Consider the following 246384-nt stretch of genomic DNA (forward strand, 5'->3'; position numbering starts at 1 on the left):
CCGGCGCTCCCGGGGCGCAGCGCGGGGCCGGCGGCGGCCGCGTCCCGCGGGGTGCGCGCACTTGACACGTCCTGGCCGCGCTGCCCCCCGGAGTCGCCCCGCGCCGCCGCGCTCCGCGGGGCAAGCACCGGCCCGGGGGGGCGCTCGGAGCGCGGAGCCTCCGCGCTCCCACCGCGGCTTGGAGTTGCCTCCGCAAATCTTTGGGGAGTTAGGATGTCTTGGCGAAGGGGAGCGGAGCGTCTCCCCTCGCTCCACGGCTGGACGGTCGGAAAAGCGGGGCAGCGGGGGCACTGCCGGCGCGCCTCGGCGTTCCTATGGGAGAGAGAGGGAAGAGGAGAGGGAGGGAAGCAGACTTGGGTGAAATGAATGGCTCGGGACTGCCGGTCGCTGATTTGGGGCAGGAAGTCTGGAGATCTGTTTTGCATATGACAGGCTTTCGCTTTTCAAAGTGGGGAAGAGAGTTGATTGTGTTTCCATCTTGAGAGCAGGCACAAGCCGCCGGGGGCTGCGCGAACGGGGTCTGACCCCTGCTCGAGAGAGGGAGGGAGGAAGGGGGCAGGTACTTCTGCTGCGGAGGTATTCCGGGGTTCCCGGTCTGCAAATAAGGCGGATTTCTGAGGGGGACCATAGGAGCCGGTTGTCGTCTTCTGGATCGCGTCCTTTATTTTCCTTGTGGTCTGCAGCGCACGCCGCTAATCCCCGAAGGCATTAGGGAGAGTGGGATTTGGCAGCGTATGTGGGGAGAGGAGCTGTCTTAACCTTTTTCAAACGACTTCCCTGCTAACGGGGGCAGCGCTCTTGCTAGTAAAGCAGGGAAGCACAGTACCTGGCGGTGACGCTTCGTTTGCACTTTCTGGCTGCGCTGAGTGGGTGTTTTTATACCTTCGAGTTTTCCGAGATGAAATTAGGGTTGCGAGATTTTTCTTTTCTTTCTTTTTTTTTTTCCCCAACTCAAGTCTCTCCGACTGGAGTTGGAAAAACACTTGAAGGCTTTTCCAGGGGTTCCTGCTGCTGTCTCTCTGCGATCCGGAGGGAAAGGAAAGCCTCGAGCTGGGGAAGGGGTGCTGACATGTTTATCTCCTGTTCCGTCCTGGCAGAAAACCTTTGCTTTCATTTACCCGCTCTCTCGGGTACGAGAATCCGCGGGGAGAGAGGAGCGCAGTTGCCAGGGGGTTAATCAAAGAAGTCCGAGTATCCTCATGGGTGGGCGGCGAGGGACGGAATAAACTCTGAAAACCGCGCGGAAGAGGCGGTGTTGCCCCCCGTTCGACGGCAGGTTTGACGCTTGTGCAGGCGAGGGCGATTTCTTCCCGCGCCCCTCCCGACCGCCGGGCGCTGCCCTGGCGCGGGCGCCGCACGCCGGGGGCCGCACCGCCCGGCTCCGCACCTGGGCCGGGAGCAGCCGCGGACGTATGTTGCCGGTGGCGGGGAAGCCCGGGCTCGGTGGCCTCTGGCGACGGCGGGTGGGAGGCGGCGAGCTCTCGGGAGCGGCCGCGGCCCCAGGAACATGCCGGGCGGCCCCGGGAACATGCCGGACGACCCCGGCCCCCGCCCCGCCGGCGGATGGGACCTCGCGTCGTCGCCTCGCACTTCGCGGCACCGTGGGGCTCCCAGCAGTCGCGGCGGATCCTGCCGAAGGGCTGCTTGTGCCGAAATGAATTGGGGCCCGATCCCGCTGCTGCTGCTAAACTCGGGGAGGACAGGATGAGGCCATTTATAATTAGCTCCCTTCTCCTCTCCTCGCCCCTGGGGGGTGTGAGAGGAGGAAACAATAGACATCAAGTGCTGGGTTCGTTTTTCTCGGTGTGCCTTTTAAAGTACTAAGGCTATGTGGAGGAAGCAGAATTGTTACTGGCTGTCTGACACCATCTGCAATTTTGTTGACAACTTGTTTAATAAAACATTTTATAATTTTCACTTATTCTTTAAAGTTGCTGATCGGAAAACAATACACATGTGGATAAATTATGCATGGGATAAATTAGGACAAAAGCAGTAGGACACATAATAAGGGAGGGATGCAATGCACAGTGTTTTATCCTCATGTGTCCTTCCTGACAATGAACGGGAGCTGAATGACATTTGCATTTCCTCTGTCTGCGTTTTGATTGTATCTCAGAACCCACAAACGCCCCCTACAGAAACTGGCCAAACAAAGGTTTTGCTCCGAGATGGGGGACAATGTAGAGACTGAGAAATCCCAGCTCAGGTATCAAGCAGCTCCTTGTGTGTGCTTGTGCGTTTAAGAGTGTCCAATATTCAGTTTGGCACTGGGACACATATGTGGCCTTGTTCACGCTAGACTAGTCTCTCTGGATAATGTATTCCAGTGTACCTGCGCATCTATGGGAATGCATTTCATAGAATAGCTCTGTGCCTGGAGTCCCTTATTAATGATTGGCTTCTTCTTACACTCAACTTGCCACTTTCTCTGTCCAGCGCTCTCTTCTCACTTTCTGGTTCTCTTTTGGTGCTTTCATTCCTATGCTCTTCTCCCCTCCACTTCCTCTGGTGATCCAATCAACCTGACATGACTGCCTGTTATTTCTGCCATTTATTACCTTGTTGTTTACCAACACGGTGCTACAGGCAAAAATATCTGAGATCTAAGTTTAACACATCTGCAAGGTAAAGGTGGCAGGTGTTTGGACAAACACATTCTTCATCTGTAGAAGTGGCAGTATTCTGACAGCTTTGATGGGACAGCAGTGGATTTGAAGTGCCGAGTTTGCTGGGTTGTTTTTTTTCCTACTAGTTTGTGTATGTATCTCCATCCTTTTTCTTTCCACCTTCTTCTCCTCTGGATATCTTAATATGATGACATTTGAGTGGTGCAGTAAAAGAAAAAATACATTTAAAAAGTACTCTGAATTACTTCAAATGTCAGTCAGAAATCTCAATGGACTTTGCAAACATTAATTAATTAAACCTCTCAACACCCCTGTGAAGAAAGGATTATTGCCTTTGTTTTATGGATGGCTAATCTAGGACAAAGTGGTTCAGCAACTTCCTAAGAGATCAAGTCTAGAATGTAGCCCTTCAACTTCCAGTTTTAGCATCTAGGCCCATCTCCTCCTTCTCTGCCATATTAGGGATGTGCATATGGTACCATAATGCATTTAATATAATTAAGACCTTGTAATTCACAAAGTTTTGTCTAGGAACTGGTTTCTGCTCACCCTTATCTGTCTTTACTCCCACAGCTGACTTTTATTTCAGGTTGTCAATTAAACATACTAAATGGAACATATGTTAGGCTGTTGCCATTTCACCATGTGAGATCCCTCATGCTGTATAGTGCTGTGCCTGGATGCTCACCAGAGGGGCTGCTGCCTTTCAGTAGTTTGGCAGTTTAGCAGTGCCAGTGCTTTTCCTTTTGCTCAGGACAGCCTCTGGGACAAAAGGGGCTGACTTAGGCTCAACTGTTAGGCCAGCTCACTTGCATGCTGACTGCATTGTTGGATAACTTTGATGTGCTTGGGGAAACTTATTTTCTGCCAGGTGTTTGTGGACCAGATCATCACAGATTTGTGTGCACAGTGCTACAGCTGACATCATAAACCCTAGCAGGCCTGTTCTGTCTCTGCATTCCCACTGCAAATACACAGCAGCAGTCAGTTTTCCAATTGCTGTACCTTCTCAGATAAAATTGTCTTGACAGCCAACTTCGACCCCTGGGCTGCCAACACGGCCTTCCTTGTGATGATGAATTCTGTGGCATGAGACAGCTGTGAAGAAATAGTCTATGTTCAGATCCCTGTTTCACATTGGCAAGAGACCAGCGTGGACCTTGGGTTCTTGTATGGCAAGAGTGTTTATTAGTGATTACTCTGGCTTGAACTCAGGCTAGGAACTCAACTGGAAGGTTCTGTATCCCATTACATGTGCCTGAAACAGCCCTATGTCCTGATTAGGTGGTGGTGAAGACTGATTTTTTTTCTTTTTTTTTTTTGGATGTTGCATAAGCACCTGGTTGCTGATTTTTTAATATTAAAGTGAAAGTGTAATGTGCAGTGCTGGTTTCAGCAGGTGGAAGCAATAAAATAGACAAGTAGGTTGCTAGTTCAGTGCTTACAAGTGATGTGGAGGTGATTTTAACATGGATTTGCAGAAGGGAATTTTCTTCTGCTTGACAGAACAGGGTTTGTTGGTCACATTAAATCACGTACAAAACCTCTACAGCACTTCCAGTGTGGCTCTGATGTTACTTAAAAACATAAATGAGCCCTAGTGTGACACATTTCAAATCAAAATTGTTGTCCACATGAAAACTGTATTTTCTACATCTCAGCACCAGCTTTTAGCAGAAACAGGTCATGAATGTTACTGTATTTACACAGGGGAACATAAGAATAAAACTAAAGTCATTGGAGGGCCAAAAAGCCAAGTTAAGAAGACCTGAGGATACACTGGTTTGAATATGAGAGGCTCTGATAAATGTTATGTTACTAGTTTCAGTCTTGTATCTGGTTCCACCAGTTGCTTATGCGTGATTAGTTGTTGCAGTGCTTTTGTAATTTTGTTTTGTTGGTCTTCCAGCCTTTCAGTCTGTCTAGTTGTGTGAATGGATGGAGGTTGTATCTCAAAACTGCCACTGAATAAAAAGTTTTAAAAAAATTTTATTCGTGGTGTGTGAAAGCAATATTGAGCTATCTGGGTTGTGCTACAGAGGCCCAAAGGTATGATTTTTTGGAGGGTGTAATGATTTCAAGGTAAACACATGTCCAATGGGCTAGATGCATGATACCCATTAGATAGCATTCACAGTGTCCAAGTGGGAATAGTTTACACAGACCATGCAGAAGTCAGGTACACAAAGCAAAATGGAGATCTGTCTTCTGTCTGAGTCATGGTGAAGGTAATGTGGCTCATCCTTTGTGGAGCCTAATGAAAATTGATTTCTTCCTCTGCTTTCCTAAAACTGGAAGTGTGGTATTTGGAGGTTGCTCTCAAGAGCAGACTTTGTCCATCTTGTATATCTGTCTTCTGCAGCTTACAACAGTTAGCTGTACCTCTGCTGTCCTGAAATGAGGCATTCCAGTGCCCCAACTGGCTGTGAATAAACCTTCTTTTAGGACTGTAATTTGCTGAGTCTGGAGTTTTCTCACTCTGGCTTGTCTTTCATGTCAGAGCTGAATTTCTTTGCTCAGTAGATCAATTTTACAATCTTGGTATTTATTCTGGGCTCATCACTCTGTTGTCTGTATGTGTTGTTGCCTTGAGCAAGAACCATCCCTGTATTGTTTATCCCCGAGGACTTGTAGGAGTGGAATGAATCTGTTCCGGGAGTTGATGTTTTTTTCCCTTGGAGAGACCAACCTCTGATCTGAGGTTTCCCTGTCTGGGGTGACATATTCCCATGCGCAGACGAGGAGCACCAAGGCAACATTGCTTAAGGCCTGTTCTGAGGGCTTCATTAGGACTGTACTTCTGGCTTTGCCTGACAGTTTTACCTGGGATGCAGAGACTGAGGTGTGTTAATTGCTTCCTTAGTGCAGGTCTCAGTTTTAGCAGTGGTTTGTTTCTTATAAGGAGAGTTAACTCATCAACACAATCTAAAAGGAATCATACTTTTAGAATACCTTTTTTTTAAAAACAAAATTTTTCAGATGGAAGTGCTTCTTTTATTTCTTTAAAAACTTCTCTGCAATTTGTGGAACAAACTCAAATATGCTGGACTACTGCATGAGAAGCAGAAAGTGGTTTTCCTTTCTTATTTCATAAGAAAGAACTGCATAGTTTATTTTTACTGTCTAAACTGAGTGACATGTAACACAAATATCATAAGTGAGTGCTTGAATACTGAATATTTAAAATCCTTATTTATCTTTAATAGTCTAAATTATTAGAAGCATGATACTTTTTTTTAATTGTTAGATATTATTTATTTCCCAGCAGAGCATATTTTAACCACAGATTCCCAGCAGATGTCTCAGAGAAGAATAATGCAGTGTCTCAATGGCTGCTGGCAAATATCCTTCTCACACCCCTATCCCCTCCAGTATGGAAATAGCAGGACTATGTCAGCATGTGTCTCAGTTTTCAGGTTACCTGCCTGCTATGGGTGTGGTCAGAGAGTTACAATTCCAGCCGCATGGACAATTTTACTGGCACTCCAGCACTGTCTGAGGGGAGGCTTCACAGGGAGCCAGTGGAGCAGCAAGAGCAGAGCAGGGACGGGTACTGATGAGTGTGCACTAGGTGGCTGTGATCAGCAGTGTGTGCTTGCCAAATCCTGATTCATTAATTTCGTGTTCTGCTGAGCTGTAGCTGGGACAGAGTCCCCTGCTCAGATGTTGATGGGGACACTGACTACATCAATGTTTTTCTGGTGAGAAAGGCTCAAAGTGATATTTAATGTCACAGTCTGTTGTGACAGAACTGATGCAACCTGAGGATCATCTCTCAATTCATACAATGCAGAGGGTTCTATCAGTCTGAAAACTCTGTACTTGCTTTCTGATAATTTTTATAAATCAGTATAAAATGCCAACTCTAACACATATGAAATCTTAGTATGCAAAAGAAAGGAACTCTATGTAACTTATGGTTTCTCCCCTTTCTTTTTTGTCAGATTCCCATTTGTGATGTGAGATACAAAGCCTTGGTTAAGACATTGTGCTAAGTTCTCTACAAACACATGGCTTAATGCTTCCTGCCTTTTAGTTCTCAAATATCTAAATAGGTTGGACGGTGCAAAGAAAATCAGGTGCAGAGCAGTGGAATAAGGCCATGCCCTGAGTTGGTTAATTCCAGCCTGCCCTACCGCATCATCTGGCAGGGCTGATGTGATCTGATCAGATGCGGGCATGCTACTTCTGCCAAAACACAGAGTACAGTGCTTATGCTGCTTTTATGCTTTGAGTTGGCTTCATGATAGCCACGGGAAGATAGATTATGGCTGTTGAAACAAAATTTCCTCTTGAAAATGTTTTGGATGCTTTTCATGTTTTGGAAGAGTAAGTGAACACCAATTCAGTGCTTTGTGTCATGTGGCTATGAAATTTTTTGTCTGGTTCTAGGAACTTTGCAGTTTCTGGTGTTCCTATGGATCCACAGCCTAACATGGCTAGTCACAGAGTTGGAAGAAAAATCGAAATGGCTGGAATTATAGCCCAGATAGTTCACTATCCAGTGAACAGTGCCATAGGGAAACTTATCATGGAGATAAAAAGTTAGTATTATTTCTTCAAGGGAAAATAATGCCAATATTTCCATTCAGTTTCCATTTTTAAGAACAGTTTTGAAGAAAGTAGTCATGGATTTGTAACTGTTCAAGTATTTTGGTCTCAATATTGTTTCCTGAGAGATTGTGTTTAGCTAATGATGGGGACAAATATATTTTATGTTTATGATTACTTTAAAACCTGTGCAATCTGAGTAAGAAATAATGGAAACAGTGGTTCAGAAAGCTGTTTTACTGCTAAACTCCTTCGGTGTGCATCATGTTCCAAGCTGTTGTTTAGAAAATACGGTTAGAAAAATCACTACCCAGTGTCCAATATCAGAAATTATACCATGAACCCATTTTTATCTACAAACTTACCTTCGTGGCTTTTGCCTTTTTTTTTTTAAACTACTAAAGGGTGTATTGAAGACTGTAAGTTCTTATGTTTTCTATGGATTCTTTATCCTCAAAGTTTCCAGTTCATTAGCATATATCTATTGATGTGAAATATGGATTAAACCAGGATCATAATTTTAATTCATAGGTTAGTACCTTTTATAGCTGGGGTAGTGCAGGTTAAGAGGCATGTGATATGTGATGGGTGAGGGTTGGTGATGGGAAGACTTCACAGTGAACTCTTTCTCCACTGGTACGGAGAAACCATCTCAGTTGCTGCATTGAGATACGTCTACTGCTTCGTCATATCTGACTGACCCTTTCATTTTTAGGATCTGCTTCTAAAAAAAGGATGTGCCCTTCTGCAAATGTTGGTAATGTTAGCCTTCAGTGATAAAATGGCATGTGGATGAAAGCAATGTTAATACTTCCCCAGGCGGGATGAGGGTCCAAAAGCTTCTTGCTTCTCTTTTCTCCTGTGTTGATACAAATGAATGAGACCTCCGTCAGGTTAGCTGGTTTTATGTTGATGGCAAACAGGCATTCCTGAGGTTTAAATCTAACAAAATAGTGTTGATGGGGTAAATACATGGAAAAGTCTTCTCAATTTTCTGTCACAAGATCTGATTTGTTTTTGTCAGTAGTCTCAGCTAAATGTTTTATCTTCTCCTTGCTTTCCCCTGCCTCCCAACCTCTTTCCCCCATTGACCTCTACGAGAGCAATCCCGGCTGTTGATTTATCAGGGCAGGCTAGCTCAGCACTGTGTGGAGATTGCTTTTAATTAACTCTCTTCGTTTTGCCAACCTTCAGGGAGCAGCAACCCTTTAATGATTATAATATTTTATCTGGATTTATATCTACCTTATGTGTTGTTTGTTGCTGTGCTTCCTCACATGTTCTTCCTGAGTCATTTCCCAAAATGAAACGTTTGTTTCAGTTCCCTCATATAGGATGAGAGTCTTTAATGGCTTCTGGACTGGAAGGATAGACTGTCTATGATCTACAGAGGTGTTTTGGAGGAGGATAGGGATTGTGAGGTGATACATGGATGGGGAGTATGAAGTAATGCATTTTGGGGCTGTTTGGAGCAAGACTTGCCTCAGTGTTCTGCCTCCATGCAGAGGGAGAGGCAGCTTTGTTTCGTGGTTGCAGCCTGGCAGATAAGAGCTTACGGAATTAAGTCTGCCCCTTGACTTGTTATATGACATAGATAAGTCATGAGCTTATTTTCACAATCAGGTATAACTCTAGTGCCTCCTCTACTCAGCCTGACTAGCGTGAATGTTCCTAAAACGTAGTTAAATTCCTGTCTATGAATACAGGTCTAAAGCAGAGTCTCTCTTCATGTGCAAAAGACTACCTTGGTCTACTGTGAGTAGCTCTACCAAGTGAGCTTTCTTCAAACTGAGCAGAAAGCAGCTATATAAAATTTCTCGCACGTGGAATTTTCTCTATACATATCCTCCAATGAGAATTTCAGGAGGTTCCAGCATGAAAGAATTATTAAAAAAAATGTGTTATTTGTAATATAAAGTATGTGTCACTTTCATACCAGGGCAGAAAAATACTTTATAATCATGCTTAAAGTAAGCATCATAGTCCCTTTTGTGGGATTATTTCCTCCATTCTTCTGAAGGGAAGAATGGGCATGCGCTGTCTGACTTGGTGATGGTCATACTAGTCACATCATCAGCCATTGTCTCACCATTGCTTTGCTTTTGGTGTGAGTGTTAGTACGAGAGTGATGTGTTGAAGGTGAATGGGAATCCTTCCTTAGCAACACTTTCATGGCCAAGCTGAGGAGTGGAAAAGTGAGTTAAGACTGTCTGGTTCTGATGGAAGAAGGTCACCAATAATTATTGCTACACCATCCTTAATGGAAGTGGTTTGTGCCCAGAGCTGATAAAGGCATTTTTGGGATGTAAAGATTTTTCCACAGAAATGAGCCAAGTGGCAAGTACTTTTGCATTTCAAAATATATATGCTGTGCACCAGTCTGTTCACTACGATTTATGTATTGAATCCAAAGTCATTGGTGTGAGAACAGTTTGAATGAATTTACTTTACATGGCTACTTTTAAGTATGTATAAGTGTATTTAAAGCTCCTTTGTTAAAATGCAAAAGAAATTAAGAAGTTCCCAGATCTAGTCCACCCTTACTGAGGAAAATGACTCCAAGACACCAGCTAAAAGGAACATGGTTGTGAGTGCTACTTCTCACAGTGTTGGCAGCACATCACTGCATAAGATCTTCTGTGTTATCTGGTCTGTGGTATGTGTTTGTGTCTGTCCTATCTTCCTCTGCATTCTGCTTTACTTTAAAAAAAATAATTGTTTGGACTTAATTTTTCTGTGTTGTTGCTGTAATTCCACAGTAACTAACTCCTGGCATTCTCATCTGACCAGACTGCAAGCAGATCTGGTTCAGGTACTCATTCTGCTGAGTAGATCTGAAAGTAAATTCCCTTTTCCCCTGTTATTAACTTTCTAGTTTTGTTTCCGTAACTGACTTATCCACAAAGTCCTAGGGTTAGGAGAGGCTGCCTTCTGACATGTCTTCCGAATTCCTCACTGCTAAACACACACCATGCGAAGTCAAAACCTTGCTGGGCCTCAATGGCCAGTATGTTTCCCAGACTGCTCTTTCCAGCTGCCTTCTCCTCCATGTACCACTCAGAAGGGAGGAAGAGGAACAGATGAGGGGTGAGCACTCTGCCTTTGGGAAAGGCTCTGACCTGAAAATGGATTGCAATTTCAGCAAAATGGTTCCTTCACTTGGTGACAAAATTGCATGCCTGGACTGTGAGCTCTTTGTATTAATTTCTTCTCTGCTAAACTTTCCCAGTCAATTAACCATGTCCATCTCCTGCTCTAGCAGCCACATGTGCCTTTTCTGCCTCAGCAGGGTTTTGGAGCAATAATTCCCTGCAGTATTTGCTGCAGCAGTTTTCCTCTAGCAGCTTCCCTCAAGCATGTTATCAATCAGGACCTGTCAGTTTTTTTCCCTCCAATGCATCTGTTTTCAGGGTTGTAGGACTTTGACCTATTGCTTTTGTCTTTGTAAGGACTACTTTTTGCAACAGGGCCCAAAGCTGAATGAAAATTTCAGTCTTACTGTGAAGAGATTCTGCTAATCCTGGATATTTCCTTTGCTTTCTGTTGTTTTGTCTCCCTTGGGTTTTAATTTTGCTTGTCCAAAAGGCCTCATTTAGCTGGCTAATAGTTCTTGTGTGGTTGTTCCAGGCAGCACCTGCAGTGTAGAGGTCTCGTCTGAGTACCTGGCTAACAGGACTTCATGAAAGAGTAGTGAGTTCTTAGAGGCTGAAGCGTCCGGGAGACACTCAGTCATGGGGTTTGACGTAGACTACCTTTGAAGGGAATTCTGCACCCACCTCTGGAAGAACGGTTTGTATGCTGGCACTAGTGTTCCCTTTGCAAAGCATCTAAGGGGCCATGACAGTGGCTTGAACATGATTTTCTTGCATGTTTTACTACCATCAAAGGTCAGGTTGGGCTAGAGTGCCAATTAAAGAGTCTATGCTTTTTATCTTGTCTTGAGTTTTTGGGTGAGCCTGGTCCTGTTTCTGTAGGTACCTATATCATAAAGGCTGCCATCCTAGTTGGCACTAATTGGTTCCTCTGTGGGTACTTTCAGACAAGAAGACAAAGACCAAATTGGCCACAGTGGCTCAGTTAATGGAAGTGTAAGTTTAAAAGAGGCTTCCTGGGTCTTATGTTCAGTTCTCTGGTACTATGTCGGATAATCTCTTTCGTAAACTGAAAAGTCCTTGTCTTAAATCTCCACTTGGACTGTTTGTTCCCATTACTCCTCTTGGGATGTTTCCAGAACCCACTGCTCTGATGGCTGGAAATAGCATTTTAATCCCTGGGCTAGCCCTGCTTGTGACCAGTTTATACCCATTTGTTCCGGTGCCAACATGGAGTTGTTAGTTTAAGTACTATTGCTCCCTCCATGTCTTCCTCTCCACTATGACTTGTACATTTATATGACACTATGTGTCACGTATTATAAGCCTTCTTGGTCTTTATTTTGATATACTAAGCTGTCTGTGCTATCTTTTCCTTTCCTTCGATGACTGATGTATTGATTGTCCTTGCCTTCTCTAGCTTGGATTACTCACATTCAACTCTCTTGAGTGTGAGTAGACACGGTTGTACTCTGTTCCAAGTGAGGTTTAGCCCTCTACAATAACTTTGTCTTTTACTTCTTTCTTCTGGGAAAACCTTGCTTTTGCATTTGTTTGTGGTTGTATAGTGCTGGTGGTTCACAGTCATCCTGTGGTAGACTGATATTATTGTTGAGATGATGATCTGTAAGGTATTAAGTGACATTTATGCTGAATTCACTCCATCTAATTCTTCCTGTCTGATGCTCCTAATTTCCTTGATGTTCCTTCAGCTTGTGTCAGTGGCTAACTTTTCTCAGCACACACACTTCTTGTGCCAAGGTCATTAATGGAAATATTGATTTCAGTCCCCAGACCAACCCTTTCTAGAACTCCAGAAGTAACCTCCTGTCACCCAACTACTGTTTCTGTGTCCAAACCTCTTCAGTAGTCTTTCAGTCATATCTCCGTTCTTTTGCCAATCCTCATCTTCTCAATTTTCAGTAATTTCTCATATACTAGTGTATGAAACATTTTCTAGAAGTCCAAATAGCTCAGAAGTATCTTATGAAAGCAAGATGTCAAGTTACTCTGTCACAACGTATCAACCTCATCTTTATAGTTTCCTTGTTCAAGACTGTTCTTGATCATATTGCACTTAAAAAACTGGATGTGAGTAAACTCTAGCTCAGTTAACCTTACTGCAATAATTTGCAAGGCTTTTGTTCTAAAAGAGTTAACAAAGAGTGTCTTATTTTGCATTTTATACTTTGGTAATATAGTAGCAACCATGATTTTCAGTATCTGTTTAAGGAACCTGCTAGTAAATGTATGATTTCATGTCGCATTTCTTAGGCAAAGATTATTCAGAATTTATGCCTTGACTGCACAAATGTCTTTGTGGCTTGAATCTCAGTCATTCCAGTGAAGCACATCATTCCTTTACTTTTTGGCTTCTACCTATATTATATTTAATCTACGTACCATTCAAACTGCACAGCAACTGAACTTCCTTTGATTGCTTTTATTTTGATGTCTGAAGAATATTGCTGTTTTTAATAGCTTTTGCAAGTTGTAACTCTTGACTTTAGAAATTCTCCCTATACTTCCTGACCTTTAAGATCCGTTTTTTTCTTCTCTTACTACTGTTTTCTGCTCCTGAAGGATGTCTGTCCTTTTCCAAGGTAATTATTCAGTCAATAACTTCTCCAGTCTTTCCATATGAGTTTCAAACAATTCTTGGATTTTCCTCTAAAAGAAATTCCTGAAGTTCTGCTGTATTCCACTCCTCCCATGCTTAAAAAACAAGTTTGAAGTACTTTGTGATGGTGATGGGTATCGTAAAATTTTGTACCTAATCTTGGACTGCAGAAGACTTAGGTCATGTTGATCTAGGGAAAGCAGGGGCAATTCTGCTTAACATTAAGTTGTTTTACTTAATTAAATCATGTCTAACCGTGGCTCTTAAGATTTCATCAGTATAAAACAATGTTGCATCTTTCACCAGCATTGCAACCATTAAGTGGAAATTCAAATGAGCAACATAAAGTTTTTTTTTTTAAATGAACTTACTCCATTTTTCTCTGATGTTGGTCTTATTCAGAGAAAACTGTGTATACGTGCACACAAATATACATACATTATGGCATTGTTTGTTAATCGATGTCCTTGCATTTTAAACATTTCCATATGTTCCTTACTGATTTATAGCAGTACATGATTCAAGTCTTTTCTACTGGTCAGTTTCACAAACTCATATAGAAAAAGTGATATATATACACATATTTTTTTTCTTACTATAGGGCTCTGGGAATTTTCAAAATAATATAGCAGTCTTTGGACCAATGCATATCCCAGCAAGCCTTTGCATAAGTGACCTAAAATCGTGTGATCAAACCTCTTCTCCCCTCCCCATCCCTAGAGAGATATTTGTAATTAGATAAAATGAGGACAGAATATGCATAAGTATCTGTTATGCTGGGATTCCTGCCCAGAAAGGAAACTAATGGCCTGAGCTGGCCATAATCTTTTGCACCCTGTGTACTATTGACAAGGCTATGGCTTGAGATGCTGGGAGTTCTGGGGCAGATTTTTGCTGCTGTCTTACAGTGGTAACCTTTCTAAAATTGACTGTTTTCCAAAACAAGTGGAATTACACAGCCTATATTTTACTCATCAGTCATTGTTGGGGACATTTTGCTTGCAAGAGAGGGCCTGATTCTTCAGTCTCATGGCTAATGCAGTGGAAATGAGTGTAAATTACTGCCTCAATGGTTTGGGAGGGTTACACATTCACCTTGCCCAGATGTAAATGAAGTGAAGTGCAAGACAGTGGAGAACTGGAAGTGGAGTTGTTATTGGTAATTTTTTTCGATTTCATCTAGCAATTGCTGCTTCTCACTGGTTTTTCAGAGAAAGGGATAGTGCAGTTCTGTGGGCACATTCATCTCTCTCTAGTTAAGCTAAGTATCCCCTTTGAAGCCTGTATGACAGGTTGTCTAGTACTGTGATACTACACAATGCAAGAGGATCAGATGGATGGCACTTCAGGAATCTGGAGACTGCTTTATGTACTGTTGCTGTTTTCTTCTTTCTCCCAATGCATATGGTGGGTGTCAGCTTGCCTCTCATGAAATTCTAGTTTTTTGGTCCTCTGCTAGATTGAGTTTTGTCTCATGACTTGGCAACAATGAAACACAAACCCTGGGCACTTACAGTTCTGTTAGTCTTCCTCAGATATCCAAGCCTTTGGTAAATCCACTGATGAAAAACTTGTCTTAGAGCGAATGGGCAGTCTACATGCTAGTCTTCCTCTCCTGTTCTGCTTCAATGTCCTTGGGGTAAATGTCAGTAAAAGTAAGAAGTGTTTTGATACAAAGAGGGGCAAGGTCACATAAAAAGCATGCCCTCCTGCATATTCCCAAGGAAGGTATTTACCCAGCATTTCCATTGCTCTGCCTGGCATAGCTAAATCAGGAAGAGAGCCAAAGCCGTGCTGAAATTTAATTCTTTTTTTGAAATTAAGTCCAGTTTGGCATCTTTTTGAGCTGAGAAAGTTTGGCTTTCTCTTTCTGTGCTTACAAGGCAGCAGGAGCTTCTATGGCTGGGATGGAATGTGTTGTTTCAACACACTGAATGCGAAAAAAAAGCTTTAGCTTCATACAGACTGTGGTTTTTGTTTGTACTCAGTCAGTGTGATTTCACTGAAGTCCAAAAAATTATGCCAGTGTGAGAGACAAACCAAGTCTATGTTATTTTAAGACAACTGTACTACAAGAGAAAATTCTTTTTATTCCCCCCACTCCCCCCCCTTAATTTCTTAGAATCTCCATCCTTCTCAGATATTCAGTAGCACCCGGTGCTTATAATTTGGCAGCAAATGTTGGTACCGGTAACCCTTAATGAGATCCTTAGCAGAAGCCTATAGCTTAACAGACAGGACAGACAGCAGATAACTTCTTAGTAACAGGGATGGGTCAAAACAAAATCCTGGATCTCAGCACTTCTTGTGAGCTTTGAAGATTGAACCTGCATTTGAAGTTAAATGTCTTTAATGAACAGGATCCAAACACCCACATGCTTTGGCAGAGCTCAGATCCAAATTCTGTTTACCTAAAGAATCAAGGTTCTGTTTTCATGTAGATTCTTCTACTAGTGAGAAGCAAGGGAAGAGATAAGACAGAAAATGTGACACACTGGCAAAATTGTTTTTCAATACTATGTTTTTCAAAATTTTTTCCATGAGCATTAGCAGCTCTTAAAAAATCACAGGGAGAGCATACAGTTGTCAGTGAGCCAGAATGGTTAAATATTTTTAAATATTTTAATTGCATTATTCCTTCACCTTTTTTTCTCACAAACATGCCCAGTAAAACTCCAGTAATGAAAACACTTGCTTGAGAGCGGGATAAAATCCTTTTCAGCAAATAATGATGGTGGCATTTTAATCACATTGTAACAACAGTGTTTGCAATGGTTTAGGTTTGGCATTGAACTTATACACAACATTTGTTCTTTTATACGGTATTGATATTACATAGTAAAAATAGCACAATTGCAAAACTCATTTTGTTACTCTTGTGCCAACTTTATTCAGCTGACAGTTGCTGTTTGAACTTTTAAAGCAATGTTTCATGCATATGCTAATACCAACTGTACGATTAATTCTCTATACTTTCAAATGATTCTCGTGTGCCTTACAACCCTGCGTGGTAGTTACTTCCCAGTTTGAACTACCTGCAAAACCGCTTCTGTCAGATAAGCTGAGCTCATCCCGAGTGGTTCCCTCCATCGAGATGATAAAGAGCAGCCACTACCTTTCAATTTCCCAGAACATTCCTACACAGTAGTTTGTTATAGGCACTTGGTTTCACTAAGCCATTTCAGGATGGTGCTATTCAGAAATTTTCATCTTTCTAGTGTGAGATTTGGAACTACTCTGTGAAGTTTTGGATGCCATATATCCTCTGATTGTTTTCTGTCTGTGAAGGATTTAAAAAAAAAATCAAGAGGGTGAAAACAAGACCAAGAGCATCCATAAATGAACACTGCAAGTAGTGGTACATAGTAACAGCTGAACAGCTGGCGTTGGAAGTCTCCACTGGGTCACACACTCGTTTTGGATTAAGGAAGTAAAAAAAATCAACTCAGTAGATAGGGAGGGGGAAGAAATCTCCCCAGATGAAACGGTGCTCCCTTTGGTAGTTACTAGCCAGGAGCAGGCTGACATGCAGCTAGACCTGCTGCTGCATCCTTCTGGGAGGTTAGAATTCAGCAGAAAAGACACAAGTAGATTTTATTTTGAAATATTTTCAATTCTTCCTAGTTCCTACTGTTACATTTAAACTGCACTTTATTTTAGGAAGGTTGTTGTTGTTTTCTGTGTTCGCTTCTTAACAGTTTCTCATGTGGGGAACTTGAAATGGGCAGGAAAGAATCAATATGCAAGAATGCATGTACAAACCAGAACCTGATCCCAGAGTGGGGAATCATTGGACTTTCACACTGGTAAAGACATCAGAGAGGATCACTTAGAAAGATCTGAGAGGAGCCAAAAATGCTGTTGGTCCCTAAAAAGTACCACTTACCTAAGAGTCAAATGGAGTGGTTTTGTTTCCTGACAGGCCTGCTCAGATTTTCACTCAAGGTTTCATTTTACATACTTATAAACATATAAAATGTGATGGTGACCTTAATAGTAATGACTGATATTGGACCCAGTCCTTATTTGTTCCAAGATACCACTAAAGAGTCCTGGGGTTGGTAGACCTTTGCTTAGTTGGAGATTGTTTGAAAGGTGATGAAAATTACCCTATAATAGAACTGCAGCTACACAGTAGGGGACAGTGCTTGTGAGACATTCTTTTTCTGCTTTATGTTGGCCACACACCTCTGTAGCAATAATTATTACAAAATGACTCATCAGCATGCTACGTGGAGCACCACCTACTCTAGTGGCACCGGCGCTCCCCTGGACTGGCAGATACCTGTGCTCTAAGGAGATTTGGGGCTTCCTGGCAGCATAGGCAAAGCTGCGTTTTGCCTCTCCAAGGATAAGGGGTCAAGGCCAGTGCTATTCCAGTTATGGGGAAGGAAGAAGTAGGAAGAACTGGAATGAAGAACGAGGGGAGGATGAAGCCTGCTACTCCTTTTCCAGCCAGGAGGGTATGGGAAATGGGAATGGGAGCTGCAGGTGGGAGCTTTTCTTCTGTAGCAGATACTCCCATTTGGGAGCCACCATGATGCTCAGCATGATTTCCAAATGGCTTTGATAATGGTTTTGTGTGGAAGCTTTTAAAGAACCTAAACTGCCTTGAGAAGTCCTCCAGAGACACACTTCATTAAAACCCTTGAAACACTGGATAGGAGCAACTGGTCAGGTCACCTGTGGAGGCCCAGTGGGATCAATAACTGGGCCTGTGCCACCTGATATTTGCAAATGATCTAGGAAAGAATGTGGAGAGGAGGTGGCAAACTTAGCTGATAATACTAAGTATACTCCATGTGGGAAAAACACAAGGTTGCTGCAAAGTGTTGAAGAAGGACCCCATGAAACTGAATTTTTTTGGTCATTAAAATGACTGGTTATGTTCCATTTAGATAAATGTAAATTAAGGCATGCGGGGAAAAATATCCCAAATTAAGGTATACAGGAATGTGGACAGAACTGATTATTGACACTGAAAAGTTTTGGAGTTATAATAAATCTAACAAAATATGATCTGTGTGTTCAATAGTAGGGAAAGATAAAAATAAGGTAATAAGGAAAAAAGGGAGACAGGAAGGAAGAGATGGAGGCTGAATGTTACGGGTTAGTATCAAAGGAAAGAAAACAAACATCATTAGTGTGAGAATATATTTGACACATTACTGATCTTAAAGGTTTTTTTCCAACCTAAATGATTCTATGGTTCCATGATTCTATGTGAATCCAAGGTTTGGAGCATGTTGGAATACTGTGAGCAGTTTGGCCTCCCTATCTTGAAGAGGATACAATAAGCACAAAGATGTACTGAGAAAGAAACAAGGCGGATCAAAAGGAATGACTTCTGTATGAAGAATTACTAAATTGATTTGGGTTTTCCAGTCTGTAAAAAGATTTCTGACTCTCTCTATGAGAGAAGTTCATGAGATCAGGAGCATCATGGAAGGGGCAAATAGCAGATGGATGGATATTCATTCTCTCTCTTGAAATCAAAAGTTAGGACATCAAATGAGATTATCAAGATGTTGGTTCAAAAGGAACAAAAGGAGATACTTTTCTGCTAAATATTAAATACATCTGTGAAACTCTTTACAATGGGATGTATGGGATATTAAAGTTTACCTGGGTTCAAAATTTCAGCTTTACAGAAGGAAAATCCTTCAATGGCTTTTGAATACCCTGATATCTGAATCACAGTTCCCCAGAGGTTGAGAGGATATACAAGTATATTTCCTGCAGAATAGCACTATATCCATATTTTGTGTGCCTTCCTTACTGGCTTGAGTTTGTGACAGCATCCTGGTTAGATGGACCTTTGGTCTGACCTGGTATGGCTGTTTTTATGTGCCAAAGTCTCTGGCAGTCACACAGTACTTAGCAGTCGTGCAAGAAAGGCCTTGAGAAGCTTCAAAATAAGAGACCCAAAAATGCAAGATGGAATTCTGATTACTGGCTGAATAACTAGAGCTGTATTTTGTTCTTTGCAATGTTTGCTCCTGCATGTCAACCCTAGGGGGAAGACAGTGTGCCAGTTCACCCGGGTCTTGCAACAACTGAGACAATCTGTTTATTAAACATATGCTTTGGCTGCTGTACAGAGGAAATGGCATGATCCAGACTGGTAATGCAGAGACTTGTATTTAGTTTCTGCCTACACCATTGACTTTCTGTATATTTTCAGACAAGTCCTGTACCTTATTGTCCCTCTGTTTCCCTATGAAAAGAATACATAAAATCCTTTATTTCTCTTCTTAAAGACAAGTTTGAGATACGTGGTTATAAAGTGGTAAATAAAGGGCTAAAACTTGCAAGTGAATACAAAGTGTTTGATGCTGCTTTGTTTAATGGGCATTACATTTAAGAGATTTGCTACCTTTAAGATCTGTTCATAGGCCTCTCATTCAGACTGGGTAGGAAGTAAAACCTATATTCAGATTCATTCTAGAGGGAAAAAATCTTAATTAGTTGTTTCTACACTTATTAGTTATTCATTGGTTTGGGGTGTGTGTGTCAGTATTGGCAGGGTGAACCCCAGGGAAATCTGCAGTAATCTGATCTGACTAGAGGAAGCATTTTTGTTTTATCTTTTCTGTCCTGTTGCACAGTTTCTTTTTGCTTTTTTACTCTCACTACATCACTGTTAATGGAATGAATTTTCTAGTTGTGTCTCAGATTCACAATCATATGTGACATTTGCTCTTCTATGTGTCTGTCTTTCTGCTCCTGTGGCCATTCGCAGACATGTCTTATAAGTTAATATTTATCATGAAAGGCAACTGGTGGCATTTGTCTATAAGGTGGTTGTCCTCTCCTCATGCTGGGCAGTACCTGAATCCTGATGAGAAGACAGATATGCTGTTGTTCAAAACTAAAGGTATTCACTGGAATGATTATTGGTTCCATATTAGGCACTTGATCAGGATAGTTTACAATGTTTCCAGGACATTGCACACATTGGGTAAAAGACACACTGAAACCCATCTTTTTCAGTGCACTAGCTAGGTATTCACACAGCTTTCTACAGTCAGGAGGAAGCTCTGATGTGCTCCTTTTATGTATCAGCATTTGAGTTCTTAGATACCATGTTTTTGAGAAATCTTTAGAGATGAAACACAAACTTTGGCAGCATGACCAAGAAGACCTACATGATTGCCTTCACTACTGGGATTCAACTGCTGGGATTGCATTGGTCCTCTGCCTCAAAGCTGCTGTGGATCAGGAAGTGTGGGAGAGGACCCAGGAGGTTGTGCAAACCTCCTCTAAGTTTCACTAATAAACTTCTAAATACGTTTGAAATTAAATAGCTGAGATGGCGATGTTCCTATGGAGAACCTTACTGCAGCAAAAGAAATCAGCAGCTCCTATAAATGTATCTGCTTGGTGCTTCCCCTGTTGGACACCAGAGTAATCATAATGTGAATGGAAGTCTACATTGCAAATGTGAAGGCAAAAGACGTGCAATTGCTTCTTGACACTATTGTATGTTTCCATGCTGATGGGTTCACAGGGCCACTGCAGGTGGCTGCTAGGAAGAAGTGTGGATTGTGAAGAAAGGCTGGCAGTAAAATAATTAGTATTGGTATTGTTATATTTGATTTTGTATCAATTATTTAACTGTTCTTACCTGAATGCACAAGTTTTACTTTTTTCTTCTGATTCTCTTCCTCACTGCAAGGTATGTGTGTGGAATGAGTGAGTGGCTGTGTGGTACTTAGCTGCCAGCAGGGGTTAAACTGTGACACCCTGGAATTTGTTTCCACTTACAGTCCAAGCCGCTTGTGTGCCAGTTACAGCTACTTTCTGACTTGGAAAAAAGTGGTTATTTGAATGACATCTTGTTCTCAATTTTATGTAGTTTCCTCTACATGTAGATTCTGCATGAAGGCCACCAGAAGTGTAGAGAGGTACCCAAACATGGCTTAGCAAAGTTATTTTATGCTATGCAAACAGTAACTCAGTGCAAAGAGCATTCACCCCAGCCTATGCTGCTATGCTGCCAGGGAGTATGCTCAGAGGGTGGTCTTACTCCCAGTCTTCCCTCGTTAACTTTCCTTCTGACTGTCTGTGTACATTGCACTGCTTCACTCTCTGCCCAGTGACCAAAGACCTCCAGTTATGGAGTAACAGATAAAAGAACACCCTCACAAAAAAACCCAATAAAAAACCAGCAAAACCTCCCCCCCATCAAGAAAGCACCCATTCTAGTTGAAGATATGCCACTTTTTGAGCCAAGTACTACTGAAGGATGTAACAAACACTTGAAGTGAAATTTTTTGCTCCATGAAAATGGAGCAAAATACATTAAATAAAAATAGAAAAATGAACTCTAATTCAGTATTAATATTTCAGTTTATGTGAGTATTGTACCTTAGTTTCACTTTCTGCCATTCTCTGTGTGCAATCTCAGTTCTAGTTGAAGATTTTCTCTACCTTTTGGATTTCTAAAAACTATAATCTGTATTAAGGCAGTTGATAACACCTTGAGAGTGTTAATTTTGAATCCCCTCCTGCAGTTTAACCCTTTTGTTTAAGAGGCCCAAGAACAGTCTCCTTATCAGACTTCCAGCTCAGTCCCAGTTCTTGCTCACCTAATGCTATTTTTAGTGGAAGAAAATAGAAATATTTCTAGCTGTTAGGATATTCTATTTCCTTAATCCCTGGAAGGGCCAAAATGATACGGATGAAGACAAGCAAACCCCTAACAAAGTGAAGTAATGAGTTACCACTGTTGAAGCAGGGCAAGAGGTCAGGACTGAGGAAAGGATTGGAAAGAAAATGTGTGTGCATACATGTGTGTGCTACTTTGCTTTGAGAATAATTCAAAGAAAACAACCACAGATATGAAGGCATCCGATCCCCTAAAAGGTTTGCAGCTTTTTGATTTGAAAAAACTGGTATTCCTGTGGGATAGGGGGATGTATGCAGGCTTTTTTCCTCACTAATCTCTTGGTATCCCTGAAATTGTAATAGGGACTCTTCCAAAATGTAAGTTCATGTGTCAGTGCTCTTCCCATATACTAATGAAGAATAAGATAGTGTTGGTGGGGGCATACTTTCAAGTCCTGTGGAGGGCGTGAAAACAAATCTAAAGGCTGGCTACAGGGAGTGGTGACACAAGAAGACTTGGAGAAGATGACTACCTGGATTCTAAGGCAGAAGTGTTTTATTGGAGAAGGGCTGCTCGGGGAAGTGACTGGTAAAAGGACATTGGGGAATGAATAGGAAGCATAGTAGAGACATGGTAAGGTATGAAAAGAGGTTTTGTAGGCCAGAAGAGAAATAAAGACACAAAAAGACAGATTGTAATACAAATTAAAGACATTTACATTAATTAATTCCTTTAAAAAGTACTATTAACTAGAAATCAGTACTGTAAGTAGCTCCCACTAGGCTGTGATTTCATTGCACTAACTGAGCAGTTTTTGACCCAAGAACTTCCAGCTGGCAACTACCACCGGTCCTGGTCCTCGTGAACTACTGGGATGGGCATACCTTAGCAAATGAGGAACATGAGAGCAATTAGCTATCCACAGCTAATTGGAGAGGATAGCCTGTGGGACCTGGTATGATTATTGGGCATAATGCTGGGATTTTGGATGGGAAGGCTCAGATCTGGAAGAACAACAGCAAGACTTCTTTTCCAGACCCTATGTGAAAAAGTGGGAAGAGAGACTTTGAGAAGCGGTGCAGTGGGAACAGTGAGAGGGCTCTCAAGGCAAAAGAGAGTAAAATACAGCTTCAGCAGCAGGTGCCAAAGCTGGTGATAATTGTACTCCTGTTCCTGAGGGGAGGTGCGAGGCAGAGACCCTTTTGTGCATTTTGGTTTTTATAGACTAAATGGGCACCACAGGTCAGGGCATCTGATCGCTTTTCCTCCCACTGGTAAAGGAAGGAAATCCATTTTCTTTCTACTCCTCCCACTGAAGAACGGAGACAGGAAATACAGTGGCAGCCTTGCAGGAAAGGGCAAGGGGCAGTGCCAGGGATACCTCTGCACCAGTGCATTGCAATGTGGACACAAACTGCACAACTGTCACATAGAAGCTTTGTGGGTTACAGCTCTCGGAGGAAGCAGAAGCAAAAAGCCTTTTTCTCTGGCTCCTAGACTTAACCCTTCATCTGCTAAGCAGGATTTGCCATGCCAGATCAGACCTGTTATCTGCCTCATCCAGAATCTTATTCTGGCAACATTATTAGAAGCTGGATTTTTAGTGTCTTCTAGGGGTCTTCAGTGGAAGCTTTATCATGAGAGCCCAATTGTTTAGGCTAAAGAGACAGTGTATGTTGTCTTCAGAGGTGCTGTTTGCTTTAACAGATTCTCTCTCTAGTGCCATTCCCACTCCCACTTCCTTCTCTCAGGAACTGGAAGGGACTAAGAAATGTAATCCCATTTATTTTGCTCATGGGTACAGGACACATTCTGTGCCCACTGGAGAGATCTGGCAGGGAGATCTCAAGGAGAAGCCTGTGAGAGTAACTGCCTTAGGGCCTGCCTGCATGTGAGCAGCTAAACTGACCTGTTCACTTCTCCCTCCCTATTCCTGTCAGGCAGACTTTCTCCTAAAGATCCTGCAGGCTTTGTGTGACCTGGAAGCATTTAGTCCTAAATGCTTCCAGCCCAACAACAGCTCTCAACATACTTCATCATCAAATACAACAAAGAGAGTCTCCCACTTTTACAATGCATCTATATCTGTGCTAGAGTAATTTGAGTAGTTCCCTATTTTGTGCATTTTTGTTTTGTGAACTAATCAGTATAAATTAGAATTTGGTAAGTGATCTTCAGCCTCTGTTGTTTTCCTGATATGGTGGTTCATTCACCAACAGAGCATGTAAAATACTCCAGTTTGAAACTTGGCATATTTTGACCAGGTGTTAACAACAGCACAAGGTGTGCCAAGAGGGGTGAGACAGGCCTCAGGCTCTGTTGGTATATAAAATATGAACTTAAGAATCAGCTCTTTCATGTTGTCCTAAATGACTGTTTCACCCTCGCACTCTCTTTTTTGCAGCAGTGAGTAGCACACACAAGGAAAACATATTCTTGTCTTTCACATCATAGATACAATACAATGGGATAGAAAAGCCCAGCCCACGAGTCACAAGTGCATAAAAGTGGACTGTAGGCATCATGCCGTTCATCTTCAAGGGGAAAGAATAAAAGCTGTGCAGTGTAAGGAAAGGTTTTCTAGGAGACTGGCATTGCTGCAGTGCTGGCAGTGCTGCAGTGGTCCCAAGGACATCATCTTCCAGTTAGGGTTTGGAGTGATGCTCATCTATTATGTATAAAAAAAATAAAAAATTGTTTGTTACATAATTTCTTGTAGAAATCTGGTGGATGACTTTACTGCCCTGCTTTGTTCTGTCCTCTGTCCAGGACACAGCTTCAAAACTGGCACTGGACATTGTGCTGAAGGCTACAGCAGGAGACCTCTGTATCCTGCACGATGTGCCTCAGAGACTCCTTCCTCTGCTGCCACTATCCTAACACACCTCCTTAAGAAAGGAGCCACAACCTGCCCTATATCTGCTTCTGTTCATTGTAGACTTGGTGGTAAGGAAGCACACCTTCTCACAGTCACTCCTTAAATATTACTGGGAGTCTCACTACCTCCGCTGGAACTACGGGTGGGAGAGTAGCTTCACGAGAGCAGCTCTATTTTCAAGAACTGTGGTGACTAATTTTGTGCAGCCAGTGAAGAGAATTACCAGGCTTTAGGCTGAATCCAGTGTGTGCTGGACAGGATTTTTCATGTTTAATCACTGCTGTGTGACTGTGTGTGCAGTGCAGAAGTAGTCAAAAATGTGTGTAGTTATGATGCATCTCATTGTCCACTCTTCATGCCTTGAATTAAGGTGCTCAGAGTAGCACTTCACATCTTCAAAGCACCACGTCAGTTGTTATATGGAAATTCCTGTGATGAAGTCATGTAGTGATATTCCCATTTTTAAAATTAGGGAATTGAAATATAGAGAGGAGGAAGAGAGAAGTGAATTCAGGGGCCTGGGACTTTAGAAAGATTTAAGAAGCATTTAGGAGTTGCTGGCCTCTATGCTTGTGTTAAGCATGAAGAAATAGGCTTCTGTCTGGATATTATTTATGTAATCTTATATGCATATGTATATTCCAATTCTTCATGACTGTCAATCATCTTGGAGACAGCTTGTTAAGAGCCATACTGAGGTGTTCCTCATACAGATTCACGTGACTGCATAACTTCATAAGACACTCCCTGTGACCCTTGTCACAGGTGGCTGCTACCCTCTCATGTGCAACGTAGGAAGTACAGGAGTCTGAAAGTTGACATTATTGACATTCCTTCAGTTTCTTTTATGTAACAACGTAGAATATTATATACAATTAAAATTAAACAATTTTAAAAAAATCAATTAAAATAAATTTTTTGCTTAATGTTCTGAGAAATCACAATCTGATGTCAATAGATTGGAGAGATGAAACCCTCCTCCCATGAAGAGTGACTGAGGGAACTGCGCAAGTTCAGGCTGTAGAAGAGACAGCCTTGTGGGAAGCCTTCCAATACTTACAGAGAGGTCATCAGGCAGATGAAGCCAGGCTCTTTGCAGCACTGCACAGCAGGAGGATGAGAGAGAAAGAGTATAAGTTGAAACAAGAGATTCAGAACGGCTGTAAGGAAAAGCTTTTTCACCCTCAGGACAGTCAAGCAGTGAGAGATGCTGCCCAGAGAGACTGTGCCACCTCTATGCTTTGAGGTTTTCGAGGCCAAACTGGACAAAGCTCTGAGAAACCTGGTCTGACCTCACAGCTGACCCTGGTTTGAGCAGGAGGTTGTACTGCAGACCTTCAGAAGTCTCTTCAAACTTGAATTATCTTGGATTATTATGCAATTTTTTGCCTCATGTGCTGCAAATCAGTGTTCATATTGAATATCCAGAAGGCTGTGTATGTTATGGAAAGGAAGCTGAAACGAGCAAACATGTCTTCAGGGATAGGAGGGTAAAATATTGCCCATTTCTGAAAAGTTTCTTGGTCTCATCAATTGTAGTGGAGACACATAAAAACTTGATGGAAAGGCTTGGTGACAGTCTTGTGCCCTGGCACTAGCAGTGTGAAAAGCTCTTTTCAGATTTCCACAGCTTTAAAGATGATACACACAATTCCTGATAACATTAAAGGGATGTAGCTCATTCTCCTCTCCTTTCCTTCCTGCCAGAAGCATTGCCTTGGGGTGACTCTGTTTTACTATTCACAGACGTGAGGAGCAGTGGAGGAAAGTCCTCACAACTCCTTTCTCTGTATGGAGCACAACAGTGTTTACTTACAACCCATGTAATGGTACATGACATATACATTTTCAAGAAATGTAAATTGTAAACTGTATTTTAGACTAGGGCAAATGAAGACTGTCTAGGCCACAAGTGTTTGGTCTGGAGAGTTTTTAATATGCTCTGGAGAGAGATTTAGTGGGAAAAAATAACGGACTTTCTGCAAATCTTACATGTTGCGAACAGACTTCATACCCTTTGCTTAGACAAAAGAACACAAGTTGTATATTTAATTTTGTTAGATTTTTTTCTCAGAACTGTAGACTCCACTTTTGCTGATTTCTTGGCACAATACTGTATCAGTAGAGATACTCTGAGTGAGTGCTAGAAGGAGTAGGTTTTGTGTGGGATAGGATGCTGTATTTGCCATTTTTGATTATGTATTCTGAAGTGGCAAGATGAATATGAAACAGTTATCCTTGGAAAAACTGTATTGTACAGAGTACAGAGAAATAAAAAAGGCATAATCTAAGAAAAACATAATGCCAGAAATAAAGGGTACAGCTACAGAGTAATAACAGTCAAGCTGGATACACTGGAGGTAGCAAAACAATGATAATGGTTTCTGCCTGGAGCTTCTAATTTAAAACTTTATGAACTCCTAACTTTATGAAATTCTTACCATGCTTCCCTTCACCCTTCTCTACCCCACTTGGTGTCAGTTTTTGAACATATTGCCTAGCTGTTCCCATTTTCTGTGAAAGCCAGTCTTTTAAACAGAAACAGAACCTTTGACCCTCTCACCTGATACCTGCTAAAGTTATATAGCATGAAACTCTCCACTTATCACTGAACACCTGAAAGTGTAAGAGGACACCTCTCCTTTGCTAGGGTGAAGCTCCAAAAAGCTTAGCAACCTGCCTCTCTTCTTCCTTGAACTCAGAGAATACCACTAGGAAAGAAAAATTGAGGCTGAGATATAAGTATATAAAAGAAGAACCTCCTTCCTCTTCTCTGTCTAGTCAAGTTGGGCAGGAAAATCCTCTTGACAATTCAGACTATGTGTTTCTTGAAAATGTTAATGAACTCTGCACGCTGCCTGGAGAAACTAGAATGAGAAGCATGCCTAGCAGTTAGATTTCAGGCATCACGAGTCAGAACAACCAAGTTGCATTTCTTGCATCCTTAGTGTCCTTGGACAGGTTATTTAACTACTCAGCAACTCAGTTTTGTTTCCTATATAAGGAGAACAATAAACCTCACTTGCTCTAAAGGAGTGTTTCAGGGTTAGTTCATGCATACTTGTAAAAAGCCTTAAAAGGGTCTATTGAGAGACAACCTGTAATTATTGTGTGCATCATGATTACCTGAGATTGCTTCTCATGATTACCTGAGATTGCTTCTATGTGTTTATGTGTACATGTATGCACACAATTGGTTTGAGTACACAGTCTGCTGAGGGCACCTGACCAGTAGTGGATTCAAAAAGGAGTTCTGAGATTTGGAAGGTGGAGGGTAAGTCTTCTGCTAAAGTTAAATTACTTGTCTTCAGTGGGAGTTGACATTTACCGAGGTATTAACTTTAGGAAAAGTAGGGGGTGATGAAGAAGGAAAAGAAGTACTCCTCCTTGTATTTTGGTGGTTACAGGTTCTTTCCTTTATCTACAGCATGCTTACAGGCAAGATCTTACAAGACTACCTCACCTTGCCTTAAAAAGATCAAGGGCTCCTTCATTCAAAGGAATGAGAAGATACTTTATGCTCCACAACCCTTTTAAGCCTATGGCTTCTCTCCAAGGGAGGCAGTTCTGATGGTGTTTCTAGTGATGTGCCTACTTGTGCACAGGAAACTAAATCAAAACACCTCACTCTCCAGTTTACAAATGCTATGCTATGCGTACCGTACATGTAAGAGTAGGCCACTGTAGAGCTGTGTGGAAAAGGCAGAGATGAATTTTGGTAACTCTAGCTCTACAACAGATGTTTAATAGAGAATTGTGGACTTTGTTTCAGTTCAGTGGTATTACTGATCTTGGGTGATCAGAAAAGAAATACAAAGAAATGAAAGGTGTGGTTGAAGATGGAGTCTTTCAGTACGGCAGCTTCCTCCTTCTCTGGATTTCACATGTATTTTTAGCTTTCTTGCTTCTGACACCTTGAAGAGAAATGGAAGCCCTCAAGAAAATAGTGCTTTATTCTTTAACTTAAAATTTTAGATGTTCACATGTCTATAATCAGAGAATGTCTAAGATGCATCTAAATGCAGGACTGGACCTTCTTATTGGAGAAAGAGTTACCTGAACTCTCTTTAAGTTTTGCTCAAGAGAAGAATGCTGTGTGCTCATGGGGTGGGTAGAGGGAGCAGGGAGTTTCTGGGGCAATTCTTTGAAAACTATGGAGACTGGGCAGAGTTTTCACTGAGTGTTTTGGGGTGGAGTATGTCAATTCTTCAAAACCAATCCAGTTTGCAGAATACAGTTGATTTTTTCCTAAATCAAAGAGTTGAAGTTGTTTTTCAGAGAAATTTTAGAACACATATGATCATTCTATTTTGATATTTTCTGATTTATTTATTTTTAAGTGGAAATTACTTAATAATTCACAAGGCCCCAAAGGTTAAAATCAAAGTGAAGTACTCTAATTGACTTGAAGACTTTTTTTAATGTATTGCAAGTTTATACACTTTGCTAAAATTTTAAATTCTTGTGCTTTTGTGGCAGAGGACAACAAATCTCCTCCACATCATGAGAGGTGAGAAAATAATTTTGCAATTTAACAAATGAGAGATGTGAATCCAAGAAATTCTAATCATAGTTCTTTGAATGTCTGTGCCATGCTGAACAAATCAGAAGCCTGTATCATAATCAGGACTACTGTTGCTTACAGAATCACAGAATCACTTAGGTTGTAAAAGACCTCTAAAGTCATTGAGTCCAACCTTTGACTGATCACACCAATCACCTCCTTGTCTAACTAGACCATGGCACTAAGTGCCACATCCAGTTGTTTCTTGAACACCTCCAGGGATGGTGACTCCGCCACCTCCCTAGGAAGTCTGTTGCCATGCTTAACAATCCTTTCCATGAAGGAATTCTTCTTCATGTTCAACCTGAACCTCACCTGGCGCAGCTTGAGGCTATGTCTCTTTGTCCTGTTGCTAGTTGCCTGGGAGAAGAGGCTGACCCCCATCTGGCTACACCCTCCTTTCAGGTAGTTGTAGAGAGCAATGAGGTCTCCCTTGAGCCTCCTTTTCTCCAGGCTAAACAACCCCACCTCTCTCAGCCGCTCCTCATATGACTTACTCTCTAAATCCTTCACCAGCTCTGTTGCCCTTTTCTGGACAGTGCTCGAGCACCTCAATGTCTCTGTTGTAGTGAGAGGCTCAAAACTCAACACAGGACTCGAGGTGTGGCCTCACCAGTGCTGAGTACAGGGGGACAATCACTGCCCTGGTCCTGCTGGCCATGCTATTTTCGATAAAAGCCAGGATGCCATTGGCCTTCTTGGCCACCTGGGCACACTGCTGGCTTATGTTCAGATGTGTTGTGTAGGATTGCAGTACTGCTTATCTGAAAATTGTGACACAGACAGATCCTTCCCTTCAGGAAGATTAAAAAAAATGATTTTTTTTTTTTAAGGGCGCCTTTTTGAATGGCTGTCTTTACTTTTTGGGTTTTGAGCCTTTAGGTGACAAGTCCAGGCTATTCCCAGCAAACTCCAGATTTAGAAACACTTTTATACCTATGAATGCTACAATCGTGTAAATCATGTGACTCTGGAATGGAACTTTGAGGAAGAACACCACATTTTAGAAAACATGAAATCAATCCGTGGGAACTGGTAAGAGCTGCTTTACACTTCTTGTGACATTGGAAGTGAGTTGAGAACTATCGATAGCTTCTGAGGATCAACGTAGACACTTGATCATTCCTGTCAATGGACTGACTGACTACACAGTAGGCATGTAAAAATTAATTCTTCCTTATAAAGTTTCCTGAAGTTGCAAAGAGAACGCGATTCATGCAGATTTTATTGGCTGGCCTGTTTTTTTTTGTGATAATAACCTATCTTAAACTGGAACAAAGTGAGGCTCTTTCATGTTTGCCAGAACATATTTAACTTTTTGTAACTTATTCACCTGATTTGGGAGCAAGGTGGTTTGTTTTTTTCAGGGAAGGTGCCTGCTTTTGTCCCATTTTATGATTGGTAAACAAAAATGCAAGGAAGATGAGTGGCTGATAGAAGGTCACATACTGAACTATCTTAGGTGAGTTTTGCACTGTAGACCAGTCTGGCTCATGGTCAGGCAAATGAGGACCAGCAGTATTTATCCTTTTTTTCCTCTCTTTCCTCATTCCTCACACACAAATCAGTCTCCTCCATAGTCAGGGATTTCTTGCTGAGATTCAATATTTTGTACAAAAGGCACCAGAATGGGGGCACCAATTAATGGAATGTTTCCTGACATTGTGGCAGGCTGACTTCCAAACCCAAATGAGTGAATGAAGAAAAACTAGACTGAAGACTGTATGAGGGACAGAGAGTTGGTCATAGGGAGACCACAACCAGGCAGAGAACAACTGTCTTCTGCTAAATCTTTCATGAATCAACAAATCAGCTATGTCTTTATCACAGGGTCTGGGCTCATTGAAGCTTCTCAGTAGTTATGGAAGTAAAGCCTTCTAGATATGCTTGGCAGAACAGAGGGGGGACCTGTGGACACTCTGAAGACAGCCCTTTCCCTTTTTTACAGTTGTACCTAAACACAAATAATTAATGTACTTTTCCTGCTGACAAGGTTCTCTTAAACACTTATATACTTCCTTGTGTGCAACTTAGTTTTCAGAGTGGCTGTTAAAGATTAGGCTCACTGTGGAGGCTGAGATGGGGAACTGCTGTTGGTGTAGAGTGAATGGTACCCCTGTGCCCTTTGGAAGGGCAATTTGGATCTCCTCCCTTGGTGCTTTTGCAGCATGCTGTTGGAATGGCACTTGCCTGGCTTCTGCTCTCCCAGCCTGATCCCTGCTCCTTCAGGTAAGCCACCATTTCAGCTAGTGTTTTCTGTTTGGCAGATCAAACAGTATCCTTTTTTATCTGCTGTGCTTTATCTCCTGACATGGAAATAAATTCTCCCATTGCTGTCTGAGAAGAGACTATTCCCTTGTGAAATGCCTCATGTCTTTCTCCCTCAAACTCTTTCTTTAACTTGTTTATGGTTTGACCAGGTAGTTTGTTATATTGCTACATGTGGTTTATACAGATGGGCCTCTGAAAGGGAAAGAACCCTCCCAAACCTGCAGTTTACATGTCTCTTTCTGTACCTCCTCTTCCTTCTCTCCTCCCTGCCCCCCACACTAGAAAAAAATATTCAGCTAATCAACAGTTGTATCTATTAAAATATTAGTCTGTGGGATACTACATGCAAGAGCAAATCCTACAGAAACTTCTTGCACCTGCAGGGGAAATGTTCCATATATGGCATGTAGGCTGGCAGAGTCTTGATTCGGAATAAAATTTAAATGATTCTGGTCGTTTTGCCACATCCTGTTTCTCTCATTTATGCATGCACTATTTTGATAACCAGCAAATAGTTCTCAGTTTGCTGGAGCTAAAGATAGCTTTGAATCGTAGCACTAGTACCCTTCTCCGTTAGAAGTGCCTGGGCTCTCTCCCCTTGGGGCCAGCCTCGAAAACTGGGGCGAGACTTAAGCTTCCTTTCTGGTGTTTCTTTAGGTTTAGCACGATTTCATAACTGCTTTTGAAGTGTTTCAGAGTAACCTGAACATGAGGAGCTGCAGAGTTTCATTCTCTGGTTACTCAAATAACCAGTGTCATCTATCTCTTTGTTTCTTAACTTGTGATCCTTTGTTTTGTGTGAGATACTAAGTAGATGGAGAAAAGCAGCTAGTATGCTGCAATTTCCTGACTCTGCCCGAGGGCCTTCCCTTGTTAACTCTATTTCTAGGATTAAGGCTTTTTTGGCATGTAAACTGTTATGTAGATCCCTTGGCTGAAACTTAGAGTTTAGCTTGATCTGATAACATGTGTTAATAGTGTAAATGCTTGGTACAGAGCTTTGACTTGGAATAGTTTTCTGAATGAAGAAAACATAACATCTCTCCTATGAAGACAGACTGAGAGAGTAGGGCTTATTCACTGTAAAGAAGGGAAGGCTCCAGGGAGACTTTATAGCACCTTCCAGTACCTTAAATGGGGTTTACAAGAAGGCTGGAGAGGGACTTTTTAGCAGGGCATGTAGTGATAGCACAAGAGGGAATGGCTTTAAACTGACAGAGGACAGGTGTAGATTAGACATGAGGAAAAAATTCTTTACTGTGAGGGTGGTGAGGCACAGAAACAGGTTGCCCAGAGAAGTTGTAGGTACCCCATCCCTGGAAATGTTCAAGGCCAGGCTGGATGGGGCTTGGAGCAACCTGGTCTAGTGGAAGGTGTCCCTGCAAATGGCAGGGGGATTGGAACAAGATGATCTTTAAGGTCGCTTCCAACCCAAACCATTCTATGATTCTATGAAATGAGGAAGAAGACTACAAATCCAGTTGAATAACTGGCAGAGATTACAGTTGGAAATTGGAGGTTTAACAGTGCTCCCCTGCTGGAAAATCCCAGGCCAGGTTTCATGCACTGTGCAGTTGGTTTCCACAGTCAGATGCTTATGTGCTGTTGGATCCAGCCTTAGTGGACGTAGGCCTTCTCTTGAAGCTGAGATCTAGTTAAAATTATTATTTTGTTACTCTCAAATGTGAAGAATGACCAGGCTGGGATTTTGTGCAGGTCCATCAGGCTTTTTGAAAACAAAGTCCTTTCTGATATTTGATGCTTTCTGGGGCTTTCACATAATCTGTGTTAAGATAATCAGCCTTTGATCTATGCAGGCTTTTGTGCCTCCTGAGACAAATGGAAAGGACGTATATTTTAACTAGGTACTAGTTAACTAGATTTTCAGAGGACTAAAGTGATAAGCAGGTCCTTCTACATGTTTATAACTTCTTCATGTTTCTTTTCCTTGGTCTATCAGGAGGTGCTAACCATCCTAATACACTACAGCCATTTAAATTGCACATAAAAATACTTGGCTGTCCAATGGCCAATAATGCAGAATGCCACAGCTCCCATGTGGCAGTTGGGAGCCCAGCACTGGGCACATCAACCATTACCACCAGTTATTTGCTATCTGTGGATAGCATTTAGAGTAAGGATTAAGTCAGTGAGACTGCTCAGGTAAGCAAGACTAGTATTTTGGGGCACATTGCTCTCATCAGTAATTCTGGAACTCCTCAACTAAGCGAGACTAATAATATTTGACTGTGTGTGCAGAGAGTTGTGTTCTTTCCATTAAACAAAACGTGACCTCTACAGGTTCTCCTTTTCTGGTGTAAACATGATGTCTACACCAAGTGGGGAACCTCTGTACTAGTGCTGCTGAGTCCAAATAAAGTAATGGTGACAGGTCCCGTCCTTGGAACTTACTCTGCCAAATTCATAATGCAGCAATGCAAAAAAATGTACTCATTGGACCAGATCCTCACAACTGTTGTAAATCTTGGTCACCTTATGTACTTTGCTGGAAGCGTGCCAGGGTACACAAGGAAACAAATGGGATCGTTCTCCTTCTTTATTCCCTATCACCACCATGTATATTTTATTTTACTTTTAGCATTTATATGTGACTGATGCCCCCTGCCCATGGCAGAGGAGTTGGAACTAGATAGTGTTTAAGGTCCCTTCCAACCCAAACTGTTCCATGATTCTACAAAATATTTGTTTGCCTATTTTTTTCCACAGTGCTGCTGCTGACATTCTGATATTTCTGCAGGGTAGAGATGTGGTTTGTTACCAACTTTCAGCAAGCATTGCCCATCTCTTCCCCTTTCCCCTCCTTCTCTGCTTTGGGGAGCAGATGGTGCTAATTCCCATAGTGGCTCTTGATACAGCTGAGGTCTTTTCTCTGATGCCTCCACTGTATCATGGAAACTCCCTGTGGTATATTTGGAGAAGAGAACACACAGTTGATTATTGTCTTTTGTTTATGACTCTTAAGATCCTATTAGGATTATATTTCTTTTTGCTGTGCTCTTCCACCTCCCCTTCCAACTTGTTTCAAAGATCTTTGGTTTGAAACTCCCTGCAGCTTGGGGAATATTGCTTTTCATTACTGTTGTAAGGTATATTATTTTGCATTCCTACAGATACCTACCCACCACACATTTATCTTTGTAAACACCCTCCGATTATGATTGTACTTACAATTTTTTCAAGCAGAAATGCTTTACATAAAACAAAGCTCATTCTATTGCTTTCTGTTTCAATTCAGAGGCTGAAGCACCACTAATTGCCATTTTTAACTAGTCAATTCTTTAGTGCCCCTCTTCTCATCCTTTGGACCTCCTCCTCTCTTGTATTATACAAGTACAACAGGATGATTGCTAAAACACATCTTCCTCTCTCCGGGGCTGTCAGTGTCTCGTGCCCCCTCCTCACAGACTCCTTGTGATGTTTTTTGGACTAGTTTTCTGGCTCTAACACCACATCCCTGTCTTCAATGCACTGCATTGCTCTCTCCCAACCTTTGTGATTCTTTTCAATCATATTCTTTCCTCTTTGCAATTAAGTTAGTGGTTTTATATAGGTGAAATCGGGACTGGAATTTCACCTCTTGTATCCAAATGCTTTATTTCTTGTGCCAGCTTTTCTTCTAATTCAGCTTGCTGAGTTGCTCCAGCACTCTCCTGCCACAAATACCTCCATGCGTTTTTGCGTATCATATAATGATGCCTCTCCGACCCTGTGCATTGTGCTGCTCAACTTTCCTCCAAACCACTCACAAAATCCACTCCGTTTAGACTAGCCTTCCTTTGCTGTTCTCCACCCTGCTCTCTTATGTCCGATATGAAGCCAAATCCTGATGCTACTGAAGTCATTTGAAATGTTGCCATTTGCAATGCTGAGATGAAAACTGAGTTCACTGTCTACAGATTTAAGTATTATGAATGGGGGGGAAGTGGGGAATGAAGTAACACAAGGAAAAGAATCATTAAGTTTATTATGCCTGCTGAACAGATCCTGTGGGCTCTTGCTGTTGTGGCATGTGTCCTCCCGTGCTGCTGTTTTTTGTCACCCTTGCTATGCTATGCTTAATTTAGATTGTAAATTCTTCATGCCAGACTCTTTCTGTTTCATTTCTCCTTAATGTGGCATGCCCACCCATGGCCTTTTGCAAATGTAGTAATTCAAGGAGAAGATGTAGTCTTCTGAAAATTTTACCCAGTTTAAGCAAATTAAAAATAATAATAATAAATAAATAAATCACCTCTTGGTACCAAACAGGAAACCTCTGGGCAGTGGTCAGAATCTCAGTGGAAAGTCTAGCTTCACTCTGTAATGGTGTAATGTGCAATGACTGCAGTAAGGTACAGAACAGAAGCCTGTGGAGCGACATTTTGTTCATCATCTTTGTATCCATGCCAGGCTGAGGGATAAAAATCCTTAAAATTCTTTGTATGGGCAGATGTAATTTTCTTTTGAAACTGTACACACAGAACTAACCTCAGCATGGTCTTCAGCAAATATTCACTCTCATTCTGTGTTATGAGAGAGGACAAACAGTGATCCTGTGCTTTTTCTGACAGTACTATGTACAGTCTCCTGTATCCCACCTCAGGTGAACCCTTAAAGGCCTGAGCAATCCCACTGGCATAATGTTTTAGAGTTGCTGTGATTTTGTAGAGAGCCTTGGGTTTGGTCCAGTCAGTCCTAATGATGTACTGAGTGGTCGTTATGGCTGAAATGAAAGAGGCAAGAAGTGCTCTCTACAGCTGAAGCTCAGGTTGGAGGTGGGGAGCAAAGCAGGCTGTTTCTGGGGAGCTGTATGACTCTGCCACTCATCCCCTTGTTCACTAATAAGTGGCCTGTGCCCTTCCTGAGATACAGAGTAATGTATTCCAGTTACATCAAACTCTGATACCGCCCAATAGAAATGGCACGATGGATTAGAATTTATTTTGCAGCTATCACAAGCTAATTTCATTCTTGCTGAAGTCACTGGCTAAACAAAGCCAACATTCCTCTCCGACACATGTGAGGTTCCCCCCCACCTTTTTCTTTCTCTGCTTAACGTTCACTTTAAAACACCAAAGACCTGATTCTCCTCTTGCTCCTGGATTTCAATGGTTTAATTCCTACAACTTGCACAATTCTCTTGGTTTAGAGATGATAAAAGAAAATCAGAGTCTCTTTCATGTCATGTGATGCGCCAGTGGTGGCATGGTGCACTGGGAGAGAGCTGCATCAGCTTGCAATGAAGGTCTGTCTGTCTTGCTGCATCTGTTGCTTTGATATTTGAATGGGACTCTTTTGAGACAGTCTCTGTCACTCCTTAGCTAGCCTGTCACTCCAGGGAGGAAAGAAAAACTCAACAAAAAAGCCTGGGATGGGAATCTAATGTGGCTTTCCTGAATGACAGGGCACAGCACGAAGCTGGCCAAAGAAATATGTATTTAAACAAATAACTTCACATTTACACATTAACCCTTGAGTGAGTGTCTTGCGTAATCTAAGAAATAATGGTGGGAAGAAGCTTCAGGCAGGAATCTCAGAACATCTCTTGTCAGCGTAAAGATACTCATGTGAACAGTGGGAAATGGAAGTTGGGGATCTACAGCTGGAAGACCCTGTGCCATATGATGTCCTGTAAGGATAATGGTGAAAGCATTGGATGACTGATTCGGAATTTGTGTCTCCATGTGATGGGCTCATGTACCTGAGAAACAGCTTCACTCACTGCCCTTAGGATCTGCATTGAAACAAAAGGTATCACAGGAGTAAGTAAAAATTCTAAACCAGGCCGGGATGTCCTGCTGTGTGGGAGACCAGAGTTTTAGCAAGAGCCAGTCACAAGCTCCAGAGCATGTCTGAGCCAAGGATAAGAATGGCCATTGTGGGAATTAAAGCAAATGCAAAACACATGCTTGGTTATTGTTTCAGTCACTTCTGAACAGTCACTGATCCATTCATGTAACTCTTAGGAACAGGTGTTGCTTTTTTTGCAAGGGGCGAAAACTAATGTTCTCAAGTATGTAGCTCAGTTAGAGTGCTCCCACCTAGTATTTTTAGCTAATACAACAAGTAAAACTCTGATATTCTGCAAAGCAAGTGCTAAAGTCTTAACACGTACTTTGATTTTTTTCCTAAGTTCAGCTGCCACTTTAATTTCTCTAGAATCCTGTTTTTCCTGCTAGAAAAGATACTTGACAATTACACTCTGTGAAATTTCTTTTTGTTTTGTTCCTGTAAAATGGCATTTTTTCCAAGCAATATTTAACTAGAGAGTTCATCTTTAGCATAACTCTTATTTCACGGGAATTACATCAGAAACAAATTGGAAAGTAATGGCTCAAACATTTATCATTAGATTTGTCATTAGAATATCTTGTACTCTGTGGCGCTGTAAATGCTTTCCACATCAGAGGTAAGGTCTTCATTAGGACAAATGAGATAACACACTACAGGCTTGTAGTAGCCATGTAGGTTTTTTCTCTCCCCATTTAAATAGATTTAACTGAAGTTAGTTCTTGTTGCTAGATTTACAGATCTGCTGACTTAAATCTCCTTCCTGATGAGCTCATCCAATATTGTCATCAGGAATGGAAGCTTTCCCACAGGCTGTCCTGCCAATCTGCACCATTACTAGGCCTTGAATATGTAAGATAACGGGATTCTTTTTATTCTGTCAGCTAGAAAGTAAATTGGGTTAGGGTTAGGGTTAGGGTTGATTTCAGGTAAATCAATATATTACTTATCTAAAGCAAAATAAATCCATATAGAAAGACATAGTGTTAAACATGTGCATTTTAACCAATGTAGTTAATCCAGAAATAGACACCTTTTGATGAGTGATGTTGCAATTCTAAGCTGTTTGTAACTTCCTTGCCTCCAGAAATTACTGCTGCCACAGCGTCCTAGCAGAGCAGTTTGTGTGCTTTCATTTTAGGTGACATCAGTTGGTTTAGCTATGACCAACAATTTAAACTTGTTAAGCTAACCCAGTTTCTTTTGTTTGATGAAAATTGGAAACCTTCTTCAACAAAACCGAGCCAATAACCTCTGATATGGTGGTGCCATCACCATTGCAGCTGATGCTAGATGAGGACTTCTAAGCACAGAAGAAATTGGTAAAATCTCCTTAGGTAACTTACTCTTCAGAAATGTTTTTGGCACATGTGGTCCTCAAGAAGTAGGCTTACTGTTGTACAGGTGCTCCTGGTATTATTATCTGACCACTATTGACTGGATTTAGACTCCCAAGACAGTATGTGAAGATGCAAGTTTTATTAAATTCTCTTGAAGTATTTCTATCTGGTTTTCCTCCTTGCCCTTTATTTCAGAATGTGGCTGAGAAACATGAAATTTGTTATTCTTCATTACAGATTTAAATGTCTCAGAAATGTGACTTTTCATACTTCACAAGGATGGTATTACTTGCCAGTAATGTTTTTGTTAATGGATCTTCGTAGTTATCCATGAACCAGGTAGAGAAAAATATGATGGTGAAGGTGTATGCTGACCTGCACCAGTTGATGGTACTTTAGCATCTAACCGATCAAGTACAACTGTGTGTTCACTCTTCACTTGTCCCACCAGTATAAACAGTAAGAACAATAGTTACATTCAGAGGCAGTTGTAAAAATTCTCATTTTTGTACCATACATCAGGAGAACCTGATGTAAGAATCTTTAGAAAGAATACCAAAATAAGTTCAGCTTTAATAAGAAGCAACTTGAGTCCTTACTAGAATTGAACCATCTTGGATGAAAAATTTCTGAAAAGTAAAAATTTCCTCCTCTATTTCTTTCACATTCCAGCTTGCAAAAAGGAGCAGAATAGCCAAAGTAGACGAAAGTGCTCTTGTGGGACAGCGAGCCTGCTGGAAAGGCAGACGTTTCTGCTCTCCCAGAACAGGGCTGCGCTCGAGTGGAATCTTAGCTCAGTTGTGCCAGACTAGGCAGTTTCTGTCCAAATCACAACTGAAAAGAGTTGCTAGTGAGATTCCAAGGTGGCTGGCTAGAGAGCTGTAATAAAAGCTCCCAAAGAAGTGAATTAGTCCTGAAACGATTAGCCAGCTTTGTGTGCCTGCCCCAATTGCAGGTGTTTGAGAGGAGGCTGTTTATTTTAGTTCACAGAGCTATCTGTAGGTTAAAAATTTAGTTAAGGATTTCCTGTATAGGGTTTATTCAAGTATGAGTATATGTACGTTATGAAATATTTATAAGGATGGTTACAACATGGAAATATGTTGTCTGTTTCTGGCTGTACAAGTTTTGGAGGAAGAAGATGGAAAAGTACTCTGAATTGGAGGCATTAAAGGGACTAATAGCATGAAATTCAAAGTTAGAAGACAGGCATTAGATTTGTCTTTTTTTTTTTAATTGTTTTTTTCTTTCTTTTCTTTTTCATATGCTTTTTTTCTCATCTATTCTGTATGAAAGGTGTGAAAAATGGTGATATCAAATATAAGCAAGAAATTCTCAAAACTGCAGTGCAGGCAAACAGAGGAGCATTAGCTTTTTGTTTCCTAGTGTCTTCTGTACTATGACCTTCAGTATGACTTATGTTAATAGGAGGTTAAAAACCTTTTGATAAGAATGTGAACTTTGAAGTTGGTTGTGTTCCTTTTACTGGAAGCTTTGTTATACAAGACTTCCAGCCTTCCCACCCCACTGTAGAGAGGTTTTTCTTGTGGATGGAACAGAAGGCAAGTGCTTTTCCCAGGAGAGTTCACAGCGTAGCATGAGCATTACAAAATCATCACGCAGCTCCTCTTCCTTCTCCCTATAGGAATAAGTTTGCCTTTTGTTTTCATGAAGTCAAATTGACTGCTGAGTTTTAGTGGAGTGTGGTCTGCCCCTGGTGTGCGTTTTACTCATATGACAATTTCTATAGGATCTCAAGCAATCATGGTCTGTCAGGACCTTCACCTCAGAGCCATTTTGCATCCACACAGTGTTCCATTAACATCAAATTTGGGCTTTGATTCAACAATGACTCACTGAGGGCAGAGCACACTGCTTCATGAAGTACCAGCTATGCACTCCATACTGCCTGGGATTTTTTATAAATTGCAGAGCATCCCAGGAGATTCTGATTTATTTCTTGAGTCAATGGGGCTTTGGTAGTTAGGGGTTGTTCTGAGATGCTCCCACTGGTTACATACTTGAGATATCACCAAGTATTTGGTGTACTTGGTGGTTGTACTGGATGCAGTGTGAGCTGGTCCAGAAGCAGCAAATTTTCTGTTTATTTGTTTGTTTTAACGTATCATGGAAGATGGTTGAGGCTATCAAGAGCATTGGAGAGGCATATTTATTTATTTATAGACACACTGTTTACATATCATAGCTTGATGAAAAGCTGAACTCATTACACTTGACCCGAACATGTGACTCCATAGTTATCTGCATCACTCTGGATGGCTGTAGACCAAGGCAATATATGCGTGTACTCTGAGCTGCAGTTGTGTAGCTGAAGCAGTTGTCCTTTCAGCTTGTCTTTGCCTCTCTGCTGAAAGTTAATGTCCCCTTGGTGTGCCACTAAGCTCCTCCTTTTAGATATCTCTTTAAAAAGTAATTTAGATTAGCATAAACAAATAATTTAAGCAGTAGGTCTCTTTACTTGAGTTTGTCTCAGCTGATAAAGGTTAGGGAATGCTTGCACAAGGCCCTTGGCTAGTGGCAATGGTGGTAACTTCTGTCTGAGGCCTTGGGGATGAAGTGGGAAGTGACAAGACTCTCCACATACTATGGTGGCACTTAGAGGACATGTGACAAAGGCATTTCCTTTCATAGTTTTTTGTATAAGTCTTGTTTTGCCTACATAGTCTCCACTGGCAGCAGCATTAATTGAAATGGAATACACTGTTTATAAATATTTCTTTCTGAATCACCACTGTGATTTAGTATAATGGGTTTCTGTAGTACGCAAAGGAGTGCAGAGGGGGTAAAAAGTCGAAGCACGTGCAGAGTTCAAGCTCCACCGTATTCTGCTATGGTGCATCCAGTGTGAGTAATATCACAAGGGTTATGCCTGTTTTCTTATGAATGGTTCTTTTTGAAAGAGAAATGCTTTTTTGCTGATATGTTGACAAATGCACAAAAGTAATTGAGCTTCGTGTTGCCAGGGTGGCTTATAGTAGCATGCAGACTATCTGTTTGGATAGAATTTCTGTGCTGTCTCTCAGGTGATGCTCTCACTAAACACTTCCTCTTTCTTATTTGGAGGCTTTTTTATTGGTGCACCTTCACAATATCATCTAGATGAATCCAGAACCACATTTGGACTTCTGTCAAGGGTAATCTCTTAATGAGAGATCTTGCCATGTGTTTTATTTGCTCTTGAAAGTATGTTAATAACTTGCTTGCATACCAAACAGAGAAACTGGACAGAGTTGATAGAAGGATGGATGCGTGGTTGGTAGTGCAGAATGAGAGAAGAGGGGTAGAGTAACAGCGCTGTAAGAAAAAATAGTGGGAAAGTTGAGCTTTGTGGCCTCATGGAAGGGTGGTGGGCACGCTAACATGGACTAGTCTGTTCCTGGGAAAACTGTCTTGTCCTCTTCCAGGTGTCTGTATGATCACACTTATTTTGCAGCATGGATGGCAGAAACTTTGAAGGTGTTAACAGAATAAAACAAGACTGAATTAGCAAGTTAATGACTTCTGAGAGTGAGGGTGAAAATCCTTCAGATACATTGAAACAGCAGAGACAACTCATAAAATCTCCTTGCTTCCATCTCTTTCAAAATATGAAAAAAAATGATTGGATCGGTGCAGTATGTGTAGGATTTACTGACCAGTGGTGGCGGCCCTTAATTGGTTTAGGCCAGTATTGCAGTCTTGTCGTCCAGTGGTTCCTGACTATATGTCCCAACATTTTCTTGTACCCAACATGAAGTGGTTCAGGCCAGAGAACCAATTGCAATTAAAACATTTTATTTCATTTTTACATCATTCTTTTACATTTAGTAATTGTGTGAGAGCTTGTGCTGGCATAAGGATGAAAGCAGTCACATGCTGGGAACAGTGGCAAGAGAAGGGTAGAAGACATCTTAAGGTCAGTGTTAGCCACTGCTGGCTTAACTGATTGTGGGACTGTGGCACAGAATGGCCATGTAGTAGGCAGGGAAGGAGATAAAGCATGTCTGGTTGATTAAAATAGTGCAGGTGTTGAAGCTAATGTAGCAGGTCCTGTGCTTGGAGACGGTTCATGTCCTCCCCATGCCTTTAGCTCCTCTATCAGCAGAAGTGCAGATAAGTCCCTCAAGAGGCTCCTGTGGGGTTTAATTCAGTAAGGCCCTCAGGAGGGGAGGTTCATAAAGATAGGCAGTGTTTGTAGACTGTAACCAGATGCCTGTGCCGACCAAGAAAGTTTGCACCATTTACACTTGGCTGGGAGTGTGCAAGTTTCTCTGGCCTGGTGCAGACCTTTCTTCAGAAATCGGGACTACAGCTTTGTAATAATGGGTTTGTGCTGCACATTCTTGATTGCAGCCTTCAGTGGTGAAAAACAGGGCTCAGCAGCCTCCAGTGTTGCATATTAGTCCCTATGTAAGTGGCAGAGTGTTGTCTTTCACTGAGACTCTACCCTTGAGTAGATAATATCAGGTAGCACCTGCACCTGCATGATAGAGAGATGGTACAAAGCAATTGATTTAGCAGCCTCTCAGCTGGGAAAACAAGAGCAGGATGCTGCCTGAAACAACTCAGTAGTGAAATTTACTACTGTTTGCTTCCTTTTGGTATATACCCTTAGGCCCTGTCTAGTCTCCAGACTCTCCAGAAGGGGAAGAACAAGTCCAGTGACAGCAGGAAAAATTTATTGATGATGTTGAGGGGCATGAAGAGGTGATGGTTAATTTTATTTCAACTGAGGACTATAGTAACATTAATGTAAGTGCACAGAGGTCTGGAGAAGGGGCCTACCTGCTCCTCTCTTGCTTCCTTGGAGCTCTGCTAAGAAGACATCTTTCTGCTTACTCTTGGTTTTCCCCACTAAAAGTTCATATGTGGAATATTTTTGTTTAAATCTGTCTCTGTTAAAGAGGGCAAAGAGAGACTATTATGTTCTGTAGAATGTGCTTAAAGCAAAGAAGGTCTTGGTTTTACAAGAAGATTGACTGTTCAGTTTGCTTCTGTGTATTTCCAATTCTACTAATCAGTAATGTGGGACCCCTGGTGGCCTAGTGGTTAGCATGCAGGACTCTCACTGCTGCGACCCAGGTTCGATTCCCTGGTCCCCTGGGCAGATGGAGCTCGTTAGCCCTGTGAGGCCATTCATCTATGAGAAGGTCACTCTAAACAAACCTACGTCCTGAGGACCTCACTGCCATTGTCCAAGCTTGCTTGGCCCTGGCAGATGAACCTTAGGATTAAAGGGTGGGCTCAGTTCAGTGCAGGCTGTGTCTCACCTAAAAAATCCATTGTGCAGGCTGGAAAGGTAAAAGACCTTTCCCAAAAATCTTCGTTTGCGAAGACTGGCCATTATTATTATTATTATTAATCAGTTATGTGTTGTTTTACTATTTTAACATATTCTTAGGTCAAAAACTACCTCTTGAACATAATGTTGACAATCATTTAGGTTGAAAAAAACCATTAAGATTGTGTCCAACTGTTAACCCAGCACTCAAGTTCCACATCTACACGTCTTTTCACAGAATATGCTGAGTTGGAAGGGACCCACAAGGATCATCGAGTCTAACCCTTAGCCCTACACAGCACCATCCCCAAGAGTCACACCAGGTCCCTGAGAGTGTCATCCAAATGCTTTTTGTCAGGCTTGGTCTCCAGTTCCCTGGGGAGTCTGTTGCAGTGCCCAACCACCCTCTGGGTGAAGAACTTTTTTCTGATATCTAACGTAAATCTCCTCTGACACAACTTCAGGCCATTCCCTCAGGTTCTGTCACTGGTTGCAAGAGTGGAGTGTCTACTCCTCCTCTTCCCCTCACAAGGAGTTGTAGACTGCAATGAGGTCTTTGCTCAGTCTCCTTTTCTCCAGGCTGAACAATTGAAGTGACTTCAGCTGTCCCTCATTCAGCTTCCCTTCAAGGCCCTTCACCATCTTTGTTGCCCTTCTTTGGACACTTTCTAATGGCTTAATATCTTTCCTATATTGTGGTGCCCAAAACTGCACACAATATTCAAGGTGAGGCCGCCCCAGTGCAGAGCAGAGTGGGACAATCCCCTCCCTCAACCAGCTGGCGATGCTTTGCCTGATGCCCCCCAGGACATGGTTGGCCCTCCTGGCTGCCAGGGCTTAAATACTTCCAGGGATCATGACTTAACCACTTTTCTGGGCAGCCTGTTTCAGTGCTTGGTAACCCTCTTAGTGAGGAATTTTTTCCAAATATCCAACCTAAACCCCTCCTGGTGCAACTTGAGGCCATTTTCCCTTGTTCTACCCCTTGTTAATGGGTAAAGAGACCCACACCATAAACTAGCTTTCTCAAGGAAAACACCTTTTGTCTCCTTTTATGTACCAGTCATATGAAAAATGCACTTTTACCTTCTCTTGGTCAAATAGATGGTCCATAACAAAATTGTAACCATGAAACTGTATTACTTTGCAAAAATATCCTGCTCACAAGTGTAACTTGAGTGAGCCCTGGCTTTCTGCCTGCACCTGTTTTGTTCCAGAGATGTTCCCATCTTCCAGCATTACACATGTGTGAGTGGAGTGGATGTCAAATACCATAGTATTTGGTATGTTTCTGTTTCTGGCTGTTCTTTATAAGTTTAGCACTTTAATGTTCTGATTCTTATAGGAACATCCACTCAAGTCATAGTTCTGTCTTAGAACACCTTGTTACCACTGTTTTGAAATAATTCCTGAGATAGCCTTACTGCAGAAAAAAGCATTTTAGTATTTTTCCCTACAGGTCGATAGCCTGACAGCACTTACTCTAGTGGTTTTCCCTGAGCAAGTTTTGAATGTGTGCAGGCACAGTGGGTGAGAAGCAAACATACAGAAGTTACAAGAGGAGTTGTGACGAGAAATGTTGCGCATCCTGATGCATGCCTGTCTGGGGCTCTGACAGACTCCCCATGCCTTACTATGCTTCTCAGAAAAAGCTGCACAGGTCCCTGGTTTAGTAGGAATGATGAGCAGCTGGTCAGCACTTTCAGACCAGGAGGTTTTCCACATAACAAAGCCTGTTGTGCTTCTGGGTTGGCTTCTTCCTGGGTTCTCATCTGATTTAAGTCAAAAAAGGATGTAGGGATAGAGTGATTTTTGCTGAAAAAATAGAAAGCATGAGAATAAACCTACCAGACATTGCTTTGACCAAAGTCAGAACAGGGCAAGAGGAAGGGAAACTACTACTTCTAGAAAATCAAAAGACATTCATCAGAAGGCAGTCCTGTGTATCCTTCTGGCAGGAACACAAGTTTGTTTTTGTCCTGGGAAGCTGTTTCTGGATCCTTGAAATGTAACCCTTGTTATGGCAAGTTTGAGGACTTTGCTGAGTATTAGGCTGCTGATAAATCCACTTTGTTACATTTTCGTCTCCTGTCTTCTGTTCTTCCCCAAGAAAGACATCTTTTCAACCTCCTGCCCCCTCTGAAAATACCATAGTAACACACCAGCTTTGCCAAAAAATGCTTAGCACATTAGCGGGTTTAAGTGTCATAGTTGTGTTCACTCAGAAGGCCCCAGAGCTGCATAGATTTCATTCCAGTGTTCTTTCCAGCTTTTTGACAAGACTCAGTGGGCAGAGTTACAAACGCATGAAGCCCGTGGTACAGATGAAATATGAGTTGCTGCACTGCTCAGAGGGGCTAGTCATGGATGTGGCAGAGGGAGGAGGGCTATGAGATCAGCTGGGTGTCTGCAGTGAGAGAAGTGTGAATGGCAAGGGCAAGTTTTCCATTACTTAGCATCCAAATAAAAATGGTTGTTAATATTGACATTATCTGTTCTAGAGTGAAAAAAAGGGTCAGCACTGCCCTATCCAGCATTGTCTTCAAATAAGCTGTGTTTATGCCCTGTTGTTTTGGCTGTCTTAGATGATTTCTGTCTCCTCTAACATACTTCTGTAATTGCCTGTATGCCAGATTCTGCTCACAGCTTCAGAAGCATGACATCAGGAACCATTCTTCCTGAGTCAATGGAGTTATGGCTACTTTTTTCTTCTTAACCTGATGCAACTGAGAGCACTTCTTGGTCATTGCCTGTATTAAAACCTGTTAGCAAGAACAGAGAGGCCCCCATGCTGCTGAATGGAGACAGTGGTTTATCTTTCTTGCAGATGTTCCTGTCTTTTTGTCTGCTTGGTGTAAGGAGTCCTTACACCTGCTTGGTGATAGAGCACAGAAATGTATCATGTCCTTTCCATTTGCCTTCCTGCTTATTTGGGACAGCAAAAAATGAGAGGGAATTAGGGATCCATTAGCAAAGTGAGTGAGGGAATGTTTAATAAGCTCCTATTTTCTTGAGCATGGGATCTGACTTTTAAGTGGTGGCTGCAGGCAGGGCTGCAAGTGGGGATATAAGCAGAGAGAATGCATACACCTACTTTCTTTTCCCAAAATTATGATACTGCAGGCTTTTGGCGTGTAAAAGCTGCTTTTAGGCTGCCTGCTGGGTTCGGGCACAACCGCACTCTCATGTTCCCTCACATCAGGGTGGCTCAGGAGCTGTCCCCTGATTGCAAAGGCAGAGGGGCTGATGGTCACACGGGAGATGTAGAGCTCACTTCTGTAGAGCCAGTGGCCCAGTCCCAAGTTCTTTCCAGCCTGGGAGCTCCTCCCTTGAACAGGGCAAATTGAACTTTTGTCTCAATGCAAAACAGTCCTTTCCAGTTCCCTCTGTCTTTTTAGCTAAGCAGGAACCTGGATTTCTTCTCTCACAAAGGTGAGACACTACTGATTGTTTGCTGCACTCTGGCAGTGCCATGCGGTTTGTGCTAAGTTTGACCCTTGCCCCAGCTTCTAACCGTGGTTTCTGGGCCTATATGGACTCAGCAACAGCTCTGAGCTAGGCCCAGTGTTTAACAGAGGTTAAACACTACCAGCTGGCTGGTCAGAGGTATCCTGCTTCATGTCAAGTAGGTGCTCCTGTATTCCCTTTCCAACACTGCAGACTAAATGAGGTCTGAATCCCATTAGGGAACAGCACTCCGAATGCTGCCTTGCAACATAGCCTGTCACTACAGGGCTGTAAATACCTTTAATAACTGTTTGCATTGGCCTTTTCTTGCTACAGCGCAGAACCACCCTGTAGATCATCAGAAGTGTGTCTGACCATGCTGCAGGCAGTGGGGTTTCACCAGGAACACACAGATGTGACTGCAGCTGAGCGCAAGCAATGTGGCCCCCTACAGGGGCTGATCTTCAGGTTTTTTAGGAGTTTTTTTAAATCTTTGATCATTATTTGGAGACATGGTGTGCTGAAGTGGTTGGACAGTCTCTCTGGAGGAAATAGGGCTCAATCAGTCGTATCTACAAGCAGAGTTCACCTAGAATGACCAAAGGAAGAGTTGCTTATGTTAGTCTGCTTTTTTTGCATATTCCTTCATGGTCCACTCGGTGGACCAAGCGATACAGTTGTTTACACCAGGTTGTCATACTCACTACTGTATTAAAAAAACATAAACAAGAAGGAACATTCAGATTTTTCAGAATTGATAGGTTACTCCACTCTTCTGTTACTTTGGATCAAGAGCATGTCTAATGCAATATTCCATCTCTTAAAAACAAACAGAAGAAGCAAAAACCCCCACAACTCCAAGTCTTTATTCCAGTATTTCCCTAAAATTGCATAACACTACGAATGCAAGTGGCATGTTTTAAACAGGTGTAGAGTTGTGCCTCACTGCTTCCTGTATTTCAGACCCTGCTATCTGATTGGAATGATGGCACAGGTATGCCTTGTGCCTTGGTAACGCTGGATTATGCATTCACTGAATCGCCAGACCCTCGCTTTTCCTTGTCCAGAGCTGGTGTTCATCTCCATCCGCCTTTCTTGCCTCCTACTGCTTATACACCTGGTGCAGTCAAGCACTGGGCTGAGCTCCTGCTTGTGCCAAATCCACCACGCTGTTGAAGGAGGATGTTACAGTGCTGGAACCAATTGCAGCATGAAGAAGACAAGAAATACATGAAGAACTGTGTTTAAATCATCACATCAAATATAAGAAAAACCCAAATAAATGTGAAGAGAACATGAAATTTCCTCTTTGATGTTCTGTGCTGGGAAGGTTTCAATCTCTTTTTAAAGCTCCTCCTCCACCCCCTTGCTTCTTATGGGATTGGATCCAATATTCCAATGTTCATGTAATGCCTTGACTTTGCTATCATTCTTCTTGGGATAATTATAGGTTAGTATAATGTACCTATTGTTCTGTTCCACAAAGCAGCACTGTCATACGGATGGCAGGGGTGAGGTGGGGGAGATCTCTGTGTGTTCTCCTGCATCCACATTGTGTCTTTAATTAGTGTTCTTCCTTGCCTTTTCTTTTTTATTTTAATTTTTTTTCCTTTTCATGGTGCATGCTGAGCACTTCCCCTCCTCAAACTGTTGGTCTCTTTTTCCAGTTACACTGGTGCCCTGTTTTTTCAGTTTTGGCTGAGCTCATTCCCATCATAACAGGTTTGCCTTTCAGATGAAAATAACATGAAACCAAAGTAACAAGTTACTGGTATTTACAAAGAAAGCAGATAAATGATTCTTTCCTCAACCTTATTAGTTGAATCACTTTTGTTATTTTGTATGATTTTTCCTAAATTCAGAAAGAAGAACAAACCTACCACTCTGCATTTGGGCCTTGCTGCACAAGGCACCGCATAAACATGTACTAACATGGTCCCTGACTCTGAGCAATCACACGTTTTTCTGTAACAGGATTCATCTTTGCCCTCCAGGTGCAGGTGTGGGAGACTGCTGCTGAGTGCTGTTAAGTGGTTTTGGTGCTGGGTCTTCTGTTGTGTTTGCTAGACATGGTGCCGAGTATATTACTGGGTGCTTGAGAAATATTAAGGAGAGGCTGAAGAGCCCAGTTAATCTTGGTTGTTGTACACAGGAGATGAATGTTGGTTCCTAATTGGTAGAGAAGCTGTATAGTCAATTGCTTGCTTTCTATTGTTGCCACCGCAGAGATAAATAATATTTAGGGCTGCTGATGTATTTTAGCCAGTAGGTTCATCATGATTAGCTGCTGTGTATTTTGCTGTAAACTACTTTTTGCCTTTGAGTCAAACAAGTGGTCTGGAGTGATGGTTCCTGACTAGCCCATCAAAGTAAAACACTAGTGGGGTGGTTTTTTATTTTTTCAGGACTTCACACAACTTCCTTCTCTTTGAGTGGGTTTACCAGAATGATGAAATGGGAAACCTCCAAATGACTGCGTTTTTGAAACCTATTGTTGTAAAGGAAGGAATTACAGATTTTGGAAAAATCTGGATTAAAGCCCCTTTGCTAGCAATGAGTGTGCCTCGAATGCATGTAGCTTCCCTTCTATAAGTGGACAAGTGTGTTCAGAGGTCAGAACTTGGTCTCCTCTTCTGCAGTTCCCAGGCTTCCTCTTGTTCCTGATGCACAAAGCCAAAACACACAGTTTTCACTTGAATGTCTCTTTTAAAATGCCTTACATGAACCTTGGAAAGATCTGAAGGCTTGTCATTACTAAGTTCTTCTGTGATAGGAAGTGACTTCTACTATGAAGCCTTTAAAATCATCAGTGTCTGTACACCTTCACATATTTGCAAATCTGAAAAAGCATGATGTCATCTGTGGGTGTGTGGAATGGAGTAAAATGGACTTAGTGGATGGAAGCGGACTTCATCTCGTGCTGTGACAATGTGATCTTTTTAAAAGAAAAATTAATCTCTCTCATAATGATAATTTGTAGAACTGTGTCTCCAAAACAAAAGAACCAACACAGATGCACAATTTGGCAAGCCACAAATATTAAACAGCCAGACTCTTTCTCTCTGGTGTAATTCCGAGGACTTCAAGGGAATTACACCAGTGGCAGTGAATCTGGCCTAAAACGCGTTTGACTAATATTTGTTGGTTTCTGCCTGGTGTCTTGAGTAATGCTGAATGAGATTTGATGTTTCAGAAATGGATGAAATCTCATGTGTTTTGTGTACCATGATGAGAAACACACTCCTGTGTGAGCACACATGCATCTGTGCACAGATATTGAGTGCTTTCTGGGGGTGTTCCCAGAACCAATGTGATCGCCAAGGGTGTTTGCAAGCCAGCTCTGGCTGTGGTGTGTGTGTGTTGGAGAAGCACAGGGATGTTCCTCACAACTGCTGCTTGCCTTGTCCTTGCTTATTGTGTTTTCCCTTTGTATCCTGAAGTGGAAACCACAGGTTAATCCCAGTCAGATCCTGTAAATGTTTGCCCCTCTTGGACCAGACCCAGAAAAATTCCCCCCACTGGCTTAGGCATATTTACATACCACAGGTCATTACAAGGTGGTGCTCACCTTTGTATTCATTCCCACATGTCAAAGCAGAGATATTGGTTCATTTTTTTTTCTCCAATATTTCTTATATTTTTTAGTTACCTTTTTTTAAGAAACAAGAAAGCGAAAGGAGTGATCCCCATGAGTCCTGACATCTGCTGCAGTCATTCTTACAGACTCAAAGGAGACCTAGGGAAGGAGAGGAAAGAGTCTGGCTGCAGTCTCTTATTGTTTCTCTTTCGTGGGCCCCCACCCTGCACCCTCCTGGGCCTGCAATCCACTAACTAGCTCGTCCTGACTCCAGCTGTCATTTTTCCTTTTTATCTACTCCTCTCTCAAAGAACCAAATGTCATCTCTTGTGGTTCCCTTAGCTGGGGTCAGAGACTCTTTTATATGCTTTATGCTGATCAAGGATTTTTAACTGGGAATGAGAGCGGTAATCAACTGCATGGTTGGGGAAGGGGAGAGATTAAATCTGAGAATTGCCAGTGATTGCCCCACGTGAAGAACAGCAGCTAGCAAAACACATGCTGTCATTATGCTCTTATGATTATTTTATTCCCTCAGTGACAGTAAAATGCTATCTGTAGCAGAAAGGTAGGACAAAGTCCACCCTTGCTTAGCCCTGTGGTATTCAATGAATTTTCTGTGGGATAGAATTGGGAAAAATTAGATTTACTATTAGGAATGACTCATGTTTTCAGACCCTTTACCTGGGAGATTTCAAGAAAGGAAGAAGGCAAATCAAAGATATGTTTGTGATCTAAATTGAGAAGCCATTTTTGTTCAAAAAAGAGCAACCATTTTAATATCCCATCTTGACTCTGTAGCTATTCGGAAGTCATTGGAGGGTGTAGTGAGATGGGACTTCTGCTGAGTCCTGACACTTCTACTTCATCAACCAGTTTTGGGGCATCATGGTTGAATACAAGAGGGGTGAATAAAATACAGGAAGGGTTCCTGGTGCTGCTTCAATCTCTGCCCATGGTTTATTTTTCTGGTTTATTGAACACAGAATCAAACTCCAGGGACTGCAACAGATTGCAAACTTTAAGTTTCATAGTCTGTGAAGGTAAAACAATTAACAAACAAGTTAAATTATGAGAATTACCTTTGGAATGATTAATTAATTTTAGTAGCCTAAACTGTCTCCTTCAATACACCATTTTGAAAGTCTAGTCATTCCCTCTAAAACGTCCTCTGCTGTTACAGAGCTGTAGGAAGAATAGTACAAAGTGTCCTGATTCTCCTTTTGCACTAATGTAAGTGAAAAGTACTCTGAAGTACACAGGAATTGATTCAGTCCTCTTCTAGAAGAGCATTTTCTTCACAAGAGAAAACCAGACTGTAGTTAGAATTGGTTTAATTGAGAGAAATCTTGCCGGTGGAGAAAGAGGTTTTCTTCAACTCAAATTGCCAGTTTTTGCTAAGATGTGTGCTAGGGTCTAACACAGTAGTATTATTCTGGTTTTATTCTCTAGGCATTTGACAGTGATTTTATAAATGCTTTCAAAATATGTTACTTACTTAGCAACTCCAGCTCCTACAAGCTGGGAACAGCATGAAAATTCCAGTTTTACTGCTGAAATTTTTTTCTCTGTTGGCTGTAGAAATATTTACACCTAAAGTAATCTACCGGTTCGGAAACAGGACCCAACTCATGATTTTTTGAGTGGTTTGATTTTGGAAATGTTGTAAATACTACACTGCTTTGAAAGAGGAAAACATGAAGATAACCTGGTTTAGTGGAACGTGTTCCTACCCATGGCAGGGGCTTGGGCTTGGAACTAAATGATCTTTAAGATCCTTTCTGACCCAAGTCATTCTGTGATTTTGTGAAATACCAGGTGTGGGTGGTAGCTGGAATACAGGAAAAAATATGGGACTATCAGGATAAAAAAAGTCTTCTTTCCCTTAAGTGAGGGATTAAGCTTCTTGAATTTGGACTTAATCCCCTTCCTGCCTGCTTTTCTAGTTAAAACAGGAGATGCACCTGAATCTCAAGTTCAAGATGGAACCTATTGCTAAAGATTCAATCAAATACTACATAGTAAAGCTCCTAAATCTGGGGAGATGTGGAGTTGTGCCTGACTTTTCCTGCTTCCCTCTACCATGATGTTTCAGGTCTAGCATTTGGAATGGGCCTTTATATACATTTTTAAAGCCTGATCATCCCTTGCATGCGTTATGATATGAAAAGAAGGATGGATAGGAGGAGTCCACAGTCCTAGATATCCTAGAGATGCTTTGTCATCTACTGTCTTCTTGGTCTCCTTTGCTTTTCTCTGTAGCATGGGACATAGATCACCTCCTGAGATGATCTAAGCGCATTCATCCCACAAATCCCTTGGAAATGTGCATGCCCTGGAACACTGGTGATGCCAATTTTGTCTTTCTGGGACAGATTGCAGTACTTGAGACACCTGGTCTTTTTTTTTTTTTTCCAGAATGCTGAGAATTTTTACCCTGTTTTTGTCGACCTCTATATGCTAAATGCTTTGTACTTAATTTTCTGGGGTTGCTGGAGACTGGGCACTATTTTTCAGTTTGTAATTTCCAGTCCTTTGTTGTTCAAAGACACACAGTCCCTGCTGTGTGCTGTTCCATTTACTGCCCTGTTTTCAGTCTTTTCTCGCCATCTTTCATTACTTATTCAAATTTGTCATTCCCAATGGTATTGCTGTTTTGTTCAGTGGGAGCCATGATTAAAAGTTTCCCCACTGGACTGATTTGGATTGATACCTGTCTTTTCAACCAAGTGGTCTTTGAACAAATCCCTCATTACACAGGCAAATACCAACACCGAAGCTGTGGTCTCATTCTTCTTCCATCTTGAGTGTCTTTTTACCTTAGCAAAGTGTGTGTAAATCTAGGAGAAATAGAAACAGAGTGCTCAGTCTGTGCAAGCTTTAATGACCACCAAGTGTACAATGGCACAGAGAAATGATGTTTCTAAAGTTCAGATTCAGGCCATAAATCCAGACTGAAGTTAAATTGTAATTTGTCATAATTTACCTGTTGCTACGATATTAAATGTTTTACAAAAGCAAGTCGTATTTTTTCTGCTTTCGCCTTTTTTAAAATTTTTGTACTGTTCTTCTACTCAAATGTACTGACAGTTGGAATCACATGGAAAGATATTATTTTGGTAGCCAGTTTGATCCTTCAGGACATAATATAAACATGTTCCTCAAGTGACTATAGAACATGCAACCCTGAAGGAAGCAGATAATTGCAGAAACAAACTGTATTTTCACCACCATTTTTTGAACACTAACAACTCTCTAAAAAGCAGATATTGTTAGGACTTGGCCCTCTTCTTTCTGCAGAACCATGTGTTCTGGGATTCTTCTCCAGTATTTTATCAAGATTTTCTCTTTTATATAGGTAGAATTAACAAAAAACAGAGAAGCAAACAAACCTAAGCAGAAGCATGCAGCATGAAGATTCTGAAAAGTGTCAGATTTGGGATATTAAAAACAATCTCAAAACCATGTCAGCCTATAGTAAATTACAGCCATACTGGCTATCATGTCAAAATCCTCTAGGAATTTTTGCCACAGATGCTTGCCAGATGCTGCAGGAGTTTCCAGCTGTTTTCCCACTTTTGGATGCACCACACAAAACTGGAAACCTCATGAGCTGATGGACAAACTTATGAAGGATAAAATGGAGTAGGAGCTACTTAGTAGGAAGAGACATAATTTAATCTAAGATGATGCTGGCTGAAGACACAGCTGCCAGCTGTTTATCAGCTGGCTTTATACTGAAGGTTCATTTTCTTTTAGCATGCTCTGTACTTGTACTTCCCCTCCTTCCTTCAGTCTTCTGGCTTGCTAGACCAAAAGAAGGGGTATAAGAGAGCCATGAATATATAAATGTATCATTTTCTTATAATTGAACTTCTTTCTGGCAAGAAGTCATGTGAAAATAAAGATAAGAGATCCCCCAACTCTCCACTACCCCCACAATAAGAACACCTGGAAGGGGACATATCTAAACATCTATAATGCCAAGTAAACACTTCCTATAGATCCTCCAAAGTAATGTATTCAAAGTCATTCATGGAAGCCTTAATACCAAGAATCCATGTGGCAGTGATTCATTTGTAAATATATGCAATCTGTGTATAAGCAACACTATAGATCAGTGATAGTCAAACCTGAGAAGTTTGGTTCTTGAATGGACTGAGAGGGAGGGACATAATCACCAGGGTGTGGTAACCAGATTCTGTGCTGTGATATGCTGTTTTTGATGCATTGTCATCATTGTTGTGTATTGATGGTAAACTGTGAGAAGATGCTTTAGTGAAGTGTGAGATCATCACACCGTGATTAGTTTGTAGAACTCTGCAATTGTGTTTTCTTCCTGACTGCTGGTGAGAGGAGTTGCTTTCCATCTCTCCATCTTTTTGCTTCTCTCTTTGACTACATCAAAGATTAAAGACCAGTCTCTAGTTCTTTTAAGTATTGGCTAAGCCTTCTTGTTTGCTGAGCAGAAAGGCTCTGATTAAGCTTACAGATTCCTCCAGAACTCACATGTGATGTTTCAAGGAACTCAAGTTGAGCATTGTTGAGCTATGTAATACATTAGATTGTTTTCCGTCTTCTGAAAAAAAATGGCCTGTGTTTCACTGAGTGACATGGTGCTGTGTCCTAGTTTTTCTCTTTATGCTGAAAAAGATTTAGTGTGTAACTGTCTAGTGTATATTCCACAAAAACTCCAAAGAATATCTGAAGGGCTTTTCTTTTGTAGCTCTCACCAAAGATGAGATTTTTTAGCATTTGATGCATGTGGCTTGTGGTTCTCTTTGGGGAGAAGAGGGGACAGTTTGGAGAGGAAGGAGATCATCATTCTGTCGCGCATGTGATAGAGCCAACAGTGCTACTGTCAAATAATCACAGTTCCTAAGCTAATCACAATGGAGACCTGTCCCCTCCAGAGGACAGAGGAGGCATTTACCTGCCTGCTCTATGCTCAGTAGCAACTACACCAAGATGATTAATCTGTGTATGATGGTACTTGGAAGCAGAAGACTTCCGTACCCTCCTTAAAATGTGACCTTATTGCAGATCCTTTAATTTTCTTCCCTTCTTAACTCCTGCCCATGGAGGGACTCTTCCCTTTTCCCTTCCATTGCCTTGTAGCTGTTTTGCTTCTCCTGATGAATGTCAAGTGTTTTGGGCCTGCAGCCCTAATGGGTGGGGGCTAAGACTTGGATCTACCCCTGAGACAGAGTGGAGCCAGCAAAGACGGGTTATTTTAAATTGTGTGGTGACAAGCCTTTTTTCCCCCTCCCTTTTTGTTCCCAGAGGATAGCTGGGGAAGTTTGTTGTGCCAAATGCTTGGAATGCGGTTTTTCTCCTCTTCCTCCCCCTTCAAAACAGAAAGAGAAAACTTTATACTGTGAATTGTCTTAATTGGGGAACATAAATCCAAACTGTAGTGCAGCATTGCTGGGCCTAGACACCTATTGAAGTTTAATGAAGGAAGAGTAGCTTTCTCTTGCCCTCCTCTCTCATGCTCTCCCCACATCAAACTCTTTCTTGTGGGTGCCATCCTGTTCAGATGGGAGCATGGGAATGCCTGTGAGAGTGTGTGTGTTTCTCCAAAGTTCTCACGGGTCTGAATGCGATATGTGACTCCTTTAAAATAATGCAGTCAGAGTGATGCATGGACATTCTCCCAGGCTGAAGTTAGCTGTGTAGCCAGTGTAGGAAAAAGAAATAGAGACTCCTCAGGGTATCTATCCGAAGTGGCTCTAAGCCTGTTTGAGGGAAATCCATGCTGGAACAGAGATTTGGTGGTTCATGTGCCCTGACCATATGTTTTGGACTGATGACAGGGTCCCATGTTATATGTTATATGACTTTTTATTCCTTGTGTCAAGAACTGATATTTTCTCAGGACTTGATGATAAAGTATTTTCTTATCACTACTGACTGACTGAAGAGATGTCTCATTACATCCAGAATAGAAAATAAGAATCCTTCTCCTTGTCCCAGCAGTGGTAATGGGAATAAATTGGTGCCCATCAGCTTGTATTGGATGTAATGGAGTCTCTTACACAAAAAGCCAACCTGAGAGGGCCTTGATCAGAGCATGAATGGGAGTATAATTACACTGAGTGTAATGACATATACTTTAGCAAAGATGGACAAATTCATCTGAAATGGCTTTGGAGAGAATGCCAAAAGCAAAAGCTTCCATTTGGCACTGATGTTTCAAGGAGAAAAGCAATTCACGTAGTGGAAGAAAGGTAGATTGGGACAGTAACAGGAAGAGAGTTTAATTAGAGGGTCCTGTGACTCCCAAAATTTATTAAAGCCAATGCTGACTGGTTCTGAGATCTGCTGCAGTAAAATAATAAAACTTGCTCTCAGGTGGAAATGCTTGTTATGGTGGTGCAAGACCACTGTTCATCTTCAGTTCTGGATAATATAACATTCCTACAGGAGGTATTTTAACCTGCTAGTAATATTTTAGTGCTTTTGCCTGCAAGCTCCTCCATGCTTGTGTAACATTAAGCATTAAAAACTCTTATCAAATTCACCAACCAGTTTTATCAACTGCTGCTGATGCAGCAATGGAAGTCTGGGAAGAACTGCTTGCTTTTGCTTTGAGAGATGGGATGAAAGGTTAGAGGGGGTGGATGGTGATTGCATGAGCAATGCAGGTCAGGTTACTGTTGGATTCCTCTTGCAAGATAAGTGAGAGCCCTCTGAAAGGTAATTATTGGAAAGCATAAATTTCTGAGATAACCTGTCCAAGAAGAAATAGTGACAGGAGCAGAGGCCATGTGTTAAAGGCTAGCCATTACTCCAGGGCAATGGGCTAACCTCTCTCTCTCTCTTTTTTTGCAACCTCTCCTTGCTCTGACAGTTGACTCCCTCAGTTCTTTTCCTTCAGTTACTTGTCAATCTTTTTCTCATCCTGTTTATAGACCACTGTGATGGTTGTCTCCCTTCTGTACTAATTAGGGTGCAGACAAGTGGAGACTCAGTGTGCAGTTTAGTTCCATGTCCAAATTCTTGTTTAGTCGTTGTCTTTGCTTGTCATTGTCATTGTCACTGCCACTGCAGCGTTCAGGTAGCTTTTACAGGATATATGGAAAGAAAAAAGGTTACTCTTGTATTTCTTTAACTGATTTTTCTATAGAAGAAGTTCAACGAGCTTTCAGAATGACATGGAGTCAGCTTTGTCTCTGAATCAAGAAAATTGCTAGATGGCAGTTGGGGAAGGAAGTCTTGCAGAGTGAGAAAACAGATTTCAGAAGAAAAGGTGGAGCAAAACTGGGAAATAAGAAAAGTGACTTCTCTTCCTCTATGGCTTCGTTATGCAAACTCTCTATGTCTCATCTGTAATACAGAGATAATGATATCTACCCAGCTCCTATTTTGACCAGTTGATTGATTAATGACTGTCTCCTGATCCCTAGATTACACTTTTGTGACCTGCAGCTTTAACTACTGCAGTGTATTACATCCCAGAAAGCAAATGGAAGCAATGTGTTAGCTCTGGCTAGTTCCAGCTGGGAAAACATGATAAACTGACCTGAACAGCCTTGCCCACGTGTACCTGCTTCTGAGACCTCATTCTAAAAGTGCACTGAAGCATGGTCTGTCTGTTCAGCTGCCATCTCTGTTCAGCAAGACATTCAAATATCTGCCTAATTTTGAATTGAAGGGGACCTGCACACTCAATAATGTGCTGTGCTGAACTGGGACCTGATGCTTGGTCACAGGCAGGGTTTCATCATGAGTGTTTGAAGACCTCAGTGAACACATAGGGCTAAAGATACACCTAAAGTCTGCCCTAGCATGATGGGGGTATGCATTAAACAACTGGAGTCTTTCAGAATAGTGAAACTTGCCAAAAGAGTAAGCTGCTTGAGCAGAAGAAAGGATCTTTATTTTGCAGTGATAATTGCAGCAACACATTTTGTAAACTTTGCTAATTGTTAAGTGAATTACAAGGCTTTTCTATTTCCTTTAGCTGTTCTACAGTAATAGCCACCTCAATCTGATACTTGAATTAAGGTGGTGCTGCGAACAGGAAGCAAGCCAGAAGAAAAACAGGTGCAAGAAAAGTCAATATGTAGGGGAACAACCATCAGATATTTGAGTTTCTGAAAGCGAGTTTTGGCAAGCATTTTTTCTTGACTTTATTAAGGAGTTCCTCTTATGTACTTCCTAAGTAACTACAGAAACAAGGGCACAGGTGTTTGAAACATCACTCCTCAGAGTTAAATGTGAATATTTGCAATGAGAGTTTGCTCTGTTCCCATGGGATGTGTTCCAGTTGCAGAAGATCCTGTGCCTAGACCTTTAAGTTAGTTCCAGTTTGATCTCAATACAGGGCACTCTTTATGCTGAGGAACCTGTGAGATGATGTGTTGGATGCATCTGTTTCACCACTTCTAATTCTTATTGTTCCTTTTTTGAGGATTGATAACATTGCCTCAGCAGAGGAATGCCCATAATCTGCCCTACTTCCATTAGGTGTAGAGCTGGAGGAAGGAGGTGAGAAAAGGAAATCTAACTCACAGTCCTCTTGGGAATTCCCCTATGTAGTGTGAGTCAAGTATGTCCCTGCTGTACATCTGCTGAGGTCAGTAGATTTATACAAGTAACAGAATGATTGTTCCTATGTATTCAAGAGAAGTAATAACTCAAAGAAACACAATCTTATCTATCTAGGCTTGAGATGACTTTGTAAAGAACAGAAAATATGTTTTCCTGTTGTGTTTTCTGGGGTTGATAATTACTGACTGGGTAGAGTAGATTTTTGCGTTTTCTTACATGTGTATTCTGTTTGTTATACGTATGGTGACTGAGGAACTGAAAGTACTACCCATTCAAGATTAGTAACTTTATCTTTGAAGTATTGGCTCTAGCTGATTTTTTTTCGAAAGCTGACCTCAGAGGCAAAGTAAACTCTTACAATTATGTCGTTTTATGTTAGATCTATATAAATCTCTACTTTGCTACTTGTGTGATCATTTTCACCTGAGCAAAATGGATTGTTTCCTGTAGCGGGATTTCCTTTGCAGCAGGAGAAACCAGGTTCCTACAAAAGAGAAAAGTCAGCAGAAAAATGTGAGCTCACTAACTCTTTCTAGTCAAAGGATAGGAAGTACCTAAAATTTTAATGCAATTACAGTTTGGTGTGGTGGGGAAGCTTGCCTGCCATTTAAGAACATTTATACTACTTTTCTACTTGCATGTTTATTTTAATCTCCTCTAAATTGTGCCATCTGGATTGAATGGCACTGTATATTTTTCTACTAAGTAACTGCACAAGGTGCAGGGGAAATCCCAGCCTGAGAACTTCCAAGAGGGCTAACAAAGGTCATTCAGACTAGGACTGTGCTGTAGAGCTTGGACTGTTGTGACTCTGACACGGCTTAAAGCATGCAAAACCTCCGTGGTCTTTCCTGGCATCTTGCTGCCTGTTGAGTTCTGATGAAGATACATGGCTTCATGAAAGATGAGATGCTTAGAGACACGTGAAAAGGAATGCTCTTGTCAGCTTAGCTGATGTGATTTGGGTGAAAGATGTAAATGTGGTGGTAGGGAAAAACTCCTTCCATTTGCATACACTGTGTCTCCCAAGAAGGCTGTGCTGACTGAGTGACCTAGCTGTCACCACTGATGGTGTGGACAGACTTTGCCCCATTGCAAACAAAAAAGTGTGCTATTTGAAGACTAACCTAAGCTGGTTGTACTGCCGGAGACTACCTCTGGTGGCAGAAGGGATTTTGTGAGCTCGCTGTCAACTCCTCCAGGCAATGTCATCTGGGTTTGCTCAAACAGATCAAATGGCCTTGCCTGAACTGAATCAGGGAGCACTCACGCAAGTATTGCTACTGGCAGGAGGTGCGGGAGCAGTAAGCTGTAGGAGACAAGCAGTGAAAAGCAGCAGGGTAGGAGGGAATGGGTGATATTTTTAGCTAGCACAGCTAGAGCCAGGAGAGGATTTCTGTTCATGATCTGAGCATCTTTTTAGTACAGACAGTGCTTGAAGTAATGCACACGATTTATTAGTGAGTAAATGTAGGGTCTTACCCGTGTTCTGCAGGGGAACTGTTAAAGCTACAAAGGAAGTCATGGCAGAGTAATTTGTAGAACTCTGGTTTGCTGTCTTCCTGGTGCTTGGGTGATTGATTACGGTTTTTACTAGGAATGCAAAAGATAGGTCCACTGTGGGAAATCAGAACCGTGGGAGCTGAATGGATAGACTTTGTCTTTGACTACATCTGGCCCCTAAGACTATGGTTGCACTAAGCCAAACAGAATTCTGGTGACCCCAAGCCCCAGCAGCTTGAGTTGCTTCTTTAAAAATATATATAAAAAATCCCTTGGATGTTGTCACGTCCAATCTAATACTGTTGCTGAAGTTTTCATTAGTTCATTCCTTTAGTAATTGGAGAGGATTTCTGACCTTTTGGGGGAGGTTAGGACCAAGCTGAATTTTGACTGCTGTCTTCAGATACAAAAAAGCTCCAGGTTATTACCTTTCACACCTGTTGTTCATTTAATTGGATGCTGCTGCATCTCTTTAAAACAGAAACCCTGGCCTGGGAAAGGATAGATGCTCTGAGATATCCCCAAGGAATCTGCCTCTGAGATTAACCTAATTGGTCACTGCACTGAGTCTGATAGAGATTATATGCAATGCCGGTCCGTGGAAACACCTTAGGTAGCCTGGTGTATGGCATGGAAACTGATGCTGATACCTCACAATGGGAATGAAAGAGAAGTAAGAGGAGATGTGGATGAATTGCCACATACGCCATAGTATGATTGTTCAAAGTCCAGTATATTTAAATAACTCAATCCTCTGAAATACCCAATTTCATAAGCACACATCGTCTTGTACCTGTTGTATCTAGCCAACAACTCTGCATGTTAACAGCTGAATGAGATGGGCACTGTGATCCTACTCTTTTGGCTTTGAGAGCTGGGAATGTTGCTGCAGACCTTGCCCGGGCCATGCACAGCTGCAGGAAGAGGAGCACCTCCAGCTCTGGTCCTTCTTCCTGCACAAAATAGCAGCAGATCTTGATCCTGAAAGCTAGATTTTTGTTGACAAATACCATCATGTACCACACTCTTCTTGGCAGTATTAACTTGTGCTGCTGTTACTTTTCTTTAAATGGAAAGGCCGGCAGAGCTTTTATACTTCTACAATACCTGTGAGGATGGGCTAATCAGATTGATTTTCTTCAAATTTTAAGTTAAGCCTACCTTTTGTAATTTTTCTTCGATGACAGACTTTTTGCATGAGATGATACCTGTAGTTTCACACTGGATTAAATTACAGCCTAAGTCTGTTTTCAGAGTAGTGAATGTAGCTCACTCTACGAGGCTGTGTTCTCTGCTATGAATTAGCATCACACCATGATTCAAGCAGTGTCGATTCTGGACACAAATACCCAGCAGGGATTTCCAACCCACCAGGGGAAATTTGCTGATAAATATCTGCCCAAAGGGGATTCCTTTGCCTTTCTGTTTAAGGGATGGGCTAATGCTGGGTGCTTGGAGGAGGGTGCTGAAAAACATCACGTTGCTTTTATACTGATCTGGGATTCAACCTAGACTCAAAGCTCAGGTCACCTTCTTGAATGCTGTAATGTCTGGGCTGTGCCAGTGCTGATTCAGGAACTTGTCATCAGCTCTCTGATGGCTCCTAATCTCTTGCACTGCATGCAGTTTATGCACCTACCACAGTACTTTGAACAAATGCTTGAAGTTTGTCTATTTTGACTTGCCTGTATGAGTTCTTCCAATGAAAGGCATTAGTTCTCCTGGCAAGCCTTTTCTTCCATTTACCCTCTGATCACTGCTGCTCCAGTAACACTGTCTCTGCTTGCATCTGTGTACTACTTTGCATTCAGATTTGTGTAGTCTACCTACTACTGAAGCAGTCCTGCTAGCTATTTTTTATTCTGACTCCCAGGCTTGTTGTCCATCAGTTGAAATTATTCAGTATGTATAGAAATGAAATAGCTGCCTCAAGCTGGGTCTTGGAGAGTCTAGGATAGGTATGTGTTTGTGGGCCTTTAGAAAGCTGCCAAGTTTATGTTAAAAAACTGAAAGCCCAGAAAGTTTGAGTCATTCTGTAGCACATCTGGAAATCCTGTTTCGCCTTTGCTTATGCTCACACCCCTTACATCATTAGAAAATGTTGTGCAGGGACAGATGCAACTGACCACTATGAGAAAACTGAATCTGCACATTCCTGCACTTTCTGGCTTGCCAGTGGAGTTTGTGGTAGTATTTTGAACAATTCATTACGCTTCACTTAACATCAGGAAAGCCATTCTGAATTTCTCTTGAGTCTCTATGTCCTACCTTTCTGCAGTTGCAAAGGGCGCATGCTTGTAGCATTTAGGAACTGCTTATAGACTAGAAATTCTGGAGAGTACAGCCAAAGGAGGCACCCAGCCAGGCCTTTGCTGTTTAATGCTTAATAGTGGTTTGACACTCTTGAATGTGTCATATTTTCTTTTGCTTGGATCTTTTGATGAATGTTGTGTTAGCATCTTGCAATGTAATGTGAGGAGGAGCAGAGCAGAATGCTTTATCTCTTCTGGGAAGATACTCTGGAGCTGAGGGTTTGCTGTCCAAAGATGCTGCAAGATTCTGGTGATACTGGGCTCTGTTAAGCACAAGTTTCCAGTTGCATCTGGGTCTAGAAAGGAGAAGCATATGTTCAAGCAGCATGAAAGCTTGAACTTAGTTCACTGTGCCCTTTGTGAAAATCAGTGGTGTTTCAGAGTCTATGAGGAAAAGGCATGAGGAAAGGTGGGGTGCTATGGACTTTTTTGGCTTGTGCTGTGATAGGGTGAGTACAACAGTTTTGCAACTTGCTCTGGCTTCATTGTTTGTCTAGGCTAAGGTAGAGAGTGAGAGTAGGCCAGCCCAGATGGGAGAAACACACATGAGCATGGCCAGGCCACAGCTTGAGAAGAGAATTATGTTGACTGGAGAGGAAGGGCCTTTTGCCGATTGTGTCTATTAGATTTCCCACATTAATGTCTGTCTTTGGACCATTAACAACGTTAGTGCATGTAATGTTTCCCGCTTCCAGCCAGCCTCACTCTGATCTCTTCTTACTTTAGCCTTTGCCAGGCATGCTGCCCTTGCTTTCAACACTGAGAGATTTGGGAGACTACTGTGGGCATGAGGGGGAAAAGGACACATAAAGCTTTGTCTCATCAATGTAGTGGCTGGCATTGCTGCCCGTATACTTTATCATATTCCCTGGAGGTTTTGCATAGATATTAAATAGAAATGGTTGAAGAATTGAGCCCGTGGCATTCTTCATGTCATGGCTCATCAAGAGAAGGAGGAGACGCCTGTCAGGGGCCTCCTGGGACCTGCCGGAAAGGAGTGAGTTTAGCCAGCCCAGTGCAGTTCTCTCAACACTTGCCAAGACATAGGGTTGGCCAAGCTGGTCTACAGTGTCACAGGCAGCTGATAGCTCAGGTAGCACCTGCATGGTTTCTTAGTTTCTGTTCAACTTTGTGAGAAGGCCTGAGACCCCCCTGATGCTTCATTTTCAGACTCGTTCACGAATGCCTCCACAAGGAGTTTGAAAAGTATTTTCTGAAGCTACAATGCGTCATTTCTTTCACACCACTTCTCAGATCTTGTCCAGTTTGAAACTGGATGGCAGTGCTGCTGAACAACAAATTCTGATTTAAGATGTCTTTTTCAGTTGTCCTCAGTGTTCTTCATAGTGTCAAATTATCTAAAATATAAGATTAGAGTCTAAACATACAGTAAACAAAAACTCCATGGGTCTTAAGGAAAACAAGTTTCACATTTTTGATGAATGCTGGGGACCATTGCAAACAAAAGGAAAAGTCTATTACTTTCTGTTATATGATTAGTCATTTCTTTCTGTGCTATCAGCTTTTTACTTGCCTAGTCATGTAGTGAGAAGGTTTTAGAGGGAAATGACTAGAAAGGGGCCTGGTCTCAGGAACTGGAGAAAATATGGATTCAAACTCAGAGGATCTGGTGGAAATTTAAGAGCTGCGTTTAAGGAGAACTGGTTCTTTGTTATATAAGTTTTCCCAGAGTGATGTGGACCTGTAATCATGGCTGAGCTCGGCTGGTTATATGTCTTCAGTGAGTGCTCACCTTCTCTGGATCCTAACCTGAAATGTGTTAGGCATTGCAGGAGGGCTTGTGCTAGATTCTACCCATTTTGTAGCTTTTGTAAAAGGTGTAGTGCACTCAAATATCTGTGAGTTTGCAGGATGGGCTGGAAAGTAGTGGTGGAGAGCTGCTCCACTTCTTTCAGGGGCCCATCAGGATCTCTTGTCAGCACAGAAATGAACATCATAAACTAGGCACGTTCTTTTTTTTTTTTTTTCATTTTTTGCATGCTTAGACAGAGGAGTCATGGCACTAGGTACTGTATAGAAAAGTAGTAAGTTGGAGTCTGCTCAGAAATCTTATTGTCTGGTTAGAGCAGGCAGGCAAAGGTTGAGAGAAGGAAAGAGTTGTTCTTCACTGACCTCACTTTTACCTGACCTGATTCCACGATAGAAAACTTCAGTTTCTTCACACTTAAAAGGACAGTGACCTCAGAAAGTCACAGGTCCAATCTTCCATGCTGGTGCTTGCTGTCATGCCAATGACTACCTGCAAGGCTGCAAAGATTTGCACCAGCCTCACATCACTGTCCCAGCACCTACAGGGCTGGTGGTGCTTTCAGAGTGTTCATCTCCCCATTCACAGTGAGCTTCCACTGCGCTGAGCCTGCTGTTTAGTTTCATTCCTACCTTTTTTCACCAATAAAGAGCCCCTAACTCTTAGTAAATATTTGCCCCTCCTATGCAGCTTTGCAGAGGTTTGTAAAACCATAGGTTGTCTTTTCCAAGTCAGGGAGCTTTTATTAGTCAGCCAGAATGGGGTTATTTTAGTGTCTGTGGGCTGGAATGTAAGTTCAAAGCTTGCATGTATGCCAGCAGTGTCACTGGCACGCCTGTTCCAAACATCTGGGATTTCACCTGTGGCTCTGCACTGAAGCGCTCTTTGCTTTTTGCAGTGTGCTGACAACTGTAGTCTGTATTTCCAGTTATGCTGCCTTCAGTATGATTTGCCTTCCTTTACCAGCAGTTGTTCATGTCTCCTCCTTGGGTTTTTTCCCCTAGCATCTTTGAAACCTGCACATATGCTGATGATTTTGTGTCATTAATATCAATCTAGACAAGTCTTTGTGACCTTTCACTCCCATGTCCAAAGGGAAGAATTGACCCCTGCAGTCAGTCACAGCACAGCACTGACTCATACATACTTTTCATAAAAATAATGCAGAAATTCCCCATAGTTTTTACCCATAATTTTTCAGGAGATGAAGTGTAAGCCTGCCATAGCAACACAGTTTGAGAAAACTATGAAGCATGTAGCATCAGATAGTTAATCTTTTTCTGACATACGATACACTTTTTACTATTAATGTTGTCCATTCTTTTTTTTCTCCTCTTGTACCTCACTTGCTCAAACTCAACTGATCTGTTTGAGTTTCATTTGAGCTTGTGTGCTCTCAGTCTTATTCCCACCCTTGTCTGTTCTCCAGCTCCATTGTAAACCTACTAGGAGGGGACTGGGATTTGTCCCACCTCTCTGATTCCACAGTGATGAACAAAATAGGACCATACTTTTCTTTTTTTGCCCTGATTCTAATAGTATTTTCTGTATTGCCTGCATAAGATAAAATATGCTCTGTTTAGATATGTAGCACTGAAAACAAAGCAAGTTCCTTAAAAAAAAACTAACTGAAATTTGGAACAAGTCAGAATCCCTCCAGTAAATACTAATGGTAAAACAAAACAACCAGCCACCCAAAAGTAATTGCAGGGAAGCTGTTTACCACTGAGATATGAGTGTCATAAGGAAATACTGTTTCTTTACTTTCCTATATTTGATTATTTGTCATTTAAAAAACCCCAAAACATTTATAATTGAAGTCAGAGCAATTCCTTAAGGTCTCAGTGTCTGAATAACTTTCCAGTGAATACTTAGGGGACTGCATTTTTTTGATCATGCTTGCTGTAATGGAGCCAAGGCAAGCTTTTTTAAAGTATGGAGGTGACTAAATGCTTCTCCTAAATGATTTTTTTTCTATAAGGCATAAAATACATATTTAAAATCTTTAAAATAAATGTAATGAAACAACTAGACTACAAGATTTTGCCAAGAATGATTTTGACCTAATAGCTTAGTTGCTTCTTTGTCATGAGGATCTCAAAATGTCTTTTCTCCCTCTTAAAAAAATCTGAAATTTAATCTTACACTGTACTTGATAGCGTGATTTAAAGCCAAATATATAACATTCTAAGATTTATAGTTATTTTCAGTCTTAAAAGAAGGCAGAAACTGAAATAATCTTCTGTCAGATCCTATATCTGGGTTGCTGAGATATACTGTTAATATGAGTGCTTTGTGGTGTACATATTCTGATGACTGAAGTGATTTTTGGCATAAGGAAAACCTATGCAGTTATGGCAGTTTATTGTCACACAGCTGTGCTCTTCCTTCCAGTAAACTCCTTGGAGTTAGTGAGCATCCCTGGCTCAATATAGGAGGAATTTGACATAGCTCTGCACTAGCTCAAGTGTTTGTGGAAAGAGCTGTTAATCTTTGATCAACTGGAGTCTCCTTGTTACTGACTTTGATTACACAAGTGTACAACTTTAATTACAGCTTTTAATAAGCTTTCATTTCTTCCTAGCCACATTCTTTGTATAGTAGTGCAGCTTATCTCTTCCTTTCTCCCCTGCTTCCCTTCCCTTCCCCCCTGCCTTTTTATGGAAAAGGGCGTTTGAGGTCATTGCAGGGGATTCGATGTCCAGAGGGATCCTGCCATACACGCTCTGCCCACAGCTGTACCCTCCACTTGCTTGCACAGTCTAGAGAGCTCTCTCCTTCAGCTGCCCTGCAAAGATCCCCACACCAGCATCTGCCTGGGAGTTGGTGGTCAGCAGGGGAGTACAGGGCTGAGAGGCATCACATTCACACAGACATCCACTGCTGTACAAAACCACTGAAAAACCCTTAGAAAGTCTCTGTAGCCAAAGGATGTACTGAGTCCTATGTGAATTTTCTGCTTGTGAGGAGTTTTCCCCTTCTCTCCCTTGGGGACACTGTGAAATGTGGTGGCTGAAGTCAAAGTGGCAAAGGGCATCAGGAAGCTGGTGGGCTCCAGCATTTACCCAAGGTACTCATTCCACATCCACAGACTCAGTGTTCTGGCTACCCTCTGGTCATGAGCAAAATGACCTGTTGAAAGCTTTGTGAGAGTCTTAGACTTGTAATTGTAAATACAGTTACAATGACATTGAGGTATGGTTTAAAACAAGCATAAGGAAATGCTTTTTTTTCACGTGAGTTGTATTTCAGCTGTGGAACTCTTTGCCCCACAATGTTTTAGGTATGAAAAAGATCAGTGGGTTGAAGAGTTTGTTGGATAAGTTAATGGAAGGAAGATTCATCAAGGTCTATTAAACATAATCTTCCCATCACTGGTTGGCCTGAGACTTGGGGAGATTAAGTTTTGATCATCAGAAGTGAGAAGGGGGAGCTAGAGAGGTGCCCCCCCTTGGTGTTTGCTGTATTTGTGCTCTTCCTGAGCCTCTGTGTTTGGCCCCTTTAGGCGAGAGGATATGGGGCCAGTATGGCCCAGAGGAAAAGCGTTTGATTCCCATGGAAGTAGTAAGGTGCAACTGAGGAGTGCCTTAAAAGATGGGAGTCACAAAAAAGGTACAGATGGTAAAACTGAGCAGTTTGAACTGATTTAACATTCAGAGGTGTGCAAAGTTTTAAAATGCCAGTTGTGCCTACAAAACAGGGTAGTGGGGAAAACAACAGGAAAGGGAGCCCTTTCTATCTCTGTGCATGCATCCCTTTGGCTCCCTTGCTGTGTGTGCCATACTCTTTTTGCACACTAATGAATATAGAGTCAGAGCAAGTTATGCTATATATCACTCTACTCCTGTTTTCTAATGAACTTACCCCTTATAGGTAGCTTTCCTAGCTGTTTGTGTCATGACTAAATTTCACCTTGACAATAGATCAAGAATGAGGTTCAGCAGTGTGGCCCACCTACTTTGCAATGCTTCAGCATGACAGCTGCTTTGTGTCCTCAGGTTAGCTTTACTTTTATGCTTTTCACTGCTTAGAAAAATTTGGAGGGAAGATTTTGGTAATCTCCAGCAGGCAGAGTTTTTAAACTTTTCTCAAGGGAAGATGAAGATTCCACAGAATTTTTGAACAAATAGTTTTTTATGAAATAAGTGACACTGTCTTTAGAAATGTTCCTCCCACTAGGCTCCAGAGGAAAGTAGCATTTGCCATGCTAGATCTTACTGGTCACTGTTGTAGCCTGATGCTCTTGGCACCTCAGGCTTCACTTGGAAAACTCTGGAAGGCTTCTGACAAATTGTCTACTCTGACCATTGCAGACATAGTTGTTAAGGGATGTGTTTTCATGCCTCAGAAGTGTACGATAAGAGGACTACATTCTTTGATCTTATGGGCTCTCTGATGCCAGAAATGCTAGAGCGAAGTTCTTCTAAACTTGGCTGGCTTTCTGGTTGCTCAAAATATACTGCAGGAGTTGCTGTAACATGGGATTGAAAAGACTGGTTTGCTGAATTGGCTGGACAAACTATGGGGGGAAGAAAAACAATAGAGTGAGTTCATCGTGGTGTACATGTGCCTGACCCAGGGTCATGGGCCAGTGTGGTTGCATCATTTGCTCATTCAGTAGCCATGCTGCTATTGAAAAGATCTGTGTCTGGTTCCTGAGAGTCTGATCTTTTGGTGACACTTTCTGCATGATCTGTTTCAGCAGTGTCTCGTGTCCACAACCTTTGCATCTATTCAGGCAAAGTTTTTCTGTTTGTCCATTTTTAAATCAACCTCATGTCCCCTTTTCCTAGTCTTGTTGGAGGGGGCAGCGCAATCATTTTCACTGACTGCCCTGTCTCTTTTGGCAGACTTGGGGACCAGTTCTACAAAGAAGCAATTGAACATTGTCGCAGCTACAACTCTCGGCTGTGTGCCGAGCGAAGCGTCCGTCTTCCCTTCCTGGATTCACAGACTGGGGTAGCTCAGAACAACTGCTACATCTGGATGGAGAAGAGGCACAGGGGACCAGGTTGGTAGCGTTGTGTCTGTGTATGCATGTGCATGTATTGAGGGCTGGCCACTGAGCCCTCATGGGGTTTAATTAATAGGAGCAAAAATCTGCTACAGGCCACACAGCTGCCTAAACCTCTGTGCCTGCAGGGGATTTCCTTTAGTAACTGCAGAGAGCTCATGCTAATTATTCTCTCTCTACCCGTAGAAGTGTGTGACATGGTAGTTTCTAAGGCCTCATCAATGTAGCTCTTTTAATGCTATCGATCCCAGTCTGCAGCAGAAGACACAATGCTCTGCTCTAAGTAGGACTGGAATTACCTTCAAGGTGGAGGTGGGAGTTTCTCAGACGAATGCTGAAAATAAGGAACTGCATTGGGAAGGATATAAAACCGAGGTAAAATATAGAAGAGTCCAGTTAATGGAATGTGTGTTGTTCCAACGGTTAGAAATACACATATAAGTCCTGATTCTGCTTTGGACAAGTCACTTGGATATCAGTTTTGGAGCTGCAGTTCCCTTGGGTGCAGAAAGAAGTTGGTGTATTTCCTTAAGGAGCTTTGGCTAATGCCTGTTCTAAAGCTCAGTGAAGCTCAAGGGAAAAGAGCACTGGTTTTTTTGTGGACTTTCGTCAGTCTTTCCTTTATTAGAGTAAATCCATCTGAAATCCTTGTTTGAGAGGCAAAGGACAGTCACCAGCTCAAAGCCCGGAGATGTTACTCTGACAGAAGTTCTTCTGAACCACAGGGGAATTTGGCTAGGGTATGTCTCAGTATCTGAGCAACAATATGCTCAAGGAACAGATTTTTTGACAGCACCAAACTGAGTTACTACTCTTTTTTTTTTTTCTTTAGTAAAGACCAGAGAATCCAGACAGGAAGGGGGCTAGGGTACATGGTCACTGGAAGCATGACATGTACACGTGCGTAAATACCTGCCAGTTCCTGTAAACCACACTGAACTCCCCCTCCTCCCCTCAAATTCTAGATCTGAAATTATGAGAAGGTGCAGCCTGCTCTAGTCTCTTCCACTGGCCTGTTTACAGGAGATGAAATGCAAGGAATGCACAGGATGTTTCCCCTACCCTCCTGTAGCTAAGAAAGCAATTGCTGCTTCTGAAGAGTGCTTAGCTGAGACTTAGCTGAAACTTCCCTTCTCCCTTTCCTACGATATACTGAGGGAAGGATCCTTGCGTTCCTCATATGCCTAAAATATCCAAAGTAGATTTAGTGTTGTCTTGCACTACTATCAGAAAACTCTTTCTATAGTAAAATGCAGAAGACACAGGTGTTTTACAGCATTAAAAATACCCTAAGAATATTTCAGCTACCAAAACTGCTGGGGTAATCTGGGATCACTGAATGTGGTTTACAAGCTAGGAGTTGTCTGACCTTCTGGACTCACCCTTCTTTTGTGGGGTTGCTTCATAACCATAGTTGAGTTTTTGCTTCAGCTGAAAATTCCCTGTTCCTAAGAGACTGTGCTTTGGCAAAAGTAGCTTTTTTTTTTTTGACTAATCCGTTTACCCAAGAAATTTCTGTTCTTGTAGCATCTTGTTATGAGTAAGGTGCTGCTAGTTTTATTCTTCTGAACACAGTCAGGAGGTAAAAATAAAAAGAGGTATACATCCACTACATTCACAAGTAATGTTTTGTCAACAGCAACTTCTACAAAGATAGTTAGAAAGTCTTGTGTGTGTCTCATTGGTGTCTGTGCACTTTCAGAAGAAACCATTAAGAAAGTGTTACAGCATCACACCAGGAACCAAGAAGTCTTAATGCTTTGCCTATCTCAGACACAAGCTCTGTGGACTACCTTGAGCAAATTCACTCTGCAAGTCTTTCTTCCCTCACTTCTGATAGTGAACTGTTTGGCAGCTTGCCCTACAAAAAGACCAGTGACATTTCTCCTGCAGGTCTGCAGTGGAGACTAATGGTGGAACATTCTTCGCAGAGAGTATCAAGTGAAAGAAGCCTTCTGTGTCTGGATTGGCCACCAAACCTGATGCTTTTGTTATTTTGAATTAGAATAATCAGTGTGAAATGAAGCAGCCCTCCTTCCCCATATTTGCTTTCCTCTTTCTTGATTTTTATTAGCCCATTTAGTGCTCCCTTGGGTATCTTTGCATAATCTATTTCTTGTAGTATTATGGTGAGTCAAAGCATCCCTCTACAGTTTTAGCATGCCTGTTTTTTGGCTCTGCCAGCCATCCTGAAATCTGTCCTGTGTGCTGTGCTCACTACCATTTACTATCCCTGACCTGAAAAACTGTATAAAGACAAATGGCAAAGCTCCAGGTTCTCTTTTCAGTTATATAGGCTTGAAAAACAGAGGAGAGTCAGGACCTCAGCATATTAACCTGGGTTCTTGCTGTCCTCTTTGTTAAAGGAGTCAGAAAACTGCATCTCATGATAAACAGTTCAGGGTGAATTTCACACAATATCACACATAACTCCCTCCTTTTCCCCTCCTCCCCCGGCCTTTCACACGAACTTTGAGTTATGACTCTCCTCACTAATAAGATAAACAACATAACTCACTGCAGGTTCTGCTATTTCCTCTATAAGCAAATGGTTGGAACCTTCTCTGGTTGCCCTATAAGGTACCAGAGGGAGAGACAGCCCACCAAGGACTAAAGACAGTAAGACCTGTATATGCATTATTTCCATATCTGCTGTAAGATCGACTGTGAAGGGGCTAGATTCAAAGTATTCAAGACTGACCCTTTCCTTGTTGCCTCTCCTTTGTGTAAGATCTATACTTCATGTGAGGCAGCACAGTGACAGAGGGGGAACAGGGTAAAGAAGTGAAGGTAGCATTGATGGGTTTGGATCAAGTTAAGGTCTGGTACATGTATTAAGTTAATTGGATGGCAGTGTATTAATGAACAGGGATATTGTGAGTAGGAACAGAAAGCTTACCTCAAGGGATGCAGAGGTGGCTGTTGGACCATCCATCTCTTATTGATCTACCTGCCACCTGGAGGTCCTCCAGGAAAGAGGCTTTCTGACCTCTCTCCTTTCAAGGATACCTGCTTTATTTCTAGTTGGACTTTCAGCATGTGCAGTTGGCTTTCAGTGTCCTGGCTCAATCCAGAACTGCTCTTTCACATAAGAGCACTCAACAGCTGAACCTACATTAACAGATACTCCCCCAAAACTTCAGTACATCTTTGCTCCTTTCTGTCTGGGACATAAGCTGTGGTGCTTATTTCTTTCAAATGACTCCTCTGTGGCAACTCGTGCAACGGAGGGCTGATTCTCTGTCCTATTGCTTTGGTCTAACAACCACCATTTCAATGTTGTGTGCAAGTTCTTGAACAGGATCTGCTGTGAAAGGGTGAAGCTTCTTGCCTCCACTTCTTTAATTACTCAATTGGAGCCAGGCACAATCCACCTCATCATTAAGGCAATTGTTTGCAGTGGTTAATGTTTGCAAAGTGTTATGAAGTGGAGTGTCCAAACACTATAGAAGTGCTATAGTTATTCACATTTTTATTCCCAAACCAGTCCTAAGCAACCTGTTCTGAAATGTGTCCTTGGAGTAGGCATAATACCCAGCTTGTTGAGCATCAATGAAAAAAGGGCATGAAAAGCCCAAGTCCAGTAGCATTCTGTGCCCTGAAACAGCCAGGATCTCTGCAAATACTCCATCACTTGGCCACAACCAGGAATTATGCTGTAGATGTTATGTTTGTGCACCAAGGCCTTGGAAGTTGGTGGAAAGTGCTGGGGTCTGAACTGGCATTCCCAACAGCTGAAATATTTAAAACCAGGAGCTTAGGTTTCACTTGCAGAATTTGATTAGCATGTTCCCTTGAGGCGAATTATTTTATTTTGTCTTCCTCCCCACCCCCAAGTAACAGGATATTGGTTGTTTTCATTATTCTCATTTGGCTTGGTGAGTCATTTTTGTTCCCAAGACGATATACTCTCCTGGCTGCTTCAGAAGGGATGAGAGAACTCTTGGGCCATCCTAATGCCCTTGAGCTGTTCTGCTTTACTGGTATCCCCTAGATGCTGTCCAGCTGATCATTGTTGGGACAGTTTCAGATATGGTAACATCACTCCTGTCCTCTCTCTTATGCGGTCTTATTTGTTTTCTGAGGACAATGAGTCTGGAATTGCAGTCACACTCCATAGCCCCTTCAAGACAATGACAGAAGGACAGAGGAGCCAAAGCAGAAGCGGTGGACAGAGAGGGCAAGGGAAGCAGAGCACAGAATTTAATTCTTATAACTTTTCTGTGTCTTTCTGGGTATTTCTGTATGTTGTGAGTATCTGGGGCAGTTGAGAATACTTTGGAGCGCTTGTCAGTATGCTTCTGTGCCCCTAATAGTGATGCATTCATGAAGCCCTGCTGTGTTCTGAATACAAGAGAGCAAAGTATAGCTCAAACATTGGCTAAAGGGTAGCTGTTAGGAAAGCTAGGGCAGCTCAGAGGCCAGCAATGCCAAATGTGATTTAAGGGAGCATGCAATAATGTAAACATTGCTGCTGTATCTCCTTGCTCAATCAGGATATTGGCATGAGGAGCTAATAGTCAGGATGAAGAATTGGTATTCAAACAAATATCCAGAATTTAAGCAAAAATACAGAGTCCATATAGTCAGACCTCTTGGATCTTGTTTTGCTCCCATTTGGAAGACACAAACTTCCTGAGTTGCTCTGTACATCAGGGCCTCAAGATTTGCATGTCAGAACTTCATCTTTTCTCTCCCAAGGGGCCTTCTCTGCCCATGGAGGAGGCACCGCCCTTGTGACCCAAGAAAGTCTGAAATTCTATTTACCCTGAAGAAATCACAAATTATTTATGTGCAGCTTTGGTTTCAGTGAGCTGAGTGAAGTGTCTAAGTGAAACTTAGATTCTCTGTAGGCCTGATCCCAAGAGGTGCTGAGAAGCCTCAGGAGCACTGGATGCCTTGAGTGTGTAGTTCTGCCTCATGATTTGCAGGATTGAAGCCTCCAACAAGGAGATGCTGGAAGGGCAAGAACAAAGATGCTAGAGACAGTGCTTGTGGTTTACAAACTGAAATGTGATTAATTTTTTGCCTTTAATCTTCAGGCCTGGCCCCAGGTCAGCTGTACACATACCCAGCACGTTGCTGGCGCAAAAAGAGGCGTTTGCATCCCCCTGAGGATTCAAGGCTGAAGCTGCTGGAAATTAAACCTGGTAAGTATTTGTTTGCCTTTATCTCCTGCACTGCAGAGCAGCTGGCATACATGCAAACCTGGCATTTAGACCTTGGACTTTATCTTTGCCCCTCTCCAACCATTTCTCATTGCATCTGTTGTATCTTACTTGATTTGCTGTCACAATAACAACCAAACCCTCTGCATGCAACTCATCCCTTACAGAAATGTGTACAACTTGTATTGAATGCAGTGGGAGCTGAATTTACCTTCTCTAGGGGTGAATCCTGGCTTCTATTAGCAATTCATAAGGATGTAAAGGATCAATGTATTACTAATTATTTCCTCTGCACATTATTAATACAAAGTCTCACTCTGGCATCTGCCGCCTAATCTTCGTGAAAAAGACCACTGTGTGTGTGGAAGAGTACATTGATAAGATTTTTCTTAATGGGGCTGGGGACAAGGGATGTGGCCAGATTATAAACAGCAAATAATAAAAATTAGTGAACATACGCCACATTTGTGTATTTGTGTCAGTCTGTATGTGTACCTTTGTCCATTATTCTTTCATTCTTCTTGTCCTTGGTATTCTTCTCCCACAATTAAACTATGGGAAGTGATGAGTCTGAATGCTGAATGATTGACTGTAAAGCAGATGTTGAGGAGCTACAGCTGTGTCAGGTAAAGCGTAGTGTTGTGCATTCTTCCCTGCAGTTAGTAATAAAGGCTTGCTGTCTCTGGGGTCAGCCATTATGAGTAAGAGGGAACACATGTACTCACAGCTGTATGTGGTTTTTAAGAGGTGACACACTGCCAGTATAAAAAGTACAGGAGAAAACCCCCAAATGTATATTAAGAATATTAAAAAACCCTGTTTGACAAAAGAAGGTGCCTGGGAACTGAGCTATGCTCAGCAATACTGATGACTTTGCTTCTACACAGTAGTTGGTGAAGGGACAGGAAGGGGCAGCAGAGACAAATTCTAAATCCATTAAAATCAGAGCCAAAATTCCTATTGATTCTGGTAGAAACAGTTTTTGAAGACTCCCTACCTTCAATATAAGAGACATCAGTGGACAGTTGGACAAGTGGAAGAAATCCCTATAACCACTCAGCTGGGGTTCAAACCAAGGGCAAAATCTCGGTCAGCAAATAGAACTAGACCTCCCAGCAGAGCTGCTTGGAAAGAACTGATGAAATCAGTCATGTACATTGATGAAAATGAGACTGGACTCTAGGAAAAGGATGATGTTGGCTCATAGAAGTGCCTACCTCAGACTTTGTGATGATGCCAGCACTGCTGCACCTTGATAATTTTATAAGGTAAAGCAGTAGGGTAGAGTTTGACTCTTTTTTGTTTGCATTACATTTCTTTGCTGTATTCACTGAATGCCAAATTAGTGCATCCTACATGCCACAGGGCATGAAAGGCAATTACCACAAAGTTATCAGATAAAGAGACCTCAGCATGTCTGTCTCTGTGTTGTTTTCCCTGCTATAAACATCTCCTCTGCATCTCAGGAGTGCTACTTTTGTTGCTTTGCCTGTGGCAACCAAATAAGGCGAGTTATATTGCTCTGCCATTTAAATCTATTTTCCAACCAATTTCTATCTAGTAATTAACTTTCCTTATCAGTTACACCACAAAATAATTTCACTCCATCTGTGCATATCCAGAATAGACTCACTAGCCAAAAGTGGGATTTTCCCCTTCTCCGATTTGAAAGTATAAAACCTGTGGAAAACATTTGATCTCCATTTAAGGGTAGCTTTTGAAAATTTGGGAGAAAGATAGTGTAATTTATTTTCAACATGGACAGCAGAAATACTGTATATTTTGGAGGGGAACACTGTGGTAAAACCTAATGCTGAACCTAGGAAGCTATCTAATGTTGACCTCTTTAGTCCTTGGTTAAATATCAGATGACAGTGTGGGGTAAAGATGTGGAAATTTAAGATCCCTTAAAAAGCACAGAGAAGACAACTGTAGGACATGTAAAATACATTTGAAAGAAATCTAATCTAAATGTTGCATAGTTTCACTCCCCTTGGGCTTGGGCATCCTAGTCTTGGGTTAGAGCTGTTCTCAGCAGCTAGAGAGTGCTTGTGCTCATTTAATATGCAAATAGCTGATTTTTATATAGGAGGCTGTGAAATTGTTTATGTATTTTATATATATGTATAATTGTTATATAACATACACAGGCAGTGCAATTCTACGATGTCAAATTTGGGCTAAACCTTAGTTGTATTGTGTGTTACATTTGTTGGCCGTGTAGAAATGCTTCTCTTAAGACAGCTGCTGCAACAAACATTGAAGGGGATCTTAACTCCAAAAGTTGCCAATACAGCAGTTAATGGGGTTGGCACCAGGGGTGTGAATACTTGCTTGGACTGCACCTGAGCTTTTGGAGCGGCTTATTATAGCAATAAGTTGTGTCCAAAAGCTTAAGACACCTACATAATTCAGGAAATACACAGGATTTTTGTTTTGGTAAGTCATACCTAGTCATGAGCTGATCAGTAAGTAGAATCAAACTATTGTCTTGGTAGCAGTTTAAGGGTACGATAAATCATTTAGTAATAATATAGCATTTATAGTTATAACTTACTTTTGCAGGTTTAGGTAGTGCATGACAACAGTCAGTGAGTGAGAGTTTCACATTTGGTAATACCAAAACCTAATGAAGAAAATAATTATGCTCCTGTTTTTTTTGTAAAATGCAAGGTTCACTGTAATGTTTTTCCTGGGATCAGTTGATGCCCGCTTCTTAATAGAACATGGTGCTTTTGTTGTCCTTATCTGTTGCTTGTATTTGGTTTCAAATGGAAGTGTTTGGTTTTAAGACTAGTTACAGCCAAAGTTGTAAAGACGTGAACACTGGAATAGATGTTGCTGATGCAGCCTTTAGATGTCTATTTTCATCTGCCACTACTCAGAGTTACATGCAAGGATTGCCCTAGTAAAGTGGTTTGATCGAGGGTATAGCAATGTTCATGTTAGTGCTGTTTCTAAGCACCCTCCACCCTATCCAGTGGCATATGCAACAGATAAGTGGGAGAAAAAAAGTATTGCCAAAACTTACTTATGATAATGACTTCAGTGACGATACAGTTAAAATTACGACCAGATCTTCATGAATTTCACTAAGCATGCCTGATACTTACTTTCACACTGCCTGGTCTTCATCTTTCAGTGTTATATTCATATCCTCAGAACCAAGCATTATGGCTTAAGTGTAGCCAAGGGCTCATCGTTGTAATGGATAGGAGCTGTTACACGAGCCATTATAGCGTACCAGTCAATACTCCCATGAACACTGGTACAGATTTGAAACATATTCCAGGTCATGGGCAATATATTGACATGTTGCTAATACTGTGATTCCCTAGGTACAGAGTTCTAAAGTCATTAGGTGTTGATACTCTTATAATATTCATGCAAACAGACTTCTGTTCAACTGAGTATGGGCAAACCTGATTCTCTGCAGAACTGAGCAGTGGTGTTTGCACAGCACTTCAGCACAGAGCAGTGGGAAGGCCGTAAGCAGCTCATGCCTCCACATTCACTCAGCTGGCTGTTCTCCTGCCCAATAAAAGAGCGAGAGCAGAGCTGGGCTCCTGTGCGTGGGAAGTCTGTGAGTCTGGGAATGGGGGAGAGAGAGGGTTGGGCTGGATAGCCTGTTCTTCCACTGGAATGGAAGAAGGAGGAGAATTTTTAACTCTACCACCACTGTGAACTGCAGGTACTGCAAAGGCAAGCAGTAGGGTTCTGGCCCTCAGTAATATCTCAGCAGTTGGAAAGAGGCGGGTTAGAAATGGAAGACTGATCTCTGATTAGACCCAAGGCCCCTTGAAATCTTAATTGATCCTTGTCCTATATACTTAGTGGTTTTGTGGTGCTGGGTGGTATTATGATTCTGTGTTGGGTCAGCTATCAAAATTGTGGAAGTGGTATTACCTACAGTAAGCCCTGCTGACAGTCAGGTATTACCCAAGCTTTGCAGCTATGCAGATGAGAATAGATAGGATGAGTATGCCCAAAAACTCTGGTGGAATTTAAATTGGTAGTGTCCTACTTCAGTTTTACAAGATGGCTAAATATAGGTACGTACATACATGCACACAGGGCTTTTATTTCACATGCTGTGTGAGTGTAAGGAATATGACTGGAAAGCTCTTGTCTCAATTTACTGCTGTCCTTTGGTTTTGGGCTGAGAGCCAACAGTGAGGTTTCATAGCGGGCAGTCTTCCCATCCACTTGAAGGGTGTCGAGTAGAGTTTGTGTGTGCTACTACTGTGCTGAGAATGAGCTGGTGTCCTGCACTAGTGTCTATCTTGTTACTTGTGTCTGGGCAGTCTAGTGGTCAGCTGAGCTACTGAAATGTATTTTTTTATTGGCTGTTGAAGGGTAAAAGTAAACAAAAGTATTTTTCATTTGCTATTATGAATCATGGTATAATTGTTTGAGGCAAGTACTGATAAAAGATTTTTAGATCCAGTTGAACAATGCCTGATCTGTTTTTAATTTGGCATATGGGGTATACCTAGGTGAGTGTGCTTGTGGATGAATGAACCGAATCCTTACAGATAAGCTATTATCTCTTTAAACCATCTCAATTTACCTTGTAGAGACTGTGACTGATTGTACAAGGTACACTGTGTCTCCTGGGAAGTGAAGAGTGCCCCCAACTCTTATGGAAGATGCTCAACATGTCTGTGGATATCTGTGCTCTTTAAGATGGGGCACTTCACCAAGAGAAAGTTAAGATGACATTAAAAAGCAAAGAACAGAATTTGCAGTAGTATCACTTATATGATAGCATCTAGAGACTCAAGCAGCATGTTAGATCATCATCCCAGGGATTGTTGTGAAGCTTTCTTATGCTGTCTGCTATAGTCATATACTATAGCAGATCTTACCATCCAGATATACAAAATATAGTGAAGGAAGTACTTTGATTCCGAAATGGAGAAATGAGTGACAAAGATAATAAACTACTTCTATGACAGTTATACTGGAGGTTTGTGGTACAGCTGGAAATTGAACTCAAGAACATAGAAAGACTTCAGTTCTCCTGAATCTCATATTATTTTTCTTTCCCATGTTGCTCAGTGTCATTCAAAGATATTAGAGCCTAAAACCAATTCAAAACACTTAATTTCATGAGAATTTACTTTTATAATTTTTCTCAGGCCAATTAATATTGAGTAGTTTCACTTTCAATTTCAGCACTTTCTACACAATCACACATTAGTTCTTGTACTGTACTACAAGACAGCAGTGTTGTTTTGCTATGAACACTGTAAGGAGAGGCACATCTTCTTAAAAAAAGTTTTCCTGCTCTTGATATATATGGAAACTTCTTTGTAATTAAAGGTTGCAGTCATGGTATATTATCAAACCTGCCTGTGGCTCCTCTTTGAGGTCCGTTAAGACCATCTTAGGATCATAACTGGTAGAACAGTTCTGTGCCAAATAAGCGTATGTCTGTAGCATGCAGATGAATGGGATACAATATTGCTGAAGGAGGCTATATGAATCTATCAGTTGTTCAGACTTCTGACAGATTTCTGCAGATGTGAATTTACCAAGATCCCTTTTGTGTAGAGCTTATTTTATTTTTTTTAATTGTTCATGGCTTTTATTAACATTTGCAATCATGAACCCTGCCTTTGGGGTGGAGCTGACCTGACAGGAGCAGGATTCTTTCTCTGATGACTTGGTCTGGATTCCTGATGTAAGATGGAATTTAACAGTCTGTTCGCAGTTTCTGGGAGTTTTGCTCTCAGCCCTCCAAAACCTTGAAATTAAAATGTCGTTTAATATCTGCTTTTTATTCAAGTACTTTACGTTCTGGAGTACTTTGTGTTAAAAAACCCCAAACCCTCGCTCGTCTATTTATAATACGTTCTTCGGTACTTTAAAATATCACTGATTTTATGATCCCCCCCCCCCCGCGCTTATCACGGCCCCGGTGGGACGTGCCCGGTGTGTGGCCGTGCTGGGGCTGGAAGCGGCTCTGCCGGAGCCGCGGCTCCCGCTCGGCTGCAGCGGCGCGGCGGGGCCAGCAGAGGGCGCGGCGGGCAGGGGAGCCCCGGCGCGGAGGGCGCGGGGCTGCGGGGGCGAGCGGTCGAGATGCTCCATGGGACGGCTTCCCACGTCTTCTTCCGCGTCAGGAGCAGCCTGTTCTTGAATTACAGTTTGTTAGGAACAGGATTTGGTTTGGGTGGGTGCTGCCAAAGCACCAGCCCAGCCGTGTGTTTGGGTCAGGCAAACATTGGGTCAAAGGTCAAGTAACTCGGCATTGCAGAGTGCAGCTGATGACAACCTCCCCACCTGAAGAAGCTGTGTGATCTGTGTCAAAGAATTTTACTGAGTGTTTCCACATGGATCCTATAGTTTCTGGTTGAGCCTAGAGTAGATCTCATTCTCACCCATCCTCATCCATCTTTATATTGGCCACCTCATGTAGAACAAAACAAAAAAAACCCTTAACTTTTTGTGACAGGGAGCGTGAATGGTTTTCAGTTCCCCTTCAATGTGTTACTGAGCACATCTGCACGCTGGCCATGCTGAGTCCTGAGACTGGTCTATCATGCACCTAGGTACATCACATTTCCATAGCACTTGGGAATAAAATTAAGCTTTACAGTGTGAATCCAAATCAGGGAGCAGGGATGCCAGAAGGTGTTGGGTTTTTTATTTTGCTATTTTCTTATACCAAAATAAATACTAATTTCTGCTGGGCCTTTTCTTTTGAGCTTTCAGCCTAAATTTAAGTAGGTGTTTATTCATCAGCTAAGCCTGCAGCTTACGGATGAATCCATCAGTGCTACTGAATCGAAACAGTAGGCTGCAATTCTCCCCTAATCTTGTCTTCACAGCAGGCCATGGTACCACAGGCAAGAGCTGCTGCTCTAAGGCACTTATACATCCAACTATGACTTGGGTTAGAAAAAGTGACTTTCTGTCACCAAGAGAAAACACATCAGTGTGAGACCTCCTTGTGAATTAGCTTCTTTCTATTACACATACATTTAACGAAAATCTATTCCATCTCATCCACCACCTTAAATTCTTCCTACAACAGGGGCCTTTGCTGGTCCAAATCTCTGGCCAGATAAAGTTTACTTTGCTTTTCTTACATGGCACTAAAAATACCAGAGAACCTGTTCCTTTCTGCATGTATTCACTGACACAGAATCATGACGAAGTCCTGCGGTGAAATATCTTCATCCTGTTGCCAGTCTGCGGTAGAGGTGCCCACGTCTGCATTTCAAGTCATACCACACTATCACATACTTGCAGGACTACGCAGTACCTGGAATGTCTTTTTCTCTCAGCTTCTCAGCATCTAAAATGGAGGTGCTAAAGCATCGATCTTATTTGTCTGTCTCAGAGAAGTGCCTAACAGATATTTAATAAATACTTTCAGAGAGTTTGGGAAGGGTATGTGAGACCTTTAAAGTAAAATAAAAAGGAAGGAATGAATAAATCATGCCATTTGCCAAGCCTTTTAAGTGCCAGCATTAAATGTTTTGGCCATCAGCATGAAGCCTTGCAAAACTGGTATGAAAGTGTGCCAACTCTGCTGCACAACCTGGGCTTATGTGTACTGAGGTGGTGATGAAAAACAAGTAATTTGTGACACACTCATATATACAAATAAAGAGACTCACCATAGGTGAATTGTTGAGCCAGCTTTTGCAATACTGGCTGTGCTGTGTAATTACTAGAAAGATATCTCAAGTTTTGCACAGTGTAACTCTTCTTGCTTTGTTTTGGCCACTGGTGAGCTGGACTTCCATATGTCTTGGCTGCTGGTGCTGTGGTAACTTCTCCTTCAAATCATATACCATCGTTGCTGGGTGTTGTTACACATGATAAGCTGCAAATTCTTAGACTAATTAAGCTTAGTGACTATGAGTAAATGTGTATTTTCCCCCCAGTGGAATTTCATGATTTTGCAGTTATGGAAATAAAAGATTTCTGGAAAAGGAAATAATATTCTATAAATAGTCCAGTCAAGAAAACAAAAAAATTATTTCTGCTGCTTAACTCTACAGTCATGTTGGTAGAATTTACAGGATTAACTTTGAGTAAATAGTTTCTCTTTTATTTGTGGCATCTGGAACAGGCCACTACATGTATTTCATATTGACAGTTTTACCAGGAGAACTGTGTTGTTTAGCTAAAATGGCTTGTATGAATCACCTGGGATTACTCCTGGTTCTTGTGTGGCTGAGCCAGTTTGCATAATTAGGAGAGAGATGCATGGAGAAGCTACTGGGCTTTGGAACCTCTCTGGGTTTTGATCAAAAGCCCACTGAAGCCAAACCCCTCTGGCTCTAGTCATCAGGCTAAGGCAGCAGTAGCAACTAAACAAGATAAGGCAATTTTGGAAACAATTAAATTTATCTTTCTGAGTTTTCTGGGTCTCATCACTGAAAATAGGAACGTAGGCTTCATATGCGGTGTCCCACAGACACAAGGCTGTTGTGATTTCAGAAACAATGCAGCCGCTTAGAGGTAATTTTTCTACTGGTGTGTCATCTCAGCTGTATTTAGTAAATTTGTGAAAATAGAGTTATGATGACTTTGGAGCCAGGCTGTTCTGAAAAATGTTTCGGTCACTACAGTAGGCCATTAAATGGAAGGAATGCTGTTGATCTCCTCGGGGCCTCTACAGTGTGACTGCAGGTCATCTCCTGGGGCTCAATCTGCAAGACGTGAGGAAAGCTCAGAGGGCTCAGGCAGCTGAGATGGCATTGGCTTGTAATACCTGGGCTGTTTGAGAGAGAGCTTACTTGTGGTGCCACCACCCTTTCTGTGTGATCCAGCCCATTGTTTTGCTCTTTTGCTTTTCTTGGCTACTGTGCGTTTGACCTACATCTGGCTGCTAGGATGCATCTTTGGAAAGAAGTCTTTAAGCATGTGCCTCTTAAGATGCCAAGGCCTGACTATGAATGCTGTGTCTCTAGGAGACATGTTCTTCTACTGGAGAGGTAAAATGCTATGGGATTTATCCCCTTACTGTGAAGTTAACATTGATGTTTGTGAGTAACCATCAGGATTACTTATTTATGAAACAAATATTTAACTGAAAATGAAGGGAGTACAGGTAAGCTCAGGACTTATCAGGAGAAAGGGCTATGAGAACAGCTGGGGGAGCACCAGGGGATGGTACCTGGGGAAATGCTGGAACCTGGCGGATCCGTTTCCCCCAAGGCACAACTCATCAGCTCCCCAGCACAGGGGAGGAGCGGACAGGAGGCCATGTATCCTGTAGGAGTCTTGCAGCTAAAACTGAACCTGAAGAGCTTTGCTGGCAAACCTACTGCCACTTTTTTAGGTATAGCCAGTAACAGTGCCTGAAAAAGGATAAACTGCATCGTCAAAAGGGTTTTTGTGAAGCGCAAGTACAGTTTACATGCAAGTACTGGACACAAGATTCTAGGAAATGAGTATTTTTAATCTAATTCACTGCATCTATTTTCTGTGTTCATGTGAGTAATTCTGGGAGTTCCCTGGTAATCACATGAAAAAGGGTTTATAGGATCAAGTCCCCAGGGCTTAGTCTCATAAGATGCCAAGCTGTCTAACCCCAGCAAAGGAAAGCACCTGCACTTGGGCTTTAAGAACATGAGTGATCATTTAGTAATTAATGTGACTTGTCACATGCTTAAAATTAAATCCACATGTAAAGTACTGTGCTGGACCAGACTTGCAGGTTTGGTACTCAGCATCCTGCAAAATAGAGCCCAATACAGTCACTGGTCTACTAGGTCAATGGCATAGTAGAATCTAAGCACTGCTTTATAAAAGAAAGTATTAAAAAAATAAGCAAAGAAATATAATTACATTAAAATATTATTTTAAAAAACATTTACTATATTTTATTTTACTCCTGACACATAGCTAATTAAATCATTTTGCAGTATGAAATATTATAACATTTATAGGAGTTATTTTTCTGGTGCATAATATAACAGAATGAGCAATAAATGGCAATATAACGTTCAGTTTGAAATCCTACATGCCAAGCTTTATAGAATTGCTGAGACTAGAATGGAGACTATGATGGCTTCCCTTCCCACATCCCTGTACCTCCCACCACCTTCCCTGGTAGAAGTCTTCAGTCTGTCATTCCCATTCTTTGGAGTAAACATTGTACAGCCTCATAATCATCTTGTACCTGAGAGATATTAACTGTGTTTTTGCTAGATTATGATTCATTTCAATATTCCCTGCATTTTGCATTTGATTGACTAATAGTTTATTACAGGTAGTTTATGCTTCAGGATTATGACACCATTACTGTTTGCCATGACATCCATTCCCACTAATGAACTCTTTGGAGGAAGGAGAGTTGATGCAATGTATATTGGAGTAGAAATTGCTTTTCTGTGCAATGTCTTCTAGACCAGAGATCTCACTTAGGGTGTACTTGGAGCATGGTTCCCCTTAAACAAGCCAGGTAATTTAGTGGTAGGACCTCAGCTGTTGTAGATAGGCAGTCCTATTAAAGACTACAGCGAGCAGCAATTTCCACCACCTAAATCTATGGTTCTTGATGTAGGAGAAAGGATGAAAACTTTGCTCCTCTTGATGGAAATTATGCCCTTCTGAATGCATGTGATTATCCTCAGCAAGTATGGGGTTGATATATCAGGAAAACATATGGTCATGATTAATATCCTATGCATGTCCTACAGATCCATAGTGAAAATCCTTTTTTTTGTTGGACTAAAATAAAGAGCATTGCATGATGGGAATAAAAGACAAATTTTCAAAGCTGGCTCAGATAGAGTGCTAAAACTACATTTAAACACTTGAAGCAAGTAATTTCTTTGTGTTTTTGAGGGATGGTGAATGCTTTTATCTTCTCATGATTTCCTTGGTGCAATGTCTGTGAATGACACAGTTACAGATACGTGCTACTCTGACAAAGTGAGGTTCATGGTTACAGGAATTTCTGGAGTGATGCTAATTTGTAAGTGATGCTATGGATACATCTGCCATGTAATGCTCATTGCTTAAGTGAGGTAGCAGCACAGCGGGAGAACTGGTAACACAGAGGCTGTATCTGTGAGCCGTGCTATAGACCAGGACAGTATCAGCAACAAAGACACTATTAACTAAATAGAAAGGACTCAGGATTAAGTGCTTTGTGCCTCTGAAGCTGCTATACCAGGGCTGGCATTATAAATATACTTACAGTATATTCTTCCAGGGAGCTTTCTGTTAATGTCTGAGTAGGCAAAATAAAAAAAAAAATTAATCTCTCTCTCCTTAAGAGGATGCCCCAAGTACATCTGAACTCTCAGCAAGTGCTACAGATGGAACAAGAGTGCATCCAACTTTTTTGTTTTGCCTTTCGATCCTGAATCTTAATTAGTTCCCTACTGCTTTAGTACATGCACAACATTTTAATAGTCATAAGGACTCACTCCAATCCATATTGCCATTTCCACAATTCCCTCCTTCATACCAGTAGCAATTCTCTTCCCCCCGTTGCCCCTCACATTTAGGAATAGTGTAAAGAAAACTAAATAGCCAAGCGTGTAGCGGTAGATTGATGAGGTTGTCACACCATTCTCTTCACCGTTTTCTTCCAACCTGCACTGTGCTCTAATAGATGGATGATTGCTGGGGGAGAGAGAGAGTTAGCAAATCCCACAGCCAGATGTTCAGGGATGGACAGAGCGACCTTCTCAAGGAACCCAGAGGACTGTAGCTCTGTCCTTCTGAGGGAGAAGGACAGTCAGGTGCCTCTGGCTGCCTGTGTTTATCTCTCTTTTCAAAAGGAGCACAAATGGGCTCAGCATGGCTGCAAGGATGGATGTTTTTCAGTGCATCGCGGGAAATGACCAGTCATCCGTCTCTTCACTGTGTAGTCTGCCTGCAGCCATCAATCTTGTAGCCCAGCATGGCAGCTCCTTTTGGCTCAATTTGGCTCGATGTTAGATGAACAAAGGGAAAAGAAAGCTGAGGAGGAGGAAAGGAGAGAAGAGCAACTATTCTCTATTTCACTTTGTTTTCCCCTTGCATTGCTCTCTCTCCCTCTTCCCCATTATCATCTATTGTCACTGTGTTTTGTAAGGTGTGAAAATGTATATTTTCAGGACCTAGGAGTATACAATGTTTCTCTGTTAGCAGAGAGGAGAAAGGAGAGAGATAGAAACGACATAATTCAAGGCCCAGAGCTTCCATTTTTCAGACTTTTCTGTGGCAGTTTTCACAAGAAGCATGCCCTAGTTTGCTGCAGCAGATGAGAAGGAATATAGTAGTGTTCCTCCATCTTGCTGTTTTTCTCCCTTGTTCTTCCTGATTCCTTCCTCACTGCCACGTTAGAGTTTTCAGGTGTGTACTTCATCTCTCCATTCCTGTTCTAATCAAAAGGCAATCAGTAGAGCCATATGATGGGACTTCCTGGATAAAGGTATGTACTGATGCCCAGAGCCATGATGGCAGCTGCTGTCAGCAATTGCAAGCTTGCTTAAGTCAAGCCTGCTTGATGCAACAGCGCTGAGCTGTGCCGGCTTTGCACAGGCTGCCTGACCTCATCCAGCACCTGTGGTTCCTACCGTGAAACCAGAGGTCATGACAGTATCTTCATTGGTATGCAGCCCATCAGAATAAAACACATTCGGATATGTCTGCTTGTACACTTAGTACTGAATTAGCCAGTCTCAGCACTGAACTCATATGGGCCAGTTTTTGTCTGAAATACTCAGATTTTACGTACTTTGAGTGAGGCTGAAAGGAAAAGTGTGAATACACTGCCTGCTGGACTCCCGTAGCTAGGGTCAGCTTTTTTTCTAAAGTGAGCTGTACTGTTCTTGCTTATTCTGTTTTCCCCTAGAATTCTTGCCTCTGGATATCATAGCAGATCATGTTTGGCTTAAGTTGTAGAAGGCTTATTTAGGGTAGCATCGTTCCCCATAGCACTGTGTTGTTTGATTGATGTATTTTAAAAAATGAATGATGGCATTTACTTTTTAATTTTTCTGGTTGATCACAATGATCTAAGCATCAGGCGTGAAAGAGCCAGGATCCCCTGCAGAACAGTAGTAGGAGGTTTCTGTCTCCCGCTTTTTACTGTAGGCAAAGAACTGAGGTTTCCCAGCCACACACAGGGACCGACTAAGCTCTGAGACAGAGAAAGGGAACTCTGTAAAAGCAAATACTGGACATAGAGCTCCCTGAGAAATCTTTACCTGCTTTCAACCCAAATGTGCCATCTGGAGTGAACAGACTTATGCCAAGATGGGGGAGATTTATACCATCATGGGTTTAAAGAGCTGCTTTGCAGTAGCTGCTGAGGTGTTGTTTTGTGTTTTGTGGTTTTGTTTTTTTTTTCCTTTTTGCCATAAACCTAAAACATAAACCCTCAAGGAAAACATTTGTTTGGTGAAAACCAGTTTCTCCTCCCCCTCACCTTACATGAGCAGGCTTTACAAGTGGGCACAAGATCTTTCTGAGTGGGGATATTCAGGGCATTCTTTTGTCTTTTCTTTACAAAATGGATAGCATTCTTTATAACCTGTGCATTTAATTGTGCTTCTTTTGAATGAATGGTAATATTTTCTTCCACTACACATTTTGCCTCTCTGCAAAATCTGAAAAAGACAAATCTTGTTCAGGTCGTCATGAGACAGCCTACCCCAGATGGCACATCTGTGTCTCGGGATGCCCTCTGGCTGGCCTGTTGGCAGGCATTCCCGTGGCTTTGAAGGTCACCTTGTTTACACCTTGCCTTTTTCCCCCTCCCTATTCAGAGTCTTGCTGAGCCTGCAGGCTCGGCTTCACCATCTGCATTTTCTCTGGTGCCATTAATCTTCCTGTTTACCATTCTGTTATTAATTCTAGAGTTCACCTCTTTGTCTAAACCCTTTATAGGCCTCTTGGAATTGCTTGCCTTTTTGTGGCAAGAGATCTGAGCATCTCAGAGATAATTTGCTTTGTTCTTTCCCATTTCTGAAAGGATACCTACTGGCATCTCATGCCATTTTTCTATTACAAGCCTTCCTTCTTACAATAACATTTTTCACTTCTATAGCTTCATCAGTCAGATGCGTCTTAACATATGAGTAAATATTATCTTCATTTTTTGGAATTTGTGAATTGACCACTGAAATCTGGTATCTCTGGAAATAGTCTTACTTTTTCAGTGTTTTTCTTGGCTGGAAAGAAAATTAATTTAAATATGTCTTTGTGAGACCCTGTAGGAGCACTTTGCATTTTTGGTGCACTTTATTTGAATGCCTGAATGATTATGAATATTAAACAAGCTTTACCAAACCCCAGAGGATAGGTGAAGACTATCTCCATTTGACAGATTATGGAAAAGCAAGGGTATCTCTGTTAGAATTTGGCCCAGGATCACTTGGTGGGACAGCAGTGATGCCAAGGGCAGCATCTGGGGTGGTTGCTCCCTATCCTAAAAACATTGCTACTTTGCTGTGGCCTTTCTGTTCTTCATTGGTTTATGCAGGTTCAGTATTCACCAAGCCAGGGATGCTGAAATAGCTCTGCTTGGTGTGGCTGACCCTCAGACACCGTGCTGTGTGAGTGTGGCTGTCCTACTTCCTGCTCCCCAGGCCTGCCCAGCATACAGAGCACTGACTTCCCACATGCAGGATCAGGACCAGGACAACTGTAATCTGGCTGAGCGGTGCTAAGAAGCCCTGCTGCACCTTTGCCAGTGCCTTCAGAGGTGACTGGGTGTCTCTGCCTGCTCCCCAGGACTTTCAGTGTTAGAAAGGCCTTGTTAATGGGCTGCCACACCATATGGAGCCAGCCAGAGCTGAGCACATAAACCCCCTCAGAGCACCAGAAAGCACAGAGCAGGTTCCCAAGAATCACTGCAGGACTCGGATTGGCTTTGGCAGGTTTATCAGCTCTGGCTTAGTGCCGGCTCTGCTAGGCCTGGACTGAATTAATTGGGATGCTTGTGCACTGCAGCTGAGAGATAACTGCATTATAGAGATTTATCTGTTACTAAAGGTATCCCCTCCACTGTCCTCGATAAGGAAGAGAAGCTATGCAGAATCTCACAGAATTTGCAGCGAAGTTGGCATGACTGGCTTTACACATGATTTATGTATGAGTTTGCATTTGGTACAAGTGTTTTTATTCAGTTCTGTCACATATAGTACAGTTGTTTTCAGTGGTGGTCTACTCCTGTTACCCTTTGCAGAATGTGCAGTGTTGGGGTGACTGTCCCAGCTGTGTGGTGTGGGGGAACTGGTGTTTGCTGATAGCTGTCTGGTTAATAATCAGATTCTGGTTCTTTGGATCAAAAAGCCCATCATCTATCTGTGTGAATTATTCTATATGACCACTTGCAGATAAATAGCCCAAGTTATTATCTTACTTCAAACAGACCAGAAGCCTTGTTAGGGTGATGCAAAGCCCAAAGGAATAGGCTTTTTACTTAGGAATTTTCTACAAATTGTATCAGTTACCCTGCTTTTGTCCCTCAATATTGCCTACAGTGTTGCCTGATGCTGCAGAAGTCCTGATGCATTGTAAGCCCATCTAGAACCCAAATGCGAGAGTGACCGGAACACAAATGAGTGCTGTAAAAATGCTACTGAATGGATATGTTCCTGAATGGAGATGATTTGAGCCCTGAGGGTAGTTACTTGATCCAGCATTTAGTCTGATATTGTAATTTGGCAGTCTTTGAGAAGCAGGTACAGCATATTATATGTGACAATGATTTATATCTGTGCTGAGAAATAAATCTGTAAAGAACTTCCAAGAGACAATTGACAGGAGGGCGGTTTTTTGTTTGTTTGGTTGTTTTTTATTGAGAGATTTTATAGAGGCATTCTAGTCTGTCAAAGAGATGCAGCTGCTTGTAAAGTCCACATTTGATAGTGGGTTAAACTAAACAATGCTTAACCTTATGTTTTCTGCAGTTTTCTGCAGCCTTATTTCTAACTCCTGTTGTCTTGTAACCTCCTGGGACATTTTTTAACTAGGGGCTGATAGAAGCTTTCCCTTGGATCCCTGTATTAGAGTTGTCCTCTGATTTTTCTGCAGTTATGCCCAGGCTAAAGTGTGAAAGTGTACAATCCCATCCATATCAGAGCTTCCTCTGTCTTCACTTTCTCCTCTTGCCCTCTGCTCTCCTCCAACATCATCATGAGACTAGCAGCTTTGTAGGAGGAGGTGCTAGGGAGATTTGGGATTTTCCAATCTCCTAATGCTCCCTAGAACAAACCTCAGTAGTGCCCAAAATTTGCAACAAGTTTTTACTAAGGTTAATTCCAGAGCTTTACAGGAACCCATGGTTACAGCCTGAAGAGGACTTCTTGCTTAATGGCAAAGAGTCCTCCAAACTATTCTTTCCACACAAAATGGTTTGTTTCTGAGGAAACAAATACTCTATTTTTTTCAAGTAGTCTTCCTTTCTATGATGTCTTTGTACTCACCATGGCCTAGTTTACCTTGAAAGAGCAATAATGTACATGAGGTTTAGAGTGGGATTGGTGGGAGAGACAAAGAGTTACTGGAGTAGCCTTACAACCTCCAGTATAGCCATGGCTATATTGCAACTTGGATTAAAAATACAGTGAATTTGATGTTTACTACTCGCTAGGGACATTTGTTTGGCTTTTATGGACTCATTGTGAGAGTCCGTGTTGTCAGTAATCTGTCTCAGGAGAGGCCTATGGCTGGGCTGACAGGAGGTTCTGTTTGGGTAGAACTGGCAGCGACAAGTTTGCTACAGATGAGTGCTGAATTGCAGTAGTGTTGGGAGAAAAGGGTGGGATACCAGGGACCGTGGAAGGTCAGGATTAAGGCAAAACATAAAGCCCCTGGGACAGCAGGATATGGTGCAGTGAAAGAAGGGTTTTGAAGATCCAGATCTGCAAAAGGAGTGAAGGTCCCTCCTGTGCTGTGCTGGCAGAGGCATGCTTACAAAACAAAGCTTGCAGAGCCCTGCCTTTAGTATACCTGGTTCTGGTCGCTGCTGTGAATGTATCAATTCTAAGGATGCTAACAAGTCACTGTACTGGCCACGAACACAACAAGCAAGAGAGCAAATAAGTTAAGGAGAGTGTGGTCGTGCACACGCAGAAAAGCTACAAAATCCAGCTATTCATGTATGGCATTGTCTCCCCATTCTTTCTTAAGGGATTCCATCCCCCATGCCCCCACCCTTTGCACTCTAACGCTATATTTGTGCCTTGGAGATGTGGAGATGAGCGTATGATGGATGGATGGATGCTGCTTGTCTGGGTTTTTCACCACCATTTCCCCTGGGGCACTCTGTCTGCTGGCAGAGAGCACCATCCCAAAAGATGGTATCTTTTGCAAACTCGACAGCTAACAGACAGCTTCTCTTTCTGCATATTTCCCCAAAGAAGAGCAGGCTTAATCTGGTTTTTATATGGCATACTTCATTATAATCTTTTTGACTTCCTATGTTCCCAATACGCCATAATAAATAAAACGCTGGGGGTGGGAACAGCAGAGATGCTGAGGCTTCACACTCTTGTGACACTGATAGATTCTCATTTTAAACTGTCATGGGATTTAATTGCTTGCTGAGCCACTGCACTGCACTTTCAGACACATCCTGCCACATCCTCTTAATGAGCTTAGTGGCTGCATTCACTCAGCAGTAGTTCTGTTTGCTGTGAATTAGGTGGCTTTTTTAGACCACCTATGTCATTTTAAAGAGGTAGTGGTTATTAAGGTAATATCCTTGGATTTATCCATCTTAAACATCATTTCATGAACTCTTAATATATAGTTTCCTCTGGCACTTTTTATGTTCAAAAAAAATGGCACCAAGAAACAAAAATGCAAGAATCTATGTGCAAAGTCAGTGTTTGTCTAAGAGGGGTTTTGGAAGCCGGATTGCTTTGGTTTGCATAGTAGCTGTCTCTGGCGTGATAGATCATGCTGGAACTCACCCAATAAGTATCTCTGTTCCCAATTAGAACTGGAAGTGGAGCTGCTTACGAGTGCACAGAGATGATGGTTTGGGTGGCAGCTGCTACTGTGGAGATGGAAATGATCCATTATAAAACAAATACATTGCACTGTATAGAAAAAGGGATTATTGTTTTTAATTTATGTTTCAAAGAGACACTGAAAAGTTGCTTAGTTCCCAATGCATTGTAAACCAAATGTAGCTTATTTACGGACAAGAATTTGCAGCTATTTTGCTATTTTGGTGAATCAAAACTTGAAAAAGCCCACCATTTTGTAGGATTTGTGAAAATGTGCTTCTTTTGGAGGCAGCAGTTCAATAGGAAGCAGATACAGGAATGACGCTGGCATGGGTGCTCGTTCAGATTCTACCATCACAATCTAAGGACCTTGATAAATAGAGAGGTTGCTGCACTGAGCTGGTAAGCAGAAATAACCATGTTAATTTAATCACTATGAAAGGGACTCTGCCAAGTTAAGAAACATAAATTTTAATTATATGCACACACACATTTGAATTATAATATATGCACAATATTTAGCTGCGACACCAGTAATACCATGGCTTACTAAAATGGGAAGGATTCTTAAATAACATATTATTTTTTCATTGGTGGTTTTTGTTGATTTGACACTTCTATTTTGTATAGTTCTCACTAGTTCCTGCATCTCCTACATTAACCATGTGCTACTGCATTTGCAATACTAATCAAAAGGAAATTTATCTACCAGCCTTCTTAAAAATTTTATATAAAAGAGTAAGCTTTTAATTATAGTGCCTTTACTAGTAGTTATTACTTGTAATAAAGATTATGTTCTCTGATATTGTAACGTTTGAAGAAGAGCTTGTGATACAAACTAGAAGTTACAATAGAAAGAATTTTGGACAATTAGTGAGTAGCAAATGTTATTACCTATATTTTAAAAGGATTTGGATGTGATTCAAAGATTTAAAGACCCATAAATTCTACATGACCATCTGAGAAATTGATTGAAACAATAATTGGGTATAATCAGGAAAGCACCTGGGAAATGATGATATAGGAGGTTCTCAACAATTTTTTTTTTCCTACCAAGGAAAAGCATGTCTCACTACTTTCTTAAATTCTATATATGATAATGAAATAACTAATAGGTAGGGGGGTTGATGATTTTCTTAGACTTTATGAAGACCTTTGGCATGTAATAGACCTACAAAGAGAAACAAAGCACTGTCTTGGGTCAAAACTTTCAGAATAAAAGATAATGAAAGAAAGAAACTTCATTGTAGATAAAGGCTAACAGCTGGTGCATTGACGTTTAGTGCTTGGTCCAGTGTTGTGTAACGTATTAATGAACAAGCTGCAGAGTGGCAATACCTTGTAAACTACAAAGATTTGCACATAGTACAAAGTTATTTAGAGTGATTGTGAGGGGAGGTCTGTATTGACCTCCTCGGGAGAGATGTGAATGTGCTTGTGGTGAGTGGGCAGAGGGATGGGCATTTTAATACAATACCTGTGTGTTTGAATGTATTCCTTAGGGGAGTTCTTCTTTCCATTACAAGGTTCCTAATTCTTCTGCTTAGTATGCAACTTGGATATTGAAAGACACAGCCTGATGAGTAATCTAAAGAATATTATAATTCATTTGTTTAAATGGGATATGTGGTTTCTTCTGAAAATGTTGGGTGCAGTCTTGGTCTGGCTTGGGAAGACTAGTGTGTAATAAGAGGAAGTTCAGAGAGGTTTGTCAGGACCATATGGAAAGCTTCCCACAGCAGAGTCATAGAAAAATTGTGACTGTTTATCCTCGAAAGGAGAGGAATAAAAAGAAATGACAAAAAACCTAGAAGAGTATCCCTCTGGCCTTGTTTGAAGCTTCTGGCACTGGCTGTTACTTTCATAATCAGGACAGTGAGTGGAACAGACCCCACCTTACTTCCAAACAGCAGTTCTCATGACCTGGGGAAGCCTTGATCTTTCACATGAAAACTACATTTCAGGTGTTGAGTTGGCTTCTCAGTTTTATTTAGGGTAGAAGCATAAGAGAAAAAGATACTTTTTTTGCTTTTTTGGGAAAATCCTGGAGAGTTAAGTATGGAAGAGAAAATAAGAGATTTTGTGAAATGAATTTAAGAATCCCTTGTAGTGTTTAACTATTTCTATAGATTAAGTGAACTGTATTTTAAATTTTTTAAGACTTTCGTCTCTGGGGATTCAAAAACTGGTTTGGAAACATAACTCCCTGTCTTCATTACTGTATCCTTTACAGACTAGCCATCTTCCAGGAAAGACTGAATTCATTACAAAGATTGAATTCATTACTAAGGGGTTGTCTTTGGACCTCTGAAGGTTTTTATACTATAAACTTTACATTCCAGATGAGATAGCCTCTGCCATTTCCCACTTTCTAGAGTTATTTAGGAGCAAAATGGACGCTATCAGTGCAGAAGAAAATGAAGGAGTTGAATGGCAGTCAGCTTAGTGGGCAAATGGGAGGCAGCTACACTGAGTTTATTTTTGCCATATTCCTTACTCACTAACTTAACTTCTTGGTGACTCAATCTCCCCATCAGTAAACCAAATAAAAATATTACCTTACAACGCCTTGTCAGTGGGATGTTAAATTTAGTAATTAGAAAAAGCTCTAAGAGTTTTGGATGAAAAGTCCTCCTGGAGTGTTGCTGTTGGGAAGTAGCAGCAGCCCAGAGAACAAACATGCCTATTAAAGACAGCTGCCCATTTTTGACCTTAAAACCTACCTTTCCCTCTTATCAAACTTAATGTTCAATATCTCTGGAACAAACAGGGAGTAGCTTTACCTTCTCATACGTTCTACTTATCCCTCAGCCCTTCCTTGCTCATTTCCTTTTCTAATGAATTCATTTGCTGTATGTATTGGTATCTAGAGACAGACATAGTTTGCCACAGTGAAGACATGTTTGTTTCCAATGCCCTTGAGCTTGCTTGAAGCTTCTTCACTTGCTGAATGTATGATGACCCCTTGGGTTTTGCAGTCCCACAAGGAAATACCGAGCAAATGCCCTTTTGCACCCCAGAACAGGACTTTGAAACCAAGCCAAGCCCACAGCCAGAGATGATTATGGAGATTCCTTAGTAACTTCAGATTCAAGTGTTGGGATTTGCACATAAGTCAAGTAAAAAATGCCTTCTTTCTATTGAAATGTCTGGATCCAGAGGGGGGTACTAGTAGTTCAACAGGGAAATTCAATCTGTATGATTCTCTTTTGACTTCTCTGTCTTTTTTATAGCTCAAGTAAGGGAGAAGTTGGGGAAGAGGCCATAATGGGGTGGGTGTGTAGAGCTTAATGCTGAAAACAGAGGCCTAAATGAATAGAGCTCCTTGTGATGAGAAGGGGAATCAATTCACAGTTGATCCCATCCCATTGTGTGGGTTGTCGTGGGAGTTTCCTTTAAAATCCCAGTGATTTGGGTTTTCTGCATAGTTTGTAGTCAGCCTTCCCCTCCATGAATAGAATAGCTTTTCCTGGAATTTTTGCTGGATTTTCTGTGGTTATTGGCTGAGCAGTGCTCTCTCACTTCAGAAGACTGGAGCAAGCATGTTGTGGAAGCACTGATCAGGGATCCTGAATCATTTGCTGGCTAAGAGTTTTTTGTATATAGAACAAACATATTCCTGGGATGCAATTACCCCCAAGAAACAGATTATATTTTACTGTCCCAGGTGGAAGTGTTCATTCATTATTTGGATTGCGGGAGTGATTTGGGACTTTAAAAACACATGAATTTCTGCCCTGCAGAATTTACAACTCATGGTGATAGAAAGACAGGGAGCTTCAGGCATATTGGGGAACAAAACACAATCCTAAAGGATGAGAAGTGGACAGACGTGTGAAATAAGGACACCAGATGCTGATTTGTGAGCATCAGTCCTGTACATTATTATTTGTAAATATATTGGCCTAGAGGAAGGAACTCATTGTAGAAGGGAGGGAGTAATTGAGAAGTCCATAGCTGGCATTGCTAGCTAAAGAGATGTGCAGGATGTCTCCCTGCCATAGGGTTGTTCTGAATGAACCCCTGCATGAGTGGGGTAGAGACCAGGACCTACAAGGAAAACTGAGTTATTCACTAGGTGTTTTTTAACTCTTTGCTAAAATTAACGTGCTGTATTTGCCTGTCTGCTGCTTCATAATCTAGTTGCAGCATTTGAAAGGGAAACAAGGCTCTGTTACTTTGCTTGTACAGCAAGTTGTATCAAGCTTTCTCGTAAACCTGCAGTTTTTAGAACCCAGTGCCTTCAGCCTGGTCCTGAGCCAGCCTTTGGCTCTTCCTGCGGTGATTGGGTGTTGTCCTGTTTTATGGGCAACTTTGCTGACTGCATTTCTTCACTGGTGTAGGCCCATTTAAAGCCAACTGGAGATTTTATCTAGTCAATATTACATGAAAATTCAAGACACATCCCTTTTTTTTTCTACGTAAGTTCTCAGCATTGGCCCCACACACAAGCTTTCTGCTTTCCCACATGTGGAACATGCCCTGGTATGGAAGAATGAGGGTTGAAGCTATGCTGTATAAATTGTGCCAGATGCTAACTTGCATTAAACTCTTTTCTTCTTTGGGAGATCAGATTCTTCATATTTTTTATTTCAGTATCTTAGAAAGTCCTGTTTTTCTTCTTTCTTTGAAGCATAGGGAGTTTACACAAAGGAGAAGGATTCCCCCCGCCCCCCATTTATTTCCTCCTGATACAGTATGTCCAACCTTTTTTTTTCCTGTAAGCAAGCATAGCAATTGAAAAGATACCAGGTTTTCAGTAAGATAGAAGTGAATACTATATGGAGATCCTTAGTGGTTAAACAAACTTGAAGAACTCTCCTTCAAGATAGAAAAAATCTTGAAAGTCTGTTAGTTGTCTGCTTGACATCTCTGTCTTTCTGCTTGTTAGCTCTTTGGGGGAGACACATACAGTGAGTATGTTTTGTTTTTCAGAAGTTGATCTGCCTCTGAAAAAAGATGGGTTCACCTCCGAAAGTACAACTCTGGAAGCCTTGCTGCGTGGAGAGGGAATAGAGAAAAAACCAGACACTAAAGAGGAAGACACTATGCAAGAAATCCAGGTAAAGGAGAGCGCCATGCTCTGATGTCAGGGCTCGATTTTACTTTTTATCTCTAAGTCTAGCAGTCTTTTGTCCTGTGGCAGAACAGTGCATATGTTGATAGTTGTGTTATTCTACTGCCAAACCTTTGTGCTACTCTGTGATGCTCAAAATGAACTCAGGATCTCATATACTTCTCCTGTCACAAGAATCCGTGTTGCTTAATTGTGTCTGCACAGCTCTTTTGTTGGAATTTGTTTTGGAGCACTATGAGATAATTACATATTAAATTGATAAGCAGAAATGGGTCCCAAATATAAACTGAATTTTAGTGCCTCACATTTAAAGTGAATTTGGACATGGATTTGAATTTGGATTCACAGCTGCTGACGGTAGACAAAAACATGTCATTGCCTTCCCTGTTTTGTGGGGTTTTGTTGTTTTTTTTTTGGTCGGGTTTTTTGGGAGTGTTTGTTTGTTTGTTTGTGTTTGTTTTGTTTTTGTTTGTTTTTTCAATACTAAGTAGTCTTCTGGAGGTATACAAGAAAAATAAAAAATTAAAAATCTCTTAACCTTAATTATCTTAGTTATTAGTGATGCAGGTATGAGAAATATTACCTCTTCACATGCATTATGGTTTGAAAGTTATTTGTCAAGATTCCATTTCATCCTTCAACAATTAGAAGTAGAAATACAATTGTAGGTCTGTCATAGAAGGAATTCAGCTAATATAAAGGATTCTTATATAAGTCCACGTCACTTTTAAAGATATCTTAAATCACTAGGAAAGTGGACCTCTCCCGCAGCAGCACATCTTTGGTGATGCTAAACCACCATTGTGCTATGAGTCTTTCATCGGGATTTTAGTGAGAGTTATTAGCAATGTGCCAACCTTGGTAATTTTGGCTGAGATATAACATGTTGCATCTACACCTAAAACTACTGAAAATTTGTGAGGGCAGTCCAATGCCAAATAAACAAGAGCATGGGCAACAAATCTGTATTACTTGGAGCTCAGTCCTACTGCTCAATTTGCTAGAAATTTTACACATGTAGGGGCATCAAAATTAGCTCTCCCCTTCCCAGTTACACCAGTAAAGGAGATCCATCAAAGAGGAAGCATCCCATGCTCATGGAGTGGGGAAAAGCTTGGCATGAGGCCTTCTCTGTGTTTGCTTCTTCAGTAGTGTATCTGCATCTATCAAGCTGAGAGTTCTAACCAAAGATCTGTTTATACCTGCTTCCTAGGCCACAAAAAGTCGCAGTGCAGCATCCTTATGAGATTGACAAGTGCCTTTGAATGTTGCTGTGTGATCTGAGCTTCCAAATTATCCCCAGCAGCAGTCCAAGGAAAGAGACTTCAGAGATGGTGGAACTGACACAAATCCAGGCATTGCGGAGCAGGGAGGGGGTAAAAAAAAAAATTAAAAAAAAATCAGCTAAACTATTGTAGCTGTGACCTGTCACCTGGGTTCTAGTTTCATCAGAACAGATGCAAAAAGCATGTCTTGCTGCTTTTTTTAATGAAAGCACAGTTTATCTGGATTCAGTTCTATAGAACAATGATTGCCAAAGCCTTTACTAGTAGCCAACTTTCAATGTGTACTTTGGCACCTGGCAGCTAGACTGTACCAGATCAAAATCACAATCAGTGCTTTTATCAGTATGACAAATAAGAGAACACAAATCTCTCTTTTGTTCCTTTGCATACTTGTCTATGCTGTAACTTTAAAGGGCCCAGCCTCAGTGGTGGTGAGAGTGAGCAGGTGGGATAGACATAATTGTAATTCCCACATCAGACCCAGCCGCTCTCGCATTCCTAGTATCTGTCAGGAGAAGACAACTTGGTGCTTAACTGCACTGAAGTACACAGTTTTAGACAGAACTGGAAAAGTTACTTTGCTAAAAAGGATAAGTGTTCCCTCCGCTAAATAGGTGCAGTCATTGGGACCTCCTGTACAGTTGGTATTTAACGGGATTGAGGATTTTGCCCTACAGTAAATTGGTACTGAATGTGCGTCTCCATTGTTTGCTGGAGAAGGGTTAGAATAGCCTTTTCACCATGCATCAGAAAGGTTATGCCCCTTCAATCAAGTATTAAAGTCATTACCTTGGCAGTCTCACCACATTCACACTTAGTTACTTGTCATCTCTTTCCTAAATTGGTCCTTCAATTTTAAAGGAAGAAAGTGGTTTGTAATATTTTTCTTAACTCTTGTGTAGTATTATTGCTGTAAACTAGCTTCTTTCCCTCCCATATATGATGTGGTTGCCCCTGGTTTTTTTTTCTGAGATACTTTAAGATAGGAAGCAATGTAAAAATACAAACTCATATCAGTAAGTTTGCTTATTTTCTTACATACATTCTTAAATTTCTTACAATCTCCTCATGTACAACATTTTCGAGTGCTTCAGTTTCCTAAGAGGAAGTCAATTAATGTATGCAATTGTATGAATTTTGAAGGAACATTTTATGTATGCAGAACTGGAACCTGCTTAACTTTTACACCCTCTAGTATTATGTACTGTAATATTACGTGAAATTGTATGGTTTGACCTCATTAATAGCCTCCTGAGATTTAAAAATAAAAGAAGCAAAAATCAGATGAAGACTCGATCCTTTACCATGTTCCAGAAGTTGTTAGTACTTTTAAAAAAACGCACTGACCAATATTAGTCTTAGAAATTTAGCTGATCAGATAAGAACAAACTTTTGTAGTTGGTCTTCCAAATACAGAATTTTTGAAAAGTGAATTTTCTGTTGTATTCTTTACCACAAATTCAGAATTTGGTGCTTGAGGTATGTAGAAAGGAGAGAAAGAAACGGTGATTTGCTCCTGTTCTCCCTCTTCTGGCTCTCAAATATCTCTTAAGAAGAAATTAGAGAGAAGGGACAAATACAGTAATACTGAAAAACCTGCCCATCAGTTTAATGTCACTGATTTGAATCTGCGTCATGGCTGCAGGTTGCAATTTAAATGAATGTTGCCATGGCAAAGGTAAGTTAGTGATTCCAGACTAGCATCTTGGAAAATGGCACAACACCATGAATGGCAGGAGTGGCTGCTGCCCATTTCTGTATTCCTAGCAGACATGCCGAGGGTTGAGGGGATTTCAATGGGACCTCTTCCAACATTAGTGTTGTGATGATTTGTCTTGCCTTTGTCTGTGCAATGTCTGACTTGTGCAGACTTGTTTTCATGCAGGATGGCCAGCCTGTGTTTGGTTCTATAGAGATTACATTTCAAAATATCAAATTAAAAGGATTGAAATACCAGGGCCCAGGCATCTCACAGTTATATAAGCTGATGAAGTATTGTTCCTGTTAAATAATTAGTAGAACAAAATATTACTATTGGTCTTGTTAACTTCAGTGAGACCTGTAATTCCTCAGCATTCTCATGCAGCAACCCTCCTGCTTCTAGATTAGAGTTGTACCTGTGGTGCAAGCCTTGAAAGACATTGCTTTCTACATCCATTCTGGAATATATGGATAGATTTTCTCTATTTTTTCTAAAGAAAGAAGATTGTGGGATACTGAGGAGAAAAACCCTGAATTTTTGTATTCTTAAAGTGCATTCTCAAAGTTAAGGATAACAAAACAATTTAAGGTGCAAGAAATGAAAATAAAAAGCCCATGCAAACAAGGTCCCAGGCAGGGCCTGCAGTTACGCATACTAATACTTGTCTTGGGATATTGGTGCTCAGTGATGCCACTCTTTTTTTCTGATTTGGCATTATATCAACTGTAATAACCCACAGTCTCTGGGATGAAGACCAGAAATTGGTTGTATGTGTCCTCCTCTCCTCTTCTAACCATTCCTGTTTATTGTTCAACCACAGAGGGTTTTAGAAAATGATGAAAATGCAGATGAAGTGAATGAGGAAGAAGATTTGGAAGAAGATATTCCAAAACGAAAGAACAGGCCTAGAGGACGGGTAGGTGGAGAGTTTATTGGAATGGAAAGGAAGGAAGCAAACCTCTGCTTTCTAGTGTATATTTGTTATGTGTATTATATATGCAAAATGTGTATCAATGAATATATAATATTGATAATACTATAGTAATTTTCAGTCGTATGGTGATAGATTTTTAACATTTTTTCAGTTTATTTTTGTGAATAACCAAGGCAAAAAAGACTATTTTGAGAGTAAAAAGTTGGGGAAATTTATTTTAGTGCTGTGTTTACAATGGTAAACTGTAATATTACGATAACATCCTGCTATTACAATGCTCCTTAAAACAACACTTACTAATTACAGAAAAGCAATACATTCAGTCATGACAGCCAAAAATGTATTAATAAAAGTAACTTGAATTATGTTAATAAGTTTTGCAGCTTTCTCTAGGGTAGCATTTTGTGGCTGACGCTGGCCCTCTTGAGCCCATGGCAAATCTTCTATTTGCTTAAAATGGGCAATATTTTATCCTTAGGGGACTCTGTGTCCCTTCTTTTATCTAAGATGTCTTCACAATTCATCAGGGTACCAGTCAAGTAATGAGGCCAACATTTTAAAACTTGGAATCAACATTTTCAATTGTGGCCCTATGAGCCAGGCATCTAAATGAACACAATTCTCAGAAGTTTTGAGCATTTTCATCTCTCTTTGGCTCCAGTGAGTGCTACAGGGGCACAGGAGCTCTAGAAATACCTTTTGATGTGTTTATAGAAGTCAAGCAAGAAGGGCCGCATTTTAGGCCAAATGAGCAGAAAATAATGGCTTTTGAATGAAAGACATGAAACCACATTGAATACTAGCAATATACTTATGCATCAGACCCTCTCTTTTGGTTTCTTCTGTTGTTGTGTTGTTTCAGTTTTCTGCTCCTCTTTATTTTGGAGCTTAAGTCCTTTAATATAAGATCAAAGCACTTTAATAATTGGATAAGTATATATTTCACCTTCCTTATTCTCAAAATCACCTGAACCAGTTTCTTTCTTTCTTTCTTTCTTAGCCAAAGACCCCCACCTGGAAAAAAATTTTCCAGAAAAATGTAAGTTTCAGAAAATTTGTATGAACCAGTAACCAAAACCAGGAGATAGAATCGATACATGCACACAAGCTTGATTGTAGTGATCAACTAATATTCCAGGCTAACAATTCCTTTCTAATAAGTTGCTCTTACATAAATTGCGCATGCTGGTTAGGGTGAGTGAAAGGAAGTGAATAGCTAAAAGAGATATACTGCTCAGGAGAAGGGAATTCAGTGTATTCATATATCCTAGACCTACACAAATGAAGTCCTGAAGTTACTGTTCCTTCCCCATTCAAGAAAATGTTACAGAATAACTCCATTACTGTAGTGGAGGGAGTCGGAGGGTACTAGATGTCCCATTCATTTTGAAGCAAAAATTTATGTGTTATTTTCTGCCCCAGAACCGGACCCCTATTAAGTACAGGAGCAGCAGGATCTCTTGCCTTTTTCTTGCAACTAACTCCTGCTTTGCTTGTGCCCTGGCTTCTTTCAGTGCAAAAAAGAGAAGTCTGAAGAGTGCTAAATACTTTGAGCAATTTTTGTTTTTTATTTGATGGCATCAATAACCATAGCAAAATGTGATAAAAATTAGGATTTCAAAATTAGGGCCAAGGTACCTAGATGTTGAAAACTGGTAAGCCTGAATTGTCTGGTCACAAGCGTTTCACCACTTTTCTGAAAGCAGCTCTTTTCTAATGTGAGCCTGACCCAGTATAGGGAATTGAGGCTAGGGATTTGAAATAAGGGGACATGAAACCTGGGCAGCTCTTTGTTTCTGGGAAGGAGTGGTTAGAGTATTTTTAGAGGGCAGAAGAGGGGAAGGACATGCATAGGAAACTAGATCCTGCCGAGTGTGACCTTTGGCGGTTCAGAGAAGGAGTGACAGCATCAATGCAGGATTAATGTGACGGAATTACTGCTCTGGACTTTCCAAATTGCACATGCCCCTTCTTTTCCCTGCAGCATGATTTTATTTTTAATCCTGGACTCTCCATCTGTCCCTTTGGCTACTCTCTCTGGCTGCTTCAGGGCTGCTTCAAGGCTGCTGTGCCCTGGCTTCCAGGCCTTATATGTCAAGTCTTGTAGTCTTTGCTGCATCCCATCAGGAGAATGAAGACAGTCATGGATAACTGAATTCAACAGCCTGGAGCACTGACAGCAAGCACAGGGCACTCATTTTAGTGCCTCTGGGGCAGCTGCTTGGTTTCCTTTCCTCTCAAGGCTAGCTCTGAAATCGTGGGGGCATTAGGAAGGACATTGAGGGCCGAAGAGGTGGATGTACGAAGGCAGATTTTTAATATCTTTGCTGGACTGGGACATTGTGGTAGGAGCTGGAAAGGGTAGTTTGCTAGGAGATATGAGATGGACGCAGCTGCACCTGTACAGATTGTCTGCTTGTCAGCTGGATATCCCATGGGACAGTTTCAAAGGCACTAAAGACATTTAGGAACATAAGTCCCATTGAAAGTCACTGACTTGAAAAATCTCCCCCTGTGTTCACTGCATGAAAAAGTGTATCTGACATGTGGTCATGATATGAATGGTGTACCCCTGCATTTGTGTAGAGAACAGTTTGAAGGGAAACAGCTGGCTGTAAGACTAATAAAACTCTGAGCAACAAACCTTAAATTGCTGTCCTATTCTGAAAGGTACGATAGGGAAATTATATCCTAATCCAGGTACCAGAAGAAATATTTATTAAGGGCCAAACACTTGTCTCTGTGAAGACTCTCTGATGAATTGAGGGTTGTATAGGAGCTACCATGGACTGAAATTTAGCTTGCAACACATTTTTGCAGCAGTGAGGGAAGAAAGGAACTAGCCTGGGATTGATTTCATTGCCCAGAGGGGGTTTACAGAGCTGGCAGTCAGAGAGAAAATACTGCAGACTAGTAAGATGATTTTATGTGATATGGTCAGTAAAGTAGCTTCCACCAAACAATTGTTGCTGGGGCCTTTTCCAGGGTGAAACTGCTTTTCAGTTCACCCTTACAAATCTTGCTCTGCACGTGTACTGGTCTGCACAGAGGTCTTTGCAGAAGGCAGAGTTATACTTGTCATACCTAATAGTATTTACCCCATCTAGACAGCTGCAAATCCATGTCTTTCCTTCAGTTCTATGTTAAGAGTTAGCCCTAAGCAATCCCAGGAAAATAATATGTGAAGGTTTTATAAATCCCTGTTTTGACAGACTTTGTCAGGCCAGTGTAAAATGTTTCCTTGTTCCTTGTCTTTAATGTCCAATGGAATGCAGCTCTAACAGTGCTAGTTCTGTTCCAAATGCATAGAAGACGGACAGAGTTTTTACATCCCCTTTATGTCTGGGTATTAATACTCTCAGAATTTCTACACCTTCTTCAGCTTTACCTAACAAAGCTCTGTCCCTTTCTTATTTTCACATGCAAAAGCTTGCAGGATTTCAGTCAAGTGGCCTTGTCTAGAATGAGGAGTATCAACAGTTTAATAACAGAAGCAGCAGAAGCAATTCTGTGCTTTTATCCAGGAATAGAGTAGCTACAAGAATTAATAATGGGCTAGTTAGCCATCCACCTGTGATCACTTCCTCAAACAAAGACCAAGTCTAAAATGATTGTCATTTATAGACTGTACATTAGTGAACATGAAAGAATCGAAGGCCTTGGCTCAGTTCCCAGTTTCACATCACAGATCTCTCCACCACTGGACAGATATGCGCTGTCCCCTTGTTGGCATCTTGGCTGAGAAGGGTCAGGACCAAGTAGCTTTGATGCTGAATTCCACTCTCACCCCTGGAGGTCAAGACAGAGAAGTCTGTGCTGTGGAGAAACAGAGCTTTTCAGTTTTCAGAGCTGCCAATCTGGTCCGCTGTAGGAACACAGAACTGCAGAGAGACCTTTCTGGGTAATTCCTGTTATTGCAGGTAGCCATGTTACCTGATTTTTTCCACTTACTGACCAAAGCTCCATATTATAATTAGCCACGATATCTTTGTCCCAGCAGGTCATTTCAAAACATTGCTTTTCAGCAAGAAAACAAAACTCAACAACACAAACAACCCCCTTTTGAAAATATTAAAGGAAATAATTTGACCTCTTTTATCTGGGGCCTGTTTTCTGGCTGATTTAATGTTTGTATTTATCCTCTAACACCTGTTCATCTATTCATTCATTCATATTCAGTTAAGCAAGGTATTTGAACATCTTCAGAAATGAATGTGTGACGATACTTGACTGAATATGTGCTGGATGAACAGCACATATGAACTTGACTGAATATGTGCTGCCATGGATGAACAGTTTGGACTATCTGTGGAGAGGATCTCCATTGCATTGCAAGGTCCATTAACATAGTGTGTATCTTAGGAGGTGAAGGGTCAAGATCACCTTTGAGAAACCTGTATGGAAGCTGAGGATTTGTTTAGTTTATATGGCACATTTTTCATAGGAGGGTGAGGGGCACAAGGAGACCTGAGGGGTGATTGAATAATGCTAACATTCCTCTTGTCCTTGCAGGCTCGGGGATCTGGAGGTGGCAGGAGACGGAACGATGCTGCCTCCCAGGATGATCACGACAAACCCTATGTTTGTGACAGTAAGTAGCACCCAGACAGCTGATTCTGCTTCCAGCCTGGTCCTACCAGCTCAGTGCACTCAGGGCTTCATCTTTTCCCTTCTAGCAAAATATTCTGCTGCTCTCTGACTTGCATGTTTGCCGCCTGCTGCTGCTGCTGCTCTTGGTATTTTTGCATGAAGGAAATAAAATTAAGTCCTCAGCAAGACTCCACTTCCCTTTGCCCTTTAATAAATCATCTCTTACATTTTCTTTCTCCTTCTCTTTTTCTGGCTTCTCTGCCTTTTGTCTTCTTTCCCCCCATGTAAGTTTCACCCTCTATTTCTTTCTCTGTTTCAGATAGTTACAAACAAAAGCATAACTCAAAAATCTCCGACAAAGGTACTTCACCCTCATTGTATCTCTTGATATATTTGGTGATTCTCTTTCCTTCAGTCCTTTTAAAATCTCACTGGGCTAAATTCTGAAGGTCTTATTCTTATCCCTCACTCAGAAAGTACTCTTGTGGCATCATTAAAAGTTGAGCCCTTCTGAGAAACAAATAACATCTGGAATGCCTTATTTTGATACATATTCTCCTTGAATATGTATGTTGGCCATATTGGCCATGCTGTTTGACATCTTGCAGTTGGACTGCAGGCTAAGTAAGGCATTGCCCCAACTGAAAAATTATACTACAGCCCAATGCTGACACTGAGGGAGATACCAGAGTCCTAGTATGAGGGAAGAATCTGATATTTGTTACACAACGGTTTGAGGTTTTTAAATAGTCTAGTCCTTGGTGCTTTCCTTCTTTTGATACTCTTTTTTTGCTTCACTATGTTATTTCTTTGAAGGGCACTTATCTTACCCACATGTTTGGTTTTTTTTAAGCATCCCATTTTAAGGCTTACTGTAGAGTGTACATGCAATTGTAATTTGTGCTACCAGGTGCCTTCTAGCCTATAAGAAAATATCCTAACAAAACTTAATAGCAGTAGGAGAATAGTAGGAGATCTTAACTTCTGTGATCCAAAACTGATGGTTTTGAGGACAACTAGCATCCCTCTTTTTCTGCTATTTGCCTATCTCGTGTTACTGACCTTAAATGAATAACCTTTACTATGTCAATCTATGGGAATATTTTCAAAAACATGAAGAAATAAGGAGCATGCATGATAAATAAGAACTATATTATATGTGATGCAATCATATTCTTGTATGGTGAGACCAGGTGACTGCACCGTACAGTGATGGATATGTTAGGTATTTTGCTTCAGCAAGGTGAATATTTCAGGGGCAATGAGCAGAAATGGAAAGACTTGCACATGAATGGGACTTTGTAAACCATGATTAAGGAGGAAAAGCCCTTTAAAATATGAAGAGTCAGAAGATCTATGCTGGGGTTAAATAGCTGTCCTGGCTGGTGTGTTGGAAGCACTAAAATGTGTCTTCTAAAACTTCTCTGAGAGCCCAGGATGTATCTTGCTGAAACCCACAGGTTTCCTCTGCTGGTATATGCATAACTTTCTTTATCTCTTTTCTGAAACATCCTTCTAAATCCAAGGACACTTGTCAGTGGTAATTTTGAACATAATGACTCTTTGTTGTCTGATCTTGCATTGCTTTTGGATTTTACCAAGAACTTACAACATGCATAGTAGTGATTCGCACAGAGTAAATTAAACATTGAAGGTATCAATGCAGGCAGCAGAAATCTGACCTGAAGTCAAGACTCTTGTACATTGTTGTATTGATGGAATTTTGCCTTGGCTTACATTTTGGAGCATAAATTTACCCTTTGGTTTTGGAAATATAAACTTTCCTATTTCATTTGGCTGATACATTTCATTTTTAGGAAACTTAGAGTCATAGGGAGCTCTGGAATGCAGACTTTGCACAGTGACTCCTCCTTTTCCATTTTAGATAGCTGAGAAAAGGGTTATGTGATAGCAGAACTCTTTTACCTGACTGTGGAGCAGAAGGAAAGAACTGTCCCAATTGTAATGTCATCATCCCAAAGTAATATCCTGTCCTTGCTAACTTTCTATAGAAATATTATACACAATTAATGATGAATAATAAGCCAATTGGCTTATTATCGAAACCTCTTTTCTACTTGGGTGGATTTCTTAAATAAATTTTTTCTTTGAAATTATTTGCTAAATATTTTTATAGATAAAACTCAGTCTAATTGTGGTAGGTTAGAAATTGGTTTGCAGAACTCCATGTGCAGATCTTTTGGGCAGATAGATTTGTTTTACCTGGAAACATGCAGGTGAAAAACAGTGAATGTATTCCCTGTTTGGAAAACTTGATTCCTTCAATCATATTATTGGTATAAATAATTACCTTAATTGGTCAGCAGTTTACTTTTTCTGTATATTATTTAATTTGCCTCCAAGTTGCTTTTTCTGCAAGTATTCTGATATTTGAGTTTGGAAAATGGCCACAAAGAAGAAAACATAAACATAGCTAAACCAAATTAATTTTCATATTAAACTGCATGGGCACAAAAAATGATTGGTGGTGAAGAACTTCTGTTGACTTACACATTCATATTTATGTGAAACAAGAATGTATCACCAGGTTTTATTGGTAATAAAAAAGTTACAGGAAAAAAATAGTCTGTGTGTCAGTAAGATGATGCAATACCCAGCTGACATTGCCCCTTGTATTTGAAGATAGCAATGCTATTTGTGAAAAAATGCCTTTTTTTAGAAGGGATTCAGCTATACACCAGTATAAAACTGACTAAAAGTACAGAATTTCTATATGGAAGAAGGTTTTCAAAGCTCAAAATGTTTTGTCATCCTGTGTTTTTTTAAAAAAAGTGGTCAGTTTCTTATTTTGTGGAATGAAATATTCTGAAATACGTCAGTTGATTTTATTGAGCATGTATTGTATGAGAAGCTCAGAATAAAATGTTTGACCAAAGCATCAATAAAATTGCTAGAACAATCATGAAATTCATCGTTTCATCAAATCACCAAGTCGAAAACTTGTTGGTCAGATTTTCAGCCAGTTGCAGTGGATAGTGTTGTGCCTTGAGCTCCCTTGGGATAAATGCTTCGATCATGAAGCATTCGATCAGGACAGCCTAGTGTGAAATGGGTATGAGCTGGAAATGGTACCATAGCCAAATGACTCAGCTGTATGAGACCATTCCCAAACATAGCTTGAACACCTGGCTGGGACATATAGCGGGTGACTCAAAAACAGTGAAAAGTAGGACTTGAGGAGCAAAGCAAAGCCTCAAATGTCAAGCAAGAGAAGTGGAAGATACACCACCCCCACTGTTCATGATAAACTGGGCATGTGATTTTTGAAGGAGGGACAGAGTGAATGAATGAATGAATGAATGAATACCTACATGTCTAATAAGAATTGATGTTATGTCAAATATTCATCTGGGGAACCATTATTTCAACTAAGCAGTCTTCTTAAAAATCCTTCTACTATTTTCATAGTGTATATTATATATTATTTACTACTTTTCAAAAAGAACAACCTTCTCTGAAGTTTTTTCTAAAAACTTGTGTTCTGGTTTAAAAGTTGCAATCAGTTGTAGCTCCTGAGCTTCATGACTTCAAATGTCTACTTTCTTTAGCCAGAGCAGTTAGTTTGTGCTGAATCTCTGCAAGTTATTAACTTTTCTGCTATCCCTCCTCATTTATCTGCTTTCATTCTTCTCAAGTTCCCATGGAGACATGGGACTATGTCCACCTTTGTTTGCTGTCCCTCTATCTATGGAAGATTTCCCTTGCCCATCTCTAAAAGGGATTGTTTCTTTCTTCTCCTTTTACCAATATGTCCAAGTCTCCTTTTAGTTTTATTCCCATATAAACTTCTATTTTAGCATTTTTTCCACAGTCCCTCTGAGTCTAAGCTATGCATTCAGATCCATTCTGTGTGCAAAATGAGAATTTACTGAAACCTTCCTATGATCTCTGATGGATCAGTGACTAATGCAACACTGTATGTACCCAGAGACACTGATCCTATAGTGTTTTATAGAAACTGATTCTTTTGTCAAGAACTTAGTTTTCAGGTTTCTCTAGTTATTTAACACACATTTTCTCTGCCACAGTCCAAGACTAGCAGTCCTTGCACGGTTCTCAATGGATAACAATGTCTTCTACTTCTGTAAACAGTTACTGGGACTTCTTCCAGCTGTGTTTTCATCAGCTCTTTCACTAAGCTTGTTTCTTTTATCTGCAAAAACACAAAGGGTGTTTTTTAAGTAGTGGTGGCCAAATCTAAGTTGAATGCACTGTTCTGAGGATACAAGCACTTCAGAAGAGGAGTGGTTGATACATTTACATGTACTTACAGTTACTTAAAGAAATTGGATTTATGTGACTTGCTCTGTTATGTGTCTATGAGAGGTAGAGATGGCTAACCTAACAGGTTGTTTAGTAAAGCCTTCTTCAGTGCAAGATGCTCCTCTCCAGTGCTGTATCATGTTTCAATGGCAAAGGAGTTTTCATCCTTGTTCACCATGTGTATTCATATTTAATATACCATTTGCTATAACTTCTTGTTCCTTCCCTGTTCAACCTGTTTCTACTCAGGCAGATTATCATATTAAGTCTCCTCATTATACTGCTTTGTCCTGTTTATACTGTTTTATTTATTGATACTGGGTGTCAATATTAATTAAATTACTGTTTGAAAGAATTATTTGATCAATGAATCTCATATAATATATTTTTATTATTATTCCAGTATTTTGACCAACAATCCATTCTGTGCATGTTTGATTCTTTCACTCTCTATTCCACCCTTCATATTAATGATAAAACTGTAGGCAACCATTGGGTCCAAACAGGACTCTTTCAGGTGCTTGAAGATGCAGAAAGGTGCCTTGTGAAGGTTTCAAAAAATTGGGCTCCTAATTCTCACTGATTTCAGCTGGAGGTAAAACTAAACTGTTTTCCCTAAATAACCCACTAAGTGCCTATCTGCTTGTGTTGTGCCTATAGATCATCTAAGGCTTGGTCCCTAAATGAACACTTTGAACTTCTCATTGAATTACTAATAATTATTCAGAACATGGATTTGTTTTTAAAAATGCTTGACTCTACATCCAAATCACTATAGCTTGAAACATCCTCCTGCTTTTTCTGTAAGTTCGTCATTCAACAGGGCATGAAAATGTCATTATTTGGAGGTTAGTCTTTTTCTTCCCCATCCCCTTTCTCTACTAAACATGTTTTAGGTTCTGCCAACAAAAGGCTGAAGTCTTCAGGTAGCTTAAGTGATTTAACATGAACAGATTCCACTGAGTTTCAATTGGTACAGAGCATCCCTCTCTTTTAGTTTCCTTAGAAAATCCCAGTTAAATGTTACATTGTTCTTGCATGACTTGCCAAATGCAATTCCTTGAGGCCTAATCTTTAGGAACTATTTTATTGTATTTGTTCAAAAAGTGACAGCTCTAGTATATTCCTTGCTAACTTCACCTGTCTTCTTTGTCATCTCCTTGAAATGGTCCTGATCCTGTCAAACACATCATTGATTATCTGGAAAGTTTTCTGGAATACAAAAGGCCTACCAGATAAATCCTGATGTAGCTTGATTTTTACTAGTTGTCTGACGCTTAATCTGTTGTCTTAATTCTTACAGATACTGTGAATGATTCCAACACTGCTAAGTGCTGCTGCTTAGGACAGACCTTTGGTTAAATTTCACAATTTCAAGCTGATTTGAAAATGCTTTTATTATAGCATTGTATTTTTACATGCTTCTCATAATCTCCATCATGACTTCAACTTCCCTTTAAACTATTAGCAGTTTAAGCCCTAAATCATCTCCTGGTATTATCCTCTCTAGTGAATCCCTAAGTAGTTAAGCAATAAGATCTAGAATAAGATTATTGTTCAGAAGAACCCAACAAATAACTCTCCCACCATAGCTGCTATTCTTGGCTTCCATCGACTTCATTATTGGTAGAAAAGACAAAATTAGAGAGACAAGGACCCTTTCTAAATTTTCTTTAAAAAATATCGAATAACACAGATCTCGAGTACAGCACATGGTAAGAGGGGAACAGAGTTGACTCTGATAGTTGAACATTTTCTTCTCATATAGGATATGTGTTTTCTACTTTGCTCCTGATAACAATCCATTTATTGAAATGTGCACAGATGTATTGTTGACCTGTGCATGTTTTGCACGGGGGTTCAACATTACTTTGATCTTAATTCTGCAGATAGATTCTGGGACTTGTCCTCTGGGGGTACTGAAACAAGGACCATTTACTACCTACAGAAAATTCTCTATAAAATGGGTTACTAAATAGCTGGTCTAATACTAGGGATGTATAGCATAGTACTGACCAGAGAGGGACAAACATAACACCTTTCCAGCAGTAGAGGTCAAGATGTACTGTTAGTGTTTGAGATCTCTAGATGTGCCAGAGCGTGGACACAGCTGTAACAGGGGAGAACATATTACCAAACCAAGACAAAACAATAAATGTTTTTAATATTTTTTTCTTTTTTGGAGTGGAGTGAATGGTAGGACAGGAAGATAACTTTGAGGAATGACTGCCTGCCAGCAGTTAACTCAAGATTTAGTATTTGATAAAGCCCAGCTGAGAAAGAAGAATGGGAGGGAAAGGAGAAAAGCAAAGAAAGACAATGAGAGGGACAAGATTCAGTGACCAAAAAAAAAAAAAAAGGCAGCATGTACTCCCTCAGTTTCCTGTTTCCCCTAAAAACATGGATTGTTTCCTTCTGTCTCATACTGGTGACAGATTGTGCAAAATGTATGTGGAGAGCTGGCTGGAACATAGCTCACAGGCTGCCAAGGACCAAATGTGTAACAATTTCAAAATGACAGCAACACAGCCATTAGATATTTGATGAGAAAGTCTTTTAAGTCATAGGTTTCAAATCCCCTTTTTAACAGGAGAAGTATTTTATATTAATTTTACTTACTGAGAAACGTAAACAGAGTGGGAATTTGCTTATCCAAAGAATTGCAGGCTGTAACAGGCCAGAACTTAGAAGAGAACTCTTTTATGAAACACTCAATGCTTGTGATTATACTATCTGCAAATTATGTTTTCCCTCTATAACACAGTTGTGTAATATCTTCATTTCAGTCTTCAAATTGGAAGGAAATTAACCTTCGTCATAGGAGAGTGTCTGGTGGCCTAATAAAATCTCTCCCTCTTCCCAATTTGTGGCATTTGATCCACACTGCTGTATTATTGCTTACTTACCCAGCTTGTTCCTAAGATGGCATTCACATCAGGTCATAGCAAAACGATATCCTTTGAATGCAGGAGGAATTGGAGTGGGTTATGTTCTACAAACTCCCGCTATTTTCATTGGGCTTGGCTACCTAACTAAAGACCAAGTCAACTTTCTAGTGTTGAGATTCAGGATGAAATCTACCACATGCAAGGATGATGAGCCTATCCAGCAAGGAAAATTAAAGATAAAAAAGTAAAAGCTGCTGTAAGTCAAGGCCACTTGGCAAAGTTTATGAAAGGCACACTCTCACTTACTATGTGTGAGCTGCATAGCATTAAGAACTAATTAACAGCACACATTTCAGACTGGGAAAACCAGTTCTCATTATGCTTTTGTCAGCTCTGAGAATGAGAAAGATGTGGTGTAAGCACATCTTGTGGATGCTGGAACTCATGAATTCCAGTCCTGGTAATGTCAAAAGATCACTGTGTGGTCAACACAGCCCCTCTGTGGTTCTCCTTTTTCAGAAGTGAAATGAGAATAGTATTTCCCACTCAGGACTGTGGAGGAAGATTAATAAATGTTTGAAAAGCCAGTCTTGCAGTGGGAAGAGTTATGCAAGAGCTACGTGTTTATTAATGATTGCCCTTTTATAGAAACTACTTCTTAGCACAGTGATATGGTAGACTAATAAAATGTGCTCTTACCTGGAAAAGAAGAGATTAGAGCGAATTCGTGAAGATTCAATCTGCTGGAGAAACCATGAAGTTCTGACTTAACTTTCATTCTAGCAAAGTCTCACTGAAGCCAACAGTTCTATCGTTTCACTAATATCATGACACCCTTCTTCCCCTGCAAAAGTCTATTTTGCTTGAGGAAATCTCTGCAGTTCATGGCGTTCCTTTGGACCTTTACAGGACATGACTTTGAAAGATGAAAAAGTCTAGACACCAAGAAAAAAAAGCTGCTGGAACTGCAAATCTTTAGTCCTACAAAGGACAGTGTAGACAGTACTGCTTCACCTCAGCTCTGGTTATAAAGTCCTCCAAATTCATTTCTAGCTAGGTACGTTTCAGATTGCTGTCACCCTTGATGGCCACCTGAAAGAGTCTTGGCAGTGGGAAGGGCTCAGCTGCAGAATTACTACTGCCTCAGCTTATATCGATTCTTGCTTTTTCCTTGTGAGATGATAAGTTTTTGCTGGAGAAGAACAAGTCTGCAGACCCATCTGATTTCCTATGCCATCCTAAACTCTGCAGCTAAAATCGCTGCAGGATCCTGTAAGGAATGGAGTCAAGGCCACAAGTCCTGTAAGGAATGGAGTCAAGGTTTGGGACTTCCTGCAGGGATTGCAAGTGTCCTTTTGCGCATTGAGGGAGAAAGATGCAGGAGACCTATATTCGAGGACAGCGTGCTTTTGTAAGGTAACAACAGTAGAACTAGAACTGTGGGTATATTTTCAAGTAGAGTTGAATGAAATTAAGTCTGGCAGGGCTTTTAGAAACATCTTTGGTTTGAAACTTCCTCTAATAGGTGAATGGGACTGGGTGTTAGAGTTATCTGATTTTGCACTTACATTATCATTAATGGAGGATCAAGCTATATGAGAGCAAGATAGAGTTGGATAGTATGTATCATGCAGATATTTAATTGCAAGTGCCTCTTCCTTTGTCAGTATAGCACTGATCACCTGATAGTGTTCTGGAAATAATTTGACAGAAGTGTTTGAACAGTTGTAGTGGTTTGAACCAGGTTTTCCCCCTGAAACTAAGAAAGTAGTAACCCCCAGGGGGTGGTGACCCTTGGGGCTTGACCAATCAGTGCTCCTGCAAAATATAAACATATCTCTGGAGACCGGAAAAGAGGCAGTAGTACTTGTTGTGAAAAGAAGAGGTGGCCATGTTGTAGAGGCCACGAGGAGAAGGGGCTCCGGCCCCTTGGGGGCCTTTGCCCCCCCCCAGCCCCCGGTTGGGGGCTGCAGGGATTCGGAACAGTGTTAGCTAGACTGAGTGCCTGTGGCTAGGAGCTGGGGGAGTTTCTCCCCTGTAAGTAGAAGTGGGAGACGCTGGGAGCAGCGACGGAGCAGCAGCGGAGACAGCAGCGTCCAAAGAGCAGTGGCAAAGAGCCAACTGATAAGGACCAAAGAAGCAACACAAGTCGGTATGCAGCTAAGGCAGACACAGAGGTGTCTGAGGAGAAGGAAAAGCAGCAACAGGACAAGAGACCCGAGCCAGCAGCAGGAAGAGAGTTTCGGAGGGTAAGAACTGGACAAACCAAAACCCCCAAACTCGCTAGAGACCCCTCTGAGAAAGAGGAGGGGGTGGTGGACTGAGAGGAGTCCTAAAGTGCAGTATGCACTGCTGAGAGGAGCTAAGAAGCTCCGGCCTCCTGAGAGCTCAGCCAGGATGGCCAAAGGAATGTGTGTGTGTGGGGGTGACCTTGGGCTTTTCCCCCCCCCTCCTTGCTGCCAGGCTTCAGAGAAGCTGGCAGCCATCTTTGAGGCAGAGCATGGGAGCTCTGCACAGGGGCTTGATTTTCCCCTGAAGATACCAGACCGTCACGAAGACCCCGGTGCTTCGCGATATGACCATGGTGTAACGGCCGTGTCTGGGGTTACGCAGCCCATGGAAAGACCCCCTGTTTGAAGACGGGGGCCGAGAGAGGCTTGGAAGACCTCCCTCGTGTGTGCTGGCAGAGAGCCAGCAACTACTACTGCTGCCTAGAAGAGAAGACACAGAAAGCCTACTGCCTAGAGAGAGAGAGAGACCTGCTGCTGACAGACTGGAAGGGGTCTTTTCTTCTTCTTCTCTCCTGGACTTTTATTTGGAGGGAGAAGAGATTCGGCCCATTGTAACTATTACTGTCATGGTAGAGATAGATATAGGGTTAAGATTGTTTGTAATGTATTATAGTATTTATTTGCTGTATAGTCTTTGTAATATATTCCTTTCCCCATATTGAGTCTCGTGTTTTTGTCTGGAAAACCCATCTCACATGGGGTTGAGATGTGGGTGGGGGGCTAGGAATCAGAATTGGATTTTGGGCCTTGCTGAAACCATGACAACAGTATTGATAATTCATAGCAAAATTTTTTAACTTTCTTCTTCAAACACACAAAAGTAAGGGGAATAGAGTAGGATACTTAATATGATCCTCAATCTGCTAAAAATGTAAATATCTCTCTCAATTTTAAGAAATGCTGCAACATTTATGTAATTAGAGGAGGTTATTGGTCTGAAATAATTTAAACAGTTAGCATTTTGTAGCTCTCTCCCGTTTGATGATTACTTTAGTGTTAAGCTTTTTCCACTATTCAAAAAATGGAGACGAAGTCATACAGAACTGTGGATATCTTGTTTTGACTCTTGGTCGGCATCTGTTCCGCTGCTTGTCCTTTGCTCTGTAGGACCACAGAGAAGGAGGAGTAGTTTCACTCTCCAGAATGCATTAGGAGAAAACATGATGGTGGTAGGAGAAGGGAGACTGAACTAATGTTTTGGGAAGAGCATGCATCTAACTGCATTCTAGTTGTTCAAAATGCTGGGTAGTAGAGTTAAGTTTACATATGAAACAAGAGCAGATGCTTTAAAGAATGGATGTGCATACGTATATGGGCATTTTACTTCTCCTCAACATTCCCTCCTCCCTTCTGCAGAAGTTCTCGTTTCTAAAATCAAAGGCATTCAAAGACAAAAAAACTGTGGCTAAGGACATATTACATTTGAAAAAAACTTTTGTCCTGTTATGACCACTGTGTGATCATCATCTTGCAGAATGAAGAAAACTGGGATAAAAGTATCTAATATTCCAGATATTCATACATATCATGCGGTTGTTTTACATGTTTCTAATAAGGCAAACTGTTTTCCTTGAGGGAATTTGCAAATCAGCTAGAAGATACTGAGAATGAAATATGTTATTGTACTAAGCTTTGATTTACTATAATCTGTTCCAGAATGTGGAGCATCACTTGGCTTTTTGTGAGTAGTAGTAGAAAGGTATAAAAATCAAATTTTAACTTATATGTGAGTGAATAATTGAGGTGGGTATTTTTTTTTTAAAATTTATTTGTGGAGCCTTTGACATTCCTTCCCAGACCTTCCCAGACCCAGGTTTCAGTGCTGGGGCTGAATGAGGTTTTTAGGAATGGATGGTGACTTCCCCCTTGGAGATTCTTTTCAAGGGGCCTAAAAACAAAATGGTTCTGTTCTCTCTTCTGGCACTACTTCCTTTGACCTTCTAAGCAAGTTATGCAGGACAGACTACTGGACAGGACATTCACTCCTGTGCTAAATCCTTGAGGTTAATGAAGGTAATAACATGCCTGAAAATGTGGCTAGGAGTAAAAACTTGCAGGAAGGGCACTAAGCTTCATTTTCCAATCATTTAAAATGGTAATAATTGTATTTGGTAGACAAAACAGCTGTATAAAAGAAAATGGACATTCAGAGAATGCTTTGGAGATGAAAAGTGATAACTCTTAGAGAAAATAACATGAATTAAATACTTCATAGAAACTCAGTTTGTATGTAATGAATCTTAAGATGTAGCTTGCCGTTGAGGTGAATTCCCTGTGAAAATGTAGACCTTTCATCACACTGAGTTGTTTGATCCTGTTCTTAATATCTATTGACTTAAACAAAAGTTCAGAAGTAGGATTCTCTGTCACACATTGTATTATTTACTGAGATGCTGAATATGAAGTTTACCTGGGCAAAGAAGTATCACTACCACATGTTCCTTTGGCAAGAAACTGTGAATGATTTCCATGTCCTTATCTTGACTTGGAGTCTGAATAAAGCTATTTATTAACCTTTTAGAGAAAGTTTTTAAAAAACTCTGTTTCCTTTTTTTCAGAGATCGGTAATGAAAAAAATAATGTCCTTTCTTCTCAGTCTTGTTCCCATTGCTGTGCATTGTGCAGCACCAACACTGGAATTGGCATTTCATTAAATTTTATGTGCAGTATTGTTAATAATCTTGGCAGAGAGGATTAGGGCTGTATGAGCTGCAGGGATTGAATGTGCATTTGCCTAGGCCTGTAGGAATGAACTGCTGGCAACAAGGTGGGAAGAAAGCTTGTTCAGGGACCTATGGCTGCAGGGCTGCCCTCTGTCATCTTCCACCAGTGCTGGTGGGAAGAGTTTTGAGCAGGTGCATGGAGTGTGTGGTACTGTTCTCAGAGGAAAAGGGAGCATTATTTGAGAGGATGCTGCTATGGCTGTGGATCACACTGATGTTTCCATTTTGTCTTCCCCTCCCTCATATCTCCTTTCCTCCCAGTCTGTGGCAAGCGCTACAAGAACAGGCCTGGGCTGAGCTACCACTATGCTCACACCCACCTCGCCAGCGAAGAGGGTGATGAAGCCCGTGAGCAGGAGACCCGCTCTTCCCCTGTCCACAGAAATGAAAACCACAAACGTGAGTAGGATTTTCCCTTTACCTTTGAGATCCTTTTCAGGTATGTTGCCTCCACCCTGTCTTTGCCTTGCAGAGGCTGGCATTATTGCCTGACTCAGTTGTGAGTGATTGGGACCTGGATGCTTGGAGCTAATCAGCCACAGCTCACATGGGTGCTGGCTCAGCAGTCAGAAATTCATTTCAAACCCAGCATTATCTCTACAGCAAGTCACTTTCCCATTACTGCTCCTGTGGGAAGGAAGTGGCAAGGGGGGGGGGGGAAGAAGAGATGCCCAACCTGCCCATCATCAAGCAGCCTCCCAGTGGCTCTTAGCAGGGTTGTCAAGGAAATACACATCCAATAGTTTGAGGGGATTGCCTTTGTTTTGCCTTTGAATAAGAGACATTTGCCAATGTCTCAGATTTTAGGTATGAAACTAACAGCACCTTTGTCCCTTATTCCTTCATCTGCTCCCTGAACAGCTTACCTTCAACTTCACCAAAAGCTGCTTCTTAGTTACAGTTTGGGAAAATCTATGAAACCACATCATATTGATCAGCAAGGAGGAGAGCTGGAACATGAGAGGAGAGAAGAGTTATGTGCCTCAATTCCCCATACTGGTACAAGGCTGAAAGGAATCTTAGTGGACCGGATTTATATATGATGAATCATATATGCTCAGTGTGAACACAAGGTCCATCACCCTATTTGACTGTCCTTCCTGTGCTTCTTAGGCAAGGAACAGGAAGTCAAGGAGACTGTGTTCTATTACTGATTTTTCCAAGTCTCTAATCCCCTGTTTTTCTATTTGCCCGTGTGCAATGCTTTGTGATGTTTGCTGTCACCTTGGGAGTTGTGTAGGTAGCTTTGTTCACTTTCAAAAGCATGTGATCTGTGTCATTTTAGTTCAAAGTAGTAAAGCAATGAAATGCTTATAGGGAAAAATATTTGGGGAAACAGTTTCTAATACATTAAGAAGAACTGCAAGAAATATGGAAGTAGGAAAACATTTTCTTTCTAAGCAGGATAATTGATAATTGTCCCCAGGGAGGTGTGGGAGGGGGTTTCCTTTCTCCAAAGCATCTGCTACTAGCCACTGTTTGAGCTTGAAGGACTGTTTAGTATGATGCCACTTGGCAATCCCTATGTTTCTGTCACTTTTATGCTCTACCTTTTAGTTATTCACATGTTTTGTAGATTCACAGCAAAAGTAATTTTGACTCCTCCAGCTGTTGATAAACTTGAACTGTCAATGCACTAAGAGTGACTGCTTAGGCAGGCTGGGGAATGTCAGTGTTCAGCCAGTAGCATTTGTTTACTTAGCATTTACATCAGCTCTGGGGTTTTTTGATTGTTTATTTGTTTTTTCCTGTGCCTGCAGTAGTCTGTAATATTTGCATACCTGAGAGGCATATTGCAAATCTGTATTGAATTAATATTGATAATGGCCTTGCATGGATGCCCAAACAAAGAAGGGTAATGACCCCTGCCCCTCAGCTTGTCATAGATGCAAAGGACAATCTTGGTCCTTGTGTCTCTGGTGCTTAGGAAATTATAGAAGTTAGCAAGATGAGTTAGAAAAGCTATGGTAAGGTTAGGAGCCGTTGGCTTTGGCCCATGGAAAAAAAGATGCGTCTACACTGTGGGTAAGGGTAGAGCGAGAGCTGCTCAGGTTTGTGTTCCCTCAGAGCTCCTGTTTGGTACATGTGGCAGAGGGAAGCTGCTGATGCACAGATCCACAAACAGGAAGAAGTTTAGAGCCATTGGGGTAAACCACACTGAAGCCCAGATTCCTGAGTGGAAAGAGTCTGCTTAACAACCAGCCGGGAGCCAGTGAGGTACGGGCAACAGCCATGCAAACGTGCAGATCAGCCCTGGGGAAATTCTCAGATGCTGGAAGGTAACACTCCCACATGGCTTAGCTGTCACAGGGGCTGTTCCTTTTTGCCTGTTTGTTTACAGCCTTAAGCTCAGATCTTGCATCTTTGCTCTTTCACTGAGCGATATTTAATTTATGTTTCTGTTTATCTTCCATGTGAATGCTAATTGTCCACATTGCTAATTTGCGTCATTTAACGGTCCCTTCATACAGGGGGATGGTGGGGAGCCAGGGCATCAGATCTTTCCTCTCCCCTAAGAACTGCTAGGCATGTGTTATGAATTAGATTTGACAGGTCTGCAGCATTGTAGGTTTCCAGCTTCAAGAGTCCTCTCTGCATGGGCTTGGGGCTTGAGGGGGGGCCAAGAGGGAGGGAAGGTGGGGGGATGTTAATCCAAACAGCTAATCCACAACCCATTGTACAGGAGGACCAGAGATAGGGTATAGAGTAGGACCTGGTTATTTGCTTAGCAGTATGTCAGAGATATGAACAGCCTGATTTAGAAAAGGCAAGGGAAATTCAAACCAGCCATTTGAAATTTGCCATGCAGTAGGAGGTGAGCACTGGGTCAGTAAAGTTTGGGCGGGCAGCTGCAGCATAAACTTCCTTCCTTTGTACCAGCGACTCCTCTTCAGCTTCCACTCCTTGCAGATCCTGTGGTAACAGCAGCTGTGGTGATGCAGGAGGGAGCAGAGCTTCTGCACGATTCAGCTATTGATGCCCTTCGTGGTACCAGCTCAAGAGCTGAAAGCCTCTTGTCTTTCTGGACACAGTCCCCTTTCTCATCTTCTCATGCACAGACCAATTTGAGTAGGTCAGAAAATTATCTAGAGATTGGAAAAGAGATGTAGATAGGAGGAACCTACTTCAACTGAGAATCACTGAATAGGTGTGTATCTAAGAACACCCGAGTCACCTCCTTGGCATATCTCACTGTCCTTGACTGTTGTAGAAGGTTTGTTTATTTACCTCTCTTTACATCTCTCTCTCTTTCTGTCCTTCTTCCTCACCACTAGATTACCCACTGCAACATGAAGACAGTTCAGCCCTTTTCTGTGGCCTTCCTCTTTCCTGAAACACCTTTGTTTGAGCTTTAATTGCTTTGTTTGTATGCTTTATCTAGCCCTTTGACACAGATAAATAGCCCTTCCTTAGTGTCTAATCTTGCCTCTGCCTCTACACACAGTTATTTTTGACCTACTCTCTGATGTTTTTACCTGAGTATGGAACTGTAAAAAGGGAATTATATAAAACTTAAAAAAGTCAACTTCCTCCTTCCTCGACTCCACTGATAAAAATAAATGATCCCATGCCATTCTCAGACTTTTTCTCTGCTGACTTTTCCTCTACATGTTGGCACTGAGAGCATGAGATTTGTGAGCTCAGGGTGCGTCCAAGCCCGCCACAAAACATCTGCTGTTTTATTCCATCTCACTCCATGGGCACAGGCCAGCTCTGGGGGCAGCTGGTGCTCACAAATTTTGAGACAATTCTGCTAAAGGAATTACATTAGACTTCTATCTATTCAAATGTGTCTGTGAATGAGTGTACTAGTATAAATGCTCTTCCTTAATTCCTGGGAGAAGAGGATAGTGTGTCTACACGGAGAAAAACTTCCTTTCCTTTAAAGGGGAAGAGTTTTCAGTGGCATTTTGCTATGTGAAACGTTGGTTGCAGGTGACTGTGCAGTAAACAACAACTGAACAGGATCTTATGCCCACAAGCATACGACAGTCCTAAATAAAGTACATTGGGCAGGCTGTTGCTGGCCTTGCTGCCGAGTGCAGTTTGGTCCGTCCTGCAACACATGTAGTTAATGAGAATGCAGTCCTGTGCCCTCCTGCCCCTCTGTTAGCTTGAGCATCTGACCTGCAAAACCATCTGTGTACGTTATTTTGTAGCATCAGCCTGTTGTGCCCAGTTCTGTCACAGATTTTATTATGTGGATAAATCTCTACTGGAGGGACCAGCCAAAGTTGTTTGTGTACTCTAAGCATAATTGGATACCCAGTCTCCAGAGATAAAAAATTAATGTGCTAACCTCAGTGTGCCTCCAAGCTGTCCTCCAGCTCCCCCACACAGTCATCTTTGAAACATTTTTATTTCCATCCAGGCAGGGGGCTGGCCATGAATAAATGACGAGAGTCAGCCCCTCAGTTGGAGGTGAGCTGTTTGTTCCTCTCCACAAGCAGCATCAATTTGAAAAGCTACATCAGGCCTACTTTTTCCCTGCCACAGTGCTGATCCTTGCTGGGGCCATGGTAGGAGTTACTTCCGAATGCAAGAATGCATCAATGCCCACCTTGCAGCAAGATACCCTGCGGCAGGTGCTTTTCAGTGAAAATATATACATTACCTTGAGTTGACTTATTAATTTAATCTGTTTGAGTTTTTTCTCTTTTCAGAGCTTGTTTTCATAAGGAAAAAGACTCAAAATACTAAAAGAAATGTTAGTGATTGGAGAGTTTGGAACTGTGTAAAGATTTCTCTCAAACCATGTTTGCAGCTGTAAATTACTCAGACTTTCGTGCAAGTATTTTGGGATGCCGAGGAAAAAAATAGATCAGTTGTTTAGCGTTTTGAAATAGTGGAAAATCCCAAATTTGTCTCCCATGTACAGGGACCCATAGGGACTTTTTGTTGTTTTGTTTGGAGCATCGGTATAGGTTTTTTGTTATCTTGATGTTTCTTTTATATAGTGCCTGGACAGGGACTAAAATGTTGCTTTTGATACACAACTATCATTGAAGAGAAGCACTGAGTTCTTCTCAGTAGTTCCTGGTAAATATTTTCAATCTGACTAACTAGTTTTTGATAACCATGTGTTGCTTCAACAGCACATCAGCTCTTGAGACAGAATGGTATAATTTATGTATTTATATTTTTTTTTCCTTTTTCCACTATCTCCTTGCTTTTTCTGCCTTTTTTTTTTCTCCTCCATGTTAAATTTGAACCAACCAGAAAACAAATTCTTTGGCTGAATTTGAACTGAATAGATGCTCTATGCCTTCTCACGCTCCTCCAGTGAGTAACTTCCAGATCCAAAGCCTACAAGACGGTGCAGGGACCCAATTCAGGACACTGGCTACTCTCACTTGAATACTGAGGGATGCTGCCAGACCAGGCTGTATATTGGGCATTATAATCCCTCTTTGAGGAGGGATATATTCCCTTAGCTGATGGGAATGATGCATTTCAGCGGCCAGAAGCTAAGTCTCAGGAGAGGTACCCCTCAATGTCAGGAAATCTGTATGTTAACATGTCAGACTCTTTTGTCTGTCTTCCTATTCTGCATCTCCTACTGTTTATCATCATGAGGCACTAGACAGTTGCAATGATTTACCGCGAGCAGTGGGGTTGTGGCTCCTGCTTTATGTGTTCCTACAGAACACTCTATAAGATCAGTGCACAGACATTCCTATGAAGTGCTGCCTTATGGTAGAGGAACACTAATTCCCCAATTGTACTGAATCCAATCAGTTGATGGTGTATTTTCCTAGATGTGCCTTCCAGCTAGATAGCTCACCTCCCAGTTCTTTCATTAGCTGTTCAACTTAAGGGCCACATTGATTCCTGTAAAACACACGATCAAATGATCTTTTTTTCCTCACGTTCAGAGGCTTCCTATGACTCTTACAGATGTACCTCCTTCTCCTAGCACTTCTTGTTGAGTTCCTTGGCTGTTCTTCTCTGTGAGCAGGGGCTGTAGGAAAGGCAAACCTGTCAGAGTTGCTAAAAACTGTGCAAAGGTAACAGCTTCTTCTATCTCCACACTACCGGCTAACTCAAAAAAGGAGAAAATCCAGTTACTAGGGAGAACTGGCAATACTCTGGGTGGGTGGTTTGCAGCACCTCTCAGTAGCATAGCCTGCTTCTCTGGCTGCCAGCAAAGGGCATGCCCGTGCTGTGCAGGGGAGTGCAGCATGGGGAGCTGGAGCTAGTGGAGGCCCATCAGGCTGTGCGGGCTGAACAGCATGACTCTGGGAACAGAACGGCAGCCGTTTCCCAGTGTTACACCCAAGTTCAGAGCTTGTTCAGTTGCAAACAGTACCACATCCACAGATGTGCCACAGCAGCTTGCTGCAGGGTCCTGTATTAAATGCTCCAACACTTTCCAGTTTAGGGTCAGCCAACATGCTTATCTTGGTGTTAGCGACAGAGTAAACATGTCCAGAGTGACTGGCCATTTCTTGTCATTCATTTTGATTTACACTTTTTCCTGGAAAACTGCAATGAAAAAACCATGCACTTAATTCACCAGCAAGGAGTCCACAGAAATGGCCGGGCATATCCCTGCCTGGCTGCATATATGTAAGAGAGCAAGAGCCTGGAGTGCACTTCAGCTGTACATGGCCCGTTCCTCACCACACCATCAGTTATAGATGCATTCTTCTTTTATTGTTCCTTCCCAGGGCAGGGTCTAACCCTAAGCACAGAAGCAGCTCCTAGTCCACCTCTCTGCCCCCACCATTGCTCACTGCACCCCAGCAGTGAGGGGGGCAGAAGGGGATGCATGCCCAACCAGCCCCCTCCCTTCTCTTCCATCAAGGAAAGCCACAGTCCAAGCGCTGCTTTTCTTTTGCCTTCTCATAAAGCCATTTTTTAATATAATTATCACTATGTAATTTCTCGCGTGAGCCTGCCTCTCCACCGAGGCATTCTGAGCAGCAAATGGAGGGGCTGCGCTGCTATTCCTTACACTTGAGAGACAAGGCAATAGCAGGTGGCAAGGCCAGCGGCAGCCAGCCAAGCCCACTGGTCACCATGGAGACGGACCAGGCCTGCCAGGGAGGATCGCTGGCAGCGATGGGGGGTGGCAAGGAGAGGCACAAGGAGCCATAGGTTGGGATTATATGTCACCAAGGCCTCCAAGAGGCTTGACGACTGCAGGCACAGGGGCGCAGGCTCTTGGCTAGCATTCTGCTGCTCAGGCAGCCAACATCGGACTTGAAGGAAGAAAAAGGGAAGAGTTGGAAAGGAAAACTGGCACTGTCTCAGACAAAGAGTCTTGTAAATTAAACAAAATAAAAACACCAACAGAAAAAGCAAATCCACCCCTTTTCCTCCATGGTGAAGTGCATTGACTTGATTCAGGCCTACACGTTGGGTCCCGTGGTCTCGACTGTTGTCTGAAGATCCTTTTTGCAAACAGAGTAAATGGCCTGATTTGAAGCCTTTTGAATTGAATTGAAAACCTACAGTGGACTTTATTGGTTTTGGATGCAACTCAGAAGCAGCAGGTAAGAGCTGGACAAAACGTGCTAAAAAAAATCCCTTTGGAAGCGCATACATGTCTGACTGTAGCTAATTCACTGTAATCATTTAAATAAATGATGCACAGCCCCCCACCCTAACAGCAAGGCGTGCACTCCACACACTCTCCGCTGCCTTCCTAGTAATGTGGATATGATAAAAAATAGGGATAATATGCTGCCAAACCTAGATGCACTGCTTAAATTATGGTTAAGCATTATGTTCTATTACCTACAGGCTGAAGAAATATATGTGACCGTGATTTGGTTTGATTATTAAACTGAAACCATGAGGAACAGAACTTACAGATTTTTTGATTACTTGGGAGGGATAAAGGGAAGCTAGAACTCTGTGTAAAGCCCCTGCTTTCAAAATCAAGAAGGCACAGAAGTTATTTTATATATTTAAACTCAATTGATTTGTTTAGTTTTTCAAGTTTTGTCTACAGAACAAAGTTACTGTGTGATATACTACAGACCTTATTTAATTTACAGAATTTACTTTGCAAAAAGACTCCTGTGAATGATGGTTCCATATTTTAAGTAGTTCTTTATGCTGCTTAGCTTGTTATAGTTTAAAATTAACTTTATTAGGCTAGGAAGAAAAAAAAAATTTCAGAATAAGTGCATACCAAATTTATTTGGAAATATTGACTTTACTTTCAGTCTGCATGCTGTCTTCCCATGAATCACCTTTCAGGTTCAAAGAAACTATTATTTGAACTGTGCAAATCTTTTCATGTCTCTCCTAAATAATTTTTTAAAGTTTTAAAGTATTTTAAAAAAATTGTATACTGTATTTATTTTGGGACAGGTGTAGATGAAGACAAGGCCTTTGATGAAACAGAAGCGACACTGAGTTGAAATAGCAAAATGCACTGATTTAAATACATCCCCTATGAGCACACCTTAGCTCAGGCAGTACTCCTCGAAGTTCCTCACAGCTTTTGATCTGTTATTGCAGTTTGCAATGTAAAAGAGGAGTTTTGAGTAAGTTAGGACAAGACCATGGTTGGTTTTCAAGGCTTTGCTTTAAAACAGTTTCTGATTCTGGCTGAACATTTTTTTGACAGAATCCCTAGTGGCAGTCATCTGATCAAAATGATTCAGCTAAAGAGTTACTTCTTGCTAGCTGAGCTATTTGTCTGGCTTAAGCTAACACCTTCTACTTGGTGATTAACTTGTGCAAAAAGTGGATGCCTAGATAATTATTATGTCTCAGATGAAAAGCAGCAACATCTCTAGAAATTCAATTGCTTTCACTTGTGAATTCATTCCCATAGTTAGTTTTGTAAGTAATTTTATTGATTAAGTGGCGGGATTAGGGTTGGGCTTTCTGTGCATCATACCCTTTTCATGACTATTGCACATTAAATCCTGCCATCTTTACTTTATTTCCTTCATCATTTGTGAACAAGAGTAAAATAAAAAAAATCCTTTGAAAGTAAGAACTCTGCTTACTATCATCTGAAAATCTCTTTATTCTCAAACCTTCTGTGATTTAGCCTATGACTTAGTTCACTGTATGGTACTGATCAACAAAATAAGCTTATGTCACATTTTATTCTAGTTTTTACACCTGTTAGAACAAAAAAAAAAAGAAGAAAATAGCATTGCTTGACTTATTTGGCTCCAGAGATACATAATTTAAGATATCATTAATGTAACTTCGGGGATTTCTCATCTGTGTATTACTTTTCATGCCTGGTATCTCTGTCACACTCTATCTGTATAGACCAGGTCCATATTTGTAAGTGATGAGCAATGAGTAACCACATAGGCACTCACATTAAAAATTAAATTAAATTGGAAGAAAAGAATGGAAAAAAGAAAAGCATGGAAAAGAAAAGAAAAGAATGGAAGAGAGAAGAGAAGAGAAGAGAAGAGAAGAGAAGAGAAGAGAAGAGAAGAGAAGAGAAGAGAAGAGAAGAGAAGAGAAAGAGAAAGAGAAAGAGAAAAGAAAAGAAAAGAAAAGAAAAGAAAAGAAAAGAAAAGAAAAGAAAAGAAAAGAAAAGAAAAGAATGGAAGAGAGAAGAGAAGAGAAGAGAAGAGAAGAGAAGAGAAGAGAAGAGAAGAGAAGAGAAGAGAAGAGAAAGAGAAGAAAAGAAAAGAAAAGAAAAGAAAAGAAAAGAAAAGAAAAGAAAAGAAAGGAAAAGAGGCAATCAAAACCCATGCTTATTCCCTTGCCAACAGTCTTGGAGAATCCCTTCAGCTTCACCATAGTCAGCAAATACCCTTCACATCTCCCACACACCACTGACAAATTAATGAGTGTTTGTATTTTCACAAAGTCCCCCTTTCCGTTTCCAGTTTGATAGTCAGTGGATCTTCGGGTCATAATCCACGCTGAAAAAAATTAAGTCAGTATATGCAGAGTGTTAAGTCAATTATACCATTATGAGCAGTGGCAGAAGTGGAGCTCTTTCCCAAGTCTGCTGACTGGCACCCTGAATGCTTGTTTTTATTTGTGGCCTCACCACAGAATTGTTGTGTGTTTGTGAGTAAGCCAGTTCACCACTCTACCTCCAAGTCTTTCAGCTTTAAAATGCAATGTGACCTCACCACAAGACTGAGTCCAGAACACTTTGGTTAGAATCAATGGCAAAAGAGGCTTTTGACCTCACCAAAGGTTAATAACAAGATCTTAGTATCTGTAAGGGGCTTTAAGACACTTGGATGAAAGGTGAAGTAATGTAATAAGAACAATAACCCAAAAAAGTCTGTGAATGTTGAGCTTGCTGAGTTTGCATTGCACATGGCCTGTCTGTAGACGCAGAATAATATAAAGATGTAATTACTTAACTTTTTCAAAATGTGGCTGCAGTGGGAAAAATAAATGCTAGGGAGATCTGTTTTTTATATACAAAATATGTACAAGCAGCAACTTTATGATCATTTTGTTACAGCTCTTAAAATGAGCTGGTGACTGGGCTTCCACCTGGTTCCTGTTCTTTTTTTGCTTATCTTGCATGCACATACTAAATGCCTCTCTGTGAACAGGCAAAATACTAATCCAACACTGCAAGCTTCTCTCTAGTTTTGAGAGAGCTATGGATCTGTTAACCAGGACCATTTCAGAGCAAAATCCATTGTTTAGTAAATACTTTCAGGGACTCAGTGACCATGCAAGAAGATATTGCTGTATTTGCAGCCTTATGAGTTTTAATTTTCTTTTTACTTCCACCTTTCCTGGAATCTTTCAGTTACCAAACTCCAAAAAGTTCAGCTAATCAACAGCTGGAAATAAATTAATAAATAGATGCACCAAACCAGAAAAACAGATTGAACTTGGAGGAAATTTTAATTTTAAGTGTATGTCTTGGACTGTTACCAGAAGCCCTTTAGAATGTCATTGTTCTTTGGGGGAAATTTGAATGTGGACAAAAAGACCATTAATAAAGGCTGTCAAAAAATCTGTTAAAAATCTTCAAGTTACAAAATATGCATTAAAAAGATAATTAAATATAGATGATACAGTTTAAAGTTCTTAATTTTTTAGTTCGTAGAAATCTTCAGGGGTAGGCTTAGGCTAGGTATTCTATTGGATTCTTTAAGTTCAAAGACAAGAAACAAAGGCAAACCAATCATTCCCTCCACTCCCTTGTCCCTTCCCCAGTTCCTAGTTAGACTGTACAGGAACAAGAAGTTTTCCCTCTCTGGAGAGCAGAGGAGAAAAATGGCAGTTGTGAGCAAGAAAAAAAGCACATTGCTGTTCTGCTCAACTCAGAGGAATGCAGAAGACCTTTGCCCTTCTCTCCTTCCTAGGGGATCTGTCCCCTCCTCTACTTAAGACCAGTGTGTGTTTGCTCCTTTCCAACTATTCCTAACTGAAAAATAAGAATATATAACCTCCCTCCTTTTTTTCTTGACTGAAAGAGTTTTTAACTCTGTTGGCTGGGACGTCTGCCCCAGGCTGACTCCGCACCTGTGCTGGGTGCTGGGGTAATGCTGGATCTGCTGCCCTCCCTGCTAATCCCAGGGGACATGACTGCTCCAGGTGGCTTAAGCCTTTGGCAAAACACTCCAAATGGCTTTGCCTGTGAATATTCATGAGCATTTCAACCAACTTTTTGACTAAGGACACCCTGCCATGTAGAGATGTAGTTCCCTAAAAAACTGCTTGAAATAAAACCAGTAAGTGTTCCTGTCCCCCCATCTCCCTGCTGTTGGTTTTTGAGTTTTGGAGATTGTATTTTTCCGTTCTGAATTTCTATTTTGTGGGTTTACAATGATGAGTGCTGCCTGAAAACCAGGCTTGGCTTACTGACAGCATAGGTCTGATTCTGCATTAGGGGTTACCTCTGCCTGTACGTGTTACAAGGTCCCTGAACTGTAAAGATATATCTGGAAGCACGTCCTTGTGAGGGAGCAGCCTGGCTAGGATTAGAAAGGAAGTGGTGAAGGGCATTTCAGGCAAAAAGAGATACAACACTGGGTGTACTTAAAATGGAGGTGGTTTATGCAGTTCATTTTTATTCTGATTGACAATGTTTTGGGAAGACAGTGGCCTGCAAACTCACTGACCTAACATCATATCTAGTAGAAGGGGGAAATGTCCAAATGAGTGCTCTTTGAGTAAATATGATTTCTAACCCGACTGCAGCCCAGAAAGGACCAGATGGGGTCATCATTCCCAATAACTACTGTGACTTCTGCCTTGGAGGCTCCAATATGAACAAAAAAAGTGGTCGGCCTGAGGAACTTGTATCGTGCTCAGACTGTGGGCGCTCTGGTAGGTGACTCCTTCTTGTATCTTTCTTGTACAAAGGCATTTATGTGATTTGTTTTTTGCACATTCTGAAGATTTTGAAGGAAGGCAGCACATTTGGGAAGGGATAGAAAATGAAATCTTACCTCTTCTCGTTGTTTGTGGGAAAGGATGACTGGGAAATTTTCTGTCATAAAACCTATTGTTGGATTCACATTTTTAAGCTAATGGGGTCTTATGAAATAATAAAGTTTCAATGTATTTATTGGCTTTCGGGAACATTGGTACATGTATTAGTTGTTCTTCACATGGAAGGAGAAAATCCTATGACAATGTTAAAGAATGGTTTCTGTCTTCAAATGCTACAATTACAATTATGAATTACTTACAAGGTTTATGAAAGTTGCATGACAAGCATTTCCATTGATTACACATTTCATGCATTTCTTCATCCAAAAAAGAAAGAGGGAGGAAATTACAGGGTAGGGATGGGGGTAGCTGTCAAGAATTATCCTCTTACAAGATGACTATCATTAGTTTTGTTTAAAGAGGTTTTTATTTCTCCGTTTTCTTCCCTTCTCTCTTTTTAAATGTAGGCAATTGTGTCTTTCCCATTCTGAGTTGTCTTTATTTCTGGGATGTTGTTTTCTTCCTTCCTTTCTTTCTTTTTTTTTTCTCTTTGTCTTTTTTGGGAAATTTTATACCAGTTGAACAGTTATTTATAGTTCATGTAGGAGGTGGTGGCAATGGTAGAGGGAATGCAAGACTTTTAACAACTGCATATTCCAGCTTTGGTCCAAGTTTTCAGTTGTGGTATTTTTGTACAGTGGTGATACTAGTGGTGATAAGACAATAATATGGAAATCTGAAAACCAAAGAGGCCTTGAAATTCGGTATGGCTGCTGCTCCTTCTGTACTGTAGTCATTGAAAGATGTCTGTTGCTTTGTGGCTGAAATGCGATGTGCAATGTTTTCATGCCAAGGAAATGGCCTTTTTATGCTCCTGCTGAAATTCATAGAAAGCCTATTACTACATTCAATGGGAGAAGGACTAGACTCTTCAATGACAAATTGCCTTCTGCAGTTGTTGTGACCTCTGAGGATATTCTGAAATGATACTGACTGGTCACCAGAGGATCAATGGCAACATGTTTGGTTTTCTCCAGGGGCATCCTTACAAATGCTGTGCTGTCAGGGACACGGACCTTTTAGTGTGTATGTGATTGCTTCTTAATAATAGAAAGGGGAAGTTCACGGGGTGTGTGGTGCCATCTTGGAAGATCATTGCTCTTCTCCTTGATTGTTATATTACAATATAACTAATTTCAGCATTGTCCTGATATGGCACAGTGAGATAGATCCATATTTTATTGCTATTTAAACATTGCTATAGTGATTATATCAGAATGTAACACAAATACATTGTGCCTTGATTCCTTAGTGTGATAGAACAAGTAGATCAGCACGTAACCTAAATTGTGCAAAGTCAGTTCCCTTAAACGTTATCCTTGTACAAATTCTGACCCTCTTGAGTCATTCATAGGGGTCTGCAATGCTGTGACTGATGTGTGATGAAAGTAATTAAGGTACAACCACACACTAATCTCTAAACTAAAACAATGAAACTTTCTTGGTGGCTGCCATCTTTCTCTGTCTTGATAATGGAGAAAATTTCTGAAAGAGAGCTCATGGAAATTATATTGTTTTTTCTGTTCACAAAGTCAGTAAAATCACACATCTACAAGGTGGTTCATCTACCAATTATTTTGCTATATCCATTGTCTTTTTTTTGTGAACAGTATTTAATTCTTTGTGTCTCAAGCAATGCAGTGTACTTCTTATACGGCTGATTCCTTGTAGCTGGAGCAGGGACCAAATGGTTGCTTAATACCATGCACTGATTCTGAATAAGAAAATAGCTGTTCCCTAAAATCTCACACTTGAATTTTGCTGGACCAGTCTTTCTTGAAGAGGGAATTTGAAGGCTGTACTATTAATCACATAACAAGTTTGATTGAGAGAGAAAATAAATCTCAGTTTTGCAGATTTCAGTATTTGACTTCTCTTTTTAAGAGTCTTGTTGTTGTTGTTGTTGCAGTTATTGATGTCCTGTGTGGAGAATTTCCTGCTCCATATTGAAAGTTGGATTGACTCACACACATTTGAACTTTTCAGTGTTCCCCAAGATGGGTCATTCCTCATCTCAGTTGTTTTAGTTGTTGAATTGTATATATTAGTTTTGGAGGTTTTTTTATTTTTGAAGGACATGCCATGGAATTTGCATAAAAGTATTGGTTTAAGCTAATTTCACTTAGTCTTCAAAATGTATTTCATTTTGTCTACCGAAGAGGTTCTTTAGGATCAGGTGAAGCGGGGGACAAAAAATAGTCCTGAGACTGATGAGGTTTACATTTCTATAGCAGTAAATTTGTGACAGTTGATGCCAGTCTGAAGTCATCGTGCTTAGAGCTAACAGTGTTTAATTACTTATATGGTCTAAAAATATTTTAAAATTTTCTAAGTAATCATGAGGAAATATTTTACTGTTTTGAAGAGAGGAAAACATGATTAACCCTTTCGCTGCTGTAGCTATGGGCACCTGTAGTGTTTGTAGATTTTTTTTCTTTGAAACTGATCCTTTGTTATTTCTCTTACTGCAGTTCTCCCTATGCTATGTTGTTGAGGTGTGCGGGCACATACAAGCACACACCTATGAGCTCGATAGTCCGATTTTTTAAATGATAATTAAATGATAATTAAAAAATTATGATGATAATGCCTGTTGCTTAACCCATGTGCTGATATATTCATCATACATGTCAGCTCATTTGGGAAGAGAAGGCAGGAGGGATGAAGCAGCGCCAGCACGCACTACGGAGGACTTGTTCGGTTCCACGTCAGAAAGCGACACCTCGACCTTTCATGGCTTTGACGAGGACGATGCAGAAGAGCCTCTCTCGAGCCGAGGAGGTGGCTGTGGTGGCAGCTCTCCCTCTGCAGACAAAAAGGGTGGCTGCTAAAATAACTAAAAAGACACAGAAACTCTGAATGATTTGCTGTCCTTTTTACTACTAAGATTATTATTACCTTTTTCTTTTTTTAATTTTAGGTCCTTGGGTTTTTTTGTTATTGTTGTTGTTATTATTTTTGTTATTTTTGTTGTTTTTCCTGTGGGGTGTACACTGAAAGCACAAGCTTTTAAAGCTCTTGACAACTACTTTGAAGAGACAGAAGGTTTTGATTTTCCTGGTTTTTTTAGGGTTTTGTTTTTATTTTTTTTTTGTTTTAATTTGGTTTTATCCCACCTCCCCTCCTTCTCTTTCTCTTTGGAAACATAAAAAGTGGATTTAATATTTTTTTTAATAGTGAGCAGAGTTGATTTTCTTGTCTTTTAATATATATATCAGCAAACCACAAAAAATACAGATGGGTTGGATAACAGAAAGCAAACCCAAATAGGTTTTTTTAATTATTATTATTATTTATATATTCTATATATTATTAGAAAACTACTTTTTAAATAAAAATAGAAAAACAAAAAAAGCAATGGATGTCTACTTGATAATAGAACTGTTTCTAGAGAACCACTGTGGGTGGACTCTATCAGGGGACAAGGAAACCCTTGATATGATGGCTTCTGCGTTTCGAGATTTTGCACTTACTGTAGCACGTGGAATTTGGCTCTTCTTGTACACCTGCTATGCTAACATCCAGAAAATACAACAGCACCATTGAAGACCATGGACTTGGGGAACACATTTCCATCTCCTTTGGACACCTTTACACTCAATAGATCTCTTTCTCCCTGCACCCCTTCATGTCTTCCTCACGCCGTTATACTTCTTTTTTTTTTCTTCACCTTTCACTTCATGGACAGCAATTTCCAAGCATAGGGATGGAATAAGAGTGGCAAGTCATAGGCGTCACAGACAAAACAGATGGAGGAGCAGAATCATGGAAGAAATTATATGAAAAAATACCTCACCTATACTTTTCTTTCCATTTTTAAATTTCAATTGACAGCATTTTTTCCTGTGTTGCCCTGTTTTTTCTCTCTGTAGTGTCTCGTAAGACACTTTATTTGCTTTTTAATAGCTTCTTTTGAAAAAAACCAAAGCAATACTAATTAAAGTTCCAAGGGCAATGGAGAAGAGAGGGACTCCCTTCCCAGCGACTTTCCCAGAAAGGAGGAAACATGCAGCAGGATTTGAAAGGTATGTCTGAACTGAAATGTCTTTCACTCAATTGTGAAATCTCTCTGCCCTGGATTTTCAACAGAAAAACCTGAAATGTTACAGATTTTAAAAAATGAAGTTCAAATTTATTTTTTCTGATACTCCTGCCCTTCAATCCCCGCACTTACATTTGTGGCATTAGTATCATATTCTCTTCCTTTAATTTTTTTTTTCTTTTGCTTGCTACTTTTTGACATGCTCATGTGAACATCAGGGAAAATAGAAAAGGAGCAAGCAGCTAGAAATGCTCTAAATCCACAGTAAACAAACAACAGGATTTCTTGCATCTGTCTTGCATCTACTTCTTCTATCCATGCAGCAGTTGTGTCATACAAATTAGAAGGTTAAGAAAAGTTTAAATGTTACCCAGTGTTCCTCAAAATACAATCAGAGTAAGCTTTGACAGGGAAAAGCTTACAGAAGTAATGAAGACTTGAATTATTATCTTGACTTGAAAAAGAACTCAATTTTCATTTGTCTGCCTTTCACTGCCTGAGGGGTGTAGGCCTGACACACCTGGAACCAGCCAGCTGCAACTGGCCTGTGGTGCAGGATGGCACTACACAGCTCAGCACTTACTAAGCCCTATATTTACTCAACTTCTTCCATGCTGTGGCAGCCCATCCTGAGCTCTGTGCTGATATGCTGACTATAGTCCTTGCAGCACCTGAACTAGGTAGCTGAAACCTACCCAAGTACATCTTTCTGAAGAACTCCAGTCACTGCATCCACTGCAAAATAGGCATACCCTAAATAGAATATTTTCCAAATGGAATCCTTACCATTGTCTTTTGTGAACCATGCCTAACACATTCTAGGCTCTTTTGGAATACAAACAATAATCAGATGCCTATAATTCAATAAGTCTTGATTTATTTTCATAAATGCAGTTACTATAACAATGCACACAGTCTTAATCCTTTTGCAACCAAACCACCCATCTTCATGACAACTGAGTAGCACAGTACCCTCAGAAAGAAGCCACAGCAGCTCAGAGAGTGCATAAAAATTTCCAGCTGAAATTTATTGCAGATAGCATAAAAAAAAATCCATCACCATTATTTATATCATTAATGTGTATATGGATGATCACTGGTTCAATATAGTCCTGAGAGAGGAAGGAAGATAAAATTAATTAATTGTTATGGAGAGAAAGTAGTTCTTGGATTCCTCAAGGTGTCTTATTAGACTGAGATAGCCAACATGAGTTTAGTCCAGCAGGCTGAGCACTGTGGTACTGACCATAGGAAGGCATTGATCATAGAGAGGAAATGAAGATGTAGAGTTGGAAGCTAAAAGAGTACTTGTTTAAGCTAGGTTGTAAAGTAGTGTTAACAGTGAATATTGAATGGGGTGTTGATATGGAATTGAAATATTCTCAGGACATGTAGTGCTGGAGTGAGGGCTGGGAACAGGGAAAGGAGGTTGGTAGCTCCTAAGCTGAAGATGAAAGCAAAGCAAAGGGGCTACTACACAAGACCCTCTGAGATGGACGAGGCGAAGATGACAATGTTAATGAGGCAGAAAATATACAGAAGGAGGTTTTGTAAGTGCAATTTAAAAAAAAAGAAAAACCAAACAAAAAAAACTGCGAAAGAGGACCCTGACACTACCATATCTAGTTCACTGATTAGGGAACTGCGCAGTGTAATTGTATCTTAAAGGACACATAGGTCCCAAACCAATCTAGGAAGGCATAAAAAGAATTTTCAATGTGAATTCTGGATTGTACCTAAAAATTAGTCATCTTTGAAATCAGAAAGGAATGTGATGCTCTGTATTCCCCAGTGATTTCAGCAGCTCAATGAGACCAGCTGTTCTTCATAAAATCTTCGAAGTTGCAGCCCTTCAATTAATCACGACCCTGGCTATTTCAGTTCTCCTTCAAAGACGTCCTTCTTATTACAGGAAGGTTAGCACAAGACTTTCTAAAGAATGTCCTGAAACACATGCTCCCATGCAAACCATGTACCAAAATAAGACAGCCTCAATGTGAAAGGTGAATAAAGGGTGTTTTTTATTTCAGGCCCTAAATTCAGACTTTTCTGTGTTTAATCATTTAAGCCATCTCCTCAGGTACCTTTCTACTGCTCCATACTAAAGGATCTTAGAAAACACATATAGTTTTCTGAGTTGTCCTCTGCTAACTCTGATTCACAGATGGGAACAGGAGAAAAAAGGAAGTGACGTGCTGCTTGAGCAGCTGATAGGGGAGAAGAAAGGCTATGTGGATTGTGCACTGATCCTCAGCCTACTCCCTTTTGTAGCACTTAATTAGTTGAAATTTTGGCAGGGACAGGCCTCAGCTCTTTCACGAAAACAGTATAAAATTTTAAGTATAATAATATGTATTAGGAAATTTTTAAGAAAATACAGAGTTCTGGCATTGAAGTTAAAAAGTAAAAGTGAGGAATGTGGCAGAACAGGAAAGGAACTGAAATCTGATTTGCTTCAGTTTGCATCTCTTCCCTTTGCCCAGGCACCCCACAGTTTTGTGGGCTGGGTATTTATTTCTTTAATATGTAATGGTGCTTGGAATAACATCATATGTATGCGGTAAGGTCATAAATGATGAGCATAGGCTGCTGAAACAAGGGCCAGAGAGAACTTTGCCATTGACTTCAGAAGCACTACCACTGGGCTTTCTTAGCTATTGCTTTTATTGAATGAAACCTTCCTATTAATACTCTTGCTAGTATGGTGTAGACAAGCTCCAAGATGGCCATTTGTTTCAGCAGAATGTGTTATTAGAATCCCCTCCCCACATTGTTTTGCCTTTGAGATTTTACATTAGTTATTCATTTTGAGTTCTAGTTTGCCATTTTACAGACCTCAGCTTAGGCTTTTGATTGAAGACAGAGACTCAGTTTGCTGCCTACTGATGCATGGAGCAAATGAGAAATACACCCAAAGAGTCACTGAATCTGGGCTGTGATGTTCTCTCCTGCCAACTTTGCCTTTTTTTGGTTAATTCTTACAATGATATTTTGAGATGGGCCCTGAAATTATAGTTCAAATACCATAAAACTATGGAGCTTTCAAAGCCTGGCTCCTCATGCAATTTTCCTCTGCCCCATGGCAGAGGCATTCATGGCATTCAGTTTTACTGAATCAATTCCTCAAGCAAACATTGAATTGACCCCACTGGGAGTCATCTTACTATAAAAGCTCCAAAATCTGCCCAGTGTCTTTTGTGCTGCAACATATGTAGATGTTTCCAATAAACACCCATTTCATATTCTCTGGTTTTTGTTTTTTTCTTATTTACATTAAATTTGTAGCTATGAGAATATGTAAAGTATGAGGCACATACATGTGTTCATGCTGGCATGGGGTTGTTTTGACAAACCTTTGCAGTGCAGGAATGTAGCCAGCCTGAATTTTTGCTGACTGAGCCATTACAATAAACCCCACCAATCTTTGTGCTCCTTGCCAGATATCTACCAGTGTTGAAAAAAACCCCAAACTATATAAATACCATAGAATACTGAAATTGGGTCAGAATTATTTTCATGTCCCTGTTTGTATTTCCATGAGTGCTAAGTTTCCAATTTCAGAGAAGATAAGTTGTAATAACATCTAGAAAAAAAACCCCAGCTGTTGGGATTTCAAGTTCTGATAGCCCTCTTAAGCGGATGCTGCCAGTTCATATCTTTGACTTATTCTTTTGGTCGCTGGCAGCTTCTAAGATTTTGGATCTTTGTATAGTCCAGAACTGATATGAAAGATGTGGGGAAGACATGGGGGGAGGCACTCACATTTTGTGGAAATAAAGAGATTATTTTATTTGCTATCTAATCCTGTTCAGGAGCTTAGTAGCATGTAACTTAGTCAATTCATGGAATAAATGCAATGCAAAATGCAATCTTTCATTCTTTCCAGGAGTTATCACATTGCTGCCACCCCATGAGTATCGTTCAGACTTCTGAAAATGTCTTTTGTGCCATGCTCCATACGCTTGTGGCTCCCTACAAATAATTCATAATATAGCAAGGTAATCAGAGCAGGATTTCATAAGCAAAGGTCTTACCCCCAATGAAAAGACAGTTATCTAAGCTGAAAGATGAAGGTCATTTAATGTTGTTTACAATAAGAAAGATTGACTGGTTCAGTGCCTTTCTCTTGGATATGCTCTTTCATATCCAATTTGTTTGTTTGTATTAATTTATGGCTGCCATGATCAGTTGAAACTGAGTCTGTTGAGTTACATTTTCAAAGAACTAGAAGGCAATCAGTGTTGGAATCTTGGTTTGTGCTGCTTCTGTTTTTTCTCTGAAAACTTGCTTTTGTTGTCTGTTTGAGTTTGTTTAGTTTTACTTTGTATTGCCTTTCCCTCTGCAGTCAGCCCTGCCCTCATGGACTCCAGCATCCTTCAAGCAAGACATTTCAGAAGAAGACCAAGAGAAGCCAGGATGCTTTGATACTTCTTTCCTTGCCCTGACTCTTCTGTACTCGTGTTCCATCTGGCACAGGAGCCTGGACTGTGGGAAGTTGGCTGCCAACTATTGAGAGAAGTCCTAGGGATGCCCTAAGCTGGTGCAATACAAAGAAGTTTTTTGAAGTCTTGATTTCATTTTCTTTTAAGTGTGTGTATAAACCCAGGTCAAACTGGAATTGATCTACAGTAGAACTGACTGAAAAACAAACAAACTGAAAAAGACAACTATTTTATTTATTTCGATATTTAAGAAAGAAAAGAAGTGCTAAAGTTGCACAGTATTTTTGTTTGAAATACATTTTACTTCAAATTTTAAATGCAATTTTGTGAAGACATGAAATTTTAAAAAGCACTTACTGTAAAATAAAGACTGAATATTTACTTTAAGGAAAAAACTTTTTTTAAATAATGAAAATAAAGGTCAACTCTGCTCTCTTGCTTTAAAGAAGCCATTCATACATGTGCTGTGTATCTTTGTTTTTTGAAAATTGGATGTGGTAAGTGAAGATTGTTCTGATTTACTTTCTCCTTAATAATATTATCCTGTTAGATGCTAAAAACTTACTTTGCTGTACTGTGTTAGGCACAAATCTAAACAAAAACTGTTGGAGTAGCAAAGACCAGGCTCAGTGGCTGAATTTTTTTGTTACCAGATTTTATGTCTGTTTCAAAGGACTATCTTTTCCTAACAGGATTGATGTGTCTCTTCTGCATGTTAAAAGAGGTTTGCTCTTGAGCAGCTCTGCAATACTTCTGCTGAAAGAGGGGTTTCAAAAATGAAAGCAACACTGTTAATTTTGGTATTATTTTTTGCTTTGGTAATTCCACAGCTCATTGTGATTTGGCTGTAAAGGAAGTATCTCAATGTTAAGTGCTCTTGGCATGGATCTTTCTGTCAAGGATGATGCCATGTGTAGAAAACTTGTTTACTTTAGCCCTTCCTTAAGTGGTAGTGGACTTTGAAAAGTGTACAGGTGCACCTATACGTCAGCAGTAAGCAACAGGGGTTACTCAGCTGGAGAAGATTGTGAGTTCCCACAACTGCAATTCTAAATTGTCCTGTGAGGCAGCAGTGAGGGATGTTCACATCCCAAATTCTAAGTTGTTAGGCATTTTCTCAGTGAAAAAAAAAAGATGTTCTGCTTCATACAAGCACTGGAGGGTTTTGTTGGCTGCCAAATCTGCTCACAAAGGATAGCACAGCACTGTTAGTGTCATGTGTGATGCAATGTAGTAGAGATGCAGGATAGCCTTGTGTCCTAGAAGAGTATTGGACTTGGCTCTCACATTAGCTTCTCTGTAACAGGGGTGCCAGATGTCTGACACCCCCGTTACAGAGGAGAGGCAAACTGAGGGCAAACCATACCAAAAGGTATTAGTATAGAAACCCAGGGTATAGACAGAAAAAAATTAGCTTTGTTTATGTAGCTCAAGTTGGCTTTCAGAATGAAAAAAGCTATGTCTACAAAAATTCATCCTGGTTAGGTGAAGCTGAGCCTGCATCGTGTTTCTTGCACACCTAGAGCTCAAACTCACATCAGTGGGAAGTTTTCATGTGTCAGTAGCAGCAGATTTTGTACTCCTCTCCCTTCTCCTTCTTCTGTTTCTTCCCAGATTAACTCATAGGGCCAAAAATAGTCATGTAAGATGTCCAGTAGACCTGAATCCTGCTCCAGCTAAATTAAATGACAAAATTTGTGTCCTCATTGAGCTCTTTAGCAGGATGGGTTTGTTTTGTTCATTTTGTTGGTTTCTAAACTTGCGGTGGTTAATGGCCTCTAGAGAAAAAAAAAAAGAAATAAATTTTCATTTCATCAAAACGTAAGACGCACAACTGTAATGAAGATTTTTAAACTGTAGGGTCTCTGTTCAGTTTGTGTAATATTCCTTCCAAATAAAAGTTCTGCTTCCAATGTCCCTACTGTATATTCCTCTGTAAATACTACTTTATCGAACCAATTCCACAAGGTCTGTTTTAGCACAAATAATCTTCTTTTAAAAAGACATTGTTGAGTACTTGTACATATACTTTTCTAAACTCTCCATTGTTTATAATACTCTCTTTGAAGCTTAAAATAAAACTTCCTCCTCTATTAATTTTGTTTCCCTTTTCCATTTTGTAAATTATTACTTTTGTCCCCAGATTTTTGTTTTGGTATTTCTTAATGAACCATTACATTAACCAAGAATTATCTTCATTTTTGTCTTTACTTTCTCTTCTCCATGCATTGGACAGCAGAAACTGGTCCTGTTGCTTGCTATAGTGAAGGTAGGCAGGAAATCAAAAAGTGCTCTTGTGTAGGACTCATTTTAAGAGGTTTTCCTATCATTTGGTGATAATAGAGGATCTTCCTAAAAGTGTTTGTATTTTAATAGCCTTCTTCATGAGATTAATAGAGATACATTAAGGTAATTTCGAATCAAAAGTGGAGTCTAAATTATATGATACCTGTTTGTATAGATTTTAGTGACGCTGCTTAAAGATTCCTGCCCCTACCTATGCTGTTTCTAATCCAGTCACTGGAGTAACTGGAAACTGTGGTTCCCTTTGCTGCATTTTACAGTGCTGACATGAATCTTCCCTTTCCCTTTGCATATATTAGATTAATGGTATGGTTGTATAGAATGGAAAGAGAAAGAGGAAATACTGTTTCAGATTAGATGCCATCTTTTTAGGAAACTCTGTGTGTGACCTCTTCCCTAATATGCTTTGCTGTTATTTTTTATGAAGCTCTGTTGTACAGATGGGCTCCTACCTGCTTGATTTTTAAAATCTGTGTGTGATAGAGTGTGTTTCTTGGCAGCAGAGAATTAACTCTTCTTGGTCATCTTTTATAGCCCTTCCCTATAAAGTTTTATTTTTCACATGTAATTTCAATTTCCATTAGTGTTTTGTTTCTTCACTCTTTCTTCAGGTAACTATGACTTGAAAACTTCACTGCTTGCCTTCAGACCTTATCTTTACCTCTGCAAGGTCTTTGGCCAATTCACAGAAGTAATTTGTATTATTTGACCTGTAGTAACTGATTTTGAACCCCCATCCCAATACTCTCTACAATTTAATAATGTCAAAGCATGAATATACGCAATCTCTTGTTTCGCCAGTTAGCACTTATACTCAGTCTACGCATATTTTTATTTACTTGATTGGAGAGAGGCATCATGCATACTGCAGTAACTAACTTTTCTCAAGGTACACTCTAGAATTACAAGAAATTCTTTCTCCCTTCTGACCTTAGCAGACTCTTGTCAAGAAAGTAATCTAAAAGGGTTCATACCAATTTTTGTTTTCTTTTTCATTGGAGGAAGGAGGAAACAAAAAGGCAGTTTCAGCTACCTTTGTGTCCTCAGTCACTGTGGCTCTTGGGAACCTATTTGAGTTCTAATAGAACAGTTCATGGACTCCTTACTGGATTGTCCTCAGCTGTTCTGTGGCTGGGCACTGGGGCCCAGAGGCAGCTGAAAAGACAGGGTAGGGTGCTATCTGTATTTCTGAGCCATGCTGAGAAGGTAGCTGTGGTAGTCTCCTTAGAATTTACATTGACTGATGGGATTGATGGGTTTAAAGCCCCTCCTAACAAGTTCCAATTTCCTTTCTGTGATTTGATCTCAGATACTCTTACAACAATCTGAGCTGCAGGCCTACAGAACTACTTTTCTGTAAGGATTCATGAGGGGCAAGTAACTTTTTTTTCCTACCCAAAATCAGAGAAAGGGACAGAGGATATATGATGGATGGATGCATGGAAGGAAGGAAGGAAGGAAGGAAGGAAGGAAGGAAGGAAGGAAAAGGCATCAGTACACTTTTCTTGTTCAGTAGGTCATCTCCCATTCTTAGTTGTCATTTTCATTGTCCCCAGTGTGAGGGATGCACTTTTTTTATTCTTTTTTTAAGCCACAGACCTGGAAATAGAAATGTTCTAAACAAAATTTTAATTTTGCAGAAATTATCTGAACAGAAAAAAATACCACTGTTCCCTAAGTCCCCGAGCAGATTTATGCTGGTATAAATAAATCTTATTTTCCCATTTAGAGAATGGCTCTTGCCAATGAGAGTGAGACATGGTAGCAGGAGCGAGTAAAAATGTCTGCTAGCATTGTGGAAGTAAATGGGTGCCCCCAAAACCAAGGTTTCCCTGGGCTAAGACTGAGATGAAGGCTGGCAAAGCTGAGGGTTGGGATCCTGAGCTCTCTGGGTGGAATAAAAACAGCATCAGCTAATTTGCTTTAACCTGAACTAGAATATTGCACTACTTTAAGATTTATTCCAAACTTTTGCCTGCAATCAGATAAAAATTTGCATCCTGGATCTGTGAGCCCTGCTTGTATTTAGATCCATCAGCCTACCAATGATAAAAAGCCCCCATAACACTTTGTCTCTGAAACCAAGCTTTTAATGCTCATTAGCAACGACATAGACTTCTCAGTATTCTGTCCCATTCATGGTGTTGAAGATGGATGAGTAAGACCTCAACTACATAAAGCATGTATAGCAGAGCACATAAGCAATGACTACTCCCCTTAGCTTTGTCTGGGTTTCTCCAAATTGTAGCTTGATGTTTTTAAGATCTCCACTATCCCTTGGAAATTATTGTATAAAGACTGTATTTTGTTTGCTGCACTAAAGCTGGACATGTGCCACAGTTAAGTCCTATCTTTGATTTTAATGATGTAAGATGAGAGCCATCCATCTGTGGCATCTTAATTTCACCAATATATTTTTTAAGACCTGACTGCATTTTCTGCTGTTTCAACAAAGGCTTTTGCTCTGTGTGCTAGAAACTTACACTATCTCATCTGTTATTTCATATGTTTTGTCTTTGCAGCCTGTAATTCCTCATGATTCCACGGTGGGTGGACCATGGTGGGAGAAGGATGGCATTTACCTTTAAAAAACCACATATTTCTGGAGCATAGTGTTGTGGCTAATATTGCCATCCATAATTAGAAACAGTTTTGCTTAATGTTGCCTAAGACAGCTGTGGTAACTTTAAATGATCTACAAACCAACAATGGCACTGCTATGGAAAAGGCAATAGACTTTGAACATTGAAGCTGGGCAGTGGGCTGAAGCTCTTAGAACTACTGCGGCCTGCCTCAGAGAGGCAAAGTCTAAATGCTGAGTGGTTTGGGGTTTTTTTGAGTGGGGTTTCATTTCTCAGTGCTATTCACCTTCCATAATCAATTCTCAGTAAGACCTAGTTTATATCTAGGTTTGTACAGGTGTTAAGAGTAATTTTTTACTTGGACTGAAGCCCCTTATTAAGTTTCTTCAGTCTTTGCTGTTAAGCATCCTGGTGTTGGTGACTTCATTGTGGACTGCAAGAAGTGAATGAACATGACCAAATCTTTCCGATACAGACTCCTTTTTTGAAACAGATTAGAGATTTTAAATAATGCTGAAGATACTTTAATCAAGCATTGCTGAAGACTTAGCTTGATAATTTGCATTTTTGTCATTAGCCAACAGCCATTAACTTCTTCATACGATGATTTCAGGAATCAGTATTGAGGCCAGCTCTTCAAGGTGAGAGGAAGTCACTGGATGGGAAATGGAAAGACGTACTGTCACTAAAGGGGTACTTTCATTTTAGTGTAGGCCAGTGTGACATAGCTTTCAAGTTCATGTAGTACTTTGTGCAGTGAAGTTTACATGGAGTGGTTTTCAGCCTATCTTTGAGAAATGAATTTTCCTGTTGGTACAAATCATAGTTCCTTCACATCAGTGCTCTTCTGGGAGTGGCTTAAATATGTAAAACAATACTAAAGTTTTTCCAACCCATTCCCCAGGCTTAACAACTTGTTTTACAGTGTGGTGCATTCTGCAGCGGATTCTGGCTCAGAAGTCTTATCTGTTGCTGGGATATCTGTACTTAAGCGTCTTAAAGAACAGGTCCCAGCTCTTCCCAGGTCTTTCCATACTGACTGTATCTCTGAATGTGCCCATCAGCCTGGAGGCTTAGAAGAGTTCTTAACTGTCCACAAACTCTCTCTAGGTTGAATTTAGATTGGTGTCATACTCTTCAAACATCCAGATAGTCCTTCCTATGGAGAAGAGGACCTTTCCTGAGTTAGAGAGCTTTATTTCCCTTGCAAGGCAAGGTCAACCTCTTCATTAACTAGCTCTCCAAGACTCCTTCCTCACTTCCATTAAGGGTGAAATTTTGAAAGTATATAGTGAGCTGAAAGAAAAAAGTCGAGATTAATTTCCTGAGGACATCCATACCCTTTATATTCCTCTATGACTCTTTACATATTTTTGAGTATGGCATTGTGTGAAGAAGAACTAGTCCGCATTAGGCTCAGTGCAGCTATCATGGAACTAGCTCATTTCTTGTTTAATCTGATGTGATACTTAGCTCTTATGAAGTATTGGTTGTGTAGGTTAGAGCAGCACAATTCACTTGTTACAGGTTAAGGAATGGCCTGCACTTTGACTTTGCTAATCTGGAGTGGAAGGTCTGGTGAGCCCTGAGGAAAGAGATCACGGATTTTATTCTGGTGGTTTTCCACTGAAAAACAAATTTAAAAAGCCTACTGGTTTTTTCATCTCTGGCAGTATTTTATTGGACATTTACTCAAAAAGGCCATTGAAATAACTGAACTGAAAAGGACCATGGTGAGGTTCTCCTCCTCCTTCAAAATGAAACGCGTTCTCTTTTTCTCAATGAAATGACCATTTTCCACTGCCAAGTGTGTGCAGGCCTGCATGAAACATTTCATTTGTAATTATTTTTTAACTTTCTTAAAAACAATTCCATCAAGTTCACTTTTGAAGCAAGGTACTGCTCCAAAATGAAAGTCCAACTTTTTGTTCATGAGATGCTGGCACAAAATGACTCACCCTTTATGAAAAATCAGTCTTTTCCCTCTGCCACCTCTTAACCCTTCCTCCCCTCCCACTTGCTTTTGACTGAAACTACTTTGTTCAAATTCACTCCTTCACTCAGATGTTTAGATCACCCAGAAATTGCATTTTTTAGAGAGTAAACAAAGACATTTTACTCCCTCCTACGGCACTATTGATGCTTTGCAGAGTGCAGTTATAGCTCTTACTTTCCTCTGGACATTGATGTTGCTGGGACTTTGACAGAAAAGTGAAAACTGACTGCCTTATTGATGAAATCTCTATTGGCACTTAAAAATTCCCAACCAAACAGGAATAAAATCAGTAGATGATGGGATTTTCCCAGCTTCTGACACTGCATTACAAACAGTGGAGAGTGTGCATGGGGATCATTGCCTATTTGGCAGCTGAAAGGATTTCTTTAACTTAATTCTTTAACTTAACAAGGGACTGAAGTAACTTGCTTCAAATTGGTTTTGTTTCTGTTGAGTAAGGCAGTTATACTTATGTCTGAACATACAGTTACATTAGCAATAGTGTAAATTATGTTTGTGTGAGAAAGACAGACCTCTTGCATTTTCAGCATGTTCACATCAATTATCAACCATTTACCCATTATGTGCTGAATTTCTTTACCTAGATGATATGTTACCTCATGTAACAGCAATGAGGTCACTGTGTATACAATGGCATGGTGTCTTCTGCATAGTTAAGTTTCTTTGATATTAAAATGATGACATTTAAATAATTTCTCTGGAGTTTGCCATTTGATTTGAAATTTCTAGAACTGTGCTGGCAGGGAATTAGTCTAGAGTCATTCCTTAATCTTTCTAGAAAGAAACTTAGTCCAGAGATTAGGAACACTCTCCCCTTTATCCCTTTCCTTTCCCTAATTCATCAGTGTAAACCCAGCCTATCCTGTTTCCAACTGACAGTTGATTTTATGGGATGACTGTTTCATGGCTCATGGTTGAGATCACCTCTGAAGTTCTTCCCACAGTCCTTGATGCTTGAGGAGAACCACAGTGGTGCAGTGGGGATTGTCTTGATGCTCTCTGAACTGACAGGGTGAATATGGCCTGTTTTAAATGAAGAGGTGTCCATGTCATGACAAATTGCCTGCGTCACACTTTCCCTCATAATCCCAGCTGAGAAGCCCCTGTTAGAGTGCTCTGGGGAAATGATGTGTCCCATCCACTGCTGCCACCAGCCCAGTTTAGACACACTTTGTGTGAAAACACTGGAGTCTTTTTGAATGCTCCTTTGATATCATGGGAGCACTAGGCAGCACTGGGCATCCCTGCAGGCAGGCTGCCATCTATCTGGCTGTGATAGTAGGGCAGTTTAACATCAGAAACACTGAGGAAGGACCAGGTATTTGGACAGCAAATGTGTGTTCAAGCAGGTAGCAGAGTCCCTGTTATATTAAAGGGAGGGGAGGAGGGGTTGGTAACAAAGGCAACGCCACTCGTGGAAGGCTATTCAGGCTGCCATTTCCCTAGCATTTTAAATACCATCCCACTCCTCTCATTATAGCTGGAGATTTTGGCTCTCCCAGGGGGGAGGACATGTTCTAAATGGGCTGCCAGGGAGGTGGATTTAATGCACTAGGAAGAGCTGGCTTCACCAAGTTAAAAAGCAAAACAAAACCCAATCCTCCGTTCCTATTTTTAGTGTTTATGACCAAGTATTTTTGCTTGGTTGCTCATTTTGAAAGGGTTTAGTGAGCCTGCCAGTTGATTGAAAGCTCTGTGGTGTGTGAGCTGGCCTGGCTGGGGAGCCTGCAGTGCATAGCGACGAGGTCGGAGCTGTGCCGGAGGTTTTTTTCCACTGCAGTTTGTTGAAGGGTAACGAAAATGTCCCTGGGGCAAAGGGGATGTTGGCTTTCCAGATTGTGGTGATTCATCTTGTCTGGATAAGCAGTCTTTCTCCCACTCTTGCATTTTCATCTCACCCCTACTTCACTGTGCAACCAAATGCAAAACCTGCCCCTCAATGCGTGGGCAGCCTTGCTGAGTGTCTTCCACAGCCGACCCCCCTGAGCTGTACAGCTTGGCAGCATTAACATTCCGTGCCTGTCCTCCTGGCCAGTTCATGTTCTATAAATGGGTTTATTCTTGTTATTAGGAGCTATGTCCCTGGCATATGGAGTCCGTGCGGTGCCTGCAGGCAGGTTTCCTTCCTGTTGGTGTTGGTAAGCAGCCCAAGTGCCTCCTGGCAATTAGCAGATCGTTACCCATAATGCAGCACTCAGCGATGCAGCCTGGTGGTTTTTCTGGAGGTCACTCTGACCTAATTCACCCCCAGGAATTGTACAGTGCTGGCATGACTTACCAGTGCATTAACAAGCTGATGCCTCAGTGCAAGGTTATTTGAGTGCTTCTGCATTATTTTTCTTAGGCAAGAAATAGCCATTTTGTCTAGCGGCCAACGGTGGTTAATGGGGGCCAGTCTGGAAGAAGAGGGAGCTGAGTGCTGGCTGGTTTTGAGATGAGACATGGGGGCATGTGACATCTCCTTCGGCTTTACAGTTGGGGGCTGTTTCTGATCCCACAGGTTGCAAATGCACAGGGCTCACAGCATCTTTGCAGTGAACTGAGCAGTGTGTGTCAGGTGTGTCTGAATCCCCACTGCTTGGCCTTAGAGAGGAAGACAGAGGAATGGGACTGAGCCCCAGCCCAAACCCCTGGGAGATATGGAAATAGAGGTGCAGATTTCAGCTTTGGAGGGGCAAGTGTGCCTGGACAGATGGGACACCCACACAGCAGCAGACACCCTGGCAGGGCTTGTCCTCCCCCTGGCAAACCTGAGCACAGAAATGCAGCAGCATCAGCCCAAATCAGGGTGTTCTCCCTGTGGTGATTGGTCTGCACCGAAGTTAATTATCAGCAGTTTTTAGAGGCTTTTAAAATCTGTAACTCCTGTTTTTTCATTTTTCCCTGCTAAGATATGTATGGCTGGATTGTGCATGCTAAGGAAGGGGCAGCAGGTACACAGGGAGAGGCACACACAAATCTATTGCAGTAAAATTGTTTTAAAAGATTTCTCAAGTAGCTTTTGTGTAAGATCTGTGGCATCTACTACCAAGGGGATGGTGTGTGGAGAATGATTTGACTGACAAACCATTAGGAAACCCAGAATAACTCACTCGGGGCTTCTCTCTCTTTGCATGCTCTAGAGGTCACCCCTGAATCCCACCCAGCTCCTCCTGCCGCCATATGGCAGATGGAGTTCTGCTGCCTTGTCTGTGGCTAATCTCCCTGGGTGCATGTGGGTCTGTGTATGCACAGATCCTTCATTTTGTTTATGCACATGAGCAGCCTGAGCCAAGTTTTGCTCTTCAGGTACCCTCTGTAACCCAGGTTCCTTGTGCTAGCTGATGCTCTTGGTGCTTAAGATTGTTTCAGAGAAAATTATATGGCATTGTAGAGTCAAATCTGGGCATGAGTTGAGCTGGTGGGTGGAGTTTCCTCAGGCAATTAAATTTTCTGGGGAGTGCTTGGAGTTAAGGGGTGTTACAGCAGGAGCTCGCTAACTTTGTTCCTCATGCCCTTTGGTGTTTGTATGGCTAAAGGAGCAGCAGACCAGTGCAGGAGAGTGAGCTGCAAGTGTCACCTGCCACATACCACCATTTTCTAACTTCCTCAAAATCTCTGGCTCTAATTGCTTTCAAACGCAGGTTTGTCCTGCTTTCAGTTCCCATTGACTCCAATTACACCTGCCAAACTGCAACTGGGACTGAACCACTTTCTTTTGCACAGGGGTTTTATTTGTCCCTTGGGTGAACAATTAAAGCAGGCTCTCTTCTACTGGTGCCGAATATTTGAGCAAGTGCTTGTAATTTATGTCACTTCTTCTACTGGAACTGGCAGTACTGAGAAGCAAACCACCTCCACCAGAGTGCAGCTGGCTGCCAGTCACAGTGCTAATGCAGCAGAGTGCCCCTTCACTTTCTACAGGCTCAGTTTAAGCTCTGTGCATGCTGGCCAGAGCAACAATAGGCCAGAAAATGAAATAATAGGAACTATAAGCTCTTCTACAGCTGAATGGTTTCAGAGATCAATCAGTTATTAGAGGCATTAATTCTTCCACAATTACTGGCACATTGTAGCGTATTAGAATAGAGGAGAGTTGGTCTCTAACCAAATCAGAGCAACTAAACTATTCACTGAAGCCACTGAGTCCTTTCGGACTCACTTTAGCAGAGTTGGCAGTGCTGGAACACACTTAAGAAGCTGTATTCAGCGGGGCCCTGTGCTGAAGTGGTTGAGGCAAGCATCCTTCACCTGCAGACTCCGACATCTACCCCTGCCCTGGCCCCTAGAAAAGCCATTATATTTTTCTGTAATGAAATACTCCTGCTTCTCCATATCACAGAGGTAGTGTGGCAGCTGGTGCCTTGGATCCTCGCCCCACAAACATGGGCTCCTGTTCATGAGTACCTCCATTTTAGCAGGCAAGCATATATCTACACCTTAACACCTTCACATTGCAAGATAGAAAGGGCCAGGAAAATGCCAAGAGCTTCCCATCCTCATGCCTTAGGAATGTCTAGTCTTTTTCTGAGCATTGAGGTCCTCAAACCTGGGATTCTGGCAGAGCCAACCCTTTTGGTGTGCTTAGGTGGTTTGAGTTTTTAAGGGCCTTTTCTAATCCATCTGTTGTTGACACTACATGTCTGTAAGCATGCCTTCCTAGACAAACAAATGAGGGTTAAATTTTTATATCATAACCATAAAATCATATTACTTATTAGAATTACAAGTTTCCCTTCTTTTGTACACATAACGGTAGTAATTCCGTCTAATGATGGCAGTGGTCACAGCAATCCTTATTCTTAGCAGGAGGAAATTATGCCATTTCTTTGCATGTAAAACTACCATTATTTGGATGGGATTCCTGTGACATAGGTCATTATATCTGTAATACTTATTTATAGTTGTTTAAAGACCTGAATAGTTTGTGGAATAAATTCTGATGCAATATAGCCAGGAGCCCTGTGAATTTTCATCATGCTATTGATTAAAAAACCCACCACTACATAGTGAAGATAAGGGAAAGAATTGGAAACTAGGTCAAAATTCCTTTTACTCTGTATAAATAATTTCACATTTGTTATAAAAAAAAATCTTTGCTTATTTTTTTCTTCAAGATAATCTCTGCCTTTGTTTCAAAAAGGGTATTGATTGGATTGTTTACTTAAATAGTCTGTGGCGGGTGTGACAGAGCACATGACTGCAATTAATCTTGTGATGCAGAATCCATTATTGAAAAAGCACTAATGAGCCATTCTAAGGCCTTCACTGGTCACAGAGTGCCTGGGAGCAGCAGATTGCTCCTGCCCTTTAATGTCAGTTTTGGTCTTTAGTGTTATACAGCCAGTGTAAGCAGAAGAGATTTTTATATTTTTTTAGGGTATTTATTTTAAAATTATCTTTCTCATCAGCCTGCAATTGCACCAGGAGCAGGAGACAAGAATTGGTCTCTGAATGTGCTCACCTCCCCACTCCTCTGAGCAGATGTCTGGTGAGCATAGTGTACAATGAAAAGCAGTGGCATGTGAAACTCGGATGTCACTATAAAATATGGTCTCAGTTGCAGAGTTCAGATCCAGAGGAGAGTTTCGACAAAGACGAGGGAGCTTTCAAACATGATCTACACTTTAAAATATTGTTTTAAGACAAAGGGATGAGCTGTTGGAAACCTCACTGCAAGTTTTATTGTCTATGTTGTTTATAGCTATTGTAGCATAGCAAAAGTTTAGGTAGAGAATAGTTATGGTAGATTAGAAACTGTCAATGTTATCATATTGCCTTCTCCTTCAACAGAACTGCTCCCAGGATGTGTTTTAGAGGTCTGTCTATTGACTTTGGTGACACCATAAATATGTGTTACTTCTTCCTCTTATTAGATCTGTGGAGCTGATACCTACTTGTAAAAGTGATCCAGGGTTTCCCAGGGCTGAGCCACCACCTGAATTATTAACTGAGTTCCAGCTGCAGATTCTTTGCTGCAAACCTTTGCCATAGCAAATGCTGTTTATCACAAGTTTAGGTGAAATAAGACTGTTTCTTCATCTTAACCACATAAGTGATGAACTTAAGCAAGAAGACTCTCTGGCTTGTGCACTACCATAGTGTCTGTAACTTGAACCATATTTTGGACTGCTCTTTGTGTAAAAGAAAATTGTTTGTGGGCTAAACTGGCCTTTAAAAAAAAAAACCAAAACAAAACAACACAAAAAAAATTAAAAAAGGAATTTGAATTTACCTATTCTAGCTTGCCACAGGGGGCTTTGTGTTTAGGTATTCTGGCACAAAGGGAATGCTAAGAAGTTCTGTGATATGGAGCAGGGATGATGTTCACTAACATTGCCTCAGGAAGTCTTGGATGTGTGAATTTTCTCATAGGATGTAAAACACTGGGTTTTGGCAAAAGTAGCAAGAATATAGAGAGATTGTGAAGAAGGAGAGCAGGGAGGGAAGGAAAAAGAATTTTAATGTATCTACTGGCATGCTTACCATACATTACAGTGCCTCATCATGCTGCTGGCATAAGTAAAAATAGTGTTTCCAATGACATTAGGTTAGGGTCATGGTACCACAAGGGATGTTGCTTAATGTAAAAAAGGATATGACTTAGAGGCCTAAGAAAGACATGTGCACGAGATATTCTTTTTGCCTTATACATGGCATAAGCCCTGGATTAACAGAGACCAATCTGCAGCTATGCAGACACTACTCTTGTAGTTACAGTAGTGGGAGACAGAGCCTAATGGAGTGAATAAATTGGTATATTTTTGCAAAATATTTCTTCATTGCTAGTAAAAAGAAACCACTGTGGCCTTTGCTATACTATTAATATTTTCTAAGGAATCCTCAGTCCACAAGAGACCCTTTCTTTTAGGCTTGTGGTAGGTGAGGTTCTTAAGAAGTGCTCTGCAAAATAGGATGGATCACTCCAAGGATGAGGCACTATCAATAGACATGCAGCACAGAAGATCTGCAGAGGTGTTTTTGAGGCAAATGAGTAACAAGGCAGTCAAGACTGATAACTGGAAGAGAGTGGGGATGGCTGCAAAGGGACATGGATAAAGTAGCGAACAGCACCTGACCTTTGTGTCGTGTGAGAAAAGGGGGTCTTAGCTGGAGTCTCTGCAATGAGAAACATGTGTACACAGGCAAATGAGCATGTTGAAGATGTGTATGCATTTAGCTGTGATTTATTTCCCTAAGTTTGGTTCCATTCTTTCTGTTTCTTTTCAAATGTGACTGAAACTATTTAACTCTGATTAACTCACCTCCCTGTATGAGTTGCTTTCTGTGATATATTACAGCAATGTACAACATTTCTGGAAGCAACTCTGATGCTGGGATGAATTCCTCCCGATATGTAGTGTGCCCCATGCATTCTATTTACTGGTGTTGGAATAAGGTTTGCATTCACTGTAAATCAGATCTGGAGGAACATTTCAGTATCATGTCAGGTTCTGCTAGCTTGGTAGTATCAGAAATTATATGAGGTCCTCTCAGGAAGAAAAGGTATCTTGTCAAATCTCCTTTTGCATAGTTGCTGTTTCAAGCTCCCCAGAACTTTAGTTTGGTTCACTATAACTCTCAGTAAAATCTGACACTTGTTTTGTGCTGATATTTCACGGGTGATCTTCTTAGCCCATCTGAGCTCATCAGCATTGTCAAGACATTTCTTTATTCAAAGGCTTAAGAGTGATACAAGCAATTTCATTGATCCTTCCCTCCTTAAACATCTCCTTTATTTTCTATTCCATTTCCTTAATAACTTATGTATACACATTTCTTTGCTGGACAGGCTTAGTTTTCATATCAAAACCATGCAAATATAACTGGAGAACAAAAATCCTTATTACAGCTTTTGGTAGTACCATGGACACATAAAAGAAATATATTGCCCACAGCATTATTGCCTTATCCAGCAATTCTCAGCAACTGTTTGCTTCACTAGCTAGAAAATACAGAAACCTCTTGTAGGGTGGTGATGGGTGGTGTGATGGCACAGCAAAATATTGCTGATAGGTCTGGTAATGAAGATGGCACATCTGTACCCACATCTACCATAGACATGCCTTTTTTTCTTATTGGAGAAGCAGCCTTTCTTTCTCCACTCTTAAAAAGGCACTTAGGCCGGTGGAAGTGGAAAAGATTTTTTCGTACCCATTGGCTGTAGTCTAAGAACAGCAGATTGGCTGGAGGTGAAAAAACCCTGTGCGCCTGACTGTGTGAGTTTCTAGAAGTAAGAGGCAGTAGTGCTGGATGTGTGTACCTGTATTTCTAGTTTTTCTATAGATGAGCAGTTGACTATCCCTGTCATGACTAATGCTTTCATGTGTCAGAGAGGGATGCCAAATATGTGGCTTTCCACCAGTAGCTTATTGCAGGTGATTTAGGCAATGTCTCAGCCTGATAGGGGTGGTTTGGGAGTACAGTACTTTATTTCAGCGGTGTATTTTTCTTGTTTTGTTTTGCAGAAGGAACACTGATCCTACCTTTGGTTTGTTTGTTTGTTTGCATTTTCCCCTCCAGAAAGCCCATTGCTGACCCTGCTACTGTGATACCGCTGTTTTGCAAAGCTGGAGTTGACACGCATGTAGGGGTGGGGGTTGTAACTCTGGCAATTTGTCCTTCCCAATTAGATGTGACTGTTCTGCTAGCTTTCCCTTCTTTATTCCTTTCATTTAGTTCATTGTGGGAGTTGGCTTGGGTTTTTTTTTCCTTTTGGTTTCTTGTTTTGATCCTGGAAGGTTAGCTGTGCAATTTGGTTTCTTCTGTGCCAACCAACTTTAGTGGCAGAGCTCTTAAAAAAATTAAAAGCTATATCCCTCCATCCTGTCTTGCATCTTCTCTCTACACCACTGCTTCCATTTAAGCAAAGTTTACAGAATTGCTCCACCCATTTGGACACCAGGAAGGGAAGCTGTGAAATGGAGAATAACCTCATTTCCACCAGGTCCTTCGTTCCAGTCGAAACAACACTAATTGAAACTGTAGTTCAATTTCTATTAAGACAGATGGTCTCTATCTGAAATCAGGTTTGTTTCTGATTTCATCCTTTCTCTTGTTTTCTTTCAAAAAAAAAAAAAACAAACCAAAAAGCAAACGCACAAAAAGCAACTCAAAGCCAAACCATTTTTAAGAGCTCTGAATAAAAATGCTTTGCCAATGGGGAATGGGTGGAGATGACTCTGATTTTCTCTTGTGCCCGGCAGCGAAAGGGTTAATGCCTGCTTTCCTCTTTGGTATCTGTTAGTTGCAGCCCATGTTGTGATCAGTCCATGTCCATGTGTGTTTTGTTCCCAAATTTAATACCGGTTAATTAACAAGCAATAAGTGAGCCTTAACAATGACAGTTGTTTCCGATCTTCCTCAGGACACCCGACCTGCCTGCAGTTCACCACAAACATGACTGAGGCTGTTAAAACCTATCAGTGGCAATGCATTGAGTGCAAATCCTGCAGCCTTTGTGGGACCTCTGAGAACGATGTGAGTTCATTTATCTTTTCATGCAAATAAGCATCTGCAATCTGCTCCCATGCCCATCCTTGAGGAGCATGTGGCAGTGGTGTGGGTCATTGTTTTACTGCTACTTCCACACATCTCCAAGGAAGAGCCACCCTTAAGAGCAGAGATAGGCTTCTCCCAAGTGTCCCTATTCAGCCATTGGTCTGAATTTACCACAAGTATCATATAGGGTCACTTAAGGTGGCGATACTTGTAGTTTGTATGCTTATTCAATAGAAGTTAACTGGGGGTCATAAACTCCTGTTGCAGGGTATTTCAAGAGAGTATTATTTTCAATATGGCAGTCAGAAGTAGACATGAATATGTGATAACCCAAGTATGTTTCTTCTGTCCCTGATTTTCCTTACTTTCTTGGCATAAATTTTACACTAAGTAAACATGAAAACATTTGAACTGGGATGGCTAGGCCTCACCTAATCACCTATTCCAGTGATTTCCAAACTACGATCCAGAGCCTGCAGCTGAGAAACGTCTCTCTGTGGGGTTTTCAGTTAAAATCTGATGTTAAGGGTCCTTCATGGCCTGTGAGAAACTGGGAGAACTGACAGCGGCTGGAGAACTTTGGAGGCAATTAGCTAACACTACATTCCTTACAGCAGACTACATTTGAAGCCTGAGATATTTTTTGCTTTCGCAATAAATAAGGACATCTGAAGCCAGGGAGCTGTTCTGCCTTAAGAATCATGGCATACTTCAGAGCAGATTTTTTCACCCAAAATATATGAAAGAGCTGCAGACCACATGGTGTGGTCATGTTATTCCCATCTGTTTCACAAAGAATTTACTCAGCTGAGTTTTGGAGAACTGTCTAAGGAAAAGGTTTTTTCTGAAGGGATGAGATCCAGCACATGGTCACCGTGGAGCCCAGCAAAGCCTATCCTCTTAGGACAGCGTATCCCTGGCATAACAGCTCTTTTGCTCCTGCATCATGAGGGCCACCTTGGAAGCAAGTCCTCCACTTCTCATAGTGATTTTCTAGTTAGAAACTGAGCTGCCTTTGTGATAAGAAGGGCTTTCTGCAGCTTCTCAGAAATATGGTGGTTCATCATGGATGCACAAAATGTGATGCTTGTAGCCTTTTACACTCCCAATAGTCTCTTAGTCTCTGTGTCGCGGCTCTGCATTCCTAGCTGAGCACTGCTGTTTACCATTCTTATGTTTTCATCTTGGCAACAGACTAATTTACATCATTTTATCTCTTCTCCTCTCTTTCTCTTCCCATTTCCCTACTGTCTCTTCAACAAACCCTGCCTCAGGACCAGCTGCTCTTCTGTGATGACTGTGACCGTGGCTATCACATGTATTGCTTGAATCCACCAGTCTTTGAGCCCCCAGAAGGTAACATATCTTGGAAGTCTGCTTTAAAAATCACAATGAAGTCCTTGTGGAGAAGGGAAGAATTTCAGAAAGGTGATCTAGGCCACGCAGGGTTAAGGAAGCAGTAGCAAAGCAGAGACAAGTAGCACTGAAAGAAAGAAAATTAAGATGTGAAGGTCTAGTGTGGTCTGTGATATCCTATTCAATCTTGCCTGGTCTCTACCTCCTCTTCCAGGACATGACTCTTTTGTGGGTCATGGGTACCTTGGGATGTCCCACATGTCATTGGTCACCTCAATTTAGTCAACTGAATTGAGCTCCTGTGACTCAGGACTCAATTGTGACTTTGGACTTCCTAAGAAGTCAAAGTCCCAGAGAGAAAACCCCAGACAGGGAGGTCCTCTCTGAAGCACCTGAGAGTCTGTTGTCAGGAGACTGGGTTAAGAGGAATTACTTTTCTTGCTCTATGATCCGTTTCTGCCTTGGCAGGGTGAGAATTTTATGTATTACGTTTGGTATGTAGTTATGACCTCTGCAGGGAGTTCAATCTGACTATACTACAACTGGTTGTAGTTTGTCACTTGGCTGTGGAGCAGAGGAATTAACCTCCTAACATTATAGATCCTCTGGCTAAAATCTGCAGAGAGCAGTAGAATTGGAGAAGGAGATAAGTGAGTGTGAATGACTGCAGTTTACATGAAGGGCAAGACAAGAATAATTACAAATCAATCATGGATTCAGGAGCTAATATTTGTAACTTTGGTAAAAAGGAAGCTAAATCGGGAGAGGAAAATTTTGAAATGAAGCTAATAATAAGCTAAAGGTTTCTGCTCCACTGGGAAGTGGTGTATTGAATGCGCACCCCAGCAGCATTGTAGTTTATTCAGAAAGCTTATGGACACAACACTAAGGGCAGCAGAGATCACTTCACAAAAATACAGGCAATTCCAGTGTTAGAAATACCTGATATCCTGTTCAAGTCAATCTTGACATAAACTCTGAGTGCCTGGATTTGCTGTCATTCCTATAAGAAGGATTTCTTCATTTGCAGGTAGCTGGAGTTGTCATTTGTGCCAGGAGCTGCTCCGAGAGAGAGCATCAGCTTTTGGCTACCAGGCCTGAGGAGCTCCAGCAGTCAAAGAAACACTTTGCTCCTGGTGTTGCCATACCAGCACACAATTCCCATCCAGAACACAGACACAACCCACACCAAAATGAACGGACACTCAAATACAGGAAGAGGTACCTGTGGTATTCACTGTCACTAAGGCCATACCTCCTGGGCTCTACTAGAAGGATTGTGTATTTTTCCGATGCTCTGGATGAAATTTCTTCACTGCTATGCATGGTTGCTGTTTGCCATTAACAGGCTCACATGCATTATAGAAGGGGGAGGGTTGTTATATCAACAGGGAGAAGTCAATTTTGTGTGGCCTTGTGCTTTCTCTTTAGTCTTTTTGTAAAAGCAAAAGTAGTAAGATATCTCCCAAGGAATTATTGGTGAGTACTTTAGCTAGGAGCAGCACCAGATGCTTCTTTTCACAAGCTTGACTGGAAATCTCTTTATGGCAACCACTCTGTATATGAATGGGTGTTTATGAGGGGTGCTCTGAGAATTGCAATTAGTTCAATACTTCCCAGTTCATGAACAGCACGTGTTCACTGATCAAAACTTTTTTGGGGTGACACTTTCTCCATTGGATCAAATGCCCTGATTTGACAGATCTTTAGAAACTTGTCTTTAGTGTATCTGAAGGAAGAGCAGCACTGGTATGTATGCACATAGATGCTTAGAAAAGCCTACCGTCTTTGGTATTTCAGGATATTCAGGCACACTGTCCCACTGCAATGCCAGCATACAGTCCAGCCTCATAATTTTTTTTTATTCAGAAAATTCCAAATGGTTATGTATGTAACTGACTTTCCGTTTAGCTCAGAAAATTGAACAAAAGAAAAAATGTCATCTTAAGTTGATCATAGAAAGTAAATTTGTCAATTTTCTGAGCAATCCAAAGTAAGCCGCGAAAAGGAACAACTTTGCCTTAGGGTCAAATGAGGCACTTTTGATTAATTTTTTTAAATTTCTAAACTACAATGTTCTGCAACTTAAAATTTCATCTTCTTCTGGGAATTGCCTAATCAGGATTTCCAGCATTTCCAAAGTGTTACAGTTTTTTGTCAGTCATTAACAAGGTCTAGCTGAATTTCCAAATAATTTTGCCCCCAAATTCTCTACAACTGCATTTTTTTGGCAAATGAGATAATTTACCAAAAAAACCTTCCCCAGCTCTAAAGGAAAGACTAATTTATTGAATCTAATATGAAAAGAAGAATTTTCACAATGATTTTAAAATTTAAATAGAAATAGTTCTACTTTATTTAAACAAATCTCTGCATGTGAAATGAAGAAACATTAAGTAAGTAGAGCATCATTCGAAAAAAGTTTATTGCAGTTAAGTCTCTTTGAATAATTTAAAACATCACTAGGAGGATGAGTACATCAATAACTTCTACAAGATGCATCTTTAAAGTTAAAAACCTGCCACTCCTTCAACGGCCAAGTAGCCCAGAATAACCATTTTCTTGGGTATGATGTATATTACTTTCTATGCATAGATTTAAGTGGGTTTATAATATAAATTTATGAGAGTCCCAAGCAGCATGTGACTCATGTTGCTTGTACAAGTAGGTAAGGACACTGAAGATTATATCTGGCATGTTTATTTTGGTTGAAACTTTTCTGCAAAATTAAATGTCCCCGAATGCTTGAAAAACATTGTGAAAGAATATTGGTAAGCTATTTTTTCTTCCTTCTCCTGCTAATTACACTTAGTTAGAATGAGCTATACTGACCTAATGCACTTTCCCTCATTATTTAGATAGTTTCTTCCCCTTTCGTTTTTTGTTCAAAAGTGGCTGTTGTCAGCTGCTGGATTCTCCTACCTACTGTTGCAGCCTCTTCTCAGGCTGCAGCATTAGTATTTTAACCTGTTAAAAAAAGATTTAGGAATGATTTATCCTAATCGTATTGGACCACATCTCTCTTGGAGCAACTGCACTTGCTACCTGCAAAATTCATTCAATATCTTAGGCTTTCCATGTGACAGCTCCTCAGACGAGCTGAGAGCACAAAGAAATGTGAGCATCAGGTGTGGGGAGAGCAAAGTGGAAGCTCATGCACCTGCACTAGGTGTCTGGTGCCTGTTGGGACAAAGCTCCAGAACAAATATAAAATAAAGCGTCTTCCTCCCAGTCTGGAACTGCCCTGGCCCTGGTGAGCACTTGGAGGACACAGCTCATCTGCATGAGCATTTACACCCATCTATTGGTTTGGCTGAACCTGCTGACCTGGTACTTTGGGACCATCACACGGTTAAGTCTTACACAAAGTCTTGTTGCTGCTGTGGCCAGGAGTGCAAATATGTATTCACCAGAGACACCACTGTGCTCTCTCACAGAAAACGGATGTTTTGGCAAGAGTGACTGGAGCTGAGAAGCGTGCATGCTGGAGGAAAGTTTTATGGTGGTGCTGGCAGTGGGAGCAGGAGATGTGGATTCGTGTTTGGGCTGGTTCTCAGCCTAAGTCCTGCTGGGCTTAGTTCCATCATAAAAATGGCCATCACCTTCCAGTTTCCTGGTATTTGCATTGACTTTGGGGGAGGAGTAGGACAATTTCTACATTCTCAAATGGAGAGGAAAATGCATGTTGTTTTAGCCTGTGTGTTAAGCAGACAGTGGTGGCTCGTCATGCAAGTCTCAGGTAGCCTAGGTGGTGGTAGTGGCTGGTGCAGAATTTCAGTGGTCTCCATCCTTGTGACGGAGACATTGCTAAAGGAGCTGTGCTCTCTGCACAAACCTGCTTTCTTATTTTGTGATTTTGATCCGTAGCTCTGACTGTTTTCTCCTCCCACAACCATTCTGCAGCGAAGAGTATCTTTCGTGTTCAGAAATACTCCTCAGTGGCCTTGCTGAAGTTTCATCACTAATGAGGTATGATGGAAGGAGAGATTGCTAGATCTTCAATGGCAAAACATTGTTTGCCATCTGAGATCAGTGTGACAGAGTACTTACCCACAAGTGGACCAGCTCAACTTTCCAGCTTTGCGCTCTGTAGCCTGGCAGCTCCAGGTAAATTTGGAAGCAGATTAGATGCAAGCTCTCCCCTGCTGAGAACTTCCTCCAGCTACAGCCTCCCTACTTCACTAGCTGAGTCTAAGATAAGGGGCCGGAAGGGCCACTCAGTGACATCTTTAGAGTGCATTCAGAGCCGTACATCTTGGTGCACTTTAGAAATACTAACTGATCCCCCAAGTGAACAATGCTGTATCAGCTTTACTGAGATGTGGAGAGGCTGTGGCACAACCACGGGGGTTCGGAAGAGGAGTTTAGAAGCTCTGGTAACTGATTCCCTGTCATCTGCTATCCTGCCGGGGATAGTCTTCCTGCATGACTGCTGGGAGAAATGAGCTGGGCAACACCATCCGCTGTCAGGCAAATGTTATAGCAGTGATCTGGTCTGGACAGTAAACAATGTGAGGGATCTGGCTCATTGTGCTGTTCTCTCTCTCTTGCTATGGCAAGACCTGCAAGGTTGTTGGCAGCCCTTAGGGTGAACGAACTCTGGCATTTTTCAAAACTCTTCTGTGTAGGCAAAGCAAGCAATATTTTAGCACAAATCAGGGCAAACTACCATGAAAGATGGTAGATCCTGCATGCCTTGAAGTTTTCAAATCAAGAACGGACAGATTCCTAGATGTATTTTAATTAAATGCAATCTTAGTTAATCACAGGAATGTCTGACTAAAAAAGGCTTGTGTTATAGAGGAAGTCAGGCTGGATGATGTAATTGTTCTTCCTGGTCTTATTATGAAAACAGATGTTTACTGTGTGAGAGGAGATATTTAAATAAAAGCAGTGTCTGCATAATGGCCTTGAAGTATATTAGTTAAACATATGCACCTGATCCTTCTAATTTTTAACTCATTTTGGATAACCTAAAAAAGGTCACTGACAGAAAATCGTCTTTACTGATGCAGTAAATTGCACATTACCTCCTTCATGCCCCCAATGGCAGCTACTTTGGTGTTAGCTACCTCAGGCTGTTCCAGAGATTGAACAATTCAAACTATATTGTGTGAAGCCACGGCTTGCTTCTGGCTCTCCCTCTATCACATTTGAGTGCTGTGTTGCCCAATTTTCTGTCCATGGTGGGAAGACCATCAGAGTCTGCAGTGGCAGACTCAGAAACCAGAGGGGTGGAGAAATGGTCTCAAAAAGGGGAGCATCCAAGGGGTGCCACTGAGGAGGTGAACTTATGTTGCCATAACAGAGCCTCCCCTGTAGTTTGGAAAAGGCAATACCTTTAAGAAACATGAGATGGGTCCTAATCTGCCTCCAAACCACATTTCCATAGTTGTGTCATTGCACTGAGTTTACAGCATTTCTGTAAATGCACCTCAGGCCAGTTCTCAAGCTAGGAAAGTCACCGTTAAGTGTGTTCTTTTGAAGCAAATGCTACTCTAAATAACTTTGAAATCATTATTTCGTATCTCCCTTTAAAAGGAGCATAGTAAATTCTGCCCCAAAGGAAGACTCTCCCGCACCATGCAGTGTTATGGGGCTGTTCCATGTTCTTTACACCTACAGCATGTGTTTTGACAGGGGTCATTTGGGAGGTGAGAGTGGATGGAGGTAGAAAAGAATACTAATTAAGCTTGTCACTGCCAGAGGGATTGCGTGCATTGTGGGCAAGAAAATTCCAGGTACGGCTGGGCATGATTTTTCTGTGTGGAGTAAATTTATTTTTAAAAAATGTGCTTTTGAGAGAACTGTAAATTATTCACATATCCAAGTCCAATCTGGTAAATTAGTTCTACAAAAAATATGGGGGAAATATCGGAAGAGTTGAAAATGATTGTTTCAATCTTTTTAGAATTAATCGTTTCCACATTTGAATTTTAAAGTTAATCTAATTTATATTGGGAAAAATCTTGCACCAGTCTGAGAGGGAAGAAAATGCAAATCTTACAGAGGACATGATTAAAAGATGGATTGTCTAGTCAATTTTGTTACGGGAGCCTGTGGGCTGCTCATGAGGAGGTCCCCTGACATTTTAACAGTTGACCAGTTCTCTGTTTCTGTGAAAATAAGTTCTGTGGAGAGGAGCAGGCAGACAGGACAGGAAAGCCCTCTTTAACCAGTCTAGGTGCATTATGATCCCAGCATCTCATACTTTTGCATGATATACTGCGTGACAGGACAGGGTAAGTATGCAGCTGAGCAGGGTGACCACTGCTGCAGGTGGGTGCTGGCCCAGCCCCCATGACAAGAGGTGTCTGTAAAAACAGCCTGTGGCCAAACAGGCAGAGATGCTCACATACTCATTGCCCAACTCAGACCTCAGCTAACAACAGCTGACCTGAATGGGAGACAGCCTGTAGAGCAGTGCTGTGGGTTGTGCTGCTGCCTGCTGACATGGACAGTCAGAGCTGCTCTGAGCCAGTCTGGGAGCAGGACATTGCACCCCACCTAAGCAGAGTTACAAAGCACGGGGTTTATTTCTACTTACAACAGGGATTACAGCACTGCTGTGGGCAGGTGCTCAAATCAATGGCTTGCTTCTGGAGAAAAGGCAGGATGGCAATTCTTAGCTGTTTTTGCAAAGCACTTGGAGCCTACCAACAGTGTGCGAGTCCTGAGTGCTGCTATTTACCACAGTGCTGCAGACCCACGCTGCACTGGCAGAGTAAGAAGAACCAGCTCTCCTGGACTGCTCCTTACACCATTTATTATTGCCAGCCATGGGCCCATGACACTGCCTGGGAGATAGGAACAGGTGACAAGCCAGGAGTTTAATGTCGAAGGTCGAAGACCCTGAAGAAGAAACCAAAAAAGTCTAGTTATTCTGGCTGAGCTTCTCCTCTGGTAAAAGAGGGCAGGATCTGGGGCTGGCAGACAGCCAAATCTGTCTTCAGTGGTGATATAATTACCAGCAATGACCTCCAGCCCCAGAGGTAGTTAAATGGCTTTTTGGGGCAGGCACCAAACCTGGTCTGGTTTATATAAGATAAACTCAGGTTTGCTGAAGGGGAAAGGAGAGGAGGCTGGGTGTGCCGGGTTTGAAGGGGACTGATTTACAAGTGCAGCTGCCCAGCCCGCTCCCTGTCATGTCCCCATGGCAGTGTAGCATCTCCATTCTATCAGCGCTGGTGCCATCATCTGGGGCCAAAGCATCAAGTCTCTGCTCCTGGGAGTAGTTTTGCAGAGAGAGTGCTGGCAGTGTCCCAGCGCTGTCTCTGGTGGTGCTGGCTGGGGCACAAGGTCTCACTGCACTGCAGATAAGGGTGAGAGTGACTGACGTTCTCAGGCAGTATTCCCAGCCCTTGGGGTTGGTGGCTGTTTTGAAGGAACCAGGCTGCAGGATGTGCAAGCACTATTTTGCTGTCCTGATGGCCAGGCCTTAGCAGGGTAGCGGAGAGGTGTGTCACTGTCCTGTCTCTCCAGTTGCACCACTGGGGTATTTGGCTAGCCCCACCACCACTGTGCATTGAGGCACTTTAATGAGGAAGGAAGGTAAAGAACAGCAAGTACTTCTGGGGGACAGAAGGCTTTTTAGGGTTTACTGTCTTATTGTATGCCAGTGGGAATGCCAGGCAATTTGCACCTGGGGAATCAAGCCAATAGCTTATTAATATTTCTTGTGCATTTCTGCCACATTGGATGAAAATGTAAAGTATTAGTGCATTTAGAATATATGTTGCTACTGTTGTTTTGAAATGAGGAAACTAATATTTTCAGATCAGCTTACTGCCCTTTGTGTGCATGAAGTTAACAACAGAACACTTCATACCTGAAAACTGCTGATTTTTCAGGTATTGATATTTTCTTTTCGACCGTTGTCAGTCTAGTCATCCATCTGATTCAGTTCATTGTAACAAACTATAGGTTTCACCTCCACAGTGACTCAGGAAATATTTCATTTTTTCCTACTTTTCAGGAGCTAGGGAGAGAGAAGGGCAGGTTTTATTCTTTGTATTCTGAAAGACTGATAAAGGATGACACATTCATTTCATGTTCATCTCCTTTCCATGTCTTGAATGATTGAATTGCTTGGCTGGGAAAGCATTCCTGTCTGTAGCAGTCTGAAGGGTCTTTGCTAGCATTGTCTTACCTGTGTATGAGAAAGCACAGTCCAACATTTTGTCCACTTGAATAGGACTTTTCCTACTATTGTCATATAAAACTTTGAAACTGCTAAGGCTCATCAAGGAGCCTTGTGCCTACAGTTCTGAAAATCAAGATAAGGATTTCCCTTTTATTTCTCCAGATTTTTTGCCTGGAAGGCCAAACCCTCTGCCACATATGAACTCTGGTAGAACACAGATCTGTTTCCACCCTTGACATCTGCTGCTACTGGACAAAGACTGCATTTTGATGTTCACTATGCACTGCCAGTGCAAAATTTGCCAGCAACACTAAAAGAGAAGTATCTGCTGAAAATCAAAGGACAAAACACAAATATTATGCCTAACATACTCTTCCTTCATAGCTCTCCTAGGAGTAAAACACTGGAGATGTGTCCCTGCATCCTTTTGGGAAGGCTATAGCAACTGCATGAGGAATTTCCAAGTGTCACCTCCTTTGAGCTTTATTACAGAACATTTTTCCTTGTTTATTTCATTTTTTTCTTTTCTTACAATATTTCAGAGACAGTATGTACTAAAACTGATTTGAAAGGTCTAGAGGAATTCAGAAATAGAGACAAGTCCAAATCAAACCATCAGGTTTTATCTCTCCCTTGGATGTGTTCAGTAAACCTTTGATCATTGCAGGGAATCAAGCTCATGTGTTTATTTAATCCCAGCTCCACATTAAGGTCATATGATAGTTCATATAGACCTTTTAATTGTAAAATATTCTTTAAAAAGAAAAACAAACCAGGGAGAAACGTTTCCTCTTTTCCTTGATGGCTTTCCATTTTTTGTGCTGCAGCAGAGATCAGCAGTCCTGTTTACTTAGACTTTCTTCCATCACTGCAGCCTGGGTCAGAAGTGATGGGGATAGCCCTGGAGATAATTTATTTCATTGAATTTCAGATGTAAAGAGAAACTCAAGAGCATTTAAGTAAATTATCATCTATGCTAGACAGTCCGATCTCCTAAGAACCAGGAGCTTGTGTACATGTTAATTTATTGGTTCACCTTTTCTTCATTTGCCGTTTCAGACTGAATGTGCCACCAGTATACACTTTTTTTTTTTTCCACTAGAAGTGGTGGCAAAGAAAACATAACCAATTAAAATTGGAGTGAGGAAGACTGAGTTATCATCTTTTCTGTTGATCTTTTATTTGACTTTGGGACAACATTGTCCTCATTATTCAAAAGGAAAATAGAAGGAAGACAAATCTGTGACAACATAGCAGTTGTCTCAGATAAAAGCTCTGTTGTCATCAACTTTTAAGTGCATTTTAAAATGCTGAATAATGATCTCAAAATAGTGGCATTCCCATTAATACATTGGCAGAGCCTTACTTTGTGATGCTATAGTATAGATTTTTAATTAGAAGACTTAAGTTATATATACCAATATATATACATACATATTTGTGTGTTTTTTACCATAAACTTTGATCTAGAATAGCTCTAGAATCCCATAATAAGTGTTACTCACCTTGAAGGAGAAGAAGGAGGAAGCAGCAAATCCTAGTTGTTTTGAAAAGGTGTGTTAGCATTCTAACATAATAAGGCAAAACATTATCCCTTATAACTTAATCTCAATCCTATTTGAAGCATGACTTATCAACGCATGAAAGAGTACCAATACTTTAAATGGTGAGACTGATTCTCAGCTGCTCTCAGTCTACATTCCTCCATTGACTTTAAGTCAAGAGGTTGGCCTGGTGTCCTAAAGAGGCCCTGGCTAAGTAGTCTTAGACTTTAGTCTTTATTAAAAGTCTTAGACTTTAGTATTTATTAAAGTGCTTAATAGTTGAGCACAACCAACACATGTAATAAAATAGTTATTTCTTTCTCAGATGAGTTTGGTCTATTTGCGCTCTGTTCTGGCTCAGTCTAGTTCTGGTGATGCCATGTCACAGTTTCCAAAGGAAACTGAGAATTCTCAGCAAAAGATAATGATGGAGCAGTCAGCAACGAGGGAAAATTTCTCTCTGACTTCATGGAGTTTGAGCTTGATTCAGCAGTTTTCAGTATACTGCCTTCTGATTTTCTGTAAACAGCCCCTTACTGCTATATGAGGAAGCAGTGGACAGCAGCACATTTTCCTCTCCTGTATCCATCCTCACCTTAGTCAGCTCTAACCTCCCCTCTCTTACCCCTTTCTAATCTGTTCTAGTCTTTTTGATCTCTCTGTCTCTTCATGTGGAAATCTGTTCCAGTCTCTCTCATTTTTAGCATCTCTCCCTGGAGTCAGTCCTCTTCAGCATCATTTGCTTTGAGACTTGCACCCAGGATATGCCATAGGTTTACCGATTTGTGTTTAAATCCTCTAAGCTTTAACTCTCTCCCAATGATATGTCCTGACTGTAGGTCTTTGGTTTTTAGCCATCCTGTGAGTGAGCCCATCATCACCTCTGGGATATTACTCCTTTGTGGTTACAGCTCATCTCAAAGGAACCAGTGTTACAGCCAAGTGAAGCTATGCAGCCTTGCTGCCGGCACACACTCTCCCTCCTTTCCCCAGTGCTCCAGCTGGGGATGTGGTCAGGCTGCCGGCACATGAGATCACATCCAGCAGGGCTACTCTCTGGAAGCCAAAGTGTTGCTTAGTAACCCACTCATGGAAGTACCAGAAGCATTTTTCAATCTGTCACATTGGCAAAAAACACTGGCTTCTTGATTTAGAGGCATTCTGCTGTGCATGGCAGGGCTGTGCTCCATTATCTTGCATCCAGCACAATCTGCAAGTGAGGAAATGAACCTCCCATTTAATGGAGGTGCTGGGGGAAAATGGGGGTGTGAGGCACAGAAAATATTTGTCTAAGATCGTATGCGAAGCTTTTAGCTGGTTCTCCTGGCATCCAGTCTTCATCTTAACTCCCTTCCCGTGGGAGATATTCCCTGCTTATGAAAGTGCACTCCAGGGTCCTATAGCAATCGGCCAAACAGGACCCTGCAGCACCTTCATCTATTATGAGACATTACTGCAATAAAACATGGTGTGTCATACAGAAACTGGATGAGGTATTGCAATATTTATGTTGTAAGCCTCAGTGTCATGGACAATTGCTACAGAATAATGTATGTCTTTTTTTAATGCAGTGGAGTCACAGCAGCTTCACAAGAGCACACTGAACACAGACCATCTGTGACTGCATGGTTTCCTCAGTTATTTTCAAATTATTCTGTTACTGAAACTTATATGAAAAACATCTTCTCATTTAAAAATAGACTGTAAAGACTTTTAGGTTATCCCCCCTTTTAAGAATAATTCAATTTGGGATCAAAATATCCAAGAACTGTGTTCTGACTTCAGAGGCTTACTCCTTTATCTGGCACTGGTTTGTTACTAAAAATGGCTTCAAAAAGTAACTTGAGGGCTTTTATTTGAGGTAACTTACTGGTTTTGCTATCACAACGTCTCCTCAGTTTGGAAATGAAAAGGTATTTTAAACAATGTCTAGCTTTGAGCCCTGGGGTCCAACTGGGCTCTTCCCATCTTGTCATCAGAGACAGTAGAACCATAGTCTGTGTCCAGCCACAGTATCATCCATTTCTGTGGCTTGCCTCCTGTTGACAGATTGTGTCCTGGAAGGCCTTTGCAAATAATTGAAGGACTTTTATAAGGGTCATGGAAGGTCCAGAGTGGTCTTAAGACAAGGTTGTTAGACAAGTGTACCCGAGAGGCTCTTTTAGTCTTCAGAGAGTCTCTTACCTGGGATGATGCTCAATGTCATGGTGATTAAATCAGTAAAGTTTGTTCCTTGTGTAAAACCCTTTCAGTGAAATGCACAGTAGTTGTGTGCTAAAGCTTGGCTCAGCATAAAGATGAAAAAATATCCCATAACGTGAGAAGCTCCTGACTTGATTTCTGAGAATTTTCTGAGGAACTGAGTACATTCCTGTGGTCCTCCCTAGTCTAATAGATAAATCTGGGTATGGGATAGAGTCTTCCAAATTTATTGGTTTTAGTTATATTTTTATTGCACATAGTTTAAGAAACACAGAAAGTGATCAAAAAATGTTCCTGATGACTGGCCAGCATAAAAGCAATTGATCACCTGCTGTGGATCCCAGTACAGAAGTGTCTACATCACAGAAATGTTCAGAATGAACTGGTTTCTCTAGGGGGCAGGGAGTATTTTTGGCAGGGCAGCAAAGACTGGGAAAGCTTGATCTACATTTTTAATTCTTAGAACTGGCTGTCCCGGCTCAGAACTGATGAAAATCTTGCCATTGTGATGCTTTGCTCTGTGAAAAGAGGATTCAGAGAAGCATTAAGTGTACAATGCATTATTTGTTTTAAAAGTATCAGGTTATCTATTTCCAGTCTTCTAATACATGAACCTTGAAGTTTATTTGTAATTAAATAATCTAGTCTTACCAGTTAGGCATTGAAACAAAAGAATCATTGTTATAAAGACAGTGAACTAGGGAAGAGCAGCTGGACTGGGTAACTTCTAGGCAATACTGAGAAAGCACATCCACTCCCTGCATTCACAGGGGAAAAGAGTAGCTTTTTCTTTGCACATACTGCACATTCTGCATCATAAAATTATTTGAGGTGAGAGTCATTTTAGACCTACAAAGCAGGGGACGTTCTACTAGCATTAATTCTTGTTGCTTAGTTTTTGGGGTTTCTATCTGCTCATTTACTCATAGCTTTCTTTTCAACATTTGAGGATGCTCTAGGTTATGCCTGTCTCAACTAGCTGGGATATGCCTGCCTCATGGAAACAACAAAATATGGGTTGGAAGCTGTCCCACTTCCTGGCTGTACATACCCCTACCTATACATGATATAATGTATGTTGAGTGACTGCATCGTAGTTGCTTTTGTAATGTAATAACTGTGGTGTCAAGATAATGTGGTTGGAAAAAACCATAAGTACTTACAAATTAACAAGAATAGAAAAATCAAAGTCACTGAAAAGGCAATACAGCTGAAGAATTCTTACTGTGAGCCACCACCATGTTTTCTACAATATGTCAACTTCGGTATCCCCTAAATAGCCTTTTATCCTCTTTGCAGCAGAAGTGAACCTGACTTTTGTGTCAGTAGTCTGAACTGGAGCCATTGGTGTTCAGTCTTTTCATAATGAGCTGATGAATCAAAAAGCTAACCTTGTCATGGGTTCACAAACTTCTGTACCTTCCCACCAAAATAATCCAATGCCAGTCAGTGTCTTGGTTTAATGACAATATATTCAGGAGGTGAGACCTCCAATGAGATGAACTCTCTCCTCTGTTGTTTATTTCCCTGCCCCAACTCCCACTACAGACAAAGTAAAAATTATGAGGAGTCTGAATGAAGAAGGAAAAATAATGATTTTACTAAAAATGGAAAGAAACAAAAAACCCACAATAGCAGAAAATATTACCTAGCTAGCCCCCTCCTCCCTAGGTTAAAACAAAACCTGGAAGGATATTTCTTCCAAAGGAAAGTCCTATGCTGCTGAGACAATGGCATGAGTTCTGACATAGCAAACCATGTGGACTGACAATGGCGGGCTGGGCTGACCCAGCGCAGTGCTGGGGCTGGGCTGGCTTGGTCTGATGTGAAACACGGCTGCTGCTGAGGTGGCAAATGCTGCAGCTGAGGCAGGGCAGTCCCTGCGAAAAGGCTCCAAGAGTCTGCTCACTCCAGCGAGCAAAAAAAAAAAAAAAGATACAAAGGGAAAGAATTCTGGTCTGTACCTGCCTTTATCTCCTGTCTCCCGAGTTCCTGGGATGCTTCATTTCAGGAACCCACCTTTCCGGCAGGTCCCAAGCGGCTAGCTGCAGTCTTCCCTGATCCAGCTCAGATGGGGGCAGTATGAAAAAATTCACTAAAAATCCTTCTCATTTAACTAAAACTACAATTGTCAGTGAACAGCCTGGAGGAGTTTTGGATGCTGACTCAAGTGTGCCATTGATACGTCGGTCTGCAGGGCAATAGTGCTAAGGATGTTTTGTATTGATGCTTGTGAGAAAAACCCAGCAATCTCAGATGAGCCCGAATGTCTATTGGTCACATGGTAAGTACAGAGGCAAGCCAAAACAACCAAGTGAGGGGGAAAGAATAAGGGCTCCTGTCTGAAGAAAACCCTAGATACCACTCACTTCAGAGGAAAAACCTTCTGCATCCTGGGTGGCACGTAATTAGGCTCACAAGGCTGGAGAGACACATTTCTGTAGTGTGTTTGACACTGTGTCTTTGGTTTTGTAAATGTACCAGAATAGGAGAAAAATGCCTGTCTTTCTTTCAAATCCCTTTTCAGCCATGTACACTACCTCCAGGTTGCCTGTTGCTACACCCTGTGAGGCCTTATTGGAGTTTACACTATGTTTCTTGGAAATCGTTTACTTTTGGTGGCCACAGACTAAGGTTACAGGTTTGGGAACTGGTACATAATTGTAAGGACAGCTTCTTGCGTTATTTTTTTTCCCTTTCCCTCCTTTGTAAAGTGTGAACCTTTCTTTTGAACTCTGAAGTGACTGTATTGTTACAATGTGTGTATGTAGAGATTTGTTTTGACATGGCTTGTGTGGAGGACCTTTGCTCTTCTTATCTCACACTCAGTTTTAATAAGTGCTTGATAGCTTTGCCAGCCTTTTGTGGGGGAGGAGAGGTGACAAGGTGGCTTCAAAATTTCGCTTTTTTTGAGGGAAATTTGCCCAGCTTTACATAGAGCACTGAAAGAGTCCAGAGTGCTCACAACTGTTCTTCAGTCATCCTGATCTGATTGCTTCCTGGAGAAAGAGATTGGCCTTGAAACCCTCAGAAAAAATATATTGCTTAATGTACTAACCAGCACTGACCAAGAAGGCCCATCAGTTTGTCATGCATGGAAACTTGCATGATATTTCACCCCCATGTGAAGGTGTCTATTGAGCACAAAATGAATCATGACAACTCACATTGCTCTGTAGATGCTAATGGAGCCACCATAGCTTGTACTAGCCAAGGATCAGCCCTTCCATGTTTTGGTGGTTAGGAAACCTGTAAGTGAAATCCTACAGGGGCTTGAGACAAGAGGGCAATGTGTTTTGGAAACCTCTCAATTCACAGGAATTCTTTGGTATTCATACACATTTGCAAGAATGTATTCCAAGCATCTTGTACTGTTATTAGTAATTTGTATTGTAGTTCGTTAGCTGTGTTGACTACCTGCGTAGCTAATATTCTGTTGCAACTTAGAAAAAGTGTAAAACATTGCAAAAACCAGAAGTTTAGAACTTGTATGTACCTTTTTTTTTTATATCAAAGCACTTCAATTAAAAGTACAAGGAAAAATGCTCTTATAGCCTTTGTTGTGCCTTTGTATCTGTTTGGATAACAGATGTGTGGAAAGAGTCGGGAGTGCCCTCTTCCCAAGATCTTCCCGTGTTTGCTTTGGTACTAACAAAAAGAGATGATAAAAATTTTGGGAAGAACTCTGGGTGTTAAAGTTTATTCGTCAAACAGAAGATGCCAGCAACCTATCCAAAAGCCATTAGAATCTTGCAGAGTCCCTCTGACTGAAGCTGCAGTGTCTGAGGGATTGCCAAGCCATCACTAAGTGTTGATTCACACCAATGTGAGTATCTACAAAGAGGTTCTAACTGGGGAGCAGTTAATGAATGACTCCCCTGTGTAATATGTTAGATTTCCTTTATTTTTATCACAAAGTACCTCAGAGGTCACTGGGAGTCTGTTGATTTAAAAGTGGAGGAAAAACATCCACAGTCCAGGGTTATTTCAGGGGTACTGGTAAGTTGCAGGTTTGGGTACCAGAGGAAAACAGCAGCACATGGGCAACAAATGGTCTTCACCACACATCCCAGAAACTGTTTCTCTCTCCTCCCTGCCTCCCTGCCCCCCTCAATGTGCATATCCAAATACTTTTCTGGATCACATCACTGTGGAATCGGCGTGCATAAACAGACATCTCTAAAGCGGCTTGTGATTTGGTGATCTCAGCCCAGCTCTTAGTAGCCAGATGCCCATAATATGAAAACAACCATCAAAACTGTCTCTTTTGCTGGCACTGTTTAATCAAAGGAACAATGGGAGAGAATGGCAGTCTTATTTTTACAAAGAGCCCTTCAATGTCAAATTTGCCATACAGTAGAGTAGCATTCACCTCTGTGGCACAGACCACAGCCATTCCGGAGAGGAACAAAAGCTCTCAGACAGCACGCAATTAATTCAGCATCTATTAAACCAAGCACGGGTAATTTTGAAGGAACGTAACAGATTTCTGCTTTAAATTATTCTAAGCACTATTTTTTTAACTCTAGGTGGTATGCACAGCTCAAAGTACAAAACAGAAGGCTGTGTTTCTGGCAGCTGTTGTCTTCCCAGAAGCTGTTTTACATCCCTGGCATCTCATAATCCTGACACAAAAATCAAGTAAAACACAGCAGAGGAACAACATTAAAAAGCCTCTGGCTCTCCTGCTGCCCGCAGTCATGATCAGGTGCCCAGCACTGGAGCAAACAATTAATTCCATGACCAATGGAACTAATGAAATCTGGTTTCCTATGGATTTATGACAATACTTTGCCTTAGTGCCAGAGACTTGAGGAGTTAGTCTTTCTGCTAATACTTTGAATCCAGATGAGGATTTTATCAGCTGTAGTCTCTGGGAAAGGCTTAATGAACTTTGAAGTGGTGATTCATTTAGAAAACAAAAAGAAAGATATGCTACATACAGATGAAATTTAGTGACAGGAATTTACAGATCAAATTTAGTGGTAGGAATTTACAAGATAATTAGAATCACAGATCAAAACAAATATAGCTTGTCTGCTAAGTCCTAAAAATGGGACTGCTGCTTGTTTTATTTCTGTAATGTCTGTCCACACTTTTTCCAGTACAATGCTATTGAATAATAGTGTGATTGCCAGTTTGGTGCTTCCAATAAAAGACACAGAGTATTTGTAGCAGTAGAGCACAAAGGTGTAAATAAACAATATGTTTTTACAGGGGAGGAAAATTACCTAGAGATCTAAGATGGGATGTGTATTTTTTAATCTATTTACAAGTGATTTGGAAAAGAAGATGAAAAGTGAGGTGAGAAGTTTACTGAGAATTAAAAACTATTCTGGGCAGTGAAAACAAGAGTTGACTGTGAAGAGCTGCAGAAGTTTTTCATGATAATAAGAGACTGGGTTATAAAATGACAGCTGAAATCTACTGTCGATAAATGCACAGTAATGCTTCTGGGGAAAAAAAACACCCCAAATTATACATGCATAATGAGGGATTCTAAATCAGCCATCACTTCACAAGAAAATGATCTCAGCATCGTCGCTAATTCTGAGAAAATGACAGGTCAAGGATGAACAGGTGTCAAAACCACAAGTAAAATGTTAGGAATAACTAGGAGGGGAGAAAAAAAAGGAGAAAACAGAAAACATCATTATGTCCCTGCATAAATCTGTGGTGTGGTCCTGTGCTGGGTAGTGTTTTCAGCTTCTCCATGCTCCCACCCTCCCATCCCCACAGCCCAGCATGCATCAAAAAAGCCAGAGGAGGCATAGGGGCCAGAAGAGGCATAGGGAACAGCCAGAACGCATTGGCCCTATGGGGCAGCTTCCAAGTGAGGAGAGAACAAATGTACTGGGACTTATTGGCTGTCAAGAGAGATGGCAAATGAAAGACAGGTTTGCAAGTTTGCTAGGAACCAGCTGCCGCAGAGAACAAGCTGCACTTCCAGCCCCAGACATCCCTAAGCATCTGGGTCCTTGCAGCTGAGCAGGCACAGCCCAGCTGTGAGGTGCATGCTTTATATGCACTTGGTACTGATACTTTGGCCTTTACACTTCCTTTAGAGGTCATTGTTAGGGAAGGTTATTTCCAGCCAACCCCATACTTTGGTTCTCACATATTGCTTTAATAGAGTTTATCCCTGATATGTTTTCCTACTCCTTTAATACATGTCCGCAGTGGGAGAAAATCTATTTGACACTTTAACTGTAGTCCTTCTTGAGCAAGTTCAGCTGTGCCTGCTTATTTCATTCAGTACAGTTGATAAAAGGTTATCAAACAGCTTGTGGTTGAAGCCTTCACCTTTTCCTGATACAAACACCATATGAAACAGCAAATCCAAACTCAGCACACCACAGCTAAACTCAGAGGGTGCAAACCTATCACCACATCAGTAGAGGCTGAACCTCCCATCCACTTCTGTGTGACCGGGATTTCATCTATAAGTGTAGGAGCTTCCTAAGATACAACGGTGATTGCAAAGAGTGAAGGTGGCTTTTTGTCCCAGCAGAAATTGATTTAGTGGCTTTTTATTATATGCTCCTGAAATGCCCTAGTGCAACTATGTGTTCTGATACCACAATAGCTCACTGTTGCACAGCGTCTGCTTTAGTGATTTGTTTACATACCCACCTTATTCCCTGGAAATAACAATCCATAGAAATTGAAAGAGCCTTCTTTCCAAGGCTGTCTGCCTGTGCTGAATGGAAGAAAGACCCGTCAGTGTCAAAGAGAAGCTACGGAGAGCAAAGGTACCTCCCTGGCAGCCTGACCTTGGCAGGGAGACAGGAGACTCAACATTCACAACAGCCAGCAGCTCCCTTTAATAAATATTTCACAGCAGAGAACAGCAGACTTGGGGAGAAAATGGAGGGCAGGGTTCAGCCTGTGACGCAAGGTGATGTGACCGGACCTTGTCTAGCAGGGCTGGAGGCCACCTAATTGGCATTCCCATGCCATGCTTACGAAGACCATTCTGTAGTCCTCTGGGAACACAAAAATAATTAAAAGGCCTCTCAGCACGCAGTGTTGCTAATGGGCTATTGCCTGCCATGTGATGCTTTTGTGCTCTATTAGAGCAACACAGACTGCTAAAAATTCCCATCTCCCTCCGAGAGACACCTGGTGGACCAAGCCTCCTCTTCTGCTGCACAATGGCCCTTGTTGTGCATTGCCCTGCAGTGTTTGTGATAAGGAGCTAAAGGTAGAGGCGGTGGCTGAGCTTCACGCAGCAGAGTACACATTGCTCTAGTTACTGTGCCACAGACTGAGCTCTGGCACTGGGAGCAGAGCACACGGAGCTGGTTGGTTCAGAACAGTCAACCTGGCACACCCAGGCACCTCCATGGTGACCTCGAGCTGCAGAATGACTGGGCATATGGTGCGAAGCAAAGGCCCTGGATGTCTTCCAGGCAGGACCTCGCTTACATGCTGCATATCTTTGTGGACTTCTGGCTTCTCCTAGCACAGTGTAAGGCTTAGTTGGTGCCCGCTACAGCTGCCTGGCACAGAATTCCTTCAATATTGACCCCCTTTGTCTGTGCTGATCATGTATGAGATGATGCTGAGAGACCCATCAACACCTTTTGTACTTTCTCAGGAGGGATTTGGCCACCTCAAGGCAATTTATCTCTGCAATCTCAGATTTGCCTTCTGTCCAAGCAACTGTTTTATTTACCAGCCCTGCTGTGTGCCTAACACCTTGTTTCTGATGGTCTCACAAGCCTTGATTCATTTTGCAAACCATTGGTGCCAGCCATCAGTGCTTTGCTTGGGCCAAAACAACAATTTGTCTCCAAGGTATGGTTGTTTGAGTATTCATGGGCTAAACTTTAGGTAATTAGCATTGTTAATGTTCTCTGTGTGATATTACAGCTGTGGGCCTCATTAAAATATTCTCCTGGGAGAAATCAGGTGAAGAGTCAGGTGTCAGCTTTGCTTCGTATGGAAAAGCCTGCCTGTTATTCTGAGAGAATTATTTGTTTAAACACAGGATTTATACATGATGGTGTATTTAATCCCCAGTGCTTCTGACAGCCAGAGAGCTGGACTGAGCTGCTGAGCAGCATCACAAGGCTCAGACAGCCAGACCCTGGCAGCCTCATCTCCAGGAGGATACTTGCCCAGAGAGAGAAACTCAGCAGCAAGGACCTTCATCTCTTCTGCCTAAGAAAGGCTCAGGCTCGTGAGCCCAAAACATAGGCAGAAGGCAGGAGTCCACAGTCTGGTCTCCCCTATGCCCACTGTCTCACCCCACCAGAAGACCCTGTCAGATCCTGCCCTCTGCCTGACCAGCCCCAGCTCCAGCAGCTTCGCTGAGAAGCAGAAGGCTGGTGAGCGCTTTTAAAAGAAAGGAGAAAGACAAAAGGCCACAGAGGAGCTTGAGCTGATCTGAACAGAGAGCAGTTCAGGTGATGAGAAGAGAAAGGCTGCATTTCATTCTCTGGGGGAGATCTGTTCCTGCTATCTGGGAGGCTCTGATGGGGAGACAGGTGGCAGTTCCTACTACCACAGACTAGCCTCCCTTGACATAGGTCACCACACGACCCTCCTAGCAAGGGCCATGCTGTCCTTTGGCATCGTCCTGGGGCAGCACCAGCCTCTGCTCCTCAGCGAAGGGATAGTATGTCCCAGGGTCACCTTCCCATGGCACCACCAGGAGCAGTGATGGTCATCCTAGCCTGTCTTTGTATTTTATGCAAGGAGTGGGAGACTTGAGCACATTATCACCCTGGGCAGTGAGTGAGTTATGCCTCAGTAAGAGGTCTGGAGGAGTCCATATGCCTCAGCCACTGGGCACAACACATCTGTGCTCTGTGTTTGCTCTGTGACCTTCCTGAGTCCTGAGTCCTTTTCCCTAGGGCTGCCAGCAGCTGCTTGGGCAATTATTTATGAACAGGAGTGGAGCTTCTCCAACTGAAGGAGGTGGCTGTGGACAGATGTCAGCGCAACACATGAGCATGTACCAGCTGTTTGCAGGTGCTGAGCACAGGCAGGCAGAGATGCCCATTAACAGAGAGAGATGTAGAGAGACGCATGCTGGATCCAGACCTGGTCTGCCGTACCTGCACAGAATATAAAGCATAAATGATGGTGCTATTGTTATTTTTTCAGGTTTATTTTATTTTATTTTATTTTATTGGTTTGGGTTTGGAGTTTTTAAAATTTTTTTAAATGTTTCGGTGTACTCCCAGTATCACTTACTGGGTTGACTTCAGGGGAGCACAGACAGCTGCGCTTGTGCCTGGGGAGAATGGCCACCCATGTGGCTAGGCTGAGTGCTCAGTCCCAGACAAAGCCTTGCGTTTTGAGATGCCACACATGACTGTCATCTTCCCACCATCTGAAACCAATGGCTGCAGCCTCTAGGTAAGTTTCTCCAGCAAGAGATTTTGTTGCTATTTCCCTTGGGGGGCTTGGCAGGCTGCTCAGATTGGTAATGACTATGTTTGAAAATCTCCTGCTTCCTTTCCATTTTGGCTAGTTAGATGTCCTAATTTCTCATGGATCTTCTTTCTGCCAGTGGGAATTGTAGGTATGTGGCTGGAAGAGCAGAGAGGTGGAAGATGCAATGGAGGTATCAGGTTCCTGGTGTGAAGAGAATCTGAGGACATGGGCAGGAAAGACGGATGGCAACAGGTGAGTAGGAGGAAGCCTAACAGGATGGAAAGTGGGAGAGAAGAGACTGCAGGATGAGGATGGATATGGAAGATTACCTGACTGCAGGGAGAGGATTTTTACAGCGGGATGCTGCTTTGCATCAATTATGCAAATCACCTCTATGTGCTGTACAATGTTTCTTTGGGTTTGCTGTTTTGGTAGAGAAAAGCTGGCTGCTCCCCATGCTTCTGCAACCACTATCATGGTGAGCAGCACAAAGCCAAGGGCACAGGAGGGTAAATGGAATTGCCTTGGTCAGCTCTTCTGGTAAACACATCAGCTGGTTCATACTGGAGTACCTCCACTGAGTCTGCTATGCTGTCTCACACCTGCCAGAAATCTGACCCATCAGATTTTGTGTTGAGGAAAGTGTTTAGTTCTTCTTTCACTAGTAGAAGTGTAATACATCAGCAAAATTACCTGTTGTACCAGGCCCTACTTGCTCTTTTAGGAACATTTCACCAGAGCTAGCTAAATCCAGTCAACATCCCTGTTTTTCTGGACCTTCTCAGAGCTAGGAGGAAACTGGAACAGAGGAATCACTCAGTGCAAAGCTCAGGAGGATCCAGTTTTTGTCTTGGGCCTGTCCATATATCCATAGTCCATCCCCGCCCAAGCCTTCAGTGTTTCGAGAACTGCGCACAGCACTCTCTGCCCTTGCGCTGCACAAATGGAAAAATTTGACTCCTGTAACCAGGGCATGATGCCAAGTCAAACTGCAAAATTTGGGCTCACATTTTTTCTGATGTCTGGTGAGGGTACTCAGAGTGTAATTTTACTTTGTCTCATGAGTTGGAGGCAAATAGCAGAACCGAGAGGCAGCAGTGCTTGCTGCAAAGCCTATGCCATACCCAGACCTTCGTATACCCGGAGCAGAAACCACGGACAGAAATTCCTCATAAGAATGGGAATCACGTAAGAAAAACAATTTTGTTTCAGGAGAATTCAGTGCAGGTTTTTATACATTTATAGAGGCCAGAACACTGGAATATTGACTACTAACATCTTTATTGATAACACTAACTTTGGAGAATTGCTGGGCACAGGGATTTTATCTCATTTAAATGTAGCTCTCTTGCATTCCTTTGTTGTGAACTTGCAGATGAAATGAAGAATAACTATCACGCAGACAAGCAGTTCCACGTACCGGAGATTAGCAGAGGCACCGGTGAGGAGTGGGGCTCCTGCCGGGTGCTGACATTCCTGCAGCGTGGAGCAGAGCCTGCATTCAAATTATTCTGGGGAGAGCCAACTCTTCTGCAGGGGCAGCACAAGAAATGCATCAGGGGCTGGGCAAAAGGGTGCTTGTGCCTCCCAGCTCACCGAGCACAGGAGTGTCTGCTCATTATCTGCCCGATGGACTGATGTGTGACTCCCTTCCTCATGCTCTGGTGCACGTGTGTATTTCCATGGGCATCTGTGTATCTGTTTCAGGGCTGACATGTTCATCTGACGATACATATTTAAATAATGTAAATAATTGACATGCAATAAGGAAATGTGCTTTATCAAATGAAGTGAGACCAGGCAAGGCCCAGCATCAATTCATATTCATACACTGTGCATTTCCTCCCTGTTTAATCTGTGTTTTAAAGGAACCTGTCCCTACGGGGAATTCCACCACCAGCCCTCACCGGCCTCATTTTGTGCCTAGTATGCCTTCAAAACTAATCCATCCTCAAAGCCAGAGGCTCATGTCAGCTTCATTTTGAGAGCGAGCATTTAATTTCTGCTTGCTCCTCTCCTTTAAAAAAACCCCAACATTTAAGCTAATAAAGGAGAAAGAGCAGGCAGGGAGTAGAGAAACAACAATCTGACTCTCCACCCATCCATCCATCCATCCGTCCGTCCATCCATCCATCACAGCTAAAGCCAGTATTTTACTGTGAAGACGAATATCTCCTTGCCCTCTTTCTACCCTGTGTTGACACTAGAACTCTGTGTGAGACTTGCGAGCCCCATTTCTCCTGAATTTAAATTCAATGCCCCTGTACTTCTTTCACCTGCCTTTAGAAGTTTATTCTCCCCTCTGTTTATTTTGTAATGGCAGCATAAAGTTTGACTGACTGAAGAGGTCTTACATTTGTAGTGCCTGCTGATCCTTATGGGAAGTGCCAGGTGAACAGTACAAATCTTCCCTAAATCCAGCTTGCCTTTGATCCAGCCATGTGTGTATCCTTTCCAGTCGCTGTGACTCTAAATGTTCCTTCTTTGGTTTTGGGAGTGTGTGGAGAAGCACTTTTATTAATTGTGCTCTGCACCCTGTGAACAAATTAGCATGTGTGCACAAAGGTGCTCCCCTGGCCACCCTGTCTGTGCTGCTACACTTAATTGGTGTAGGCGTAGCAAGGGAGAAGCCAGCAGGCAGGGACTGCATTTAACTTCCCTCTTTCTTCCCCTCTCACTGAAAAATTCCTCTACATTATTTTTGATTCAGAGTCTCCAGGCATCTTGTTTAATTTATGCTGCAACTTTCTTATTGTCCCTGGGAATGATATTGGAAAGAAAAAATCCAGCAGAGGATCTTTAGGAGAGGGTGAGGGAAGCTGCCAATGGTGATTATGCAGTGAGACTATCAGCATGAAGAGTGGCTGGTGCCTCTGAACAAACAAGTTATTGGTAAAAAATGGTAGCTTTGATCAATTTGTGTTTTCGTTTGCCTCCATGCGACACTGTAACCCTTTAACTTCAAGTCCAGCCATTACACTCAAGCTGCTCTTCCCTGAAAAAGGACTATGCGGAAAAAACCTTTCTTCCCCTCCACCTCCCCATTTCAGGGGGATTAGCACGGCATCTCCAAGCTTATGCCTGGTGTTTCTTCACCTCCTTCTGAGTGTGAGCTTTTGTCTTTGGTTTGTACTGTTTTCCTGTGCTTTGTCCTGTTCTCACTTCACATACAGACCATGAAGAACCTGCACGTCTTCAGTGTTTTCAGGGGAGGTTGATGAATGCACTGCTGTCCAGGGAATATGCCCCAAAGAGCAAGATCCGAGCTCTTCAAAACAGCATGAGGCAGCAGTTTTGTGCACTTTGCCTTGGATATTTGCAAAGCCGCAGTCCAGAGGGACAGCTTCTGCTGCCTGCACCGAAACGTGTCGCCCACCCTGGCATTTGCCTCCAGGACTCGTGTTTCCTGTGGGGGTGAGAGAAGTCTGCAGCCATCCCTCAGCCAGCCCATTACCCAGTATGACCCCTAGCTGGAAATCCTGCCACAGCAGGTGGCCCTGGCACCCCATCCCTCACAGGGGTACAATTGGTGGTAGCACAGCACCATCCTTTTCCAGCAGCACTGCTTTCACAGAGTCAATGGCTCAGCAGCACTCAGTGATCCATAGGACTGCAGGAGAAAGGAGAAATTAGCATGCATGTCCCTGTGCCTCTTGGGCCCACAGCATCCAGGTCTCACAACTCTCCCTTTCTCTGTGCAGTCCTGATGCCTCTATTGTTTCTCATCAGCTCTCATTATGTTGATTTAATGTCTTCTGCCTTCCTAGGGCAGAAATAACACTCGTCCTTCCCCTGCATCTTCAAAACAATGCTGTGCAGCTGTGGAAAGTCCTTGAGAGTGCATTAGTGGCAGCTCTGACCCACAACCATCTCTTGCTTAACTTTGTAACCTGCTTAACCATCTCTTACCTGCTCCAGGTAAGAGACTGCATTCCCCAGTCCTACAGACTGTAGTGAAAAGATGAACGGGAGACAAGGGTCATTACCTGGGTAAAGCAGAGCTGTCTTGCTCTCTGCAGAGGTGTTGGTTCAACTTGCCCTTGGTACTCCCACTCAAGTATGTTGAAGACAACTAGAAGAGTTGGTTTTGGTACTTGTCAGAACAGTGCCAGTTGCCTTTGGGCCACGTGTAAAAGAGCAGGACTCCTCAGGGCACAAAATCCCTGCGAGTTACAAGACTTTGGCTCCTCCGTGCTGCCTGCTTTTCTGGTGCTGCACATGTGCAATGCAGGGAATACTGCCCAGGCACTCGGTGGATAGAGAAACTGAGGACACTATGGTATATCTCAAGTACAGTGAAGGAACAGCAGGTTCAGTTTGTCTTGAATGCACAAACGTGTGACTGTCCCAAGGCCATGCAATGTAACAGAGGAGTCATTCAACACAAAGCTTTGGCTCACTTGAAATGCAGGACTTGTGTAAAACACTGTCCCCAAAGTCACTGAAAGGTATTGCTGGACTCAACAGCTCAACATTTCCTGTTGAGCTGCTCAGAAGGTAACAAGAAGCTCATTTGAAATGTGGCCTGTGGTCTGCTGGGAAGCCAAGCTCCAGGCTGAGCAGTCTGCTTTGCCCAACACCCTGGCACAGTGCTGACTGCAGCCTGCCTCCACCTGAGCAGACTTGCTTGTAGGGCAGCCACAGGCTCCCTGCAAACCTAGGACCCCTATGAAACATTCATCAGCCCTAGACAGCCTGCAGCTGAGCCTGAGCTTGGCTTTGTGTCTTGCACAAAGTAAAAAGCCAAGTGTACTTTCCTTGGCTTCACCGTGTCTCCTGTTTGTATCTTTGTCTCTTGTATGCAATGTCACTGCTGTTTGTTTACTCCTAAGGACGAGTCAGACAGGCAGTGTCTTGTCCTGACGTTTCTGAACCCACCAAAGTTTTCAGTAGTTTCTTGCAGACATGATCCCAACTCCTCTGGTTTGCAGTTCTGTGCACCAGCTTCCCCTTCCCTCTCCCAGCTCAGGGCAGACTGAGCCATGAGGGATGATTCTGTGTTGGTACTTGCATGAGAAACCCAGTCTAGGAAGTAGAAGCTGGCTGTTTCTGGGCTGAAAATTGGGTGAGTGCAGAAAGCTGGGTAGCCAGGCCTCAGACAAGAGCCACTCTGGTTCCCGGCAAGAAGCTCTTCCTTATTTAGGTTTCTTCCTGCTTGAGGAGGCAGGTGAGTCATGATTTTGAGGAACAGGCAAGGGCACAGAGCCAGAGGAGACCAAGAGCAAGCAGATAATGATGGGAGGTCTCATGGGAGTAGGCCAAAGACAGGAAGACAGAGAAAAGAGGGAGAAAAACTGACACAGCCTTCTGCTGCAGTTTCTGGGAAAGACAACTTTATTCCCAGGAATGAAAAGGTTAATTCCCTTGACAACCTCTCCTCCTCCTTCCCAAAGTCTATCTCAGAAATAATCAAAGTATTTAATTAATATTGCACCAGTCCAAATAAGTACAATCATCTTCCAGGAGTATTTACATGTCAGGCTATAATTAGCAACCTCCTTGGCACCAGCCCACATGAGGTGACAGGTCACAGTTTCCATTACATACTGCATTTTTCCATATCATTGCTCAGTCATGAGTGACTATGAAATGAGTTAACCAGACTCAGCAAAGATGAAGGATTGATTGAGCCATGGTGGCAACTAGAAAAGGAGCAAGTGATTTTTCTTGTCAGGAACTTGCTGGCAATCATCAACACCTCAGTTAATTGATAACCTCCTATACTATTTTTTTAAAGTATGCTTTTTAAGTAATCTGAGAAGTGAAATTTCAAGATTTCTTTATTTCCTAGTGATTATAAACCATTTCTACCCTGACTGAACTTCCTTCTCCTCCTTAGTTGGAGGGGAGTGCTTTGTCCATCCTACTGGAAGATGTCTCTTATTCCAACAGAGGCAGATGGGTGAAGGAGATACAGCACTTAAAACCCCAAAAATATTCTTGAATGCCTTTTAGTCCTAGACCTTGCTGTTAGTTGCTGAGACATGAGAGGGCATGTAAGGCACCACAATGAAGCTTCAGACCAGAAATGAACTTCTGCCTGTGGAGGAAAGATAGGAGGCTGAATCCCGGAGCACTGGCTTCCTCTACTGCATTTGCTGAGATTTTCCTATTTTTACTATTATTTTGCTCAAAAAAGGAACAAAACAGATACATGTATAAATCTACAAAAAATAATGAGCAAATTCTCACCTTTTCTCTTACAAAAATGTCAGCATCCTTATTTTGTCACTCAGACATGCACGTTGCCTATTTGCAAGAGCAGCTGGCTGGGCAAAGGTTCAGTGAGGTGAGGACCCACACTGAGGAGAGTCCTTCAGTCTCCCTGGGTGCTTTTTGACTTCCTTCCTGGATCTTCATCCCTACATAAAGTACAAAGGTTTTGCAGAAATGATGGCTTGTAGTTTGGTATGATGTTGACTTAACTGGCTTTCTGCTTGAATGTGAAGCTCCAAAGATGCTTTTTCTGCATTGCTTCTCACTGACCCACTCAGGAGTCCCATGCTCCATTTTGGTTGGGAATGCAGAAGTATGTTTGAGGGAGACGAGGGAAAGGATGGATGAAGCATTTAGGGTCCCTGCAGATTTCAAGCTGATGCCCTGCTTGGCTGCTGTGAGGCAGCAGGAACATTAATGCTGACCCCCAACTATGGGCTGTCTTACAGCTGCAGTGGGACAAAGATGCAAACAAGTGAAAGTGCCTCCTTAGGCAAGAAAAAGCCAGTGAAAAACTTGAAGGGTAAGGAAATATAAATCAGATGGTTTTGCAGTGAAGTGTCCTGCTGAACCTCTTGTCTGGGCCTCCCCCGATGTCTCCTGCATGGCTCCTGCTGGTCCTCTGTGCTGGCGGCAGTGGACTGCCCTTCATGCCTCAGAGCGTGCAGGGCTCAATTATGCACTAACATGTCTTCCTCAAAACTGGCACCATCTGGACCACCACCTGAATGTCATTTTTTCCTGCACAGCTTCTCACATGATTTGCCAGCTTGTGTTTGTGATTTTGAGGGGGGATGTATGTGAAAGGTGGTGAGATCTGGCATAGGATTTTTGCACAAGCAGTGCTGCCGACAGAACTTTTATTTAGGATTTAGTTGATCTCTGCACTTCCTTAGAAACCTGTGAGATTTATTCAGAGGAGCTCTCTAAATCTGTCTCAACCTCCAACTGAGGTAAGTTTATTCCTCTAAAAAAAATAAGCACATTAATCAGTCTAAGGACAATCTCAGAAATAATAAGCATCTTGTCTGAAATGCTTCCACAGGGAAGAGAGACCATACCAAGATGGGACTTGGATGGCCGGTGGCTCAGGTAGCAAAGGCACCCAACCACCATCCTACAGATCAGCTCTCACAACCTGCTCCAGGATGCTCAGGTGAAATTCATATTACTCCATCACCTACAGTGCAGCTGAAGCCTGATTATAGAAGTGTCCATAATCACAATCTTCATTTTAGGAGTTTGATTTATTCCAGGACACAGACTCCTAAACCAAATTACGATTTCATAAATCTGACAAATCCAGGCTGTTGGCCTGTTACTGCAGAGTACATTCTTGTACCAATGCTGCCTCTTCTACCAGGCGGTTGCTATATGGATGGCCCAGGAAAGTTATGCAAAGACATACCTCCATGTAACTTCATTCATAGAAGCTATACTCAGATAGTACCTAAACACACTGTCCAGCTCTACAGGATCCAATTACGATCTATTTCTGGGGTGAACAGTAACAAGTACATTGGTCCACAGGGAGTGAAATTATTTGCATGTACCAGTAAAAAACATTTAATACTGAAACTTTTAAAATACTGATGTTTTAATAATATTAAATATATTACTTCTTAAAGGGAAACTTGGAAACGAGAGTTCAGTGCCTGCAGCCTTCACAGAGGCCTTGAGGAAATGAGGTGCTTGCATTGCAAGCAATAAACTATAATATTTCTAGTTAAAACCTCTTTGAAATCATGCTTCCTGACAGTGTATGTCAACCAAATAAGGGTTTTAAATGTTTTAGCACATGCAGACACACAGCCTTGTCACTACATGTGTGCCATCACTAGCAAGCTAACCCAAGAGTCACACCTCTCTGCCATTGTGGTACCAAAGGCTGTGCAGCTGGCATTACTGTGGAAGCCCTGCAAAGGCACAGTTGTTTTCTAGATACCTGTAAGCCCTGATCCTCAAGAACAAGGAGGTCTAGATATTGCCCCACCAATGAAGTTCAAGGAGAACCGGGAACGATGGAGAGTGGCACTATCTCCAGGTGGAGACTAGTCACGTGGACACTGGGTGACACTTTTACTGGTATGAGGAGGAGGATTTACCATTTTGGTTCTACCTAAGAGTCAACACGTTAACAAGTAGAAGTGGCCAGTGCTGGCTCCCATTCTAAGAAGAAGAAAGTGGGTGCCTTGCTGGGTGGGACTCAGGAAAGAGCCTATAGAGGCCAGTCTTCGCGAACGAAGATTTTGGGAAAGGTTTTTTACCTTTCGAGCCTGCGCAATGGATTTTTTAGGTGAGACACAGCGTGCGCTGAACTGAGCCCACCCTTTAATCCTAAGGTTCATTTGCCGGGGCCAAGCAAGCTTGGACAATGGCAGTGAGGTCCTCAGGATGTAGGTTTTGTTTAGAGTGACCTTCTCTTAGATGGATGCCCTTACTGGGCTGACGAGCTCCATCTGCTCGAGGGAGTTCCCTGACCGGGAATCGAACCCGAGCCGCGGCGGTGAGAGTGCCACATCCTAACCACTAGACCACTAGGGGTCCGGCTATGTGCATACACTGTAGAGATACTTCCATTTCATATTCTCACTGCAACATGCAATTGCAACAAGTCCTCCAATATGCCCAGGGTAAGGGAAGCTTCAGGAAGACGTTGCCTCCACTGCTAAGGAAATTCTACACCATTCTTTGTCCACCACTAACTCATAGGGGTTTGCTTATATACTTTTCAGTTTGGGGGAACTGGTCACTCTGGGTATACTGCTCCTTTCATTTTTCCAGTCAGTGAGGCTGTATCATTAGCTCTATTGTCTGCACCCTCCACATTTACAAATAAGCCAGCTCCAGCATGCAATAGACATGTAGTCTGGTGGCCTTCTGGTGCAGTCTTTGTAAAAGCTCTCCTAATTTACAACAAGCATATCTATTTTAGAGACAAAGACAAAAACATATCTGTTCCTAATTACAGGGAGGAGAAGGGTGTATGCTCCTCCGCAGGGGGAGCTCAGGTTCACAGCTGACTACAGGTAAGTGGGGTAGAGCTGTAGGTCTGTACTAACAAAAGGATTTGCCATGTCTTTCTGGGAACCAAGCAGGTCTAAGTCAGCCAGAAGAAGCTCTGCCAGGGATGGGCCATGGGTCTCAGCCTTTTATTTGAAACTTAACTTGATTCCAATAAAAGCTCAGCTGCTGGTTCAGCACAACCCTAATTAAAACTGTGTCTTATGTCCCTTTAATGAATGGTGTAACAAATGGGAGTAGGCACGGATTGCATACCAAAAGTCAGTTAGTTTTGGCTGCTCCAGTAAAACATGAGCAGTACGTGCACATAACTACAAAATAGCTCTTAGCCTGACACACAAATGGATTAGCACGCATACCTGGAGTTAACTCCAAAGGAACTTAAGGAAAAACATGCTTTTGTTCAAGATGCTGAGAGAAGAGGTCCTTTTCCTTCTTAGGTGCCTGTCCGAAGTTTGAGTAGAGAATGGATGGAGGGATTGATGGACGGATGCAATAAGACAAGAGAAATTATTGAAATTCCTGACACATTGCTTGTTTTTAACAGACGGAATGCTTTTTGGTTTTCTTTTGTTTGCTTGTTTGACTTGCTTTGTTTTTTTTTTGTTTGGTTGGTTTTTTGTTTGTTTGTGGGGGTTTTTTTTGTTTGGTTTGGTTTGGTTTTTTTGAGTTTTTGGGGGGTTTTTTTTGGTTTGTTTTTTTCTTTGTAAGAAATGAAATACCTCTTCCATGAAGTTGAGGGTGCCAACAATTGCTCTTTTCCTCCTAAAAACTGAGTGTTGGAGTGATGCCAACTCTCAGAGAAATAAAGTGCTAGCCACTGGCAAGAAAATGCAGTTTGATTTATTCTATACTTTTAAAGTGAATGGTAGGCCTGTATATTAAATCCAGCAGACTTTTAATTATGGATTGGCTATTTCTAGTAGCCCTAAGATACAATTAGCTGTCCAAATGAAAAAACAGCTGGGTGGCAAGGCTGAAATACCGGCTTGCCCAAACAAGGAGACTCTAACAACTTTCATCGAAGTTTCAGCTGCATAAATACTGTAGAAACCTACCCTACAGCTGAACACAACCCCCTATATCACCTATATCGAGCGCACAGTGAATGACACTGACTACATAAACAATACATAAACAATGATTTAGGTTTGACTGTGTTCACCCCCCTTTTCTTTTCAGAAATATTTTGAGTTAGAACTTGACTTAGAAGAGTGTTTACGGAAGGTAGAATTAAAACAAGTATCAGAGAAAGGTTGAGCAAACCCCACTGTAAGAGTTTTATCCATATTTTTGGGTGGCAGAGACAATACCAGGTGACCTGCATGTCCAAGAAAAACTAAACAAAGTTCCTTGCACTTCAACTATCCAATGTCAGTAGCAAACTCTGTGAATGAGCCACAGATCAACAATTTCCCCAGGAACAACTCTCTGGCAAGTAAATATTTGGTAGTATATTTCAAATAGTGAATAAATCTTGGAGATACTGCAATCTACTTGCAGGCAATTTGTTAACAGCAGAAAAAATGGAATTTGTCAAAAACATCTTTGCCCAGGAATGACAGGCTCATAGGCTAATAGAAATTAATTTTCCATCTCTAATATTGGGCACTACTTCTGCCTGGTATCACAGACCTTGACAGTTCCTTGGCATGTGACGTTGAAAACAGCCAGTTGCAATTTGTGTTTGGTTTTAAATTTATAATTTAGCTGAGGGTGTAGAAAAATGCTTCCTGTTGAGAGCAAATTCACCCCTCTGTTGGGCCCAAACAGACTCTGCACTGTGCTTTGAAGTTCCCTGAAAACTGTGGAATTGATGCATGGTCCCACGTGGCCCAGGAGGTCAGCTGGTATGAGAATGCTCAAGATATGACTGGGGCAGGGACAGGTTGCCTTCAACATATTTGAGGTTAACACCTTGTGCTCTTGTGCTCTGCCTGCATTTGCAAGTCTCCCATCATCACTGTTGTGTAGTAGTAATGAGCCTAGTATGGATGAGTTATCTCCCTCTGTGACAATAATAAATTGCATCCCTGATGGAAGTGGTATCTTAAGGAAATGATCCTGTATTCCACGCTCTTACACAAGCATGCTGGAGAGGCAGAAGGTGATGGCCAAGATTTATATGCACAGGACCTCAGCAGCCTCAAAGGAGCTGAGGTGGTGAAAGGGCAACAGGCCAGGAAGATCAAAGGACTTTCTGAGTCACCAGCTCATCAGCTGGGTCCTTGCTTCTAAGGATAGGGACAGAGAAAGCAGGAAGGGCTCTTGCTGGGACCTCTTTCTCAACCTCCTCTCCCATAGGGATCTTCCATCAGTTGAGTGCCTTCTGCCCTGCTGAGATGAAGCCTGTTTGTACCAAATTAAACTCTGCCCCCCTTTGCTGTGCATATTGCCAGCACAGATCCCACTGCAGTGGGTGCTCCTGTGGTCCTTCAGGAGAATGAGCAAACTGGATCATTTCAAGTGCACTCCCACACAACTGCTTTGCTGGAATGAGTCACCAGAAGCAGGCTGGTAATATGTCTCATGCCTGGCTGCTGTGCTAGCACAGCACTGATGGGAGCACACAGTATCTGCATATGAGAGCTCCTGCAGGGCACACTATAGGAAAAAACACATTTGTCTTATTTTCTGGGAACGCTATGCATGGAAAGTCCTACTTAATTTTGGAAATCTCTGGGTTTGTGTGTGTGTATGTATTGACCAAGCATGATAGTCAATACTTTATACAACAGTGTTATATAAAGCTTTTTCTTAACATGACTGCAGGATGGTAGTATTACACGCAAACAAAAAATCCCTGTGGATATTACACAAGCCCTTTCTGTTGAAAAATGATTCTGGGAGTGATATAGGTGGTTTTAACAGGTGTTTTATTGGAACTGCTTTTAAAAAGACCTTCATTCAGTGCAGCCAGGTGCATTATTTTCCATGAAGACAAATGTGCAGGGTTTTGAGATGGTCATTCATGCCAGTAACAGAATTATTTTCAGATTCTACAGATTTTACAGTGTTAAAGCCTTTGGAGCTCCTTTTGGACTCGGAACAACTGCTGATTCCTCTTGTAGTGTTGGGCATGACCCCTTCCTGATGGGAGTCAGCTCCCCTTTTCAGCTACTCTGACGGAACTGAAAATGTGCCCAACAGGAAAGCTAGAATGGGTTTGGCATTGACTCTGTCTCCCCTTGGCACTCTTGCTAGGGTAAATTTGCAACTGAAATTCCAAATTTGGCAAGAAAAGGAGGAACCGTTTTCCTGGCAGCCTTCCATGGGTACTCAGGAGAGTGGATGGGGGGTGGTAGCCACAGAACAGATGGCAGTGTGGGATGAAGATAGGTAAAGTGGTCAGAGATGTGCAATAAATAGATTTAACAAATATGTTACACCACAACATGTGTGACACATGCATGTAAGTTTTCCACGAAGAGCACAATGCCAGGGTGACACCTCACTTACGCAAATGACTGGGTAATTGTGCCGTATGGACAAGTACAGTCCTTCTGTCTTCACATTATTATGTTTTTCCTGAGTGATCTTTTAAAGAAAGAGAAAGGCAGCAAAATCAATAGCAGTCTTTGAGAAACTGGCATATGACAAAAGCCTCAGCTGTTATAGTCTGAGGTGGGGATAAGGCTGAATAGAGACATGATAGTCCACAAATATCTACACTTTTCATGATGGGGAATGGATGTTGATATAAAGTGCAATAAACTCAAGACAATGCAAAAAAAACACATTAAGGGAAATACTCAGGGAAAAAAAAAATCTACTGTGCTGAACACCTTTGCTTTTTGTGGCCTACAGATGGCTCTCAGTGTTTTTAAACTTACTCAGAGATGACTTTTTATGTTGTATATCAGACACATTTTTTTCCTTGCAGTAAGAATATTTCAAGTATGGAAGAATGTGTTCCTGAGGACATCTGCTAAGGTCTCATCCATGGAGGTTTCAGAGGCGTGCTAGATAAAGTAACCTCAGTGAATATTCAGGAGGGAAAATCCTGCTGATTACAGGGAGCAATGCAAGATGAGCTGCCAGGTCTTTTATTATCTATGACTCCATGACTATTGGTAGTGAAGGGAGTTCTTGCATAAAAGCCTTTACTGGCTTTATTTATGCCACGGCTGCTTCCAGGAAGGGGGAATCCATCATGTCAGAGATGAATGCAAACACAGAGCTTTCTCTCTTGCCCTCTCTCTCCATTTGGACTGTCCTTTCATCTGACATAGAGACTGTGGTGTTCTGTGTATACTCTGCAACTTGACTTGCTTAAGACTCCCCAGAAACAAAGAGACACTGAGGGCAGGATCACCTTAATACAGTAACTTGACTGTTTTCTGGGAACTGCTTGCTTGGTCAAAAGAGAAAGTCAGGGAGGGAAGGCCAAGTCCCGCAAGAGTGGGTTGCAGCGATGCCCTGACAGTCAGACAGGGAGCCAAGGGAAAGATGCTGATCTGGGTCCCTCCACCTGCAGCCAGGGCACATCATTCCTGTGACCCATTAGAGACCTCAAAGCCCTGTCAGATGAGTAGAAACCACTGCCAGAGTGATGCAGAATTGCCACCATATTCATTAGGTGAATAACACACCAGGTGAGAAAAAATCACACAACCAATTTAATTTCCTATTTGATGCAGGTAGCTCTAGCACTGCTCTTGCCATTCCTTCCACATTTTAGAAGCCTACGGTTTGCTGTGCTGCTTTTCATAAAGCTCTGACAACTGCCTAATTAAGGGATGGCAGAAGGTAACTAAGCGGTGCCCAGCTCTGGTCGTGAAGGCTGTTTTGCAGAGGGGAAGGCAGGGTGCATCAGAGGAATTCAGCATTATGGCAGAGTGTCTCCATGTCCAGAGGCAAGTTGTCAGAGGAGGGTAGACATTTTTGGGTAAGGTATCTACCTACCCAAAATGCATGACGTGCAGAAGCTCAGGAGTTTGGTTACGAGACAGGGCTTGCAGTTTGCAGGTGGCCCACAGCAGATGATCCATCACCCTAAGCACAGAAGGATGTTCTTTTTCCCGTGTGTTGGATGCGTGTGTGTACGAACAGGGTTGGCTGAGGGTCCTCGCGAGATAAACTTTCTTTAGATTATAGAAAGCTCTAATTAGCTTGAATTGGCCAGACCATGCCCCAAATCTGTCTGTGCCCCAGAATGGAGGATATAACATATGGTATCAGCCGTCAACTGAGGGAAGGATTTGAGGCTTTCCCTGCTACTGTCTGTATAAACAAATATGCAGCTGCGCTGACAGACACACATGAAGAAAATCATGTCAGAGATTCCAGTTGCCTGGAGAGTGACAGCACGGCCAAACAGTCCTGAACACTGTGTTCAGGTAAATGCTACAAACTCGCTTTTGCCAAGGTGCTGCCACTGCCTGAGCTCAGGATGTGCCAGTTCTGCTCACAGACCAAATTGCCCTTGTGGGGTTGAGATTCAAAGAGGGGTGAGCCCAAACCACATACGTGTCTCCCACCCCCTGCTTTTGTAATTTCAGAGCAGATATAGAGCTCAGTAGCTTTGTACATGGCAGCCCTCAAGTATTTCTTTTAGTGAAGAGACTGATTCTTCAGCCAGCTCACATAGGGAAATGTTAGTTTGACAATCCCTTTATAAGTTGCACAGACCAGCCTCTCCAAGAGTGGCTCAGGGAAAACAAGAGTTATGGAAAGGCAGCTGAGAACCGCAGATGCTGAAGCAAGGGGATGTGGGGAAGATCCAGTGTAATGGCAAAGCGGTGTCCTGGGAGCATGATGCGTGCAGGAACACTGATGCTCAGATGAGCAGAGCTGCACGATGGCTTGAAGGTAAATAAGCATAGCAAATAAGCCTGTCCTGCAGGACAAGGGACTGCACATTGCAATTCACTCGGTCTGATTCCCAAGACGGACTCCCACCTGCACTAAACAGGGGGTCTATTTGAGGAAGGTATTGGTTTCCCTGGCCCGTACTGGTCCCTTCCTGCAAAACCAGCGAAAATTACAAGTCCTGCAGAGACAAATGGCACAAAGAAAACAGAGATGCTCTGAAGGATATAAGCCTAGCGACCCCGAGCTCCCGCAGCTGAGCACAGCGTGGGTGTCACAGGCAGGTCGGGGAATCGGCACAGTCGTCGAGCAGGGTCGCTGGCAGTCACACCTCGTGGCTCTGCAGGCGTGCATGGGCTGACCTTGCTGCCGAGGAGAGCCTGGGTTGCAAATAACGCTCGGCTCTGGGACCTTCCAAACCTGAGACCCACGGGTCTTTGTCTCTGAAGGTGCACACATACCTCGCTGATGGGCGGTTTTCCGGTTTGTTTGGGAGGAGCAGAGCCGTTCCTAGGGTGCTGGTGCCAAAGGAAGGGATGAGCGTCACCGAGGAGTGCGTGGCTGCCAGCAGCGTGGACGTGGGCTGCGGGGAACCAGGTGCCTTCTGCACCTCCCGGCATGTGACAAAGCACCAGGCTCGGTGCGCAGCCTGCGTTGTCGGTGTTTGCTGCGGCTGGAAGGTTCCTCGGGAAGGGTTAACCCCGCGGGCGGGGCGGGCGCAGGCGGGGGCATTCGGGCCCCGCTCCCGCAGCCCCGCAGCGCCGGCCCCGGCCCCGGCGCGGTCCCTCCCCGCGGCGGGCGCAGCTGCGGCCGGGCCCGGCCAGCTGGCTCCCGGCCCTGCCCGCCAGCGTCCCAAGTCGGAATCCTGAGCCGCTCCGTGCGTGTGTGAGGCCAGAACCACCCGGCGGCACTGCCACGTTCGCACCGCGCCGGGAGGGCGGTCGCAGCGGGTTCGCGCAGGGCGCGCGTGTTCCACGGCCTGCCCCGGCTGCCCCACGGCCTGCCCCGGCTGCCCCAGCAGCGCGGTGCGGTGCGGCACTGCGGGGGGTTCTCCGTGCCCCGTCATGCAGCAGGGGTTCACAGACCCCATCTACGCCCTGGAGCTCTCCTCTACCCACCGCCCGGCTCCTGGCGCCACAGCTATCACTGCTCCCGTCCCCCCGCGGGGTCCCCCTCCACCCTCGCCGGGTCTTGACCTCTGCCGGCAACGGGACATAGTCTTGTGGAGGATCAGCGAGTGTCTGCTCACCATGGGCAAGTCCCCAAGGACAGGGCTCGCTGCCCTGTGCTGGCTGCTTTCAATCACACCACCGGGGCAGGAGGCCTTCAGAAGTTTTCCCTTGCAGAGGAAAATCCCACAGTTCCTCGTTTGGCCCCAAATGACTCCCAAAGAGGAGATTTTAGAATCCCAGATGTTTTTATGGGAAATTATGTGTTGTATAAAGCATAATTTGAAATTTTTATCTGGTGTGCCTTCATCCAAGTGGCACGAGGCTCAGCTGAACCATGGCAAGAACCAGACACCCATGGTTCTGGGCTGTGAAGCTATGTATCATGCAGGAATAACCTGCACGTGGATGGATGTGAGAAATACTGTTGAGGATCCAAAAGGAAACAACTACTGAAATCTTGGTCCACATGAGGACTTCTAGTCCACCCACAGAAGGTGCTGGTCAGGGCTAGCTGTCACCTACTATTTATGTAAGGATGGCATGGTTTAAGTCCCCAAACACGAGGAAAAGAAGCTCAGTTTATTATCTCTGCTGACAGACAGCAATATCCAAGGAACAATGCCATTGCCCCCAGTAGAGCTGTCCTCTGCCACACGAGATGTTTCAGTGTTTCTTCTGGGTCTCCAGACAGGAATGCACTGGTAAATCCCTAAATTCTGCCCACTAACATCCATCCTCTATGTGGGGTGAATCCAGAGTTTCTTATTGCAAACATAGAGAGCAACTACACTGACACTTGTGGCAATAGCCATAAATTCACATTAAAAGGCTTCAAGTAATAGCATTGCTGTGTAAAGACAGCCTTTGAAAAGCTTGTTTCCAAAGCTTAGCAGCAGGATTAGAAGGTTGCTGGCTCTTAGCTACGAGCTTTGCAGATGCTAGGGGCTGGCAAAGCAAAATCTGTATCATGTGAAAAAGTTGATCAGGTCTGACTCTCCCCTGCTGTGAGATTACTTTTCTCACTACAAAGCATTTCTCCTCACCAGTAACTTTAAAGTATGTGTGGGCATGAAGATAGTGTATTGTTCAGCAGCTCACTGTTCTGCTGAGCAGCTACCTTGCTTGTTCTCTGGCTCAGGTTATAAACAGTGCTGAGAAGCTGCAAAATTGCTCACAGCTTAAAAGTCAAAATCATGATAACCTAGCCTATCTTACCCTACTGTGAGCTCTACTGAAATAATCTTGCTTAATCATTAAACCACAATAAAAGCAAGCCAAGGAGTTTAAGGCAAGAGCCAAGCCAAGGTGTATCAGAGCACTGCCCCAAACTTGAACTGAGCAGTCAGCTAGAGAGAGGAAGCCCCATAAAGGGATAGCAAAGTTGTTGTGCAAAGAGTCAGAGAGATGTGGGAGAAAACTCATATCTGTTGGGATTGGCTGCAGGAGCCACAGTCAGCTGTGAGCTGCTCCTCCTAGTCAAGAGTCTGCAGTGGTGCCCTATTTACATCCTTTTCACAGGACATCATCTTGTTATTTAGAACACACATGAAATTCAAGTGTTGCTGTTGATGTAGATGCTTTGGCTAAACCCTGATGATTATTGACTTGTTATTTTACAGAATGGTTTACCCCTCTACCGAAGGGTACAAAGACAGCAAATGGACAGACTTATTCCTTGCCCACCATGCTGCATATTGTGTTATAGCAAACTAATTTTTTCTAAGGCATTTTCATACACAGGGTGAGGTTAAATTAAAAAAAAAAAAGGAAAAGCAGGAAAGGAGAGAATATTATAAAAATAAAACTTCAGAAGACACACTGCTTCTGTCATTCTGCTGGAGGCACTGAGAACAGGGTTAGGCCCATGGATGTATCTGGAGCTTGCACTGATTCCAGGAGGATTATTCTTGTGTGCTTGAGTGCAGGACAGACAGAACAGATTTGGTCCTTGTTGCTTAGACTTTTCCAGGATGCTCAATTTATTTGTGCATTTCAGGAAACAGATTAGTACAGTCAGATGTTCTGTCCCTGCGTTCCCCTTCCCCCACCCAAAACAGAAATAATTTTAGGCTAAAAGCATCACCCATGCCAGAAAATGAGAGAGCCAAATCCTTTCCAAGGCAAAGAACTTACCAAAACCACCAGGGTTTCACGTGAGTAGGACTAAACAAAGAACTTCACCACAGTCTGTGACAATTTGGCTGAAGAGACAATGAATCAATTTTGTATTTTCAGACCAAAATAATAGTCTGGATGGGGGAGCACTCTTGCCTCAGCTTCCTTGAAAGTGGGGAATGAGAGGATTGGTATTGCTGAGATAATTGTGCAGAAAACTGATTCAAGTTTTGCAGTCCAAAATGGGGTATATTTTGTCTTCATTGTCTCTCTACCACCTCTTGCAGGATTTGACTGCAGCATGGAAGCATCCTGATATAACTTTACAGTCCATCATGTTGTTGTTACTGTAGTAACTTATTACTAGGACATCATGTGTTATCTTTATTGCTGCAGTACCTGGTAAAATGTACCACTGTTTGTCCACACACACTGTTATTACTGCCTTATTCCCCAAACTAATTTACTGCAGCATCCTGTTGTGTCTTATTGCTGCATTATCAAAATGCTACTTTACTGCAGCGGCCTGTGTTACCTTATTGCTACATTTATTCTGGTATTATTATGTCAGCTTACTGTCACTTTTTATGGCTGCCCTGCTACCATTTTATTACAGTACTCTATGGGATCTTAGTGCTGAGTTATACTGAGAGTACATTAATCCATTTGCTTTAGCCTAACGCTGTCTGCACAGGTTTGTCAAACCTCCCTAGTGCATGTCCTGGGTGCTGTTTTGCCACAATAGCCACAAATACTCTGGATACTCTATTATCCAAATAACAGTGTCCAGCCATATTTCACAGCCATAGTCCTGTAAGTATGGGAAGCTTTGTAACTCTCTTGCACTGCATGGACATTGTAAAAGCTTTCCAGACTGTCTTTCCTTGAAACAGTGCCATTTAGAACATAAACAGAGATGGAAAGCTGATTTCCTAACTCATCTTCAGCCCGATGAGGTAGCTGGAAGACATGGGGCACTTACTAAGCAGCAGATTACTGCTTGCAATGCTCAGTGGGATACTGTTGGATGTACAAGACTAGGATCACTTGGAATAAGCAATGTCATTAAAAAGCAATAATTCAAGGATGCGGGTTCATGTGGAAGTAGTTACATGTTAGTATCACCATATGTGACGTAAAAGACACGTGAAGAACAGTTCATATGTGTTCCCAGGAGAAGGTCTTGTCTACTTGCATGTTTGTTTTGGAGAAATTTAATCAGGAAATGAGGAGCAGAGCTTTCTTCCCTCTAGGGAATATGCAGCTCTGTCCGCTCAGCTAGCCATTACTGAGCAGATTAGCTTGCACGAGTGTGCATTTAGATGGCAAGCTGTTCAGCATCCAGGCCCCCTGATGCACGCCCATATGCATGCTCTCCATGTCTCTAAGAATTCCCTCCTTGCACTCAACTGTTCAAATACAGAATATTCCCTATAGGCAAAATACTGTGGCAGCCAACATGACCATCCTGCAGGAATGAAGCCAAGAGACAGAGCAGGGCGCTTTGTCACAGGGCAGCAGCACATCTCCAAGTTAAATTCTGGCAATTCTGCTCCCTGCGCACGGACCATAACTCAATTTCCACCTGTCCCATCACCTGCCAGCATCCTCCAGTCCTGCCCACATGTGCCCCCATGCTGCAGGACACTGAGGAGTACCTCCACAGAGCTACCCCATCCTTCCTCCAGGAGATGACCTCTCCAGTGTCAAGAACTCTATCAGCATAGCAGAGATCCCCTGGTAACACTTTACTATCCCTTGCTACACATCAGAGTTTCATGCTTGCTATGTATATCTTGCTCAGGAATGCTCTGCAGACCACTTTGAGGGTTCACAAGACAGACCTCCCATGGGAAATGCCCAGAGGCCGGGCAACACTGGAAGTAGAGTTTGAGCAGCTGTTGGTTTACAGAGCCCCAGTGATGTATAGTAATGGCAGGCTTGACAGAGATTAAAACACCATCTGAAAGGCTCTGAGGAGAGCTAACCTCTGCATTTTCCTAAGGATGACTAAGGGGACATGTATGAATATGCATGAATGGACAAGTGAGCCTTTTACATGAGGACCTGCTATTTCCTGAGGGGACCCTTTGGCCGGGTGAACAACAGAGGACAAATGGGTCCTGCAAAGAGAGCTAAGTGACAATTTGGAGGGAACCAAATGTCTCCTTCAGAGGCAGAGCACCACAAGAATGTCCAGGCACATCCACAGCGGTTCTGAAGTCCTGGAACTCACATGTCATGTATGTAGGATGTGTAAGATGAATTTGGACTGAAGGCCTCAGACAGCAGGCTTTTAAGGTATAGGCATGTGTAAAGAACAAACATCATACTCAATATTCTACTGTACATTCATGCAGGTGTATGGATCTTAGGTATAATTGGTAATAGAAGTTTTCTGGGGAAAAAAAAAAGAGGTAACTTTCATCGGTAAAGAGGGAAGGTCCTTCTTCCGAGAGAAACTATGCTGGCATGTTTTTGTGCATACATAGGCCTTAGATATTAGAATAATACTTGCCTCAGAAGAATGTTGTCAATAGCCAGCTGTCTACTTAGCTAGATGGGTTTGTCTAGGTAGGAATGCAGACTTGTAGCCATGTAGCAATTTCTACCACCTGTACAAAAAGCCAATTTGCCTTGGCATGAGAGAAGACCAAGAAACGTCTTTTTTCACATATGCTTTACATCTGAACTGCTTGCAAAATACAGGAGATTTTGTGGCACTAAGTCTTGAAATTTTCATATATAGACAATAAACAGTATGTGAATGCAGGCCATTTTCCTACCTGTAGCTAGTGTAAGTGGGTTTTTTATAAAAGTCACTTCAGTTCTGTCCTCATTCTAACATCTATATTCCCAACAATTTGAAAAAAGCCACTGGGTCATCTCTTGCTGTTGCACTGATGGGTTGTAGGTCAGATGAGTTTTAGTGGAAGCTCTTTTCATACTCAGAATGATGCTTCTCAGCAGGGTCAGTTATCTGAGCATGATATTACAGCTGGGTGTGCTGCTGTTTAGGAAGGGTCACATGGCAGCCAGTGCCCTGCCCATTAATACCCTCCTTCTGCTGGTCCAATCTCCATCAATTCCCTCCTCATTGTAGACTGAATTTTGACATCTGCCCACATCAGAGTTGCCTTTCCCTGTATACTTGTGAGCAGATTTTGGCCCTCTGTGATTGGAGTTGGAGTCCAGTTTGATCTGCTTGGAGTAAAGCTTGAACATCTATAATTGATTAAGTATGCATAACCTTAAATAAACAGAAAATTAAATAAAATATAAAACAACTCACTTTAAAATACCGCGTGTGTGTATGTGTGTGTGTACTTGTGTGTGCATTGCACATCTAAAACATGACTTTTTGAGCATCAGGCAGAGTCTGATCACATTTGCACTATGCGCACATGCAGAGCGATTCCGCCGACATCAGAGGATTTGTACCAGTATCAAAATCTGACTTAATGGACCAGATCCTCAGGTGATGAAAACCACTCCTGCTCTCCTGACTTCAGCTGAGGATCTGGCCATCATCTCTGGACATGCTACATGCTATTGGATAGAAATGAGTGATGAACTTAAATAATGCCTTTTTTTTTTCATTGCTTTAAAAGGAGGAGAAACATAGGAAAGAAAAACAAAGTTAAAGTCAATGGATCTGCAGGAGAAATGCATTTGAGATTTTGTGAGCAGGAGAAGCAGCTTCCAGCAGATATTTTATTGGATCCAGACGGCCACAAGAAAGGGAGCAAGTGAGATTGTGGAGCCATCTATTACAGTCATGTTTGTGCCAGGGAGAGAGGAGATGCATAAAAATACTGATATCTCTCAGCTCTTCTTTCTCCTAGTTGTGGTTGGGTCTGTTTCCTTATATAATGAGACAACAAGCCCTTGCCTTGTCGACCTCCTGTGTATAGTGAAGTGTGCTCCTCCAAACCTCCGTTGGAAACAAAGTACCTGGACAGAGCTCAGGGTCCTTACGGAGCCATGCAGGCAGGAAAGTGTCGGTGTAAACTATGAAGAGAGGTGCTCCCCTGGCGTGTGGCTCTCCACTTCCGCTCACTCAGGCTCTCTCCCCTGCAGGGGACTGCTCTCCCTGAAATGCCCCGTCCCCAGCAGCGGTCCCAGATGTCTCTCCCACGGGGCAGTTGGCTGAAGAAGATGTCAGGAGGACTGCATCAGGCCCGTGAGGCGCTTGCTCGCCAGAGACTTTCCCTGGAGGGAGGGACAAACAGACAGAAGAGACCCAGAGGTGTGAGTGATGCTGTGGGATGGTTTGTCCAAGAGTCAGGAGCAGGGGCCTTCCCTCAGAGCAGGGCACAAGGCTCTGCTGACAGGGAGGCAATCACTGTGGGGTGAGCCTGCCCCCAGCATTTCATGTGCCAGTTGTTTTGCCCCAGGCAGGTGGTTTGGCAAGGAGGGGTTGTGCCTAGTGATGTCCAGTGGCTATTGCTATCAAACTCACAAGGCTGTGCTCTGAGACACTGTCTAGTGAAGATATTTCTTTTCTCCAGTTACATGGGAACTGGTGAAAGCAAAGCCCTGTGCTGCGCTTGCTGCTACTTGTCCTGCCCAGTGCTGTCCTACTGGTGCAGAGCACTACCCCAGCTTGGGGAGTGATGCACAACCAAGGCTGTGGTGAAAGCTGAGATGATCTTCCCACAGCCTGTGAATCAGTAGCACGTGCATAGTGTCCATCAGAAACAGATCTAGGAAAAAAGTAATTTCAGAAACAGTGGCCCTGCTGCCACTCATCTTTGCCCATTCCTTGGTCTCTTTTCTCCTGGGTTGGTGCCTGTTCACTCCTGCCTGGCCTCCCTGCCCTCCCTGTGGTCTCCTCCAAGCTGCCAAGGCAGGACCATGGCCATGGCAGCCTTGCTCATGCCCTGCTGGCATCCTCTTGAGCTTTCCCACTGACTGGTGGGACCAAGGACCAGGGAGAAGGTCACCTGCACATCTGAACCTCTTCACTGGCTTAAGTCATATAGTGCCTGCTTTTAGGAGCAAAGGAGGACCTATAGCCAGTCTTCTCAATTTGCAGACAGCAGGAAGGGTATATCCCCATAGGGATACTGATGGCTTTGCAATTACTGATGTAACAGTGAAAAATTGTCTCAGGTATTGCACCAGTTGCTGTGTTTCTTTGGTGAGCTTTCCTCTTGAAAAATGATGTTTTTGTTAAAGGAAAAAAGTCTTGCTTGAAATAAACATTCAGGGAATACCAGAGAGCTGTGGAATACCAGAGAGCTGTAGAATACCTAGCAGCTCTTAAACAACCTCCTCTTCATTACTATATTTAGCCAAGATTTCCTTTGCAATAGGAAGTCTTACTAATTGCTGTTTCAAAGAAAGAGACACGAAAAGAGCAAGAGAAACAGATTATACAGTGAAAATGAGTATGTGCAAAACGTCGACAAAATTTGAAATGCAAAAATTAGCAGTTCATTTGAAATAAGTATTTTTTAACAAGTTAACACTCTAAGAAAAAAGAAACACTTCCCACTTCCCTTTGATTTCTAATATCTTTCCCTTTAGGGCTGTTCCAGGAGGATGTATCAGTTCTGTACAGAAGCCTCATTTCATTACTCAGATGTGTGACTTTCACCAAATAATTTGCTCAGATGCACGAACACACGTGGCCTAATCTGTCTGCTTTCTGTACATCAGCAATCAGCTGCTGGAAACACTGTTATAATTCCGACTGTCCTGCTTGGGACGGGAGACCCACAGTCTGTGCCTCACACACAGGGCTTGGCATAGGAATGGTCAGAGCTATGCAGACACTGCAGCACCACTGCCATTTAAGATATGCATGCCTTTTTTTTTCACTATAAATCAAATTCTTGATTATTCTTATTTTTAAATGCACTTTTGTGAAGCTCAGCCCAGTGCTATCCTAGGAGGTGGCCAAGTCTTCTGCAGGGCAACGTGGCAGTGCCTGGGGGGCTAAAGCTGTGGCTGTCATTTTGCTGCTGTTAAGGAATTACCAGACAGAGAGTGAATTATCAGTTCCTAAATCCTATTTGTAGGAAGAAGAAGGTAAAGATGTGTGTGCTAATTCCTGGAAGAATAACATGGCTCAGTTTAGAAAAAAAAGTTAGTTTCCACCAATATTTGGATACTTCCTTAGGAAAAAATAAACAAATAAACCTCAGGTTTATATAATGACTATTCAGTCAGACTCTTAACTAATCTGTGACAGGCAGCTCCTCTTGTTATCTTCTCACAGGCAGGTGGCTTGGGGCTATGCCAGCTCGCTGCGTCAGGGTCCGGCGGGGCTGAGGAGCAAACACTGTTCCACATCCAGCCCCCATTTCAACATGCATGTGTTCAAAGCAGGAAGCGGGAAATGCCGGTGGTGGGCCAGGCTGAGGACAGGGGACAGCTGACAGAAAGACTGCCCTGGAGAAGGTGGTGGGTTGAAAACAAAGCCAATGCCTGTGGTTTGCGCAGAGCAAAATCTTGCTTGTGGGTTTCCCAGTGGAAACTGCTTCCCATTGCAGGGAAAGACAGTGGCCTCCATCTGCAGCTCCCCATCTCATGGGAAAGGCGTTACCCTGGGAACTGCAGCAAACTTCCTGCCTGCAGGCTGGGATGAATCCCCAGTGCAAAGCCCGTCTGTCTGGGAGGATAACTGTTCCAGGGAACAGCCTTGTGCGCAGGGACATGCAAACAGATGGGTGCAAGAAGCTCTGTTTTAAGACAGCGAGAAGCAGGCAGCAATATTGTCTGCTTGGCTGTTGTGTTCACCTCTGTGCTAAGACAGATGGCAAAAGGATCCCTGAAATTGCATAGATGGATTAATGCTGTGACATTTTTGACTACAAAAGCATTGGGACTCTAAGTGTAATGTTCAGCACACAACTATAGGCATACTGATAATAGAGGATTTTCTTTCAACCAAAGGCAGGGCCAAGAGTCAGCCTCACAGCATGGGTCTGAGCAATATGAGTATCTGTGGGCTGGAGGTAGGTGGGATGCAGGTGTCTGGTTTGGGATTTTCTCACCTTAGACATCCTCATTAAAATAAAAATGAAGAGGATCAGAAAAAAACCAGCATTTCATTACAAAAACTAGTACCTGTCTCCTGTTACTAAAATGAACAAGAAAGGAGCAAAACATTTTGTTACAGGTGGAAAAGCTGGATAGGATCCGTGATCTACCTGCTGATATAAATCAACATGACTCGCTTTCATAGAACTGATTTATACCAGTTGAGGGACTAGTCCATGGCATCTCTGTTTCAGGTTTAGCCTTCCAGGGCTTCTAAGGCACAAAGCCCATCAAGAGACACAAAAGGTTTGTGCTATCTGAGGAAAGCCAAAGTGTAGCACACACAGTGGCTCCTTTGGGATGGGGCGGTGGGTCTCTCCCCAGGCAGCCAGCACTCTCCCCAGTATCTCCAAACCTACCTGCCCCCCTTGCCAGGAGGGTGTCCACAGCCAAAGACTCCAGGATGGCAACAGCATGCCTTAGTGTCATTGCTTAGTGTCCAGAAAAGAGGCATCCAGGTAACCAGGAGAAGGTGGCTGGTGTTCACCTCAAAACGGTAGAGGTGAGACACACCCCTGCATTGTCTGTGATCGCACAACCCTTCCCTGAGGCTGGCATGGTGTCAGTGCATGAGTCAGTCAGGTGAAAGGCTACTCTGAGAAGCTGGAGATGTCTAAAATAGCTCATAGTCAGGTGAAATACAGGCAAAAAAAGTTCAGATCCAGGATGGAATTCCCTTGGGGACATCTCTGACAGAGCAAGAATGTTTCAGATTATTACTATATGAAAGTATGGCACAAAGAACCCCTGGTTTCTTTAAAAAAGGTTCAATCAAAATAAATTACTTTTTCCTTCCATGTGTCTTAGTTTAGAATGAAACCAGTGGCTGCCCCCATATTTCTACCTCTTCTTTCCCCACTGAAAGAAAATGTCAACAACTGCCTTGTTTCCAGGAGAATTTTCATCTAAGCTGTGCTGGCAGGAGATTTGGAAAGCAAATGATCTCAAGCTCAGCACACTTCAGTGCTTCTTTTACTCTGTCGGATGTATACGCCGAATAACTTAAGGAAATATTAGAGTGGATATAAGGAGTAAACTTTTTACATGGGGTCTAAAGCTTATAAAGAAATCCCCAGTCCTCCAGTTCCAAAATATTTGTCACTAATAATTAGGGTTATGACAATTAAAAGCCCAGACTGTTGTCACTCAAACAGCATAGCACAAGCAGGAGGGTGTATGTTGTACAGCATATGTTGTGTGTCGTCTTGGATGCAGGAAGGCTTTCTTTTCTCTCATGTCCTGCAAGCAGCTGAGCTGTTACACAGCTTACAGGCAAGGTAATTTCCAGTTTTCTCTATGCAGCTGAATCAGTGATATTTTTTTGCCCCTGAACACCAGCATGACAGGAGCCTCAGTTTTTAAAGGCAATGTAAAATCTGACTTTGGAATAATCTAAAGAAAACATCAGGTAATTCTTAATAAACCTAATGAAATTGTCCCTCAGAATCTGAGTCCAAGTATGTGGCCCATCCTACTGCTTGGATACATGTCAGGCAGAGGACTGCACCTCAGCATTTGTGGACCATCAGGACTCACTGATGAGGCCCAGTGAAATAAAGATTAACCTGTAGGTCACAGGAGATAGTTAGCATCTTTAATGGCTGAGCCTGTGCTGAGCAGCTACTAAACTAAAGTGTAAAATGCAATCAGCAATTATTTTAATGAAGCAAAATTCAGCAATTTAACATAGGCAAGAAGCCAAGTAAGAGGAAAAAAAAGTGTCTGGGATTTGACACAAAAAGGAGACTGCACTCCTTTCAAACCTCCTCTATGAGCCAACTAGAGTTTCCATCGTGCTCTTCACTTTTATCTACCAAAACCAGCACTTTGCAGAGTTGGGAGAGAAGGCAAAGGCTGGGAACTACCTTTTAAAAATAATTTTAAATGGAAAGTTTAGTTTTTTCCAGTGCCTGTGGCTTCGCACAATGTTAACATGCTCTGCCCGGCACAGCACAGTTCCTATATCTAGCATGCAGACGTTCACCCCCACCAGCATGCACAAGCCAGCACTCCCATGCATGTCATCAACAACTTACCTGAACTCCCAGGCAGGATTTATCTCATAAAGAGCTTTGTGGCTGCAGCAATGGGGGAGAGTAGGCATGGTACAACAGAACAGGCTTCTGTTTGCCATGTCAATGCTGACCAAAGTGCTTTCATGCTGACTGCTCACCTCCATGCTTTCCACCCAACATCTTGGGACTTTGTCTGCTGTAGATGGCTCCACTTCTTGCTTTATACCCCTCTTTTGCACTCAGGACTCTCCTTTTTCCAGTCTGCTGCCCAATCTGCTCCAGCCAGAAGCATCACCTTCCTGAAGGAAAAGCCATCTCCTGGGGAGCACTGTTGGCCCATCCCTCTGTAAGACCCTCAGGAGAGAACTGGGGCTAGTCTGTATCTTCACTGGAGATGAGCAAATCCTAATTCCATCAGCTTCAATCTGAGTTTTTTCCCATAGTGACAGAACTGCTCAGTTTTCCTACCTTTTAGCTAACATACTACAAGAAATCTAGCAATGGGCAGACAATGTCCTGCAACCACATTTTACTTCTGACGGAAGAGATTGCCATGGCCCTAGCCCTGCCAGCACTGTTTAGTTTTCAATGTTATATTACACTGCAGTTCTTGGGGAATCTTTATTTTTGTGCCATTTTAAAAATATTCTTTTATTGGATTTTTCCATTAAAATATACATTGCAAACATAAGATAAACATAACATATATTGATGAAGTTAAATAAGAAACAGAATTAAAACCATAAACAATACAAGAAAATAACTTAGTTAACACAAAATAAACACAGACACCTAAACTACAAACATAAGTAACATAAATTAACACCCAAAATATGGTGGACAACACCCTGACACAGACTAAAAACAGGAGCTGCAAAGGAGTGGATGCTCCCGGCAAGCAGGATGCTCGCCCATTCTTGGCAGCATGGTCTCATGAGTTACCCCCAAACTCCTGCAGAGTGGGCCCCACTCCTAAGGCTTGACTGATGTTACGTGAGCTTCTCACTGTTACTGCTGATCACAGTGAAGCTCAACCATCGTGAGTAAGGTTCCCACAATTGATATTGCTTTTTCCTCTTCTAGTTTATATCACTTATGAGAACAGTTTAGAACTGCAGTCCAATTAAAACCAGTATAATCTATTCCTATTTTATATTGTGAGGATTTCCTACACTTCCTAAGCGAGGCATTGCACTTTCCTCTGAGAAATACCAGTACACCACTGCATATGGCACAAACCAAGACCTCTGTATTCACCCAGTCCCAGTACAGCTTCATAATGGCTGGAGTTCTCCTCTAGTACCCCACCAGCACCATGAGGAAGATCCTCTTCGGTTGTGGAGCAGTCTGGGCTCCTTGTTTCTGAGAGTGAGCCAAATTTGGCATTAGTTGAAGCTGCCTATGGACTGCAGATCCAGGACCTGTTCCTCCCTTTGCCAAACAAACAGGAAGACAGAGGTGCAGATGGATTACTGCAGCCAATATACAATGGTGTAGCAGACTGTTTTTTTCAAGCCACCTCAGAAAATGCCCTAACTGTATGTTGCTGGTCTGGCTCTCAGGCAGGGTGCAATTCTGTGCAAAGGACTCCATTTGTTCAACTGCCTTGAGCATGACTGGGAGCCAGATATGTAAATATCTTGCACAGAGGAAAACAAACACCACTGAAATATCAAACCGCTCTGGACTATCAGAATAAACTTGGCTGAAATCACAGCAGGAGCTAAGCATATCCTACCCACCAAGCTACTTGCTAAGGTTGTGGCTTAGTATCTGCAGCTATCAGCTAGAACTGTCTGTAGTGGGAATGTACCAACTTTTATCTTCCGGAGTTTGTGTGTGGCTTGACGGAAATACAGTAAATTAATAGTATGTATGTTCTGAACTCTGTACAGTGCCTTTCATCCAGAAGGATCCTCAAGCAGTTCACAAAGCGTATGCACAAAGATCACTCACCCACTTTACCCACTGCGGGCAAAAGGAAGATGCCATCCTGTGCCAGCAGCATTACACAGCAGTGTTTTTAGGAAGGGAAGTGAAGAATAACTTACCCACTAAAAGCAATGAATACTCATCCTTTAAAGGAGCCTCTGTATATAGAACAGACTACATAGCATACATGTAATACATGCAGCCTACCACTTACCAAACTAGGAAAGGTACTATGACGATACCAAGAATAGATGTGATGTATTCAAGCATGCAGTAATGAGTGAATACATGCCCTGTGCAGGCCATGCTCCCGGTCCTCCGCAGCTCTGGGTGCGGACACTGACTAGTTATCGCACATCAGAGAACAGACAACAGGCTGCAAACATTGGCTGAATCCCCTTTATGCTTTGGGTACATTCTGATGCTTTTTGTCACCTAGGTAATGCAAGTTCCTTTTCTCAGTAAAAGCCAGTATTTGTTAACGACCAGACTAGTGGAGCAAGCGCATTTTCTTTAAAAGTAAAGTATCTTCCAAAGATAAAAATAACCCTTTTCCCAGATGTCTTTTCTTGATGCTAAATCTAAGAAACTTTGGAATCCATTCCTGTATCCTTCCCTTCTAGCTGTCTGTTCCGATAGCCACTTCATCAGCATCTCAGTATATGACCTTTTTATAGTTTCCAGTTTTTCAACCACTATTTTCTACCAATAATGGCTCAAACCTTTGTCTTTATTGTATTGCAGGCTGTGAGTACTTTCCCTGCCCTCAAATGCTGTTATCTATTTATGCAAGCTGGTAGATCTGGGAAAGTGAAAAAGTGGAAAAACTGGTAAATATATGACAGTTTTATGAGATTATCAAGGAACCAGTTAAAAAGATGATATCAGGCAGCAATTCTTTCTCTAGCCTTATGCCTTCTTCACTGCATTCTTGGTTACTATTTATAATACATCACAGTGACATACAGCTGTGCAAAATATCACACAGTTCACCTGAGAAAGATAAGATCCCATCAACACATTTCATGTGCATGACACCATACTCATGAATTAGGAATAAGACTGAGTGTGACTTGGACTCTGATCCAACAGCAGACAAACCAAGAGGACATAAAAAACAGCATGAGACAGTAGCAGTGGCCAAGGGATCAAGCTTATGATCAGGAAGATGGGGAAGCGGCAGCAGGGAAGAACAAAGATAACAATATGGAGCTGGGAGACTACTGAGACCATCAAGAAAGGGACAGCCAGGCAGTCAGGGTAGACACTAAGGCTTTCATAGTTGTCTAATGCAAATGAGCAGATACATATGGAATTGAAACTAAACATGCAACTTTGGATTTCTGAACACTCAACTGAGATGCACTTACAGTCCTGAGACAAGAATTGTTCAATACAAAATTACCAAAAGATAGCAGAAAACTAAAGCAGAGGAAATGCTAATATGGAAATGCAAGTTTGCCTCACTGCAAGGAGGAGGAGGGCATTTTAGGCTCCAGACAGAAAGCATCCTGGGCACTGAGCATGACAACTACATTGAATACAAGATCTCCAGTCCTATTCTTGTTTCTGGAAAAGTTATCCTTGCATGAGAAACCAAGGTGGGGCGCTGGCTCCAGAGCCATCAAGGATGTAATGTGGGACTTTGCCTGCAATGCTTCTGGATGAGAATACAAAACCACCAGGCTGCAGCAAGGACTACAGCAGCTCCTGCTTACCAGCTTCTCCTGCCTACTGCACCTCTGCCTCCTATGTTTAATGAAGCTGGATGAGTCTGTGGATTCAGTTATTCACCTGTGCTTGGGAACTGAGACCATCTTCAGTCTCCATTGACTTGCTGTCCCATACACAATGTTCCATTCATAATGTCCAAGATTATTTAAATAAAAGTCACTAGAAAACTTTCATTCTTACATTCTTAATCTACAGTCTACTTCTCACACAGCTCAAACACAGACCATCTCATCTTTCACCTTATTCTCTTTCAGCACTGAGTAGAATTTACCACTTGGAAAAGCTTTGTTCTTCTTCATACCTAACTCCTTGATACATTTCACACCACATCTCTCCTCTGTATCTGATGTCTTCTAGTATGCTCACTTTAAAATAAATATCCCAACTCTTTCAGTCTCACTACATACTCACATTTCCTCTAGGACTTATCATGATGGCTGCTTTTCCCATTAAGTATTACACTCTTTATAGACTGTGTAAATGATGAAATATAAAATACAGCCTGTAGCGTATCACATGCAAGCTGCAGGCAGCCATGGCAAGCCTGTGCACATCACACCTCCACTGCGATGGACCACGATAGCTAGAGGAAGGAAGCAGGGAAAACACAGGGAAAGGCATTTCCCACAGACTCCAATATCCAACCAGAAGTCTGGCATTTGCATCTTTGCCCTCCACAGTCCTGTGGAGCACTCTCTGGCTGACATTATTGGTTTTGTCCAGAGCTGACAGGTCCTGCCATCACTTGGGTTGAGTTTCATAAGGGGCTCGGGAGAGCAAATGCCTCTCCCTTCTCCGAGGTTGTGCAAGTCTTGTGACAGTGGAAGAGACACACAAGAGCTTCTTTGCTTTCTTCAGGTAAAGACCATTTTCAGTCCAGGAACGTAATGCTTAACAGTGTCCCACATCAGTCAGTTCAGCCAGAATTTGTAAAAATTCTGCCTAAACAATAGATCACTGGTCTGTCCACTCTCTTGTCCTTTAAAGCACAAAGACTGAGAACTCTGATCGTCTCAAAAGTGGTAATGTGTGTGTGTGTGTGCCTTTTCTTCTTAAAGAAATGTCATCTGGGAATAAAATACAGAGATCTCAGCACTGATACTGAGTCAGAAATTTTAACACCTGTTTTCTTACAGGGAAATTCCTTCCTTGAAATATAACCATTTTAGGAAAGTTTGAATTCAAGTCTGAGTATTATGGCCCAGTTAAGTTACCTGTTACCTAAGTTACCTGTTGAAGCTGGTATCCATAGGTTTAATCCCTGTTATTGCTGGAGTATCCACTGCTGCTTTTAGAGATAATACTCAAGATGTAACAAAGGAACCCCTTCCTGTTTCCTCCTTTATTAAATGTAAATGGCTACCAGCACAAGTTAGGGAGAGACTTGGTGGCTTCCTTTGTGAGACAAAAGCAGCAGTGGTTCCCCTAAATGTACTCATTAAAATATATTTTCCCTCTCTCTTGGCCCTGAAGGATCATCTCAGCTTATGAGAACTAAGCTTCTGTCTATCTGATTATTAAATAATTTCTAAAGCAGATGGAAAACTACAGTAGTTTAAACAGCTAGGCTGAGACTGCTGAGCTAAAAATAGTATAGCAGGCTCCTTTTAATTAGTACAATGATGAAATATGACAGAAAAGAGAGATGTAGATATATGGATTTGTGTGTATGTGTGTCTTTAAAATTAAGTTACTACCTCAATACTAGGTATTATTTATAACATATATGATACATGATGTCTGATTTTAATGATGCCATTTATCTTCACTTGGGAGAGAAGACAGGCTAACTCTGCTTTCATAATGTCAATCCTTGCTGTATTCAAAAGGAAAATTGTAATAAGATAAACCTGCCACCATGCACAGTGCCATCCTTTTTAAAATGAGGTGGATTAGTAAGTGCTCCGAAGCAATAGACTGTCAGCTCTGCAACTCCATGAGATCGACTGTTCCCCAGGGCACCATAGAGAGCATGGAAGAGTCAGCCTAGCTTTATATCTGTGATTCCACAGCACAAAAGCCTGGCATAGGGCCAAAGGGGTCAGGTACTGTGATGTTTATCCTATCATTGTGCTGCCTATGTGTTTTTTGAGGACTCTTCAAAATTGAACAGAGGAGAAAAGACATCTGCCACCCCTCTGCTACAGCAGTGCTGGGCAGCGCATGCCCCTGTAGTGTTCTGCTGCACCATGCAGATGTGGCCCTTTTATGCTCACCAGATGACTGATGACCATGATGCTGGGTCCATTGGAGCACACAGCTGGTGGCCAGGCTGTGGTGGGGGCCTGCCATGAAACACACTGACATCATCAGCTCTGGCAGGTGACCTGAGGAGGCAGAGGATAGCTGTCCTGTTGGGTGCTGGATCAGACAGATGTTCCCTTGCTCCAAGGGCAAACCAGACAGGGAGGCACTGCAAACTATGCCCTTTGGTACAGAAGGACCTGACCAGCAGTGGGCAAAACCCCCTTTTGGCCATACCACCAAGGTATCAGCTGGTACTTTGTAAGGACCTGGAATTAAGAGGTGAACAATCATCACAGTGAAAATTCCCCTGTCAAAATCTTGCGGTCAGTGTCTTCCTTAATGCAGATCAGATAGCACCTGGCTTTCAGAAAGATTTGATGCAAAAACTTGGTGCATTCATTAGTCATGAGCTGCCTTCTCCCAGTCAAAAGTATCAAGCCAAGGAAGATGAAACAGTGCGGCTTGTAGGAATTGAAGAGTGGTATAAAAAATTATGTAAAACTCTGTTCTTTCTTATTCCCCATTGATCCATGTGCAGGTGGCAAGCCTCTTGCTGGCTAGCAGGAATCCAGAGTGTCTTGCTAAAGTATGTCAAATGGTCTGGAGTTCATCTCTGTCTCCTGAGTTATGACCCTGAGATGAGCAGGAGCCCTGTGGGTAAGACAACTTCCACTTGCTCCAAATCCACACTCCTGAAACCTAGATGTACAGCTTTCCACTGGTGCAGATGACCAATCTGGAAGTACTGAAAGATTTTTCAAGGGAGGCATTTAACCCAAGTAAGAGACAAAAAGCCTGTGATACTGTTTGGAGTTTGTCAACAAAGCTTTACTGTTTCTCTTTCTGAAGTGTTGCATTGTTTCCCGTCTTTGTCAATCAAGAGATGGTGAGACCCAAGCAACTAGAACAGGCAAACCTAGAGAGTCTGATTTTTTTCACTCAAGTGGAGACTCACTGTCTAACGAGTTGGGCATGTCTGGTATCCTGGCTACAAGCAGGCTTTCTCTGGTATGGAAAGCAACACTGTAAGTACAGTATTATGAGCAGGGAAGGGATCATGAACCTCTAATTCCATGTTCCTGGTCTGGCTATACACCACCTACACCGTTAGTGGAACAAAGTTCCCCAACTTCATACAGTGATGCAAAAGCAAGCTGTAACAACATTAGATATATGTTTTCCCTGTGTTGCTTATCACAGTTGAAAAGTTATAGCAAAATTAATCAATAGTAACTTTGTTTGAAGAAAGAATGAGCTAAAAATTATTTGAGGGAGGTTCTCAATTAGCCTGAAGTTCTAGAGCTCTACAGGAAACAATAACTGATTGATGCTGGGAGAGAATTTTTAATACATATTTTAAATATTCGTATGACCTTACTAATAATCATGATGATGCAGAAAGAACAAACATAGTCAGGCCACTTTATTCCTTGTTGTAAGTGTCTTTGAGCTATTCCTCAACTAATAATTTTCTCGATGTTTTTGCAAAATTACACATCTCCAAGTTGTGTTCTTGAAATTCACACTTAAATCTTGAAATTCAAATGCAATTTACATTAAAATGTATGTTTTTATCCAAAACCAAGTTCTTGGAGTTCTACCCCAAGTTTTGCATTATGTTTCCAATTCCTATACCTTTGGCAGGGTTTCCCAGTGAGTACGAAGATTGTGGGGCACATCTGGCTGGGCAGCCCCCCACCAGGCTGGCTTAGACCTCTGGGAACTGCCCCAGGAGGTAGCATATCTGCCAAAGTGCATGACGAGGTATGTGGCACAGAGCATTTACTGCTGCTGCAAGGCCAAGCTGTCAAGGACCTCAATTCAATCAGTGACCATGAGATGGTGGAACTCAGGATCCTGCATGGAGGAAGCAAATCAGTAAGCAGGACCAGAGCCCTGAACTTCCAGAGAGCTAACTTCGACCTCCTCAAAGACCTATTTAGAAGAATCCCATGGGATAGGGTTCTAGAATAGAAGGGGGTCCAAGAGAGCTGGTCAGTATTCAAGCATCACTTCTTCCAAGCTCAAGAGGTGTATTCCCATGAGCAAGAAATTGGGCAAAGAGGGCAAGAGACCTGCATGGATGAGCTGGGATGTGGAAAAAGGAACAGGCTACACTGGAGGTCTATAGGAACATCATTAGAGTATGCTGGAAATGAGTCTGGCAAGTCTTTACTTCTGAGGCCAGCCATCAGGAATCCCAGACCTTACAGGTAAGAGAAGAAACCTGGAGAAAGGCCTCCCCTTCATCATAGAAGACTGGGTTAGAGATCAGCTAGGCAGACTTATCACCCATAAATTCATGGGCCCTGATAGGATATACCCACTGGTGATGAGAGAGCTAGCAGATGTTGTTGCGAAGCCACTCTCCATCATCTTTGAAAAATCATGGAGAATAGGAGATGTGCCTGATGACTGGAGGAAAGCTAGTGTTACTCCCATCTTGAAAAAGGGCAAGAAGGAGGATGTGGGAAACTACTGGCTGGTCAGCCTTATCTCCACCCCAGCAAAGGTGATGGAACAGATAATTCTGGAGGTCATTACCAAGCATGTAAAAGAAAAGAAGGTCATCAGGAGTAGTCAGCATGGATTCACCAAGGGGAAATCATGCTTGACCAATCTGATAGCCTTCTACGATGGCATGGAAGAATGGGTCAATAAGAGGAGAGCAGTGGATGTTGTCTACTTGACTTCAGGAAGGCTTTTGACACTGTTTCCCATAATGTCCTCATAGGTAGGCTCAGGAAATGTGGGTTAGATGAATGGAGAGTGAGGTGGATCAAGAACTGCCTGAATGGCAGAGCTCAGAGCATCATCGTCAGTGGGGTAGAATTCAGTTGGAGGCCTGTGGTCAGTGGTGTTCCCCAAGGATCAATATTGGGTCCAGTCTTACTCAACTTGTTTATCAATAACCTGGACAAAGGGATAGAATGCACTCTAAGCCAGTTTGCTGATGATACAAAACTGGAGGAAGTGGCTGATATACCTGAAGGCTGTGCTGCCATTCAGCAGGACCTTGGTAGGCTGGGAGTTGGGCGGAGAGAAACCTCATGAGGTTCAACAAAGGCAAGTGTAGGGTCCTGTACCAGGGGAGGAATAACCCCAAGTACTAGTACAGTTTGAGGGCTGACCTACTAGAGAGCAGTTCTGCAGAGAAGAACTTGGGAGTCTTGGTGGATGACAAGTTGACTATGAGAAATGTGACCTCATATTATTCTGCTTGCAAAATAGGCTCAGTGCTCCCCTGCTGAAGAGAGCCAAACACTGGGGGTCTGTTCCAGCCAAACCTTAAGCATACACTTAACTTCATCATGCCCGTGCAGGGACAGCTTGAATATGCGATCCTGTAGTGAGCAATCACTAAAGCACAGTGGAGCTCTGGGAACATGGGCTGCTGTATTGCTCCACTCCTACACAGCTGGGGACCTGCAGTGCATTTTGGAGAACTAGAGCATGCAGAATTAACTTGATCTTAATTTAGTCCCCTGAGTACACCATAAAGTTCCCACTTTGGTAATGCTGTCTCCCAAGGACATTATAACATGCCAACAAAGTGACTGTTTTCTCATCTGATGGAAGTGACAAACTGCCATAATACAAAGTATAAAAAATGTAGACCCTTCCTGGTTGTGGTAGCTACTGTGCCATCAGAAGATGACATTTGATATCTGTATTAAGAAAAATGAAAGAAAATGTTTACAGTATGCTAGTCAGTAAGACAAAAATGAACAAAAGTGCCGACCAATCTACAACAATTTTCTTTGCAGCTACTTACATTTTAATCCTACCATCCCAAACTGAGCTTGTCAAGTTACCCTTCAAATCAAATGCAAGAGAAAAATCCATCCTTGGCTTTGCAACTATAAACCCAGCCAGTCTAGTAAAGTGAGAGTTACTCTTTCATGTATTTGGCAAATCTGGGAGCAGAATTTACCACTCGGTATAAATATTTCTGCATCGTTTCTTTAAAAAAAAATAATCTTGCCTACTCTTCTTCCTGGCAGACTCTTAGAAAGTAGTAAATATGCAGATGGGCATAGTGATATATTTTGTATCAACATTTTTTAAATGTGTGCATATGCATTAGCTATATAAATACATTCCCCAGGAAGTCTGCCAGTGGATATACTACAAAGCCTTGTGTGTTACGTTTGGGTTTGCTTGCGCAGTAGCACAGCGGCATCAGGAAGAACCGCTCTAGTTGTATTTGCTCTATGACAGCTCACAGTTACCTGTGCAGTTTCCTGTTTCTATCTACATGTTTTAGATTTATATAAATATGCATACATACACAAACAAGCAAGAATATCACAGAATCACAGAATGGTTTGAATTGGAAGGAATCTTAAAGATCCTCTAGTTCCAACCCCCTGCCATGGGCAGGTATACCTTTCACTAGACCAGGTTGCTCAGAGCTCCATCGAGCCCGGCCTTGAACACCTCCAGGGATGGTGCATCCACAACTTCTCTAGCCAGTCTATTCCAGTGCCTCACAATGCTCACAGTAAGGAATTTTTTCCCAATATCTAATCTAAACCTATTCTCTTTTAGTTTTAATCCATTCCCCCTTGTCTTGTCACTAAGTGTTCTCCATCTTTCTTATAGGCTCTTTTCAGGTAGTAGAAGGCCACACCCCAAAGTTTTCTCTTTTCCAGGCTAAACAATCCCAATTCTCTCAGCCTTTCCTCATAGGAGAGGTGCTCCATCTCTCTAATCAACTCTGTGGCCCTCCTCTGGACTCGCTCCAACAGGTCGATGTCCTTCCTGTACAGGGGACCCCAGAACTGGATGCAGTGTTCCAGGTGGGGTCTCACCAGAGCAGAGGGGCAGAATCCCCTCCCTCGACTCTGGCCACGCAGCACAGGATATGATTGGCTTTCTGGGCTGTCAGTACACATTTCTGGATCATGTCGAGCCTCTAATCCACCAGCACCCCCAAGTCCTTCTCAGCAGGGCTGCTTTCGATCTTTTCATTCATCCCCCAGCCTGTATTGATACCAGGAGTTGCTCTGACCCAGGTGCAGCACCTTGAACTTGGTCCTATTAAACTTCATGAGATTCCCATGCGCCCATTTCTCCAGCTTGTCCAGGTCCCTCTGAATGGCATCCTGTCCTTCAGGTGTGTCAACCACACAATATGTACTGGATATACATATAGTTTAATGCCTTCATTATAAAGCTGTTATAAAGCCATAACAAAGTCTATGAAGTTTCGGTGAAATATTGCTCTGGGTGATACATGAAGACCATAGCAGTATGTCAAATCCATATGACATATCAAGTCAAATTGTACTTGATAATAATCAACACAAGAGTAATTCTCCACTGACCCAACTGCTGCGTCTTCAGCTCTAGTGCTGTGCTTGCTCTGTGCCACTCCATGCACAAAGCCTGTCCCATCCCGTGCTGTCCAGTATCCCTGCTCCTCCACTGCCTCTGGTCCTGCACCTCTCCCTGCTTTTTCTGTTCTCTAGAAAAATTGCTGCACAGACAGATCCCTGAAAGCAAGTGGAACAAGCTAGTCTTGCCCAAGCTCTGGAGTCCTACCCTGGGGGCTGGAGAGAAGCAGCCCTGGTCAATGTCCAACGCTGCCCTGTGCTGCAGCATTCCTTCCCAACTGGACCAGCTTCCCCCTCCTGGACTGGCTAGAGGTTGGAGACTAGCAAAGGACAAGAGAGGGAGGACATCTGCCCTTGAGACCCCACCGTCCCCTTGTCTAAAAGATTTAACAGTGTTTCACGTTTCTTGCTATTACTGTGCTCCTTTTCCGGTGCTGGTACCATGAGCGAGTCAAAGGGTATTGCACATCACTATTTACATGAGCACTGGCAGGTGGGGGCAACGGAGGAAGTGGCTGCAGTGCAGCAGGTGGACATGTATGTGATGGTATGGTTAACCATGCACTATGGAACCATGTGGATGCTGTTGCAATGCTACTGTGAGAACCATGCTCTTTGAAGTCATTGAGCAAGGAAAAGCCCCAACAAATACTGTAGTGGGAACACAGCAAAAAGACAACTTTGCATATAATTCTAGACAAAAATCAACTTGCTTTGTCAATGATGATAGGCTGGAATGAGCATTCTGGCATTTCTGCCCCCCACCCCCAACTCTTTCTCTAGAGCTACTATTTAGATGAGCTACAGTATTAAGAGAGAAGCTGCAAAGATGCTAGCTGCAAAAATAAAGGATGAAATAGAAGTCAAGCATCCACATTCCTCCCAACTAAAAATGAAGTTCTGAGGAAACGGAGGAGGGAAAAGAAAAGGAACTTACCACACTGCGAGTGAACTTTTCTAGAGAAGTTCTACGACCTTGCTCATTCTCTGTCTTAACAAGGAAAAAAGTGGGGAGAGAAAAATACAGAAAAAACCTCCTTCAGCTTAAATGCAGTCTTTCAAAACAGCAGCAAAATATAGAAAAGCAGCAAATGGAAAAAGTTGTAAAAAATGTAAAAAGCAGAAATCAATGTTTGCAACAGCAAACATAAGAAATCAAAGTGCCTTAAAGAATGAGAGACATCACTACTTTTACTCTCAGAGAATGCTACCTTTTCTCCTGTGAGATTTTTGAATGGCTCAAACAGGTCTGTGCATTGCTGTGTCTTACAGCTATTGATATTGATTTCTTGTTCATTGAGTTGTCCTTCTGGCTGTTTGAGCTGGGACCTCTGATTCTGGTTAACATCTGCCAAACAGTTGATCGGAGGCTCCCATCTACTTGCTTAGAGTGATGAAAAAAACACAGTAACTTTTACACTACTAAAAAGCAATGTGTGAGTGAATACAGCACTGGAAGAAAACCCCCACTGGACTCACTGCCAGGGAACCTCCACTCTTCTACTTACCCAAAGGGTAGAAGCATATTTCCATTAAGTTTGGCTACATCAAAACAGAAGACAGCATATGCATGTCTTTGAAAGGCCACAAAAAGATACAAGGCAGATTTGGGACACCGATATTTTTGTACCTGGAGTATAGGACTGTTCAAATGCAGGAAGACCTTCCACTGCACTGTGAGAAGACAAGTGTGTGCATCACGGCTTTATTAATGTAACCCTGAGAAAGCTGCTCACTGCAGCACTTCATTCATTTGGCACAAGGGAGATCTAATTGTCACTAACAAGGAAGAACTAAATAATGTATTGGTATGTTTGTTGGAATATCTAAGAGAAAAAAATTGTTAAGGAAAAGAGAAGAAACTCAGCAACATGAAAGAAAGTCATTGCAGTCAGAAAGCTGTCAGCACTGCTCATTTCCAGGAGAGTAACTTATTTTAAGTTTGCTGGTGAGCCAGCAAAATGGGTGTGGTAAGATGGAAGTAAAACTGCTGCAAAGGAGATAAGGAGCTACGTACAAGGGAAAACCACAGCAATGATGGTGCATGAGAGTGCAGTGGAAAAAGCATTGCACTGGAGAGACAATAGCTGACATATCATCTGCCACAGATTCAGCTGCAGTAACAACCCCCAGAACAAAGCATCACTGCAAATATCAGATGGAGAAGATGTAAGGAAGCCAAAAGCTCAGATAAATAAGATGAGAACTTGTGTAGGTGAGTCTAGGCAAAGCCTTTTGATCCTTCTGCATGTTCATCATAGCTTTCACAGCTCTCTGCTGTCTACAAGGTTAGTCTGAAGCATCCCAGGCAGAGATGAGGCAGATTGTCCCTGCCGCATCATCAGAGATGAGACCAAAACATAAGGCCCTTTTAAGACAAGCAATATTCTTTGTCCAGATGAAAGAGTCAACCAACCTCCCCACTTATAACTGTTTGAGGAAGCTCTGATGTCCCAGAAGTGGTATCAAAAGTGAAAGCTAGAGATCCCCTCTTTCAAGGAGCCTCAGAGGTGTCTCCACACCCCGAAACAGCAGAGGTGACAGGGAGAGCCTGCAGTCCTGCCACCTTGGCTGAACGTGTCTCAGTGAGCAGGATTGAGGACAGGAGTGCCCAGCTGGGCAGCCAAATTAAAGACACAATTTCACTCAGGAGAAGAAATACCTGGACAAAAGACCAAGTGTTTTGCAAGGATCCCTAGGGGAGCAAAGGCACTTGGGAGTCTGCAGCATTGCATTGCTGTGGGCTGGAAAATCAGTGTCTGGCCCAACTGCATTTTGAAGTGAATGTGTGGTGTGCACTGGGGGCAAAAGAGAGTGGGCTGCTGAATGCAAACTGCACTGGGCCCCTGCACTTGCCATCAAAATTTAGTGCCTCTGCTTTTTCTACCTGCAAGGTGAGGCAGCTTCCTACCCAGAAGAAAGGCAGGATAGTGGTCTTCAAAGATGGTGAGCATGTTGTTGGGGTGCTGAGAGCTTGTCTGGCACAGGGAGCCCCCCACAAGGCTGTTTGCTGCCTACCACAACTGAAGACGTGTGGGGAAGCAGCCATGGGGAGCACCGACAGTGTCTTACAGAAGCACCTTGCAAAGCACAGTCTGCAGTCACTCTACACATTTGGCATGGTGGTGGCAGGCTGGGACCAGCTGGATGCATGGAAAGCTCATCCCCATAGCATCCAGCTCTGAGTCAAAGCATGACATTTTCTAGTAAAATAAAAAGCAGCTGAGGCCAGCTGGCTGCAGAGTGATGAGCCGGCTGGAGCAGTTTTAATGTCTGTGGGTGTGGGTGCTGGCTGTATGGCTCACTGGCTCTTCCTGTCTGCTTGCCCCTGTGGCTGGCAGCCTGCTGTGGATGGAACTGCCTGCCCACATCTTTCCACCACGGTGCAGAGGTGGGGACGCTGCCTTGCACAGCAGACGAAGGAAATTTAAAATTAACAAAGTAAAAAAAAAAAAAAAAAGAGAGACTGAGTCAGATCTATCTCAGTCCTGGGAACAGACCTGGGGTGTGGACCCTGGAGCCGTGCCTGCTGCAGCACCACAGCAGCATTTGCACAAACATGCACTGTGTGTGCAAAGGGGCAAAGGCAGAGAAACACATGTGCATGCCAGGTCATGCAGTCTTCCTAGGTACAAAAAAAGCAAACTTTGCCAGTAAATACACCAAGAGACTCTACCAGTTAATGGCAAAGGACGTGCATTTGGATAAAATACAAAACAACTATCCCTGCTGCTACTGAAAACCTCTCAGTCCAGGTAGATACAGAAAAATAGATTTTACCACTTAGAAGCCATTCACTAATTATTGAGTTTCTTCTCCAAATTTTCCTTTTCTAATGATTAATTATTTACCCAGTCATTCAAAGTTCCTTTGTGTAGATTCTGCTGGCACAGAGTTTAAGCAGAAAAAATTAAGAAAACCAGCTGGCACTGATTATTAAAAGTAATTATGAGAAAAGCGCTCAGCATCTTTACAACATGCAAAGCAAGTCCTACCACTGAATCAAACTGTCCATGTGTGCCCTGATGGGACTTAGATGGGGGCATAATCTGCATTAGGAACCTTCCTGGACAATATAGAGCAGTCAGCACAGGGGTCTGGATAAAAGCAATGCTTCAAAAGGTGTGTGCAGAAAACGGAGCCTGTCCCTCATGGCATGAAGGTCCTAACCATTCCCTTGCTGACACTTTTTGCCAGGGATCTGAAAAGGGGTAGAGAAATACATATAAAAACTTGGTCTTCTGAACTTCAGGTCTGCAAAAATCTCTCCTTCCCTCCCTTCACTCCCTGCCTCCCTGGGTTTATTTTGTCGGCTATCAAATTCTTCTTTTGATATGAGACTTTGGGGTGTGGAGTGGGGTTTATTTTGAACTTTAACTTGGTGAAAGAGATGTGTTCCAGAGGGAATGGCATCAGATGAAAATAAAGGATAATTACTTTCCTGACCAAAACCCAAGGTCCTGGGCTTCTCAGGCAGTCATGTCTAGCTGTCCACAGTGAGAAAACAAAGGCACTACCAAGTGACCAGAACAGTATTTTGCATATATTCTGTGTCAGTTTGAACAGGACCACGGTGAATTCACACTTCTCTGAAACAGCTGGAGAGGAAAACAATGCTCTAAACCAAGCAAATACCAACCTGTTCTTCCCTCAGTGTGGCAGGGCTTACTCCCATGGCTTTGCAGTCTGGCTGCACTGCAGCCATGGGTGCCTTTCCAGGATGCTTCCCTGCCTGCAGGCAGGGCAGGATGGCAGGAAGCCACCCCATGCCAGGCTGACACGAACACCAGGACTGTGACAGTTCAGCTGCTGCTTCAGCTAATGCAGAGATGCCCACCAATGTCATTGTTTCACCTTTACGGTGAGTAATGGAAAGTGCCTCAAGGTCTTTTCTGTTTCTTTCTCTCCCTTCTCCACAAAAATAACTAGCAGAGCTTGTGCCTGGCTGTTCCTTCACCATTAACAAAAGTTCCTGTGCATAACTGATCTACACTGCTCTTTCCCCACGGAATAAAACTCTGCTCTGCATCCAAGTCACCCTGCCTAAATGCCTCCTTGCCTTGAGTGAGGAGATTTGTCACAGCACTTGTCCTGATGGGTGGCTCGCTGCTGTCTAAGGACATCCAGCCACCATCTTGGCTGCTGTGGAGAAGGGCTGGAGGGCAGTGCAGTGGTGATCACCTGCTGTACAGTACCCTGCAGTAACTTGCATATCAGCAGAAATAGCAGCAGGTCGACACTTGATTTTGCACAGCACAAGTGAGGCGTGTTTTGTAGATACACGAATAAAATGCAGTAAGTTGGTCGGGGATCTCAGCACCATCCAGCCCTTCACTGCTAAACCAGATGCTTTCAGCAGCCCCACGATTTCTACCTGCTGCAGAGAGGGGGATGGGCATGAATGCACAAAACTCAAATTGGGCTGGGCATATGGCCATTCCTCCTGAGGACAGGGCTCCACCCTCGTCTCCAGCCTGGCAGGGAACAGAACTTCTGTTGGAGGCAGAAAGCTACACCCAGCTTTCCCTCTCTGCAGCTCGCTGCTTCCAATCCCACCCTTGCTGGAGGCCAACCTCATATTCCCTGCTGAGCACCATGAATCTGCAGGATTGAGGCCAATAATACTGTGGTTATTTGCAATAATGACACTGGGAAGAATGAAGGAAAAAAAATCTTAAATGGATTAACAAAGTATGTATGCCTGGTCTGCATACAGCCTATGTCTGCTGTCTTGTATCCGTTAGTGGTGTGAACAGTATGTTCCCCTCATAATTCTGTCATTGTATCTCAATCCTGACCCATAATTTCTTCTCCCTTCTTCCTCTCCATTGCTGTACTCCCAGAGCAGGGAAAGGAAGCTCCACATCTGTGGTTATTGTATGGTGTGGAAGAAAATAACTCTTCAAATTTACAGTATCTTACAAATATTAAAAATGTCAAGCATGTTTGGAATCACTAATCAAGCTTTGGCTTCAAGCTGAGCAGGTCACTATTATTATTGCCATTTGACAAAGAGGAGGATGTGAGGCAGGCAAAGTTGAACCTTCTTTTCACCAAGTTCACACAAGAAATTAGGTGGGGGAACCAGGGGAATCACATGGATTTTTATGGCTCCCAGTCCTGTGCTCTAGCCACACAGTCAACGTTTCCCCTTTTCCTGCCCGCTCAGTTAGCCACAACCCAGTGCCAAAGGGCAAAAGATCAAAAAACATAAACTTATCCACAAAATATTCATGTGTGAATCTGAAGCCATAGTTTATTTGCTTAGTGCAAGCAACTCTTTTATTCCATGTCCATCATGCTGTACTTCTGACAGAACTTATTTTCAGCAATAAAAGTAAGGCTATGTCATACAGTGTGGTATACAGGCAATGTGAGGATAATGTCTTGAGGAAAGACATGCCTCAGAGAGATGTACTCATCAAGACTTAAAGAACTGCAGTGAATTTCTATTCACATCAGTGAATCCAGGACTTTGTTTGCAGGTTCTAAACCAAATCCTTCTGCCACACAGGCTCTGATATGCCACTGGGTTTCTTTTTTCCTTCCCTCTGCTTTCCACCTATTTAGAGGAATTTTAAAAGAATGCCTCTCAAAGCTGCACCAAAGGTCCTCAAGATAGGACGGTGTAGCTCAGTGCACAGAAACTTCTTGTTCTTTCTGTCAGCACTTCTGTACCTACACTCTTTCCAAAACATTCACTTGTCCAGCATAATGCAATGTGGTTGCACAGAGCTTTACAGACTCCAGAGTAACACCAGCTCCCTTCCCACATCATGTGAAGCTCGTGAACAGCACATCTGCACAGATCTACTCCTGCCTTTTTTGTGCTTTGATATATTTACTCATGCACCCACAGCTCTTTCTAAAAGAAACTTGATTCTTACTTTCATGGCTGCATTAACATGACACCAAAACCTGCTCCTCCGGCAGTTTGCGGGGGAATGAGGATGTCACGCTGACACATCCAGGGCTTGATCTGACAGCAAACAAGGATTGCAAAAAAATAAACCTCCAGTTTGAATGGGCTTGGCTGGGAGGAGAAAACTCTCCTAACTTTCAAGCACATGAACCCTCATGTGTTCAACGGTGAGGGGAACCACAAACTGCTAGGGGTAGGAAGACGGCAGAGGTTTTTATGCTTTATAACATCAGAAGACTTTGCCTTATACTTCCTTCTTTCCCCACAGCCTCTGAACTCTAAGTCAGGTCTAACCTGCACTGGCTTATGCTGTCACAGACCAGACATTTTGAAACAGAAGGCTGACTGCTCCCTCCACTACCTTCCTCTAACCACCTGCCAGTAGTTTTGGCACAGCGAACAGAGAGACTTGTCTCCTTTTGTCACCATATGCATGCTTTTAGGGCACACAATGACAACCGGGACAGAAATACCACTGGGATTTCATTGTATTGTGTCGATGCAATGTAATTTGGCAGCACACAGAGAATGCAGCAGAAAAACAGCAAGGAAGATGGTGACGAGAAACTACACACTCAGGCTGCAGGAGTCAGGACTCAGTTTACATAGGGTCCTGGAAGCCAAACGTAAGTGGGACACATACACATGTACATGGCATGCACATGCACACAGACAGACACACAGACCTATGGGAATCAGTCAGGAGGTGCAGGAAGCATTTGAGCACAGCCACAAATGCAGAGATCAGTAGCTTATCTCCCAGACCTCTTAGAAAGAAGGGGCACAGGGACCGGAGTTGTTGTAACTGTATGTAATCACTCCTTTGCTGCCCTAATCTGAGGGCTCCTGACAGAATCACGATGCTGGCAGAACTCATGCAGATACTAAAAGGTTAAGAAGATCTCAAATCCAGATCTCCTGTGAGACAATGTGGCTGGAATTCTTGATTACTACATGCGTTGTAATTATTTCCTGTCTCTGAGGAAAATGAAACATCTCTAGGCAGGCAAAAGCAAGGGAAAGGGAGAACAGGAGTATGGAAATCACTGAAGAGGAGTTTATAGGTAAGGCATCCAAAGGAAATATCACATGGTGAGGCTAGGCAGGTGAAAACCTTAATGGGTGAATTTTGCACCAGTAATGAATAGATTGATGGGTTCTGCTTCTCATACCACACACCATCTTTTCCATGAGAAAGAGGCAATACCATTTTAATTGCCTGCATTGAGTTTTGGAGACAACTGTGCAAGACAAACACCTTTCAATATTATTTTTACCTTGGGTCACCATATTTTCCCCAAAACTCATGCTGAGGCTGTGCACATGGACACCATACCCTGTGCCCCCAGTGAAGAAGACAAAAGTGCTCATTCCCTTCTTTAAGGAAAAAAAAAAGGAAACAGTATTTTCATTTTCACACTAGCAGCAAGCAGCAGGTGAGAATCAAGAGGTGCTAAGAGATGCAAGCATGTCCTTTCCAACAGATACCTTCTTCTTCGCCAGCAGTAAGTCCTGGTAAGCATTGGAACGGAGGAAGCGCGCATAGCTGTCACTCTTCATCAGCTTGTAAATGTGCTCCTGTGGGACGGGAGGAAATGAGAGACAGAGAATTGTTATCAAACCTCATTTAGACATCACAGGGATTTAAAACACAGCAAATTAGAAGGAAGAGAGACTGATCAAAGTTCTAAGTAAGGCTGCTATTATTGATTATCTGTGCTGTGGTAGTGTACGGGAGGTCCATCCTGGGGCAGGATCCTGCTGTGCCTAGGGCTGTATAAACACCAAACAAAGAGATGGCCCTCACCCCAAAGGCTGGCACACATTATTCGATAATCAGTGTTATTCTGCAAAGACTGCAACTCTCTGAAGTCTCCAGATTATAAGCAGGTGCCTAGCCTGTCTGAAGCTACTGGGATGCCTCTAGAAGGAAGAAATAAACACCAGAAACTGTCCCATAGATTAGGTTTCATTTTACCACTCCTAGATACTTGGACCCAGCATTCCCCTCCTGTTTACAGAAGGGAACTGATACTTGGGACACATTTCATATCCACTTAAGACATGCATTTAAGCAAGCAAACCTGATAATATCCTGAAAAAGCCCATATCTCTGGTGACTATGCAGGAGGTTACATGACTAGCTCAGATGTGGATGGCTACATCTTACATTGGATGAGTTTCTCTTTTGGGTTCTTTCTTCTCCTAGTAAGTCTAACTCCTGTTACCAGTTTGCTCTGAGAGAGCCTAGTATGTGTATATTCAAACTTACAAAGTAGTGTTTCATTGCAGCAGAACTTAACACATACCCTTTTCTAATTTCCTTCCTTAGTTTTACTTTCCTGCTGAGAATCCCTTAACACAGTCAGCTCTTCTCCTAGTTATCCCTAGTTTTGTAATAGATATCATCCCAAACACGAAGAAAATAAAATCAAAATACTTTGACCAAATAATGACTGAGAGCACACAAAAGGAACTCGAGAAAAACAGGCACCCTGGGCATTTCTCTTAGACTTTGCCCAAGAAAGCACTTTTACAGAGTTAATGAGCAGTTTTATCTATACTGATGTATACAACGTGAAATATTCTCTCCTATCCTAAAGCCACTGTACATGAAACTTTAGAAGAACCAAACCAGACAGAAGTCGCACAGCTTATTTCAGTGTGTTAACAAGCCAAGCAGAATTCCCTTATCTTCACCAACATGGGTAATTAGCAATGACCTGTCTATACACAGAAGAACTGCTTAATTCAGCTTTCTTACACTATTCGGTGTAGTCCTAAGAGGGGCATAACTGCCACTGGTTTTCCTACGACACAGCATAAATGTATCCTTTGAGCTACAACCTGGTGTGGAACAATTTTTACTGGTTAATTTCCATACTTGCTTTTAGTCTTGACAGATCCTCATTTGTGCAGCACTATCTAACTGAAGGACAGCGCAAGATTTTGCAATAGAAACACTCATATAAAGCCATTTAGCAAATGTCACCCTTCTTGCTTCAGAAAAAAACACACGGGAGGGCACAGTTTCATACTCCTCACGTACAGCATTGCCATAAGATTTCACATCCAGCTGTGGGACATTTGTTCTATTTCTGCAGGATACCATGAGCCAAGTATGCCCTAAGACAAGAGAAGGAAAAATAATACACATCGTGCATATGGTTGTCAAAAGGTTTGTATTTCTCTGGTGTGAATAAGGATTCTCAACATCAGTTCTCTCCTAAATACTTCAACTAGCAGAACCTCAGGACTCAGTTGGTTTAAACCCAACCAGTTTACCTGTACTGTTATTTCTTAAGGTTTCCAAGGAGACTCCATGTCCTCCTAATGAGTTCTTTATAATTATTGGTGAAAAGCCCCTGCCTAACTATGTGATTTTCCAGGACCACAAGGAGACTGATGAGTAAGTGGGGTAGCCCATCAATAGTAAAGGGCCGGAGGGGTCTCCAGAGCCTTCTTCCTCTTAGTGGTCCTCATTGCAGCAGCCAGCACATGGAGGGTGCTGGTGGGAGGGTGTGCTGAGGTGGGCAGGAAGGTGCTGTGGGGCTGAGGTGCTGCGGGGCTGGTGGGTGACAGGGCTATTTCTATTAACCTTTTGCTAGACATGATTAATTTTTTTACTGTCTTTGGACTTGAAATGGTTTCTTTCCCCATGGTCAGACAACTGGGTCTGCTCTGAAACACAATGACAACATATTTGGCAAATAACATACAGCTTTCATTGCCACACAGACAGAAGCAAAGGAGAACACGCCAGGCTGGCCATACAACCTGCCTGCATGCCAGCGACAACTATCATTCTTGCTCATGTCAAGACAACTTCATGTATTTGACCTTAAAACAGTATAAACTCAGTATCCGGTGGCGAGAATGGGAAAAAATTGATTCAATCCCGAGATGAAATAAACCACAAGGTGACTTCGTAACAGAAGCCCTTCCCTGAAACAGGACTATTGCACCACCACAGCCCTACTGCCACTGCAGTTGGCTAATTGGTTTGAAGCATTTTCTCTGCTTTTCACATCTTGGAACCACTGAGCAGCAATACCGGTACCTTTCAGCTGTTCACCAAAGATAAAATCAAACAGGGAATAACTATTCCTAGGCTTTGAATGCTAATGAAGGAAGAAGGTTGGGCATAGGAAAAGGAGGGATTATGCATAGCTTCAGAAGCAAACTTTAGTGCTTAATTGTAAGAATTCAAAGGGCTTGCTTTGAAGAAGCTCTGGACTGGAGGCGTGAATGATACATGACACTGCATTTCTGAAGCACCTACTGGAAGTCTGAGCCAGTTGCTCAGGTCAGCAAAGACTGCCTTCCAATTTGCAACAGTACAGGACAGCTTACATTGCTGCAGCCAAAATTCCCACTGAGACTGCACCATAAAGATTCCTGCTAAAATTGTGGTTGCGGTGTGTGTTGAGTCCACTTACACAACAAATCTAGCTGCAGGATGGGAAATGCCAGTGGCTGTGACACTTGTTTTAATATTTAGCCTACCCTGTTCTTTGCCACCAAGCTATTTACTGCTATACTTTCTAGAATCTGCAACTTTCTAGGGAGAACCTACAGCTAGGGTTTAGCAGCTCCTCATTTCATAAACACATTGAAAGCTACTGGAGGTCTAGCAACTGGCCATATTCAGTGGAAGTTCAAGCAATGGGCATATCAACAGAGGTGCAGGTTTGGATATAGTTACTCTGTGCAACTTGTACAAATTGGCTTGTCCTCCTCTCTTATGGATTTTTACCTCACTTTGGATCATTGCAACCCACTGGTCTCTCACTTTTTATTTTACTGAGGAGCTGCTTTTGTTCCATCTCTTCATCACATGATGGAATGGAAGGACACCCTCATTAAAGACTGAAATTTCCCAGTGCAGCCAGCAACTCTAGCGATGCACTTAATACACATGCGTGATCTCCTTGACGTACCTGACACTGCTGGCAAGAAATCTGAGCCTTTCCATCCTTATGCTGAAATAACTTTCCATTTTGTAACATTTTTTACATGGTAATGAGCTCACTATTGCTGGTTCCCTGAATACACAAAGTAAATGCACTACTTGTATTATTTTTAAAAGTGCAGCTGCAGCTCTGGACATTACTTGCAATGCAAGCAGTCTGGCCAGAATTACCACTGCATCACTTCTTTACAAGTGCCATGGGAAGTTCCTGTGCCCCATCTGCACAAGAGCAGGAGAAACACTTCATCTAGGCAGTGTAGCCTCTCCCAGCCATTGCTGGATACTGGTTCCCAAGTAGGGCTCGGACTTGAAGCTCCCTGCTCTAGCCTTAAGACAGCAATCCTTTAGGGAGTCATGTTGCAAAACCAAGAATTTAAGACAATCATCTAACAGAATTGCCCAAGTGATCTATTAAACCATCAAGCTACCAAGGTAGGTTATAAAGTCAGATAAAAAGCAGAAAAAAATAAGTCTGTCAAGATTTAGCCAGGAGTTGACAGGCATCACGTGTCCCACTGGTCTCCCCTGCAACCTTGCCAGCTATTTCTGAGCAGCAAGCTGCCATCTCAGGTCACTGCAGTGGCAGTTGCACGTGGAGACAGGGGCTGACTTGACATGTGAGAGCAAGCCCTGGTGAGCTGACTTTCTGAGCTGACCGGTCACTTGGTCCCTCACCCAACGTGCTGTTGATGAGTGCTGGCTGTACTGATGTTCCCCTGCGACAATAGATGTACGTATGGAAATGTCAATCTAACATGGAGGGTGACATAAGAACTTGCTTTTGTAAGTACAGTGGATTTCATCTCCAGGAAGCAAACACTTCCCTTACAAGACTCCTGCAAGCAGTGCAGGTTTGTTGTCAAACATCCCCATGACCGTTGTTTCCCAGTTCTTGAACCAAGTCAACAGAGGCAATGGGATCTACTTGCGTCTCTTCTTGAGAAAAAGGCAGACCCCTTTTGTGTTTTATGCACCTTAATCACATCTCCTACATGGTGGGAAGAAATATGCAGTAGTGCTGAGGGCTGTCCAGCTCCATCAAGCATATTCTCTATACCTAGTCTTCTATCATGAGAGTTACACTTCAGACAGCATAACCATTCCACATGCCATCACCATTGCATGATATAAAGGAGAACAAACAGTACATTTTAAAGGGGGAAATGTTGTCCCTTCTAGAAAACAAAGGAACCAACCAGGTAAATCACAAAAAAATTAGTTTCTACACTTATGAGAAACCAAGAGGAAATCCCACCCCTGACAGCTGACAGCTTTAAGTGCAGGGAAATAAACCCTGATGAGGTTCAGGTTCTCTTGACTATTTTCCTTCCACAAGCTTTACCTTTGGAAAGAGATGAAGGACAAGCTTTGTAAATTTTTCCTGATGAGAGGGGAAAGGGGGAGGAAAAAATAAAGTAAGTTTGCAATCCAGACAGGAATGTGGGAGGTGGTTGAGATAGCAGAAACTGTCTCAAAGCTGCACCTGCTTCAAATCAATATGCTGCTATGTGATCTCAGGTCTCTCTTCCCCCTCACAGTCAAAGCACAATAACCTTGGGGAGGGCACTGCTGCCAGATAAGCAAGACCTTGGGAACACTCAAGAAAAATGTGGGAAAAAACCTGATAATAAAAAAACCCCAAACATCTGACTTGCCCAAAGTGCCTGGCAGATCCCAGGAATCATGTTCTCTATTAAGAATGTTGCTTTTTAGCAGAAAATCTTGATTCTTCCCTCTGAGTCGTGTATATGAGACAAGAAGAGAATTGTTGGTTAAACACCCATTCCTAATCCCACCTGTATCTTACCCACTACGACATTTTGTGACAGGCTTGGGACATTTGGAAGTTGTGAAAGCCAAGCACAATTTTCTCTTGAACTCTGAATACCAGCTAGATTCCAGAAAGCCCTTAAATTTGAACTTGCTGATATAAATTTTTCCCTGTTTGTGCTTAAACACAGCTGCAAGCTTTAGATGATGAGGGGGAATAAGAGGAAATGGCAATTTCTTTGCTCACTTCAAGCACAGGTTTCCCATTTAGCACATTTATGAAACAGATCATCTGAAGTGCCATCATACAGCATGTACAGGACAACCAAAGGATCAGGGCTAGCCAGCACGAGTATAGAAAAAGCAGGTCCTGCCTCACCAAGCTGATTTGCTTTTATGACCAGGTGACCTTCCTAGTGGATGAGGGAAAAGCTATGGATGTAGTCTACCTGGACTTCAGTAAAGCCTCCAATACTGTCTCCCACAGCATTCTCCTAGAGAAGCTGGCAGCCCATGCCTTGGAAAGGTGCATTCTTTCTGGGCTAAAAACTGGCTAGATGGCTGGGCCCAGAGCGGTGGTGAATGGAGTTACATCCAATTGGTGGCCGGTCACTAGTGGTGTCAGCCGTGTTAAATGTCTTTATCGATGATCTAGATAAGGGGATTGAGTGCACCCTCAGTCAGTTCACAGATGACACCAGACGGGGTGGGAGTAGGAAGGCTCTGCACAGGGATCTGGACAGGCTGGATAGATGGGCCAAGGCCAATTGTATGAGGTGCAGTAAGGCGAAGTGCCAAGTCCTGCACTTCAGTCACAACAGCCCCATGCAGTGCTACAGGCTTGGGGAAGAGTGACTGGAAAAAGACCTGTGGGTGTTGGTCAACAGCCAGCTGAACACAAGCCAGCAGTGTGCCCAGGTGGCCAAGAAGGCCAATGGCATTGTGGCCTGTATCAGAAATAGTGTGGCCAGCAGGACCAAGGAAGTGATTGTCCCTTTGTACTTGGCACTGGTGAGGTCGCATCTCGAGTCCTGTGTCAGTTTTGAGTCCCTCACTACAACAGACATTGAGGTGCTGGAGTGTGTCCAGAGAAGGGCAATAAAACTGGTGAAGGGTAGAGAGAGTAAGTCATATGAGAAGCGGCTGAGTGAGCTGGAGTTGTTTAACCTGGAGAAATGGAGGTTCAGGGAAGACCCTATCACTCTCTACAACTACCTGAAAGGAGGTTGTAGCAAGATGTGGATTGGCCTCTTCTCCCAGGCAACCAATGACAGGACAAGAGGAAAAAGCCTCAAGCTGCACCAAGGGATGTTCAGAATGGACATCAGGAAGAATTTTTTCACTGAAAGGGTGGTTAAGCATTGGAACAGGCTACTCAGGGAGATGGTGGAGTCAGTATCCCAGGAAGTGTTCAAGAAATTAATGGACATGGCACTTAGTGCTTTTAGTTGTCATGGTGGTTTATCGGTCAAAGGTTGGACTCAATGACCTTGAAGGTATTTTCCGACTTTAATGATTCTATGATTCTATTCTATGATTTTTAGCTCATTCTGGAGGGTTTACACTAAGGTTAGATAGCTGTTGAGATTCACTTGAGCTCCAAGGGTTCACTTTGCCCTTCGCAAACTGGTCATAAACCATCTTGCTGTAGCTATCCCACTAACATCTTTTGGATTGTTTTGGAGCACTCCTTCACCCCGTCATCAACAACTGGTATTAACTAGTAAGAGCTGATTTGGATACTCCTTTGTATTGCAAGCATGCAGACACCAGGAGCTGCCCCTCTGGCCAACTGCAAGGGAGATTTGCAGCATGTCAGACAAATCCATTAGAAGAAAAGCCCACAAGCAATGTAAAGCAGTAGATTAAACAACTAAATAAATAACAGCATACTGCAATGAATGTTAATGTTTGTTCTACCTGTATGCTGGGCACTGGGGAGGAATTTACTGCAGATTCACACATGAGAGACTGGTGCCTGAGTGAAGGCCTTGTGTTCTTTGCCGGAAAGGATGGCAACAGATGCCAGCTGAGAACGTGCCTGGGGTTGACTTTTGGAAGAGTTGTCTCTATAGCACAAAGAGGACGTGGGTAAGGAGAAAACAGGGAGATGCTTTTCTGAGCACACGGTGTGCGACTGCTGCACCTTCCAATTAGATTTGGCAGCAGCCTAGTGCCTGTCTGTCGGCACCTCCACTCTGCACAGACATCTGTGGCAGACGAGCTGAGGTTAACCCGTGCCAGCACACGTGCACACTGCAGTCAGCAACACCTACAATCCAAGGGTTGTTGGAGACATGTCCTGTTCACTGTGTTGTACTGTTCCTAGCTCATCCTCAGGAATCCTGTCTGACCACCAGGACCCCCTACCACACCACCACCTGGATCTTCCAAAAAGCCAAAGAAAGGAAAGGAGATCTACTCCTCTTTAGCAGTTACTTGTGCCACAACTGAATGCAACACTTTTTAGGAGCAATTATGATAAACTGCATTTAGCCTATCTGATGGTGCTAAAATGTACTTTAGAGAAAGCAGGAAAAATTGCTGCACCAGCTCTGGAAGCCAAAGTAGTTGATAGCAGGCACAGTTGAGATGAGGCAAGCAGTGAATAAGTGCAGAAGAGACCTTCATATTTGCCCTGACTGAACTTGATGGGAAAACGCCAGGGGTGGGGGGAGGAGGCAGGGAAACACATTTGTTTTAGTCCAATTCCCCTTAATGTCTCCAAATCCCCACTAAGAATGCTTCTGGATCTGCTTGTTCTGGTTCCTGCATTTAGGATTTCACTCTTCTCAAAAATACCGTACTGCCTGTTTTGAGCTGCCTGCCTGCATTAACCAGGACCACCTCCCGTCCTGAAGCCTCTCTGGTACCCGGCAGTGCTGCCATCTAGCAGGGCCAGGGGTGACTGGGCGCTCTGACTGCTGCGACAGTGCAAGGCTTTCCTTAATTTACTGTTTGGAAAAGAAATGCTTCAGGTTGGTAAAAGGCACATAAGGGTCTTGGCCTAAGCATGAATTGCTCTGGAAAATCTGAGCAATATCTTTTTTTCCCACTCTCAAGTATTTAAGGGACACGATAATTTACATCCACAGTTTTAGCTGGTACCTTTTCTTCATACTCAACCAAGTTGCTTCTGCTACTAAATTAAAAAAAAGATGAATAATTATACTGTAATATAGACTAACCTCCCTGCTAAACTAAAAAGCATAAAACCTCTTTTCAGGCCACAAAAGAAATTACACTGGGTTGAAGGCACAGGAACATAGTAAAAAGAACCTGAGCAAGCAGGATAACTGTAAGCAACGAGAGCTCATTTTGAGTAATACACAGAAATCCTTTGTTTAGCCCTGTAGATACATAGTTGGAAACGCAGTGTAAATCTTTCATGGAAAAGCGCATTGATAAAATAACACATAAATTTAGCTATGGCTCCTCTATAAATTGATGAGACAACTGGTTTGCTTCACATCTTCAAACACACAAATGGGAGGGCAGAGCTGCCGGGGGTCCATGGCAGACGCGGTGCAGAGGACTAGAAGCAAAGGGTTGTTGAGTGCCATGCAGTTCAGGGGGCAGCCTGGTACTGCAGGAGGATTTAGTCCTAAATATAGCAAGGGCTATCCTGGGAGACAAGAGTGGGCTGCCGGGAGTCTAACACCATATGAGCAGCTTTAGGTTTTGAGAACAATGATCGTGGCTAAGAGGCTGATTCTCTCAATATGGGCCAAATCCTGCTACTGGCAAAAAGCCCAAGTGAAAAGGTTTTGGCTGGGGGGAGGGGACAACCTCCTGCAGCATTTGGGAGACCGGCATTTCTTTTCCAAACAATACAATATGTAGGAGTTGCAGCAACAAAGATAGAGTTTTTCACTCCTATGCATGCTGTGGTACAGCTATGAGATGTAACTACTTAACCTTTTGGTCAACACTCTGAAACTTGCAGGCTGTCTGCAGCTTCCTCTTTGTTTTCTCTGTAGAAAATTCTGCCAAAAAGATTAACTGTGCCATGGAGAGGAACATGCAGAATCCCTCATGCAGCAGAAGGAAATTCTATTGCAGTTGGGCAGTCTATGTCCCATAGGAGATGGTGACAGAGCAGGATACAACCCTACAGAAACAAGCAGGATACAGCTTCTGAGTAAAGGTGGCTATGCCGAGATAGGGAACACCAGCCCTGCTTGGATGCCTACCTAGAGAACACGAGTTGGATATACAGACAGTTTTCCATGCCTCATCAACATCTGGGCTGTAAGATATCTGCTGCTGTATCATCTTGGACTGCCTTTAAATGGTTGAGCCTAAGCTGTTGAAGCCTAAATGTGTATCGAAATCTTATAACTGCCAATAAACTCCATCCTGACAGCCCACACTCATACCTGCTGTGGGTTGAGAAAGGAAGATGTGAAATGCATTGCTGATAAATCTTCCCAGGGACTTTTGTTTTAATTTTTAATTAGAAGTGTGAACACTTAAAGAGCTAACAACCCCTTAATAAAATTAAAGACCACAGTGTTCCTGCAGCACATGGGTTTGGCAGGAAGGGACCATATCCCCATCATCCATTAGAATTGGACTCCTGGAGTCCTGGCTTCTTGATTAGAAAAGGATGCACTTGCAAGCACTTTCACTGCCTATCTGGGAGAAACAGAATAGCATCAGCAGCTTCCTGACCTGAAGAGGAAATGTTCTTGCTCTGGATCTGACATGCAGTTGTTTCTTGCTTTCAAGAAGCACAATGCACACTACTGGCACAAAAGTCCCAGAGTCTGAGTGCTGAATTCAATATTTTAAGCAAGCCAGAGACTCCCATGTAATCCATTTAAAGTTATTTTTTGAGGGCACACTGAGGCACTGTTAATGCTCATGCATGTAGTTCTAGACAGCTTGGCAGGATCAGCACCCTGAATAACAGGCAGACTATTGTCCTGTGGGAATACGCTGACTGTTCTTGTCACCCCATTCCCATGATCTTTCATTTGGAGAGATCTGCTGCCTTCTGTCTGTGTGTGCAAGGAAAGAGCTCACCCGTGACTTTTTCCTGGCTCTTTTTCTGCTTGTGTGTGACAGAAGGGCATAGCATAGACAGTAGTTTGATCCCTGATGCCTTCAGAGACAGAAAGGCTGGATGTTAGATGTTTTTCATAGAACATGACTACTAAACCACAAATTAAAATGGAAGGTAAAAGATAAAAGAAGTAGTTTCTGATGTGCAGTGCATAGGTACATTTCAAAAAAAACAAGAAAACCCCAAAACAAAACAGGAAAGTAATAACACAGAGTGTCTGCTCCTATGTAAATCTCTGCTTCAAGTCTTTTGTTTCCTGCTTTGTGCAGAATCAGACACACCACATAAGCCTCCACCATCACCTTCCTGGTTTTGCTCCAGACACCTAACTGTTCTTCTGGCTTTATTTGTGGGGCTCTTGATTTTAGATTCTGTTTGGTTGTAGGTTGTTTTGTGAAATCCACAAAGGAAGGAGCTTGCATTTTTGCTTCTAAGTGTAACAAATACACAACTGTGAGACTTTGCGTGTTTTCTAGAGTCACCATAAACCAAAGACAACTGGAGTGCAGTGTAAGAATAGATTTTCTCCTCCAGTCCCACAGAATCAGAGCAAAGAGGAAGAAGAGAATAAATGTCAAGTCCTTGTGCACTCCCTAACCTCCACAGGAAGGTCCAGGATGTCAGAAGCTTCCAGGAACCCTGGGCACACCATCCACGTATAAATACTGATGCAGTGCAGCAGTGCTTTCAATTCCCTGTAGTGCAGGTGCCAGCAGCACTGAGCAGCACTGGCTCAGGTGGACTTGAGCCCCCTTTGCATGAAGAGCACCTGGGTCTGCCCCATACTCCCTTGCTGGCTGCCTGCACTGCCAACCGGAGCTGCTTTGCTGTTATCCTGATTCTCCATCCTTAGTCACCATCCTTTACAGGCGTGCATGTAACTGGGGTGACTGGACAAAACTTTAAGAAAATAGGAATAATGTTTTGTCAAGTTCTTACGTGAAAGATGATACAGACACACAATGAACAATTATTTCCACAATTTCCTTCCATGCTGTGATTTTGCTCAAGACCTACAAAGAGTTCTGTATGCCCACTGAATAGGCACCAGACACACACTACTCTATATGCTTGCCTTCACATCCTGTGCATGCTTGAAAAGACAAAGTCAGGAGAAGAAAAGTCACCCCTCATTTTCCCTTCTTGGTAGAAAACGACATTCCACTTCCAAGAGATCTTTGCTTAAACCTGGAGTTTGGTTTTGAATTCAACAGGATCCTGTCAAGTTCTGTCAACACTCCCAGCTTCCTGACCAAACCAGAATGCGAGATGATGACTGCTCACTGATGAATCCTGCAAGGACTCGTATCTCTATCACAGTTCCAGAAAAAACTGAACCAACACCAGGGACAGCTGAGAGCATGAACTGGGCCCAAATCTCAAATCTCAGACTATGTTTACAGAAGAAATTTTTTACAATGAAGGTAGTGAAACACTGGAACAAGTTGTCCAGAGAGGAGGTGGATGCCCTATCCCTGGAAACATTCAAGGTCAGGTTGGACTCTGAGCAACTTGATGTAGTTGAAGATGTCTCTGCTCATTGCAGGGAGTTGGACTAGATGAAGGTGCATTCCAACCCAAATTATTCCATGATTAATATCTGGGACAGGTACATTTCTGGTTTAAGCTGTCTGCAGTTTGACACTATGGTCTAAATTTGTTCTGGAATTAGCCAAGGATCTGCAAAGTACAGTTAAAATCCCTAGCTGAGCCTTGATTAGAACTGAATTTCCCTGTATCATCCTCACAGAAACATTAGCTGATTAGTTCAGGTAAAAGAATGTCAATCTAAAACTATTTTATTTATTAAAGAATAAAAATAAACAAAGAAAACAGGAAAGCAATTCCAAAGACACCTTACTCTAGAGTACCTGGCTCTGAAGCCTACCAATAAACGCAGACTAAATGTCCCACAAAACATTACTATGAGGATACATAATGCATTCTTGTGATACTAGCTCTCAACACCAAGGGACTGAGAAAAGGATTAAAGACTTTCTGAAGGCAGAAAGACTTTTCAGGGGAGGCATGGAGATGCTTGACGGGGATACAAGGAGAATGGCTAAAAAACTAATAACGTGTTGTACAGATAAGCCATAATTGTCACACTCACAGCTCTATGTTTCCATGCTAAAGATGAATTACTTTGGCTGTCAGCAGCTTCATTAGCCAAAAGAGACTATTCAGATGGACCCAAACCTATTTACTTTCCAGAGCTGGCAGTGCCTGCTTCATATTGCAGGGCCCCACATTGGTTGTTCAGTGATGCTGATAACTCCTGTGGGAGCTTACATCTTGCTAAGTACTTCACTGTTTAATTGAACTGACCTTTCCTTACGGTGCCCCTTGTATTAAAAGCTGCTTTACTCCCCAGTGAAAATGGTTTGATAATCATAATATTTTACTCAGAGGACAGTTGTTTAAGAGCAGAAAATAATCAGCTAAATTGGTAGGCTCTCCTCTGGAGCAGCCCAGCACTAAAATGACAAAAGGTGCTGCAGATCAAGAGAACTGGCAGAGCTGATGATCAGGACAGAGCTACGAGTTGTGTTGTGCTGCTTGAGGATCGGGAACGCCAACAAACTGGAGAGCTGGGGGAGGTGACTGCAGGCTGAGCGAGTACAGCATGCTCTGCTCAGAGCCCAGGTGTGCTGGCACGGCTTGAGTGGGGCATGGGATGGGCAATGCCACTTGTGGGAGACACAGCAAGAGAGACAGTTCTGTGCAAGCACAGACCTGGTGCAGGACTGCAGAGTGCAGCAGCAGTGAGGGATACACAGCAGGGCAAGTATCTTAAGCTGAGATGGGGAAATGGCAAAACAAACGCTTCTGTGGTACAGGAATCCATCTTAGAGGTCTGTCTGAAATAATAAATGCATATCAAATTCAGGTTTGGATTAGGAGCCCTTTGAGGATTGAGATTTGGAGATGAGATTTTCTTAAACAGAGGAACCATTTGCTTTCAGACCATTAGTGGCGTGGGAACAAAGAGGTTTGAAGTGAGAGGCATGTTTGCCTGGAGCCCCCTTTTCTCCCTGTTTTCTTCTCCCTACTTGTCTTACCAGATGGTTGAACAGCATCTGGGATAGCTCTTTGGGGCTTGCAGCCAAGGTTGTGCAAAGAAGCACATCCATGTAGACGTAGCTGGAAACACAATGTAAATCTTTCATGGAAAGGCACAATGATAAAGCACCTGATAACAGACAATTCTTTGTTTTCAACTTACTGTGATAATGCATTTGCTCACTTCAATGTGCTCTGCTACACCTTCTCCTTCCCAAGGACAGCAATGTGTTCATTTCCAGAGCTTTTTATACAGAATTGGCATTTTGTGGGTCTCTCAAATCAGGACTAGAGTGCTACATCACCTTCTCCTATTTTTTCACTGCAGGAGTAACAATTTTTTTTTTTAGTTCAGCTAACATTTTTCTTTCCTCTTAGTGTCTCAGAGTTGCAGGCATTCAAAGAATGTTCTGTTGAGTAAACTAAATTTTTTCTTGTTCTTTATTTACAACATTTCAGTTGTTTTCCTCCTTGTGCTAAAGCTACACAGGACAGGACAACACTCATATTTTCTCTCCAACTGTGAGTGTTTTGACTGGTTGTGTCTGATTGAGTCCCTAGGAATGTGGGATGTGTGGGAGCTCCCATGGGCTCCTGGTGCCAGGGTGCCAAGATAAGGCAGCTGCTGCAGATTTGTAGACAAGAGCCTCCAAGGCGGCAGGGGTGAGCTGGGGGAGACACCAGGACAGTACCTGGGAGATTCAGAGTGCGCTGGGGTGACCTACATTGGGTCCTGTGAAGTAGATGTGCAAAAAAAAAAATGTCCCCTCTCCTGGATGAGCCAGTAAAAGTCCATATTGCTCCAGCTCTTTCAGGGCACTACATCCTTCAGCAGTGTCCTGCTTCTTCCTGCTTTTGTTAGATAGATTTCTCAGCTATCTGATCAAGCAGTCACAAACAGCTTGCTTGGCCTTTGGAGAGTTACCAGAAGTCCACTGCACATGAAGGTAACTGGGCTCACCTTCCATTGAGCTACCCTCTCTTGGCATAGACTCAGTCTCCAAGACGACCACAGCTGGGTCTGAAGGTATACCTTTGCCTCATACTTCTGTGTCCGTGAACCATAACAAATGAATTGAGGACATCTGTCAGCATAAGAATCCCCTGAAATAAAATTTACCCAAGGATCTAAAATTGCTGTTTAACTGCAAGGGCTCCAGCTTGATTTTATCAACTTCCCTTTAAATGGCAATTACATTGTGAACTGATCAGTTCAAGCCTAAATCCTCTGTGTCTTCTTTTAACTAAATACTCATTGTCTAAATATCCTTCTTACTCTTAGTACTTCGACTTACCAATTTAATCAATTCCCCCATTATTCACCTATCTGCTCAACCCTGCATTTTGCCAAAATCATTTTTTTCAGGAGTTCTTGCTCATTATACTGCCAAGCAAAGAATACATCTTAGCCAGAATGTTTTCATACTCCTGTATTTCTCAGCTTAAAAAGGACATTTAAGTCGCTTGATATTCACAGGAGATCTCCTTGAAACTTTGCGTACATTCCTTCTATTCTGGCCCCAAGGAGCAAGACTGCATTCAGGAAAATACAGTAAATGATGCTGGTTTGAAAAATTCATTGCCTAACCTTGTATAAGAGGTCCACAACATCTCCCCTGAGATGGAAATATTTTGTTAGTGGAGTATTTTGAAGAACTGCCTTTGAATGCCAATTAAAAAATCCCCCAAAAAACAGAACAGAAATTCTTTTAATTTGCTGTTAGTTTTACTATATGCTTTTAAAAAAATGATTATGAGGAAGATATATTTTATGTGTGTCCCTGGTAATATTTGTCAAATGATCCCTTCTTCCTTTTTCTTTTATAACAATTACAAAATTGTATTTTCACTTTCTCAGAAGGTTATGGAGCTTTATCCTTGCTTGTAACAGTTTTTTTTCAAATTATCTATTTTCCTAAAGGCATTTTCCCTGTACAGTTTATCTGTAAAATTTCCCTGAAAAATCTGGGGCCCTTAGGAGGGAAGGATTAAGCTCACTATGTTGCCTACTGTCCTATCATTACTCTAAGGCATTGTCTGGTGGACAAATTTCTTGCTGTGTTGTAGGGAGCTGCTGCATTTGGGATTTGATGGGGGAATATAATTATCTATAAGTAAATAAATGATAGAAAAAGAGTATTAGCCTGGATTTTGATATGATATCAGGCATTCTGTAAATATGTCTGAATTCAGTGACAGGGAGTACAGAGAGACAAACTGAACTTTATAGCACTCTTTCATCTTTGCTTTTTCTGAGACATAGCTCCAGCCTGTAGTGCCTTGCAGACTTGTAGATTTTGGAACATTTGTTCCCAGAGGAGCATTAGCCTGTTGTAACAGATAGATTCAACGAAAATATCATTTACCCAGCTTGAATAGATATCCTCAAAGTCACTTCAAACTGTGCATCTCCTTTACTTACAAGTGAGCAGTGACAATGTGATAGTGGAATATCACAGTAAAAATGAGAGTAGTTCTATAAAACCAAAATCAAACCTGTGCATCTTCATATGTATATCTCCCTGGGTCTTTGACATTTTGGCTTGTTTTCTCATAGCTGTGGGAATCCAGGTTGATAGCACTTTGGGCCCCAGGAGCTAGAAACTCTTGCCAGATTTCTTCCACTCTGGTAGTTACATCCTGTAGAGGTTGTTTCTTGAGATCTTGGACAGCCAACCAAAACCTGTACTAGGCAAAAATTAAAAGGGCAGAAAAGAGAAAAAGATAGAAAGCTAGGAAAGACATTGTGAATAAGCCTCCCAAGGGCAGACTCCCAAAATACAGACACAGAACCTAATCTTGCATCTATCAGAATTCACAGAAGACTCTCCATTTAGCATGATTTCAGGGGAAAAGTGTGGTGTACTTTACACTTTAAGATGTGACACGTTCTTATTCAAAGTGCTCCTGCAGAAGTGTCAGATTAGGTATGCAAACAGGAAACCTCCAGAGCCAGGCAGGTGGAGTAGGGGAGTAGGCTCTGCCTCCCACAGCCCCACTGCAATGTGCCAATGTGCTGGTCATTCCTGCCTGCAGGATCAGTCATCCAGAGGGGATGCAAAATGCAAAACAAACTTAATATTCATATCATTTCCAATGTGAAGTTGTAGCAATGGCACTTAGAGAAACCTTTTTTTTTAAAATATATTACTTGTAAACTGACCAGCATTCAGATGGATGCCATGGGAAGAGATCAGAGAATCATAGAATATGCTGAGTTGGAAGGGACCCATAGATGAATCTTGTCATGGCCATACTCCAATTTTCTTGACTAGGCCATGCTTACGGACTAAAATGAGTTCATAAACATTGAGAAGATAATCTCTTTCATGGCTAAGGGCATAATCCACATCTTGATCTGTGAAACCAAAGGCCAGAGAGTATTTTTGTAAGAGTGACATGCATGTCTTTTACCCTAGGAAAAAGAAAAGGCATTTTGTTGGCGATGCTAATTTTATTTATCGTTGACAGAAATATGCTCTTTCAGATGATTAATTCAGAAGATGCATGGCACCCAGCAGCGTTTTGTTTTGGTTAACTCTATCTTCCAGCAAGAAGGTATCTCTGGGGGTTATCTGCCGTGGGTATCCAGGTCCTACAACCGTGCTGAACAGGTACAATAGTGCTCTGGAGGGAGTGCGGAGGGCTACAGGGCAAATAGGTACAGAAGGGACCTTTGCAGCCACCTGCAATAACCAGCCCTTTCCTAGTCCCTGACAAAGAAGCCCATTGTCCAGGGATGACAAGGGCAGGGTTCATCTTGGCTGTCACTGTCCTGCACTACTCTTATGCACTCACCCCTGCTTGGCAGACTGTGCGGCAGGGACAGGTTTTGTCTGGGTCACTGCTTGTTCAGGGCACCTGCAAGAGCTACACAACTTAGAAAATCCTTATAAACCAGCTGAACTTTGACTGAAATCCTGATTTCTCACCCCGAATGATTCAATGGTGCCAGCGTGCTGCCACTAAGGCAAATGTTCCTCCATGGTGGAAGGAGGAAGATACAGACTTTCCCAAACAAAAACCCTGATGGCAGTGAGGGTGGGTGGAGGAGCCAGCAGTCTTGTGACTCCTGTGCTGTTTCTGACACTCAGAAACTCACTCACTTCCCTACTGACTGCAGGCAATACCTAACCACCCTGGAAACAGTGGGGTTATCGCAATCAAATGAGGCCACGAACCCATTTAGTCTGGTCACCTACATGCAATAGAGGGAAACAGTCGATTGGGGAAAAAAAAGACATCCACACTGCATGCAAGGCCAGGCTAAATCCTCCTTGCCTGTCCGCTGCTTCTCCCCTACCATGAGAAGGCCAAATGTCACAGCCCTGACCCACCCAAGCCAACTCCTTCATATGGTTTTCCCATCTCCCTGGCAGGCTGTCAGTAAAACGGACTGGGGTACACTCAGATGCAGTATCAGTACTGTGGAGTCACGTACTTGTGGTGCTCACATAGTGACATTTGGTTTTATAAACTGAAACAAAGTATTTGGGGTTGGCACAGGGGTATGCATGGTTGGTCCTTTTCCATCTATGAGATGTTAAGTGCACCTGGTGTCCTGCTTTGTTATTTGAACTGTGACACCCCACTTATCACATGCATGCAGAGAGTAAAGAGTAGCACTCACACTGCAATAATCTGATGCCATATGTGGCTTCTGTTACTTGAAAATATTTTATCATTCAATTTCAGATGCAATGGGAACATGTGAATGTAGAAAAGGCATAGGAGAAAAGATGCTAATCATTGCAGAGTAGCTGGGACACTTCAGACAAACATTTGGCTATAGAGAATGTTTTCTGCTGGCTTATCTTCTGCCCTTAGACTCAGGAAGGCGGGCTGGGAAATCACACTCGTGAGAGAACTGGGAACGCTGTGAAATGACAGCTTGCCAGAACAGGAGCACCATCCATTTTAATAACCATTTGGCTCAATCTGAAAACCAACCAACCAGACCAACCTGACAGTAACAAGAACAAGCTCTTTTTACTGCAAGCAATTGTGAGTTCATGCCCAAGGCTGGATGTCCTCTTCAAGGCAAAGGGGAGTTTTGTCTTGGTAAAAATTTCAAAGCTATTCACTACAGCTGGCATCTGAAAGTCAAGGAACATCAAAGAGAGGCACCCAGTCCCACAGCTTCAACTCTGAGGCAAATTATCTGCCATAAGGATACACGCTGAAACCAATGCATAAGCAGGGCTCCCTATGGGATTTACAGCATTTAAAAGAGAGAACCAGGTATTTCTGTCCAGGAAATGAGCAGACACACAATGACTGTGCTGGAATTTCTGCTCAATTATAAAGTGCAAATGCACTCCCTGAATCACTTCTGCAATTTCTGAAGTGCAAGCCCAACCCCAAGTTCACAAGGAGTTAGAAGATCCTGCATTGCCTTTTCCCCTTCTGTAGGAGACAGATTTCCAGTAGACACCTCTTGCACAGGGCAGGGGAGGATTGAGATGTCCTTGTGCGTCCTCTCCACAGGTACTCTATAAGCAGAGAAGGACTGGCACAGGGAGCCTGTCTGCACAGGAAACAGCAGCATTGATCACAAGTTTTTCGTCCTTTATAAAACAGCATGTAAGGTCTGGCAAAGGCTGATAATATGATGTCCTAGTGTTGTCAGTGGCATAAACCATTCCAGCTGCATCCAGCTTGTAATTAAACTGCTGTCACTCGCAGAAGATATCTCATAGTGGCACTTTATCCTCCACAGCTCCCTTAAGGCACAGAGAGCTCCTGAACCTCAGTACACCTGCTCTGCCTCCCAGCAGAACACTGTAGAATGCTTGGTTACTGCTGTTCACAGATGTCCCTCAGTGAAAAGACTGCTGGGGCAAGACAGGGAAGGTATGTTTTAAAACAATTAATTTTAAAACCTGATCAAGAGGCAAAATATGGATGACTCCAGAGACTGAGGAACAACTGACAAGATAAGGGCAGTATTGTATCCCCTTCTTGGGGGAGGACACGGTCCCTCTGGCTTGACAGTGAAATCACCAAGTCTCGAATAGGAGGCTGGAATCTGAGCTGACACCTCTCATTGCCTCAGCAGCTCCATGTCAGTATCTGGTGCACCTCCTGTTTTGCACCTCTAGCCATTCACAAACCTTGTTCTCACTTCATTCACCAAGAGAAGTATCTTTTGAACATCTCAGTCGGGATGGGAAATAAATGAAAATAATAGGTATAAATCTACATGCAGCTCAGACAGGGGCAATATTCACAGCTTTTTGTTGTTTAACAGCCAGATCCTTGGTACGGTGAGCCTGGCGTGGCCAAGACCAGCAGAAATCTGCCCTCAGTGGGCAAGCTGGGGGCGCAGGGCTGCTGCGAGGTTGTGTGCTGGGGCACAGGAGACTTTCCGAGGCCGCAGTGTCGGTGGGGGCGAGGGCAAGCGTCCCGCAGGCCTCCCCCTCACCGTCCTTCCTCCCCTGCTCTGCTGTGCTGTGCTCTGCTCTCCTCTCCCAAGCCGTGCACCCAGCACCCACAGTGCAAGTCCCTCGTCCTGCTGCCTGTCCGTTCTCTGTGGCTGGAAAGCCCTTTATTCTCTGTATCTGGGCAGCGCCCTTCGCCCGCCGGCGAGCGAACCCGCTCCCGCTGTGCGCTGTGCCCCGGGCCCGGCGCGAGGCCGCCCCGCGCTCCAGCCCCGCGGCCCCCGGCGCGGCCCTGCGGCGGAGCTGCGGCGCCGCCTGCTGGACAGGGGGACCCGCCCGGCCCCGGCACTGCCCGGGCCCCGCGGAGCCGCTCCGGGAGCTTGGGCAGAGCCTGGAAACTGCTCGGGAAACGCTTTTTGTTCAGTAAACTAGGGGCCTGGGGTGTGCGTGTGTGTGTTTACTTAATACACCAGGAAGCTCTCCTCGCTGCCTGAACCTCTCCCTTCCTGATGAAACCTGGAAAAAAGTAATTGGCAACACGTTGTAGCCATTAGGAGTCATGTAAGATATAAACACTTTCTTGCAGGTAAAATTCCATTCTGGCTAACTCCGTTTTCAACATATGCTCACAATCAATAAGGCCCAGACCGCCTGCATCCATGCACCACCAGCTCCACAGCGCATTCCCACAAAGCATCATGTGTTCCCCATTTAGGTCTATAAACAGGTGTGCAGCCTCCTTTTCCTTTGGGTGAAACTCCCATGTCCGATATTCCCACTTTGCTGTGTCTCTTTCCAGTTGACACACTTTGAAGTTGGGGGGAGGGGAATCAATCCATCAGTTAGATGAACATCTCAGGAATCTCAAGATGTCCCAGGAGGTTCCCAGGTCATAAAAAATGTATAATAACTCTCTGATGCCTTTCCTTTTCCTTTCTCCTTTCCTTTCTCCTTTCCTTTCTCCTTTCCTTTCTC

The 246384-nt window shown here is 42.3% G+C and overlaps 2 protein-coding genes across 16 annotated transcripts in view; one reads left to right on the plus strand and one right to left on the minus strand.

Annotated features, from left to right (window-relative positions):
* Nucleotides 1–30377: 30377 nt before the first annotated feature.
* Nucleotides 30378–172735, plus strand: DPF3 (double PHD fingers 3). 10 transcript variants are annotated; one of them, XM_027707426.1, is made up of 13 exons: nucleotides 30378–30408; nucleotides 69642–69802; nucleotides 74848–74955; nucleotides 97833–97960; nucleotides 101783–101878; nucleotides 102897–102935; nucleotides 106409–106487; nucleotides 106806–106847; nucleotides 118934–119071; nucleotides 130787–130915; nucleotides 155814–155926; nucleotides 157222–157303; nucleotides 158334–172735. In XM_027707426.1, the coding sequence occupies exons 2-13, from the start codon at nucleotides 69778–69780 to the stop codon at nucleotides 158402–158404; spliced, it is 1050 nt and encodes a 349-aa protein (XP_027563227.1). In that variant the 5' UTR covers nucleotides 30378–30408; nucleotides 69642–69777; the 3' UTR covers nucleotides 158405–172735. The 10 variants fall into 10 exon arrangements, 7 of the variants coding, with proteins under 7 accessions (XP_027563227.1, XP_027563234.1, XP_027563209.1 ...); XM_027707433.1 differs by lacking the exon at nucleotides 30378–30408 and adding an exon at nucleotides 57347–57351; XM_027707386.1 differs by lacking the exon at nucleotides 30378–30408 and adding an exon at nucleotides 59138–59233.
* Nucleotides 172736–200588: 27853 nt separating this feature from the next.
* The window catches only part of RGS6 (regulator of G protein signaling 6), a 271553-nt gene continuing 225757 nt past the window's right edge, over nucleotides 200589–246384 (minus strand). For 4 of the 6 annotated variants that reach the window (XM_027707478.1, XM_027707444.1, XM_027707450.1 and 1 more), the window contains 4 exons: nucleotides 241526–241712; nucleotides 225645–225734; nucleotides 218172–218225; nucleotides 200589–201129 (listed from right to left, as the gene is read on the minus strand). In XM_027707478.1, coding sequence (XP_027563279.1) covers nucleotides 201079–201129; nucleotides 218172–218225; nucleotides 225645–225734; nucleotides 241526–241712 — 382 coding nt within the window. In that variant the 3' untranslated portion in view covers nucleotides 200589–201078. Of the gene's footprint in view, nucleotides 201130–218171; nucleotides 218226–222466; nucleotides 224231–225644; nucleotides 225735–241525; nucleotides 241713–246384 lie in introns of those variants that run through there. The other 2 variants (XM_027707471.1, XM_027707458.1) reach the window with 2 other exon arrangements.

The sequence above is a fragment of the Neopelma chrysocephalum genome, unplaced genomic scaffold, assembly GCF_003984885.1.
Source record: "Neopelma chrysocephalum unplaced genomic scaffold, ASM398488v2 Primary Assembly neopelma1_24, whole genome shotgun sequence".
Lineage (NCBI taxonomy): Eukaryota > Metazoa > Chordata > Aves > Passeriformes > Pipridae > Neopelma > Neopelma chrysocephalum.

Excerpts from the sequence above, each read along its gene's own strand:
- DPF3 (XM_027707426.1), top strand. The coding sequence starts at position 69,778 with ATGGAGAAGAGGCACAGGGGACCAG. Across the intron at positions 74,956-97,832 it reads GCTGCTGGAAATTAAACCTG|AAGTTGATCTGCCTCTGAAA; the intron begins GTAAGTATTTGT and ends TTTGTTTTTCAG. Across the intron at positions 101,879-102,896 it reads AGAACAGGCCTAGAGGACGG|CCAAAGACCCCCACCTGGAA; the intron begins GTAGGTGGAGAG and ends TTTCTTTCTTAG.